This window comes from Rhipicephalus sanguineus, chromosome 1, assembly GCF_013339695.2.
Source record: "Rhipicephalus sanguineus isolate Rsan-2018 chromosome 1, BIME_Rsan_1.4, whole genome shotgun sequence".
Taxonomy (NCBI): Eukaryota; Metazoa; Arthropoda; class Arachnida; order Ixodida; family Ixodidae; genus Rhipicephalus; species Rhipicephalus sanguineus.
The window spans coordinates 120,058,829-120,321,501 of record NC_051176.1 but is presented as its reverse complement, the minus strand read 5'-3'; the positions used below and the strand labels follow the sequence as shown (position 1 = coordinate 120,321,501).

The following is a 262,673-nucleotide window of genomic DNA, read 5'->3' as shown; positions in this document are numbered from 1 at the left end:
TAAGTTTGGCGCACAACGTACTCCTCACCCAAGAAGCACCACCTACGCAACGCTCTATACGGGGCGATGTGCTAAAGGCAAGCTCGCTTAAAAAATGTATTATCGGCTAACTGCCGTAAATACAGCGACTGAACAATTCAGCAAACCTATGCAAAAATAGTAGTTGTTTATCAGGCTGGCTTGCTCTTCTATAGAAGGCGCTCTTTGATTTTGCAAAGCACCAGTGGTTCATATCATAGTGCAGCACATTGAAAGTACAGGATTGCAACGCTCATACCTAACCGACCGTCTAGCGATATTTCAATAAAGCCGATGAATTTCTTCACCGTTGACGAACCTGTTTTACATCATACCGAAAACATTCCCCTCCTCATGAGTACACTCACCTATACTCTCAAACATGGTTGTCACTAAGAACATGCGACATTACTCTGGAAGGATTCGGCGACATCCGCTGTCAGCTAAGCGTCGGTAACGGTGCTGTCCGCAGCCATAGTAATTTAATAAGATTAATGCAAGTGCACAATAATATGGCTCTTCCCCTTGCATTAAATGACGCGCACTGTTCAGCAATGAGAATTAGTCGATTTCACCGCCAACTGGTCACTCTTATAATTGAAGCTGTTTATGCGGACCCGTCGGCATTATTGGCATAGTCGCGCTGCAGAAAGAACCAGGGTGGAGAAAAGGAAGTCTGATGAAAGGCAAAGAAGGTCGTGCGATGACGCCTACGCAATTCGAGCGATCCAAAGTGTGGTCTGAAAGCACGTGATAAAGCTCACGGCAGGCGGGCAATTCACACAGTGCATTCAGAGTGGAGCAGTTGGCCCTGAAATGGCAGAAGGTAGGCTGGGGGTGACCAGAAAAAACTTAGTCTGGGGTAACCCACAGCCGACCAGAGCCGGTGACTGTAACTACAAACCAGACTAGGCTTAAAAAGGAAAAATAAGTTCACCGCAAATGGCGAAGCAATGAATGCGACAGGAACGAACTGGAATGTTTTAGGAAGTAAGGCATGCAGCTAACTCTTTTGGATATCGTGCGTAACTCTACAAAACCGCTAGCCTAAGGAATACGACCGTTTCCTGGGAGCAAAGCGGTTTTCGTGCTATATGTCGTCTTACTGCGAAGTAAACGGCAAGATATAATGCGTTGAGTCAGTGCTCATGTCCCGTGACCTTTCGATAAAAGTTCGCAGTTGCTGTCCAACGACAGAGCGACAATAAAATATCTTAGAAGTAACTAGGTTAAACGAAAGAAGAGCACAAATTGGGTTGTTGACGTTCACTTCGTAATGATTTGACTCCGCTAAGGCTCGGACAACAACGTGCTTTCCTTTTTCTTGTTGTTCTGTGTGTTAGCGCAGTTAAACCATTACGAAAGAAAGAGGCTTGAAGGAGGGAACGAAAGACGCAACAGCTTCGCTGTCCGACGGCTTTCACGGGCGTTGAAGTGGCTAGACTTGTTTAGTGTCGCCTTAGGACACTATATATATATATAAAGTACACGTTGAATGTCAATCAGCGTTGCAGCTTAGCGGCTTAGATGCTAAACACGAGGTTTTCATTCCTGGTCACGGCGGCATTAGTCGGGCAAGAACAGCCGTGCACTTAGAGAACTCCAGGTGGTCAACGTTTCTCCGGAGCACACCAATTCCTCACAGTAATTTCGGGTCCTGGCCTTAAGACTCTTAACTACAGCCCCCCAGTAAATTGTTAGAGAGTTTTGAAAGCGTGCAAGAGGCGGAACTTTACTTGTGGGAACGTCAGCGCTGACTTGAGAAAGTCGCACCTCCTCCAAGACTCGCCACCGCCAATGTCACTTTGTCGCAGAAAAGCTTCAAGCCGTCTTCAACGACGTGGTACCCACCGGTCCGACACGCCGATCGATGGACGACAGCCACACGAAATCCAGCTTCACGGGCATCAGCACTTTACTTCGTTTGTCTTCTACGACGCGCCGCCATGGCCTTTATCTTTTTTTAATCTCGCGCGAGTCGGTAGTTGTGATACGGCAGGAAATAAAAGAAAAGAAAAAAGAACACCAAACGCACACTTCCCCGACTAAACTGGCTCCGCCGCATTCGTGTTAACGGCGATAAGATGAGACCGGTGACCCATATTCTAAAAGAGCCTAGTCATTCCTCATTCTTGGCAAAGGCCTTTTTACACTTAAAAACAGGGTGCCCGGCTTCACCGGAGAATTTGAAAGGGCAGCCAAACGTGTTTATTGATTAACGATTTTTTTTACCGTGCGTATTGGCTCAGCCGATGGCAGATATTGAAGGCGGTTGTCGTTTGCTTAATTGCCAGCTTCTTCACAATGTTGATTTCGAGGTTACTCAGCCTGTCCTGTCTGGTTGCTTGGTCAGTGCGTTTTTTCGCGCGTGTTCCCTGCTTCTCTGGCTGCATAGTAAGCGGGGAGACATATGTTTTCTAGTTGTGTTTGTACGACCACTGTGTCATATTTATCATTTTGCCACGTGGGATAGCACGCGAGGTGGTCAGTCGGGCTTAATACACATCGATTACAGTGAAGATGTTTTTCGCACCCCAACGTACTTTTACAAACGAGTAGGAACCCTGATACCATCGCAAATTACACGTCGTTACGGTGACGTAGACCTGGCCGCATAGCGCACCAAAACAATCAAATTTGAGTTACCACCTAGCAGCAAGTAAGCTCAACAGTACCACTGTCCCATCACACATTTCTTCCAAGAAATGGCCTGTAACAGATCTGAAACTGCAGATTATTTTGTGCGGGCAGGACAAGCATATTTGTTACCCGTTCAAATTATGTTGAAAATGTTATCTGAGCGAACGAGGGCCTAACTTAAGTTGCAGAACCCCAATATTATTTAATATTATTTTTGTTAAACCTGATTAGGCTATTTCCCTCAAGTGTAAGACTTCGCCGTTGATGCACGACATGTACCCGTCGCTATAGGAGACAGAGAGACGAAAGAAAGAAGGACATGTAAACCGGAAACCTGTGTTGTCGGCTACCCTATTTTGAGGGCAGGGACATGCCAGATCAAAAACAGTTGAAGGAATTGGTGAGGAGTGCCTACCGGCGAGATTCTTTGCGGTCTTCAATGGCGGCGGCGAAAAGATAACTTGCCGCCAGCAGGGGACCGAACCTGCGACCTTCGAATAACGCGTCCGATGCTCTACCACTGAGCTAAGGCAGCGGTCATCCTCCCGTTTACTTTATGGGGTATATAAGTGCATTTAAACGGCATAATGTGAACGGGAGGATGACCGTGGCCGTAGCTCAGTGGTAGAGCATCGGACGCGTTATTCGAAGGTCGCAGGTTCTGTCCCTGCCGGGGGCCGGTTACCTTTTCGTCCACTTTACTTTCTTCACATTTATATCTCAATTATTATAAATAACATCCCCCATAGTTTCCCTTGGTATTATCGTCTGTTAGTTCTCATTAATTACGAGGTTGGTTGTCACTGATGGAAGCGCACTCCTTTTTTTTTAGTGATGATTCTGGGCCTCTGAAGAGGGGGTTGTATCAACACGCCAAATGTTATTTCGTTCCACTGCTGAACTACCTGAGAGTATATCATGATGGTCCTACGTCCAGGAAGCTCACTCGTCGCAGAAGGTTGCACGCACCGTTACTGCTCCTCGTCCGCGAAATTCCGGCGACTCGTCGATAATGATGAAAACGGGGCGGTCTGTCATAGAAGAGCTTATCGACGCAATGTCTCTCGCACTGACCCTCATGTAGTTATTTCTGATATAGTGTTTCCCTGCTTGGCATCGTGCGTGCCACCGGACACTTGATTCAAAAAGAGTCCAAGAGCTCCATCAGCCTGATGCCGTAGAATCCCAACATGACTTCTTGCACGGCAGATGTGTTGCTAAGGTGAAGTTTATATCAGCCAAACCGGTCGACGTGTCAGTGACCGCTTAGAACATGCTCTTTTGATAAAAACGAAACCAAGGTCATAAAGGCCGTTAAAAGTGGAGCTTATCAGATAAATCCTAACGGTGAAAAATGTTACCAGCGAGTGTTTATCGGATTTTTTTCCGATTTATTAGAAAGCCAGAGAGCCCTAGTTATAACATAGAACACGTCGAGGACGAACACAGTTTTTGTCCTCGGTATTCCAGCCGAAATGCGCACCGAAAAAAAAAAGTCGCATCCCATGAAGCTATGCCGCGCTTCTGCCGCGGTGTGATTGGATATGGCGACACTGGCGCATCGCCATATATCCAATCACACCGCGGCAGAAGCGCGGCATAGCTTTATGGGACGTAATGTCGCGTCGCCATATCCAATCACATCACGGCAGAAGCGTGACTTCACGCCACTGAAGCAATCCCCAAAATTTCGTCGCCATTCTGATCTCTATGGACGAAGTTACAATAATGCATTTATTTGCATGTATCGACGTTCACGACAGCATGAAAAAGATTGCCTGCAAGTATAAAGTGCCATTTCTGCAAAGCAGGGCATAGTTACAGACAACTCGCTAGATTCGTGGCTATGAAGCAAGGACATTTCGCAGATTAACTGCGACGCCGGCTGCCTCTGCGAACCGGCTCACTTCGCTTCCACTTTTGCTGTTCACAGCGAGGGCACCCAATAAAGCAATTGCACATGCGAACGCAAGACTTTTCTTTGCTTAAAAAAAAAGAAAGCACACACACACACATGATAATTTTATGGCAAAAACAACGGCGTACGGCGACTTCGACTGTTAGAAAAGGGTGTCGGCAACGGTTGTGCGCACATCTACATTTGCCGCTTTGAGGCGTCAGAGATGGTGCCCTGCTGTGATGTGCTCCTCGCTAGCAAACATTGTGGTAGCTAGCCGGGGAGGGGTGGTGTTTGAACTCCTTCCGAAAGCTTTAAGGCTTGTGTCTGCATACACGCACACATAAAAACGCACGCACGAACATACATAAGGTATGAATAACCCCTCTCCCTCCCCCCCCCCCCCCCCCTTTCCCGCCCGGGCCAGCAGGCCGGCGGCGACGGCGGCGGGGACCGGTGTGCGCGGAACAGACGGCGAAACGGTAGGCAAGCAGACGCGGAAGCGCGACAAAGCGCGGCCTCGCGCCGTTGCCATGGCAACGACGGAGAGATCTTCCACCGGCTGCTTTGCTGCTGGCTTGCGTTTCTTTACTGAATTCTCGGCGGTCGCCACTTTCCTGAAGAATGCTGTCTCACGCTGATAACGTGCATGCCATTCGTGATCTGGAAGTGCCAGGCGCGCGGCGATAATACAATCGAGAAGCATGCAAGATATCAGGACTAATTTTGTGAGGCGAAACCACACCCTTTCTACACGTTCTTAATTGTATGCTGCTTTCCTGACCAGCATAGGTAATTTCATCGGGAATATTAGCCGATGACACACGGCCTTTGTTGCCGCAACGCCACTTCACGCCGTTGAAAGAGCAATCACTAAGAGGAATGTTCAGGCATGGACAGGTGCATGTTGTATTTACTGCTGAGTTGTTCGGAACAGGTACCCTTGTCAGCAGCAATGTACAGCAGAGTGAATGAAAACAGAGACTTCAAAACTAACAAGCGCTTTTCGCAATGAGCCAAGTATTCCGTGCTCACTTTATTGTCTTTCGCACTGTGTTCGCGAAACCCAATACAGTGAAACCTCGGTGATACGAATCTCACGGAACCACCAAAAATATTCGTATCATCCAAAATTCGTATCACCAGAAAGCATGAAAAATTATAATGCGACAAAAAAAAAGGAAAAAAAAAGCTGGTGTACATATTCATTTATTGTTTTTCAGGGCCGCAGCAACGTCAGGAAGAACCCTGAATGATTGTCAGTTAAGTTTTTAGCTGTCGGCAATCATACCAGCACTCGTAAATATACGGCCCGTAAGAGCGTCTTTAATGAAACAGGTGCGTTGTGACCCGCGACAGCAGTAGCCCCGTCCGAATTCTAGCATGCTTTTTCGCATGACACAGGAGTATACTGCGGCGAGAGTGACGGAAGAAGTGCTTTGACGGGATAGATCAAGGCCACAAAATTTCAGAACCGTGGTCCTATGTTATGCTTTTATGATCGCGAAGGTGTTGGGGATGTTATTGGGAGATTTACGGCCGTGCCTGCACAAGTGCGACCTCAACAGTGGCGCATGTTGACGTTGTGAGGCCTGACTCCTTTGCCAAGACCATCCTCGCCTTCTTTCGGGCCTGGTCCTCCTTTCATAGGATTTCTGGTGCACGAGGCAGGCACGTGTTCAAACAGGACGACAGGAGCCCACGTCGATGCGTTAGAAAAAAAAAAAAGCAGGGCGCCAATGCCCTCTGTAATGTAACGCGAACGCACACGGAGGCACATTAGAGCCTGAAAGATTGGCGCACGATATCTCGGAGCCCGTGACGCGTCTCTGAAGGTTTATTCTGACCGCAAGAATATTGTTCTTACAACGTGATTCTGGCGATTTGGCGGTGCCCGCGCTTGCGTTCCCGCGCTCGCACGTGCTTGGTGCGTCTTCCGCGACAGCGCGGATACAGCACCTCTTCGTACCTGGGCGGTAGGGTACATTCGTATCAAACGTCGCGGGGTAAAAATTTCTTCGCAACAACCATACTCCATTACATTGCAGGCCAATGGGCCTTGGCCGGGACCAAAGAAAAATTCGTATCGCCCCAAAATTCGTATGAGCTGTGATCGTATCACCGTGGTTTTACGGTAATGGTTCATCAAGCTATATGAACAGATCAAGCTAGCCTTGCTTGTTCGTGTCGAGTTCTTATTTATGTATATATATATATATATATATTATATATATATATATATATATATATATATATATATATATATATATATATATATATTGTTACGAGGTGTCCCTGCGAGAGGAAGCCGAGAGAAGCGGTAAGAGAAAGAAGACGCTGCTCCTGCGATCACCACGGTCTTTTGTGTCTCTGTGCTAGTTAAACAGCCCCTTTAAACCTTGCCTGTGCGTGTAATATATACCGGGTGTCCCAGCTATCTTTAGCCAAGGGTTAATAAATTCAATATTAGAGGCAGGCGAGTGAAATCACTTGCAAATTACTGACAGTCACCTTGCGCACTACAGACAATTTTTTGTTTGGTAATTAACTAATTTGTTAATTATAATTATTTAATTAAATCGCTAAATATTGACTGTAGGCAAGAAATGCAGCTTGCAAAGTTCGAGAGCGTCTTCAGAAACCCCAATTCTATTATTTGCGATAAAGAAAGTCTCACGTATACCATTTTTTCCAAGCTGCAAAGAAAACCCGCGAAATACAAAAAGAACCACGTGACTAGCGCGTTCGCGCGCCTCGAGAATGCTGCCCTCAGCCGTGGTTTGAGCGAACGAAATCAGCTGCGGGCGCGACTCACCGGCTCCGTTGCAGCGATAGGCCGATAAGTCGACGGTGGTTTTTTTGGCCCGCGTCAGCCAGTTGGCGCGCGTGACGGTGCAAGTTGTAGAAAGCGCGGGTCAAGAAACCACCATCAACTTATCGGCCTGCCGCCGCAACGGAGCCGCCGAGTCGCGGCCGCAGCTGATTTCGTTCGCTCAAACCATGGCTGAGGGCAGCATTCTCGCGGCGGGCGAATGCGCTAGTCACGTGGTTCTTTTTGTATTTCGCGGGCTTTCTTTGCAGCTTGGAAAAAATGGTATACGTGAGACTTTCTTTATCGCAAATAATAGAATTGGGGTTTCTGAAGACGCTCTCGAACTTTGCAAGCCGCATTTTTTGCCTACAGTCAATATTGAGCAATTTAATTAAATAATTATAATTAACAAATTAGTTAATTACCAAACAAAAAATTGTCTGTAGTGCGCAAGGTGACTGTCAGTAATTTGCAAGTGATTTCACTCGCCTGCCTCTAATATTGTATTTTTAAACCCTTGGCTAAAGATAGCTGGGACACCCTGTATATATATATATATATATATGTGTGTGTGTGTGTGTGTGTGTGTGTATGTGTGTGTGTGTGTGTGTGTGTGTGTGTGTGTGTGTGTGTGTGTGTGTGTGTGTGTGTGTGTGTGTGTGTGTGTAAGCGCCTGGTCCTGTCTGTTTCTTTCTGTGTCCTCGTACTTTACGCGCTGTTTCGAACCCATGAAGCCTTACCAACAAGCTCAAGCCCATACCCTTTTAAAGCTTTTTGTCTACTTCGACAAGCTCCTATACAAACAGCTGCAAGGACTGACCGTTTCCGATTGCGTTTGACCTCCATGCCTTTCAGGGCTAGTATAGTTGTTCATCCTAAAGGACATGGTGCTATTTGTTTGATTTCCAGCGTCTCAAAAATGGAGCGTTTCCCGTCTGTCTTTCTATATCCTATATGCCTAAGGCATTTAAAAGTTTGATCGAGTGCCTAAAACATTTCTTCGACAACCAAATTTTCCTGTTTTATTACAAGCAAATAATCACGTTGTTGCACCGTTTTGATCTCCGGCAGTGTTGAGGCAGGTGAACGAGGAGTCGGCTTCGGCGTAGACCTGGCGGTAGCGGCTCCGTCATTTTGGTCGCACTACCCAGCACCTCCACCGGAGTACTGTTACTATTAATGTTGAGGTTTAAGCGTGGTTATTTATAGGCGAGATTGATCGTCGCGTAATGATGGCGTCGGTAGACTGCGCCAACTCACGTCTTCTTCCTCTCATCCTTGTCCGGCTTATACCCGTTCTAATATATATATATATATATTGTGAAGAAGAAGATGCGCCTCCATCCAGCAGCATCGCCAACGCTCGGCTCGCTCGGCTCGTGTTTCGGATCGCCGCTGTGCCTCTGGACGCTTCTTCTCGCTTGCTTGCCGCTGACGACCATTACGTCTTTCAACGACCAATAAACCTCTTCACATTTGGTGGAGGGTGCTGTTCATCCCCGTCGCTACACCCTGGAGCTGCGTAGCCGGACGCTACCGCCGATCATGACTGACCACGCAAACCCACCGGCGCCTTCGTCCCTGTCCGTCACCTGCACCGGGCTTCCTCGGCTCCGGGACCCAAAGGTCTTCAGCGGTGCAGATGAGACCGACGTGGAAGACTGGCTTGACCACTACGAACTGGTGAGCGCGCATAATAAGTGGGATGACCCCGACAAGCTAGGCTACGTCATATTTTATCTGACTGGCGTCGCCGAATTGTGGTACAACAACCACAAACAGAACATCCCCACATGGACCGTCTTCAAGACGTCCTGCTCTGAAGTATTCGGTCGACCAGCTGTCCGCAAGCAGCGCGCAGAGCAACGCTTGCGCGTCCGCTCACAGCAGACTGGAGAAAGCTTCACAAGCTATATTGAGGACGTCGTCGACCTTTGTCGACGTGTCAACGACACCATGCCCGAAGCTGACAGGATCAAACAAATCCTGAAGGGCATTGACGATGGCGCATTCCAAATGCTCTTGGCTAGGAATCCGGGCACAGTTTCAGAAGTCGTCAGCTTGTGTCAGAGCTACGACGAGTTGAAGAAGCAGCGCGCTCTGACTCGGCAGCCTCCACGGGGTGGCGAGTCGCTGTGCAGTCTCGACACCATGCCTGACCATTCGACGTTGCTTCAGCAGGTTCGAGACTTCGTCCGCGAGGAAGTTGCCCGCCAACTTTCCTTAATGCCTTTTACTCACGAGCCTACCACCCGTCTGCCCACCCCGCTCCGCACTGTTATTTCGGAGGAGGTTGCCCACGCTGTTCCCCTTGCGCGCCGCGAGCCGCCTCCATCCAGCCCTGTTCACTACGCGCGTGCATCGGAGCCTGTGGCCGCTCCTGTCGCCTATGCGCAAGCCGTGCAGCCTGTAGCCGCGCCCCTCACGTATGCTGACGTTCTGCGTAGGCTTCCGCAACCACCTTACACTACGCACTCGCAGCCCACGCAACCGCCTGTCTATCCTTCCACTTGGGCAGCACCGACAATCGCCAATCCATGGAGGACGCCTGATAATCGACCGATTTGCTACGCCTGCTACACTCCTGGACACGTCGCCCGCTATTGCCGCCGTCGCCCCCAAACTTTCGGCGACCGTGCCCGGTCGTCGCAAGCCGGAAGCCAGCCCTTCCTCCAATACGTTCCTGGCCCATCACCGCGCGATGCCCCTACTCACCGCCCTGACTTCCAGCCGCAGCGCTCACCATCTCCTCGGCGGCGATCGCCGTCCCCCATGCGTCGCCGGCCCGGACCCTCCGACCAGGAAAACTAAACGCCGCAGTTCAAGAGGCAAGAACTGCGCCATCTCCGAACTGTCCAAGCCCTCACTCCTCCCCAACTAACGTGGTCGCCATAACTGTTGAAGGTGTTCGTACTTTTGCCCTTGTGGACACCGGCGCCGCCGTTTCTGTCATAGCCGCTAATCTCTGCCGTGTATTACGAAAGGTAACGACGCCGCTTTCGGGACTGTCGCTCCACACCGCAAGCGCGCAGCAAGTGACGCCTCTCGCAGCCTGCACTGCAAGAGTGGTCATTGAAGGCAATCTGTACATCGTTGAGTTCGTTGTCCTTTCTGCCTGTTCGCATGACGTCATCCTCGGGTGGGACTTCCTATCCCGCCATAATGCCGTCATCGACTGCGCACGCGCCGAAGTTGAGTTTTCCCCATTGTGTGACGCCCCATTACTTGACGCTCTTCATCAGCCGCCCAAGCTGCTCGTTCGTGAGGATACCGACATTCCGCCTGGCACTTTCGCACTGGTCCCTGTTTCCTGCAACGCCCACACCGACGCTACAGTCTTTTTCACGCCGTCCGATGTCTTCACGAGTCGTAGAGCTCTGCCGCTACCTTTCGCAACGATTGACATCGCCGCCGGCAGCAGCAATATATTCGTCTTGAATCCGCTCTCTGCACCTGTCACGCTGCTTGCAGGCGAATGTCTCGGCCGCGTGGAAGATCTCGACTCTTCGTCTTTGGTTGACGTCCCGGATGACTGCTGCGACCCACCAAATGCCCTGTCGGCACTCGGGGAGTCATCCAGTGATATATTTTCCAGTGCCATCGCCGATACCCTCACCCCTGCCGAACACGCTGACCTACTTGCTCTTCTGCACGAGTTCCGGAATTCTTTCGATGTGTCGCAACCTCAACTGGGCCGCACGTCGCAAGTACAACATTACGTCGACACCGGTTTACACCAGCCGCTGCGTCAAAGACCATACCGCGTCTCCGCTGAAGAGCGCCGCGTCATTAACAACCAAGTCGAAGACATGCTTCGTAGAGACGTTATTCGACCATCGCACAGTCCCTGGGCGTCTCCTGTCGTACTGGTGCGTAAGAAAGATGGATCTATCCGGTTTTGCGTGGACTACCGTCGCTTGAATAAGATAACCCGCAAGGACGTCTATCCTTTGCCGCGCATTGACGACGCCATTGACACCCTTCACGGAGCAGAATTCTTCTCGTCACTGGACTTGCGGTCTGGCTATTGGCAAGTTCCTATGGCTGAAGCCGATCGCCAGAAGACTGCGTTTATTACACCTGATGGCCTATACGAGTTTAACGTCATGCCCTTTGGACTTTGTAACGCGCCTGCTACGTTTGAACGACTTATGGATAATACACTACGTGGTCTAAAGTGGTCTATGTGCCTGTGTTACCTCGACGATGTCGTGGTTTTCTCCCATGATTTCCCTACACACCTCCGTCGCCTCAGGCACGTTTTGACTTGTCTGACCAACGCTGGCCTTCAGCTTAACCTCAAGAAATGCCGCTTCGCTGCCCGGGAGCTCGTCATCTTAGGCCACATCGTGTCCAAACAGGGCGTATTACCTGACCCTGCAAAACTTCGTGCAGTCGCGGAATTCCCTAAGCCCACGACCATGAAGGAACTTCGAAGTTTTGTAGGTCTATGCTCCTATTTCCGGCGCTTTGTTCGCAATTTTGCATCCATCATGTCACCGTTAACCCAGCTTCTTCGCGGCGACGTGAACCTCTCCTCCTGGTCCTCTGCATGTGACGTAGCCTTCGCTACACTGCGCCGCCTGCTCACTTCCCCACCTATTCTTCGTCACTTCGATCCGACGGCTCCTACCGAAGTACACACAGACGCCAGCGGGGTCGGGCTTGGCGCTGTCCTCGCTCAACGAAAGCCCGGCTATTCCGAATACGTCGTCGCCTACGCTAGTCGCACGCTGACGAAAGCCGAAACGAATTACAGCGTGACTGAAAAAGAGTGTTTGGCTCTGGTGTGGGCGCTTGGAAAGTTCCGGCCGTACTTATACGGCCGCCCGTTCGATCTAGTAACCGATCACCACGCGCTTTGCTGGCTCGCCACGTTGAAGGACCCTTCTGGCCGCCTAGCGCGATGGGCACTTCGCATCCAGGAGTACGACATTCGCGTCGTATACCGCTGCGGACGCAAACACTCTGACGCTGACGCCCTCTCCCGCTCACCTTTACCGCCAGATCCAGCATGCGCAACCACATGCGTCCACCCCTTGTCATCTCTCGATCTCGACTCCATTGCCACCGAACAACGTCGTGACCCGTGGATCGCTTCTCTTCTTGATTATCTATGTGGAACATCCACCATTTCTGTATCTCGATCCCTCCGTCGTCAAGCTTCCCATTTCACCATCCGCGATCAACTGCTTCATCGCCGCAACTACGCTGCCGATGGCCGCCGATGGCTACTGGTCATTCCACGCAGCTTGCGATCACAAGTATGCGCCTCTCTTCACGACGATCCGCAATGTGGCCATGCCGGGGTGTTCAAGACATACGAGCGCCTTCGCCATCGCTATTACTGGCGCGGCATGTACAATTTTGTGCGGAAATTCGTGCAGTGCTGTCCTGACTGCCAACGACGCAAATCGACACCTTTACGTGCGACCGGCGCATTGCAGCCGCTTCCATGCCCTGCCAAGCCATTTGATCGCGTCGGCGTTGACCTCTACGGTCCCCTTCCAATGACCGCAGATGGCAACCGGTGGATTATCGTGGCTGTCGACCACCTGACACGCTACGCCGAAACTGCCGCTTTGCCTAGCGCTACCGCTCGGGATGTCGCCTCTTTCATTTTACGTCACTTTATCCTTCGACATGGCGCCCCTCGAGAGCTCCTTAGTGACAGAGGCCGCGCTTTTCTCTCCGAGGTCGTCGAAGCTCTGCTCTCGGAATGCCACGTCATTCATCGGACAACCACAGCATACCACCCGCAGACTAACGGGCTCACGGAACGGTTTAACCGCACCCTGGGTGATATGCTCTCGATGTACGTCGCATCTGACCATAGCAACTGGGACCGTGTTCTCCCTTATGTAACATTCGCATACAACACCGCGATACAAACAACTACCGGATTTTCGCCTTTCTTTCTCCTTTACGGACGCGAGCCTTCACATACTATTGACACCCTACTTCCCTACCGTCCTGATGCTTCCGAGTGTCCACCTGTCTCCGAAGCTGCTCGACAAGCCGAAGAGTGCCGCCAGCTCGCCCGCACGTTTACCTCGCAAGAGCAGCAGCGACAGAAAGAAAACCGCAGCACTTCACTTCCAGACCCTAGCTATGCCCCAGGGTCTCTCGTATGGCTCTCTGTCCCATACCAGACTCCGGGACTCTCCTCGAAGCTCGTTCCAAGGTACGAGGGCCCTTACACCATCTTGGAGAAAACCTCTCCAGTTAATTTTCTTATCGAGCCAGTTTCTCGATCGGATGACATGCGCCGGCGTGGACGTGACATCGTCCATGTTTCCCGCCTCAAGCCGTACCATGAGCCTCTACCTGAAACTTCTTAGGTCGCCAGGATGGCTCCTTTTTCAGCGGGGGCGATTGTGAAGAAGAAGATGCGCCTCCATCCAGCAGCATCGCCAACGCTCGGCTCGCTCGGCTCGTGTTTCGGATCGCCGCTGTGCCTCTGGACGCTTCTTCTCGCTTGCTTGCCGCTGACGACCATTACGTCTTTCAACGACCAATAAACCTCTTCACAATATATATATATATATATATATATAGTTGAAGAAATGAAGGAGCACACTTACGAAAATTGCATATTTTTACTCATTTACGTTTCGGCCGTGGCATGGCCTTCGTCAGAATGAGACGAAGGCCGTGCCATTCGTCATTCTGACGAAGGCCGTGCCACGGCCGAAACGTAAATGAGTAAAAATATGCAATTTTCGTAAGCGTGCTCCTTCATTTCTGCAACTACACGTGCACCGGACCTTCAGAAATTTCTTTTGAATTATATATATATATATATAATATATATATATATATATATATATATATATATATATATATATATATATATATATATATATATATATATATATATATATATATATATATTGTAAGGAACGAGACAGAGACAGCACCCGTTCCTGGGCCAGCTGTTCTATACTCTGAACCTTCTCTTCCTCTGCCTCGATCTAACTGCCCGCGCGCCCGAACGTCGGAGTCTTTGTCATCACACTCGGCCATGACTGCGAGCGCGTGGAGCTGCCGGCAGTGTCTCTGGTGGGCGACTGTGGCTGCATCGCAGTGGTCGATCTCGGCCACGCTGCGACGTCATCTGACCCGTAAAACATGCTTCTGGCTGCCGGCTTTGGCTTTGTTGCAGAGGTAACGGTGGACGCAGCATGCCCGGAAGAGGATGCCGGAATAGCATCCGAGGAGGCCCCGTGGGAGGCACTTGGGTTGGCTTCCTTTCGGTTACATCCACATGATTGTCAGCGTCGGAAAGACAGTTCGGACATTCGTTTCGAACATTCAGTGGCTTTGGGAGAACTGAAAAATGCTTTTCTTCAGCCAAATTCTCCACGTTAGCAACGGCGCGCTCTTTCTTTTCATCGATGCCCAACGGCTCTGGAGGTGGTATAGGTGGCTCTTCCGGCGCTGTTCTGCTGAGTTCCCCTGCTACATTTTATGGCTCGCTTAGCACAAGGTGGCCATCTGCGCACGCGGCCAATTTTTGCGCTTGAAGTCGGGGATGTGGCTCCGACGAGTCTGAAGAGACGTTGCTGATGGCCATGCACTCGTCCGCCTTCTGAATCGGTAGCGTGTGAAGCACTAGAGGAGCCGGCACGTCCAAGTCCCGAAGGAAAGATGAGCTTGGGGACGCGTTACCAACTGCTGTGGAGAGAATGTTGTCTCGACTTGTTGTGGTGGTAAGCTGCACTGCGCAGTAGCAGCCTCGAGGTGGTGCCCCTTCAGAGCTCCATCCTCGGTAGCGGTGGGGTTGGACTGAGAGGTGGCAGCGAGGTGGTAGTCAATCGGTACAAAGGCAGCTATGAGCCTGGTGTTCCACTCGGCCCAGGATTGCAGCCGCACGCCTTCGTACCTGTGCCACGCCGTGGCACCGTTTCGAAGGCGGTCTACGGCCATGCACCACTTCTGCTGATCCGTCCAGCACTCGCGAGCTCCGATTGCTTTTACGGTCGCCACCCAGTCGACGGCGTCGTTCGAAGTTCGGGTGCGCGGGCAGTTAGATCGAGGCAGAGGAAGAGGAGGTTCAGAGCATAGAACAGCTGGCCCAGGATTTTATTTAAAAAATTAGGAATATCACTAAGTACTCTAAATATCCTCTCCTTTGGGGCTGCTTCATTGGAATTCAGTAAAAGGAACGTCTGCGGGGCCCTCTGCGAAATCCTGATTGACAATGAGATTACCTTGCTAATCCATTGTTTATGAATTTATTGTTTCGCGTCCGCCCTCCCTCAGAACAAAATCTTATTTATTTCTTTATTTCCTTTTCTCGTATCACGAGAATGGCCTTATTCTGCTTGAAAGAAAAGTCACTTTTCCCTTTCCCTGATTTTTTTTATTTTCATTTTTTTAAACCCAATGTTCCAATTGACTGCAACCGCCGGCTTCTTGGCCAATCCCCCGTTGTGGGTGTGAGCGAAATGCAAGGAACAAGCAAGCAAGCAAACGGGTGCCGTCTCTGTCTCGTTCCTTACAATGGCGCAGCCTACGACGCGAATCGAACCTTGAAGATGAAGCCACCTGCCCTCGAGGGTCGTCGGCAGCACGGGTCTCTCCATCCAAGGAACGCCGTCCACGCTTCCTCGATCATGGACTCCACGACTCGACCGCTGCTGCCGCCACGCATCGAATCATCCGCGGACGGCGTCCATGCCTCTTCGGTGGTTCCAGCGTACGACCTGCCAGGAACCATGCTACCACCTTCGTCTGAGAATCCGCACGGATTCCTGTCGTCTGGAAACTTCGCATACGCTTCTCGTGACATGCACCCCATGCCCAGGACTGTTCCAACGCGTGAGCATCCAAGGGACGCCGTTCAGGCTTCCTTGGACGTGCTGCTACCACCGCATACTTCGCGGACGTGAGTCCTCGCTCCTTCTGCGCCTCATCCGACAGCGCCGCGGAGCTGTTGCGTTCCATCGCGCCACTCCGCGACGAGATTAACGCCCGGATAGCGCGGTGCTCCGAGCTGTATCCGGCCGCTATGCCTTCATTGTGCACAATGAAGGCCCTTTCAGCTGCAGCTGCCTCACAAGACCTTGAAGCAAGCTCAGTCCAGAGCCGTAGAGATCTCCGGTGTGCCTTCACGCAGCTCACATACCAACTGCGCTGCTTGGCGTCGGCATACGCCGGATTTTCGGCTGCCGCCACACCATCGCCGACTGTTCGCTAATTACCGGAGTTCCACGCGACGCCATTGTCATTACACTACGCACACAAACACACACACATATATATATATATATATATATATATATATATATATATATATATATATATATATATATATTGCCTTGCATGGACATTTTATCGGGCATTATCTGTGTTAGCAGCCCAGAATGGCGCCCCGGCAGGCGCTTAAATTGTTGACGCGCTTCGCAGCAGGTGGCTTAAGTGCGCACATTGCTTTACATGTTCGTCCACCTGAAGGGTTCTTGTAGCTCACGGAGCATAGATCATTGGCCGATGTGCCCTCCTTGGGAGTCATCACGAACGGCTTATAGTATTTCTGTACGAAAACATTTCGGAACGGCGAGGAGGTATCGTTTTTCCGAAAAGTCTTGTGCAATTCATGATGGTAAAGTATGTACGTGATTGCGTATTGCAAATATCGGGTTTGCATCTGCACTCCTTATACAGGCAATGACTGGCGCTAAGCGTTTGTCCTCTTGTTGGGCTCCGAGCATAAGTACTCGGGCGAAATATATGTGGTTTGCCTGTTTCCTTCCATGGCATGAGTGGGTTTCGTGAGATGGCATCGTTGATGTTATTCGAGACACCATCGTGATGTCGCACGTCGAAATCACATTCTTGTAGCGTGATAAACAACCGGACAAATTTGTACTTGAGCTATTACTTGGAAAACATCCACGTCCAGGCAGCAGTATAAGTTAATACGGTGAATCTGCTCTCGAACAGATAGTGCCCGAATTTATCGTCCACTCTTCACACTCTGGGCTTTAATCGGAGGGGGATACCCATAGGGCGGTTACCTGTGTATATATGCAGGTTTCGATGTGGCCATATTGAGCTGCTAACGTTGTCGTTTTTTACCCGCAGCGGTGGTCTAGTAGCCATGGTGCTCGAGTGCTGACCCTGAAGGGTCATCGATTCCGGGCCGCGGCGATTTCGATGGTTGTGAAATACTAGAGGCCCATCTACTTAGATCTAGGTGCACGCTCAACACAACCAGGTGGTCAAAATTTCAACAGCCCTCCCGTAGCATCCCTCATAATCATAACGTGATTTTAGGATATCAAACCCAAATATTTATGTTTATTTTTCTAACCTAGCAGCTTTGTCTCTTGAACAACTAAACAAACTGTGCTGCAGTGGACGAATACGCTAGGGTTGGCTCGATGCACCCGACGTTTTCTGACATTATCATAAGTACAGTTGCGCTCAATATGACTTGCAACGCTGGAGCGGGTAGCCTCACGAGCTCAAAGACTGATCAAGGCTTCAAGTGGCCTTTATTTCATAAAATAAATGCTGTTCTTGCGATTGGGGATGATTCCCATTACAGAAAATATCATTTGGTTTTAGAAATAGGTGGCGTTGAAGCCATGCACAATCTTTGATCTCCTGAGGCCACGTGCTTCCATGTTGCAAGTCATAGTGAGCGCGACTGCACATGTCACCAGGCACAAAACAGAACATTCCTTATTAGCTCGAGTTGGCGGCGCGCACATCTCTTACGGAAAAGCGTCTATACAAGATTGACCTTGGTCTATACATTAGTGATCGAACCTTCCAGAGTAATCTCTGGTGCTCGCGTAGGCTCCAGAACAAGATTGACTACACGTGTCTGCGTGTAATCTTAACAGAACAATTGATAACAATCGCGAAGCTGGCCAAACATTAAGGTGCTGCCTGCTCCGAGCGGTGCTTGTAGTTTTTCGGGTCTGCCATTCCGGACGTGCCTTGAGGTACGGGGGCGGAAGCGGAGCCACTTTTTATTTTGCTATTGTTTGCTTCCTGACATCATTTCCGTTCCTTCTTTCTTGTTTTTTTTTTCTTTCTTTTTTTTTTGCGTGGAGCGGCTGCAGCTTTTCTGAGGCGAGATCAGTTTCCATTTCGCCCGTCAAGTTCGAAGATGAATATCTCGGACTATGTGCAACTTTCGCGATTTCTAAAGAACAAGTATGCCATAAATTGGCAAGCACTACAACTCTGTAATATAAACACTAGCCCTGAAGTCAATAATTGAAAAATTAATTGACGATTTTTTTGGTAATTAGTCGCTACAGTTTCATGCCAGCTGCGGCAAAGTATTTCCGCATCGACGTGGAGTTCGTGTCGAAAACGACAAGAGACGTTGTTGTAGGACTTTTATAAAAAATGTGTATATCGCTGTTGACACACTGATGTCCACTAGGAGGAGCTGGATGGCGCATCGTGCACGCGGGCGTGAAGCCACCGGAAGCCGCCGTTTTTGTCCCGGAAGAGAGCTTTTCTGTTCTTCTTTTAAAGAAATACCTGCCTGTAGCGCAGTAAACTGTACGATTCGACCGGAAAAGTCGTCAGGGAAGACATTTCACGCGTAAGTAACTCAAAGTTGCTGTACTCTTTACGCATTTTGTACGTTGCAGCACTCCGCCATATTCGGACGGTGTCGGCACGGCGTCTGTCATCTTTCGTGTAGCGTTCGTCGGCGTTTAAAGTGAGGCGTAATCGCAGAGTCTGAAAAAATAAAAAAGAAAAACGATCATAACAACAGCTGCCACCCGAGAATATTTGAATTCTGCGACTGAGACGGACAGAAGACGCCAGCTTCCGGGACAAACAGGGGACCTTCCGGTGGCTTCACCAGCGCCCGCCTCGCACAGCGGGGATGCGCCGTCCAGCCTTTTTAATGGAGGTCAGTGTGTTGACAACGCCTCCGTTATGTTATACCCATTACTCTAAAAGAACCGCCCATTGAACCATTAATCTACACTATATATATATATATATATATATATATATATATATATATATATATATAGTGGGAATCACCGCCCATAAACCCCCTCGCCCCCAACAGCTGCGAAACCAGGCTTGCTCCGGTGGCAGCGCGCATGTTCCACGCGTCAGGAATAAGCAAAGAAGGGACCGTGGACTGCCATGCGGAAGTGGCCGACAGACTGTCGCGGGGAGTGCTCGTACACGCGGCATGCGCCCGGCCGGGGCCAAGGTCAGGGGCCGGAAGTTTTGCAGTTATTTTGCTTTACTGTTGAAGTTTGTTTTAAGTAATAAATGTTATACTAGTACACGCTAGTGAAGGCATTTTTTCCCGTTTTAATGTGTGCTGCCTGCAAGTTCATTCAATGTAGAAAACGCCGCGCGCATGCGCCGTTGCTGGACATGCGTTTACTAGTAGTCGCGAAGGCAACGCCGCTTCTCAACGTCAACTCCTTTTACCATTTTGTAAGCACAGAACAAAGCGATAATGATAGTAACATCTCGGGTTTAACGTCCCAAAACCACGATACGATTATGAGAGACGCCGTAGTGGAGGGCTCCGAAAATTTCGATCACCTGGGGTTCTTGAACGTGCACCTAAATCTAAGTACACGGGCCTCAAACATTTTCGCCTGCGTTGAAAATGCAGCCGCCGCCGCCGCCGGGATTCGATTCCGCGCCGTTCGGGTCAGCAGTCGAGCGACATAACCACTAGACCACCGTGGCGGGGCCAGAATAAAACGAGGATGCCTAGGTGCGGATTAATTTTAAGCACATTTTTTTTTACTAGATAGCAAGCAGCGGACTGCGTGCAGCATTCTGAACATTTAATTCGTGCACTATAAAGGCTTGGCCGTCAGGCAACGCGACATGCCGTTGTCGTGACTTTCAAACCGCAATTTAAAAATACAAGTACTAATGATATGGCGAAAAAAAAAAAAGCTCGTTTATGTCACTGCAATTCACAGCCATTAGTCTCCCACCAGAGTCTTGTGCGTTTAAGAAAGCACGTCGCGAATGTATATAGTCATAGAGTAAGCATTTATTCTAAAACGACCTCACTCACGCTCACCTCAAAATCTACGTTCACAAATATTTGTCCATAAGTAAACATTGAGAGGGTTATTGTGCGTATATATTTAAACTTTCTCACTATCAAGGAGGTAATTTCTGTGTCACTACAAAATCTGCCTTAAATGGTGGCTCTGCGCTGTACAGCACACGCGTGTTTAAATAACTTAATCTAAGAAAAAAAATAACATGTTACCTGATTGACAGGAAAAATTCTGTTAGCTATTTCCACTCAGACAAAGCTGAGAAGGAATACCATGTCTACAGGGTGTTTTCTAAAATGCTTGCATCTATGGTAGCACTGTGCTATCGATGCGCATTAACCAGGCTTCACACCTGCGTGCAGATATCCCTATTAAAAAAGTCGAAGCTACATGCCAGTTATCGAGTCCTCTGAAACATTATTAATTTTTCTTAGTCCCTTTGGCGCGTATTTCTATGGCAACTTTTATGTTGCAGTAAAATTTCCGATTGAATTATTAATTTCTTATAGTCTATTTTACTATGCTTCCCCTTTCTATAACAGAGGCAAGGCTACCCGATACAGTGGAAGGGACTTTCAAGGTGGGCCTACACGTTTGAGCCAAAAAAGAATCCCAACCAGGAATGTCTTCGCAGCTTTGACATTCCTATCAAGCCAGAAGATTCCAGGATTCAATACGCGGCTGATATTTTGCATCATGAGGTACAAAAAAAAAGCTCCGGTTTTGAAGACCCTCGAGCGGAGCTGTAATCATTCTATTCGACATGGGTCATTTTCCGTTGGGCTTTCAGAGGAAGAAGACTACTGCTTGAAAAGCAGTAGATATTAAGGGATAAAGCAGCTTTCACTAGGCTTTATCTGGCTGAAGACTGGCATTTTTCAGTCATTGCTACGAGCGAAAAACTACTAATCAAAATTCCTGTGCGCATAAACACCATTGTTCTCTTAAGGGAACCTCCTGGAAAGAAAGGCTTAAGATTTCCTTTGGAACGCCTACACATCTTCCTGGCAACAGAAGGAGCTCCACTCACAACTGAAGAAATTTTCATATGCTGGGTGAACGAAAGAAGGGGAAATTAAAGGGTTCGCTTTTCTCTGATGTGTCTTGTGACCCGTTGTTGAGCAAGTCAATTGCATTTTGTATTCTACATCAGGAGTGATACAGAATAAAGAAGTGATTTTGAGAGATTGTAGGAATAGTTACTATATTATGTTGCATTAACAATCGTTGTTGTCAGCGCAAAAACGCCAAAATTCGCTCTTCTGAATTTCTTTGTGCTGATCAAAGTGGACGATTGGGCCAGTAGGTGATTCATGATCGACTTTGTGCTTGCTGTAGTGCAAAGTTGAAAGAGACTGCGCCTACAGAACATGAAAAGAGAGCTTCAGGAGAACTTCCAGCCCATTAGAGTAACCTATTGGTGTATCTGCGCCAACAGTATTCAAGACAATCACCTCGAGCATATGAGTCAGTCGACCGTGAGAAAAAAAGGGGGAAAAAAAAGAAAAAGAAGAAATGCAATTATGATAGATAATTGCCTTTTTTAGCGGGATGGACGGCAGATCTAGAGATTATTACACAACACGTCAGTCGTATACGTTCTACTATACGCTCATTCTTAACAAAAAAACTAACCAAGTTCACATTTTCCGGTGTACAAGATCATCTTCCAACGACTGTATCATTTTTGCACACCCGCTTTGACGGCGCCAAGCTTGCGGTGGCAGCCACATTTCAATAAGAACTAAATGAAAACAAATAAAAACTATCTTTAACTTCCTTTTTTTTACTCTCATTCCTAGCGTTCTCAAACTTATCCAGTTCTAATTTGAGGTAACGCAAGGAGCAAACAAGCATCACCCAAGTGGTACACCAAAGGAAATTTGGTTATTATGCAACCACAATATTCTGTTCGTACCCAAACATAATGGTTCCCGCTAGCTGAAAAAAGAAACTCGGAAAGCAGCATGCTGCTTCAATATCCCACCGGTACGGCAGCGCAAGAAACTAAACAAACAAATAAAAGCACGATTCTCTTGATGCATCGCGGGCGCGTCTATGACGGCCAGACATTTGGCGTGGCACGTCTAGAAAAACTGCCGATTCATTGCCAGTCGTCGCCGTCGAGATAACGCCGACACACAGCGCTCTCTTTTCTGCGCACTGAGGTGAAGCGACAGTCTCGGTGCGTGTGTACTGTTTCTTTTGGTTCTCTTTTATTTAGTGCCGCGTCACTGCATACGTCATGGCGGGACTTTTGAATTCTTTAAGGTCGATACGCCACGTGGTGTCGTTCACGCGAACTAGGCCGCTGGTGTCCAGAAAAGCTGCATATGTGTAGTCTAAAGTGGCTTAATATTATATTTGAATACCCCGCTTTTGAACTGTTTAGTCTTTGAAAGTATATGCACTGCTCCCATTTGATATGGGCACACCTGTGGCTTTACACGCAGAGAGGGAGAGAGTGAAAGGCGAAGGAAAGCCAGGGAGGTTAACCAAGTTGCACCTTGTTTGCTATCCTACACTGGGGATGAGGGAAGCGGGGCGGAAAAACAAAGGAATATTGAAAGAGCTAACAAGTGATATTGTTGAAGATTGGGCGAGTTGGTTTGTCGTACACGAACTGGCACAGCGCATCACGGCAAAGAAGAAATGGCCGAGCCGGCCAACACGAAAGAACAGAGTGCTTGTCCTTTTTTGTTGGCCGGGTCGGCCATTTCTTCTTTCCCATGATGCGCTCTCAGGTATAAGTTCAAGTATAACAAGCGATAAGACCGTACACAACACGTAACAGCGTTCATCGTGCATGCATAGACGGTCACAACAGACAACTATTTCAGAGTCCGGATCCTCTGCCATTGCCGTGGAAAATATGGACTGGAATCCATGTTGCTAATGAAGGCTTGCGAGGACAGGCCCAAAGGTATCGATAAATTGCAGTGCGCTTCGAGATGATGCAGTCGCCAATCGTTTGAAGAGCGTGTAGATGTCGTTCGAGGAGTACTGTTGATGGCGCACGCTGAATGAGGAAAAAAAGTGTTTTGTGTAAGCAGTTCCGAGTCGTAGATGATGATGATGATGATGATGAAAAACATTTATTATAAAAGAAAAAAAGAAAGAGAGTTTGGGGGCCAAAGCATGACCTCGCTACATGGTCGGCGTCCCTAGTCCGGGACACCGCATGCCCCGTCTCGCGCCCGTCGCACCAGAGCCCGTTGCGACTCCAGTGAGGAGCAGTTGAGGAGGGCAGTCTCCCATGCCTCTCGTGAAGGGGTAGGGGGCAGGTGGGGATTTTTAGTACATGCCCACACCATGTGGAAGATATCACAGGTCTCCCCACAGTGTGGGCACCGCCCATCCGTGTTCGGATCATAGTGTTTTAATATTGCAGGACAGAGTAGAGTACCTGTCTGCAGGCGCCTTAGAGTTCGCTCATCCGCCTTACTCAGCCCCTTTGCAGGAGCCGGGAAAAGGCGGTGAGTGTCGCGATAATACGCGAGAATTTCTTTGAACCGCAGCAGCGGCGTATTGGCCTCCGAGTCATAAGAGCCAGGGTGAGGAGCCCGGTGGGTAAGCGCTCGGGCATGAGGATGTTGGTGCGTCGTGGAAGCTGAGGATAGTTGGTACTCAAGATTGGGGTCAACTGCCTATAGGATTCTTTTTTTTTTGTGCTATCTGTGAACCAGTTTGACAAACACAGTTCCCGTTTCAGTCCTCGTAAGATACGGCTTATATCGTATTGTGACACGGGAATAAGACGGGTTTAGGAATAATCATGAGCAACGTTTGTCAACTGATCTCCCATTTCATTTCCTTTGATTTCGCAGTGGCTTGGAACCCACTGGAATACCACGTGACATTTTGACCTTGTTGCTTGGGAAAGTTCTCTGAAGATAGCGTATGCTACTCGTACATCTATATTTCCTGAAGTGGCATTTTCAATACACGTAAGAGCCGCCAGGGAATCAGTGATGAGAGCCGACTTTCTTGGCGTCTTTGACAATGTAATGCAGCTGCTTATTGCTAGTAAAATGGCTACAAGCTCCGATGTTGTTGAAGAGGAAAGATGATCCAGCCGACGCTCATATTCTTCATGCAACTTAGGAATGACATATGCTGATATCGAAGTCTCTTCGGTGACACAGCCATAAGTGAACACGTGAATGTAGCCTTGGTGCCTCTCAAATAGATGATCTGAAGTCAACTGCAGTGCTGCATTGGCTGGTACATCATGTTTACTGCAAAGGCCTTCTATTGATGCTTTAGTAGTTCCACTCCAGGGGCCAGAAGCCACGGGCTCCAGGAGTCAGGGTGGGTAGTTCAAACCCGTTAGTCAAAGTTGGTTGGTTTATCGGGTTTAACGTTTGAAAGCGACTCAGGCTATGAGAGACGCCGTAGTGGAGGGCTCCGGATAATTTCGACCCCCTGGGGTCCTATAACGTGCACTGACGTCGTACAGCACACGACCCTTTACCATTCGCCTCCACCAAAACGTGATCGCCGCGGCCGCGATCGAACCCGCATCTTCCGGGTCAGCAGCCAGTCGCTGTAACCAATGAGCCCCCATGGCGACTCCAATTGCCAATGTGTCGAATAGGAAGCTGTGGAATGTACTCTTGGTAAACACACTGTATTACGTTCCGGGACAGCTCTCAATTCTTAAAACGAGTGGGTGTGAGGGGTCCTGCGGGACTGGACGAAAAATGTGTCTACAGGTATCCACATTCCGAATGATAATAAAGTTTGGTTCCCGTGCCTCTGCTACTGTCAGGGAACCTGGTGTTATTTGTGGAACCCCCGGACATCCGTGCAGGTTGCGCGCTTGCAGCATCTCAAGTCGGTGTAGTAATGTCTGGAATATGTTGTGCTGGCGCAGATTAGGCAATCTTCTGTCGAAAGAGAGTACATTCGGCAAAGAGTACATTGCGAGAATGTTTACGTTGTACCTTCCACTCCTGTAATAGCCCTACAACAGGGCTGACAGTATTAATAAATGAAATGAGAGCAATGGACGTGGAGTAGCGACGCCGATCTCCCACTTTGTTTCCGCGATGAGACGGAGAACATTTACGCAGCTGTTAATTTGGTTTTTGAGATCAGATATATGGTAGGCCGTCTGATCTGGCGGTGTAAAGTAACACAAAAGCAGCGATGCTCACATGCGATTTTAATTCTCCGGCCGTCCACAAAAAGTTTCACCCTCTTCACTTTCTCCTCGCGAACGGCACAACCACTGACTTGGCGTGAGAAGTCTGCATGCTTCGCTCATTGAGGTAATCGCTTACTACATTTAGTCCTTGGTGAAGCCGATGCTCGATGATTTCGAGAGATCTGTGAGACGTCCATATGCCTATGTCGTCTGCAGACACAGATATGTTCAAGAAATCGCGCAGCACCTCTGGAAGCCCTGCCATCTCAGCCTGAAAAGAAGCGGGCTTAGAACGCTTCCCTGAGGTACACCTCTGTTCACGTTGTATAAATCGCTTTCACCATCACTGGTAGAAATGCAGGCCTGCCGATCGCGCAGAAAGTTGGCGATCCGTGTTAGACTACGGCCTTGTGCCCCAAGTAAGGCAAGCTCCTACAACACAGATAGGTGGCTGACAGAGCCAAACGCCTTTCTTATATTGATGAGCGTTCATTATTGAACAAAGTAGAAGATTGAAATTGCAGAAAAATGAAGACAATTCTCATAGCATCCCCAATTGACTAAAAACCTTTGAGAAATATGTTCGGAATTCTGAAAAATATGCTCTCTACACATGCGCAACTATAACTAACAGGTTTACGGACATCGTATTGTAAAACCCAGAAACCAAAACAGCAATTTACATTATTGTGAATTTGAGTGCTCGGATTACACTTTGCGTGCGCCCTCTTCGAAATAAGGCTAAGACCCGCTAAGACATTAGCGGATCTTAGCCTTATTGATTGATGACGCCAGACGCCATCAGTCATACTATCAAACTATATATCGGCGCCTTTTGAGAGGCCCACCTGCTGTACGTATGGCAGTGTGAGGTCTGATGTTGGTGCACGCTGGTGCTCGGGCAATTGCCCGAATTGCCTAAAGAGGAGTGTTGGTTTTGCCTTTTGACTGCGACCATGCGATCGCGCTTGTAACTGCATGCGTGAGTGCAGGTTGTCTGCTACTCCCACAACGAGATGTGGTAACTCTCACAGGTTCATTACCTCTCATACGATCGTTTTCACCGTCAAAACGACTTTCATCTTCGGCTACAGTTTTCCTCGAATATGCTGTCGAGACGGCAGAGCAGCGTGCCTTTTTTTTCGTATAAACGGTGCATCAAATCTCATCGGTCCAATCAATCATTCCTGCGTGTGGCAGCCGGGGCCGCGAGCTTGCGAAACGGCGACCTCGAAAGAATCGGTAGAGCGCATTAAACGGATGCACACGGCCGACTCCTCGGCGAATTGCGCCGCATTCGGCCAAGACGAGCGCGCGCCTTCCGAGATTGGCCCATTATTTCGCAGGTCGAGCGCGACGCGGACGCTCGTTCAACACGTCCGTGCGCCGACGATTTCGGAGAACAAACGCGCGTTTCGTCTGGGTCGTTTCCAAGCTGTCACGATGTTTGTGTGCCACAATGGTGGCAGCTCAAAAGGCACCGTTCAGCGCGTTGTTTTCGCGCCTGCTTTGTGTCACTTTCGCGCGTCAAGAGTAACGCGCGCGTCACAGTCGTCGGCGTCGGAAGCGCGGCTGAATGCAGCTCACAATGGAGAGGAAGCGCCACTGTGCGCGCCACGAACGAAGCGGACCGCATCATTGCGTGCCAACCGGAATGCCACGCGCCGGTTTGATTGAGAAAGAGGTCGCGCTACGTGGCCTGTGCCGACGCGAATTTATGTAATGACGGGAGGTGTAGGGATGCAGCAGTACTTTTACAGCAAGGCTGTGTATGGCTAGGAGGTGGGAAAACGTGGGGGTCCGTGAGTGCGCAAGAAAACTATAATGAAGAAGCAATGCTAATAAACGCTACCTCGGAGGGTCTCCGCCATTGCACTATAGTTTCTCTTCAGGTTTTGACAGCATAGCTATAGGGATGATACACTCCGCAGCATGAATGGCTACCCATAAAATTCTTTAGATGTTCTTAATACCATTTACGTTAACGTCGCCAAATGCAAAGTTTGAAGCACGTATCTATTAAATGTGATAATAGGGAAATCAAAAGCTTCAACAGAAGGCACTTCGATAGATCCCAGCTCGTAAAAAACACCGGGGCCGCATGTTTCACCTCTCCTGTGTAACCTTATTTATAAACGGAGTGCTTAGGCGGCGATTTCTATGTGCGCATATTACATACGCATTTTCTCTGCAACGATTGTTTGTCCAAACAATCGCCGGGAACTGAGAGAAACAGAACGAAAAGCAAAAACGGGAAAACAGGTCCCCTCGCACTATATCTCGAAACAGCGCATGCGGCATGTATATATGCGGAAGACAATGCCACTTGCTGCCCCTTCGTGTTTGCGCTTTCAGTATAGTTTGTTACAGCTGCATGTGTTGTGCGTCTCGCGTTGTCCTCGTGATTCGGTCCTTATCTCGTGTTTGTTTGAGATAAACGTTGACGCATTAGAGAGCTTTCAGCGTGAGTTCTTGTTTACGGAAACGTGATGCTTCGCTCTGAGCATTTACAGATTTAGAATGCTTATCACCTAAACACCGCAGTATATATGGTAACCAGTTTTTAATCTTTTCTCCCTTTACTGTTCCTTTCCGACCGAAATATTCGCATCTACCATCAGGAATCACTGAGACACTGACTGGTTTTCAAGGCAGCTGGTGACATATATATATATATATATATATATATATATATATATATATATATATATATATATATATATATATATATACGTGTGTGTGTGTGTGTGTGTGTGTGTGTGTGTGTGTGTGTGTGTGTGGAAGGTTGAGACCGCCAACAACCGTCACAATTTCTCGCAACGACAAGGGTGCGTCACGAAACGATAAGATTATGGCCACGGATAACGCGTGCAGCTGCGATGGGCAAGAAACGCCCGAGAAATGCTGCGAACTCCTGCTCTTTTACAAATAGCCGACAGCGCACCCCACCAAGCCATAGGACACAGTCGCAGAAGATATTACGAGGGGGGGGGGGGCGTCCACGCCTTGTCGGCGAAATGACGGAAGTACGGTTTATGATAAGGGCGGAGAATACGACTATGACAGCCCCACATGTGCTGGAGATCAACAATGTTGGTAGCAATTTCATCTGCAAGAAGGCAATGAAACAAGAGAGGGCAACCAAGTTACCCACCTACACACTTTGTTAAGGTTGTTGTCTCGTCCATGTTCTCTCTCTCTCTGTCAAGAGAGAGAGAAAGCTGTCATATAAACAAGCCGGTCAGGCTGTCTATCAGCAGCGAAATTCAAGTTTAACGGAGTTTGTTATGTGTTTTCATATATTAGGAATTTTGGTTTGACATTAGATAGATAGATAGATAGATAGATAGATAGATAGATAGATAGATAGATAGATAGATAGATAGATAGATAGATAGATAGATAGATAGATAGATAGATAGATAGATAGATAGATAGATAGATAGATAGATAGATAGATAGATAGATCTATCTTCCTCTACCTTGCTGATTCCGCAGTGTCACTTGCCGTATTCTATTTCTCCCTAAATTACGAGTTGAAGAGCCAGTTACTTTGGCCTCGTGCTGTGTATGCAGTCTGCTAGATTAATACACTTGTCTGACGTGTATAGAGCGACTATTCCGGTAAAGCGTTGGTCCGGGGTTTGATCCATGGATAAATTCTTCAACTGCGAAGCTTTCATTCTGGAAAATACACGTACACTTTCTTTCTAAGCTTCCTAGCTGTTAGGCTGTTCTTTCAAATGTACACGCTAACTTATCACAGAAGATGTCGGCCGGTGCCGCTGCTGATCACCGCGGTAGATATGGAAGTAAATTGCTGCGTCATATCGACAGCAGCCTGGAAGGCCTTTTTACGGCATCGTAATTATCAAACCAGAAATACTCAATAGGCATGTCGCAAATGTTAACCCACAGGAGCCGGCGTCTCTCATAGCCCGAGTCGCTGTGGGACGTTAAACTCCATAAACCAACCAAACCTTAAAGGAGCATTAATGGGCTTTATTAATTTAGCTTACGAGCTCGCATGTTACACTTCTGTAATACCAAACAGGACTTCACGTAAATGTTTGCAAACGATGTTGAACGGAGAGACGGGTGTCGATGCCGTCTGAAATTCCAGCACCTGTACCAGGTGACGTCAAAAACTTCCACACGTATCTTCCACAAAGTAGCTAATTGCTTATTTACAACAGAGAATCGCATTCAATAATAAACGGAAAGTCGACCTGGTGTAAGTTTTGTTGGTTACTACTTCATAGAAGGTATACCCCAAGTGCACGAAAAAAATGTGAAACCCATAGCGTCACCGGGGAAATTTCAGCGCGAACAAAAGACAGACGCAGTGAAGTGGACATAGTGCGCATACTTCTCAATCAACCCGCTGCGGTTCAGCTGGCGATGCGTTACGCTGCCAAACTCGAAGACGCGGGTTGGATTCCTGCCGTGGCAGCTGCATGTTGATAGGAACGATACGCAAAAAGAAAGGAAAGAAAAATGTTTGCGTATTTAGAAGGCCCGTAGCCAGGAATTTTTTTCGGGGGGGGGCACTTGCTGAAAGCCTTGACTATTTGGGAAAAATGCCAATTTTCATTATTTATTGTTGGTAAAACACCATGTATCATAAAAATTTCGGGAGGGGGCCGCCCCCCTCCCCCCCCCCCCTGGCTACGGGCCTGGTATTTAGATTTAGGCGCGCCTTAGAGGGGCCCTGCAACAGCTTTCCAAGTAATCATCGAATGGCTTCATTAAAGGAGTTTATTGCCTCACGAATCGACTGCCGCGAAAAGCTTTAGAATCCGTCAAGTACGAGCGGAGTTACAGGGATTTTTCGCGCTTTCTCTCTCGGCGCTGAAAGCTACACGGGGGGGTGACAAGGAGGCAAGCAGTCAAGTCCGTTCGTCAGTGCGCGTCATGACCTTGAGCACTTTCTCTTTTTTCTTCCAACGCGCGGCTTACCTTCAGTGCGAGCGCGCGGGGGCACGTCGCGGCATCCCGCGGTGGCCGCGGTAACTGTGGAGCTCACGATGCTCAAATCAGCCAATGGCCATGGACTTTGGGTTTATGGTGCGGTCATTTTGGCTTATGGAATCATTTGTCGAGAGAAGAGGGAGCGATTTCTAGCTGACTTCGATAATTAACTGTAGATTCCAGGCCACGTGCTGCTCTATAAAGTTTGGCTCACATGTTCTCAAGAGCCTCAACTACCGATCGGCAGCGTTTCATGACCGTGCTGAAAAAGTATTGCAGGGCCCCTTTAAAAAAAAATAATGCGGAGTCTCTCACCGTCTTCTTTTAAAAGCATCAACGCCCTAAATAAAGATTCCGTTAGCTACAGTTACTCCGCTTTATTATTTTTCTTAAATGTAGCAAACGTCATCAAATTCGTCGTTGCAGTTGTTGACAAAAGCGACTGCTCTTTTCCCACGCGTTCACATAGGAGCTTGCGCCCGAGGTAACGTTCCCTCTTAATTCTGTCGAATGCTCACCTTGGCGTAAATGAGTGTTCTCCTTGGCAGTTTTTTTTTTATCATTCATATCACTCGGTGTTGCGCGTTAGAATGCGCTTAGTAGTGGCCGCCACAATGCCGTCGCTCAGGTGTAACCGAACAAAGGAAGAAATAAATAAAAAAGAACTAGGATAAAGAAAATGTACGTAAAGAAAAAGCTGTGGTAATCAAGGGAAACAAGGGCCTACGTGCGCGAGCTTTTCGAGCGCGTTCTCCGCGATTCCACGTTCGCCTTATCGTGCATTGTGCGCGCCCACCCATCGGTGTTTGCGAGGCGGCAGCCCACGGTCAGGTTGCCACTCTGTTGGGCAGAATCGCGTCCACGAAGTGCCGGGCGTCGACTTCGTGGCCAGTTTATCGTGTGCACTTCTTTATCAGAATGTGGCTGCAGATATACTTTAAGCTACGCGTGACCTCCCCTGCCGCCTCGGAATCGCGTGACCGAGGTTCTCTTTTACAAGCTGCGGCAACGAATTGCACCACCCGCGCGCAAGTGGCGTACGCAGCCCGTGCCGTACGAGCTGCACTTTAGAGTGTGTGCTCAATGTAGTATGCACTCTCGCTGTACCCGGCTCTCTCGCCCATTTTTCTGCTTGTTTTAAGATTGCCGCGCGTCGCCGATGCGGGTTGACTTCGATACCGTTCTCCGCAATGTCCACTCGTCGGCATCAATGGGGAACACTGCTCCTGCAGATCGAGCGCGTATCGAACCCTAGAGTCACACAGTCGCTAAACGCGAACTGTTTATTTGTGAACAAGGCGGTACGAGGTGCTTGGCTGCGTGCGGTATATCCCACTACCGGACATCGGCATGCGAGGAATTATTTTCACAAAATGCACATTCCATGTTTACAGCCCGTGGCGAGGTGCCAGAAGCGCCAGAAGCGTCGGTAGATATAGAGATGACATACTATGTAGCAAAGCATATGGCGGAAGTGACCGGCCCTATCTAGGAGTTTACCTCAGGACAACCGCGCTATCCCTTCTATATAAGTTCTAGTCACGTGTTTGGCATTCTTCATCCATCTGGCGATTCTATAGCGCGGTTTCACATTATGTGCGTTCGTGTGTGTTTTTTGTATGTGTCCGTAACATGTATGTATATATATATATCGGAAGTGCAAAAATTTCAGGGAGTTTTGAAAGAGCGTTTTCTGACTACTGTCGAAAACTGTTGCAGGGCCCCGTTATATGAAATGAGCATTATAGCCTTGTTCTCACCTGACAGTCGACGTTGAGCATCGCAAAGCGACAAACAGATATCGGGGAGCCAACGCTGGGCGGGTTCACTGGTCCGCGCGCCGAGCGTCAGCGTTTCTGCGAAATCAGTATTGCGGCTAGCAGCACCGACGTAAGCATGTCAAGCTTATTATCGTCAAACTTCCAGACAACAAATCTCTGACCACTTTTGGCAGAGACAGAAATACTTAATCGCGAGGTATAGTCGTTGGCATCGCGCAAACAGCAGTAGACAACGGGAAGTTTCGGTCACGACTCGTGGAAGACGCACGCTATACTGTCTGATCTAACTCACTCTAACAAGGAAGGAAGTAGATAACTTTATTCTGAGTCCTGCGAGTTGGCGGAGAAGGCCAATGGCAAAAAAAAAAAAAAAAGTCAGCGCCCAAGCACTCCGTGCAGATGGTTAACCTGCAGCGAAGCCGCGGTGTTTGTCACTAGCTGGGATCTATCGAAGTGTCCTCTTTGCAGCTTTTGATTTCTCTATCCCCACATCTCGTTCTGGCAGACTTGATGCCTACAGGTAGTATGCAAGGAATTATTGGTCAGCTGCCAGCTCGTAAAAAGTTCGCTTGCTACGTGACGCCAACAGGCAGGCATGGCCTCCGAGATCATGAGGCAGGAAAAGAGTGTTCGACACTCGCCACCATGGCTGCGATCGGCGCTGACTAACACTCCAGGTTAAAATGCACATATACATATACCCCATAAAGTGGATGGGAGGATGACCGCCGCCGTAGCTCAGTGGTAGAGCATCGGACGCGTTATTCGAAGGTCGCAGGCTCGGTTCCTGCCGGCGGCAAGTTACCTTTTCGTCCACTTAACTTTCGTCACATTTATATCCTAAGTACTGCAAATAACATAACTGACATTATTAGTCCACATTAATATTGTGTCTAACAAAAAAAAAAGAACGAACCCTTAAAAGTCATCTTCTTTCCTTCGGCCGTAACGTGTAAATCATGTAACGCATGTCATGCACAGCATGATTTAAATGCCATGGTTTCGGGGCACTCGCGGCTGTTTAATTAAATGGATATGCAGTCGAACCCCTCAATAACGAAGTCGCCGGGGAAGCGACTTTTCTTCGTTCTCGTGAGAATTTCGTTGTCGCGAAAAAAAGCAAAATACGCGCACCAATTACTTCGAGCAACCAAAATTACTCTGTCTGTCGATTTGAGAATTGTAGAAAACGAGCTTCACTGGCTGCATTGTCCGCCTTTTTTCTGTCTTTCACAGCTTTAGCGATGATCCTAGATTTCTCACAAAGCGTCTAAAATTTACGCGTATTAATAGGAGGAGTCATCTTTCCGAAAGGCCAAACAACACGGTACGTAAGCAAAGCGCGGGAGGTTTCGGTATGCACACGAAGAGACTCGAAACAGCAAGCAGTTAGGCAGTCTACAGGATGTCTGTCGGCATGACGTCACTTTCGTGGGCGTCGTCACTTGAAACGCCATTTGCTGACGTCATGTGCCGACGCTGAGAACAGCTTTTTGGCGAACAGAGGCGTTAGCAAAAAACTGTTCTCAGAAACAAAAAAAGTCTTGTTGCTATCATCATCATCCGAACGAATGTAAATAGCAATGGTCGCACCGATGCTTGTTGGCGGAAACGCATGTGCCGACTTGTCGAATGTGCCGACTTGCCAAATAGCTCATGGATTGAAAAAAAAAAAAAATGTTGCGGATCACTACTTAAAGCTTTCGTTATTGCGGGAGTGCTTTTTAAAATCGCTTCGCTGTCGAGAGGGGCAAATGCATTGAACTCTATGGACGTTCGCCGGGGAAGCCAGATTTTTTCGGTGCCGCAAGAATTTCGTTCCTGAGGGCTTTCGTTATTGAGGGGTTCAACTGTATACCAAAATCGGTGTGACAAAGCATTTCTGTATGACGAACATAAATAACAGGTGGCAACATGAAAATCATGACATGCATATCATCTACGGTATGATTTACATGCCACGTTCATGGTGCGCTCGCAGCCGTTTTGCTAGCTTGATATAGATCAAACGTGGTTTTGCCAGACGTGTCTCTACGACGAGCATAAATGGCAGGTGGTAACATAACAATTGTGATATACATGTCACGTAGGGCATGATTTACATGCCACGCTCATGGTGCGGTCGCGTCCGCTTCGCCAGCTTGATATACACCAACAGTGGTATTGCCTGAGTTGACAGAAAGACGAACATAAATGACAGGCGGTAACATGAAAATCATGACGTATGTACATGCCATGTAGGGCACGATTTACATGCCACGCTCATGGCACGGTCAAGGCCGTCTCGCTAGCTTGATATACACCAAAATTGGTTTTGCGGGACGTGTCTGTACGACGAACTAAATGACAGGTGGTAACATGACAATCATGACATGCATGTCATGTAGGGCATGATTGACATGCCACACTCATGGCGCGGTCGCGGCGGGTTCGCTAGCTTGATATACACCAAAAGTGGTATTTTGCGACGCGACTGTAATACGAACATAAATGACAGGTGGTAACATGAAAATCGCAATATGCATGTCATATACGGCATGACTTACACGCCATGCTCATGGTGCGCTCGCGGCCTTTTCGCTAGCTTGGTATGCACCAAAACTGGTATTGCGTGACGTGATTGAACGACGAACATCAATGACAGCTGGTAACATGAAAATCATAACATGCATGTCATGTACGGCGTGACTTACATGCCATGCTCATGGTGCGCTCGCGGCCGTTTCGCTAGCTTGATATGCAGCAAAGTTGGTACTCCGCGACGTGCCTGCATGATGAAATAAACGACAGGTCCTAACATGCAAATCATGACATGCATGTCAGGTACGACATGATTTACATGACACTGTCTTGGTGCACTTCTGGCTGTTTCATTAACTGGATATGTACCAAAATTGGTATGGCATGACATGAGTGCGTGACCAACATAAACAACAGGTCATGCGTTGTATGTACCAGAATATACGTTTCATTAGTATGATATATACCATACTGTACATGCACGCATGCATGTACAATATACAGTGAAACCTCGGTGATACGATCACGGCTCATACGAATTTCGGGGTGATACGAATTTTTCGTTGGTCCCGGCCAAGGCCCATTGGCTTGCAATGTAATGGAGTACGGTTGTTGCGAACCGATTTTCACCCGCGACGTTTGATACGAACGTACGCTACCACCCAGGTACGATGAGGTGCTGTCCGCGCTGTCGCGGAAGACGCGCCATGCACGTGCGAGCGCGGGAACGCAAGCGTGGACATGCGCGCTGCACCGCCAAATCGTCAGAATCACGGTGTAAGAAACACACGTTTCTTACGGTCAGAATAAACCTTCAGAGACGCGTCACGGCCTCCAGGAAGGTGTGCGCGAATCTTTGAGGCTATGTGCTTCCGTGTGCGTTCGCGTTTAGATTACAGAGGACATTAGCGCCACGCTTTTTTTTTTCTAACTTGTCGACGCGGGCTGCTGTTGTTGTTACTGTGTTTTGACGTGCCTGCCTCGTGCATCAGACATTCTATGAAAGGTGGACGAGGACCGAAAGAAGGCGAGGACGGTCTTGGCGAAGGAGTCGGGCCTCACAACGTCAACTTGCGCGACCGTTGAGGTCGCACTTGTGCTAGCACGGCCGTAAATCTCCCAAAAAACATCCCCAACACCTCCGCGATAACAAAATTATAACACAGGACCGTGGTTCTGTAATTTTGTGGCCTTGATCTATCTCGTCAAAGCACTTTTTTCGTTACTTTCGCTGCAGTACTTCGGTGTCATTTAAAAAAGCATGCTAAAATTTGGAAGGGGCTACTGCTGTCGCGGGTCACAACGCACCTGGTTCATTAAATACGCGCGTACGGCCCATATATTTACGAATGCTGGTATGATTGCCGACATCTAAAAACTTAACTGACAATCATTCAGGGTTCTTTCTGACGTTGCTGCGCGCCCCTGAAAAAGAATAAATGAAAATGTACGCCAGCTTTCTTTTGTCGCATGCTAATTTTCCATGCTTTCTGGTGATACGAATTTCGGATGGTACGAATATTTTTGGTGGTCCCGTGAGATTCGTATCACCGGGGTTTCACAGTATGCGATACTCTAGCGATAGTCCACTATATGTGGTATATAGTGGACTAGATGCCATGATATGATTGACTTCATTTGCCTCAAAGACAAACAAGGCGTTGTATGCAGCTGTTTGCTGGCTGCTTCGCATTACATCGATTCCCACAGTGCGTGGGATCTGCCGGATTTTGTGGTTGGCGTTCCTCTTTTACTTTTTATATTGTTACTTCCCGACCAGGCCGGCTTCCGTCAAAACCTCGATTTCAGCAGTTCGTTTTCATAACATTATCAGAGTCATTTTCTCTTTATCAAGAGCAGCGGTAACGTAAAGCTGTGGTTTTACTATAAAAAATCGTCACATTCGAAGTGGTCTTCTAACTTTCGCAGCGCCTTCATGTTAGAAAAAACATTGAGTGTTTTATGGTTGAAAATGCTGGTGCAAAGATTTCAGTTCAGGGGATCAATCCACTCATAAAAGTTATACACAGTGAAACAAATCTATTCGTCCAAACGTATTCTGAAGCAAAGTTTATTATGAGGAATGTTGTTTTGTTCTCTCAAAAATATTCAGTACTCAAGCATCGCATCTACTTTTCACAGCGGTCTGCTAATATAGTGCTATGTGAAAAAAAAATATTGGGCTTCAGTGACCCTATTACAATTAGAATTTTTGTACCGCCTTCATTAACGTTTGCCTTATCCGCGTTTTGCAAGGTAAAAAAACTTCAATTTTCATTCTTCCAAATTGCATTTTTTTTTTGCCCAACAAATCGTTTCCGAGTCTCAGGCACCCTTATTGTTAGCGTTGATCAGCTCATGTTTGTTGTAAAACAGTAGTACACATAACATGTGAATTGTGTTGTATCTTAGAAAGCCTGATTATTACTCATGTCTATCTTTTTCCGATTTATGTGTAACTTTCTGTATGACAGCATACAATAAACATTATAGTTTTTTCTAAAAAAAACGAACGTTTGGCAGGCTGGTGTTACATGTTGTGGATGTGGAAGCCACATTAAGCATAGATTTTTAGATATGGGCATACACGATGTGAAATATATAGGGTGCCCCAGCTATCTCTAGCCAGAGTTTAAAAATATGCCGACGCACTCTACGACGACGCGACCAAATGCATGTTGCTGACCATTGCATGGAGTAAGTCACACAACTTTTTTGTTTGCCACTTACTTGCCTAATGGGGCATGTTTGATTGACTAACTTTTGAAGCAATGAAGCTGGTAAAAAAATTACAATGAGGAAGTTGTAGATCCGTTTGTAAAACGTTCGATTAGACAGTTTCTAATTTTATATCGATTATGTATTAGTGTTCTTTTTCTTACTACGGATGCCCGCGAAGTACAAAAAAATGCCACGTGACGTTACCGCTTGCGCGCCTGTGCGCGCCGTGATTGCAGTGCTCCCTAACGTTTCGCGTACAAACGATATGCTTCCCTCGCGACAGTTCATGACAGCGATAAGCAGACGGAGTCGTTATCGCTTGTGTTGCCACTAGCAAAACGTGCGTTGTCGAACAGCCACTACAACCGTCGCTGTCCTGCCAAGGCAGCACACCCGGCCGAATGCTATGGTCGTTTGCATGCGGAACGTTATGCTCTAAACACACGTACGCGTTACAACGCGTCAGCGCGTGGCGTGTAGACTCAGCGCCGCGCCCTCTCCCTTTGGAGGGAGAGGGCGCACGGCTACACGAAGCTGCGCGCCTTATCTCTCCATAGGTAGAGGGCGCGCATAGGGAGAAAGCACGCCACTCGCTGACGCCTTGTAATGCGTACGTGTGGTTAGGGCTTTAGGGAGCACTGGAATCACGGCGCGCATGGGCGCGCAAATGAGCATGTCCCGCGGATTATTTTTTATTTTTGATTTCGCGGGCATCTGTAGTAAGCAGAAAAATATTAATACTCAAAAGATAGAAGGTTAGCAACTGTCTAATCGTACGTTTTGCAAACCAATCGGCAACTTTTTCATTGGAATTCTTTGCCCAGTTTAGTTGCTTCAAAAGTTAATTTAAAATGCCTAATTAGGCAATTAAGCAGAAAACAAAGAAAATTGTGTGACTTACTCCATGCAATAGTCATCAACGTGCGCTTTGAAGCGTCGTCATAGAGTGCGCCGGCATATGTTTAAACTCTGGCTAGAGATAGCTGGGGCACCATGAAATGTAGAAGAAAGGAAGCTTCGTGTGGAAAAGATGGAAAAGGGGCGACTTTATTGCCCGGAGCACATTTGCAACGCCTCCATCGATGGCCGTTCCAAATCAGTCAAGCGCGAGACACGAGCCACTCACCCAAAACGCGCTAGTCCCATCGTCGTCCTTCTAATATTTAACACACTCCGGGTCCTGAGGTGGCGAGTCCTAAAGAGTAAAGTTTTTGCACAGGGCATGAACAGCTGCGAGCCCATGGACATTTAACCTTTACACGCACGAACTATGCCGTCTTTACTTTGAATGCATTCACTTACTACACCAGTTTTCCAAAACACTCTGAGAGCATTGTCCTCGTGAACAATCACCACGTCCCCTTTTATTATGCTGTTATTTTTTATGCTTTCCTCGAGTGAACGCTTCTGAGTGTAAGGAGATATTCACGAAGCCAATGCTTCCACAGTCGTTCCATTACTAGCTGCCTGTGGACCCACGAACTGAGCAGCTCAGTATTCGTTTTCCCCCGTTCGTCTGAAGTTTTAGGTTTTGACAAGAGACGGCTGCCAAATAAAAAACGAAACGGAGTCAGGATTTCTGGCTCTCTAGAGGAAAAGTAAATGTAAGATATTGGTGTGGAATTGACAACAGCTTCAGTTTCAATCACCAAAGTGTTCATTTGCTGTGAGTCAACAGACACCTTTTTCAATGACTTGCGAAGACACATCTTCACAATACCAACTGACCGCTCCCAAAAGCCACCCTACCGAGAAGCTCTCTCTGCAATAAAGTTCTACGTTATGCTGTGGGTGGAGCAATACTGGCTGACTCCGTCCTTCCTCAACAACTGGTGCATGGAAGCTAATTCACGTGCAGTTTTCTTAAATCAAGTAGCGTTGTCCGAGTATACTATTCGCGGTATTCCCTGTCTTGCACAAAATCTTTTGAATGCCACGACGAAAGCGTTTGCGGTAAGTCCAACAACATACTCAATGAATTGCTCTGACTATTGCACATGTGAACAGCGCTACGTACACCTTAACGCCAGAGAAGTCTTTCACGAACACTGGCTCCACAAAGTCAACTCCCGTAACTTCAAAAAGGCGCGAATAGCACACACGATCACCGGGAAGTGGAGCTGCCGGTGCACTCGCAGCCTTGATTCGGAACCGCGCACAAATCACACATTTTCAGAGCACTCGCTTCACTGCTTGTCACGCTCTGGGCCCCCAGAACCGGGTGCGGAGCTCAGTTAAGGTATCGCCGACACTACCATAGAGCACAGTTCTATACGCTTGAAAAATGATGAGGCACGCAACCGCATGGTCACATGCCTCATCCTTCCTTCCTTCCTTCTTTCCTTCATTCTTTCCTTCCTTCCTTCCTTCTTTCCGTCCTTCTTCTGCTTCCTTCCTTCCTTCCTTTCACTGCGTTTAGCCAGCGAAGTGACCGCTTTCCTTTTTTAAATGCGAAGCATTTCTTAGCGAACTTCTGCGACTTTGAGCGTATCTATCTATCTATCTATCTATCTATCTATCTATCTATCTATCTATCTATCTATCTATCTATCTATCTATCTATCTATCTATCTATCTATCTATCTATCTATCTATCTATCTATCTATCTATCTATCTATCTATCTATCTATCTATCTATCTATCTATCTATCTATCTATCTATCTAGCCGCCTACGACTTTGTGCTCTCCTGGCCGTTTCGTTAATCGGATGTATACCAAAATTGGTGTGTCATAACATGGCCTTATTGCGCACATAAATGACAGGTCATATCATGAAAATCATGACGCACATGTCATGAACAGCATGATTTACATTCCACGGCCTTTGGGCTCCCTGGCCGTTCCGTTAATCGGATGTATACCAAAACTGGTGTGTCATAACATGGCCTTATCACGAACATAAATGATAGGTCATATTATGAAAATCATGACATGCATGTCATGAACAGCATGATTTACATTCCACCGCCTTTGGGCTCTTGCGGCCGTTCCGTTAATTTCATATATACCAAAATTGGCCCGGCGTGGCAAGAGTTCATGACGAACATAATGACAGGTCCTAACATGCAAATCATGACGCGCATGCCATGTGCAGCATGATTTACATGACATGGTCTCGGGTCGCTCGCGGCCGTTTAAATGAAGGGATGCATACGAAAACTGGTATGACGAGACATATCTGTATGACGAACATAACTGACACGTGGTAACATGAAAATCATGATATGCATGTCATGTATGACATGATTTACATGCCACGCTCATGGCGCACTCGCGGCCGTTTCGCTAGAGTGATAAACACCAAAATTGGTACTGTGTGATGTGACTTTATGAAGAACATCAATAACAGGTGGTAGCATGAAAACCATGACATCCATGACATGTATGTCATGATTTACATGCCACGCTCATGGTGCATTCGCGTCCGTTTCGCTTGCGTGATATACACCAAAATTGGTGTTACGCGACACGACTGTATGACGAACGTAAGTGAGACGTGGTAGCATGAAAATCATGACATGCAAGTCATGTACGACCTGATTTACATGCCACGCTCATGATGCGCTAGCGGCCGTTTCACTAGATTGATATACACCAAAATTGGTATTGCGCGATGTGACTGTATGAAGAACATGAATGACAGTTGGTAAGATGAAAACCATGACATGCATGTCATGCATGTCATGATTTAATTGCCACGCTCACGATGCATTCGCGGCCGCTTCGCTAGCTCGATGTACACCAAAATTGGTATTGCGCAAAGCGACTGTATGAAAGTAAATGAGACGTGGTAACATGAAAATCATGACATGCATGACATGCACGACATGATTTACATGTCATGCTCATGACGCACTCATGCCGTTTCGCTTTCTTGACATACACCAAAATTGGTATTGCGCGACGCGACTGCATGAAGAACGTAAATGAGAGTTGGTAACATGGAAATCATGACATGCAAGTTATGTGTCATGATTTACATGCCGCGCTCATTGTGCATTCCCGGCCGTTTCGCTAGCTTGGTATACACCAAAATTGGTATTGCGCGACGCCACTGTATGACGAACGTAAATGAAAGGTGGTAACGTGATAATCATGATATGCATGAAATGTACGACATGATTTACATGCCATCTCATGGCGCATTCGTGGCCGTTTCGCTAGATTTATATGCACCAAAATTGGTATTGCGCGATGTGACTGTATGAAGAACATGAATAACAGGTGGTAACATGAAAACTATGACATGCATGCCATGTATGTCATGACTTACATGCCACGCTCATGGTGCATTCGCGGCCGTTTCGATAGCTTGATATACACCAAAACTGGTATTGCGCGATGTGACTGTATGATGAACATTAGTGACAGGTGGTAACATGAAAAACCATAATATTCATGTCATGTATGGCATGATTTACATGCCACTGTCATGGTGCGCTTCCGGCCGTTTTGTTAACGTGATATATACCAAAATTGGTATGGCATGACACGAGTGCGTGATGAACATAAACGACAGTTCATGCGTTTATATACCAGAATATGCGTTTCATTGGCATGGTGTACACTAGATTGTACATGCATGCGTGCATGGCAAACATGCGATATATGGTGGACTAGATGCCATGGCATGAATGATTTCATTTGGCTCAAAGACAAACAAGGCTATGTATGCAGCTCTTTGCTGGCTGCTTCGCATTACATCGATTCCCACAGTGCGTGGGATCTGCCGAATTTTTTTTTATAAAATCATTTGGTTTGAATCAAATATATTGTCGGAAGGCGGCAATGTGCATGTCCAGGTATTTGTCACGTTGGGCCGGAATGGTACAACGGATGTTAGAAGTCATTACTGGTATATCGGAAGTGGACGGACGATTGTGAAAATAATCCCGTAGGCGCATGTTACGTGAAAAGTCCTCCAAATACTTAGCCAACTGAAACTCGTACCTACCAGTTGCAGGATAAGAAGTTTGGCCTTGTTATACAATACGAAGTTCATCCCTAATTAAGCTTACACGAAAGGTTCACTACGTTGGCAGGTAGCGGCGTGCTGTCCTATAGTCCAGGAAATGCTTTTATCGGGACCGCCGTTACTACCTGATTTCGAAACAACGCGCCGTCCATTCCATCACGGAGAAACTTTTAACGTTTTTCGTCTCAAATCTGAATTAGCTTTTTTGTAGTTTGTAAGTTTCTAATTCGACAATTTCATGCGCACTGAAGTCCCCAGCACACATTTCTCGTTCCGTGTTTAGCGAATCATTCAAAGCATGGTGGTAATGCTTGTGAACTATACGGGCAAGATCTAAAAGCTAATTCATAGTGGCGACTAATCGCGATTTAAAATGAGCGCTCGCTACCTAGCGGGTGCGTCTGGAAGCATGCAGCCGATCCAGGGTCAACCTTGAAGCGAAACAAATTCTCACATTGCGGCGCGCTGAGAGGTTGCTGTATAGTTCTTAAATTGTTGCCATGCCACGCATAAGCACGAAAAGGAAAGAAAGCAATGCGCAACGACTTTTGTTGTGTGCCAAAACGCGTTTCATCGCGGTGCAAAGGCAGCAACGCATCGTTTCATCTTTTCCCGAAAGAAGAAGGCCACACGCTACGGACAACGACGTGCATTAGAAACTTGCGCGTCGGAAGAAAAGTGACGTTGACAATATATGCTAGGTTGTTTGAAACAGTTCACTAGCGACGACTTCTTGCTGCCCGATAAGCGGATCATTAATTTGTGAGTGTTATCTTTAGTGTCATGCGGGCTTCTCGTCGAGCGGAGGGCACTTTCGCTTAGGCAAGGAAGGAAGGAGAAGGAGAGAAAGGAAAGGCAGGGATGTTAACCAGTCTAGAAGGACCGGTATGCTACCCTACACTGGGGGAAGGGATGGGGGAGATATAAAGATAGAGAGAGAGAGAAGGAAAGCACGCACGCACAAAAAGTCACACACATTTCACGGTCATCATAACGACGTTAGTCTATAAGCGACGGTGCAGGTCTGATGCCTTCAAGAAGTTTAGCACTGCCTTCGTCGCCTTCACCCGCGATGACCTATCAGGACGACATTCCAGAATGGTTCCTGCCGTCATCGGTCTGCCAACTTCGAGTGGCTGCACAAGAAATGACTTCCTCCACTTATAACACAGTAAGCAGACTGCACAACCACCACCGCCACTGCCCGACCAATCTGCGTCTTCAGACACCTACGGGACTACGCCGAAATGATGCCACTCTGCTTTGCCGTTTATGGCTAAGAGTGGCTTTCACAAAGTCATTCTCTTTTCGAATCCAAATGGCTGACAACCCGTTTTGTGACAACTGTGGTAGCGAGGAGACACTACAGCACATCTTCTGCGACTGTCCTCGCTACAATGCGCAGAGGAAATCCCTCGCCGTCGCTCTTGCTCGCTTAGGCAAGCTGTTCAATAAGTTAGGGACGTCCACGAATGTTGGTTATGTTTACTTTCCGGAGCAACCTTAGTGTTACTGATGATCAAATTCAGAGGCGGAATTATTCTCGCTGGCTTACTTTGTCCGCATGCAGCTTAACAGTGAAGCCTGAAATAGATTCACGGACCCAAGTATGTTATGCCTCATGTTGTTTTGCGGTGTATGCCGACAATATTGTGTTCTCATTAAATGCTGTTCTTTGGCAGCTCATCTGCTCGCAAAAAAATTTAGGAGCAACAGTAAATAGCACTTGTTCCCGCTTTTGAAGCATCCGACATGCAATTGAATTGTGTTGTAATAGATTCCCTTCCAAAGTGATGCACTTATACAAATGAATTTGCTCAAGATAAGCCATCGCCGATTTCTGGAAATCTAACGCGGTTAGCCGTAAGAAAACTCAGTTTGGTCTAACTAGTTATTTACTTCTCACGTTCCACTTCTCACTTAATCGAAAGAAAACACAATTTGCTCTAAATAGTTATCCACTTCTCACGTTATAATGTTGCTTTCATGACTCATACAAACCTGGGGTGCTCTGCAGGATAGCCCGAGCTTGGCGAAACTCGGAATCTTTCCGAGCTCTGGCGACACCCTCTTTTGAACGAGCTAACAGCCTAACAGCACGAAAGCGTCACATCCATCCCTCAGCGCGCCCTACGTCCCATTGGTTACGATGGAATGCGGCATCACGTCAAGGGCGGTCGACAAATTTGGGTGGTGTCTTCAAACCGGAGGCATCTTCTTTCATTTGTTTGTCGTTCCACTGAGTGCAGAAGTGCAACAATGCACGAAAAGTGTCAGAAACTTTTACTGACGATATTTTTTAGAGGTACAGGCTGTTTAAATTCCCTTTCAAGCGTTTAACGTCTGCATTAAGTATCCTTTAAAATAACCAGCACCGTGGCCTCTGAGATTAGCTTCAGCCGAACGCCTTACAACACCGTGGCCTGAGCTAATCGCCGAGGCCACGTGTATAATCACCATGGTCGCCCTGTACATTCTAGCGCGTTGCACGGCCGGCGCGCGCCCTCTTCGTCCTCTTATTAATCGTCTGCTCGCTCCCCGAGCTCGTGCGCCCGGCTGATTAGCTAATTGGCTGGGCAGTATACTTTGCTAATTCAGTCAGGACATGCTATGACCAGGCTAATTAAGCCGAGTCATGCTAAGACCGAGGTAATTAAGGCACGTCTTACTAAGACCATGCAATGAAGCCGTGTAAGGCTACGACCATGCTGATTAACACGACGCTAATTAGGGATGGGCTAAATAAAATTAAGCTGCTTAGGGCCTTGCTCAATAAGGTTATGCTAATTAGAATCGTGCTAACTCGGGTTATGCTGATTAGATTCATATTAATTAATATCTTGCTAATTAAACCTGAATACTTAATATCACTTTAATTAAATCATTACCACGTACTGCATAACTATTTTAAACCATGTTAAGATTTACCTAATTAAAGACCGAACTACCGTGGTCTTTACTCCGAAGCAGACCAAGCATACTGAGTAGACGAGCCGCGTAAAAAGCTGGAAGAAGCTAGGTGATCACAATCTCCTCCGACGGCTTCAGCCTTGCACAAGTAGTGCAAGCTGACCAAATTATTTTATATGCAAAGAAGAGAGAGAGAGAAATAGATGAAAAGGAAACGCAGGGAGGTTAACCTGGCGCGAGTGACCGGTTTGCTACCCTGCACAGGGGTGGGGATATAGGGGTGCAAAGAAGCTGCTGCTTAGCGTCCACCGCATGAAACGCTTGACAGTCACACAGACACTACGGCAGTCCCGAGTTGAACTGAGGCCTTCTCAGAATCAACAAGTTTGTAACCGAGTTCACGCGTCAATCTGTTTGATTGAAAGACGCCCGCGGCGTAGATCGGGTCCGCCCACCGCATTTGCTCTTGCCGAGGAGCAGTGCTCACGCCAAAAGGCCAATGAGCGCCACGATTGATTTATGGGCTTAATCGCACAGACTGCGCACACGCGCACGAAGAACTAAAAGTTATTTCATCACGTCGCTGCGATGTCTCGAATTCAGTTTCACCGCGCTCACGACGTACCACTCACAGCCCCTGGTGGCATTTCCAGCGAGAAATGTTACTATTTAATGTTTGTGGAGACATTGTTTCTACCGATTTGTTACTGCAGAAAAATCTTCGGACGTGTAATGTAAGTAGTAGTAACCTATCCATTTATTTATTTGTAATATTCGAGAGAAGCGAAACGAGATGCGCCCTTGTTGCCTTGGAGAGTGGAAATTTCCATGCTGCAGGTGGAACGAAAGAACTTGCCCGAAAGAGGAAAAACCCTCACGAACACACCTGTGGGAGGCGCGATGTTCAGTTGGCAAAAAGATAGCGCAACGCTCACGCTAACGTCGCTGCACTGTTGAAATGTTGACTGAGTGGCGGCGCTGACGCGTTCGCACGCGGCGTTCCTTTGAAAACCACCGCAAATTCCGCACTTGCGTTTGTGACGCCGGGCTCAACCTTGCAGCGTTTTTATCAACGCTGCTATCGCGCGCTCCGCACTGTCACATCATGGCCGCCGTAGTGCGAGCTCGGAGCAAACTCGTGTTTCCGAGAAGCTCGGGCCATACTGCATAGCACCCCTGGTTGCACATCTCACTCACATCTAAGCGGCTTGATTTTAATATTTGTAATTTTGTCCGTAAAATAAAAATTGACTAGCACAATATGCGTAATTTCATATTTCCAGTGTGTTTGAAAACTACTTATTAAGAGGGCTGCCGTCCCAACTCAGAATTTTCCGCCGCGCACAAGAGCTTGCACCTTTCGGATATGCCTGCTACGCACGAACACTTGCCATCTTCAACCACCGACTAGCTTGAAAAGCACTTTATCTTCAAAAAGAAAAGAAAAGAAATATGATGCTCCTCGCCGAAGAGGCTGGACATTTGCATGCACGGCGCGACTATTTCCGCTGAAATCCTTCAGACCTAATAAAAGGTAATCGGCAGTAAGCACCATTCTGCATTCGAGGAAACACCGCGACACAAGCTTCAACACAGCGCTAAGCGAAAGTAAAGCGAAAGTGGCACCGTGACCCGGGATACCGCAGCCATCTTTGTTCATTTGAGAAGTTTGGCTAGCACAAGCGCCGTTTTCTGGAGTTGCGAAGAGCACCGGTCGCGCGACCAAGTCGGTCGCAGATGGCCACTTTGGTCGAAAAGCGACTGCTTTGGCTCATTCACTCGTTGATCTACACTTTAGTCGCGCGACTGCAGTCGCAAACCTCTTAACAATTCAGCTATACGTTCGACCAGGACGTCAGTTTATTTCACGCGGCACTGACAGTGCGCGTGGACGTGAGCTCGCTGCGGCGACAGGTATAGGTCGCCAATCGCGAATGGTTGCGCGACCATTCCTGTAAGGGTTTCATGCGACTGAGCAATATTCTTATCGGATGTACGACTGCTGTCTGCTTTCACTGAAATGCGCAGTCCCATACGTACAACACGAGCCGCTAAGCGTGTAAAAGTAGAAACATGTACTTCGCTTCGGATGCGCTTTTCCACTACTTTGATAAAGAAGGCATTAGAAATATTCGCCTTTTCGGCACAAGGCTCTCCTTTAGTGGGTTCATAATTTCATATAGGCTTGTTTTTCTAACGTCTAGTCCGTCGGAAATCGGCCCGCACGGGGCTTTAAGTTGCTTGTTGGGTCTAGTAGCTGGGGTTTCGTTGTTCATCCGTCAGTTTGGAGAACGATCGGGTAGATAGTGTGGTTCCTTTACTGGCGGGCGGCTTGAAGATTCATTAACGGACGTCGCTGGTAACGGAAGTAGGAATACCCACGTCGCATTGTTCGGGATGCCGTTAAAAGAGCCGGTCGTGCTGAATCGAAAGGACTTGTTCCGCGCGAAAATGCAATCGTCCATTGAGACACAAAGCAATCATGTTCTAACCCACAAGCAGCGGTTCCAAACGATTCTTCAATCCTTAAAAAAAATGTTTTTTTAATACTAGCGCAGGGTGATCACCTCAATCTTTTGAGGATCACCTCGGGTATAGTCTTCAGATGGTCTCATAATCTGTATGACATCCTAAATTCATCTAAAACGATGATTCCTGACACTGCAGGTTGTCGACCTGCAAGGTTTGTCCACATGATGACATCATGTATTGTCAGAAGCACTGCCTCTTATTTAAAATACACGCGTGACAATAGTAACTGCATCTTTTAGTTCGAATATTCTGCCAGTACATAACAGTATATATATATATATATATATATATATATATATATATATATATATATATATATATATATATATATATATATATATATATATATATATATATATATATATATATATATATATATATACATACACGTCGGACAGACTTAAATGCCATTCAGAAACCGCTTTAAGAGCGATAAATGACACCAGTATTCCTAATCTTCGGCTATCAAAGCGCATGCGAGTTTCTGGCCACATACTTGATCAATTCGCGCGCCAAAATCCTTCAATTTGGTTTTCGTTCCCACCGCGGAAGAGATTCGATGTATGCAAACAAAAATTAAAGGCAGCTTCGCCCTAGTGGTGCCGAGCCTGAAGGAAGTGCGGAGCTGGGCAGCCTTCTTCGTTTCTCTTTATTTTTCTCTTTCTTTCTTCCTATCTTTCTTTTTGTCTCATCTCTCTGTTTTTTCCGTCTTTTTTGTGTATGTTTATTTCTATTTCTTTCCTTCTCTTTATGTATTTTCCTTTCTCGCTCTTTATATCTTTCTTTAGCTTTCTTGCCTTTCTCTCTCTCTATTTCTCGCTTTCTCTTTCTTTCTTTCTTTCTCTCTTTTTTTGAGTTTTTCTATTTTTTTTTCTCTTTCTGCCTTTCTTTCCTTTCTGTCTCTCTATTTCTCTATTTCTTTCTGTGCTATGCTTTACACTCTCTCTCCTCCTCCTTTCCTTCCTTCTCACCCTCACTTAAATTTCCCACCCCTTTGCTATTAGCCCCGAGAACGGGGCTAATAGCGAGTCATCCGCGGCAGTCGCGACGAAGGACTCGCCTGCTCCGCGGCCGAGGATCGCTTTTTTCTGCGCCCGCCGTGAACCCGCCCTTTCGCGATAAGGTGGTGATTACTGGTCATTCTTGCGATGCACATCTCCCAAGTTAGAAGGTGGAAGCTTACACTACTAGCCAAAGTTAAGTATGTTGTAGAAAGTTCGGATAATATAGCTTATAATGGGCAAATTCCCGTCCGATCGAAAGATTCACTGTGAAAATGGTGATGCACGAGAGCAAGACATTCGTTGTTTTCACCGCGTACTCCAAGACATCGGTGCCAAAAAAAATTTACGCTAATGGTTCTAACTTCACAACTTGGCGTACACTCCACGGTTAGAACATGCGTCCCATAAGAATTACAAATGAAATTAGGACGTTTTCAATTCACTAACTACATTATGGTTTATCGTACAAGTTACGTCTGCCTTCGCAGATTACCTAGGCGATTTGACAGAATTGCGCTTTCTGCTACAGGAGACTTTAGATCAATCTGTCTGTCATAAACAATCGCTTAATACATCCGGGACGTTAAGCAAAATAATACTGCCACACAAACAACGGTTTCAGAAATTCTGAGATGTTGGTATACTTCAATTATGTAAAGATTTATTTTCAACAGCCTGTCAGGGATTATGTGGTCGTATACCCTCATTTGCAGGAAGTGCTGGTTCTATCACGTGGTTCGATCACGTGATTCACGTGGGCGCACTCCTGATTGCAATCACTTGCAAAACAAATGCCAGAAAGTCGAAATGAGCGTTCTGAACTGTTTCGATGGCGCTCTCAGCTAAGTGACCCGGTTTATAATAAAACGTCCTTCGCCTCAGTGAGTCAATGACTGGTCTCGCACATCATGTCCGCAAACAGGTTGATGGTGCTGAGGGGTAATCAGATAAAAGGAAAATTAATGCACAAGTTGGCTAACTAAACAATAACAATTACAAGTGTAATAGCGCCGTTGCTACGATGCTGCATGAATACACAATCTGACTGCAATAACTTTCCGCAATTAACCTTAGCCAGGGGGGCGGGGCACGGGCCCGGTGTGCCCCCCCCCTCCCCTAGCTACACCACTGACTGAGCACGCCAATGCTTGAAACTGCTTCGGAAAAACGCATGTCGGGTCAACGTCAATTGTGGTTCCAGTGTTGGCTATCCAATTTTATAACAATGTAATAAACATTACATGTACAGTTCTACGAGTCAGCAAGCTGTAGTCAAGCGTTGCTCGACCACGAACGCTACTTATGATATCCAGATCGTCGTACCGTAGCTTGCCCTTCGTTGCGAGCCTGTGCTGTAATGTTAGTGCCGACGTTACATCGGATCATAAGTTAGCCTTTAGGTGCCAGTGCAGTCGAAGTACCCGGGTTGCTATCCTGCACACTGTCAAATTCCGCCGTATTGTCAAATTTTGTAATGGCCGCAATTTAAGTCAATAAGAGCAGCCCTCTGGGCCAATCAAAATTGACCAATGCCGGAATTTAACAACATGGCGGAATATGACAATATCCAGAATGGCAACCCTGGTGTGCCCTCGATATGCCCACAAGTACCTGTGGCGGTATTTTGTAAGCATTCTTAAAACGGATGGAGGCGGTCCGTCCGTTTGAGTAGCACGCAATTCGTCAATGTGAGCCGTGACGAGCGCCACGACGAATCGCGTGCTCACATTGACTAGTCACGTGCGACTCAAACGGACGGACCACCTCTGTCCGTTTTAGGAATGCTTACAAAATACCGCCACTGTTGTCTTCGGGCGTCGTTGAAGACGCGGGACGTTGTAGAAAAGAAAGATAGTTTACCTAAACATCAGAAATAACATGCCACTCAGGCAACACAACGCCACACAGGCGAACAGCCCGCGAGTCCTTGTTCTTGTTCACCTTCAACTTTGGCTCACACCCACTGTAGGTGATTGGACAAGAATTGAGTGGTTTTATAAATGTTATAATACTTTAGAAGAGAGGTTACAGAATAGAAACATTATGAGTCTGCGAGTCTCTCACATCAACGTCTTCTACTTCTTCCACGATCTATACCAGAAACAGCGCTTCTCATGGAGGTGCTAGCGATGTGCCAACATATCTAATGTACACAAAGACGTTGATTCACCTCGTAAGCTTGGCTCCAAGCCAAAAAAAGACAAAAAAAAGGGCTGCTAGGCAGCTACTCGTTGACTGCTTCGCATGACATCGATTCCCACAATGCGTGGTATCTGCCGCAATTTTCGTACTTTGTTCCATCCTGTTCTTCACCAATCCCTTCAAATGGGCACGTTCCATTAGCTCATAAGTTCTACATCTAGATGACGGTACAGGGGCAAAACCTCATCGGCCACTCATCGTGCGGTACGAGCAAGCCTCATTAGGAGAAGACAAAGAAGGCGCCTGGCTCGCGCCTTCTCAGTTGCATTAATCCCCCAGCGTGGGTGTGTGCCGGAGTTTATAGGATCTACTCTACTCTATACTCTACTCTGTCCTCGAAGGTTGACGCAATGATCTCCAGCCGTAGCGTGGGATTCCAGTTCGTGGAGAAGAGCGATCCGTTGTCTTCAGTATGGGAACCACAGGAAAGACGGCTTTGGAACATCGTAAAGGTGCTGAGAGATTCCCTGTCCGACAATGAAACCAGGAGGCTAACGGCTCGGCGAAAAGTCAAGAAGCTGTGCGAGTGTGCCGACTTCAACAGCGACATGGTATTCATCTTCGCATAAATGGAGTTCCAGTATAAAGCACCAAAGCTGCACCAAAAAAAAAGGCGAGCTTGTTTTGAAGAAATATGCGAGTGCTCGCTCTGGCGCGTTACCTCTGCGTGTGACAGTCGATGACCCCGTGGTATACTGATTACGGCTGCTCTGGGCTACATGATCACGACTCACTCGGAGACTGACCCCACACAATGGCCCGAACTGCTTCCGCGGCTCGGCGAGCTTCTAGACTTGCAGGATGACAAAATCTGCGAGGGCACTTTCGGGGCGCTACACAAGATCTGCCGAAACATTGCTAACGCGATGAATGCACGTCAACCCCATGATCAGCTTACTGTTCTTGTACTCAGATGCCTGCAGTTTTTCAAACACGACAACCTCGGGTCCGGTACATTGCCGTTACTTTCATCGGCCTGTTATTTTTCAATCGTACAAGGGTCGCGATGCCCCAGGCTGACGCCTTCGTAACGAGCCTGCTGATGTAGGGGTTTGACAACGACTGCGAAGTACAGAAGAACGTGTGCCGTGTTCTGGCCATACTCCTGGAATATCACGTCGATTGCCTCGTTCCTCATATGTGCATCATTGTCGAGTAGGTCATGATCAGGATGCAAGACAGGAACAAAGACGTTGCTCTGGAGGCACGTGCGACATTGGCCTTTATGGCAAAGCCCATCTGCAAGGAGGCATTAACTCAACACTTCTCGAATCTTGTCAACATTCTGGTTCAGGGAATGAAATACTCTGACTCTGCCACAGAACGACTGGAGGGCGAAGGACCAGGTACCCCGGGAATGCTTGGCTCGACGTGGAAAACAAGAGACGACGTAAACTGCGGACTTTTTGTGCCGAAGAAAGTTGCCGATGACAATGTCTTCTACGAGCGGAACATGAGGCCTCGCTCAACATTTGCACTGGGGGCGATATCCACGGTATTCAATGAGGAACTCCTTACACTGATGTTGCCTAGGCTTAGGCAGATGCTGCAGGAGAAGGATTGGGTGACTATGGAATCAGCCATTTTTCTCCTTGGGGTGATCACTGAAGACTGCATGAAAGACATGCACCCGTATCTTCCAGACCTTATCTCGTTGTTCCTTATCCCCATCAGAAGTGACAGGGCCGTTGTGCGGTCCACCGCCTGCTGGACGCTAAGCCGCGCTATTACCCCTGGGTGTTGACGAAGCCGCAGCATTTGTACTTGAGTCCACACGACTACGAAATGGTTCAAGAGGTTGCCTGCAATGCCCTTATGACCCTAGAAGAGCAGGCAAAAGCAAGCACCGTGCCATACGTCGACTCCATTCTGAACAAGCTACATATCTCTTTCCTCAAGTACAGACGCAGTCGTTTTTATATGCTGTACAATGCAATAAAAATTCTGGCAGACTCTGTGGGCTCAGAGATCATCAGGCGTGAATTCATGACTTATCATATTAGACTACTGACGGACGAGCGGGATGATATGACAGACTGTCAGGTTAATCTGGTTTTTCTGCTACGGTGTCTGGGTAGCGTAGCTATTGCACATAAATCGAAATTCTTTCCCTTCCACGCGGCCGTGGCAGACAGGCGCCTCCGCATTGCTCACCTAGGAGGGCATGGGTCCTTCGCCCAAGCAATTCGCCAGCAGTATTCAACAACACCGAAAAAACCGTTCACGATTGATGCCCTGGAAGCGCTAGGCGGACTAGCGCAAGGCGTGGGACGCTACATGGACCAATTTGTCTTGAATTCCGGCATCTGTGAGCTGATGGTCCAGTGCGCAATTGACCCGGTGCCTGAAGTGCGTCAGGCCACGTTTTATCTTCTTGCAAATTTCACCAGAACCTGCTCCAACAGTATTTCGTCAAATGCATGTTCTTTCTTGCCTTTGCTTGTTGAGAATTCGAATCCCGAGATAACGCCGCTGTACGTGCAACAACGCAGCCTGGGCGATCAGGGAGCTCGCCTTGACGTCGACAACGAATGTCGAACCTCACGTTTTTAACATAAGTGCTAAACTGGTAGAAATTGTGGACGGCCGTAACACGTCGGAATCCTTGCGGGTGAGCACGGCTTTAACGATTGCGTACCTCTGCTACGCCTTCCCAGACAAAATGGCATGGTCAAGGCATCAGTTTCTAGCTCCGTGCAGCTCAAAACTCGGAAAAATTCCGGACAGTAAAGTGAAGGACTTTGCCTTACGTGCTCTATTCAAGTTGGTGTGTGCGAGACCATGTACAAATCTTCATATCTTCATTGAGTTCCTTGGGGGCATAATTTTCTGGCTCATTCTTCAGGATGACTTGACGCAAGGCATGAATGACCTAATCCGCCACCACAAAGAATGGTATGGGGCCACGCTGTTGCGTTGATTTTGCAAAAACCTGCCGCCTACACTCAGTCGACGAGTGGCAGACACCTACGACATCCTTAAAGGTCTCGTGAAGGTTCTGCGCTAACACTAAGGTGGACGTGCAGAACACATGTATGAACTTAAGTGTTTTTTTCTACGCAAGCAAAGGAACGGGGTGTTACCTCAAGCAAGTCACTGCCTTTCCGGACAGATAGCATACCTTCGCGCGCTGCTGCATTTGCAGAAGCAGCAAGAGGGCCGCTGCTGATTTGTGTGAATGAATGAAGCTTTTTTTTTCTTTGTGCTCCTTTTCGTTGTGTGTCAAGAGTGGGGTGTTCTCCTTTTTATGGCTATGGGAACGGCAAGATAAAGGAGGTGACAATAGGCTCGTAGTTTTTTACATACAACAGAGGATGCCGGCTTCAGTAGCAAATGCAGAAGGATGTGTGTAACGATGCCTTCACGTTATTTGGGGCGCTCGTTGCACTGTCGCGTAAATAGGTCAGTAAAACTTATGTTCCAAGAGTTACTTCGCGCGTCAATGTCACTTGTATGATACTTAGTACTTACGTTACAGCGGCTTCTGAAGCAGAGCATACAGTTCTACAGTTTATTAGTTTGCTTTGACTGCAGTTCTCTAGTATGCGAAAAATTTTCGGCAGATCCCACGCACTGAGAGAATCGATTTCATGCGACGTAGTCGGAGAGTATCTGCGTATGCCGGCACTTCCAGCCAAGTCTCACGAGGTGAATTGACGTCTTTGTGTAATTTGAGTATAGTTCTGTGAATATCGTGCGCCTGCCAAGCACGTTGACTACACTCTCGTCTAAATGGTAGTTCGTTTTCTGACGTAACTCCGGCACTCACGTTACAGCCCTGACGTCACTTTTACCGAAACAAAGTGTAAGCAGCGCTCGTGGGCGTATTCCTGCGGGGACGAGAAACGTTAGACTACAGCTTGTTGAGTCATAGGAGTACATATTTAAGAGTTTGTGCGCTACATTAAAATGGTCAACTATAAAAAATTTCGACAGATGCCACGCACTGTGGGAATCGGCTTCATGCGAAGCAGTGAGCGAGCAGCCTATGTACTGGCCCTTTGAACCAAGCATTACTAGGGGCATCGACGTCTGTGTAAATTTTGTAATTGTGCGCATATCGTGGGCTGGCCAGTCACGTCGACTGCACTGGTGTGTGCAGGGTAGCTCGTGGTCAGACGTAACGTCGGCACTCACGTTAGAGCAGAAAAGTAAGCTTAATCTACACGAAGTGCATGCTACGGCCCGATGCTGTCGATATGATAAGTAGCGGTCGTCGGCGTATTCGAGAAACGCTTGACTATAGCTTGCGTATAGTGAATGTTTATTACGTTGTTATAAAAACGCATACCCAACGCGCTAACTACAATTGGAGTTGCCCGACGTGACGCTTGTGTAGGGTCTTTTCCCTAACAAGTTTGAAGCACTAGTGTCACTAGTGTAGCTCTGAAGGTGAAATGCTTGACTTCCGCGAAGAATGCCTGGGTTCAATTCCGGCTAGAACTGTGTTCTTTATTCTTTCCTTCCATCGGGGTTTTTCGCTCATCGACAATGCCGTCAACGCAGGCAACTGATTTTCTGCGACACTAGCTCATTACGCTCTCGCTTTGAGATTTCCTATGTGAATTCTCGCTGTTCCTGGGTTGATATATACTGTGAATTACCTGTGGCGCACGCCCGCATACCACGGGCAGAGTATGTGCAACACGTGACTAGTTGAAATGGTTTCATGACGTACGCGGCAGCCAAGTTACGTTATTAATCATGTCATGACCTGTGAATCGTGTTCGCCATGCACTCATGTCCTCTTATGCCAATTTTGTGCCATACCAAGTTAAGGAGAATACCACAAGTGCGCCCAGACGTTGATAGATAGATAGATAGATAGATAGATAGATAGATAGATAGATAGATAGATAGATAGATAGATAGATAGATAGATAGATAGATAGATAGATAGATAGATAGATAGATAGATAGATAGATAGATAGATAGATAGATAGATAGATAGATAGATAGATAGATAGATAGATAGATAGATAGATAGATAGATAGATAGATAGATAGATAGATAGATAGATAGATAGATAGATAGATAGATAGATAGATAGATAGATAGATAGATAGATAGATAGATAGATAGATAGATAGATAGATAGATAGATAGATAGATAGATAGATAGATAGATAGATAGATAGATAGATAGATAGATAGATAGATAGATAGATAGATAGAAACGCTCAAGGTGCCAAAGGTTCGCTAATTGAAATGCTGCGCATTTAAAACCCATAGCGCAGGTGATATTCAGCAAAGTCCGTGCACTACTAACTATTCATTCATTCATTCATTCTCTTTATTTTCCAGAATAAAACGAAAACATTACATTCTGGATGGTCTCCTGGGCTAAAAGCTGTAATGAAACTGCTTGACTAGGGCACAGAAGACCAATTACAATGGCAACAAGTGACAGGTGAAAACATTTGCACCAAATGTACAAGATATATCACACATGGTACAAAAAAAAATTTACAAAAACAAAGCATATAACAATACCCGTGTAAGCGTAACAGGGAATGATTTTTGAATAAACACATTTCTAACAACAAACAACACTAACAGAATACTCAAATTTATTTACAGAAAAGAAATTGTTATACTACAAATACAAGGAAAAAGACAGCAATAGTACACCTGTAATTCTGGCAGTAAACTACACGAAACAATAATATCAACACAAAATAATAAAAGAGAAGCATGGTAGCTAATCATATACAACATTATACAGTGAAATGTAGTACAACATTAAGAAATAATTGAAATGTATGAATACATTAGTAATTCAGAAATATTTCACGTAATGTATTTAGCGCAGGTTTATGTAAATGTTTATGCTTATTAAGAATATATGGGAGGTTATATTTCAATGACAAGTTTATAGTCAGTGCGAAAGCGCGGTATAAGCCATCCTCCTACATTACGAGTATTGATAGCGTGACTGTTGCGTTGCAGTGCAGCAGTTAACTCGATAAATTGTTTAAATGAAGAAGAACATATGTAAAATGATCGCAGGATGCGGAACTCGTACATATACTGGATTTTAATTATACTGTACTTGCGAAAATATGTCGATGTCGGTGATAAATAACCAGTGTTGGCAATGTGACGGACAGCTTTCTCCTGCAAAAGCAATATTCTGTTGATGTTACGTTGAGTCGTAGTAAGCCAAACCAGACTGCAGTAATTTATATGTGATTGAAACAGTGCTTGATATATGCTGAGTTTTATTTGTGTAGGGAGAATTTCTCGACAACGCGACAGAGCTCCCGCTGTAAAAGAAAGTTTTTTTTGCATAAATGACTTACGTGAGAGTCCCAACTTAGATGAGATGAAAATGTCACACCGAGAATTTTATGTTGTTCTACAATATCTATTTTTTGGTCTGCACAAATAATATCTTGTTTAACGTTCAGAATTTTATTTCTAGCTCTAAATATGATTACTTTCGTTTTCTTAGGGTTAATTTTAAGTTGATTTGATAGCGACCATGATGTAATATTGCAAAAGAAACGATTACAACTTTCTATCAACCTATCTGTTTCTGCGCCGGAAAACAAGACCGTGGCATCATCAGCATATATTATAAATTTTACCGACTTGTTCATATTAACAATATCATTTATAAAAACATTGAAAAGAAGGGGCCCTAATGCACTTCCTTGCGGGACACCTCTACTGACAGGCAATGAAGAGTGATGGTTACCTAAACACACACATTGTGATCGTTCTGTTAAATATGATTTTATTAAAGCCAGGGGAGTGCCTCGAACACCATAGATTTCTAACTTATGAAGTAGCGTGCTATGGTCAATGGAATCGAAAGCCTTGGTGAAATCAATGAACAAACCTAATGTAAATAGCCTGTTTTCGATGTTCTCTAAAATAATTTCTTTTAGCCTTAGCAAAGCTAACTCCGTAGACCTTCCTTTACGGAAACCAAACTGAGCGTCGCTTACAATGTCATTTCTAGTGAAAAAGTTGGATAATCTGGAATGTAGCATTTTTTCGAAACCCTTAGGAAACACCGGAATAATCGATACTGGCCGATAGTTTCCCAGCAAGTTTTTGTCGCCACCTTTAAACAGTACAGACACACGAGAGCGCTTCATTTCACGGGGAAATTCCCCGGACTCTACTGCTAAATTAAATATGTAGACAAGTACAGGGGCTAAATGCTCTAAAACAAATTTTATGGGACCGATCTGAAGATTGTCATTATCTAATGCACGGCTATTCTTAAGACTCATAAATGTTCTGAATACTTCTGGTTCGTCTGCCGGGTTGAGAAATATGCTTTCAGCATTTCTAATAATTGAGCTATTGATTTGCACGGTATTATTAATTTGCGGTACCCCAGAAGTGAAATATTTATTGAAAGAATCAGCAAGTATTGTACCAGTTAGTACACGATTGTTTAACGTAATTTCACATGGCATGAAGTCTGCCTTGTGGCGTCCTAAAACACTGTTTATTGCTTTCCAAGCTGCATCAGGGTACCTTGTACAGATACCAGAAAACAACTCATAATACGCTATCTCCGCCTTTCGAAGAGCGCTGTTTAGTTTATTTCTGAAAGCTTTATACTGCTGTAGTAATTCTTCCTCTCGCGATTTCAAGAATGCATGGAAAAGCTTATTTTTTCGGTTTATCAAACGCCGAATAGCAAATGTGACCCAAGGTTTTCTTATTTTCTTTGACGGTTTAAATGTTTTGAAAGGAAAGTGAGTGAGGTAGATATTTGTAAAAGGTTCTATAAATTTTAAGTACGCTTCATGAACATCTCTAATTATATAAACGAAAGACCAGTCATGCATGCTAACGGCACGCTTGAAAGCCTGCAGTGACTCATCAGTGATATATTGTACTTGGACAGTTTGATGTTGACGCCTCTTTTCTGTTTTTGAGGAACTGTATTGCATGAACACAGGACAGTGGTCACTTATGTCTGATGAAATAGTACCGGCGTTAGAAACAAGTGTGTCAGCATTCGTAATCATCATGTCTAACAGTGATGAACTGGTTACTGTGATACGAGTTGGCGTTGATATCAGATTTATAAATCCAGATGAGTGAAGGCACGATATGAAGTCGCACATGCTTTGAGTGTCCTCCAAAAGGTTTATATTAAAATCACCACCGCACACAAGCCGATATTTGTTTGGGTTGATATATTCTAAGAAAGACTCAAAAAAATTAAGAAAATTCACGATGTTACCATTTGGGGGACGGTAAATAGCAGCAACAATTTCTGAGTCAGTTTTTAGTGTTAAAAATTCAAAGTCATCCGTAATCACACAAAAATCGGAAACAAGTTCATGGGTCCGATAAGCTTCAACAAAGATGCAAACGCCCCCTCCTCGACGATTCGGACGATTAATAAAAAAGCGTGAGTAACCGTCCAGACGAAGCATATCACAGCCATCGTAGTACCATGTCTCAGTCATCATGATTATTTCAAACTTAAACAAGAACTGATTAATAAAGCATGTGATGTCATCTTTTTTTCCCAACTGCGGAACGTGCATTCAGATGTAAAGTGGTGTTCTGCAATCGACACTGTAGCGAGATATTTTGTGGTAGAGCAAGGTTATGGTAGTTCATTTTGACCTTTTTTTTTTCTTTTGTAACTGTACAAGACATGATACTTCTACTAGTTTATTTTTTCAAGGTCAGCTTCGCGAGATATCTGTATGGCATCGGAATCATCAGACTTCCGCGCGAAAATTTTTCCACTGAAAGACCAAACAGACTTCCAGTGCTTTTCATGCCTGCGCTTTACTGCCATGCCTAGAAGGCGCTTAAGAGCAGGACAGAGATGCTCATTTATGTAGATCTGCGCAGAGTCTGAAATTCCGATGTCATTGTTGCGGATGCGCATCTTCTTTCCTTTCCTTAGTACAAGATCTCGCTTTGCCCTAGACTTAAATTGAACTATAATGTTACTGCGGTCCGGATTTCGGGTAGGCACCCGATGACATGTTTCTATGTCAGATTCCTGGACAGGCTCATTTATAGCCTCACCAATTTTTGAGAGGACACTCAGAACATCCTCATTTTCTTCTTTTCGGACACCCTGAATTTCGATGTTTGAGTTTCTCGAATACTGCTCTAGGTGAACCAGCCGTCTCTCTAGGTCCCCTGTATGGGTCTCAAGAGTCTGGCATTTCGCCTGCAGTTCCTCGTTTCTCGTGGTTAATTCAGCATTTTTTTGCTGCTGCGGCAGCCAGCTGGTTTTTCAAATTCTCTATAGTTGTATAAGCAAACTCAAGGCTCTGAGCAACGTTGCGTTGTTCAGTTCGAAATTCACGCATTTCATTTCTGAGTTCCCTCTCGAACGATTCCCGCGACATCTTCATTTCCTGTTTAAACTCATCTCTTAGTTTCAAGAGATCGTTCTTGACATCTTCCTTAATCTTTGCAATATCTTTCGACATGGCAAAAAGAAAAATACGGATAACAAAAAATAGCACACAACACACGGCAAATGACGCAGCTTGGCAGCAGTGACAATATATCTTTGAAAATGTAAACGGAACAGTAAAAGTCTTTGCACCAACCTGCGGCAAGAATGCAGAAAAATGCCTTAGACGATGTGAACGTAGTTCGCCACTGCTGCCAAATGAAGGCCTCGATGCTTGAAACGGTGCCTTTATGGCAGTCGCACTCGCGCAGAAACACTGACGCGGCCGCTGTCAACGCCCCCTTGTGCTGCACGGAGTCGGTGAAATTCGGCCGACACGTGTCCAACTGTCCAGGAGGATCGGGTGCGCTGTGCAGGCTGCGCAGAAGTGATCTGCGGCAAGAATGCAGAAAAATGCCTTAGACGATGTGAACGTAGTTCGCCACTGCTGCCAAAAATATGAACTACATGGTCATCTAAAATCAAGGGAACACACGCATGCTGCTCAAATGGCTCAGACTCACGATCGTGCACGAAATGTCAAGCGCATGCGGCAAGCCTGACAAGACGACACATGTCGCGGCTAAACGACGCATGCTGCTGAAATGGAAAACTTTAAAGGGATGCTGAAAAAAGAGCATACGCTAAATTCTATATGGACTCTCTGTACATTTCTCTAACTTTCATCACAACTATGTGTCACCTCTGTGCCGTGGGCTACACAGCTTCGCTGGTCATCCACTTTCACGGAGTGAAATGGCTCATGATTTTTTGTTTACTTTCTTCTGCCAACATTCTCCGTTTTTCACCTCTTTCCCGCTCCTGACAGAATATCAAGTATGCGCAAATATACGCTGGCTAGTCATTCTGCTTCTCAATAAATAGCTTTTTCTCTCTCTCTACCCGCTTAGTTTGCTGAATCCTCACGACTTTCGCAGCCTAATAATAATAATAATAATATTATTATTATTATTATTATTATTATTATTATTATTATTATTATTATTATTATTATTATTATTGTTGTTATTATTTAAGCGCCACTGTGGTCTAGTGTTAACCCCTAGACTAGGTGCTCGACTGCTGACTCGCAAGTCGCGGGATCGAATCCTGGCCGCGGCGGTCGCATTTTCGATGGAGGCAGAAATGCTAGAGGCCCGTGTACTAAGATTTAGGTGCACGTTAAAGAACCCTAGGTCGTCAAAATTTCCGGAGCCCTCCACTACGGCGTCTCTCGTAATCATATCATGCTTTTGGGACGTTAAACCGCAACAACTATTATTATACGCATATTTTTTTTCCTGTCCCTTCCAGCCGGTATGATGACAAAACGTACGCATGTGCATTTCTTTGTCACATGCTTATTGATTTGTTGTTGTGACGTGTTGCTGACAATTAATTGTGCCGGTGCCGCATGTGCACTGACGCTTTCTTTCTTCTTGTCCGAATGCGCACACGCGTATTTCCTGTTGTCTTTTCTCTCTCTTTCTCTCTATTTTGTCATGCCACGAGTTCTGTTTACTTACGTGCTTTTGTAAATTCATTTTTAAAGGGCCCTTCACCAGGTCTGGCCATTTTTAGCTGAAAAGCGCAACGCTTACAATGCGAGCTCACGATCGTGTCTGCTAAGAGTTACATCGCTTCGGGCTGCGGAAAAAGCTCAAGTTTCAAAGTGAACGTCGTCTGCTCTTCTCATCGTGGGCGCCGCTCTCCAAGATGGAGCGATGACATACGACACTGAGTGTGCCGCGCACGAAAGAGAGCCTCGATGTCCTCCTCGCCCGCCGCTCCGTGAGGCTGGAGAGGAGGACACTGAGGCTCTCTAGCGCAGCCATAGCGCAGCGAAAACTGCAAGATGCGTGTGCGTCACGTTATCTTCCGGCTCCGGTATGGGAGAACGCAGTGGAGAAGTTTGGCTTGCGAAGTCTAGACAGAACAAGTGGCAAGGATGCAAAGCTCGCCTCCTGATATTATGGTTGGGCGTCGCTCCAAAACATTTTTATTGCGATAGCAATTATATGGACAGTCTCGGCTGATTTTTGCCGTCGCCGCCGTCATGCACCGTATATATATATATATATATATATATATATATATATATATATATATATATATATATATATATATATATATATAAGCCACAAAGAAAAATAATTTAGCAAAATTTTCCGACGCGCGGAATCGAACGGACGACCTCACGCTTCGCAGCGCGCGGCGTTGGACGGTTAGGCCACGAACAGTACTGTCTCTCACCCTGCTAACGGCGAGCTATTTATATACATCATTTACTTCAGCAGGCTTTCTTAGTCACCGCATAGATGGCGCGCTTTAAAGTTCGTCGCCCCGCTCCTGCGAACGCCGTTGCTCTTCGCCCTACAGGGCGTGGTCGCCTTCGTGCGCTTATCTTGAGGAAAGAAGGGGGCGGCCAGGGGGGGGGGGGGGCGGAGCGGGGGGTTGTATGTCTTGTGCTTTCCCCGCGATCTCCACGCTCAAGTCACAGAGCGTACGAAGGTCACTTCGCTCGTTGCAGCGGCCGCGTTTGCGAAAGGAGCGCGCTGTTCAAACAGAAATAAGTAACAACTGCGACATTTAGTTCGCGCTCGTCCTGTGTGTACCTGTTCGTTCGCTTCGTGCGTCCTGCTTTTTGTTTCAGCAGCGTTCTTCAGGTATCGAGCTGTGACGCATGATAGTTCGCGCTCGATCGTCCTGTGTGCGTTCTTTTCGTGCGTTTTTTGGGCTCGAGCGACGCGCTGGCAATTTCGACCTGCTTTCCGTTCTTCGCGTTACATTCCAATTTATTGCTATCGCATTCATTGCTTCGCCCTTGCGGCGAAACTGTGACTTCTTCTATCTGCTTGTAATGAACCATTGTGAAAAATTCCTGCGGTAGAATGCTTTCTATTGGGCACGTAACAATATAATAAGGGAATGCCAAATGACCAGAAGTGATATTTAGTGCATAAGGTGGATGAAATGTGAATTTAGGGGAATAAAGGGAATCAAATGTAAATTCAAGGTGAATCAAATGTAAATTAAAGTAGTAAGGGTATTAAAGAAATATATATCTAGTAAAACAAGTGATCACAGAAAACAGTGAAGAAGACAGGTGTGAAGAAGGCCTGTCTTCTTTACCTACCGAGAGGAGGTTAGGTTGCGGAGGCTTCGTGTCGAGGTTACGCTTACCCCATCAGTGACCACTCTCTGGGCGCAACGTTGCCGCGGCCGATATAATGCATCGTGCCCACTTTTGTGACGCCCATATCTGCGATGTGACTGCTTGTTGTGCACTTGTACTGGCCAACATTTAAGCCGTCTTCGCCACGTCCGTGCGACAGGCCTCAGGCAGGCCTGGCCGACCACCCGACCTCGATCGCTGGATTCATGGACCGTTCCACCGTTCACTGTTAGATTTTATACATGAAGCAAACATGCATGTGTATTTTTGATACCGCGAATTGCTATGCATAAGAGTGGGCTTATATATATATATGGGAAAAAAACTTTTTATTAAAATTTGGTTCCAGCTACCTGAAACACCCTAGACATGTATATGTATGAATGAGAACTAACAGTAATTATAATAACATAAGAGAACTAATAGTAACTTAGCAGAGTCAAAGAGCTCAAGTGCTTCAGTGCTTCATGTCTCCCGTTCCCTCTTGCACCCACATGACCTGATGTCCCAAAGGACAGTTCAACTCCTCTGTTTCGCGGACAGTAACCACTGCAAAGGTTTTCTGAAACGGTGCCGATCTACATTCGCGAGGCATAGTAACAGTAAAACCATAAGGCGACGAGATATAGTATTTTTATTCTCTCATTTCCTTCGTGTAATTTCTTTTGTCAAGAAGCTTCGCCTGCTGACCCGAAGGTCGCGGGTCGAATCCCGGCCGCGGCAGCCGCATTTTCGATGGAGGCGAAAATGATTGAGGCCCATGTAATTAGATTTAGGTGCGCGGTAAGGAACCCCAGGTGGTCGAAATTTCCGGAGCCTTTCCACTACGGCGTCCCTCATAATCATATCGTGGTTTTGGGACGTTAAACCCCAACAATTATTATTATTATTATTATTATTATTATTATTATTATTATTATTATTATTATTATTATTATTATTATTATTATTATTATTATATATCAAGAAGCTTTCTGGAGTCTTCTGAGAAACATCTCAGCGCATTGTGTTAACTTTATCGAATGGAGCATTGGCTTCCTAAGGCCGAACGTACGATATCACGTTCTACCTCCAAACTGCAACGTAAGGAAGGTTTCAGCTACCTTATCCATCATATACGCACGGGCGGCTGACAGCACGCGCGACTTCCAAGCACAAAGCGCTGGTGCTTTTGACGTGTGCGTGGAGGCGGTATTGTAGGTAACGAAGCAAGACTCGAGCGTCTCGGTTTCGCAGTGGGTTTAAGGCAATGCAATCGCAGAATTGTCTCCAGCTTATCGATTTTTCTTTCAGCTCTTTCATGCTTTAGAGCCATACAAAGAGGATTCGTCACGGATTCCTGGCATTTGTTATCGCAGCCCATTCCGTTACATTACAGCGTGAAGGGCAGCCCGTCCCTTGCCCTATCCGTGGCATTGCTTCTCCAGCCGCAAGATGAAGTTGGGCTGCCGGATTATGATGGAGCACTTCGCGAAGGTAAAATGGAAAGACACCGGTTTTATTCATTCATTCATTCATTCATTCATTCATTCATTCATTCATTCATTCATTTATTTTGCAGGCGGCGGTGTTCTTAGTCTGGGTGACTGCAGACGAAACGCAAAATAATTAAAAGAAAATGTCGCATTCCCGCAATATTGGTAAACCACGTTAATAATACTATACCACGTGTGCCCAACTCTTGTCAGCAGCTTTTCAAGGCATATTGCGCCGCATCAAGTCCCAATGCACCGTGTCCTTGACTGCGGGATCACATTTCGGTGTGCAATTGTAAACGATACCTTGTGAGGCATTATAGGCATTATGGAAAAAAAGAGCAAAAAAAAACATGGCTGATCCCTCCGTCATAGGAATCGGTATAACACGAAAGTGAAGCGTGTCTTCACAGAAGTAGTGCTTATTGTGTAATGATATATCAGAGCTTGTACAACGTCTATTCGTGTTTGGTAGCTATAGCACCGTTTGACGTGGATGCACCCATGTTGACAGCATGTCTCTATCGCGACGTCTAACGCCCATGATTATGATTAAACCGTTGTGGTAGCTGACGGTGTGAACATATATTTGGACACAGCGAATCGTGAATCCCGTGTAAGGATGATATCAACAAGCTCATAATCAACACTGGTACCCGGTGTGCACTTCTTCAACGCGTCGTCAATTAAGGAGAGAAACGGCACGGTGTGCGCTTTCTAGTAATGGGTAGTCGACACACGTGCTCATGCATACATAACACACACTGCGCTTCAGCAACACGGGGGGTAGAGGTTCGTAGCCTGAGCCGCAAACTCGTGCATCCCACTGGCCTCTGTCTCGCAGGCGCTGCTCTCGCTCCACCAAGGCACGACATTCGCCCGTCGAAATCGCGTCCTTTCTGCAACGCGTATTGCAGCAGTTTTGTTAGTCGGTGCTCTCGCAATTGAAGCAGTCGGTGGCGGAGAAATCCCGTTGGTGCACGTGGAAGATGCACTACTCCGATGAGCCGACGCACGCTAACACGAAGCCAAAGGCAAAGAACGTAACTGCGTCAAGGGTGCCTCGGCGACGCCAGCGCGGCCACTCTACCTCTCTGGTATCGAGACGCTTTAACCATGACCTCAGATATCGCGTGCAATCTCGGAGTAAGCGCTAGTAAGTGTCGATCGTGAAGTATTACTTCTTTTCACCTCTCACAGACGGCGGCACCGTCCCGCTCCGCCCGCCGCGAAAGAGAATGTGTGAAAGATATAAGGCGCGTTGGCGCCGTGCCTAGCATCTCCCGAGATGGCTTAGTGGGTAGCGCGTCGGGCGCTTGCCGTCGCGGCCGCAACGTCGTGGGTTCGATTCCCAGCGGGGTGTCTTTTTCTTTCTCACCCGTTGGTGTCCATTTTATCAACGTCATATCCGTGACGGATGTACTTGGTGGACCCCGGCATAAACACTTTCGTGTTAAAAAAACACGCAGGCGTGTGATCACCGTACGTGTGATCTTTTTGTTCTGGAACCATCAGTCATAAAAAGTGAGCGCATGAAAATTATGCGAATCCCACGCGCCATCGGACTCGATGACTACGAAGCTTGTTTAGAGTAGATGCTATCGTGTCAGTATTAAATATGTTGTCGTAATGTGATGGTTAATGCATGTAGATGCTACGTTAAGTTGTGTGGATGTCATTTGTTCTCTAGGTAGATGTTTCGTTGATGACACGCATGTGACTACACTGTTTGTGTTGCATAAACGCACGCGAGAATGAAGTAGTTTGACTTTTTTTCATTCCTTGAGCGAAGTGTCGCTTCACATTCGAACACATCACACACCCCATGACTGCTTTCATCAGACTCTCAATGATGGCTCGGTGTCTGTCTCGCGGTGCAGATAGATTTGCAAGCATCGGTGTTGTACGAACTGGGAAGTACACGCTGGTAAATGTACCATCGGTTGACATTGAACTATGGTATACGATAGAGAGTTACTGAATATGGTTCTCTTTAGGGAGCCATAAGGCTCTTAACCCTTTGTAGGACAGTGGTACAAATGTGTACCACTTTTTCGCTGCGTTTCAAACGCCAATAATAAAAAAAAATGGTCAAAGTTGGTGCCACTCTGACTGCTGGTACCATCTACCGAGGTATAGAAGGCTATTTAAAGTTTTTACTTTGCTACGACATGTGGCGCGGACAGCAAAGTGGATTTTGCACGTGACTTGATTATTGCTCGCTATTCAGTGCAGTGGCCTAAATGAGCGCCTTGAAAACATCGCTTCAACAGGCCTGTCAAGTTTCCCATTTTACCAGTTTGCTAAACAGAACCTAGTGATTCACTTGGAACACAGAAGGATTTTTGCTGCCCTTACTATTCAATTTTCTTCAACAAACCATTTTTGGGCTTGATTTTAGCTGATGGTTTTAGCCCTCCATGAGACTGTTTGGCGTAGCGCACACCCGCAAGGACAAAAGAAGGACACACACACACACACACACAGCGCTAAACTCGACGTATGCGACGTGGAATGGAAACATTGTGAAACAAAGAAATGGCATTTGTATAGGTTCCTGCATCGCTCCATACTTGACTGATCTGTTTTTAGCAAAGCGTAACCAAGTTCTCGACGTACGTGTTAAGCACACGGATGTTGTTGCTGTTTTTAGATATGTAGATGACTACCTAATCGTTTGTAATAATGAACCTAACAGTTTTGACGCGGTCGTTTCAGGAACGCTAAACATGTTCACGACTGAGTTATCTCCTCTGGCCTTGACGCATGAAGTACCAAAAGACAACTTCATAAGATTTTTAGACCTCGGGTTGTATTTTTCGTCAACAGGTGTGTGTTGGGGTTATGAACCGCGAGGAAATAAGCCTGTACTTTCGTTTACATCTGCGCACTCAAAGTTGGTAAAGCGTGCTGTTATAAGTTCATGTTTTCAGAGTTCACTGATGAAATCGTGCCGGCACAAGCTTGAAGCGAGCTTGTGGGCCCAGGCTAAACGTTTAATTGATTCTGGCTATCCCCTGCGCCTGTTAACCGCCGTCGCCGAAAATATCAGAAAAAAAGGAAGAGCGAACACCAGTAATCAGTCCGCCGCCACTAAGGCAACCAAGGTTGCGGTGGTGCCCTACATGCACGCCATATCGCATAATTTGCGCAGGATAGTGAGAAAGTCCGGTGCGGACGTAGTTTTTTCCGCTCCCGAACGTCTGCAAAGGATATGCAAAAAGGTTAATGCGGACAGCAAAGAGAAGCGCGAATGCACAATCAAGCACCGCGAAAAGTTTGTAAATTGCAGTGAAAAAGTTGTGTATTCTATTCCTCTCACGTGTGAACGCGTCTATATTGGCCAAACCGGAAGGTGTGTAAACCAGAGACTCAGAGAACACTCGTATAATGTCAACAAAGCTGTGTCTGGCCACTTAGGCATACACTGCCAAAGGTGTGGTTGCGTTCCAGAGTTTGAGAGCACTCGTATTCTATATAGTGCTCGAGACAAAACAACCCGGGAAATAATCGAGGCATTTGAAATTGAAAAAGTGAAAGAAAAATGCGTGAGTGCGCCTTCTTTAGGTTTGTCCGATAAAGAAAAGAGGTATCTTGAATTGTCACTTTGAAGAAGGTGGGTGCAGATGTGATCAGTGATGACGTGCACGCGGTCAATGCTGTACTATTACATGTTTTTCTTGGTTTTATCGATCGCCTCTAGCTGTATAAAAAGGACACGTGTGATCAGAAATAAAACCATTAGTTGAAAGTTAGCGCTGTGTGTGTGTGTGTCCTTCTTTTGTCCTTGTGGGTGTGCGCTACGCCAAACAGTCTCATGGATCATAACCAACTAGCCCAACAAAGCGCCTTGAGTTTTAGCCCTAAAAGGGCACATATCGCACCGGTATTGCTGCGCATACGCAGTATTTCCATTTTCTTTGATAACGAGGATTTTATTTGGCACTTTGAGCGTTTCTATCTACGTATTTATCTATCTACCTATCTATCTAGCCGCCTACGTTTGGGTGCTCTCATGATCGCCTCCTTAACTTGATGTAAACCAAAATTGGCATGGGAGAGTAAGAGGATTTGACGAATATAACTGTCAGGTCATGACATGAATAACGTGAAAATCCTGTCGCATACGTCGTCAAACCCTTCCCTCCAGACACGTGTGGAACATACCCGTTTACCAGGCCCGTCGCCAGGGGAGGGGGGCAGGGACCCCCCCCCCCCCGAAATTTTGATGACACATGGTGTTTTATCGAAAATAAATAATGAAAAAATAGGCGTTTTTCTCAAACAGTCAAGGCTTTCAGCAAGTACTCCCCCCCCCCCCCTCCCGAAAAAATTCCTGGCTACGGGCCTGCCGTTTACCACGGGCCGCGGTGTACGGGTATGCGCGACAGGTGACTTACAGTTTATATCTGCGCAGGAACGGCGAGAACAGACATTACTAATTTAAATGCGAGCTCTAGAGCTTTAAGAAAAACCGACATCGGCAGCGTTGACCCGAAGAATGGAAAGAATAAAAATTAGGATCCCAGCAGTAATCGAACCCAAGCATTATGCCTGGCAACCAAGTAGTCTACCACAGAGCAGCGCCAGGTCTATAAATTGATTTGGAAAAACAGTCTATGCAGGCGCAATGTTGGTGCAACGTCAATTGTGGTTGTGGTGCTGGCTATCTAATTTTACAAGAAAGCAATAAACACTACATATTTACTCCTACGATACAGGCGTCATATTAGATTAACGTCTGTTGTTCCAGTGTTTGCTCCGCTTTTATAGCAGTCTAATAAACATTACATTTGTATTCCTATGTTTCAGCAAGCTATACTGAAGCATTGCTCGACCCCGGAGGAATACATTAACGAAAGTTACGTATGATATTCACATCATCGCAACGTAACGTGCACTTAGTTTCGATGATACAGACGTATGTACTCTAACGTGAGGGCTGACGTTACGTCGCACCATAAGTTACCCTTTAAACGCCAGTGTTGTCGACGTGCCTGGTAAGCCCACGATGTGCACACGGCTGCTACACTTACAGAAACACGTCGATCCACCTCGTAACGCTCGGCTCAAAGCCATAAAATACAGCACAGAAGTACTCGCTGACTGCTTCGCATGAAACCGATTCCCACAACGCGTGGGATCTGCCGAATTTTCCCCTTTCCCCTTTCTCCATAGAAGGCATGCATCACAAGGACGCAGCGTTATATTGCGCCGTATCACGGTCCTTTAGTATACTGTCATATAGCAGTAGCCTCAATGGTGGTCCAGCCAGTTTAGGATTTGAAGCCATTTTAGGAGCAGAAAAAATGCTGTTCTGGAGCAGATTTGGAGCAGAAGGAAATGTGTTTAGGAGCAGGTTTGGAGCAGACAGAATGGTGTCTGGGATAACTTGGAGTAGTAAAACATTAAGTCTGCAACTTTTTAGTGCGTATTCTTATTAATGTGCAACGAGGAAATGCCGCTCACATGTAAACAAGAAGATGACACCAACAGTTAGAGACAGCCATCAATCAGGCTGTTTAACGAAATAATGTCACATGTAGGCTTCACCGCAACATACATGTGGTGCATTGTGGTGAAGCGTTAGTGACAGGGAGCGCATGCCCCATACAGATTCTGCGTGTGACAGGTGTCAAAATGTCATTCCCTCCTAGTTTTCGAGAGGGGAAGGGGTGACAGCTTCTACAAACCCTGCCTCCCATTATCACCCATTGTATCCGCCGCTGGCAGGGGGCTCTCAAACTGGGTTCCGCGATCGGAATGTTATGGTTCTGCGAGTGCTGCGAATCAACTCGACTGCATACCGTTTCTTTCCCACTGATTTACACAGTTTATTATTTCAGATAAATAATTTTGAATTGCCCTTTGTATTTAGCGAAGCCTCGCAAGCGGTATCAGCACTTGCATATTCTGTGAGCAGCAAGCAACTCACGCAAGCTCGTGGAAATGCGGGGGAGGCGAGGGGAGCAAGCACCTAGCATAATATGCCATTTCCTTATTTGGATAGTTTAAGGAAGCTTGATAACGGGCGAGATGGTGCATAGCTTTTGGGAAAATTAAAGTGCAAAAACAGACCCAGTAGCGCATTTCCGGTGTTTCTCGACCTATATGTGAATGTCAATTTTTGCGCTTTAATTTTCCAAATCCTTTGTTGGAGGAATCCAACGCTGTTTCTTTGGACTCTTCCAACATCTAAACTTTGGAAGAATCCAACAGTAAATATTAACATCAAGGATGATGACCGACGCTTATTTCTTCAGCGTTTTACCGAAATGTCTTGAAAGAGCTTGACAGGGCCAAGAATCCGTTCTGCAAAGCAGTGCACGTATAAAATAAACCGCAATTAAATTGAATAAACCAAAGCGTAACAATATTCTCAACAGAGTAGTTCAGCACATACTTATTTTTGCCAAATCTGTCGCTCTGTGCCTAAGGGTGCGGTGTCGGCCGTCGGCGGTAGCGCGATGCTGTTAAAAAAGAACAAGAAAAAAAACTCGGCAGCTAAGCGTGTTTAAAATTATGAGTGCCGACCATCCTATACATTGTGTCTATTCTGTAGGCTAGAGGAATCGGCTGGCCGTCGACGCGCATCAGGGGCGTAGCCAGAAATTTTTTTCGGGGGGGGGGGGGGGGTTCAACCATACTTTATGTATGTTCGTGCGTGCGTTTGTATGTGCGCGTGTATATATACGCAAGCAAAACTGAAAAATTTCGCCCCCCCCCCCCCCTTGGCTACGCCCCTGACGCGCATTATTATGGCATAGGTGGCAAAAGTGAAAAATCATATCAGGTAAAAGCCTCAGTTTCTGGACAGTGGGGCAGTGAGAAGTCGGCCTCATGGGGAGTTATACGCCTAACTGTGGCCACAGAGCTGTCGTTTGTGTTTACACTGAACTGAAAGACAAGTTTTAGAACTTGATTGCAAGTTGAAGGGGCAACACAACTGAAATGAAGACAAATGCTGACTTCTCCGCTCAAGGTCTGTTTAGGCGTAAGGTGTGGATATCATATGAAGGCATTATGAAGGTTCCAGAAGCTGTCCTCGAATGAGGACGTGAAAGCGTCGCTTGAGTCGGTGGCGCCATCTAGTCACGCTTCCTGCAATAACATTTGCTTTGGCGTTACGCGGCAGCTCTGCAGTAGCGGCGGGAAGACAAGAACCGCGGTACTGAGCGTCAATACCCGTGTGGAATGTTCGGAGCTTCGCTTCTATATAAAGTGCCCCCATGTGGTCGAAAATAACCCAGATACCTTCATTATCGCGCTCCTGCATTGCTTGCAGCCATTAAGGAGACACTAAAGTGAAACATTAAATCAGTTTACTACACAGGTAAGTTATTTTCACAGAACCAGTGGCGTGGCCACGGGGTGTGTGGATGTGTGAGGGGGGGCGGTTTCAAATCCCCCCCCCCAACATTTTTTCACTCATGCATGTGTCTCTATACGCAAACACATAAACGCACACACAGACATACATAGTATGGTTGAACCACCCCGTCCTCCCCCCCTCCCTTGAAAAAAATTTCTGGCTACGCTATTGCTCAGAACTCTATTGTCATTACTTTCGTCGTCATTGGTTAATCATGACAAAAGAAAAAGAATTTCAAAATTTAATTTTTGAATTTCGCGCCGAAACTTCAGCACGTGAAAGTCAGTGTGACGTCACCAACTTCAGTCTTCTTGCGTATTTTGGCTGCATTGGTTCAATGAAATTTTCTGAAACTTGCTGTGTTCAATGTTCAATGTCTATTTTCTTGACCAGTCAAGAGGGCGGCGAGGACTAAAGGCTTGCGAGCCTGACAAAGGTTCCCGTCCCCACATACGCTTCAGACAACGTTTAGCAATGTTCTTTATAACATATCGCTAGGCGATGCGCAAAGCGCCGACGACGCCATCTGCCGCCACGGCTCGGAAGCGCTGACGGGTCCCGGCGAGCAGTGTTCCCGCGAGCGTCTACGCGAGTGCACGGATGGATGTGTTTTCGTCGTGATTTAACGACTCTGTCGGGCCTCAGCGATGTCGAAAAATAACTGCTGCGTTGTCGGCTGCTCAAACACACACAAAAAAATCGCAGGAACGCACTTCTACAGGTTTCCGGTGCTATTTCATGAGCGAGAGCGACGGCGGCGGTGGATTGCGGCTGTACGACGTAGAAAGTAAGCAATGGCGCTTTGTTTACGGCAGTGTTAGAACGATTACCGTGTTTTTTATTTCTTTATGTCACTACGTATTCAGCGAATGCTACTACGTTTACACTTGGTCGCCTCGCCTGCATTGTAGACGCTACAATGCACATGAGGTTGTTATTAGTGATAAGACGCGATGCCTAGGCTCTCTTGCAAAACGAATGGCGCGAAGCGAAATGCCAGAGAATGTAGGGAAGGTGACAGCTCCTTTACAAAAGCGCCGTGGAATCACACGTGTGCTGCACGAAATCGGCTGCATTCTACCTATTGATGGCACTGGAATGCGGTCATCGGTGCAGAATGTTCGCTGTGCGCTTCTGCACCGATGATGACAAGTGTATCGTTTATTTTTTCACAAGTTTATCGTGCTGGTTTCAAAGTTTTACCAACGCTGACCCTTCGCGTGGCCGCACCTGTGAAATCTATACGCCGGTGCGACAGTGCTCCCTCAAAATATACTATATAAACAGATGGCACGTAAAGAAGCTACTGTGTCGAGAAAAAAAAACGTTGTTTCACGCGTCAACGCATGCAGGCATAATTGATCGCGACGTTATAACGAAGGCGGTGTACTTACGATGAGCTCCACTTCGTAGGGAAGCTTGTTGACGCTTGTCTGTGGCAAACACTTGGCGCGTATGGTGACGTACATTGTCGTCCAACACAGCTTTGACATCGGACACATGTCCACTATTATAAAGTGCGGCTCCTTTGCGCACACTATCGCCGCAAAAGTAATTATCTGGGACGCGCACAAGCGGCAAATAGCACGCGCGCAAATGAAGCGTCTGCTACGCGACCCGCCAGCGGTTCCAACGGCCGCCGCTACGCGGCTTTCAGTGGCGCCCCTATAGACCAAAACACAGCGAATTCCATGCGCATCGCCATATTTGCATCGCGCGTCGCGCCATCTGTCGCACACGCGACAAAACAACATGCGCGGGCTGCCACGCCAGCAGACGCTACACAGAGCAAACGTGAAACTCCCGAAACTCAGCCCGTCGGAGAGCGTGTTTCGCGTCTTTTCTAGCCTGCTCATTTTCGCTGATTTTATTGGAACATCAAGAACATCTTGCTCATGCAAGTCCACCATGCATACAGTACGTGCTGAGTGGGCTGCGGAAGCAACCTCGTCAGATACGTACGCTGTTACATTTGTAAAAAAAACGTTCTCGCTGTAGTACGCGTGAATCGTAATTGCAGTGCAGCTCGCGAACGATGTTTTGTTGCCCCATATTACAAGTTGTGCACAAAGTTTTGTGAAAGCTCATCATTTCAGCATGCATCGCGTAATAATTAGAGTACGCTTTACGGGTAGTTTCGTGGAACGTAATTTTTGTTTCACGAGCGCTCTTACAATAATGTGTCTTGCTCAGAAAGCGTGCTATCAGAGAGTATAACCTGCAGTATCATTCAGCGATCGCTTTTGGAGGCTACCTGCGCGATTTTATTCTTGTAACGATGGTGCTTTACAAGCGAAACTGTGCTACTGTTAGTTAAGCCGGTTAGCTACGCCTGCGACGTAAAGGACACTGGCGCGAGTACTTACTTACGTTTACTTACTTACGTTTACTTACGTGCCAATATATGTATTATGTGCAGCTGGATGCCTCGTGTCCAAATAAATTTGGGGACATCAAACACTGAAATGAAAGCACGAAATTCTGGCCAGCTGTTGAGGAGCACCGTGCCATTTATTACCTTTTGAAGACGAAATCTCGAAGGCGTGGATGCCATCAAAAGCACTAAAGCTTAATACTACGTTGAAAGTGGCAAAGCATGCTGACTGCTTGTGCTTGAAAGCACTACCTTGCACTAGATTTTCGTCAAAGGAAACGCTCAAAGGTATGAAGTGCACCCCTACACAAAGCTCGCGCCTGCCTTCAACCCAGCTGCGTGCCACGCAAATTAGGTTCGCAAAATGAAATAGCTGGGCATCACACTGCAGAATACACGCAGTTAGTGTACTTACTCGCGCATTTTCACTCGGCTCCCAGTTTCTTCTTTTTGCTTGAATCACAGTTATCCACTCGCGGCGAAGCTGAAAACACCGCACCGGCACTATGTCCGTGGCACGTCGTAATCGTCGCAGACAACGCTAATATCCTCTTGTTGCGCTGCTTGTTTTGGCATCCAAAGACGACGCAGTAGTGCCTATAGACGAGCTCTTATACGCTGAAGCGGCGTGAACGGGTCCTTTTTCGCACTTTAAAGCCTCAGAACTGCAGCTTGCCCTGTTTACTTGGTGCAGCCCGCGCGCGCCTTGGCAGCCCGATCAGCCCGGCGTCTGGGTGCGAGAGTATCCGCTGGGCTCGCCAGCAGCCTGGGTGCGAGACAGGCGTGCTCTGGTGTATAGACGATTTTCCGCAGCGGCGCGCGGGCGCGCGGGCGCTGCCATGTTTGATCACGTGATCGTAACTGGCCTTCCCCCAGCCATTTGCCCCAGCCAGCGCATTGGGCCAGCGAAGCGGCCGTGGCCGTAGGCCGTACTACACAAGCTGGTTGCTGCAGGGTGTAAGCAAGTCACATGCTTGCGCAGCAAGACATAGTTCATGTAATCGCCTCAGAGTTGAAAACGTTGAGACATTTGCGTTTGTTTGGTACGTACCACGCCACAACGATAAGGGATATGTTTAATCTGCGTCGTAATTATGGTGTATGTAGCTGGGGTTACAAGCCAACATGGCAGCACCCATGCAGACGCGACACCCCGCTTCGATCCGAACTCGCGTTTGCTACTCGCCCACTGTCCTCACAGCAATAAATAAATGGAAAAATCGGCCATCGCTTTGTGTCAGCTCACGCTGGAGAAGAAACGTCAGGTGGTGGTGGTGGTGAAACTTTATTGCCCAAAAAGGGGTCCTGAAGGACACTCGGCTAGGTGCCAGGTGCAGAGGGCATCTCCCACTTTGGGACAGAGAGCCCGAAGCTCTCCGCCGCCTCGCGGGCCTCCTGGACAGCCCGAAGTTGATCTTCTAGTGAAGCACTTTTCAGCACTTTGTCCCACTTTTCCTTGTTCTTCGCGTAAGTGTGACTCGATGCACAACCACATAGCATATGGTTCAAGTCTACACGTTCACGACACTGTTCACATACATGTTGTCCGTCGTAGTCTGGGTCGATACGCTTCATTCGCCAGGGGTTGGGGTATGAGTTAGTCTGGAGCAAGCGTAACGTTACCGACTGGCTGCGCGTTAATTTCTTATTCGGGAGGGGAAACTCTCGCCGGCCTAGATAAAAGTATTTAGTGATCTCGTTATAAGTGTATAGTTGATCCCTGTACTCAATATGGAGTGTATCGGGGGAAACCGGAGTGACGCGGTCGATGAGTCCTCGCGCCGCCTCGTGTGCGGTCTCGTTGAGATTCCGCAGGCCGCCCCCTAAGCTGCCCATGTGTGCCGGAAACCATACGATGGAGTGATCGGTGATTTTGTGTCCGCCTAATATTCGCAGCGTCGTCTTATTTATCCCGCCCTTTGCGAAAGCTGGAGTGGCTGCTCTAGAGTCGCTATATACTGTTGTGAAGCTCGAGTCTGTGAGAGCTAGTGCTATCGCTGCTTGTTCGGCTACCTCCGGCCTCTTGGTGTAAAGAGTTAGTGAGTTGCGCGTTCGTCCGTGTCCGTCAATTACTACTACCGAGTAGGCGTGTTTTCCCGGTATGTGCGCTGCATCCACGAAAGCTGTCTGGTCAGGAAACCTCGCTGCGTCTGCCGCGAGGGCTCTGGCGCGGGCCAGTCTTCTTCCGTGATTGTGGATCGGGTGTACGTTTCTCGGGAAGGGGAGCACTGTAACTGATTCGAAAATGGTTTTGGGTAACTGCTGGACGTTGTCCCTTTCCACAATAGTGTTCAGGCCAAGCTTGACGAGAATATCTCTGCCCGCTTTGGTGCTTGATAAGCGTGCGATCTGTGCCGTGTGCTGAGCCTATTTCGGCAAGGGGATTGTGCACTCCTAGCTGTAAGAGGAGAGCAGTGGAGGCATTATCCGGGAGCCCCAACGCTGTCTTGAAAGCGCGTCGTATGTGCACTTCGAGCCTTCGCCGTTCCGCTTTTTTCCAGTTCAGCATGGCAGCCACGTATGTGATGTGACAGAGTACAAAAGCGTGGACCATTCTGATGGCGTTGTCCTCGCCCAGTCCTCTGTGCCTGTTCATGATGCGCCGAAACATTCGGAGCGCGTTCCCAATCTTGAACGTGATGCTTTCCAGCATCACCAAGTTGGAGCCGTTACATTGGATGATGAGTCCGAGGATTCGTATTTTGTCGACCGTAGGTATGCTTTTGCCGTCCGAATCGTGTAACTCTATGCATGGAGGGATGGGTCTGCGCCAGTCTTTTGACGGGCGCCCTCGTCTGGGAGGGTGGTAGATAAGCAGCTCGGATTTTCTGGAAGAGCAGCGAAGTCCCATAGGAGTGAGATGGGCTTCGGTGACTGAGATGGCTTCTTGCATGCGGGCTTCCAATTCCGCATCGCTGCCACCGGTGCTCCAAATGGTGACATCGTCTGCGTAGATGGTATGCTCCACATCTGCTATTTCACCCAGTGCGCGAGAGAGCTTTGCCATAGCCAGATTGAATAAGAATGGCGAAAGTACTGAACCTTGCGGTGTTCCCTTATCGCCCAGGTCAAAGCTCTGCGAGACGTGCTCGCCTATCCGCAGAGTGGCCGTTCGATCTTCCAGAAAAGCGTTGACGTACTGATAGAAGCGTGTTCCAAGATTGTGTTCAGATATGGCTGTCAGAATGGCTTGATGTCGGATGTTGTCAAAAGCTTGCTCCACGTCGAGTACCAGCAGCGCCTTGGTGTCTCGTGTGGGGCGATCCAGCAAACTTTTCTTTATTCGTAGCATGGCATCTTGCGTTGATAGACCCGGCCTATAGCCGATCATAGTGTAGGAGAAGTACTGCTTTTCTTCTACGTGTTCCGACAGGCGGTTCAGAATGACATGTTCGGCTAGCTTTTCTATGCAGGACGTTAGTGAGATCGGCCTCAGGTTTGATAGCCCCAGCGGCTTGCCGGGTTTCGGGATGAGGACCGTGTTTGCATGCTTCCATTCTCCAGGCAGACGGCCGGTTTTCCAGGCTTCGTTAATTTGTTGAGTTAAGAAGGTGACCGAATTGTCGTCTAAATTTCGGAGAGCCCGATTGGTGACACCGTCGGGGCCGGCTGCAGAGTTACTGTTGAGTTCGTGAATTGCGAAGCGTACTTCGCTTTCTGTGTAGTCCGCATCTAGCTCCGAGTTTGGGGCACCGTCATAGATGTTCCTTTGTGAGATACTGGGTTGTCCCGATTTAAGCGGTAGGTACCGTTTGTCAAGGTCTTGAACAAGTTCATCGGCAGTACTGCGTTGCGTCGCGCAGTGTACTAACTTGCTGAGCCTGGTCCGTTGCATAGATTTGGACTTGGTGCCATTTTCGTCGAGGAGGTGTTTTATGAGCCTCCACCCGCTCCCTTTGCGCATTTGCCCGTTGAGGGAGTTAGACTTCGTCCCACTGCTGTCGGGAAAGAACCACGCAGTATTCTTCAATGGTCCTGTTGAGTTCAGCGAGCTTCTTTCGCAGTCTTCGGTTAAAACGTTGGCCCTTCCATCTGGCTAGTATGGAGTGTTTGGCTTCGAGAAGGTTCGCTAGCCGACTGTCCATTCTCTCCACCTTAACGTCCGTGGTAATCGTTCGTTCCGAGGCTGCGATGTCGGCTTTGAGCTGTTCGGTCCAGCTTGCTATCGTGTGCTTTGTGTTTGCTCCTGATGAGTTTGATGGCTGCGTCCGTATTTTACGAAATTTGTCCCAATCAATTAGTTTGTACTCCCTTTGCCTCCTTCCTGGGAGCTCTGCACTAATTCGGAGAATGTAGTGATCGCTGCCAAGGTCTATGCCCGAGTTGTACCAGCCACATTTCTCTATGCCCCGGACGAAAGTAAGGTCCGGTGTGGTGTCTCGGCATGTGGAAGTGCCACATCTAGTTGGAATTTCCGGGTCTGTGATGAGAGTGAGGTCGAGATCGGAGGCTGTCGTATGAAGACGCTCTCCCTTGCTGGAGGTATACGCGTAGCCCCATGCCTGGTGTGGGGTGTTAAAATCACCACCTACAATTAGAGGACTACCTTTAGCGATGTTCGCGATTTTGCCCAGTATGCCTCTGAACCCTTGCCTCGTGTCCTTAGGGCTGCTGTACAAATTAGTGAGAAAGATGCTTTGCTTGTTCCCTACGTGGTCGTTCGGTATGATCTCGATCGTAAGGTGTTCGAGATAGCAAGCTGTGTGGCGGATTTCATGACGAATGTACGGGATCTTCTTTCCAATCAGAATAGCGACGCCTCTGCCTTGCTCGTTTCTGTGGACTTCGGCCTTATAGCCCATAAGGGTCAGTTCGGTTGTGATTATTTCCTGTAGCAAAATTACGTGTGGTTTCTCGGTTTCCGATTTTACCATCTGCAGGAGGACCGCCTTTTTTGAGGCGATCCCCCTGCAGTTCCATTGCCAGATGCGGAGATTACGTGTCCTATTTGTCGCTGCCATGTTGACCATCATAGCACCCTTCGCTTGCAGTGAAAGCATCGTGCAGAGGGCCGTGCACACCAATGTGCTGTGAACTCATCCTCTCCATGGCCGGTACTACCGTATTGTTTAGATACACTTCCATTTTCTGTACACGCGTGTTAAACATGTCCATTTTCTCGTTCATGCGCATCATGCTCTCGTTCATTAACCTCATATTCTCGCTCATCACGTCCATGGCGTCCTTAACGTCAGATCGCACAGCCATTCGCGGTTGCGTTACAGCTCGCTCCTTAGGAGCCGGGGATTCTTCGCGTTGTTCGCCCTGTCTCGCAATATCAACTGGTTGAGGAGTTTCGATATCAGTTGGTGGTTCGGGAGTGCGCGTTGGTCTACTGCTGTTTGCTTTACGTGCTTCGGATAATTCTAGGATTAGCTTATTATAAGCGGCTTTTAGCTCTCTTAACTTCTGTTCTAACATAGCTATCCGTTCTTTATCTGTGTTGCAGGACTCACTTTTTTCCTTCGGCATGGTCATCGTAGCGCCTCTGACTTTGTCCGCCCACGTGCCGTCGCCTCCGCTGTTCGTGCCGTCGCCTCCGCTGTTCTTTCTCGCGAAACGCACCCGTGACCCTGAGCGACTCCTGCTAGTGGTCGATGTCCTCGCTGGTGTGCGGCTCCGCGATCGAGAGCGGGAGTGGCTGCGTGTCGACGTCTTTGACGTAGATCGGCCTCGTTCCGTCTGTTGCTTGTCTTCTTCGGCCAGCTGTGCCTGATCTTGTTGCTCCAATCGCGCTCGTAGTCGTCGTGCTCGCACTACGTATGGGGTGAGCTAACGTTTCGTACACACCTTGTCCGCCGTTGCATGCAAACCTCCGCACAGCTTGCACTGCGGATTGCACACGTGGGATGAGGTTGGGTTAGAAATTCCACAGCCCCTGCATTGGGTGTAGCCCGGGTCGGGGCAAACGTCCGCACGATGGCCGAGTTTGCCGCATACGTAGCATATGTCCACTTGCCTGCGATATAAGTAGCAGGGTACCAGAGTGGGTCCGTATCTGACGAAGTTCGGAACGCGAAGTCCATCAAACACAACGATCACTGAGCCTGAGTTCTTGATTCTCTTCGCCGCCAGTGCCGTGGGGTTGCGGTCGTTCACGATGTTCCTTTCAATCGTCCGATGATCGTCAGCAGCGTCGATGTGTCTAATTACCCCTTTGCAGGTGTCACTTGGGGCAGCTTCATAAGCGCTTACTTCGTACTGTTTGCCGGCAATTTGGATAGCCCCGACATCCGCGTACTTGTCTGCATTTTCTCTAAACGGCGTGCTCGCCACCATGATATTCTGCATGATGTTGGGACAAATAATGTCCTCCGTGGTCTGATCTGGACGAAGATTTGCTGCTGTCACAAGGGCTTTGCTCACTAAAATAGGTCCGACCTTTTGTAAGTTCAAGCCACCCTTTGGGCGAAACACTATCTTTATGTTGTCTTGGGGTAGGGGTGGCATGCGTGAGGCTCTGATCACCCGATTCATAATGTTAGGAGGCGTCCGAGAGGAGCTCACCTGCCCGCCGCTTGGATGGTTTTCTTGCTGTGAAGGTTGCACAGCTGTTTCGGCGCGTTCCTTCTTCGTTTTCCGGCTGGTCACCACTTTCCAACCCGTCTTGTCCGCTGCGAAACCCGCGTCTTCATATGCTGCGTCCTCTTGTTCATTAGGTGTGGCTGAAGTACTCGGCGTTGCTTCTAGATCCTCCGCAGAGCTTTCCATTTCTTCGGTAGTAGCCGCCATTCTCGCTTCGCGTCTGCGCGAAGGGCGCGTTGGCGCCTCGCCGAGCTATAGGCCAACTGGGGGTGAGGCCTAGCTTGCCGCCAACGTGACGCGAACACAAAAGTCCGGATACAATGCGTAAATGTCCACCCACCGGGATAAATTTGGTGTCCGGATGATCTTCGCAACTTCAAACGCTTGCTCGCACACTTTTTAGAGCGATCAAAGAGGAATAACTAACCAAAATCATTTGAAATGCGGTAGACAGTTAGCGACGCGGTTGGTCGTATCGAAACGTCAGGTATGCTTTGTCTTTATTATTGCGATCAGCTGTGTTTATTTAGCCATGCCTGCTAAGCCTTGTCCTCCGTGTGTCATGACTACGCACTGTAGACTACCTGCGGTGCGGGCTGCCTATTCCACGCTTGTGCGTCTTGCGCTCGAGCATTGCAGAGGAGGCTATCGCTCAGCAGGGGCTCTATAACATTACAGCAATCTGTCATGATTTTATTTTGTTCTGCCTGGCCTGAAATTTAAGTAATCCGCGACGCATATATGGGCGGGAACCAGTAAACGTTTTAAGCCCGATCAAACGCTCTCCTTTTTAAGGAAATTCAGTTTCCTTGAAAACAAATATCATCGCGACTGCTCCATATTCAAGCTGCTGTGAGTTGATGGGTGTGCAGAAGTGTCCAGCATTTTAGTTGTGCCAGGACACCTAAATTACATTCCCACTTTAGTCTCTGATTAGCCTGCTTCACTCGCCTTATCATATGGTAGCCTGCGGCTTGTAACAAGGTGGACTCGAGCACATTGAGAAGCCCAGCTTTCAAGTTCGCCCCGTTACTTGATCTAGCTCACCAGGGAGGTGATCAACGTCCACGGATTTCTGGACTAAGAAGGCTGCCTACCTGCGAAGGATTGTGTCTGTTACTAATAATGTTTATTTCTCTTTCTACCTCTTTGTCAGCAGCCGCTGCCAATGTGATTGACGGGCAGCCTTCTTAAATTGCGTTCAGAAAGAGACACTGTCTGGCTATTCCGAAAAACATGAGTTATTGTTCAGCAGCGGCACAGTAATGTGCTGCTCATTGTGTACACTTCATTTTAACGCCGCGAGTTTTCGCAGCCTTGTGACGCCGCGTAACGATTGGAGGCAATTTTAAGGCACATTGAGAATTTTTGACGAATAGCGAAGAACCAATGACAAACAATACGCCGTATTGAAAATGGTTCATTATTATTTTTTACGCAGTGATGCGTACGTGGTAATTACGCGGTGGATCACTTACGCGTCATTTGTTGCGTCGTTTTACGAGCAGATGCTGTGAGCATGACCCAGAAAAGTTCGACCAATCATTAACAGCTAACGACCTATACGGAAGAAAACAATGCGGGGTAGTTTAACGTTATAATCGCCCACATTTTTTGAAGGAAAATTTGAGCTTACACAATTTACGTATAGGCTATTTACTTGGAAGAACCGGAGGGGAGGAGTAAAGGGCCACTTCACCGCTTTTCCGTCCACCCCCCACCCAAGCTGGGAAAAGTAGGAGGGCAAGGAACGGCACCTAGTATATAAATTCATAGTCATTTATAATGTTATAATTATATACACAACCAGCTCAATGTGGTTTGCTTAAGTATTAATCGACTGAACTTAGTCTTCTTCTTAAGACTTTATATTGAAGGACTCTAACAGTAAAGAAATTGGCACTCGGCTTATCCTGAACACTTTGCGAAGTGCCTTGCTTTGTCAGCCACATGTTTTGTTTAATAAGTGAGAACTTAAGGTACTAGAGTAATAGCAGGTTTTTCATACTCATCTTATCTACAACGCCAAACTAAGACTAGAAAGTTTGCTGATTGAATGCTCAGATGATCAGGTTAAATTTGGGTGTACTTTTTAAACTTCACGGTAATATTTCCAAGATGTTATTTAAACACTGCTGTGTTGTCGTGGTATAGGGCGGCCGAGCCTGCACAATCTGTTTGTGCAGATTCTTCCCTGATTTAAACCAAACAGTTTTGCAAAGCAAGTCATGTGATCAGCTCTATCAATATAAAAAATCGCCTAAAGTCAAATAGTATATATATATATATATATATATATATATATATATATATATATATATATATACATACATATATATACGGCGGACACAGTGAGCGACGCCCGCCCCCCCCCCCCCCCCCACTCGCGAACGAGTTGGTACGCCACTGCTGGTATCCTACTGCGCACCACACTTAGCAAGCAGTAAGCGGTGGCCTGGCACTTCCTTCAAACACGTACGTACCCGAACCTGCTGACCTACAGCCACTATTACCCGGGTCAAAATTCCGACATGTAAACTATGCAAGGAAAGGCCCGACCAACCTCACATCCTGTAGGCCTGCCCAAAGGCTGTCCTGGTCCGACAGGGCTGCACAGTAGCTAGAGCAGTGGGAGACCGTGCTGCTCAGCTCTAGATTCAGAGAAACAGCTATGGGCAATCAGACAGACCGAGGATGCCGCCAGTACCCGAGGGCTCCTGGCTGACGCCCAGGTATGGGACCCGCACCACTGAGGCTGCCAGATTCTGTTATTAAAGTTGCATCCTCCTCCTCCTCTTCAAAGCCGCAAATCTTCAGCTGGCCGAGTTCGGCGCAACATTCGACAACCCATTTGCAGTATGCCTGGGGTTGCGAAGGCATCTACGACTTGCGCAACATTGATCAGTTATGCCAGCGCAATAATGGCGAAGTAACCTTCAGAGAGAGAGCATTGCGCAGCATTATTTAAGCGAGAAAGTGTCTGCCCAGCACATTATCTCCGCAACAGAGCACACGGCAGGTCTTAACGCTCACGCGCTGCACGCAAAGTTATGGCAGCACATTCAAACAAATGCACATTCATTAAAAACTACCCCAAACTAAACGTTTTTACCAATATGGCTGGGCCTATTGGCCGCGAGATCGACCTATAGGTGGCAGCACCGTCGCCGCGTTAGTGTGGAGAGGCGGTCGGAGCGCGTATACAAATGCACACAGCGACACTTCGTTGTGAGCGGTTTGAGCCGATTGTCGGCGAATAAAATGCGTTGATTGCAGCTTAGTGAAAATATATACGCTCTTCATTGTTGAATCAATGCACGAAGGTCATCCAACGTTACTATAGTACTAGTGAGAGAAGCGCAACCTGCCGATGAAAGGGATGGTCGCCCTGGATGAAAGTCTGCGCTTACGCACTATATGACGTCTTTTGTTGTTTTTTTGTACGTGTTTAGCTTGTGTTTTGTGTACTACGCACTGCAGTAGCACGACTGAACTACTTAAGTGTTTACTTGTTCATTTGTATACCAGCCCATGTTCCTGTGCAATGAGTTCAATAGCACTGTTCACGCGAAGAGTTTAGCACACAGCTAAACTCTTTCATCGATTGATTATGTGCACGACAGTGATGGAACAATTTATAACAACTCCACACAAACGCTCAAGATAATGTAAAAAAAAGGATGATGTTTTGCGTGAAATCATACGGCATAAATGTAAGGCACGTCGTCGGTATTAATTTTTAACATCTGGGTCCTTCGCAGCGTACGTAAATCTAAGCACACGGGTGGTACTGCATAAATTTCGCCCCATCCGTTTTCACTTCCGTTTTATCAATACCGTGTCTTTCCATTGTCTGTTTGTTTTTTCTTTTCTTTTTTAGGGACAGTTTGAGCACCGAAAAGACTTCACTTGATAGAAATATTTCGCTGTATCAGGACCACGACCGTACAATAAAAGGACATCTTAAGCACAACTAAAGCTCATCACGAACTGGGGTGCCGCAGTTATACACCTAACAATGTTAAAATGCATGAGCCTCGTTTTTGTTTACCAACAGGTCACTAAAACGCTGCATTCACACACTATTTAATGTTCCTCATGTTTGGGACTATGCCAAGCGCACTTTAGGGTGTGCTTGAACCAGAAAGCGGCACCAACATTGAAATGATTCTGGCAAACGAAGGGTACGACACCAATACACAGCCCTCTCGAAAGTCGCACTCACTGATCTTATTACAATGCGCATGCAGCCGAGCAAGCTCATTTGCTTCTGCACACCATGTTAGGTATACGTACGAGCAGTTAAACTCGCGCTAATATAACAGAACAAATTGCCCTTTGAGACCGTTCAGGACGTACGCGCACATGCAAACACGACGTGGCTAGCAGACGACGCAGGGAGAGAGAGAGAGAATAAACATTTTATTATTATTGAATTTACAGAAGATCATCGTTGGGTGGGGCCCTCAGTCCAGGGCTCCATTGCCTTGCGCGACCCTGCTAGCCCGCTGGACCAGCTGCTGCTGTTCCTGCCGGCGTAAGCTGAGCAGTGCAGACTCCCAAGAGGAAGGGGTAGGATTGGGGATGGGAGGAACGCCCCGTGGGCCAGGGCATTCCCACGTGGAGTGGTACACTGTCGGTACGGATCCACAGAAGGGGCAGTAGGAGGGGCATAGGGTTGGATGAAAGAGATTTAGCATGTAGAGGCAAGGAAATGAGTTAGTCTGTAGTTGCCGCCAAGCGACAGCATCTGCTCTGTTAAGTGAAGGATGAGGAGGAGGATATGTGTAACGGAGGCCCGTAGCCAGGGGGGGGGAGGGGGCGGGTCCACCCCGAAATTTTGGTGATGTATGTGTTTTTACCAAAAATAAATAATAAAAATCGGTGTTTTTCTCAAAAAGTCAAGGTTTTTAGCAAGTCCCCCCCCCCCCCCGAAAAAAATTCCTGGCTACGGGCCTGGTGTAACGGCTCTGTCGGTAGTACTCCAGCGTCGCGTTGTTTACTATCCGCACACCCGCTCCGCACGTGGCGGGACACCTGCCGCCCGCAAACGGAGGAGGAAAAACCGGTACCCCGAGTGCGACGATTGGCGTCGTTCCGGTTTTTCCTCCTCCGTTTGCGGGCGGCAGGTGTCCCGCCATGTGCGGAGCGGGTGTGCGGATAGCGCGTGTATAGTCCCTTAGTGGTTCTGTCGGTGCGTCGTCTGGGTTGGACAGCTCTTCCGATGGTGCCCGGCCGGTCAGGCCTCGGGCAACCGCATGAACGCGTTCATTACCATGGAGAGAGGCGTGTCCAGGAGTCCAGACGATACGCACCGGACGTAATGCGGACAGCGAGACAGAGGACAGGATATTGTGTGTATGTGCAGTTATAAGACCTTGAGCGAAGGCACGGCAAGCAGCCTGCGAGTCTGTCACTATGGTGACAGGGGCGTCATGTGACAATGTTGTGGCGTGGACAATGGCCAGTGCGAGAGCACCCTCCTCAGCCGAACCACTGTCCGTAGTTCGAAGTGTGGCAGACGCCACAAGGGCGTCTGTGTCGTCTATCACGGCTAAACACATGGCGGGTTTTTCTGGGTAGCGTGCCGCATCAGTGTAGAGGACCTATAAATCTGTGGTGCCATCACCAAAGACGCGTGTCATGGCCTGAACTCGGGCGCGTCGACGACCGGCGTGGTGGCAGGGAATCATGTTGCGAGGAATCGGAGCCACTTTAATTGGAGCGCGAAGAGTAGGAGCGAGCTTATGTTGCGGTACCTGCGTGGGTTTTCCAGAAATAGGGTACCCAAGACGAGAAAGAATGGCGCAGCCCTGACGGATCTTCGTTAGTCGTTGGAGCTGACTGTTGTGGTGGGCCTCGAGCAGTTCGGTTACGGTGTTGTGGACACCGAGTTGAAGGAGGCGTTGCGTAGATGCGTGTGGAGGCAAGCCGAGAGCCGCCTTCACCGCCGTTCGTAGAAGGACGTCCATCTTTTTGGTTTGAGCAAGTGTGAGATTATGATAGGGAAGGTGATAGGTAAGCCGACTAACTATGAGTGCTTGTACTAAGTGGAGGACATCCTTCTCACAGAGGGCTCTCCCGCGATTGGTGATGCGGTGGATCATGTGTGTAATTTGTGTTATCTGCCGAGTCATAAGTTGTGTAGTGTGCGAGGCCTTGCCATCAGACTGAATGTGGAGGCCTAAAATACGGAGTCGGGGTACCTGAGGGATAGGACGGCCATCAAGAAACTAAAATATTAGGAGAATCGTCGGTTTTGCGGCGCCGCTTGTGTACCAATAACAACTCCGACTTTTCCACTGAGCACGTAAGGCTGCCGGTAGCAGCATAATCTTGTACAACCGACGCAGCTTCCTGGAGAGCGTCCTGAATGGTTCCGTCTGATCCTTTGGTTGCCCAAATGGTAATATCATCTGCATAGATGATGCTGAATGTTGGGAATTTGTTGTTTAATAATGGAGGGAGTTTAGCCATAGCCACGTTGCAGGGGCGTAGCCAGAAATTTTTTTCGGGGGGGTTCAACCATACTTTATGTATGTTCGTGCGTGCGTTTGTATGTGTGCGTGTATATATACGCAAGCAAAACTGAAAAATTTCGGGGGGGGGGTTGAACCCCCCCCAACCCCCCCCCCCCCCCTTGGCTACGCCCCTGCCACGTTGAACAAAGTGGGCGAAAGGACTGAGCCCTGTGGTGTTCCTCTGCCAGAGAGACTAACGACGTCCGACCGGAGGTCTCCAATCCCAATAGTGGCCGTGCGGTCAGAAAGAAAGGCCCTAACATAATTGTAGATACGCGCGCCGCACTGAGAGGAAGCGAGATTTTCAAGAATTAGGTCGTAGGAGACGTTGTCAAAAGCGCCCTTGATATCCAGGGCCAGAACTGCGCGGACCTGGTTTGAACTGGGGCTATCCGGAAGAAAGTGAGTGTCTTCGAGAAATGGCTGGCGTCGGGAGAGGACAACGCGTTAAAAGAGCTTAGCTACACATGAAGTTAAGGATATAGGTCGAAGATTCTGGAGGTATAGCGGCTTGCCAGGCTTTGGAATAAGTATGATTTCTGCATGTCGCCAGTCCTGTGGTAGCGTGCCTTTATTCCAATGTTCGTTGTAAAAGGCGGTTAAATGCTCGATGGCCTGGTCATCTAAATTACGCAGAAGTGTGTACGTAATCCCGTCAGCCCCGGGTGCTGTGTTACGCTTAATGCTTTGCAAGGCTGCCCTAACTTCTGCTTCTGTAATGTCATCTAGAGGTGTGTTGTGTGCGTGTGGGTAATCATGGTAGGCGGGACGGGCACCCGCGGTCATATAACGTTGCTGTAAGGTGTGCAGTATAATGGCATCGTCGAGCCCTGATTTGCGGAGGATGGTTCGGATTGTGTTAGCAGTGTGTGTTTTTGATTGCGTGAGATTTAAGGGAGCGCGGATTATACGCCACGTTCGAGGTGTACTTAGCGTGTCATTCAGGCGATCGCAGAAGTTAGGCCAGTTGTTGCTAGTGAGGGTGTTCGCATAGTCATTTGCCTCAACAGCTAGTTGGGAGATGCGAAGTTTCCGGTTATGCTTCTGCCGGCGCCACCGCCGTGTTAATCCCACAAATGCAGCAGATGCCGGTCCACATCCGGCGTCTCCGTCGTCGCAGTGATACATTTCGTAGCTGTTTTAAAATCGGACTGTAGCTGCTTGATCCAAGCCTCAAGAGGGAGAGAGTCCTGATGGGTACTGGATGTGCGGTTACGCCTAAATGCATCCCAATTTATTTTTATGATGCGTTCAGCGGCGCGTGTGGCTGCCATCTGGAGTTGTAGTTAGTATATTATGATCACTGCCTAGATTCACCATGAGGTTGCACCAAGAGTGGTGACTAACCCCCTTGACTATCGCGAGGTCGGGGCATGTGTCTCTGCTGACGCTATTACCTAAGTGAGTAGTGTTATGATCGGCCTGCCTGGCTTGGCGCCGCTTTGACGCATGAGACGTTGCGGCTAAGACTACCCTGATTTCTTCCGGGTCAGCGGTTCCAGAGATGCCCCAAGAGCGGCGACAGCACGAGGGTCGTTCGTCTAGTTGTCTCATGTTGTCTGCGCCCCTCGTAGAACCCTTTGGGCACGCCTGACCGACTGACAGATTAGGAAGAGTTGTTGGCCGTCAAGGCGGCTTGCTTTGTCGTCAAGGTGCCCCGGACAAAGGGCCCAGCGTCTGGGAACCGTCTGCGGATGCATTTCCCACGTTCTCCGTGGTGCCTTGTTGCCGCTGTTTCCACCACGTGGCCTGCCTGGCGCCGCATACCCATCATTGCAACAGACTACGAAATTGACTTCCACGTAAGACTCAACGTCTTCGTGCTGTGCCGTGTAGTGCGCGGTGGGCAGTGTTTTTCCCTCGCCATGGGACGAACTGGATGTGCCTCTTTCTCCTTTCGTGGGTTGGGAAGGAGGCGGCGTTTCACCTTCCCCTTTTGGGGGCGGAGGTGAAGATGGAAATTTTCATTGGACTGCCCTGGCCTCCATTGTTTTTTCCTACAGGGAACCGTGGGAAGGCCAGGACATAAAATGCGAGCGCCGATGCGCTCCCGACAAGCTCTCACAAGTTCTCTCAAGCTCTCACGAGCTCCGAGAGCTTCCATGATGCTAACCCCATCATGTAGCAACACGCTACCTGTAAATAAACGTTACTGTTAACAGCTCCGGGCTCCTCTCCTCGACATCTCCCCGAGACTCTGGCTGGCTCCGGTCCTCTGGGCAGACCCCCGACTACATCAGTAGGTTGGTCAGGTTCCGTCAGCAGGGTCATGCGATGAACTGCGAGAGCCTGTACAAGTCGGCGGCCTTTGGGCGTTTATGTTGCGTACCCCCAGGCTGTAGGGGGGTATTGAAGTCTCCTACAATTAATATGTGCTTACACAATTTGCACGACCAATTCGAGAAGTACATGCGAAATGGAGGAGCTTTGAAGGGTGTGTTCTATGACAGTGATATGCTTAGAAACTAATGTAGCTGTGCGATGCGGTGTATTGTTTGTTGTGTCCGTGTTGTGGGGATTGAGGCTTGCCCGTCGCCATTGCGCGGGTTTTTCGCCTATTTCTGCCATCCTCATGTCCGATCATGTCGCTCTCCTCCTCCGCCGTCCTACGGCGCTGGGCGAGCGGGGGTGACGTTAAACCCCCTCACCCCGGCGCCGGATCGCGACGGTGGCGCCACGTTCGAGTCTCGCGTGCTCGCGTCTCGCGAGACGTTGCGCGCGGCGGGGGAGTCAGACACTCTCTGGACCTCGTAGGGTAAGCACGTATTTTCTTTCCCTTCCGTCGGCTCCTTTGTTTGGGCTCGCTCGGACGGAGTTCGCTTACGGTGCCTTGGGCCAGCGGCGAGCGCTTACCTTACGTTGTCCTTTTCCGAACGCTAGGCTGAAGAGCGGTGCGGTGCATTCGCGCGTGCTCATACTACGCCGAAACCGTACCTATCGAAGCTAACGCGAGCGGAGTTTGCCCTTGCTCGAGCGATCGGGCCCTGTTTTGGTCGCTGATCGTGAGAGCACGCAGCATAGTCGCGAGGGAACGTTTCTCTCAGCGGCGTGTCGCCGTGAGCCCTTTTGCCCGCGGAGACGTGCTAGCGGCACCCTTTGTGTTGTACTTTCGCCCGTGGCGTGGTTAAGCCTGTTTGGCTTCTCCCGCCGCCTTTGGGAGCGGGCGTTGTACTGCGTTTTGTGGTGTTGCCGCAGGCAATAAAGTGTTGCGGATTTCGAGAGCAGTACTGTGTACTTGCCGCGCTACGCTCGGCGCCTTGTTTGCGCTTGAACGTACGTGTGCAGCGGCGCGCTAGTTCACGCGAGGCGACGGCAGACGCGGCCCTGTGGCTCGCTAAGTCCGAACCCACGCTAGTGGCCGTACTCCTGTGAGGTACGTGCACACTACACTGGCGCCCAACGCGGTATCAAAAGCTCATTAAGCTTTTGACTGCTCTTAGCGAGTCAGTACGCCTGTGCGTCTCGGGTTCGTCGCAACATGTCTGCTTCGCGGGATTTTTGTCCGTTGACTTTTCTGGCGGACGCCGCGTTGCACGAGAATGAGGCCAGTGCCTCTGTCGAGGGGCACCTTTGTGCACCCATACGTGTCGCAACCCCCTGTGGGGACGACACAAAGCGCCTGCCAGCTCCCTTTGGAGATGGTGCGTCGTTGCGGACTGGGCCCTTTGCCCTACCCGAACGGTGCGCTCAGGCGCCTTCGACTGCTGCAGTACCCTTCGAAATGCGTGGCAGTTCGACGGCACAGCGCTTTCAGTCGGTTCCCTGTGGAATTGACGGGGCGCAGGCTTTGGCCCTTGCCGACTTTTGCCCGCCGTCAGCCGTGCAACCGACAGTTCGACCGCACGCTGAGCAGGCGCCTGTATTGTCGACGGCCGCCCCAAGTGGCAATTATGTTCGACAGCAGGCAAATCCCTCTAGGAGCCTCTTTTGCTCTGGGAATGGCGCGCAGGGCGGTGGTCCTTTTGAAACCGCACCACTGATCGAGCTGGGAGACTGTTCACCTTCGCTCGACCGCGCCGCTAACGCACCAACGGCTTCCTGTGAAGCAGGTGCGACGCAGACGCTGCTGCAAAACGCCGTCGAGATGATCCAAGCGCTCTCGGGAGCTGTCCAAACGCTTTCGGCCGTTCCGAAACGCGCCCACCCCGCTGTTATGTTGCCTGTGCCAACATACAGCGGATACGGGGATTTGCTCAGCGCCCGAGACTACCTTGACTCTCTGTCACGTTATCAGAGAGCAATGGGTTTGGACGATCAGGAGGTGCTCGGGCGCGTTGTCCCGGCTGCACTGACTGATACGGCGGCGAGGTGGTATCGGCTTTCCGGTTACCGAGCAGCAACCCTCGAGGAGTTCCGTGCGGCCTTACTGCGCGAATTCCTACCCGCTGACTACGAAAGTAGGATGCGGCGAGAGCTCGAGCTCCGTACACAAGCTCCTGATGAGTCGCTTCAGGAGTACGTACGCGCGATGGATGACCTTTTTTCTATCGCTGAGCCCAGGGCCTCGAACGAGGAACGCGTCGAACGGGTGATTCGGCAGGCACATCCGACCTTTTCGGCGTACCTGCGCGGCGGTCGCTTCCGCGATTTGGAGGAGCTGGCCGCCGAGGCAAAGCGCATTCAAGGCGACCTTCTCGCCGCGCGTGCCTATCGCCCGCCGCCACCAGCCAGCGAGGCCCTTGAGCCGATCTGCGCATGGCGAGGGGCCGTGCCCCAACAGCAGCCCCACGGCGCTGCCTTTGCGGCTGCCAGTGGCTGCGCGTGGGAGTTGAGCGCTCGCGCTCTTGATCCCTACACGCACGAAAGGCGGGCAGCCTACATGTGCTGCACCACCTGAAACCCACACGAAGGGACGCCATCCGACCCAACGCAGTGTGGGTGACGCTCGTCGATACGTATCCTGTGATAACGTGGCGAGCCGATCACAGCAGCTCGAGGCTGCTCCGTCTCGTGAACGAGACCGAGATGGAGTGCGCTGTTTTCGCTGCCGTGAAAGAGGGCACATAGCAAGGGAGTGCACCGTATCTAGGCCTCCTGTGAGGCAGGGAAACGGATTTGAGGGTCGTTCGTGAAGGCACGGGCGACCCAACCTTTGCTTATCCCCTCTGCGTACAGGGCAAGCAGTCTTGCTGGTACGCACGCGCCGTTCATTCCGGTCATTATTGCCGGCCGTGAATTTTCGGCGTTGCTGGACACGGGCGCTAGCGCTTCGTTGTTTGGCGAACAGGTATTGTCCCACTTGCAGAAGCATTCGGTGCGCTTGCGGGACTGCCGAACGACATTCACTCTTGCGACAGGCGTGGCCCATTCGGCTGGCGCCGCAAGGTTGACTGTCAGATGGGGAGATCGAATGAGACGCGCGCGTTTTGTTCATCTCCCAGGGCTCAATGTTCCTGTGATTCTCGGTCGGGACTTTCTTTTGAAGACCGGGATCGTTGTGGACATTGCGAATGGCGGCTATCGTGATGGGCCCTTTTCCCAACTCAAGCCGTTCATCAGCCCTCCGGCGCTTACTGTTGCCTTTGCTGCAGAAACGTCGGAACCGTGCCACGCGGAGAGTTCGGGGTCATACCCCTGCTCAACGCATTCCTCCTCTCACAGTCCCCTTTGGGAACGAGAGGGCCGGCACGAACCGTGTCGCGCGCAAACTTCGGGGTCATACTCCGGCAGTACGCGCTCGTTGGCTCGAAACCCCCTTTTGGATCGACCGACACGACACGAAGAGGCGCCACATCCTTTGATCGCCTGTGCGACTAATTTGGATGATACACAGAAGGCTCGTCTGTCGGCACTTTTACGGCAGTACGACGAGATCTTCACCGATCGACCGGGCTGTACCGATTTTGTCAGCCACGTGATCGAAAGTGGCGACGCGCTTCCTTTGAAGTGTAACCCCAGGCCCGTCAGTCTCGCCAAAAGGCAGATTATAGACGGCTTGCTAGACGACATGCTATCGGCAGGCATTATTCGCCGTTCGTCTAGCTCCTGGGCGTCTCCAATTGTGTTGGTGCCTAAGAAAGATGGCAGTCATCGCCTGTGCGTCGACTATCGCCGTCTGAACGGAGTGACTCGTAAGGATGCCTATCCGCTCCCTACGATAAGCTCCATCGTAGGAAACCTGGGCGATGCACGGTACTTTACCACGCTTGACGCCTCGAAAGGTTACCTACAGGTCCGGATGGGTGAGCGTGACCAGTGCAAAACTGCTTTCACGTCCCACAGAGGGTTGTTCGAGTTCACTCGTATGCCCTTTGGTCTTTGCAATGCTCCTGCGACGTTTCAAAGACTCATGGACCGCGTCCTCGGGGAAGCAAAGTGGTCATACTACTTGTGCTACCTCGACGACATCGTGATTTATTCACGAACCTTCGAAGAGCACTTGGCCCATGTTGCCGATGTGCTCGAGAGGGTGCGGGCTGCCGGGATGACGTTAAATCCCGCGAAAGCCCAATTAGCGCAGACCCGTATTCAGTTACTCGGGTTTACGCTGGGCGAAGGCTCCATTGAGCCGGATCGGGAGAAACTTCGAGCAATCCTCGATTTCCCCGTGCCCAAGGACGTACGTGGCCTTCGCCGCTTTTTGGGAATGGTTAACTTTTACCGTTCTTTCATTCCGTCCTGTGCCCGACTGCAGGCGCCCTTGACCAAGCTCTTGGGTAAGTCTGCTGTTTGGCGATGGGGACCTGAGCAGCAAGAGGCGTTTTGCCGACTGTCTAGCGCCATTGCGGAGACAGCGCAGCTCAGACTCCCCGACCTGACCAGACCGTTCGTTGTTCAGACTGATGCGAGCGATCTGGGATTAGGAGCCGTTCTCCTACAGGAATACGATGGCGTGTTGCAGCCGTTGGCCTTTGCCAGCCGCTCCTTGGTACCCGCGGAGAAAAATTATTCCGTTACCGAAAAGGAGTGCCTCGCCATCGTGTTTGCACTGCGGAAATTTGACGTCTACCTTGATGGGACGAAATTCGTGATGCAAACGGATCACAGTGCGCCCAGCTGGCTGATGCGGCTCCGTGAGCCTGCGGGCAGGCTGGCGCGCTGGGCTCTCCTGATACAGCACTATAATTTTGCAGTGTAGTATCGAAAGGGGAGCACCAACGTGGTAGCTGACGCGCTATCTCGTGCCCCATTGTCTGCCGAGAACCTTCATTCCGGTGCGACAGCCGCTAGCGGTGCCTTTGCACAAGCAAGCGGTGGGGGCGAAACAGCGGCTTCGCCGCCGTTCGGCGAAAGGGGCGAGTCCGCATTCGGACGAACCCTGGCTGCTATCCAGGCAAACAGCGCACCGCGAAGCCGGCCAGCGGGTGAGCCCTCCAAAGGCCACGATGCCGAGAGCGAACCCGTGACGCCGACGCAAGCGGCGGTTGCTGCGGTCCTGAGTGGGCGCGATACCATGTTCCCCTTTGGGAGAATGGGAATCGCTTTCAGCAGACAAGAGCTACTGAAGGCTCAGCAAAGTGATCCGTTTTGTCGCGAAATTTGCGACGGTCTCAGGGAGACGGAGCGCCGTTACGCTGCTTGCCCTGCAGCGGGCGCGGATAGGGGGCTGGAACCAGCGTGTGTCGCTGAGTCCCCGGCGGATTCATATTTGCTGGACCATGACGGGCTCCTGCTGAAATATATAGCCACCGATGACGAGTCTATCGATCCGTTTAAGGTGGTTATGCCCAAAAGTCTGAGAGCCGCCCTGTTGCGATCCTCTCACGACGAACCCATGGCCGGTCACCTGAGTGGCTCCAAAGTTTTCGCAAAACTGAGCAAGACGGTGACCTGGCCCGGCATGAAGCGTGACGTTTATCGCTATTGCCGTTCCTGCCACGTCTGTCAAACGGTGAAATCTAGGGGTGGCAAGCCACCTGGTCTGATGAAACCGATTGTCAGTGAGCGTCCGTGGCAAGTGGCCACCTGCGATCTAATGGGACCTTTTCCCAGAAGTAAGCAGGGGTTCATTCACCTCATGGTAGTCGTGGATCACTTTTCGAGGTGGGTGGAATTGTTCCCTCTTCGGAAGGTGACAGCGAGGGCGGTGCTCGAGAAGCTGCAGGAAGTGTTTTGCCGGTTCGGCTTTCCGGAAAGGCTCATCACTGACAACGCTTCGTATTTCACCGCTCGGGTGTTTGGTGTCACGTGCCGTTCCCTTGGAATTGATCACTGCACCACTTCACCCTACCATCCCCAGTCCAATTTGACGGAGCGCGTCAATCGTACGCTCAAACCAATGTTGGCGGCCTTTGCCGAAAGTCAAAGGGACTGGGCAGACCATTTGAGCGAGCTCGCGTTCGCCATTCGAACATCCGAGAGTCGCTCGACTGGTTTCTCGCCCGCCTTCTTAAATTTTGGAAGGGAGTTGGCAAATCCGGTGACCAGTGTCATTCAATGCCAGCTCGGGGACGAGGAGACGCAGCCAGACTGTTCTGCTTACGCGTCAAAGCTTCGGGACCGGCTTTGTCGAGCTTTCTGTAAAGCAAGGCAAAGTTTGGCGTCGTCCAGGGCTCAGCAGAAGGCCCAATATGACCGCAAGCATCGCGACCTAGCATTTGAGGTGGGCGATCTTGTCCTGAAGCGCAACCACGCCCTTAGCGACGCGAGTAAGGGGTTCTCAGCCTCGCTCGCTCCTAAGTGGCTTGGTCCGTACCGAGTGGAGAAAGCTTGGACTTCACTCGCGTACTTGCTGAAAGATCCCATTTCGGGAAAACTCAGCCGTGCCCATATCGCAGACCTGAAAGCCTTTGCATCACGGTCTGACGAGCTTGCGCCAACGCCCTGTGGCACCTCGCGCAAGCAACGGGGCACACCCGGTGCGGCGGACCGCATTCGGACCCCGCATCGGTATAATCTGAGGAAGCGGTCACCTTTGTGATTTCGCGCCGGACGGCGGACTCTGTTTTCCGCAACCGAAGGCCCTCAGTTACCTTCTAGTCTCAGGCTGGCTTCGTCCAGGCCAATGCTCGGAAAGAAGTCGGCCCCGCCAGTTGCTGCTAGTGCTGTATTATTGAGTGTTCGTGTTAATTTTCTGCATTGTCTTATGCCAAATGCCCGAAATGCTTCTCTTCTCCATGTACGCGTCTTTTTTTTCTTGTTTTTTTATATTTTTTTCTCCCGCGCGCTCCGCGCTGAACGTTCGCTAGCGAGCGCGCTGTGGTGATGAAACCACGTGACGGCGCACCGCCGTTGCATTGGACTGTGGTCTGGTGCCGTGATTGGGGAAGGCGCGCGATGCGCAGTGACGTGAGTGAGTGTGCGCGCTGTGATTGGAGCATCCCCGCCGACAGCCCGGGCGTGCTACGAAGCAAGACCGCGAGCCGTGCGAACTCTGTGTGCCCTTACTTTCGGATCGACGGCGCCTGCTCTCGGTCACCGCACTCCGGCTCTCGCCATGTCCACCGTCTCGAAAAAGCAGCGGTCGCCTGCCCGCCGGCAAGAAACGAAGTCGGCGCCGAAGACACAGCCACACCAGCAACCTGAGCCCACGGTCCCGGCGCCGCCGCGGGCGAAGGTGCAACAGCGAAGTGTGGCTACCTGGACGCACCAGGACCGCCAGGAAGCGCCCAAGTTCTTTGTCAGTGACCTGCCGTGGAAGGCGCAGCGGCGGGTGCGACGAGAAATGCCCCTCGAACGCGTGCCGTGGCCGTTTCGCGGTCGCACGGTCACGGAGGCCGATGTACGTTCCCAGGGCGCCCGGCTGCCGGACCCACCTGGGGTACAAGGTGCGCTCTCTGTGGCGTGAACGTCTACTCCCAGAGCCACTTCAAGGGGAGCCTGCACGTGGCCAAGACCAAGGCGGCGCGAGACGGCAGACGTCGACGGGCATCTACCTCGTCTGCAGCACCTGCGGCGCTTCCCGACCAGGACCTGGCTGCCTTGTGCCGCGAGCGCATCTTGGCAAGTCCGGACTTCGCGGCTCTCGTCGGCCCAGTGCTTCCCGCGGCTATCGCAGCTGCACCGTCCGCAGACGACGCAACAAGCGGGGACTTGCTCATTGACCTCGGCGAGAACTTTATTTAACTTTTAACTCACGTGTACCTTTTGTGTCCCTCCTCGTGTTTCCTTCTTCCCTTTTCTTTTTTCCCCCTTTTCTAACGAACATAAAGCTCATGTTCTTTATGTATTTAAAAGTGTATGTTCTTTTTGTTTGCAGCAGCAACTGGGTCAGGAGAGGCTAGTGGTTGCTCATAGCAGTGTTATTTAAACTGCGTGGGTGACCGCCGGCTGCCTTTGCAGACCGGTAAAGGGCAAATTTAGGAGAGGGGGATGTGGGGATTGAGGCTTGCCCGTCGCCATTGCGCGGGTTTTTCGCCTATTTCTGCCATCCTCATGTCCGATCATGTCGCTCTCCTCCTCCGCCGTCCTACGGCGCTGGGCGAGCGGGGGTGACGTTAAACCCCCTCACCCCGGCGCCGGATCGCGACGGTGGCGCCACGTTCGAGTCTCGCGTGCTCGCGTCTCGCGAGACGTTGCGCGCGGCGGGGGAGTCAGACACTCTCTGGACCTCGTAGGGTAAGCACGCAGGGGTGGAAGTGCTGCGCCATTTGCGCCATGCTGCGCCAATGCGCTTCTGCTGCGCCATCCTGCTCCAAAACGCATTATTGCGCCAAAACTGCTCCCAAGCGGTCTTTGGTGCACGGCCTCCGCGATGGGCTCCGGTGCGCTGCCGGAACCGATCACCGAGGCTACGTTTGGTGCCTTCATGTGCCGCTGTCATCCGTTTCATGGCGCGCCCAAGCGAGCTTATATCATTATATCATCATCACATCACTTGGCGCGCTCTCGCGACCTTGTCAAAGGCGCAAAAAACCTAGCGAACAAGAAAGTGATTTGTGCAGCCATATTTCGATGGTGACGCCGGTGGCAGCGGAGTTTTTTGGCGCGCTGAGCGCACGAGGCGGTTGTCATCATCGTGGCCTGGGATTGCGAACATGAACAAAAGTAAGTGCGTTGACGCTTCATAAGGTCGAAAAGGTTCTATTTACTGCAAATATTTAATTTGATGTGAAGCCATGAAGATAGTGCGAGCAGCTGCCGCGAACGTAAACGCGCGACCATTATTAGAAACTTTGCATTAAGGAAACCACTATATAGCTGAATGTGTAATATGGATTTTGTTTCATAAGTCTGCATGAAAACGAAAAATTTGTTTTATCCGTTTGCGGTCAATGAAGCCACTACCAACTGCGAAATCACTCACAGGCCTTCGGTTTGTGTAAGTCGGTTGGACCATTTCTGAAACTCATTTTTTTTTAGCGAGAGCATGCCTCTCTATGTGCAGAATTTCTTGCATTGCACACAAGCCCTTAGACGTTATAAATGCAGCATGTAAACGCGCTCGTGCAGCGACGAGCTTATAGTCTCGCTAGTGCGATCGGTCACGTTGTTCGATTTTGGCTCGTCAGAACCTGCGCTCGACTCGTGGTCGAGTACGCTGTAGCTCGTACCATCCGCAGCACAACATGACATGCCGCTCGCCGCCATGGCTGTGTGTGGCTTGGTACATGAGGTGGCGAGTGAAGAAATATACAAAAAAGAACAAGATAGACACTTGGAACGTTTATTACTGAAAAGACGAATGTGAGGTAGTACGAAACCAGAACCACGGGATACAAATTGTGCACTTGCGTCATCTAGTATCATCGCACCTCAAGTGGCATATTTGCGTGCATATAACCGACACCAATAATTGACAAATCTTGGAACTTGAAGGGAAAAGGTGGAAGCGCGTGGCGCAATTTCTGGCGCGATTTACGCGCGTTTGGAGGGACGCGCGCGTTTTTTGACGAACGCCTTCGCGAAATCGCGCTGTTGCGTCCCGAATGGCTTGATATCTATTTATTTATTATTTATTTGAAATACTGTCAACCCTCTCCTGAGGGTCATTACAGGGAGGTTCGACACTTGGTACAAATAAGTAGGTACATAATTATACAACTTACAATAAAATTTTTAAACTGAGATACATTTATACAACATTAGAAGTACTCTCTTACAACCAACAAAAAACAAAGAAATTTCAAATCACATGATAAAGAACAATCGGGATCATTTTTATGACAAATCACAAAAATGTAGATCAAGTGAGTGCATAAATTTGTGAACATCATTCGTATGTACTACGTCACCCGGTAATACACTCCACGCCTCAATCGTTTCAGGGAAGAATGAATGCTGGTACATTTTCGTTCGTGCAAAGTATGGCTGCAGCACTCGCCCATGATTTGCCCTCTCGCTTCGTTTCCCATGTAGCTGTATGTAGTCATTTCTGTTAATTTTAAAATCACCTTTCAATATTTGAAAAAGAAACTTTAATCTATGTTTAAGTCTGCGTTTTTCAAGTATCTCTAGATTACAAAATGTTAGCATTTCTGTGACTGAATCTGTCTTCCTATATTGTGAGCATATAAAGCGAGCCGCAAGCCGTTGTATTCTTTCTAGTTTATTTACCAAGACTTTCTGGTGGGGACTCCAGACAATACTAGCATATTCAAGTATTGGTCATATAAATGTTTTAAAAGCTAGAAGTTTCACGTCCATACTTGCGCCCTGCAGTTTTTTTCTGAGAAAGTATAACTTCTGTGAAGCGCGAGAAAGTATAACTTCTGTGATGCGCGACTGACGCGTGGTCGGAGGGTCGTGCGCGTCATTTTGATGAACGCTATCTCAAAAATCGCGCCGCCGCGTCTTCCTACTCGAAGTAGAAAAGAAAACGCCTCGCGCGGCGCATCGCCCGCTCGTCCGAGAAGTGGCGTTTAGGGTGCAGACGCGATGTTTGTTTGGTTTCTTCCAATGCCTCCAGACGGCGCTGACCTCCGCACATTTCGAAGGAACTTTTTGAAGCCGGCGTAGGCTTTTGACGAAAATGCAACTCGGCAAACGCGGCGCAAAAACGCCGCTGCTGAAAAACGTTCATTACCATGAACGTTTTTCATTTGTCAGTCTAGTCAAGTGTAGCTATTGAAAACGTCGCTTATCTCGTTTTCCTGAGTCATTGCTCTATCACAGCTGTGACGTTTTAATGATAACACGTACGCGCGTGGGTGTATATATATCATTTGTTTAAGTGCTGTTGGTTCATCAATATTGAATGTTTTCTAAAATCGTTGGAATTTCTTGTGTTAACCAGAAATAAAAATTAAACAACAATGATGTTTGACCCTACAATTCTGCTCCAAAACTAACTTGCATTGCTCCAAAACACACATTTTGGTGCTCCAAAGCTGCTCCATAACAGCATTATTCCTGCTCCCTGAGCTGCTCCAAAACGCTCAAGCCCGCTTCCACCCCTGAGCACGTATTTTCTTTCCCGTCCGTCGGCTCCTTTGTTTGGGCTCGCTCGGACGGAGTTCGCTTACGGTGCCTTGCGCCAGCGGCGAGCGCTTACCTTACGTTGTCCTTTTCCGAACGCTAGGCTGAAGAGCGGTGCGGTGCATTCGCGCGTGCTCATACTACGCCGAAACCGTACCTATCGAAGCCAACGCGAGCGGAGTTTGCCCTTGCTCGAGCGATCGGGCCCTGTTTTGGTCGCTGATCGTGAGAGCACGCAGCATAGTCGCGAGGGAACGTTTCTCTCAGCGGCGTGTCGCCGTGAGCCCTTTTGCCCGCGGAGACGTGCTAGCGGCACCCTTTGTGTTGTACTTTCGCCCGTGGCGTGGTTAAGCCTGTTTGGCTTCTCCCGCCGCCTTTGGGAGCGGGCGTTGTACTGCGTTTTGTGGTGTTGCCGCAGGCAATAAAGTGTTGCGGATTTCGAGAGCAGTACTGTGTACTTGCCGCGCTACGCTCGGCGCCTTGTTTGCGCTTGAACGTACGTGTGCAGCGGCGCGCTAGTTCACGCGAGGCGACGGCAGACGCGGCCCTGTGGCTCGCTAAGTCCGAACCCACGCTAGTGGCCGTACTCCTGTGAGGTACGTGCACACTACAGTGTATGTGTTGTAGCCGGAAAGTGTAGGGGTATATTGCACTTCTTGTAACGCTATTATATCGGGAGTATTCGGCTGTGTTGCGAGAAATTGCGTTAGAGCTCCGCGTTGGAATGAAAAAACTTAGCCCATTCGCACTCTGGGAATGGCTGGGCAGTTCAATTCCAATCCTGTAATTCCTCGACGTAGGAAAGGCATCTTGATGGTTTTATCGAGTTCAGAATGAACGCCCCATAAAGCTGATGTCATCAGATGCATTAAGAACTGCAAAAGTACCCAAAACACGTTAACAAGGTCGAGGGAGAGTAGCTTGGTGACATATCTCGTGCAGCACAACCACCCTACTAATTCCCGTAGGGGCAGTTCTCCCGCTACCTACAGTATTTGCATGGTCATGCAGCATGTTTGAACGAATGGTGGTGTTCCAATATTGTTTATGCTTAAATGTGTTAATGCTAAAATGACGACATAGCGTATTTTTATGCTAACAAAAGTAGTATTCAAGAAGACTAAGTAGTTTTGCCACGCGTCTGGAGCGGTCGTGAATATGAAGAAAACTAAGATTTGGTTAATGGGGAATACGGCCCTCTAGATCTGCTGGTATTAGTTGGAACGGTGCACCGCTCGGGCACCTTGTGTCTTTGTATAGAATACGGAACACTGGACCGCACTGCTCGTCAGCACGCACGCTTGTCAAGCGCGCCTCGCTAGCATGGATGGGGTGAGGAGAATTTTCTGTGTTCGCCTGTGCGCAGGTATCCAATGTCTTCCTTGTCGCAAAGGGTATTTACGTGTGTCAGGTACTGAACTGCTTGTGAGATAAAGATCAGGCTGTGCATAGAGTATTCGCCACTTTCGTGTGGGGGTATCAGTGGGAACCAACGCGCAGGGATAACTTGTTTCTCCATTCGCTATCTGCTGGGATTTGTTTGTACACTAACTTACGCCTCGGTTTCTAGTAGGCACGTTGCTTATAAATGTACCTTGCTTGTAATCAGCCAAGCCATTTTTAAAATACTGCTTTATCGTTAATTTCGAGGCTCTGACTAACCAATGTCATTCTTACCAAGTTTGAAAAACAGCATGTAGACGAAACTTCCCAAAAACAAATATATAGTCAACGTCCGATTGAAAGTGCCCCTTCAGATTTTTAATATGCTTCACCTCATTACACTCTCCTATCGCGGCAAGGCTGCCTTTCAAGCTCCGTTACGGTCGAACTTTGCCAAGACAACGTCCGACTGAAAGTGGTCCCTAGATTTTCAATATCCTTCACCTCATCACACCCCGGTATTGCGGCAAAGCTGCCTTTCAAGCTCCGTTACGGTCGAACTTGCCAAGAGAGAGTCAGCGTCCGATTGGAAGTAGTCCCTAAATTTTCAATATGCTTCACCTTATCACACCCCGGTAATGCGGCAAAGCTGCCTTTCAAGCTCCATTACGGTCGAACTGTGCCAAGAGACAGTCAACGTCCGATTGGAAGTAGTTCCTAGATTTTCAATATTCTTCACCTTATCACACCCCGGTATTGCGGCAAAGCTGCCTTTCAAGCTCCGTAACGGTCGCAAATGTATTAACTCAAGAAAACGCTGGTTCCAACATGGAGATGAAAGATGTGGTAGAGCTGGGGGCTCAATGCTGTTTTGGACCTGAAATTTGGGCAGGAAGTCCGAAAAATTGGAAGCCGAAGCTTTTCAGCATCCAAAATTTCAGATGTTCTTATATATCGACGTCTACGAGGCCGGACATGAAGGGAGCACACCCTTGTCCGCCACATCAGTTGGGCTTCCACAGAAGTTGAAAGAGGAGGAGAGGCTGAGGAAATGGCATCTTTGCCTATCACGTGTAATGTGTTTGTCGGCAACACTTTGGTTGCACCAAATCATGTACATAAATAGAATTCGGCCTCTACATTGCCCGATTCTTGACAAGACAGCTATGAAACACCAACCTGTCAGTGGTTCATCAACCTAGTGTAACTTTTTTTCTGCAATTTCGCTTCGAAGTATTCGAAAAATATTCGAGAAATATTCGAAAAATATTCTATTCGATTCGCACTCACACTTCAATATTCGAATTCGCTTCGCACCCAAAATTTTGCTTTCGCACAGCTCTAATAAAAAGAAATCAATTCTGATTTCGTTTATCTTTTTCTTTAAGAAAAAGGTCAGGCCACTGATGCTCCTCAGTAATGAAAGTCCGTTTATGGTGAACAGTGCAACAATATTTATAGTACAACTGTAGGTGGAGCAGTCAGGCGCTGATCAAATCCCGGCAAGAAGTCGATACACCGTGTATATTGTGGCTGGGAATGACTTGAACTGCGACAGCGCTTTACTTTTACTGTATAGGCAACAAATGCGCATTGAGCCATGGTACGCAGCAGAAGCAGATTTCTCTGACCAACCATTGTTACAGAGCACTAAAAAGGTGGCCACAGTGTTATTGCTACGAGAAGCCGGCACATGCTAGTGAACAGTATTGCTATTTTTACTTTTCAAGGACAGTCTTTTTAGCTCTCCACATATATTGGAGTGTTCATCATATGGTTTTGTAGTAACTGTAGTGAGATGATATAACAACCAAACTGGGAACTGGGAGATTTTGTGGAGCCCATGAAATATGAAATAATGTTAGGTGCAGAACACAAGTGCCATGCTCAAGTTCTGAAGTGTGAGAGCATATGTGTAGACATTAGTACAGCTTCAAGCACATGCCTGTCATTGATCGCCATTCTCGTACACAATGATACTCCTGAGCAGTCATTGCTTTATTTATTTTCTTGTTTATTTATACATACTGTAGCCCCTCTAGGCAGGGCCGTAACTAAGGGGGGGTTGAGGGGGTTCGGACACCCCCCGAAATTTTTTCATGCTTTAACTCTTTGGGTGGTGTTAAAATACTTTCATGCCTTCACAGCGACCACTAGTTGCCAAAGTTAGCCGTTCTACACACAAACACCCCCCCAAAAAGAATTCCTGGGTACGGCCCTGCCTCTAGGGCTATTGCAGGAATGAGGATACACCATCATACATCATTTAAAGGCAGAAAATTACGAAATGGGCATGCATGAACATCTCTAGGTAAATAATTCCGTTTAATTGTCGAGGGGGAAAAATTGTGCTTGAACATGTTAGTTCTACTTTGAAATGTTAAAAGTAGGGGTGTGCGAATATTCGAAATTTCGAATATTTTTCGAATAGCGTTTGCTATTCGATTCGCACAGGAATTTTACTATTCGAACTTCCCAAAAACAAATACAGTCAACGTCCGATTGAAAGTGACCCCTTCAAATTTTTAATATGCTCCACCTCATTACACTCTCGTATTGCGGCAAAGCTGCCTTTCAGGCTCCGTTACAGTCGAACCATTGAGGGACTATGGTCGAACTTAGCCATGACTAGAGACCGGAAGTTCAGGCACGAAAAAACGATGTTTTAGGCGCCTATAATAGGTCCTAAAAACTGTCATTTAGGCATAAATAGGCGTTAAAAACTATCATTTAGGCATATATAGGCACAATTCATAATGACTTCAACAGCGTGTTTCTGGACAAATCTTCGACTTCTAACAAACACAGCAGACAAATCCTGTGCTCTGGGAAAGTCAACTTTATTTTTTTTCATGAAAATGATTTGGAGAAGAATAACCATTTGAACAGATTTAGGTGAAAGCTAGAGTGATTGAACACTGTGAGAAAGGCTATGAAAGCAGTGGCAAACCAGCACCATCTCAAGGTTTTCGGGCTTGAAGTTGTGCCTTCTTTCAGTCAGTATTTGTTTGTATGCGGAAAAAGGACGCCCGACATCCACTGAAGTTAATGGAGCGTACTTGTAGTCCGGCACTTTCGATGCTCTAATTGGATCTGGAATCTTCGAATCTGCACCGCTCAGAACTTTAGACACTTGTTTAAGCATATAAAATCCGGTATTCCTGCCCAAGACAGATTTAAGATTCGTGGTGACCCTGCCAGCGACAGGTCCATTGGGGACTGTGGTTAACCTTTCTTGCACGTCCAAAATTATCTCAACATTCCGAGTCAGAGTGGTGCCCGAACTTTCAGGTTTCTGTATGCTTGCTGCAAGGCAAGTAAAATGAGCACACAAATATGCCAAGTTAGATTCAAGTGTATCGTGGTGTATAACAGTCTGGGCTCTTCTCACGGCGATGCTCTCGTCCGCTGCAAAGCTGTGAATACCAGCCTTAACACCAGCGAAGTGTTCTTTGTAGTAGACCGCAGCCTTTAGCCAAGTTCCCCAGCAGGTAACAACGGGCTAATAATAATATCTGAGGTTTAACGTCCCAAAACCACGATATGATTATGAGAGACGCCGTAGTGGAGGGCTCCGGAAATTTCGACCACCTGGGGTTCTTTAACGTGCACCTAAATCTAAGCACACAGGCCTCAAATATTTTCGCCTCCACCGTAACAACGGGCTCTGGTAGAAGAAGCACATCCGGCAACTGCTCTTTAAAGGCGTGAACGCACGAAGGCGCCTTAAGGAACACTGCCTTGCCTGCGGCTATTAGTTCGTTAACAGAACTGAACGACTTTCACAGCTCTTCACAGACCCGATGAATACCATGGGCAAGACAAGTGACATGCAATAATTCTGGATAAAAGACATTGAGAAGTGCAGCAGCCTTGTGCATATAAGCTTCTGCATCTGTGTAGAGCAGCAGTACTCTGTCATCGTGGGATCCGGAGGGGTACAGTACCCTTAAGGACGAGTTCACAAAGTATAGGCGATGGTATCCCCGCCCGTTTTTTCTAGTTGTTTCGAGCATACCATGAAAGATGTTTTCTCTTTTGCATTCAGCTTTCCATCTACAAAATGTCCAAGTAATCGTCCGGTCGCATCTGTTGTCTCGCCACTGAAGTCCATATGTATGATTCACCGAGTTCTCGTCTGATTTTTGCTAACGTGTCCTCGTACATGGGCCGCAGGTACTGCTTGCGAAGAGTGGACTCTGATGGTATACTAGCGCTAGTCTAGCCTCGTTTCCCCTCGCTAGAGTACAGTCTAGCCTCGCTCACGCAATCGCCGTGCTGCACTACTCTCGAACCAAGCGACGGAGGTCTTTCAGGGGGGCCTACCGCTAGGATAGCCTCGCTGAGGTACACTCTAGCCCCACTCACGTTAAGGCGCGTTTAAAGTCCGACTTTATCGGCGCGTTGGCGAGCGTCACATGCGTGGAGCGCATCGGCCGAGTCCAGTTATACCTTGGCTGTGGCATTGCGTCGAACTATGGTCTGTTTTCGCCGACGTGGCGCTGCGCATGCGTGCGTCTACCCTACGTCGAACTATAATCGCGCCTTAACAGGACCTAAAAACGTGAACGAAATAAACATAACTAGGGGGTGTTCTAGTTAATATCGCCACACTAAGTGCTTCTTCTTTTCCTCCATATGAACAGCTCATTTAAGCAAAACGTGTACTCGACGAACGCGAAAAGGCATTTTTAGGCACTGAAAAGCTGATATAGGCACGAACCTCGAAATAGGCACTTATAGGCACAATAAATGTTTGATTAAAGCGTTTCCCTTCTCTCAGTTCGTGCTTATATGTGAAATAGGCCCGAACCGGACTCCAGGAAAAAATAGGCATTTTGCCTGAAGTTCCGGTCTCTAGCCATGACACAGTCAACGTCCAATTGAAAGTGACCGCTTCAGATTTTTCAATATGCTTCACCTCATTACACTCTCGTATTGCAGCAAAGCTGCCTTTCAAGCGCCGTTACGGTCGAACTTAGCCAAGACACAACGTCCGATTGGAAACGGTCCCTAGAATTTCAATATGCTTCACCTCATCACACCTCGGTATTGCGGCAAAGCTACCTTTCAAGCTCCGCTACGGTCGCCAATGTATTAGCTCAAGAAAACGCTGGTTCCAACTTGGAGATAAAAGATGTGGCAGAGGTGGGGGCTCAATTAATACTGTTTTGAACCCGAAATTTGGGCAGGAAGTCCGAAAAATCGGAAGCCGAAGCTTTTTAGCATCCAAAATTTCAGATGTTCTTATATATCGACGTCTACGAGGTAGATTTGGAACTCCGGACTTGAAGGGAGCACACCCTTGTCTGCCACGTCAGTTGGGCTTCCACAGAAGTTAGAGGAGGAGAGGCTGAGGAAATGGCATCAACTATGAAACACCACCCTGCCAGCGCTTCATCAACCTAGTGAAAAGAAACACTTTCATGTTGCTATCTCATAAGAATATGCTTAGGAATCCCCTCTAACTTTTTTTTCTGCAATTTCGCTTCGAAGTATTCGAAAAATATTCTAGAAATATTCGAGAAATATTCAAAAAATATTCGATTCGATTCGCACTCACACTTCAGTATTCGAATTCACTTCACACCCAAAATTTTGCTATTCGCACAGCTCTAGTTAAAAGGTTTACTTTGTGTGAGCTACAAGTATGGGATGTCTAAACCACTGATGCATGACGACCTAATTCGACAATGCAGCAACTTTAAACATTCAATGTGATCTGTTCATGGGAGTAATTGATGGAGAATCGCTTATCAGCTGTGCTTGCGTTCTCACTCCATATACTTGAACAGTCTCAAGCCAAATTGGTGACAGTTATTTTTGGTTCAGGTAAGGCCTGGGCTCAGTTCTGGGTCAAATTTTAGTTCAGTTAGAAATACGCCTTCCTGAGAAAATTTTTCTAATTGAAAAAAAAAATTGCAGACATGCATGTGCAAATCCCAACCCCACCTGATGATGCAAATAAAGTATGCACAACATTGCACCAGCTTTTGTGCCACTGCTTTTGGGCCACTGGGTGGAACTGACATCTTTTTCTTTACCCGTGATGTCAGCTGCGTATGTCAACCATTCAGCTGGTGCCCTTTTAGGCTGGCCACTACTGCCTGCTTCCTTCACTGTGAAAATGCCAAGATGATTGAAGGTACTACTGTGCCAGGATGGGAAAAGCCCAGTCGGGAAACCAACTATACAAGATACCAACTACACGAAAAAAAATTGGAGTATGCATAGCTAGTTCTGTGCTCACGCTAAATGTTTACTGTCGCTGTAAATGAAACCTTGGAGCTTTTTGTGTGCTGTTTCCCACAAATGAAAACCAAGAGAATAACTGCATTTAACATTTTATTTTTTATCTGATACACCACTCAATCCCCTATAAAACTTAAGTGAGGCTGTATAACCAGCTATGTACAAAATGTAAAAAATATTACACACTGTTTTGAACCACCACACCCTGAGACATCCCAAGCAGTAATTGATGCAATCACTGCTTGGATGTCTTATAATGTGCCTGTTCAAAACACACACACATGCACAGAGAGAGAGAGAGACACACACAGAAAGCATTTTTGAATGCGAAACATGCTACATTCAATGGATGCTACAGATTTAAACATTTTTCCCTGTGAAAGGTTACACTGCCTAACACTGTTCTGTCGAACCACAAGAAAAAAAACCACTGCAATCCTGGCAAATCTCATGCCTGCGATGAAAGTCAAGGTTTGTCTTTCCTCATTGACTTCAGCATCTGAAAGATAAAAAAAGATAAAGACTGCCACTAGTGCCCATGAATATAAATGAACATACTCGAATGTGCTAATCTGCTTACCATGACACACGGAGAATAACCAACACAAAACAGCTCTACAGACAAGCAATCACCATGCTTAGTACTAAACAAGCTATCTACATAAATAGTACGAAGGATGCTTTCGGGATCATGAAATCAGCCAATGGCCGTGTCCTCCCCATCATCTATGTGGTTTGCCGAGAGCAGAGCAAGTGATTTCTAGCCATCTTTACATGTCGCCGTGAATTTACAATCTTGTTTCACTGCTTGTAGGCTGATATGTTTACAAAAGCCTGGGCTACTGATTGGCAGCGTTTTCTGACTATCTTCAAAAAGTGTTACAGGGCCCCATAACACTTTGTATCTCATGGCTAATTCAGTTGGGCAAGCAAATTTTTTTTTGCATATATGCAATAACAATACAGACAAAAGAGGGAGTAAGATGAAAACCATGAGAATTTAGCTTTATTTTTAGAAGAAAACAAGTGTCCACACATGTGGACACTAGGAACAACAGTTACACTAGGTCTATCACCCTTCATCATAGATGGGAACTTAGCTTGTCGATGGCTCTGTTTTGATGCGTTCATCGTTTTCTTCTCTCCACTTATCATAATCAATGCCTTCATCATCGGTCCAATGTGTTCATCATTGGTATCATCATCGTAAATGTTCATGGGGCCTTTGCTTGCTAACGGCTCTGCATCAACACGTTCATTATTCTTGATTACTGCCATCATTAACATGTTTATCCTCGTGTTCAATGGTTTCATCATCACCATCATCATTACCACTAGGCTTGTGCGAATAGTGATTTGGTCGAATAATTTCAATCGGACTCTAATAGTATATATCATGTTATAAACAAAAATGAGCATATTTGTCATGACCCAACTAACCCGCACAATATTTTAAAAATTGAAACAAGGCATGTGTCAATGTCATTTTTTTTGGTTCAAAGGAAAGTGGAAGCAACTTTGAATAGTAGCAGGTTTTTACTTTCGGTAGAATGCAAGTGATAACCTGTAAAATACGTTATGTTTTAAACTTTACTACAATTAGAGCATATAAGGCAATATAACAAGCTCTTAAACTTCAAAAAATGATGAATCAATGTGAGGGTAATTTGTTCATTTAACCTTGAAGAGGGGCTTTGCGGCAGTGCGGATTTCCCCTGGATAGGTGTTTTCATGGCATAGCAAGCCTGTGCTGCAGTGAAACCACCTTCACAGGGACTTACATGCGTTTTATATGTGTCGATTTGTTCATTTTGAATACATCAAAATTTAGAATAATTTAATTTCATTTCGAAGCAAATTAAAATACTGTAATATGCGCATATTCGAACTGCTCGAATATGTGCACAAGCCTAATTATCATCCTTCAAGGCGCGTTTGCTTGCCCACAGCCCTGCTTCAACATGTTCAGCATCATCATTGCCATTGATCATCATTATCAATGCATTCGTCATTATGTTTGAATTGAATGCCTTCACCACAGTCGTCAGTATCTTTCAAGAGGCATTTGCTAGCCGATGGCACTGCTTCAATGAGTTCATCATTGAAGTTCTCCAAATCAAAACATTCACTTCTGCTAGGCAACTCGCAAGTTATGGCATGCTTGTCTGCATCATTTGGTCCAGGTCTCAAATAAAGCAAATTAATTCTAAACACAACTTCAAAAAGGCTTATTTATCCCTATTACCGATAACTTTTTGTGCAGAGTCACACAGCAGCGAAGCGGGTGGTGCTATCATGCGGCATTCTATCATCCTCTCACAAGAACTCTGTATGCATGGTGTCCACGTTTTTGGACGCCACATTGACAACACAGCTTACAAATCTTTGGACACTCACAGTTCAACAAAAGTTACATAAAAACAAGACAAACACTTCCTTTTCTCAAATAAAACCAAACAATGAAAAAATCTTAGTCATTTCAGATGAATACGTCAAAAAAATGTAGGCGTACACCTCAACGGGCAACTTGAGCAAAACACCATTCTTCTGTGAGCACTTACCACTGTTTGTTCGCAGCAGTTGTCATACAGAGACATTTTTAATGAACTGGTGAAGCAATGCAAACACTTCAAATCAACTTTTAAGCCAATGCGTTGTCTAGCTAATCACACTTTGCTAATATATTTTGTCCACATATGTGGACGCTGTGATACAAAGAGTTAATGTTTCAGTGTAACACAGGAATATAGTGCGGTGAGGCACAAATATCTCTAAGAACAGATGCGCAGTGCAGTGTACTACCTTCGCCTTAAATCAATGATATTGAATCGCCATGTGCCTCAAAGGGACATTAGAAACAAGACTTTTCTCATATTAGTAAACCTCCCTTTCAAAATGTCAAAAGTCCCACTCTTGCGGCGGGAACATGCTTGGTAAGTGAGAAAATGCAAAAATAATACAGGTGGCACCGCCACCTCGAGGCTACTTCACCAACTTGCTGCAATGCAGGGGCGGTGCCAGTGGGGAGCACGGGGCGAGGGGTGCTCTGGAGGCCCCTCAAATTTTTGCCTGCCTCCCGCCCCTTGCCCCCCCCCCCAAGAGCAAACATAGTCAAAACACAACACATAAGTTCCCCACCTCTCGGACCCCCTGAAGGAAAGGAACTCGCTTGTCGTGGGTGCCCCCCCAGTAAAAAAATCCTGGCGCCGCCCCTGCTGCAATTCCACAGATTTTGATCATGTGTGCTGGGGCCTGCATAATCCTTTATTGGTAAACATGAATTGCATTATGTACTAAGGGAGCCACAGACTTAACACATCAAGTTTCAGAAATTTTAGGGAGGCAATGAATCCAAAACACTAAAGGATACTTACAAATCTCCGACATCACGGTGACCTTAAACACTAAAACAAACTTAGAAATCTGTGACATCATGGGGACCTTCTGGTGCTCAAATTTCGGCGCAGAATTCAAAAATGAGTTGTCGACCTCTATTTTCTATTATATTGATTTACCTATGATGGTGTAATTAACCCTTTCACTGCCAATCCCGATATAACTTGGGCGATGACACATGCACAAGCCCTGCCAATCCTGAGCACGAGGTCTGTTAGAAAAGTATCAGACTTTTGGTGGAAGAAAAAAACTGGCATAATTGGAGCGTTGGAAACCTAATTCCCCTCAAAGTAGTCCCCTTGGGACTCCACACACTTCTCCCAGCGGTGCTGCCATTGTTGGAAGCATTCTGAGAAGGCCTCTTTCGGAATGGGTTTAGCTCAGCTGTTGTTGCAGCCATGATGTCCCCCCTTGTCTGAAATCGCTCTCCTTTCAATGTCCTCTTGAGTTTGGGAAACAGCCAGAAGTCGCAGGGGGCCATATTAGGAGAGTAAGGAGCCTGTTGAACTACAGGAGTCTGACTTTTCGCCAAAAAAGTCTGAACCAAGTGCGAGGAATATGCAGGAGCATTGTCGTGATGGATGCGCCAGTTTCCTGTTGACCACAACTCAGGTCTCTTGCGCCGCACAGCATCACGTAGGCGACGGAGGACATCCCTGTAGTACTCTTTGGTGATCGTTTGACCCTGTGGTGTGTACTCGTGGTGTACCACACCACGGGAGTCAAAGAAAGCACTCAGCATCCCTTTGACATTGCTGCGCACTTGGCGGGCCTTCTTTGGGTCTTGGTGACGTGGAATGCTTCCACTGTGATGACTGGGATTTGGTTTCCGGGTCGTACCCGTACACCCAAGACTCGTCACCAGTGATAATGGTGTTCATGAAGTTAGGGTCACTTGTGAAATCCAGCATGTCCTGTGAGACTTCAACACGAAGTTGCTTTTGCTCCACCGTGAGCAGTTTCGGCACGAATTTCGCCGCAACTCTCTTCATGGCCAAATCTTCGGTCATAATGCAATGTGCAGAGAAAGTGCTGACGCCCACCTCTTCTACAATTTCCCGGATAGTCACACGACGGTCCCGCATCACCACAGCGTTCACTTCAGCAATGACCTGGTCATTTCGGCACGTTGATGGCCGACCGGAGCGTGGCTCGCTCTCCACCGATGTGCGGCCGTCTTTAAACCGGTTGTACCACTCCTTAATCTGTGTGCGGCTCATAGCGTCGTCACCGAAAGCCGTATTGATCTTCCCAATGTTTCCACTTGGCTGTCGCCCAGTTTCTGGCAAAATTTGATGCAGTAGCGCTGCTCCAGTCGCTCCGTCATTTTCCTTGCAATGAAAAACCAACGAGAGCACTGCGCACGACCTCGCTCAAACGCTGCGTCCCAGCGACTGACGCTATTGGCAGGCGGGAAAAAATTCACGCATGCACACGAAGGCTCAAGGTCGGCTGATGCAAGCGCGCTTGTTTCAAATCCATCAGGTGCTCGCAAAAAAAAATAAGGTCGGATACTTTTCTAACAGACCTCGTATACTAGTTTTGCCTCTTTAAATCACTCTCTGCCACTTGTGAGACAACTCTTGTAAAAAAAAAAAAATAATGCGTGTGTGTCTATGGAGAGAACATATAACTATATATAACTTGTAGTGAAATTTTTGACAACAGAAGGAGCGCATGATTGCACATAAGCCTCGGTTCACGTCTCTTTGCCAGCGTCTCAGCAGCGCAGCCATGGCGAGCCAGCGTACATGTGCACATGCTATTTGACAGAAGACATTCAGGAGCTCTTGACTATGCAGACTCCGAATAAAATGGATAATTAGTGTCTCAGTGGCTCTCAATTAATGAATAATAATTTATCAAAAATGAATTATTTCGTTCATTAATTCATTGCTTGTAAAGAGTACTACTTTTATTTTGATGAGATAATCCCCAATAATAATGTTTAAATGTCCTTAACAGCATCCTACTGCATCGCTAACAGAAAATTTCTGCATAACGTGCAGAAAAAAACCAAAACAGCATGTTGTGCGCAGCAATGCCGAAAAAAACCCGGCAGTGAAAGGTTTAATGAAAGTAGAGTTCACATAAAATAGTTTATCCGACTAAACTTTTTTAGTGTTTCTCTTTAGTGACCCTTCAAATCTGCAATATTGAATTAACGATATGCCAAACTATTTAGAGATCCTGTCTACATTTGATGCACCCAAGTTCGACTATCACTGTTTCCAAAATTGGGAGTTTGGTGGGTCCATGCTTATCCACCAAAGAAAGCGGGTCAGATACCTCTGAAACCACTTTCACAGGGTACAGTAGGCTCTCAATAATTCAAACTTGAGGGGACCCCAGGATTTTGTTGGAATTATCAGAAGTTCTCATAAACATGTCCTCCAACTTGCGCAGAATGAAGCATTCACAAGTACGTACATGGTGAGTTTTCTCGCATATATAACTCGCCCTGCATTAAGCCACACCCCCAATTACAAGTATGGAAAAATGAAAGCAAGAAAAATTTCTGCGTATAGCCGTGAAGCCGCCTTCCTTGCATTACTGCGAGGCAATGTCGTGCAACCAACTTGTGCGCTGCAATTTGCGTTTACCCATGCCCAGACTTTTGCTCAAAAATTTTATATATTGTGTGGGTTATACGCGAGAAAATACAGCATGTGCCAACATGGGAATATTGAAATTAGGGAGAATAGTAAAGTGTGTGTGTGTGCAAGGGTGGGGGGATGTATGCGCCATAAGAAAACTGGCGTGCGTTTTTATTTATTGTTTCTCAGGGTCCCAGTACCATCACAGAGAGCTCTAATGATTGCCAGTAATATTTTGAGGCGTCTGTGATCATACTAGTACTTGTTATTATGTGGCATGTGCACACACTTGTAATTAATGGACAGGTGGTGTTGGTATCAATTTTATTTGACTAAAAGTCAACTGTCCTATGCCTCAGGGTGGCTCCACGCAGGAAGCGACTCTTTCAGCTCAGAAAACAATGGCCAGCGGTTTCTCCAGTTTGGGAGTTCCAATGAGTTCATCTCGCGTCAATTTTGAGGGAGCTGGCAGAAGTGACTTGGGAGGGGGGAAACTCTCGCGTCCCCACAAGATGTGGTCTTAGGTAGGTAGTTCATTTAGTCTACAATTTTGACAGTTTGGATTGGATTCTCCGTTTGTGATACTATTGGTAGTCTATGAGGACCGGTGTGTTTGTATGGATTGTGGCCTGCACTCTATTGAGGTCATCATCTGGCAGAGGGTAAAGCTTCCGTTCGTTCTTATTAAGTTCCCATTAATGTTTGTTCTTACAGTAATTCGTTACATCGCTAAAAGAAATCGGTGCCTTACCCGGGAAAAGTGGGCCCGAGGGGTGCATCTCCCGGTATGTTAGACCTCAGGACACACAATGTGCCTCTCTTTCGCCGGGTTCCTTGAGTCGGCAGGGACCCACACGAGCTTAATGGTTACATCGTCCCGGTCTTTTTCAACGATCCTCGCCACAGGATGGCTACACTTCCTTTAGCGAAATTTGTTATTGCTCTTTTAGAGTCGCTTATGACTGTTCGAGCGGCAGCCTTCGTGATGGCCAGCGCAATGTCAGTTTCTTTGACCTCCAGAGCGGATGGTACTTTAACAGAAGCAGTGTTTAAGACCCACCTCCTCTCCGGTCGCCACACTCACTACGTATAGCTGTTGGTTCTGTTTTGCTGCATCTACATACACTACAGCTTTTTCTATCCGATACTTGTCCTGCAGAGCCTTAGCTCTGGCAGACCGCCTTTCCTCATGTCTACCTGGTAACATCATCTTTGGAATTGGGTCATTCCACGCCAAACGTCCCAGACATTGCGCTCGACCCTCTCCAATTGTATTGGAAAAAATAGTGGGCGTTCATATCAGTGCACTGTTTGCCCTAGGAAAGTATTTTCTGGAAAAAAAATTTTTCTTGTCTGTTAGTGATTTGAATTTTGCCATAGTGGGCGAAACATAGGTTGTGAAAAAATACTCTAAAAAATACAATACTTTACGGAACGCCTTAAATATCTGCTGTTTACTTGAAAAGGAATGGCACTACCTTATTATCGCCCATTGACGACCACTACTTTGTCTCAAGATGTGCTTTGTGGTGAAGCAGTGCTGCAATTCTGCGCCCATTTTGATTATTTTTTAAAAATTCTACGAATATTACAGGCAAAATAGGACTATATCACATGGCTGGATAGTTAGCAGTAAGCGTGTCAAAAAAGTATTTAAGTCGATGACCGAGTAGCTTCGAAGTGGAAGGGGCGCGAACATTGAAAAATGTGTGAAATGCTCCAGGTTCAGGCACATGTAGAGTGGTGATGCAATCCAAGTAAAAATGCACGCTTGGTCTCGTTTGGAAGGGTAAACAAAGGAGATTCATTTGTGAAAGTTTAATCGGAGTGTTTTTTGTTTTTGGCGAGAAACGAAATTTTATGTTGAGCATTCGCGGCGTGCCTGGGCGCGGGCCCGCAAGTCCGCTTCACTGCGCCGCCACTGTTCCTTGGGGCAACGGAAGTATGCAGCACCCACGCGGGTGGTACGATCGTGTGCTGCTGTGAGTTTTCACGTTTCGACACGCATTCTTCGGCTTTCCGCAGTGCCGCCGACGAAGTGTCAGGGAAAACGAGTGATGATTCGTTTAAAATATATTATTATATAATAAAAGTGGCTAACAGGCACCGGGAATACACTGATAATTCTTTTTTATGGGCAGCTCGCTTGAACGTGACGCGCGCCATTCGTGCCTCGGAGCCGAATGGTGCTACGTATTCTTACGCTCGGATCTTCGGCAGAGGTGAACTTTGCTCCGGTGATCGCGTCGCCGAGCGAGCACGCGGCACTCGAAGGTTCGTCTTTCGGCCGCATCCCTTGGCAGCGCGTAAGATAAACATTGCGAATGGTGAGTATACTGCTATCGTGTCATATTTTAGACGGAGAGCCTGTACAACGGAAACCGAAAGCGATAAATATACAAAAGGACGAAGCCGCCTTCGTCCTTTTAAATGTCTATCGCCTTCGCTTAGTAATCGCAAGGCGATTACTAAGATGAAAGCATCGCATGCAGCGTGGCAGAAAGTTGAGCTCTCAGCAAGGTTTGAGTCTACAATCTCCCTCAAAGGTACGCGCACGTTTCACCTTTTCGTGCCATCATCACTGAGCACTCTTAATGCCGGGCTCACCACTTACTAAGCAACACAGGCATTTCAAGTGGCGAAGACCATACGTCGGCAACGGAAGTAAGAAGTGCAACCTCCGCAGAGATCGAAAACACAACCCAAGCTCTGCGCCAGTCGTACGTGTGCATGCAGTGACGTGGCAGTGAAATCGTGCTCTGCTCCGACTACTAACCGGCAGCCTTTAGTGCCCTTCCGAAACATTCTGCCAGCCATACACACTGTTTGCAAGTTTTCAGCAACATGAAAACTCACAGCAGCACACGATCGTGCCACCCGCGTGGGCGCTGCATGCTTCCGTTGCCCCAAGGAACAGTGGCGGCGCAGTGAAGCGGACTTACGGGCCCGCGCCCAGGCACGCCGCAAACGCTCAACACAAATTTTTGTTTCTCGCCAAAAACAAAAAACACTCTGATGAAACTTTCACACTCTGATGAAACTTTCACAAATAAATCTCCTTTGTTTACTCTTCCCAACGAGACCAAGCGTGCATTTTTACTTGGACTGCATCACCACTCTACATGTGCCTGAACCTGGAGCATTTCACACATTTTTCAATGTTTGCGCCCCTTCCACTTCGAAACTACTCGGTCATCGACTTCAATACTTTTTTGACACGCTTACTGCCAACTATCCAGCCATGTGATATAGTCCTATTTTGTCTGTAGTATTCGTAAAACTTTTAAAAAATAATCAAAATGGGCGCAGAATTGCAGCATTGCTTCACCACAAAGCACATCGTGAGACAAAGTAGTGGTCGTCAATGGGTGATAATAAGATAGTGCCACTCCTTTTCAAGTAAACAGCAGATATTTAAGGTGTAACGTAAAGTATTGTATTTTTTAGAGTATTTTTTCGCAACCTATGTTTCACCCACTACGGCAAAATTCAAATCACTGTAACAGACAAGAAAAAATTTTTTTCCAAAAAATACTTTCTGAGGGCAAATAGTGCACTGATATGAACGTCCACAATTTTTTACAATACAATTGGAGAGGGTCGAGCGCAATGTATGGGACGTTTGGCGTGGAATGACCCAATTGGCTTCACTACCAAACGACGAGTAATGCTTGCTGCAATGGTCAGCCGCATTGTGTACTCCTTTCCATATTGCCACCTACACCTCTCGGATAGAACAAAAATCAACAGCACAATACTACGTGCTGCATCTAGGGCGCTCTAGGACTCCCTATATATGCCAACACTGGAAAAAAATATAAAGGGACAAAATGTGCCGAGTCCCACGACAGCTAGTAGCCCCTTTTCAATCTTAGTATGCTTTTCCCGCACTACACTGGTGTACTGCATTAAAAATGACAAGCGTTCCACAAGCGATGGATCAAGGCCACATAGTCTCAGGTTTTGTTTTTAAGCGAAGCTTCTACGTGTTACAGATTTCCGTGGCAGCGGCGGCAGCATAGTTCGCGAAAAAGCCCGGTGCAGGTTAGTGTACAGAAATGCAGGTGTGCACAAATGAAGCCCTCGAAAGTGAGCCAGTCACATAGGTAAGTGCAGACCACTTATAACGTAACCGCATATAGTGCAGGACCGGTTATAATGCGGTCTTTTTCGACTCCCGTTCACCCTCCCATAGAACCGCATGTATACGCATACCGCTTATTGCGCAATCCCCCAAGATGAAATACCGTTTATAATGCGGTTGCGGGAAAATATTTCTGACAAACGCGGTAGCGAGTGCGGTTCTCAAAGGAGGTACGCCGCTGGGGAGGGAGCGACGAGGTCGTTACGAAGGGCGAGGGCACGCACAGTGAACGAACGAGGGGCGGAGGGAGGAAAAAGACCGCGGCAGCGCTGTGCGGGCTCGCCGAGTGGGGAAGGATGGTGGTTGCCTAGGCGACGGAGTAGCCTTTGCACCGGCGGCGGCAAGGCTCCGCGGCCGCTTGCCGGCAGCGTGGAACGTACGATCGCGTCATCAAGTGCGCTTTAAAGTAAGTTTCCTGTCGGGAAAAGTGTCGTCGTTATCACACTTGCTACAGATATCGCGTTTGCGACCTCGTCCGCAAATGGAAAAGTTTTGCGGCTTCATGACGCGAGCTTTCGCCTTTTCTGCCAGTGCGCGGACTTAAACGAGCTTGGCGGGCTTTTGTCGCCGTTGATCTCCCGGCCGCGAACACAAACTTCGTATCACGCGCGCTGTTCTTAAGTTAGTGCTTGAGTGCGATCTTTTCGACGTCCGACCTTCATGTTGTCTTGGACAAACTTCCCACGACAACATGCTGAACGGCACGCTAGGCCTAATCAGCGTTGGTTGCTTTTCGGTAGCGGTCGCGGGCGATAAAAGTTGCGGTTTGGTGCGGAATCTACGAAACTTTTTGCGATGGCTGCACTTGAAGGGAAGAGAATCATATAGTTAACGAAAACGAGGGCATGGTTGGCACATGCAACTCTCGAATTGTGACTTAATAGAACTTTAGAACTTTAATAGAACTAATAGAACTTGAATTGTGGTTCCGGATTCGATTGCAATGTCTTGGACATCGCGTGCGCGCCCGTGAAATCGAACGATCGCTACCGCTCAGCACGTGAAATTTCGGTCGCGATTCGACATGGTTTTAATGCGCATACCTCGAGGTGGCCTGAAACGTAGTCGGCGAATTTCCGCGATGGCACTTTGTTTTGTTTGCTTTTTTTCCCCCGTGTTCATTTCGTTGGCAATGCAGGTCTTTGGCGGTTAATTTTTGAACATTCGGACATTTAAGCGGTTGTAAGCGCCCCAAATCGCATATGTCGATTATCGGACACGCGAGGCTACATGCTCAACACGTTTTGCGCAAGTGCAGCCTTTGAAGAAGGTTGTTTTGGTTATAGTGCGGATATTCGCGACTCCGGCGACTTACGTTATAAGCGGTCTATCTGTATGCACCGTTTTCGAATAGTTGATGCTCTCTCGATCGTGGGCTAGTTGGCCTCGAAAGTGAGCCAGTCACATAGGTACCTGTATGCACCGTTTTCGAATAGTTTATGCTCTCTCGATCGTGGGCTAGTTGGCCTTGAAAGTGAGCCAGTCACATAGGTACCTGTATGCACCGTTTTCGAATAGTTTATGCTCTCTCGATCGTGGGCTAGTTGGCCTCGAAAGTGAGCCAGTCACATAGGTACCTGTATGCACCGTTTTCGAATAGTTTATGCTCTCTCGATCGCGGGCTAGTTGGCCTCGAAAGTGAGCCAGTCACATAGGTACCTGTATGCACCGTTTTCGAATAGTTTATGCTCTCTCGATCGTGGGCTAGTTGGCCTTGAAAGTGAGCCAGTCACATAGGTACCTGTATGCACCGTTTTCGAATAGTTTATGCTCTCTCGATCGTGGGCTAGTTGGCCTCGAAAGTGAGCCAGTCACATAGGTACCTGTATGCACCGTTTTCGAATGGTTGATGCTCTCTCGATCGTGGGCTAGTTGGCCTCGAAAGTGAGCCAGTCACATAGGTACCTGTATGCACCGTTTTCGAATAGTTGATGCTCTCTCGATCGTGGGCTAGTTGGCCTCGAAAGTGAGCCAGTCACATAGGTACCTGTATGCACCGTTTTCGAATGATTTATGCTCTCTCGATCGTGGGCTAGTTGGCCTCGAAAGTGAGCCAGTCACATAGGTACCTGTATGCACCGTTTTCGAATAGTTTATGCTCTCTCGATCGTGGGCTAGTTGGCCTCGAAGGTGAGCCAGTCACATAGGTACCTGTATGCACCGTTTTCGAATGGTTGATGCCCTCTCGATCGTGGGCTAGTTGGCCTTGAAAGTGAGCCAGTCACATAGGTACCTGTATGCACCGTTTTCGAATAGTTTATGCTCTCTCGATCGTGGGATAGTTGGCCTCGAAAGTGAGCCAGTCACATAGGTACCTGTATGCACCGTTTTCGAATAGTTTATGCTCTCTCGATCGTGGGCTAGTTGGCCTCGAAAGTGAGCCAGTCACATAGGTACCTGTATGCACCGTTTTCGAATGGTTGATGCTCTCTCGATCGTGGGCTAGTTGGCCTCGAAAGTGAGCCAGTCACATAGGTACCTGTATGCACCGTTTTCGAATGGTTGATGCTCTCTCGATCGTGGACTAGTTGGCCTCGAAAGTGAGCCAGTCACATAGGTACCTGTATGCACCGTTTTCGAATAGTTTATGCTCTCTCGATCGCGGGCTAGTTAGCCTCGAATGTGAGCCAGTCACATAGGTACCCGTATGCACCGTTTTCGAATAGTTTATGCTTTCTCGATCGTGGGCTAGTTGGCCTCGAAAGTGAGCCAGTCACATAGGTACCTGTATGCACCGTTTTCGAATAGTTTATGCTCTCTCGATCGTGGACTAGTTGGCTTCGAAAGTGAGCCAGTCACATAGGTACCTATGTGCATCGTTTTCCAATAGTTTATGCTCTCTCGATCGTGGGCTAGTTGGTGATCAGCCCTTTCATATATGGCAATCTGATCTTTTATCGAGGTCACTTGTAATTTTACACTGTCACATTTTATTGTTGCTTTTCATCGTATTTCATCGTTCCACACATGAGCGTCATTCTTCGCTGTAGCTACAGAAACGTTGCACTGCTTAAACACGTGGGTGAAGGTCAAATTCCCGGCATGGAGGAAAATAAAAGTTGGGAGGGAGCATTTTGCAATGCAATAAATCAAGAAAGAATGAAAAACAGATCACGCTTCACTTGCCCTAATTTTTTTATTCGGGAAAGGTCCCTATCTTGTTTCTTCAATCAACACAGAATTGTTCGCGCACGTATTTTCCAGTGTGAAGAAGCAAAAAGTATGAATTAACCAAATTAACACAATGAAACCGTTTGAATTAGGTGGCTTTAAAATACACTGAAAACATACTGGGCCAACCAAAATTTAAAATTTGTTTGAATTTACAAAAGTTTGAATTATCGTGAGTCTACTGTATTTCTCATGAAATGCAAGAGTTTTCACGGGAGAATAATGCCAGGATATTCAAGGGCTCTGAAAACACTTCAATTTCAAGGGTTTTCATGGACCTGTATACACCCTGTTTTAACTGACCAATTAGAAGCAATGCTTATGTCACAAATTAGCGGGTTATAAAGCGCGCGCGAGGCCGCTTTCAGCTGGCTACGAGCCAGAACGGCGCGAACCGCTCGCCCAAGAAGCGCAAAAGACGAAAAACAAGCATCAAAAGACGCCGGCGCGCCGCATCCTCCTCACCCACTCGAGCCAGACGCCGTCGACACGATCGAACGCCCGGCAAAGCCTGGATGGTTCTAGAAGGAAGGGGGGACGCATCCCCGAGCGGTGCCGCCGCGATTCGAACCTACGAGAAAGCTCTCGCCCCTTCTGTAACCTTAGCTGTATTGCACGCCGAAGAACGCTCCCGACGCTTCTGGAAACAGGGGGAGAAGGGATAAAAGCGTGCAATCGACGACAGTCAGGGCAGTCAGTCGAGAGGTGCAGGCAGTCAGTCGAGAGGTCGAGAAGTCAGTGAGTGAAGGAGTGGCCCGGTGATGGTGAAGTTACGGTAAGTGTGGCTTCGTTAGCCAAAGAAGACGTGTTTATGATGGTGTGCGGTCAGTCGATCGTCGATTCGGAAGAATCCGATGACGGCACCGTGTGAGCTGTGACAAGTCACGACGACGGTTGAGCTACGACGATCAACGCTGGAGCTGGCGTGAGTGTTTCCTTGAAGAGAAGCATTCGATTACCGTCCAAGTATTGCGGACTGGATACGCCATTGTATATTCAGGACTTTAACGGTCATTGAATAGTTGTAATGCATGCGATTGCATTTGTAGCGTGTGATCGGTTTGTTTAGCTCCCGTTGTGTAAACACCATCTGAATTATATTGTGAAGTTGTAACTGGTACCAGCCGAGTGTGCATGTGTTTGTATTATGTGTATTGCCTTAACTGAGAATATATTTCATTTTCGTTTGTGTTGTCGACTCTCGGCTCTGACTCGGTCTTTGGACAACAACCGGCGTTCGCTGGCGCACCAAAGGACCAACTCTAAATTGTCCGCGCTTTCGTGGTGCGTTTTCGGAGGGCCTTGACGCCAGCCCTTAGAATCCGCCCGGCGATTGCCAACCCGATTAACGGGATTAGTGACAATTATTCTGGCGTCCGCGACAGGACCTTTTTGGTGCACAGTGTGTCCAAAGTAGGGAGAAAGAGCCTTGAGACGTTGATAGTGCTTGCGAACGATTTTTGTGTGTTGCACCGCGTTCTCGCTAACCTGTGTGCAGAGAGTGTTTTGGAATTCGAAGTTAGGCAGAGATTTTGTGCACGCGGCTAGGTTATCGTTGACGGGCATCATGGATCTCGAGAAATTAGTTGCCCTTGGTGAGAAGATGGGTCTTTCTGGGGCCGAACTACGAAAGTGGGTTAGCCAAAAGGAAAAAGAAGAAAGAGAAAGAGCTAAGGAAGAAAGATAGATGAAGGAACAACAGCTGAAAGCCGAGCTTGAACGAGAGAGGTTGGCAGCTGAGAGGGAGAAAGAAGAGCGAGAGGCTAAAGAGCGACAGCTGAAGGAAGAAAGAGAACAACAATTGAAACTAGAGCTGGAGAGAGAGAGGCTAGCAGCTGAGAGGGAGAAAGAAGAAAGAGAGGCGCAGATGGCTGAGAGAGAAAGGCAACGGCAGCACGAATTGGAACTCGAACGGCTCCGTTTGCAGCAGCGCACAGAGACTCCCGTCCAGGCTAGAGTGGAGAGCAGCGAAAGGGAAGATCATAGCTTCCGTTTGAACCCAAGCAAACTGCTTGTGGCGTTTGATGAGAGGAAAGATGACCTTGATGCATACCTGCACAGGTTTGAGACAATAGCTAGAAGCCAAAATTGGCCGGAACAGCAATGGGCAACTGCTTTGAGCACTTGTTTGAGTGGCGAAACGCTCAGTGTGTACGGTAGGATGACACCTACCGATGCAGCTAATTACACGAAAGTGAAAGCTGCTTTGCTGAAGCGATTTCGATTCACCGTGGAAGGCTTCCGCGATCGGTTCCGTACGGGAAAGCCAGCTGATGGCGAGACGGCAACGCAGTATGCTGCGCAACTCAGCCATTATTTTGACAGGTGGATAGAGCTTTCAGAGACGGCACAGGAGTACGGTGAGCTTAGAGAGCTTCTAATCAGAGAGCAATTTCTCACCAGTTGCCACCCGAGCTTGTCGCTGTATCTGAAAGAGAGGAAAGCTAAATCGCTTGAGGACATGCTTGAGTTGGCCGATCAATTCTTAGAAGCACAAGGTGGCACGAATCTAGCCAAAGTAAAAAAGGAAGTTCACGAGAAGTCGAAGAAATCGGCACCTGACGAAAAGAAGCGTGCACCGGAGAGTGTTCCGCGATGCTTTCTATGTAACCGGGTGGGCCATCGCGCTAACAGTTGTCGGACTAACTTCTCACGCCCCAGTGTGATGAAGTGTTTTAAATGTGGACAGACTGGGCACAAAGCAGACACATGTCGAAGCGATGCGAGTAAAGCCCACCAAGCTGCTTGTGCGTATGTCCCGCCAAAAGAAGAAGCAGAAGCGAGCAATGATGAATTGGCCGAACTGAAAAGCGGGAAGAAGATGGATTTCATTGGTGCTGCGGTGACAACAGACACAAAGAAATAAATGCTGACAGTTAAGGGGAAAGTTGGTGGAAAGGAAGTCACAGTATTAAAGGGGCCCTGCAACACCTTTCTTTGTTATATTGGAATAGTCCCATTATTGACGTATGACTCTTCACGAGCCATATGCCGCAAAAATTTTTCGAATCCGTCAAGTCTAAGTGGTGTTACCAAATTATAGAGATCACGTTCCGCAGCTTTCACTCTCAACTCAACGCAGCGAGCGCGCGGAAAGTTGCGCGCGGCGTGAGGGGAGGGAGGGAGGGCGGAGGTGCGAGGAGGCGACGTCAGCGCCGGCGGCATTTTTTTTCCATTTTTTTCTCTCTGGCGTCTCGGCGCAACCACGTGGTCTGTGCCGCCACTTCCGGTCGGCTTGCGTCGTTCTCGTCGAGCGTAGAGTTACTGTATATGCTACCTTTAGGTAGCAGAGTTGCGCATCTGTCTTCCAACGCCGCTAGCAACCATGCATTGCGGAGAAGCTGCCGCTTGGGCCAATTTGTTGATTTCTCGACGCCGCCGGTGCAGCGAGCTGAATTAACACTAGCCATCGACAGCCAATGTTTATCGTCGGTCTTCGACACGCCAGACAGGTTAATCGGCGACACGGTAGGCATGTCGCCTGCAAAAACGAAGTGCGACTTCACCGCATAACTGTGGTTGCTAGCCGGAGCTATGCGCAACTCTGCTACCTAAAGGTAGCATATACAGTAACTCTAGTCGAGCGGAGTCGATCGCGCTGTGTATCGCGCGTGCTTGAAAACTGCGCGTCGGTTTGGTAATGTTGGGTGTGCACCTCAAACGCCGTAGTGTTTTCATTGCTCTGCCAACCATGGAAGCAAACGTGCGCGCTCGTTTGGAACGAATGACAGCTGAGATCGGTTTCGGCCCATACTCCGATACACCGCCTCGTAAGACGGCACTGGCAGACGGCCCCGAAGCGCCGCCATTACCGGACGCCAGCATTGTTATCGGAGACACGCTGCGCCCGTGCCTCGGTCGGTCGTGAGAACGTGCCGACGATGCAGTTCTTAGCTGACGAGGCAACACTCGAACGGCTGCCACTCTCAACGGCAACCGGCGATGGTCAAAAGCACAGAAATATTCACGTTTTCGGCACTGCGCATGGCGAAGAAAACGGAACCACGCAACTACGAGCAGACGAGCTGTCGGTGAGACCGGAAGTGCTAATATTAATGTTTGTTCGGTGTTTTTAACGCGATAACATAATATAAACATACATATTATCTACTTATTGAACTCAAAATTAACAACGAAAGTAATAATGAGGGTGTTATCGTGAATATAACAACAGCCAATGGTGGAACTGCCGACAATCGCGTCATATTTTGCGGACTAATACATCATTTGTCGAGAGAAGAGGGAGCGATTTTCAGCTGACTTTGAGAATTTATTGTAAATTCCAGGCCGTGCGCATCGCTATAATATTTGGCTCGCGTGTTCTCGGGAGCCTCGACTACCGATCGGCAGCGCTTTCTGAGCATGCTCGAAAAGTGTTGCAGGGCCCCTTTAAGAGATAGTGGGTGCACCACTGTTATCGTACGAAAGAAATTGGTCAGAGAGAGCGAATTCACAGGCAATACCCAACCGGTTCGCTTGCTTGATAGTTCCATTCGAGTGCTTCCCGAAGCCAAGATTGAGGTGGAGACCCCTTACTTCAGCGGGAGAGTTACTGCCCTGTGCATGAATAACCCCCTGTTCGACCTAATCGTGGGAAACATCGACGGAGCTCGAGGGCCATACGATCCTGAACGTTTGGGAGAAGCCCCGAAGATGGAGCCCTCGTCAGTTCGGGAACCGCAACAGAAAGGAACCGCGGAAGGGAATCCCATGAAGGATGCTGCCCGAGCTCGAAATGAGGCCGAGGTATCACGGAATATCAATGAGGGAGCACCAACGATCGCTGTACCACCTGTGAAGACGCGCCGAGCAGGTGACATTGCAACTAAGCGGCCACCATCATCTGCGGCTCAAAAGATGACGAAGGTGGTCGTCCAGGCAAAGCACCACGACGCGCAGAAGTGGACGAAACACCGAGAACGTTCTAACGAACGCGACCACGCCTTGCTAGCGTCAAATGGGTCGACGGCAGCAGAGACGCCCCCTCCGGCACCATCAAATGGAACGGCTCGCAAGAAAACGAAGAGGAACAAAAAGAGAGCAAGTGAGCACCGAAAGAAGGGGCGTAAGCGCGACCCGAATTTAACAGGATAGGGTGTTGGAATCGAATTTGTTTGAAATGGTTTGAGTTTTGAGTGTGTTGTATTATTATACCCTGTGTCGAGTGTGTATGGCTAGTGAGCCCAAGTGTTACTTGCATTATTTTATGTGTACAATGCTATTGATATAATTGTATATGCATTATAATTGAAGAGCTTTGTATTGAGCGTTCGCATTGTTTTATATGAAAGGTATGATAGTGTGTTGTACTTATGTACTTGAGTTTATCTTTCATATGTCGTGACATTGAAATGCCCCGTGAATTATATTGATATTTTTATTGTGAATGTGACGCGCATTGTGTGTGGACTGAGTCGTGGACTCTGTCTGTGGGACATTTTTGGCTGTGTATGTGCGCGCTAATTTGTGTTGCTTGAATATTATGTGATAATATTCTTGAAGTGGGGGGCAGTGTCACGAATTAGCGGGTTATAAAGCGCGCGCGAGGCCACTTTCAGCTGGCTACGAGACAGAACGGCGCGAACCGCTCGCCCAAGAAGCGCAAAAGACGAAAAACAAGCATCAAAAGACGCCGGCGTGCCGCATCCTCCTCACCCACTCGAGCCAGACGCCGTCGACACGATCGAACGCCCGGCAAAGCCTGGATGGTTCTAGAAGGAAGGGGGGACGCATCCCCGAGCGGTGCCGCCGCGATTCGAACCTACGAGAAAGCTCTCGTCCCTTCTGTAACCTTAGCTGTATTGCACGCCGAAGAACGCTCCCGACGCTTCTGGAAACAGGGGAAGAAGGGATAAAAGCGTGCAATCGACGACAGTCAGGGCAGTCAGTCGAGAGGTGCAGGCAGTCAGTCGAGAGGTCGAGAAGTCAGTGAGTGAAGGAGTGGCCCGGTGATGGTGAAGTTGCGGTAAGTGTGGCTTCGTTAGCCAAAGAAGACGTGTTTATGATGGTGTGCGGTCAGTCGATCGTCGATTCGGAAGAACCCGATGACGGCACCGTGTGAGCTGTGACAAGTCACGACGACGGTTGAGCTACGACGATCAACGCTGGAGCTGGCGTGAGTGTTTCCTTGAAGAGAAGCATTCGATTACCGTCCAAGTATTGCGGACTGGATACGCCATTGTATATTCAGGACTTTAACGGTCATTGAATAGTTGTAATGCATGCGATTGCATTTGTAGCGTGTGATCGGTTTGTTTAGCTCCCATTGTGTAAACACCATCTGAATTATATTGTGAAGTTGTAACTGGTACCAGCCGAGTGTGCATGTGTTTGTATTATTTGTATTGCCTTAACTGAGAATATATTTCGTTTTCGTTTGTGTTGTCGACTCTCGGCTCTGACTCGGTCTTTGGACCACAACCGGCGTTCGCTGGCGCACCAAAGGACCAACTCTAAATTGTCCGCGCTTTCGTGGTGCGTTTTCGGAGGGCCTTGACGCCAGCCCTTAGAATCTGCCCGGCGATTGCCAACCCGATTAACGGGATTAGTGACAGCTTACAAGACTGCTGTGAACATTTAATAAACTAATCACACGTCTAGTGTATCCTGCATGAAGTCAGCTTAACCTTCTCCTCCTAGCCCCGTGCTGGCAGTTTCTTCCATGTTTCTTCAACAAAGCATTTCAGAGATGTGACTGAAGCTGTTTTGGAGCAGGTTTTTGGAGCAGCAAAAAGTGCGTTTTGGAGCAGGAAAAAGGGCTTTTGGAGCAGCCAAAAACGCATTTTGAAGCAGGGAAAGCAACTTTTTGAAGCAGCTAAAAGATCACTGCCAAGCGGAAAAATGGACCATATGAAGCAAAACAGTCAAATAAGGAGGAACTCTTTTGAAATAAGAAGTTTTGTCCAATAATGGGTGTTTGCATAACACTGTTCGATCACCGAACAGCCCCATAAGCGTAAACATTGGCGTTGCAGTCTTATAATGGCTTAGAGTGGCCAAACAAACAACGCAGGTAGGGTTTCCCAAATACAGTATAATCTCGGTGATACGAATCTGAAGGGGGAGCGACAATATTCGTAATGCCCAAAATTTCGTATCATCAAAAAACTAGCAAAATCTGTTTTCAAACCACGACATACGCAAAAAAACATTTATTTCCGTCAAAAGAACTCGCGTACGCCTTTCTGTGACACACGTGAATGGACCAATAAGGGACAGCACAGCTGGCTGCCGCGAAAGCTTCGCGTCAGAGCTTCGATTGAGGCCAACTGCAAACTAAGTGCCAAAGTCCGCTCCACCCTAATGACAAGTGAAGATCGACGCGAACACTGAAAGGTTTCGTGCCTTTTTTTTTATTAGATGCGAAGCAGCTTTTGCTCGGGGATAAGTCCGTCATTCCCTCACGCATCCGCTCCCCCACGCGCATGCGCCAACTCCCCTCGCTCCCCTCGCTCTCCTCGCGTGAGCGCGAGGAGGTGGGGTGGAGGAGGTGGCGTGAGCGCGGCCTCCGCTTCGTTTCTTCTCTCTCCGCCACAACTGTGCGCTCGTATATAATTCGGCGCGCGCTCGCTCCCGTTGCACTCTCCTTCGCAACGGCACTATGGACGCTCGCGAAGCTGAACGTAAACAGCAACGCCGACAAGCGAATCTCGAAGCTGCGAGGCAACGCGAAGCGGAAGCGCAACGGAAACGAGCTGGGGGGGGGGGGGGGGGGGGTAACATAAGCGGTACACAACATATACACAACTCCACACACAAATGGAACAACAATGGAAACAATACCCAGCGCTGCTTCGCATCCCCACATGATTCCCTTTAGGGGGAGATGGTGTAATTTTTTACGGCTATATTCCCTTTAACTTACCGCTGCGTTAGCTGCGTACCTTGAGAGCTCGTAGTCGCTATCGGTTATCGCGTTGACAGCGACCGTGGTTTCGTGCGCGGCGGATGCGGCAAACGGTAGTTCTGTTTTCAATCCACGTGCGCGTCCAGCGCACGTGCCTTCAAAACTACATCACTTGTTGCTATCTATGATCGCATCTGCCGCGATCAAACCGCGGTTTTGACCGCGGCGTTTGCGGAAAGCAGCGTCACTTTGACAGGGTGAGCGTTGGACGCGCGTGCACTTTCGGAGTTCCATCAGTTTCGTCGTCGCCATACATGATCGTGTCAAGAGCGACCGCAGTATCGTTCACAGCGGTTGTGGCAAACGATAACCACAGTTCTGACAGCGTGCGCGCTGCCCACGCGCGTACTTCCAAAGCTTCCAGCATTCTGCTCTCGGCCGTCGCTCGACGGATTCGGTACCAAAGTTCGTATCACCCGCCGCGACGCAGAAATGTGTTTGGAACATCCGAAATTCGGCCCATTCGACACAGTGGAATTCGGCTGGGGAATTGCGTGAATTCGTATCAGACGGTTACGTTTACATCAATGCACCCTAAATTCGTTTACTATGGGTTCGCAAACGGCCTGGATCGGATTGGGTTGCGATTTTTGTCAATGTGGCTAGATCACGCACAGAAATTTCGATTTCCGGGAGATTTTCCTGCCAACCGTACCAACGTAAGAAATGGTCGAAACCCGGAGTCTCCAGGAAAATCCGGGAGACTTGGCAGGTATGCACTATGTAGGAGGCTTCCGTTCGCTTGCAGGAAAGCTGTTTAGCGATTTCGGAGTCCGTGAACATCCTCGGAAATAAAGATGTGGCCGTATCTGCCCAAGAGAAAGGTATTTCTTCGGGAGTAATTTTCAGAACGAAGAGAGAGTTTGCACGAACCACGCGGTCGCCTGAGAGCGTAGCTCAACACTGCGAGAAGTCCAAATACGTCTGATATGCGGTCTTTGGAGTTTTCAGTACACCTGCTGAATTCCGGTGCTGCTTCGTGGACTCATTGTGCCTCTTGCTTGTAGCATGCCGCTTTATCGCCGCAAAACCATGCTGTTCGCAGTTAAAAGTCTGACTGCAGAAAATGCAAAATCCATTGACATCGCTGCCTTGGCGACACCAAGATGATATAGTGTCACCATTTTCGTCCATCTTGTTCAGGATGTCGACATTGACTTGGTGGAATGACCTGAGGCTCTGAGACGGCGAGACACGAACAATGCGAAAAGCAATTCGCCTCAAGAAACGTGTAGCGATACGCTTTTTGCTAATCCCGCCGAGGACGGAATAAGTCTTTGTTGCTAACCGTTCCACTGCGAACCTAGTTTTCCAAGAGTTTTGCTCCCCGACAGGAGTCGCGTTCCGTGAAAATCCTCAAACAACACAAAGCTGCCAATTAACTGCGCCTGTTCACGGCTGGTGCGAAGCTTGTCCGCCATCTTGCCAGATTCTCGGTTTACGGTAAGCGCGGTCAGGAGACTCTGCTGTTATGTATGCTGTATATGCTACATTTGGTAGCATATACAGTAACTCTAGTCTGCTGTGTAGCTACCCCTTACCGTAGTCAGCTTAACCGGCTGTCCGTGTGACAGGAATTTAAACACTGGTTCGAGCAGCGGAACTTAAAAAAGGGGCAAAAACACGACAGACAAGGAGGTTGCTGTACTAACAACTGAAATTTTCAGCTCGCGGCGAGCCGCTCCTTCCAAAGTGCATTTTTGGGGGGTCACGCCAATTTGCAACAGTCTGGAGAGGATTATGTCGGCCCCCAAAAGCCTGGGCAAGCCAAACTAGCGCTTAACGAGCCTTCCCATCAATCTGCGTCCGGTCAGGTCCTCCAGAAAGCGCGAAAAATGCCGCGAAAAATGTTGCACGAACCCATTCCTCTCGCGGCACGAAAATTTTGCCGCGCGGCAGCTTTGGAGTGTCGCGTTTTGCCGCCGCCGGCGCGCTGCTCATGTTTTTACGCTAGTGCGCTAATAGTTTGGCGCAGTTTCGGCACAGAACAGCGGAGATGTAGCAGGATGCAGCAGGTTTCCCGTCTTGGCGCAGTTTGGCGCAATTGGCGCAGCTAGCTATCACATCACTGAGCATTTTGTCATAATCAATACCTTAAAGTTAAAACACTGACAAAACCACCACATAGCACAGACCATGTGCAGAAGGCCCATATTTTAGAGATTTATAACTCACTTATTCAGAGTCTCTTCTGCTGTAAACTTGCACTGATTGTAACTGTCTGCTTATAACCTGGTTCAAACAGCTGACCCCTCCTGTTTTCCTGCTACTTTAACAGATTATTTAAGCTACCAGTGACTTACGCTGTTTCACATTGTACGGTGCATGGCTCGGTTACTTTTTGTACTATATCTTGTATATTTTTATATATTTGTTTAGTTTATTTGCTACTGTACTTCTTGTGCCTGCTACAGCCTGTAATGCTGAAATACTCTGAGGGTAAAATGAAATATGGAATTTCCTATTTGTGGTAATGTGCCACAGCTGATTAACTTGACCAAAGGTTTGCATCTTGACTAGGTAAAACCAGTGAGTGATCTCACCTCTTTCATTTTCTTGACACTTGCGGGGGACAGGTTCTCAATTTCACTAATCAGCGACTGGACATGTGGGTCTTTGCACTGCTTGACTGCTACTGGCATCACTTCTGTAAAGATAGACCAAACACAGTATATGATATGCTTTGCAGCAATAAGACCCACAGGCAAACAAGTCAACTACTAAAAGGAAATAGAACATTGCAAGCAGAATTGAAAGACTTGTGCAATTAGACCAATCCCTTCAGCAGTAGCGTGTACAACTGCACACATCAAGTATAAAGGTGAGTTATGCACCACATGTTAACATCAACCAGCTTGAAATGCGATGTGCACGTTTGTATATGCTTCCCGAGTGGACGACTAGTGCTCATTTAACTTCATTGCCCTGCATATTACTGCAGAGGATAATTTTGCTGAAGACACTACCATGTTCAACGTCGTTCGACGTGCCACGTCTGAGGAGCCAGGCCAAAACTACAATTTTTGTCTACTCGAAATGGATATTACTGGTAACGATTTATCCATGTACCTTGATCCTGAGATTTCACATTTTCATAAAAAAATAAAACATAATTGACTTCATAATAAACAAAGGAAAGAAGAGACAATATTAGACACACAGTTCTCATTCATAATAAACAAACATTTAATTACACTAATTAGGATTTATTACAGAACAATTCACAAACAAACATATCACCACCTTCCCCTTCTTGCAATAGAATCTAGGGTGCCTTGGAATAAAGTTGTGTAAATTTGACATACAGATGGTTCATAATGTGCAATTTGACATTTACAGAATTCATGTCTGAAGAAGATAATGTAACAGAGCATACTGATTCCACAGTAAAATGGCCACTAGTCTACAACAGTTACCGGCAAAGATCAGCACTATTTAATTTCAGAATAAGAAAGTATTCTTTAAGCACACTATTTTTATTCATTTGCCAAAAAGAAAAGGAAATGAAGACCAATGTTGCAGTTGGCTCAGAACAATAGTACACTTGTCTTCCGTCAACTCGACACTGAAGGGACAGTGTTCACTGAACTATCCAGCGGATCAAATTAAGCAAAAAGCAGGAAAAACTACAAAATACAGTAGAATCTCAGTAAATAGAAATCTATTTAAGGCCAACTTCGGCGATCTTTCGGGGTCAATAGATCTCAATGAAATTCTCTAGGCATGTTCCTTTGCCCACATCAGTCATGCAAAATGGAGATGCACAGATTGATTACAAATGAATTTCATATGGGCAAAGCGACAGAAGCGCCAGTACAAGTGTTTGGGGATGCAGAATACTAACCACTGCAGTGTCAAAAAGGCAACGATCGTGTGCATTTGGCCAGCGTATTAATGCTGGTGTCCTGGAAGATAAAAGGTTTCAAAACCAGCGCATTCAAAATTATGCCGCTGCCAATAATTTACACCAGCAATGAAGCAGAATACATCTGTTCACATCGTGTGCTCGTCTGGGTTAACTCTCCACTGTCAAGATGGGACCACTTGTCCAGGCACACAAGATTGTGGCTACAGTTATCCGGTAAGACATCAAGACAATCTAAAAATTTTATTATATTGTTATGGAAGGAAAGTTTAAGTTTGAGGACAGCAGCGTTTAATGTCGCAGCGATAGGATCAATGAAATTTAATGCAAGTGAAGTACGATCCACTTTTTGCACAATGCACAGTTTACCGTGCACGGATAGCACCCAGTAGAGCACTGCACGGGCCCGGGCCGGCCCAAAAGCCCGGGCAAGGGATTGTTTGATCGGGCCCGGGCCGGGCTCGGGCCCGTGACCTTCGGGCTCGGGTCGGGCTCGGGCCTGAGCCAGGCCCGTATTAGGCCCGGGTCTCATACGTATCTGTATAATTGCGTGTGTACGTTGTTTGGCTTAGTTTTTGTTGTTTCTTGGGGTTTAACTTCTTGAAGCGACCCAGGCTATATGAGACTCCATCGTTGGGGGCTCCGGGTAATTTAAACCACCTGGAGTGCATTGGCGTGCACAGAAATTGCACAGTAATTTGCTACACGTAATTTCAAGAAACGCCTAATATAAGTTTCCACCATTATAGTGAGTGAAAGACGTTCTCGGGTAGCGTGTAAGGAAAGCAACGGTAAACTGCCTAGATTAGTACATATAAGATGTGCACGTTTGTATCTAGGGAAACATTTCGAGTATGAAGTTTGCAGGAGGCTTGCTACATTAACTCAACAGCCCTAGTTCGTATGCAATTTATGTAGACTCAAACAAAAAATGTCTGCCATGTTTTTTTTTTTTTCACTTTATGGAGGTATTATATTTTGTAGTCGTTCTTTGAAATGCGAAAACAAGGCTGCGTGGTCAGCACTGCGTGCGTACATGAAACAGCCATCTATGACTCCAATTATATTTTATATGGCCCTGCAAATATTCTGCAAGAGTTTTACGGGCGTAATTAACCGAAAGTATACACAGTACCAGTGAAAGTCGTGACACTGATAGAAGTTCCTAAAACAATCTCTAGAAATTATCTTGTGTGCGGTAGGTATCTTCACAATAACCGAAGTTTGGACAGGGCCTCTTTTACGCTCAAGGCTTAACTAGCCACCGGTACGGGCCGGGCCGGGCCCAAACCTTTCGGGCCCGGGCTGGAAAAATCAGCCCGTGCAGTGCTCTATCCCCCAGTACACATTATGGAAAAAGTTTCCGTACAGTACACCAGCACTGCTAAAAGACATTTTAAACCAGAGACATGGCAGTAATGATGCAGCATGGTCGTGTTTAAGCTGAGAGTCTGCTCTTCGCAGCTCTCGCGCCGTTCCTCCTCCGCCTCCACGATGGTCAGGCTGACATGTCGTGCACAACTTCCGGTTTGTACACCATAATACATCACGCAAGGACAGTACTGCTTGGCTGGGTTTCGGTTTCACACCTTTTACATATTTATTATTACTTTTGAACTTACTGGGCTATGGTAATCAGGTAAAACACTAAGAAGTTGGTGGACAAACTCAAATTCTTATCAGGAGCTTGTCAGGAGCATCTCAGGAACATAGAATTGCTATTACCTAGACTTGGTAAGAAAACTTGGTAAGAAAACTGCTGGAGTTTGCCTTTAACGGCACAGGGTAGGCCCTGTACCTCCCATGTATTTTAAGGCTTAATAATAATAATATCTGGGGTTTAACGTCCCAAAACCACCATATGATTATGAGAGACGCCGTAGTGGAGGGCTCCGGAAATTTCGACCACCTGGGGTTCTTTAACGTGCACCTAAATCTAAGTACACGGGCCTCAAACATTTTCGCCTCCATTGAAAATGCAGCCGCCGCGGCCGGGATTCGATCCCGCGACCTTCGGGTCAGCAGTCGAGCGCCATAACCACTAGACCACCGCGGCGGGGCTATTTTAAGGCTTGTTTAAGACCCATTTTCTCAGAAACTGCTATACGTAAAGTGTTGGGGTTTGTTTTATTTCATTCGTCAGGGTCTCTTCTGCAGTGGAGCTAGAGTTACAATTGTATTTCAAGTGGAGACATTTTTGCAAATTTTTTTAGCAATGCAAGTAATTTGTCATTTTTAAAATAAAACTGGCAAAAAAAGAAAACTATTCCATATATGTATACCATTCGAGTTCAGCAGATTTGTATTGATGTTTGGTTTATTCTGGTAAAAAAATGAGCCTTCTGTTTTTTCAAGTAGTGAAGTTCGTGTTGCCCCTTTCTCCGGTGTGAACCTAGAAAGCCGGTTCTCGTATGTCGCTGATGAGAGGAGACTCAGACTGGGTAAAATGCAGTTCGTTTATTCCGATGCGCACTCGGCGCGTTCCGAAATTCGTCTCCCCCCGGACCCTCCCATCAGGTCTCTTAAAACACTGCTGCACGGGGTCTTCACAAGTTCCGGCACGGCACTCTCGAGCGGAGGTCACGTTCCCACGGTTCGAGCACGGCGAGCACAACACCGCAGTCGTCGGGTCATTTAGCTCGGCAGAGCCGCAGTCCGTGGCGAGCACTTGAAGTCGTAAATCTGAGCTCCGAGCTCGTTGAGCAGACACTCGCTGCCGTCGCTGTCCGAGTCCCCCGCAATGGCTTGCGCCCACCGCACGGTCGTACGAGGCGCTGACGGAGATGTTCCGGCCAACACCACCACGCGTTTCCGAAGGCGCGCTTCTAGGAAAACGCCGCCGAAGCCAGCTGATATACGTGCCGACCCCCGGCATTCGCCCGCAGCTCGGTTTTGTTTATACGAGCCGCAGGCGCCGCATTGCTCCGTCCGACACCTCCACCGCCACTGTGTTGCATAAACGTCTCGTGATGCAACACACCAATGTCCAACGGGTACATTTGTTGCTTCCTGGAGAGGCTGGATAATACAGGTCAGTCACGGAAGGAGTGCAAAGTAGGGATGTACCACTCCGCTAAAAGCTCACAGTGCCATGACCAGCATAATTCCTATGCATGCATTCATATCCTACCCCAGCGAGAGCGGGCTCGCCAGCCGAGACAACGCGTCCGCGTTCGCGTTAAGTTTACCCTTTTTGTGCATGACCGTAACATTAAACTTCTGCAGTGCCAGCGCCCAGCGCATCAGCCGTGCACTCTGAGGGGACGTCAAAGTGAGGAACTTTAGAGGATTATGGTCAGTCACCACCGTGACACTTGCACCAAAAAGCCACGTCTCAAGACGTTGTAATGCCCAAATAACAGCATAAGCCTCTCGCTCAATCGTGGCCCAACGGGTTTCGGCCGGTGTTAGCTTCTTGCTGAGGAAAGCCACCGGCATTTCCCTGCCTTTTTCATCGATTTGAGCAAGGCATGCTCCTAAAGCTACATCGGATGCATCTGTTGCCAGAATGTAGCCCTTGCTTACGTCAGGCGCGTGAAGTGTCGGCGCACTTGTTAACTGTTCCTTAATGGCTTCAAAGGCCCTTTGTGCGGCGTCGCTCCACGGTATTTGCTGTGGGACCCGTCTTCCTGTCAAATCGGTTAGCGGCAACACTAACGTAGCGTACCCGAGCACATAGTCGTGGTAATAATTACACAGCCCGAAAAAGCTCCGCAGTTCGCGTTTGTCCTGCGGCCGAGAAATGTTTTGAACCGCCAAAACCCTTTCCGGGTCGGGTGCGTGTTTACCTAAACCTAAAATGAGGCCAAGGTACTTGACTTCCTGCTGTGCAAACTTGCATTTTTCAGCATTAGCGGTTGGTCCCACCTGAGCTATCGTCTGTAGCACCTGCCTCGTGATCGGAGCTATCGGTACCCTGTCGCGTGTTCTCACACGTGCTTTATTCTGGCACTGGTGACAGCTCTGGCAGTACCGTTTGACATCACCTGACACAGCGGGCCAAAACAAAGCGGTCTTAATCCGCTGTAGTGTCTTCTTTTTGCCAAGGTGACCCGCCCAGCCCGAATCATGAGCTAACCGCAGTACATCTGCCTGTTTTGGTTGTGACAGCACCAGCTTATTGCACGGCCTACCAGCCACGTTATCTTTATGGTACAGCAACCCATCAATTACAATCATTCCGTGGGTTCGCGCCCGTGCTTGTTCCCACGCTTCTTTAAGGCTGGGATCAGCCACCTGGCTTAGCCTTAAACGCTCTCGTTCACCGACATCTGCGTCGCACTCCAGCGGATCCGTTTGCTGTGCCCCATCGTCAATGCACACCGCCTCAACTTCCGCGGTAACTAGTATCGGTTCACCATTTTCCTTAGCCTCCGGCTGCGCCTTCTCCACGACAGGGCGTTCATGAACAACCGCAGTTTCTTCCAATAACTGCTCGTACGTGCCTGGGGTTATGAGCGCGTCTACCCCACTCGCAAGTTTATCAGTGACCGCGCACAGTATCCCCTTATCGCTTTCCTCGCGACCAATGTATTTGGGTTTCCCAATCAATCTGAGTGGAACATAGGCTAACTCGGCTATTGCCTGCTCACCAAATGCGCCCGTCAATTTTAGGTTGGTTCCCGTTGGTCGATATCCCGGCACTACAGCCCTCCTGATGACGCTTATCTCGGCACCGGAATCTATGCTGCCTTGAAACTGTGACTGACCGCACGCAAGGTCAATTGTCTCGATAGAGTGAAATATAGGTGCTTTCACAGCGTTTTCCTGAGCAATCATCTCCACACCGACTACACTGTCACTGTCTGCATTTTCCTTCCGCACCAAATTTGCTTTAGCTGCCCGCGCCGTCGGGCAGTCTCGCGCAAAATGCTCCACGGAATTACAAACAAAGCAACCTCTGCTCTTTTTGTCGGTTTTGTTTGCCGCTACTGAAGTCCTGCGTGCATCAGGGAGTGATTTTGGCTTTCCCTCTCCCGTTATCTCGCCTGAGTTATCCAATCCTCTCTTACTTTCTTCAAAGCTTTCTGCCAATTCAGCGACCTCCAGAGGAAGCATTATTTTGCTCGGGGTTTCATTTTGAATAACGAATGAACGGGCTTCCGCACCCAGAATGTCGCGAAGTCTGTCCGTTACTATGAGATTTCTGAATTGTTCGACGCTGCAAACTTTGTAGCCATTAAGGTAATAAATCAAGTAATTTTCAAGCCTCACTGCAAATTGGGGCCATGTCTCATCTCGGCGCTTTTTCGATTCAGTAAAGAGGCGGCGATACTCAGCAGAAGACAGTCGGAGACCTTTCAGTACGGTTTCTTTAAGGATATCATAATCCTTCCTTTCATCTGCACTAAGTCGAACGAGCAAGCCCCTTGCTCTCTCATTTAGTCGGGGCAACATGAGCCCCGCTCTCCACTCACGAGGCACATCATAGCAATCAAATGTGGCCTCAACGTCGTCGAACCACGATGGAACGAGTGATTCCTGAGTAGGCATGAGCACCAACACGTCCTTCAAAAGGCTCGTGTACCTCAACCTCCTATCCTCACTTCGAGCTGCCTCTGCGTTCTCAGCATTTGCGGCGGCACTGGCACTGTTGTTTCTAAGCCGTTCCATTGCTAATTCCATTTCCGTAATGCGGAGCTGCATCTGTAACATCGCCATTTGGTCAGAGCCTGACCCTCCCGAAGGCTCTCCTGTGACCCTAGTCATCTCGGCGTTCGAGCCCACATCCGTCAGCCTCCCACTCTGGTCGGGTTCCATTTCGCTAACCCCGCCACTACGCAAGTTATACCCACTGGTCATAACAAGCTGCGAGCCAATAGAGGAATGAGACACCCACCTGCGCACCTCGCGCTTCCAGCAGTAGCGGCTACGGCCTCTTGAGTTCACGCCCGAGATGAGTCCGTCACCATGGAGTCAGCCCGTGTCTGCTCTTCCACCAGAATGGATGTTTTCCCCAGTCTTCTCAGCAGGACATTCTGTCGGACTGCGCCAGTGAAGTTCGTGTTGCCCCTTTCTCCGGTGTGAACCTAGAAAGCCGGTTCTCGTATGTCGCTGATGAGAGGAGACTCAGACTGGGTAAAATGCAGTTCGTTTATTCCGATGCGCACTCGGCGCGTTCCGAAATTCGTCTCCCCCCGGACCCTCCCATCAGGTCTCTTAAAACACTGCTGCACGGGGTCTTCACAAGTTCCGGCACGGCACTCTCGAGCGGAGGTCACGTTCCCACGGTTCGAGCACGGCGAGCACAACACCGCAGTCGTCGGGTCATTTAGCTCGGCAGAGCCGCAGTCCGTGGCGAGCACTTGAAGTCGTAAATCTGAGCTCCGAGCTCGTTGAGCAGACGCTCGCTGCCGTCGCTGTCCGAGTCCCCCGCAATGGCTTGCGCCCACCGCACGGTCGTACGAGGCGCTGACGGAGATGTTCCGGCCAACACCACCACGCGTTTCCGAAGGCGCGCTTCTAGGAAAACGCCGCCGAAGCCAGCTGATATACGTGCCGACCCCCGGCATTCGCCCGCAGCTCGGTTTTGTTTATACGAGCCGCAGGCGCCGCATTGCTCCGTCCGACACAAGTTGTTTTGATAATGGGACAAATGTAGCAAAAAAAAAATGGATTTCGAGATATTGAGACTTAAAGAGGTAAAACAAGTGTATTTCATGTTTTCTTCAAAAAGATGTACTGGACAATTTAATTCATAGCAACCTGCCATATAGTCATCACACAAATCAGCTTTTCGCTTTTTATTTTCTTGGCTCCCTGGGTTTGTCATATCTTCTGTCTCTCTATTGGCCAAATACTGTTGACGGCTGTCGATCTCACTCAACCATATCACAGTATTGCGCCTTGGTGATATGCCAAACGGCCTTGAGAATGTTTACTTGGGCCATGGAGGCCTTTTTGAAAGTTAGAACGGTATCGAAGATGGCAGTTCTGAGGGTTTCCATTCCAATGAACACGATCCATTGAGTTCTCTACGAGTGCCACGGTTCCTTTGCATTCTGTGCAGACGCAGTTACTCGTAAATCATGGTTTGTAGAAGCTCCTCATCAATGAAAGTGTAGCCATTGTCACTACAGGTAACATCTTGTCCTTGCGGCCACACAGAATGAAGACAAATCTTACTTGCTGAAGTGCTCGCACGAGTGCTCCCGGTCTCGTTTCTGTTAGTAGCCAAAGCGTGTCGATTTCCAGTTATACTGCGCTTTCTAAACAGTTTCTTTGATTCGTCAACACAAGGATATCTTTTGCCGCCGCAACAAAATCAACAAAGGCGCAACTAAACTTAAAATAAATGCACAGAACCGTGTCTCCATGTGCGTCTCACACACACAAGGCAGTGGAATCAGTAAATGCCACGCATGTAAAAAAAAAGTACCATGTACCTTTAAGCAGCCGGAATACTTTTTTTAAAAACCTGCTAAGCTCAGGGAAATTACCAGTTTCGATTTTTTTAAAAACCACTTGAGGCAGAAAGCTCATGTTGTGCACAGTCTGAGGAAAGGGGGCTTGGTTGCTAAAAAAATGTGTGGGTCACTGGATGTGTGGGATGTGTGGATAAAAAATGTGGGATAAGGAAGGCCTTATTCCAAACAAACAAAAAACCAAATTTTGATTTTTTTTTTTTTTCAATTTTACCCTACGCTGTGTCCTTAAAGGAACTCTTTGAGGTGCTATGCACACAATTGTGTAGACCACATGTTTCTGCTAGTTGTATCGACTAGTGTCTAACAAAGAGCAAGATACACTGAGCTTTGGATGAACTTCCTGCGTAATAAATTTGTCTTCATTTACCTTCATTTTTCAGTGCACTGTTGCATATGATCACTTTGCTGAAGGCACTACCATGTTCGACGAGTCGTTTGATGTGCCACTTCCCGCGAACCATGGCAAAAGTATAATTTTTCTTTGCTCAATATGGACATAACCGAAAACGAATTTGCATCATATTTCTAGCCTGGTATTTGCTTCTATTTATGCAAAAATAGAGCATGAATGACTTCAGATAAATAGATATTTAATTACTATATAATTAAGATTCATTACTATACCATACATAAATTAATATATTATATTTGATGACACTCTTGAATAAATTGAGCTGTTTGCATTTTTCTCGATTTTCTGAGAACAAGTTTTTTAACTCATTTTGCTTGTTTGGTGCAACGATATCTAATGCTCTAGGACAGCTACAGCTGTAATTTTTTTTTTTGCTATATGATGCTGAACGCCTAAAGCTTGAACTGCTGCAAGCAGATTCTTCTTTTTCTCCCTCTGTAATTTATCTGCTTTTGTTCCAAGTTCATTAGTAGCTGCGGTGTAAACACGGAGCTTTGATGAGCTCCTAAATTGCTAATTGTTGTTGGATTTGAAGACTGCTTGCAGCAGTTCAATCCTTATGTATTCTGCTTTGCATTCATGCATTAAATATAACTTTCTGCCCTGTTTATTTTTATGTATTGTCTCACCAATTAATAGTAATTAACATCGAATTATTTCGATAACTAATTGAGTCAAAGAAAAAATTACTGCATTTTTGAAATCAGCACAAGAAAATACATAATACCTGTGCTTTTAAATTGAATTTGGTTCACAAATAAAAAAAAATAGCTCCAGGTACCATGTCCCCCCTTAAATGGAACACACATTCCTGGTCCATGCAAGTTCCACTTAATGGGATATTGCTCGTTAAGAGGAACAGACTCATTTGTCAGTATCTGACCTCACTGTTACAGTCTCACTATGGTGTATGCAAAACATGGTAGGTTTGCTTTTAATAGTATGACTGAATGACTCACCTTCTACAAGGTATGGATGTTCAAGCAACTCCGATATGGAAGGCCTCCTCTGTGGATCACGGCGCAAACATTTCTGGAAGGATTAACATGAACTATAGACCTTGAAACAACAATTGGCTAAACTACCATAAAAAGGAAAGGAAAAAAAAAAGGAAATGTCAAATATACATTCAGTTGTTCTCCAAGGAATGTTGCTAACAAAATATTTACTCATTTCAGATTCCATTCCAAGCATACTTTATTTTAGTGCTCTATCTGTAAAATGCAAGCCTGTGTAAAAAAAATATGTACAAATGAAAAATTACAGCAAAGAAGTTATAAAAATAAATGCTGCATTACGAAAAAAACATTGTAATTACTGTAAAGGTCCAATCAGTGTTCTGATTGCCAGCTAGCAGACGACAGGAGCTCTAGCGGCTCCGCCACGGTGGTCTAGTGGTTGTGGCGCTCGACTGCTGACCCAAAGGTTGCGGGATCGAATTCCGGCCGCGGCGGCTGCATTTTCGATGAAGGCGAAAATGTTTGAGGCCTGTGTACTTAGATTTAGGTGCACGTTAAAGAACCCCAGGTGGTCCAAATTTCCGGAGCCCTCCACTACAGCGTCTCTCATAATCATATCGTGGTTTTGGGACGTTAAACCCAGATATTATTAGGAGCTCTAGCGGTGCGCCCGGGCAAATCCGACAGAACCGTAAATGACGTACCGTATTTACTCGAATCTAAGTCGATGTTTTTTTCGAAAAAACGATGTGCGAAAGTGGGGAGGGTCGGCTTAGATTCGAGTACGATGATTAAGTTTGTTTTTTTCTGGCCTTGCGAATTTCGAGGGTCGGATTAGAATCGGGGCCGGCCTAGATTAGAGTAAATACGATAAATCCCAACCCGCCTTCACTTGTGAGCAGAACTCCCTGCCGCCACATCCCTTCTTTTCCTACGTGATGCCCCTCTACAAGCGGCCAACTCAAAGTTTTCAACTGTATTGTAGTATGATGCCAACGAAATGCATGGCTGCAGGCTGCTTGAACATGTATGCCACGGCCAGGACCAGCTATCACGCTTTTCCAAAAAGCATAAAGCTCCCAAAGCTCTGGGTTATCACAGTGAGGCGCAACGAATGGGAGCCATCTAACTGCGGGGCTTTGCTCGGCACACTTCAAAGGTGACGACTTTGTGCACGACCAGTCTCTCTTTGACCAATTACTGTTGAAAATGAAAAGAATGTTGAACCCTGACACAGTGCCTTCAGTATTCAGCCACTGCAAACCCAACCGTGGGGAGCCACGACCAGCGTTTGAGAAGCGCCGGCAACAAGAGACAATTGTATTTGGTACATACTTTACACAATTCAAGTGCGAAGCAAAAACATCTGAGCTCATTTCGGAGTGTGCTGCCCTTGTGGGAGCAGATAATGTGTGGGGAAATGTCCCATCAGTTTTTGTTGTCATGGGATTGCAGTTTAGCAACATTTCGTAGCCGAGAAATGCGAGATGTATTGAATCCTATGAACATTTGCTGAGGACAGGAAAGAATTTCGTTGTTCCAAGAATTTCGTTACTGTGGGTTTCGACTGCATTGGGAGATGTTTCCAGCATTCACATTTTAGAGAGCATATTTTGGTGGAGATTTCCTGATTGAATAACTTTGCAGTGATTCAAGGGAGTCCTACGGTAAAAAAAACAAAAAAAACAGAGGCATACAGCAGTTGAGGAAATCTCGGGAAGTGCAAGAAAAAAGTTTTGAATGGACAGCTACCTTTGGTTCGCTTCCCCCAAAATGTCATCGTACAGCTTATACCCCTGTCACATGGACCAACTTAAGGGGCTTCACCAGCTCCAAAGCAACTCAGATTTGAACTTTTTGTGGCCATAGATGGCAGCACTAACCCACGGCCAAAAGGAGGGAAGTTAGAGTCCACTCTAGGTGTGTAAATCTCACCAGGGCCCAAAAATATTAGTCATTCAGCATACGGAAAGTAGCACTGCTTGAAGCTTGCCCGGGAACTCCTAACCACACAGTAAACGCTTTGTCCTCCCCGTAGTGCGGGGCGTCACAACTTTTCCCTTTAGCGCCACCGCGCCCCTAACCCGAAAAATGGGTAATGACTTGTCTTGTGAGTTGTCTGCTGCTTAGTGTGGGAGGCTTCCTGGAGCATCGGATATTGGCAGCAGCCGCGTGTTTACTTAAATGACAATAGTGTATCCAACCAAATTTTTGGCGCTTATCTGCCAGACGGGGGCGAGAAGGGTATAGCCTACAGAACGGTGGACGAATTTGCTGCGCACTTAGCCCTGCTCCCCACAAGGGCTTCAGAAATAGAGTCATTTCCCCAACTTCAACATCTACAACCCCACTTGTTCTTCCACGATTTACTCGAACGAAGCGACGGACTGTGGCTTTTCACTGTGCATAGAAGTTGCTCTGCAGTCACTGATCACAGCCCATCTTTTTCGCGCTGTGATCACATATAGATGTGAAGAAAGTAAAGTGGACGAAAAGATAACTTGCCGCCGGCAGAGACCGAACCTGTGACCTTCGGATTATGCACCCAATGCTCTCACGAACTGAGCTAGAGCGGCGGTCGTCCGCCCGTCCACCTATCGGGTATTTATGTGCATGCAAACCCTCGGAGTTTTAGTCAGCGCCATGCTATGTGACGCCATCTGGCAAAAAGTGTTCCACACTCGCTGTCACGGCTAAGAATGGCGCTGGCTAACACTCCCAGGGTTCACATGCACATAGATAGTTGATAGGTGGACGGGGGGACGACCGGCGCTGTAGCTCAGTTGGTGAGAGCATCAGGTGCGTAATTCGAAGGTCACAGGTTTGGTCCCTGCCGGTGGAAAGTTGTCTTTTCGTCCACTTTACTTTCTTCACATCTATATCACAATTGTTACAATACATTAACAACAGTACAATTAACGTCCACTATACCTTCCTAGGCTTCATTATCTGCTGGTTTTCATTAAGGTTGTGTCACACTAAATTTGTTAGTGTGACTGGCGTATTAGAGGTATCAAGTGGCTACTCATGTTTTTTTATATCAAAGAAAATTAACAGTGGCACTAAGCATAAATAAATATTTGCACAGTGTACAGCCTTCGAGCAGTGTCACGCTCTATGCCTCGATGACAGTGCTTGTTTGACATGCAGATGACATTTAGTTGCCACACTGTGCGTTGGTGTACTCAGGTCGCATGCCCTGGCACTCGCATTTAGCATTTGTAGTGCTCCTGTACATGAACCAGTGCCTAGCTGCAAAGGAATGTTCCCTTCGTAACCATGCTTCACTATTTTTTTTTTTTTTTGTGCAGTGATTTGCCTGTGCATGTGCACTGTATTATCGAAGCCAGAAAAAGACAAGTTTCTACTAACATCACTCACGATGGATACATCAACGATTGCATGTGTGAATGAACAATGAATGAGAACAGTGCCAGCCACCGTGCTCTTGAGCTACTTCTGCTGCTGCATAACAGCTCCTAGTTAGTCGGGAGGGTCTGTATAGAAATTATTGTCTGCTGGTACTGTCCTGAAAAGACTTGATGGAAAACTTTCGACTCAGTGGCTTAGTTTCGCTACCGAAATATGCAGCATTTGACATGCTTTATAGCAACATTCTTGTCAGTTTCACTAAATGCACGAATGTGTGTTGCCACTGCAGTGAGTTTTAGAGCCAAGTATAACCTTATACGCAGCATGCTGCCGATGCTGCTTGTCACCAATGCCTGAGCAGGGGAACTGTCAATGTTGCTAGATCCTATAGTGGCCGATAGCCTGTATTCGTGAGTCTCTTTTCGTGTTGCAGCAGTGGTGACGAGGTCCACATTCACAATGAGTGGTGCAGATTTTTCTTTTCTTTTTCTGAGAAAAGCTTGGAGAAGAACCCATGAAGAACGTACTACGTACAGTGATACGCCTACGAGAAACGCCGAATTTCCACAGTGTTTGGCAAATAGATTTCATCAGTCACGGTAAAGTGCCTCGAGGCTTGAACACGCTTTTGCGAACTTCTGAATGGTGAAGAATGATCCCTTGTCTCATTTAATCACTATAATCCTTTTTATCCTATAATAGGTAGCATTATGATATGAAAAGGACACCTACAAGTTTCAAGCATGCAGTGATTAATCCGCATTGGAAGCGCTGGTGCTGTAGCAGGTATGCATGACTTAGACCTGTCCTCATAGCGAACTCCTGTCAGTTTGCAACATGGCACACACAGCAATGGGTTTGCATGATGCTGCTGCCAAGCATTACCAATAACCATGCTAGCTCTGTGCGGTCACGAAAATGCTATCTTCGCTCAAGCATGTGCACATGCAAATGTTCTGCTGCGTGCGTGTACTCCAGCGGCACGTGCAGACTCTCCATACTAATGGCCTAATGGCAGCGCAGAGAGGCTCATCAATGTTGTCGACAGGTGGCACCGAATTAGGAAAATCTATTGTACATCCTTACCATTACCGAGCTAACAGATCTCTGCAATAAATCAAGGAAATCAATATCTGGGTACGCACCATGAGAACATCTAAAAGGTGAGGGTCAGAGACATCAGGAAATTCAATAGCTTGTCTATTGTCAACAATGGCCAACAGCTTGGCATGAGTCGCTGATATGTGTTGGAAGGGCGTCTTCCCGTAGACAAGGTTGTACAGGATACATCCAAGTGACCAGACATCTGACTTGAGACCTATCTGCAAAAAATAAGAAAAACCATCAATCAGCAAACAAGCCCACAGGGGTTTGTTGACTGGGCATTGAAAAACATCATGTGACATGAGTCACATGATATTTTTCTTGTTCTCATGCCACAAATGATGAGAAGGTGATAGCAGCAAAATGCAAACACTGAACATCGACACTTTCGCCTCCCACATCAAGCATTCCACTGGTCATGCTCATACTTGCCAACCCAGGGACTTCTGAAATCAGGACTCGCCACGGGGGGAGGGGGGGAAAAAATTATTTCGGGCAACACCTGTGATCAGTCAACAAAACTGTCTTTATTTCAAATGGTCACTTCAAAGGGGCCCTGCAACACTTTTGGAATATACTCAGAACTCACTGCAGTTCAGTAGTCGAGGCTCTTGTGAACATGCAAGATAAATATAGCAATGTACGGCACACGGAATTTGCACTTTAATTTCACGGACAGCCAAAAATGGATCGCTCTATTTTGAACAGCCGTAAAATGGCCCGTGCTAATTCGAACTCTACTGACCTGAGTGGGTCGCTTGCCTCGCACTGAACACACTACCACAGTACATACAGATTCACATTGTCAGTTCCAAATCCACCGGCACGCTGGCCAGTGCACACTTTCTCTTTTACGTGCCTTGCAAGCTAGACAGCTTGGCAGACATCACTTGGTGCTTAGCCGATTGAAACTGCTTCAAAATGCGGTATCTGGGTTGCGCTACTATACGTCAGTCAACCTGACGCAGAAGAACACCGGTGAGTACCAGCTACTCGCAGAGCTTGGCCATACTTTAGAACAACCGTAGCGCGATAGCGCCAGAAGTGCTTGTGTGCTGCATAGTTACCGCGGGCACGACAGGGTGCCGCAGTGGTGGTCTCGCAATTACTTGCAATCATACCAGTACTGTAATTTTTTTGTTTTTTTTTCGAAACTGGATTGAGGCAGTTTGTCGGGAGATTTATGGCCGCAATTGTACAATCAGGAAAACAGGTCAGCAATCTGGAGTCTCCCGGGCAAATTGGGAGAATTGGCAGATATGCATGCTCCTTTGGTACTCTAAATGTGCAGGCAATGTTAAAGGGTACCTGAAAAATTTTTATTAGAGCTGTGCGAATAGCAAAATTTTGGGTGCGAAGCGAATTCGAATATTGAAGTGCGAGTGCGAATCGAATCGAATATTTTTCGAATATTTCTAGAATATTTTTCGAATACTTCGACGCGAAATTGCAGAAAAGAGAGGATTCCTAAGCATATTCTTATGAGATAGCAACATGAAAGTGTTTCTTTTCGCTAGGCTGATGAAGCACTGGCGGAGTGGTGTTTCATAGTTGTCTTATCAAGAATGAGACAATGTAGAGGCCGAATTCTATTTATGTACATGATTTGGTGCAACCAAAGTGTTGCCGACAACACTTTACACGTGATAGGCAAAGATGCCCCATTTCCTCGGCCTCTCCTCTTTCAACTTCCGTGGAAGCCCAGCTGATGTGGCGGACAAGGGTGTGCTCCCTTCAAGTCCGGAGTTCCAAATCTGCTTCGTAGACGTCGATATATAAGAACATCTAAAATTTTGGATGCTAAAATGCTTCGGCTTCCGATTTTTCGGACCAAAACAGCATTAATTCAGCCCCCACCTCTGCCACATCTTTCACCTCCATGTTGGAACCAGCGTTTTCTTGAGTTAACCCTTTCAGACGCCACCTATGAAGAACTGCCTGTAAATGAGTCAAAGTGACAACAATATTTCAAAGTGCTCGATATTCTATTGCTACAAAAATAATTACATAATACATTGATTTATGAGTTTTATAGTAATTAATCCAAATTAAGTTCTGATTAAATAGTTCTTTATCCTGAAGCCATTCATGTTGTGTTCTTGCATAAGTAGAATGGAATCTCAGGCTAGAAATATAGTGCAAATTCGTCTTTGGTTTTGTTCATTTTGAGAAAAGAAAAATTACACCTTTTACGCGGCTTGAGGGAAGCGCCACGCTGAACGACTCGTCGACCACGGTAACGCCTTCAGAAAAGTGATCTTGTGCAACAGTACACCGCGAAGTGGAGAAGACGGATTTATGAGGCAGGAGGTTCAATTCATCCAGACCTCAGTGTACCTTGCTCTTTCTTAGCCCCTAGTCGACAGAACTAGCAAAAACAAGTGATGTACACAATTGTGTACAAAGCGTCTGAAAGGGTTAATACATTTGCAACCGTAGCGAAGCTTGAAAGGCAGCTTTGCCGCAATACGGGGTTGTGATGAGGTGAAGCATACTGAATATCTAGGGACCACTTCCAATCTGACGTTGACTGTGTCTTGGCAAAGTTCGACCATAGCGGAGCTTGAAAGGCAGCGTTGCCGCAATACGGGGTTGTGATGAGGTGAAGCATATTGGAAATCTAAGGACTATTTCCAATCGGACGTTGACTGTGTCTTGGCAAAGTTCGACCGTAGCGGAGCTTGAAAGGCAGCGTTGCCGCAATACGGGGGTGTGATGAGGTGAAGCATATTAGAAATCTAGGGACCATTTCCAATCGGACGTTGACCGTGTCTTGGAAAAGTTCGACCGTAACGGAGCTTCAAAGGCAGCTTTGCCGCAATACGAGAGTGTAATGAGGTGAAGCATATTAAAAATCTGAAGGGGTCACTTTCAATCGGACGTTGACCGTATTTGTTTTTGGGAAGTTCGAATAGCACACACTATTCGAAAAATATTCGAAATTTCGAATATTCGCACACCCCTAATTTTTATATCTTAGAGGATAATTTAAATCGTGAGTATCTTTCAAATGAAGCACTCCTACAAAAGCATACTGTGCACTATACTAGATGAGCTAGGCTTAACAGGCCCTGCAACACTTTTTGAGCAGGGTCAAAAAGCGCTGCCAATCGGTAGTCGAGGCTCCCGAGAGCACGCGAGCCAAATATTATAGCGAAGCGAGCGGCCTGGAATTTACAATAAATTCTCAAAGTCAGCTGAAAATCGCTACCTCTTCTCTCGACAAATGATGTATTAGTCCGCAATATATGACGCGATTGTCGGCAGTTCCACCATTGGTTGATGTTATAATCACGATAACACCCTCATTATTACGTTCGTTGTTAATTTTGAGTTCAATAAGTAGATAATATGTATGTTTATATTGTGTTATGCCGTTAAAACACTGAACAAACATTAATATTAGCACTTCCGGTCTCACCGACACCTCGTCTGCTCATAGTTGCGTGGTCGCGTTTTCTTCACCATGCGCAGTGCCGAAATCGTGAATATTTCTGTGCTTTTGACCATCGCCGGTTGCGGTTGAGAGTGGCAGCCGTTCGAGTGTTGCCTCGTCAGCTGGAAACTGCATCGTTGGCACGTTCTCACGACCGACCGAGGCAGGGGTGCATCATTTCTCCAATAACAATGCTGGCGCCGGCTACTTTAGGATACCTGTGTTCGCTGTATGGCGAGAGTCCCGTTCGCTGTCTGTTCAGTATGTCATCGAGCCGTACCTCGGCGTATCTAGAGTCACTGTATATGCTACCTTTAGGTAGCAGAGTAGCGCATAGGTCCGGCTAGCAACCACAGCTATGCGGTGAAGTCGCACTTCGTTTTTGCAGGCGACATGCCTACTGTGTCGCCGATTAACCTGTCTGGCGTGTCGAAGACCGGCGATCAACATTGGCTGTCGAAGGCTAGTGTTAATTCAGTTCGCTGCAGCGGCGGCGTCGAGACATAAAAAAAATTGGCCCAAGCGGCAGCTTCTCCGCAATGCATGGTTGTTAGCGGCGTTGGAAAACAGATGCGCAACTCTGCTACCTAAAGGTAGCATATACAGTAACTCTAGGCGTATCCTCCCCGTAGTCTCACGACGTTCCCGAGAAACTGCGACACAGCAACCAAGCAGACTCGCATTTTCACGGTAGCTGCAGACAGCCGGGGGATGGGTCCGCGCCGGCCCGATGCCCCACGATCCTTTCTTCTAGTCTTTAGTTCTTTGTTGTCAGTCCGCACTTGCTGTGCGCCCGCATTCGAAGAGCAAACAGCATCGAAGTACCGCCACTGGGAGGAGGGTGCACGCAGCTTTGCAGTGTTGAATACGATTCAAGCGCAAGCAGTGTGACGAGGCGGTGTATTGGAGTGTGGGTCGAAACCCATCTCAGCTGGCATTCGTTCCAAACGCGCACGCAGGTTTATGTCCAAGGTTGGCAGAGCGATGAAAACACTACGGCAGTTCGAGGTGCACACCCAACATTACCAAACCGACTCGCAGTTTTCAAGCACGCGCGATACACGGTGTGATGGGCTCCGCTCGACGACGACCACGCAAGCCGACCGGAAGTGGCGCCACAGACCACGTGGTTGCGCCGAGATGCCAGAGAGAAAAAAATGAATTAAAAAAAATGCCGCCGGCGCTGACATAACTCTTGGGAACCTCCTCGCACCTCCGCCCTCCCTCCCTCCCTCCCTCCACGCCCCGCGCAGCTTTCCGCGCGCTGACGGTGTTGGGTGGAGGGAGAAAGCTGCGGAACGTGATTTCTATAATTTGGTAACACCACTTAGACTTTACGGATTAGAAAAATTTTTGCGGCATATGACTCGTGAAGAGTCATACGTCAATAATGAGACTATTCCAATATAACTCAGAAAGGTGTTGCAGGGCCCCTTTAATTAAATATTGCACTCTCTTCATTTGAAGTACTTGACAGCAGCAGGATAGAGCATAATACACTTGAGCTATATTTACTTTTAACAGGTGGATGCTGCTTGTATACAAATCGCAATGCATGAAACACCAAATTTCACTAATAAGTTTTGAATTATCGACATTAAAGCACATGTTGGAATAACGAACGAAATAAGGGGAATTTTTTGAGGGGCTCGTTTCTTTCTCAGACACAACCTGTTGTCTGTTGGATTCTATTGGTTGTGTTGGAATAACAGCACCGAAGCCAGTCAGCTATTTTCAAAGCAAGTCCATGTAGAAGAACTGGCCAGCAACAACTTCCAGGACATTTGCCACAAAAATCCACTAACTGGCCTCCACAAAACACCACACCAGAGTACAGCCAAACAATAACTTACCTTGAGGTAGTCTTTCCCTTGCTTCTGAGATGTGTACTGGATGGACTCTGGGGACATGAAGTTCAATGTGCCCATCTGAAAAATATACCAATAATATAATCATTTGTGGGGTTTTACATGCCAAAACCATGATATGATTATGAGGCACACCACAGTGTGGGACTCTGATTAATTTGGAGCACCTGGGTTTCTATGTGCATGTATATATATAAGTACACGGGTGTTCTTGCATTTCGCCCTAATCTAAATGTAGCCACCATGGCTAGGAACTGAACCTACGCACTTAAGCTTAGCAGCACAACACCTTACTTGCTAAGCTACCAAGGCGGGTAACATACCAGCAGCTTGCTCAAAAATATTGCTTGGCCCAAAAGTAAATGATGGCTTTAGATACATATCTGGCTTCCATATAAATCAACTACACTGAAAAGCTCCAAAATATACATGCCAGCTCCTTCTCTTGATTCAAACATAACAACATAAGAAGCAATGATTTGGTATAGAGGGCCAGACCGCAAGTGTGTTTAGCATTACCTGCCGATCATGACTCGGAAGACTAAATGCAACCCACAATTTGCACTTTATCGGCTAACACAGAAGGCCTCCTTATGGGAGCAGCCCAATTTGGGTAACATTACTGCTCATGTTAAAGAAATATTGCCATATTTTCTCACGTGTAACCCACCGCTGCATTTAACTCGCACCCCTTCTACAAACCGCGGGAAAATAGAACCAAGGAAAGATATCCCTACATGTTGATGTGAAGCCGCCTTACTTGCATTACTGTGAAGCCGTGCCGTGAAGCCAACTTGTGCGCCGATATTAGCATATAACCCTCACCCTGACTTTAGATTCAAATTTTCTGCATATTTTGTGCAGTAAAACTTCATATGGGTCTAGTTGGTACATAATACTGAGGTTAAAGTGACAGCGCAAGCACAGAAGACACAATGAAGTGATAGTTCTTCGTCCCTGCACTCACATGAATATGATTTCATGTTTTCGCGTATTTAATACGTACACTGGCTATCATCATTGTTTTCCTTTTCGATTAGAGCTATTGTGTGCGCACTGAGCAGTAAGGTTGCCTTGAGCTTATGTATGCATTGGTGTATGAAGTAATAAAGTCAGCGCTTGTGTGTGTCATGTCTTTTCTTCGTGGGGCGTCATGTGTGTTTGGGCTGCAACTTGAACCTCAGTATTTTGTGCAGGTTATACAGAGAAAATACGGAAAATATCAATGAGTGCCAATGAATGCTAGTTACATTCTCTGCAAATAACAGCAAACATAGAAATGCGCATCTATCTTGCATGAGAATACAAGTCCTCACTCAACAGCCAACATAGTCCTTACATCTGTATTAAATGTATATAACAAAGTTCACTCCATCAAAAAAGAAAAAAATGTCCCTGACATGCCTGCAGCTTGCTCAAAAACATTGCTTGACCCAAAAGGGCGAAACGCAGCCATGATGGCCGCGTTTCACCCTATTCGAAATGCAATCACAATGGCTAGGATTTGAACTTGAAAAACTGATGGCAAAGCTGATAATAGTAATAAGTTCATAAGTTGTAAACTACCCCACTTTATAATGGAGAGGGTTAAACGATAAATAAAACTCTGGAGACCGTGGCAGCAGTAAAATATTTTAATTTCTTCAGGTGCAATTCCAGAGCTTAGGGAATTCACTGCATCGGTCACACACAGCAGCATGTCACTATTTCAGGCTCAATTAGCAAATTGCGAAAGTTCTTTTTTTCCGGGGCGCCTGTGGTTTCCAAGCGTAAATAATTATTACGGTGATGCATAAAGTGAATTTCACCACTGGCAGTGATGACTGCCCTCTGCTGTGTTGCCTTTGTAAATTTATTAAGTCGCAAGATTGAAAAAAGAAATAAATAAATATAGAAGGTGTGCAAGGTAAAAGGTGAAAACAAGGTGAAAAGTGCAAGGTGTGTAGGTTCACAATCACACATGCTTGTAGGATACCAAGGCCATTATAAAGGCTAGTAATATCCACCAAATGAACGCTTTTATAGCTAAGCAAACTCTGCTGCTCAACAACATCACCAGAATAATTGCACAATATTTGCCTCAGCGCTTTTCTGACACATAACGAGTACATGTGAGACAATATGCATACTGTACCGGTGACTCTTTAAGAACACTGGTAACATTCTCTTGAATTTTGTCAGCAATGCCAAAATCTATTAACTTCAGCTTCCCAGCTACGAACAGGAAATTCGCTGGTTTCAGGTCAGAGTGCACCACACCTGTCAAAAACAAATATTGCAATGTCAGTACGGAAATATTTCTTGGTAAAATATTCAAGTGCATTCAAGTATAATTTCAAGTGGCACCAAGACTTCTGCAAGGTGTCACCCAAGATCCTGCATGCAACAGTATTGAAATGCAAGAAGATTTTAAGCACTTTTTAAATAGGGGTGTACGAATACCACATGGTAGGTTTTAAATTGTTCTGAATCCAATCAAGGAAACAAAAGTTGAACATTAAACCTCAAATAATTTTATGCAAGGAAAGCCATTGCAGAACTGTTCATTGTGGTGTAGAGTAGAGCACTGCACGGGCTCGGGCCTACCCGGAAACCCTGGCCCGGCCCGGCCCACGGGCCGGGCTCGGGCCTGAAGCTCAGGGCTTAGGGCCGGGCCAGGGTTTCAGGTGGCGGGCTCGGGTCGGGCCGGGCTTGGACTTTGTTCGGTTCTTAAATGGACACTATTGTGAAGCACTGAATCGTTTTCGACTGATAAAGTGTACTCTAAGAACTCGAATGTCATTCATTTCGCCATAACTTTATTATCAGACGAGAAAATGGTCAAAATTCCATTTTTTAAATTTCGTGCCGAAACTCCAAGCATGACATCACGGATTTCAAACTGTATTTGTCGTATTTGGGGGGTATTGGCTCTATAAAATTTCCTGGCACTCGGTATATTAAGTCTATGGCCCCCTCAGAGGTCAACGTACTTCATTTTTAGTGATTAGGAACTACGTAGGCCTCATTAGGCGCCGTCAGAATATAAGATGTCACGGCGTCTGCTGCGCGAATTTCAAGGGGGCGTCGCCACCCGCATTTATCTTTTTGCGCGTTTTCTCACTTACCAAGAGTCTTGTCTCAGCGAGCGTGGTGGTTTAGAAATTGCAAAATAGTAATTTACTGATAATAGAAAAATTGTTTTTCTTTCTAGTGTGCCTTCAAGTTTGTTCCACATACGTTGTGCATATATATATATATGTTTCACACTTTCTCTCGAAGAAATGCTTTTTTTATGTGAGGGCAAGCTATTTGGAGAAATTTTATTAGGGTCAAGTACTGAACTTGTTTTGCTCCTTGCATATGGGGCTACTTGATTTAACTTAAACGGGTGAGCTAAAAGTAGATATACCAGGCGCTTATATAGTTAAAATGTCGTTATTCTGTGTTTTATTTGCATTCGTTATCATTTTATGGCCAGAATGCTAATGGGGGGAGGGGCTTGGTCGTATCAAATGTCAGCTAACGTTGCCATTTAAAAGAGGAGCTTTCCGATATATCACATATGGGTCGTTTCTGAAGGGTATTTGGTGGCAGGATTCCAACAACATATCTGTCTTGAACATGACTAAAATCTGGACACCGATTTTGAAATATATAGAGTTTTGTTTCACGGTTAGGTACCAACACATGGTAGCCGCGGGGGTGCCTCATGACAGCAAAGCTTTAGACCTGTCATGCCTGTGTAGCTTAAAGGGGTACTGACACCTTTTTTTGAAGGCGAGTTTACTCTGCCATACAAATCTCCTGTATGCAGAGACGGCTCTGAGCAAGTGTGAAGCTCATCAAATGCTGATAAGATATTTTATTTTGATATTAAAGTCAATTTTTCCATGGCGCACCTACTGACATCGACAATAGCTTCACGTCAGGCTACAGTACAAATTCTGGTGACTTCACGCAGCAGTCTGGCTAGTTGTGACGACGTTAGGTACCAAAAGTTCCAAGATGGTGCTTGTGCGTCATCAAAACTTCCAAAATGGCCGCTTGTGTGTCACCAACGAAGCCACGGAGCGCAGCGACCGTGGAATAGTCACTCTATGTTGTGCGAGCACGTGACGAGAATCTCATACCGTGTTGTGACGTCAGGGCACAGTAGGAACCGAAACTATCTTTTAAAAACCTACTGTAATTAATTTTTCAGGGCGCACTCGCGCTTAGCACTACCTTTTCTAGGCTCTTGAGGGCTGGACCTTTCATTTGATGCAAAAAAAAGACAACTGAAAATATTCGTGTCAGTACGCCTTAAAAAAACATACTTATCAAGCAAATGAAAAAAATGGGACGAAGACAGTCAGGTGCGGGCCGTGGCCTTTAGGGAGAGGCCCACGGGCCACGTGTTTGGGTCGCTTGTGCTATACAGGTATAGTGTGAGAGCTTCATGATACTGCCGCAACACCGCTGGAATGTGCAGTAATAGCATAGGTTCAAACAGCATAAGGCGTCAGGAAAAATATATTTGCTTGAAGAAATATCACGCTTGAAAAAAGGCAATTACGAATTTCGTGCCGGGTGATGTCCCTTTACCTCGAAACATATGCATCCAATGAGTAAGCGCCGAGAAGCTTATTCAAGCCTTTATTAGCAAACTGTAACGAACACCGAAAATAGATCGAAATTGCTTCGTCCACCTCCTGCAAATCTACCCGCATATTGCAGTGATCACGTTCTACCAGTACAACATCGTCAGGAAGGCATAGAGCATTATGACATAGAAAAAAAATAGCGCAGTGCAAGCCGTGCATAACATACACTGCTGAAAACTGCCAGGAGAAGCCCTCAAAGAGGAGCTTTCTAGGCGATACTGAATAGTGTCACTACGTTCGGGAACGATAGAAATGAAGGGATAAGCTGCACAGTTACGTTCATTCTGCAGAGGTCCACAAAGACATCCTAAATTTGCTCCTGTGGTGGAAGTTAAGAACAACGACTGCCGACACCTTCACAATTCGCAAGGCAGATGTTCACCCTTGTGGCAAGCACATGCAGTGCGAGAAACTTTAGCGTGGCAGGATATGTGATGCAACGGTGCATGGCATGCTTAAAGCCGGAATCTCTAGATAATTTGATTTTTTGCACAACAACACGTGAAGAAATAAACTATAAAATATGCCACAAAAGACTTATGGATTGTATATAGCAGCAGTGGTGTGATATATGCAAAGAATTCTACCACAAATATTTTTTTCGTCCTTTCGGCTGCCTATACGTATTTCTAAAAGAACACGTGGTGCCCACGGTTCGTTATAATTTTTATCTAGGTTAGTGTATTTACAACAAGGTAATAAACTTGGCTTTCTTCGTCTGTCTTGCTGTGGCAAGGTGCTACAACACTGAAGACAGGTGTTACATATCCAGAAGCCGGGTGCACGATTGCATTTGTCGTTGGAGCATGTTTTAAGTTTCAATAAAGAGCGCAATAAAAACAAATTGAAGAGACCGTTCTGTTCTCTGTCTCCTCTGTTTTTATTGCACTTCCTATCGAAACTGAACTCATGCTACAAATCACTTTCCTTGCTGCAATATCTGCTACAAAACGCTCTTGATGATGCCCATTGCATTTGCAAAAAAAAAAAAAAAACTAAGAAAAAGCAGTTATAGTATACCATTGCCGAGCAAACATTCATTGTACCCAGTATGTCCACTCAACTGTTTCCACCGTGAGCCCATTTTTACACGAAATTACCGTAGGTTAAAGTAGAATTGTTAGCCAAACATTCGCCATCAAAGCGTAGATATTTGCTACTTAACACTTTGCTGTAGATTCTATGTTCTGGCGACACCACCTATATTATTGGATCGGGCCTCTGTCGGGCCTGATCTGCCGTCGGGCCGGACTGGGCCGGGCCAGGTAGGCGAAATTTTTTCTCGGATTCGGGCCGGGCCCGGGTTGCGCATTTAATCATTGGGCCAGGCTCGGGCGGGTAAACTTGAATGAGTTCCGGGCCCGGGCCAGGCCTGGGCCGAAAATCACGGCCCGTGCAGTGCTCTAGTGTAGAGGGCACAAGCAGTGCTGATGTGTGCAACTGATGCCTGCCTGCGTTTGCTGTTCGGCTTAAGATATTGCAGTACAGCTGCGTTCATGGCATCACATGGATGTGCAAGACTGCACATGTTGCATATATTGCAGGTGGCATTACTTGGACAGTACCTTTATTTTACCATAACAGGCCACTCGCACACCTTGCACGACAGTGAACGGGTCTGCATGTAGTACTAGTACATTTACATAGCTTTTTAAAGGTAAACATCTAAGTTTGTCTGGCTGGGTAAGACAGTAGAAAGTAAAAGATTACTCTCCAGCGAAGATTTATTTTAACCTGTTCATTACCAAAATAAATGAGCACAAAAGAGATGCTGTTCGCAAAATCTTGTTTCAAATGGTTCCACAAGAGCAAAGAAAAATATTGCGACAAAAATTTCATTTTCAGAGGGTAAAAACTGGTGTCGACAAACGGGGACATTAGTTGCGAAAATGACAAAAACTTCCCCGATAAATGCGAATTCTGGCTTTCAGTGCTTTAATTATTTTTAAACGATACCCAAGGACCAACGTCATAACTTTTGTTCACACTAGCTTGTACGAGGAAAAAAAATATTAATCACAAAATTTTAAGCAGTTAGGGCTAAACATCTGCATGCTGTGCTCACTGCTGTTTTCTTTTATTTGCACACCAGCCACTAAAGTTGACTTTCGCTGTTCACTCATGGAGTATGAGTAAAGGACACACTGGGCAACGCAGGCACGAGTTTTCAATGACACTGGGCAGTTTGCTGTTGTGTAATCTGCTTAAACGGTCATGTCCATAAACGTGGATGCAGGTAACGAATATGTTAAATAAAACCTAACCCTTAGCTTATCTTGAAAACAAATCTTGGCTAGAGAATCGTCCTTTACTATATATTTACATTACTAGACCCAGGCATAAGGATGTGGGATTTTGTTCACACTAGCTTGTACGAGGAAAAAAAATATTAATCACAAAATTTTAAGTAGTTAGGGCTAAACAACTGCATGCTGTGCTCACTGCTGTTTTCTTTTATTTGCGCACCAGCCACTAAAGTTGACTTTCGCTGTTCACTCATGGAGTATGAGTAAAGGACACACTGGGCAACGCAGGCACGAGTTTTCAATGACACTGGGCAGTTTGCTGTTGTGTAATCTGCTTAAACGGTCATGTCCATAAACGTGGATGCAGGTAACGAATATGTTAAATAAAACCTAACCCTTAGCTTATCTTGAAAACAAATCTTGGCTAGAGAATCGTCCTTTACTATATATTTACATTACTAGACCCAGGCATAAGGATGTGGGATACTGACAGTCATTAGTAACCCCGGTAATTAGTGGAATTGCCATGTCATAGAGATCAAGGAACATTAGTTTTTTCATTTTCTTTGAGATGACCAGTCTGTCAACATTATAACTGGTGGGCTCTGCCAGCCATATTCTGCTCGTTAAAACCAGTCCTCCAGATGGACAAAATGAGTTGTTTTAAATACAAAAAGTGCATCCTGTGGCTCAGCACCACCATTACACCACTTCCTCCATGGCGACTGCAACTGTCTGTGCAAAACGGCCAACGTGCAAGGCCATTTGATGCTATGCAGGTCCAAATCACTGTAAATACAACTTGAGTTCAATGCAGCCACATGCTTTTCTAAGCACTGCTACTAAAACTGCTGCACTATGCTTGAAAATCATTCAATATGAAACCTATATTGATTTAACAAGATTATCTGTTTCATAAGATCATTTGACTGATAGCCAACTAGAATATCTGACTGATTTTCTCTCTAAGGTAAAGAGAGAGACCAAAAAACTGCTTATTCAAGGATCTAAGCTACGCAGCATAGATAAAGAAACACAAAGAAAAATTACAACACAAACAAGATAATGCATAAAACTATGATGCCAAAAGCTATGAGATGAAAAAGTGAGGCATAAATCAATGACCAACATTCCTTAGCTACACAATCTTTCACAGATATTAGAAAAGATTGCAAGCAGACACTCGTTTAGAGTGGCACACCCTATCAAGGCTGATGTTCTTGTGCAAAGTCAACAGCCTAAGGCATCACGCACAAGTGAAAACGCATTGGTGCAATGCGAAACATTATACAAGTGTGAAGATCATCTGGCCAGTGTTTATGAAGTCCCTCTTTCCCATCATGTTTGTACATAGGCTAACTGGCTAGTGTGTCAATGAGCACCTGCGTGAGCACTAAAATGTGTATGCTAGTAATATCACCCAAAAACCTAGCTGCATGTTGTGCTAAGTGCTGTTTTACAGCATAATTTCAGCAGGCTGCTTCATTGGTGGCTGAAAATAACCAAAAGCCAACCATTATCTAAGCTTTCTGCATGCTGGCTGGAGCATATGGCATGCATGTGAGTATTTGTTGTTTTATAGCGTTGAGTGGATCACAAAAAAGCATCGCTAATCTGGACAAAATCAAAAAGCAGCATTGATTGTGAATGAGCAGGCATGGTTGGCAGCTTCATTACAAATCAGGAGTTACATGTATCCCCATTTTCTATCTTGTTTTGTTTTCCTTCTTGGGAGAATTCACTCAACCTATTCAGTCAGACCACAAGCTCCAATGCACAGGCATGTACGTGCCCAGGCATAAACGACAGGAGCAACTGCTTCTCACGTTTGTCATGAATTTCCTTGACTGCCTGCAGCATCTCTGACCAGTAAAACTTGATAGTGACTGGACCAAGATTGCCCTTCCTGTTCATGAGCACAGTTGCAAGGTCCTGGTCCCCCTTTTCCATCACCAAAGCCAGCACCTTGTCCTTTTTGTTGAGCTCACTGCAGCAAACACACACAAAAGGAAATGCAGTAACTCATTTATTTCGGAAAATCTGATAACTTGGACTTATTCAATGGTCCCCACAAGCATATGCATGATTTAATGACATCAGACTCTCGTTAATGTGGATATGTTTTGGCTGTACTCCAGTTAATTTGGACAATCCTCCGAGTGTGCAGACTGTAGCACTACAAAAGTACAGTGCAAGAAAGAGAAAAAAGGGCACTAGTGTCGAACAAAAACCAAGCAGTGCTGACCGCATTGCCACCACCAGCGTGAGCTGTATGAATTTACCACCGCATGTAAGGCTGCGTTGGTGGCATGCCTTGAAAAAAGCATATAGTCACCATCCATGATTACGTTGCTAGCAACCTAGGGTTACAGTAGTTGTTTTGACTCTGCACATGTGAAGTGCATGGACACTATGATCATGTTGATAGCTATGATAGTTTTGTCTGCAGTGGATGTGGTTTTCAGTGGTCCTGCTCTGACTCTGTGCATGTAGGCCATGCACATGCCTTTGGAACTGCAGTGATGCTACCTATGATCACATCGTAGGTGCCATGGTTTTCGTCCACAGCAGATGCGGCATTTAGTAGTTCCATTTCGACATGTGTTTGCAATGTCACAAAAGCCACAAACAGGGCGGAAGCTGTTGAATGAATGGTTCTACTGCAGTGCAAAAAAAAGTTACATATTGTCATGCGCACGTGGTGGTGTTGGGAATGAACATGTTTTGATGAAGACCCAGGGTTTTGTCCTGCAGTCACATTGTGAAGGAACTTGCAAGATGCCAGGAAATGCAGCTTACACACTGCTTTTATTCAAAATAAGAACAGGCTTTATAGATTCATTCAGAGTGTGTTGATGTAATAGGCATTAGTTTTTTTTCTTGATGCACTTGATAATTTGACATCTGGTTCATACATTCAGTGATGCTACCGAGGACTTCTGATTTGGAGCAATTTTTGGAGCAGCAAAATTTCCGTTTTGGAGCACTTTGGAGCAGCAAAATTTTCTCTTGGAGCACTTTGGAGCAGATAATTTTGCATCTGGGAGCACTTTGGAGCAGCGAATTTTACATCCTGGAGTGCAATACAGAAGCATATTGCATTAACATTCAAGCACCTGAGTATTATTATGGGGCTCTCATGAAGTCATGAAGGCTAGAAATATTTCGATTCATGGCAAATCTCACGGAAAAAATCATCTTAGGAGCATAGGCGTGCGCACAGGGGGGGGGGGGGGGGGCTTAATTACATAAGAAGGGGGGGGGCGCAAAATCTGCCCCGTATTGACCCTTGCGATAGCAATTATATGGTCACTCCCGGCGGATTTTTGCCGTCGCCGTTGCCGTAATTTTCCGTATAAAGTCCTAATTAATAACATCACCAGGCGCATTCTAGCCGCGGGTAAAAGCTCGCGAGCGCTAGCGACGAACGCGGCTGAAGCGGAGATTAAACTAGCCGGCCGTCTGTCTCCGCCGCACGGACAGCACATGAGATAACATCTTCCCGCGTGCGGGCCTGCCGTCGATTGCTCATCAAACAGAGAAGAAACGCCCCGCCCGTCTTTCGTAAGGAGCATGAAGAGACGCCAGGGGAGCGGAAAGGGGGGGGGGGCATCGTTCGAAGGGCGCAGTCGCTTGCGCGCGCGCTACCTCGCGGCATCAGGAGACGGCTCGTAAACTTGTTGTGCTCTCAACGCTTACTTCGCGTTTAGAGAACTCAGAGCAACAAAACGCCTCGGTTCCTGGAGGCGCCATATTCTCTTAAACCAGCGTTTTGTTGAGTTACGCGAGATCGGATCCAAAAGAGTTAGCTGCTAGTCTTACTTCGTTTCACAATACAATTTTTTGATATCGCATTCATTGCTTCGCTCTTAAGCGAAACTGAGTTTTTTTTAACCGTTAGCCATTGACCCCCGAAAGCGAGGGGCGGACGTGTAACATGGCGTAGCCGCTTCACTGTGGGCCGTCAGCGACGGGCCCGCTACTGACAGCTGCGCACTTGCGGCTGCTCCGACCAGGAGATATGATTTTACTAATGAGATGACATTTTAAAAAAAGCAAGCAAAAAATTCGAATTGGAACCCTAGCACGTGAGCTCGAAAGGGCAGGGCCTTTTAGCGGGTATTTACCGCAGAGTGATTACAAACTCGGACGTGCTGGCGGAAGGAATTACGAAAAAGCTGTTCTGGAGGAAGGTCCATGGATGAAGTATATCTGAGGAAAAGTGTCAACGCGTTTCCACCGTTCGCGTGCTCTTTCATAAACGCGAAGCAAGGAAAATTCGATATTGTCCCATATATCTACTGCGAGCGATCCCAGATTTCATTCCGCGATGTCCGGAAACAGAAGTGACAGACATTTTAGCGGCACTCATGTAGTTATTACTGAACATTGCTTTCCTTACGTGCCGTGCGGCTCTTGAAACAAGCTATCAGAAGCGTTTCTGGAACAGACGACGTCCGCCGATGAATCGCCGTCGCACTTTCTCGCTACCGATAGGCCTAGACGTCACGAGCCTCTGCGGAGAGCGCGTTTTGCTGTCGAGCCGACTTGCAGAACAGAAGCTGCGTCGGCACCGTGCATGGCATCGTGGCTTACTCGGAACGCACGCGCGAGCGCTATTTATTCAGCGGAATAATTGTTGGTCCATGATTGCGACTATATTGGCAGTCCCAAGATCGAGCTGCACGTGTTCTGACGCGCCGGCTGTGCGATTGCCGGTAATAGACGCCCCCAAACCCGAGACTTTGGCGCAGTTTGGCGCAAATTTCGTCGATATTATCAGGATGGCGCAGTAAATACAATTTGGCGCACTTTGGCGCAATTGGCGCAGGAGTGGAATCACTGTACATTCTTTTCCAGTCCCTAGAAATCCAACTAACAAGGTTTTACTGTATCTACAAAAATTATAGTGCCTTGATTTGCCTATACGTGTTGAATAATCAGCACACTTTCAAAGCCCCATTATCAAGCAAGTAATAATAGAGCAAATATAGTAGGCTCCTGTTGTGGTCAGGATAATTAAATTTTTTGCTTAACTCAATACAAACCGTAGGTCTGGGCTGGCACCTAGAGGAATCATATGATTTACAGGAGGGCAGGGGTGTGCAACCCCACCAGGCACACTGGCCTCCCCACCATTTTATCACTAGTGCTCTACCGTCCCCTTATTTTGCTTTGCTTTTTATTCATGCAACACAGTTATAACAAAAGAATTCTCGTGACCATTGAACACTGTCATAAAGTTGGTTTGACTGCATCTACATTTATGATGCAGGTGGTGGGACCATGATGCTGTTCGAATAATCGAGTGTGCCTAAGTTATCGTTGTCCAAATAATTGGTAGCCGACTATAAGTAGCCTGTTTCTGAAAATGGACATCGAAAAGGCTTCACTCCATGCCCAATTGCTTTAAGTCAAGTACAAGGCCTAAACAGTGATGGAAGCAACATTTTGCTTTTTGGAGCAGATTCTTGAGCAGAAAAAAATGGTGCTTCGGGGCAGCTTTAAGTGTTTTCGGAGCAGAAAAAATGCTAGTTTGGAGCAGTTATTGGTGTTTTCAGAGCAGATGGCAAAATATACAAGGTCAAAGCTGATAAAGTGATAAATGTAATCGGTCACACATCAAAGTCAACACAGCAGAAGTTAGTAATCAGTATGATATCAAACTAATTTCATGCACATTTCACCAAAATAATCCGCCTGTCAGGTAGAAATATAGAGCTAAATCAGACATACATAGTGCCAGTACTTGTGGCATTGTCAATACGCTAGTATGCAGCTAGTGAGCAAGCTGGTTGCTAGCATACTAGGATGATAGTATATACAGCTTGTTTTTGGTTTCGTTTACGCTCGCTGGATGGTCACACGGTTAAAGTTCATTGTTTTCAGTTTTTCAACGCCATTTCAGAGTGGACCCGGAGCAGTTACTAACAAATACTATTAAGTCAAACCCACTTATAACGATGCCACATATAACGATCTATCGGTTATAACGACCATATCTGGGTGCACTTACGATTTTCCTATGCTAACCATTGAAGCTGCGTCCAGATATAGCGAACATTTTTCAAAGCCTCCTACTTTTACAACGAACATTTCAGACACGGTCACGGTAAAAATCTGGCGCATACGAAGCGAAAAAAAGTTAAAACATGCCTTCTAAAGCGTGACAGGGGCGCGCACTCGCGCATGCCCCGCTCCCGTTTACTCGCGACTAAGATACCCAGATCGGCGAGCACCGCACGCAGATTTCGGACGCTGCGAGCGAGGTCGCTCACTTTCCAGGCATTTCTTCAGTGGTAGAATGGCAGTGAGGGAAAAAAAATAGTAGGGAGCATGAAGCCTTGCGGTCAGCTTTCGCATGGTAAGCTTTCCTGACGCCGTTCTCTGCAGCTACGACCGCCTGCCGATGAACCAAACAATGCCTTGGAACGCAAGAAGGCATAAATGCAAGAAGTGATAACCGCGATAACTTTCCATCGCATAAAGGTTCACTGCGTCCCTAAACTCGTCCATGCCACAATGTGGCGCGAAAAGTCCTCCGTCTTTTCGGTAACGGCAGAGACCGGTCTATCGGTGATTACGACTTCCGCGCGATTGCGGCGATGCCTTCACGGATAAGCATCAGAAAAGAGCGAAGGCGCGGTGGCGGCCGTCGATGAATGTGCGCCGACAACCTTATCACAGTCATCTTTATCTGCTCGGCTGCGCGTCGCGTATACGGCATACAGCAAGCGGCCCGGCAGTGATCCCGCGACCTGAGTAGGCGACGCGCTGCACGCAACTAGCCAGGGATGATCGGCTCCACGTCGCGGTACCGCGTTTCGGTGAAACGGTGTCAGCTCATTGCAAAGGCGGTTAATTCACTCGTGAGCACGCAGCGGGCGTCGCTTCATGACGTGAAAAGGCTTAGCTTGTCACCGAAGGGGTTGTTAGCACTTTAATAAAAGTGCACAAAGGGAAAAAAAAAAAAACGGATTTGCCGCAAAGCACACGTTTTTAAGGGCGAGTCCATATACAACGAACTACTGATATAACGACCACTTTTCGCGACACTTTCGAGTTCGTTATAAACGGGTTCGACTTATACTTTGGAGCAGCATGGAGCAGCATTTCTCTTTTAGAGCAGTTTAGAGCAATTGGAGCAGCACTTCCATCACTGTATAAATGAGCAATGTTATAAAAATAAAATCAGCAAGAAACCAGGTCTCACCAGTCAAAAAGACGAACCACGCGGTCACAAGATCGCAGTGCCTTCAGAATGGCCACTTCTTGCATGTATGCCTGCATCACACTTGGTGGCACATCTGCCAAGTTCACCAGTTTTACGGCACATAGATCCTTTCGGTGGTCGAACATCATGAACACCTGCACATTCGGTACACTCCAAGTTTTCATAGCAAGCTTTACAATACCACTGCTTAGTCTCCTGATATTACAGCTTTTAATGGCCAGTTGATGCATACTCTACAATTTGTCTTGTGCTCGCGAGAAAAGCACCTGTCTTCACTGTTGTGGTAATGTCCACGTTAACTTGAAGAAAAAAAAAAAGTGAACGACTGGAAGCACAAGGTATGCACTTCCAGTCACCTGCTTGTTTTGTTGGGTTGATTGGACTGCAGGATACTCTTTCCTTTGACTTTGTGTGGTGCTGTATGTACATGTTGCATAGTTCTCGCGTAATGAACCCACTTAAAAAAAAACGAAGCAAAGTTGAGGGTCTATGTTTATTATGCAGGACAAATTGTACTGTGCTATGTACCCCCCCCCCCCCCGATAAATAAAAAGGGGGGAGGAGAAAACGTCATTACACAAATAATCGCAATTAATATAATGGGGCTCTACACAAATGTATGAGAAATGTATGAAACAAACAAGTGAATTTGAGAACTGCAATAGCGTGCAAAACTGGGCTAGTTGGTTATCTTCATGGTAAAAGCAACGCAAAAAGACGGCAACACGAATCGAAGAAGGACACTGTCCTGTGTCATTCTTCATCTCGTGATGCTGTCTTTTTGCACTGCTTTTACGATGGAGTTTAAGAACTACTAAGGTGTATTTTCACTGACACAACTGAGCCACAGGAACCAACATTTGTTTGTTCCAGAGCTATAAAGGCAACCCTCTGGCTAACTGCCTGGCCATGAGCTCATGCAACAATGTTAACCCATGTATGCCCAAACTCAGAAAAAATGACAAAACAAATATTTTTTTTTTCACAAGAAGTGTACTTCTACCCTCAAAAGAAAGCACAAGTTCTTTATTTACTGCCAGGTAAATGCAACACTGTTTTTCAAGCCGTCCTATACATATACACAAATTTCACAAGGAGGCTGCCATTTTTAAAGCACTCCACCGCCGCAGCGCCGTCTATCGTCTGCGACGTTTCGCCGCCCTTCCGGTGTGTGGGGTTCTGCGGCGGTGTATGCAGCGTATGCGCTCGGTTCACAAGGTATTGCTGTTCTTCGCGGCACACGGGCAAAACAGGGCAACGCTTTTCGAGTGTGAAGGCGCTAATAAATAATCGCAAAGCTTTCAGCTTCAAAATGGCTGAAACAGCAAGCAGCGGCGGCCCACGAGAGGTTCCCGCAGCAGCGCCGACGATGAGAATAATGCCAATAAATTGGTAATTGCTTTGTATGTTTTGTTATAGCTGGCCGGGTGAGGTTCTTGGAATAATCACTATAAAAGAGCGTTAACATTTAGGACAACAGTCGAAGTATAATCGGAGAAACGTAAATGGAGACGAGCGAACACGTAGGCCATTGTCCGGCTGAGCGCTAGGTGCGCGCATTAGTGCTTAAGATGGCTCCCGAGTTCCCGTGCCGTGATTATTCAAGTTCAACGTAACTCTAATCCCTCACAGACCATTTTGGTTCCGCTTGGCACGTTGCAATACAATGTTCACGGAACGACAGGAGCACAAACACCGATGCCTGTGTTTATTCGTGTCACCGTTGTAGCTTGTGGCCTCTGATCCTTGCACAGGATAAGGAACAGAAGTACGACATGTGAGCTCAAAATTCGGCGTAAAAACAACACCGATGATAAAATAAAAATAAGCCTGTTGCACATCTGGAAGCGTGGCATGGCGTAAGTTCGCTTCGGCGCGAGCCGCCGCCACTAGCGATACGCCGAAAGGGCGCTCGTTTTTGGTAACATTATTGTCAATTTTGTTTTCTGGTGAGTATTTCAGAAGCATTACCACGAGCGCACGTGTCCAGGTAACGACCTGGCTTTAACGAACGTGGGCCGATTATTCACGCCACCCAGGCTGCCACGCGAAAAAAAAAAGTGCGGTTGTCATAACGCTACCCCAGTTATCCTCACAAAATTGACAAGTCGAGAAAGAACGTGCTCTCGGCGAAACATTAGAAACGCGTACCTACGCCTAAGAACACATGTCATGCGGGCCTTTCTGTCATGTAGATTGAAAAGTGCTCATTCAATAATCTCGAAATTGCACGCACTAAGATGGAACATTTTCTAGCCGCAGGCATCCAGGCACGTAGGCAAGGCCCCCCCCCCCCCCCCGAAATTCATCCGGCCTTCTATATTCCCGGGCAACTTTTGTTTTATTTTTGCCATGGAAAGACTTTCTTTCGAACAATTGGGCCTTGCCCCCCCCCCCCTCCCGAAAAAGAATCCTGGCTACGTGCCTGGCTGTAGCATAGAAATCAGAGAGGTTCATGAGAACAACTCTTGGCCAAACATTTTGTGTATTAATCGTCAGCCGTGTGCAGATGATAAAGTGTACCAGCACCCAAGCACAATCACAAGCTGGTGTGGTGACTTGGAGAAATGGCCATAAGTGCAGACACCCCATATAATATGTCGGAGAAGAAGGCGTGCGACCTGAGAGAAGCGAAGTCATTTAAAAACATTGTGCACTTCGCATGCCTTGGCTGCCAGTCTTTCAGGCTTCCGTAGCTGTTGCCGCAGCCAAACACAGCGCAGTGGTAGCTTGTCGACCTGTTCTCGTCCGACATCTCGATTTGCGGCAGCACAATTGTTTCAGCGCGTCGAAAAATGGAAACACGCTGACCTCTCACGCACCACGCAGTGCAAAACTCGGGAATCCGCACACACCAGCGGCAGCGGTCGGCCGAGGTGGAGAGAGAGAAAGCGGTGAAAATACACCGGTTCGAGGCTACGCTCCTCCTCTTCGTGAAAACGGTCTATAGGACACTGTGCATTAGGGGTGCTATGTGCGGGTGTGGTAAGTTTTTAAACATTTCACGTGCACACCGACATTGCATTTCTTCCTCTCCATGACGTCTTTCATACAAAAGCACACGTTCGCCCGGAGAAAGCGGTGGGCATTTCACGTGCACTTCTTCCTCTCCATGACGTCTTTCACACAAAGCATGCGTTTGCCCGAAGAAAGCGGTCGGCACGTGGCAGCATGAAAAGCAACCAATGTCTAGGCTTGCACACATTGAGAATGAGGCCTGCTTGATATGCTGAGGTGGCGCTAGTCATCAGTTAAAGAAATAGCGAAGTTAGAGTGCATCGAAGAAGCGTCCTATATGTAGGACACTGGGCATACATGGGTTAACCCACCAGTAACAAGGTTCTGCCCTGCAAACAATGCTACCGGAGTCTTATCTAGCAGGAGATTATACTACAATACAAGAGACCTTAGCAATGAGTACAACACACAAACAGAGCACAATAGTTAAAATGGTGCAGTGATTGCATTATACAGCCTTACCTTCATATCCGTACATCAGTGAAGTGCTGTTATTGTTACTAAACACAAGTTTCTACATTACCCTATACAAAGTTAAAACATAGCCCATATATAGCCATGTAGCCAAATCGGATTCAGAGATGCCAAAACAAACTGTAGCCCAATTTGGTTAATAGTGCAGTCTTGCAATCTTGCCATTATGTGGTGGACTGCACTGCCACAGTTCCACCAAATGCAAGGCTGTGGTCCCTATTTTGATATTTATTTATTATTATGATAGTACAATTGCCCGAAGGCATTGCAGTAGGGAGGATGTTACGGAGGGAAAAAAACATGAATAATGTAAAGTGAACACACCGAGAGCAAACACACCAATAGTAAAGACACGAAGAGTAATCACACCAAGAGCGTAGGTTCGTAAGAAGTCAGAATAAGCGCTGTGCTACCACAAATATGCGGTCTTAGCACACTTACAAAGTCTATCATTCTCTAGACGAAATTCCTACCACAATTAGAAGCAATTAATGGCATAAATAACAGCAAGAAATACACTGCCACGGCTCTTGCGAGAATATAACTGCCATGAACATTGCATTCTTATGGCACTTTGGCATTACTATGCACAGCATCCACGGCCTGAATCAAGCCATTTGCCTACAGCTGCTGCAGTGTTGCCCAGTGCCCATACATCAAGCTTATTGTGCTGATGTTTGCCTTTGCGATTGCCCAATGCTAATATAATTGTTGGGGGTTTATGTCCCAAAACCATGATATGATTATGAGAGACGCCGTAATGGAGGGCTCCGGGAATTTCGACTTTCTGGGGTTCTTTAAGGGGGGACACTGCTCTTAAAAATGTTTCTTTATTTCTTGATCGATTTTGATAAAACTTGGCGACTTTATATATATTTGTGTGCTGATTTCAAATATGCAATTACTTTTCCAGTATACTGTGTAGTTTTTAAAATACAAAATATTTCATGTGCCTTTTGGGGAGCAAGATTATTTCTTAACTGACTGCGCTACAAAGTAAATCAGCATATCATGATAATCTGCAATCGGAACTGTGTGCAGTGCAACAAAAATGGATGTTATAAACCCATTTGAACAAATGTTATGGCATGTTGAACATTAGCGAGTGAGTAAATTTCAAGCTAGAATTTCACTCGTGAATGTTCAGCACATCATAACTTTTGTTCTAATGGATTTAGAACATCCATTTTTGTTGCACTGCACACAGTTGCGATTGCAGATTATCGTGATATGGCTGATTTACTTTGTAATTAACTCAGTTTATAAGAAATCTTGCTCCCCAAAAGGCACATGAAATATTTTGTATTTTAAAATCTACACATTATACTAGAAAAATAATTGCATATTTGAAATTAGCACACAAATATACATAAACTCGGGAAGTTTAATCAAAATCAATCAAGAAATAAAAAACTTTTTTTTCAAGTGCTATGTCTCCCCTTAACGCTCACCTAAACCTAAGCACACGGGCCTCTAACATTTTCCTTCCATTGAAACGTGGCTGCCGCGGCTAGGATTTGATTTCGTGACCTTCGGGTAAGCAGTAAGCGCTATGCATAGCGAAAATCGGCATCCTTTCATTGTACGCAGTGCCTGTAGCCGAGTAGAGCCGAAACCTTGCTAGTTTCGTGCAGCGGGTCACCAACAACGCTGATGCGGTCACTGCCGAGTCGGCCGCGTGCTCTGCCGTATGACAGCTTTTCCAGAAGAATATTTCCTACTCGCTCCGCTCATGACCGCGTGTAGGGATATGGCAAAGGTTTCGTTGGGTAAACGCAGCAATGGTGAGCCACTTTCGTTCCTGCAAGCGACACGCAATCTGTGTCTCCGCTCGGGAGGCAGCAGCCAGCGGCATGTTTGGATCCGTCGCATATAAAATGCGTGCTATATATTGACAGTAGTACCAAAAGCACTGTGCCACACGCGCTACCGAGCAGATATAAAGATCCTGATCGCGTTAAGGTTGCCGGCGACAACTCGCACTGGCGTGCTCGTTAGTACCTGCCACGAAACCTTCGCGCCAGCAAAGCAGTGACCGCACTCACGTCGAAGTCGAAATGATTAGTAGACCAATGTCCACATTTCCCAAAAAGCGGAAGGCCTTTTTCGGCACATTGTGGTGTCGGCCTCAGCGCTAGTTGAAGAGAGCAAGTACCTTGACGAACTCATTCGGCTAAGGCGGTCAAGGTTTTCGTATGTAGTACTTCTCTAAACAACGCTTTACTCGTCAGTACATTTAAAAGTACTTTGCTGTATATACAATTCGCGGATTCGTGCACGTGAGCACTGCTAGTTGAACAAAAGCAGCGTTCAGCCGGACTCCGCCTAACAATAATGACTCCGCACTAAGATTTGCAGCACGTCTCAAATGGGCCGTTTGCCAGTTAAATTTCTTTACACGGTGCTTCCGCATTAAATGGCCGCTGACCATTGCTCATGTTGAATGACCTTGTAGAGCAGCATTTGAACCAGCAGCAAAAACTTCATTTAGGCCCATCTGCCCACCAGCAAATCCGCCAGAACAGATTAACGTCATGTTTGAGTCAAGCACCACTGGATCAGATTGGATTGGATGAAGGAGCCACTTCCAACATTAGGTCGCCAATGCGGGCTTTGTTCCGTGCTACAACCAAGCTAAAACTAGCGCAACTGAAAAGAATTTTGCGGTTACCAGGGGCGTTTTGGTGCAGCGTGGCGCAGTTTCGACAATTATCAAGGTTTCGGCGCAGCTCGGTGCAGAAAAACGAAATTGTATCAAAATGGCACAATTGGCGCAGCTGTTGCATCCCTGACCCAGAGTATACAGTTTTACAAGAAGCTCCAAAAGAAATGTCGGGGGTACAAAGGTGGCTTATACAACAGAAAATAGAGTATGGATGTTTGTTTTGCACTTGTAGGTGAATGCTCAATAAACATACCTTACTCGATCCACCTCTCCCGATGAGGCTCAGCATGTGATACCTCTTTTCATTTATTTCAATGTAGAAATCTTCCTGCAAGAAAACAAAAACAAAAGACAAAGCATTTCTAAGGTGAGTGAATGTTAGTAAAGCCTCTGTATACAAATACACACATCTGTATGTACTGCTTCCAACCCAGAGTTGCAAGATTTGCTGCACTGACAATACTTAGCAAGATGACAATAATAACTTATAGGTAAGTAAGAGCAATTAACAATTTTGAATTGCCTCATTATCCAATACATTTCATTTTATTGTTGCTTCATTGAAAAAGAATGACCCAGCTGATTACTGAAAGCTTACTCATTTTTCCAAAAGAAAGTGAAAGGAGGTACAGCAGGCATATGATTTGACTACGGGCTCTGTTCTTATAAGCACATTTTGCACTTTGCACATTTAACAGTTTTTTAGCCTCTTACTTTGCATGTATCTGTACTGGTGACACCTAGCATTCTGGGCCTTATCTTTCAATGATTATATGTCAATAACAGGGTTTTTCTCAGGATGAGCAGTGAAGATATGCTGCCCACCACTCAAGACTGACCATCTACCATTACGAGCGGGGAGTGTGCAACAATTTGAACCCCCCCCCCACTCTCTCTGCTCTCCAAATTCTTGCAGGGAAATGTTAATAAGATATCCAAGTAGAATAAAAGAAAAAGCATGCTTTTCTTGTGCGCTGCCAATAAAAAGCAGGCTGAAAAACTAATTCGAGAGATTCAATCACATCATGACTTCTACTGGTTCTACTGCAAGACTTTTTTTTTTTTTTTTGTAGACAACATTGTCATCTTGGTGCCCTTGTAAAAAGGAGAGACAAAGATTCAGAGACATGCACAGCTACATTATGACACCTGCAACAGCAAAAACAAAAATCAACAAGCAAAAAATGGTGTCAAAAATTTTTAACTGAGGCCGCGTGTGCACAGGAAGAGCAAGAGCTCATACAGGTGATTCAGATTTGGATCTCTGGCGAGTGTTCCACGCACATTTTTTGGTAGTGGCGAGCTGTGCATTATTTATTCCAGTGAGGTTCGGCAATCACAGTAGGCTGGGTCGCTGCTTTCAGTTTATTTTGTTAATGCGTCCAAAATGAAGAAGTGTTAAATTTACGATTCAAAATTGTTTTGAGCAAAAACAGAAGAGGGGGGGGGTGCATATTTGTGAGATATCCCCTTTCCTTTCACATCCACCCTATTTTAAGATGTCTACCCAACAAAAGTCTGGGGATAACTCTATCAATGTTACAGGAGGGTTACTTGACTTCCACTAAACTACATGTCTTTCACATGCCCTTCACTCTCATTTGCATCGTCATGAAGCACCAGAATCCATATTTAGCTGCGGGCTTCACAGCTTTCAATTTCCTAAGTTTATATGTACTCCCAAGTCCACAATCCGCCTTTTTCATGATGCCACGGCGCATGTGCCCTTTCCCTAGGGGAAAGGGGCCAGACATTTTGGTATGGTCTCCATACGCCTCTCAATCATGGAGGCTTTTGTTCTGGCGATCCCAGTTGTCCGGGATCACCATGCAAGGCTCCACCCCACTACCAAAACGGCAGACGGCAGCACAGAAAAATGAAAAAGGCATATTACCACCCTTCATCTTAAAGGGGCCCTGCAATACTTTTCCAAGTAATCATCAAATGGCTCCATTAAAGGAGTTCCTTGCCTACAAATCGACTGTGGCAAACATTTTTAGAATTCGTCATGTACAAGCGGAATTACAGGGATATGTCGTACGCTTTAAGCGTTTTCTCTCTTTTTGTACAAGTGAGCGTGCTGAAAGCTACGTAAGGGGTGGGATGGCAACAAGGCACGAAGTTACGTCCGTTCGTCAGTGCGTGTCATGAGCACTTTTTCTTTTGTTTTTATTGCGATAGCAATTATATGGACAGTCTCGGCTGGAAAATGTTTGTCCCCGTTGCCGCCGCCGCCGTCATTCACCGTATATTATAAGTATGTATATATATAGAAAAGCCACAAAGAAAAATAATTCAGAAATACTTTCCGACGCGCGGAATCGAACAGGCGACCTCTCGCTTTGCAGCCCACCGCGTTAGACGTTAGGCCAAGACAACACCGTCTTTCAGCCTGCTAACGGTGAGCTATTTATATACACCATGTACTTCAGCATGCTTCTTACTGGCCACATAGATGGCGCGATGTGCATGCGTGTGGCGCGCTTTAAAGATCGTCGCCCCGCTCCTGCGAATGCCATTGCTCTTCGCCCTACAGGGCGTGGTCGCTTTCGTGCGCTTATCTCGAGGAAAGAAGGGGTGGCCGGTGGGGTGCTTCGCTTCGCTCGCTGCAGCGGCTGCGTTTGCGAAAGGAGCGCGCTGTTCAAACAGAAATAAGTAACAACCGTGACAATTAGTTCGCGCTTGTCTTGTGTGTACCTGTTCGTTCATTTCGTGCATCTTGCTTTATGTTTGAGCAGTGCGCTTCAAGTGTCGAGCTGTGACGCATTAGTTCGCGCTCGTCCTGTGTGCGTTCTTTTCGTGCGTGCTTTGGGCTCGAGCGACGCGCTGGCAATTTCGAGCTGCTTTCCGGTCTTTGCGTTACATTCCAATTTATTGCTATCGCATTCATTGCTTCGCCGTTGCGGCGAAACTGTGACTTTTTCTTTGAACGCGCAGCTTACTTTCATTGTGATCACAAGCAAGTGCGCGGGTATGTTGCGGTATCCCGTGGCGGTAACTCCCGCATCCTGTGGCAGCAGTAACCATGCAGCTCATGATACTCAAATCAGCTAATGGCCGTGGACTTTGGGTTTAGGCCGCGGTCATTTGGGTTTATGGCATTTGTTGAAAGAGCGAGTGATTTCTAACTGACTGAGAATTAATTCTAAATTCCAGGCAGTGTGCCGTACTATAATGCTTGGCCCACGTGTTCTCAGGAGCCTCAACTATCGATCGGCAGCGTTTACTGACCATGCTGAAAAAGTGTTGCAGGGCCCCTTTAAGACAACACAGCACCTGTGTCATATTCTCCTTTTCTTATACTGTGTTGTGTTTGCGCTAGCCTTCACAATATTTCCAAAGCTTTCAGGTCAATGCAACAAGCAATCACATGTAAGTTACAGAACAAATGATGCCATCAAGCATGCATAGATATCAAACAATACACACTGTGGGGGGCTTGACGTCAAGCAGCACACTCAGAAGGCTCTTCCTCTTTGAATGCTGAGACACTTCCAGTACCTGCCGAGCTTCAGGTTGATGGCTGTGCAGTACATCATTGTGCTCCTCAAGGGCTGCCCGGCAGGGTCTCCCACCTGAAGCTCCATCTTCTACAGGCGGTCCTGCACCCTTGTAGTTACTAGGTTCACTCTTCACAGATGCAGCTTTGGATGGAAGCAAGGAGTCCAATGCAGCTCCTTCAGCCAAGGCAACGTGTGATGCCTTCGAGGGTACACATCCTCTGGGAAAAGACAGAAGTGCAAGCACGCAATTCAGATAGTGTACAAAAATTTGGAAACTGTACAGGGAAAGGGAGGAAGCATTTGAACGAAGGGTTACCTGAAATGTGCTGACAGAGCACTAGTGCACAGGGACACTAAAGGAGAACAATTGAGTCAAGAAAGATTACTAGATCAAACTTGTGCCACAGCAAGTAGACACTCTTGCCAAGAGAAGAAGCTTGGCACCCTAGCCTCCTCAATGTGCAATGTATTTTCAGGATTTAATATCAAAACGATAACAAGCAACTTATGGACTAACAGCAAAAAGAAATGCTCATGAGCAAAATATCTAGTTAGGCTGACCAATTTATGAGGAAAAAAAACACAGCAGCGAACGTCAAACCCCCTGCATATACATCGGGGATAGAGATAGCAGGATTAGAGGAAATGTCTACCAACCTTTTAAAGGGCCAGTAAACAACCCCGAGGTCCAAAAATTGTAATGAAGAGAATATGTGCACTTTTACTATGTGAACATGCTGCTGCAAGAATTTTGCCACTATGTGCTATAATAAGGAAGTTACAGGGGTTAGAACATCCGTTTCAGCTGGTTTCCAATTTTCGCACGGCCTTGCCACCCTTCTCCGCCACAGGGAGTGGAAGGAGTATCTCGTCGTCGTGACTCCGCCAACTTCGGCAACGTGACATGACGTCAGCAGTTGATGTCATCAGTGAGCTCAGTCAGTTGCAATGCACTTCCGCTTGCTGCGGCTCTTGGTTGTTTATTGTTTGCATTGTCACACATGCTTGGTAATTATGTTGACAGTAAAACGCACATTCGTTGCGGCACTCCTGTCTGCTCGGAGCTTTCAGCAAGCAACCACCCCACTTTCACGTGCGTTTGTACAGCGCTCGACTTTCGATAGCTTGGATGCCAAGTTTGTCGTGCGGCTTTAAACTTATTATGAGCTCAGTGTGAAGAGCATAAATTTACGTCGACCTTTTTGAGTTGCTGGCAGCAATGCAATGCGCAGTGTTCAGTTTCATGGCAGTTTCACTTTTGCCAAGGTTTGCATCGGATGATAACGTTGGATCGTAAGTTTAATGCCACCTTGGATTTTTTTACAGCTCCCCTTGACAGCATAATGATGCGGCACAAAAAAATGTTTCATGACCACTTCGACCATGCATGTTTCCTATAGTGGTGCGTTTCATTTAGGATAATATCGAAGCCTGATCATGCACAGTGTTCGCTGATTTGAATGTTGCTTTGGTTGCTTTGACAGCTCGCTTGGTCAGCATCATACTATGCAATATCTACTGGGATTGCGCATGTTTATGACTACGCAGAGATTTGTCCCGGAGGGTAACCGCGTCCGATTTCACGAAGCCATCAAATATTTTATTGCTGCCTTGGTTCTTTTTTCAGCTCGTTTCCAAAGCGGCAGCTGTATATCGCCCGCGGCTCGCGCATGCAAGGCTATAATATTTTACTAGCCAAAACCATATCATTATGAGGTACGCCATGGTGGGTGACCTCGGATTAATTTCGGCCACCTGAGGTTTTTCAACGTGCACCTAAATCTAAGTATGCCAGTGTTACTGCATTTCACTCCCAACGAAATGCATCTGCCCTATGCGGGAATCGAACCCACGACCTCAATCTTAGCAGCGCAACACCTCAGCCTGCTAAGCAATCACGGCGTGTTGCATGCAAGGCCAATATAAACGCTTAGAGCAAAAATGCAGCTTAATTCTGTTTACATTGAGCTGCAGCGGGAAATGTACTGCCATCAGGTGAATAAAACACTTGTAGCATTCACAGTACGGTATCTAAACTGTGGTGTATTAAGCTAACATGCTCCGCTGTTGTCACTTACAAATGGTTTACTCGGAAAGCCAGTGTGCAATTTCGAAATGTACAGCATCTGTCTATCTGTTGTAGCTTCAGTTCACAAACACACTTCCCTTTCGAATGAGCATGGCCATCGCGTTTCTCCCCCTTAATAGTTGGTAATACTGTGTGCGACAAAATTGCTTCAAGAGGACAAGACTGTGAAAGCATCGCTTTGTTCGGCGAACTGCCATAATCCACTCTCGGTGCCTCTGCTCCTCGCACTGCTTCCATTGGAAACGGTAGAACTTGATGGGCAGTTTTCGGCTCTTCGGTATTTTTAAACCTTTGTGACAGTTCACAATGCAGCAGGAATGCGTGCTTGCTTTCCAAGACGACGGAGGGGTGCGAGAGAAAAGCATGAACTCCACTTGCCGTGCGTGGAATGGGAAAACCAAGCAAGCACGACCCATCCGAGCTACCGGGGACTCCCCCTCTCTCCGACCAATTTGCGGCCGACAAGTGAACAACGCTTCCTCCACGTGCTGCTCATGTCGAAGATCAAGTGTGTGCAGGTGCTATGAAGTGCAAGGAATATATGTGCGACCGAGTTTCCTACAAGATTTACTAGAGGGAAATACGGCGCTAGTGTGTATGGGAGCTGCAATGCATGGCGCTTCAGCAAGCATGGGAATGATTGGTAGTACGCGGATATAGTGCCTAGAATATACTGGCTAGTGTGCTGAGCGCGCGCTTTGGCGTGGCCACCGCGCTGATGCCTTCCCACAGTTACCGCATGGCGGCGCTGCGACTCGCTAAGGTCCATCGCGTGTCGGCGGCTCCTGCGCTTGCGGCTGCGTAGCACGGTGCTTTCTGCTGCGAATACGGTGTTCTTCGTTCCTTTTAACACACTCGACAGAACACTCGATCGGAAGAAGGAAATCTTAGCGGCAAATTACTGCCCGCAGAGAATTCTCAACTGGTTGGGCACTACAAAATGACGAAAGTTTCACACGTCCATCATGGTCGTCTGCTAGCTTTCGCGACACTGTGCTCACCACTAAAGCGAAGTAGAAAAGTCACAATTAATATACTACGATACACCCAACTTGCCAGTTGAAAACACTCAGCTAAGGTTGACACGTTAGGTGCAAGCAATCGTGTCGTAAGTATGGCTCACGGCAATTTCGATCGCGATCAAGTACGACTCGGATTCATCGCTGCTACACGTGAACATTCGCTGGCGATAGCAGGGTGCTTTGAAGGCCCAGTTAGTACATCTTATTTTCTATTGAAAACAGCGCGAAGACGGGACGAAGGCTAAGGAACAGCGCTTGTGTTGTTTATTATCCTTAGCCTTCATCCCGTTTTCGCGCTGTTTTCAACGCAGCGATTTTACTCGAAGTCGATCCAGTCAACTGCAATTCGCACCGCTCAGTCGTGGTCATATTTTATTATATTAGCGGCGCGTCACACTCGGTATGATGCACCATCATGGACTTGCAGAGTGTATTATGCGCCGAGGTAGTCGGATCGGTGGCTGCGATAATTCTCGCGAGCAGATATTTGACTCGGAGCAGGTCGACAGTAATCGCAAATTCCCGTGTAACGCTGGTATTACACAAATACGCTAATATTTCTTGCAGACATTATGACACTAGTTTTTGCACATTGTTCGCTTTCACAAACAGGATTAATATTGCACACCCAGTGCTGCAGATATCAGCATAGGCCCCATACTCTCGGATCGGTTGTTTCGATGTTTCTGCAGTTCAGCTGTGGCTACTGCATTGTTGTATCTACATGAGCAAGTCTGTAGTTAAGAGAGCATCGTTTATACGCAAATGTAGGGTGGGGTGGTGTCACTTTCACTGTTCTGCGTTTTCCAGCATGGCATCCGTATTTCCTAGACCACATGCCATGAACACAAGCCAGTCTGAATCGACATCTCAATTAGATAATTTCATTAGTCTAGCATTGTGAATAGCTGAAATATTGCCTGAAAAAATCAAGTGCGAGGCGCCTTTGTGAATATGGGCTTTTGTTTTTAACTGCAATGAACTAACAGTTTAAGGCGGGATGAGACTTCCTTTGGTAAAAAAAAATTCAATTTTGGGATTTCAAAATTACCTGATACAACATTTCTTTATCTTTCGGAAAATATATCACATTTGGGTACTCGCAGTTTCAAAAATAATATTAGGTCCTTTTTCTTTGACACATTGACAGGTAATGCTCGCGTACCCCTACGTTATTTCTGCGTTTTTCTCAAAACTACATTTTTGTAGTTTCTGTACCTTTTTCTTTTGAGAACTAGTGGGCTTAGAAAACAAAAAATTCCACGTGGTAACTAATGGCATTTACATAACTGGCACTAGAAGCAGTAGCCTATGCGCATTTGTATTTTTTTAGAATAAAAAATCAGTCATAAGTGGCAATTTTCATAAATCAACAAACGTAAGAAAACATAACAAATCTAGTTTTTGTTGTACGCTCACAATTTTAGTTCCACTTCTGTAAAGCGTTAGTAGCTACCTTTATGCAAAATTGCAATGGTCTGCAGTTGGCAGATCTTATTTAAAAAGTACATTAGTAGAAAAACAAAAATAAAAAAATACTAAACAATTTCAAACCATTTTTGAGCTTTAATGCAACCTGCGTCCACCTTAAGATACCTCGCAAATTTTAGTCATAGCTTTCATTACCACTGCTGTACAGCCAAGCTTTGGAACTCACTTTCGAAGTTTCACTCCACCTTAATAACTGAGAATATAATCTGAATTTCACTATGAAAAATCCCACTGTGCTACAACTTAACCATCAACTTATCAAACATAAATAATGTTCAAAACACACAACGCACACATAAATGTAAACAAACGCTCAACAGAAGAGGCACAATACAAATAGTCATAATACCAGTTCTTAAATCAGCAAAATACAGTGAAAAATGTTCAACGGGCAGGGAAATACTCAAACAACTGCTTAATACAAGCATATTAGTGAAAAACCCGATCTGTATTTCAACAGAAAATGTGATCGCCACTCCGACACAGCGGAACAAAGCATGTTTTCTGTCTGCCCCGATGCTTCTCCCGTTGCATCATTACTTTTTGCAGTTCTCATTTACTCGTGCGTACACAAAGAACAGCGCAAACATGATAAAAGCAGCGCAGACGTCACCAAGACAAATTCGGACACGAGGCACCAAAGCTGCGGAGGCCAAACCGGCGCGCGGCCTACACCTTTGCGACAAGCGTCGCCGCCTGCCGGCGAAAGTTGGAAGGCATCACCGGCCCTGCCACCTCCTCCCATAGGAAACCCCCTCCGCTCAGCACACTAGCCAGTATATTCTAGGCACTATAACGCGGATTTGTATAAACTTTGTTCTTCCGGCTCCGTTTGGCTCCGCGTCGCCTGCATCCGCTTTGTCGCAAGATGAAGTTCAGCAGAAGTCAGCAGTTCCACTTCACCACTTCAACCTTTTTAGGCTCACCAATTCAAATCTGGTCACGAAGTTCACAACGATCCATTCTTTTATCCGAAAGAAAACCAAAATACAGCAATAAACAAAGCCACAAGTGGATTCGAAACCCGCAAGTATGAAGACTAGGCAAATCCGTCTACTACCCATCATTCCCATGGTGGCTGAGAGATCACAGCACGAGAGTTCGCTCTAGTAAATATTGGGAAACTCTATGCGCGTGACAACCCGACAACTGCGTGGCCAAAACCGCATCACCACTGTGGGAACAGCAACTGACATTAACTTGATGAGAGCCGGTTTACAGCAATCGACGAGCTCTGTGGTACGTCAAGTTGCCCATGGCCAAGTTTGCGTCACTGCGCATACGAGGGGGATTGGTCAGGCGAAGGAAAGAGGTGCGGGAATTGTTTTTCGAAATGGAGGGTCTGCGCGGCACGCAGCACTGTAATGTTTGGAAAATGTAATCGCCGTGGTCTACTGTACGAATTGACAAGCTTGTTTGGGGGGTGTAAAAAAAAAAAAGTCAGCTTGTTTACTGGCTCTTTAAGGAATCCCCACAGCGGTTTTTTCAGAAAACACGGGGAACATTTTCAAACAATTTTTACCTGTGCAAGCTGACTATAGTCTATCACAACCCAAGAATACAAGTTCCGCACCCAGAACCGCAGAGCACCTGCCATTCATCATCATCATCATCATCATCAGCCTGTCTACGCCCACTGCAGGGCAAAGGCCTCTCCCATGTTCCGCCAATCAACCCGGTCCTGTGCTTTCTGCTGCCACGTTATACCTGCCATTGATCTGTGCAAATGCTAGGTGGTTTTCGTTCTAACAGTAAGTACGTCTTTGCTGCTAATGTAGTTACTGCGTGGCTGATTAATTTATGAGGAAAAAAAAAACACAGCAGCGAACGTCAAAGTTTTCGACCAAAAACCAGCAATGCCAACGTGTGTTTGTATGGGAAACTCACCTACCTGAATAACACTAAAGGTGCTCGACATCACGGAAATGAGCAAATGCAATGGATAGGTCATCTATACAAATTCTCTCTGCATAGGACAGCGACAGCTGTTGGCGGAGCTTACATTTATTCGTAGGTTCTAACCGACTGCAATATCAGGGCAGATATCAGCAGTTCCAATAACAGAAAAACAGTCATTGCGATTTGTTAAAATTGAATTCAGTAAGTGCATCTTTGGCAGTAAGAATAAGTAAGTGCCATTAAAAAATCTGTGGAAATGGGTATAAAATATGCTAACCACGGGGGGGTACTGCGATAGCAATTATATGGACACTGTCAGCGGGATTTTGCGGTCGCCGCTGATTTGTACAGAGTCCAAACCGATAACATCACTTACGCATCGTCTGTTTCATGTGCGAGTAAAAGCACGCTAGCGCTAGAGACGAACGCGGTTGAAGCAGGATGAAACGACCCGGCCGCCCCCGTCGCGCGGCGCATGCGATAACATCGCTCCGCGTGCGAGGCCTGTCGTCGCTTGCTTACCAGTTATTTCGTCGGGCAAGAGTGAGCGAGCGAACAGTTAAACGTATCAAGGCTGAAGCTCTGCGCTTGCCTTGCCTGCACTTGCCTCCCCGAAGCGCAAGAAATTGAATTCCTCGGGCCAAACTGAGAAGCGCATCACCGGCAGGACGCGGCTGCAGCGCTATGACACGTTTGCGTTGGCAGCACTGCGGCGCAAAGTGCACAACTACTTCATGCGCAATGAAACTGAGTTGAACCTTTCTACCATCGTTAAAAAAAAAAGAAGAAGAATCCTTTCTACTACGTGGCCAGACAACTTTGCTCATGTGGCCAGACAAAGCACTGGACGCGCGGAGCAAAACTGGATTTCCGGGAGATTTTTCTATGACCCGTACAACCGGGAGAAACGTTCAAAATCCGGAAGTCTCCCGGGTAATCCGGTAGACTTGGCAGGTATGTTTAATGTTTTCTCATCCCATGTGTAACTAGGGCAGGGGAGTACTGCAGGGAAGCTGCAGCAGTAGGCAGCTACTGCTTTAGATCATGTGTTCCTCACGACTTCTTTTGTTCAGGAGGAATCTAGCCACCAAAAAGTACATCTCAGCATAGTTTGGAGTTTTATTAGTGCTAAACTATATTTTCCTACAACGTTAACAGGGAAAGAAATTAGTGTAACTACATTAGTTTATATTTGGATTTCTAATTGCAAATGGTGCCAGGCAATTGTATGAAACGGGAATGTATTAACAAGGTCCATAGGGTAAATGGGTCATGTTTTAGTTTTATCTCGACAGTTCCATATTTTATTGTAAAATTCTGCGTGTTAAGAATGCTTTTGGCCTTTACATGGTGTAACATTTTTCCTGCAGCCTTTCTTATACGTTTCTTTTTCTTATATGAGAACCTAATATTAGGCTGGGGTGTTAAATTGAATGTACTTTTCTCAGAAACAAAAAGCAGCATGACCGTGAAATTTCACGAACTAATGCCCCATAATATTGGCTTTAATCTCTCCCAAAAAGAATGCGTTCTTGCAGTAATCTTATCAGAAGAAGGAATATTGGCTTGACTTGTCACAGACCGTAAGACTTTCCAATTGATCTTTTTCTTTTTAATTATAACTCATGTTTTCAAAGCTTCAGGTTCAGACTGTTTAAAAGAGATTTCGGTATAATCTCAAAGTTTCAGCACAATTAGTCTGACAGTTTTCAAGAAAAGGTCCACCTAGGTTCAATATTTTTCAGAAAAGTGATGTTGAAAAAACCACCATTCTATGTTAAAAACACCTGCAGAAAGTGCTCACAACAAAAAAACAGACTACGCTACAAAAGCACCCTTGGTGGGAAAATTTGCAATTACAACTTATGAAAATGGCAGAATATGAATGTCTAGCCATATTTATTAAAAAAAAAAATAGTACATGCACGCAATAATTATGATAGAAAACGACATCTAAACAAGCCCTTGCATTTGTCAGGAGGCAAAGTTTTTGGTGTTATTTTTAAATGGCTTCGAGTGCTCCTACGCACTCATCACTGCATGGTTTTGCTCCTCACTGTAATACTTTTTAGCAATAGAATAAAAAATAGAATTTTTGCTTGATGTAGCCTACCTATATTTTTAAGGAAATCAAATGACAGGACGAGGCGAGAAATTAGTGAAGTTTTCTTTTTATTAAAAAATCGTCTGACAACTGCGTAAGCAGGCCTTCCATTTTATTGAATGACGCCGAGATCGAGTTCCTTGATATAGTTTTATTTAGTTTCATCAGTGTTTCACCATTGGAAGTGTTCACGTTTTCTCCTTTTCTTCAGGCGCCTGCATGTTCATTGAACTAACAACTGTGTGCATAGTGATAATGCCCGCAGCTTTAGAAATCAGTTATTTATAAGTGTCGATTCTTGGGCTTTGTTATTTTGTTACCTTGCTCAAATGGCTCTTGAAAAAAGAAAGAGAGAAAACATGTTCTTCTATATTTGGTGTATCTTGTTTGATAGACCACATACGACCATTTCTGTTTACCAACTGGTGTGTCATTTGTTAAGTTTATGTGCACCAAGATAAGGCTATCTTGGTGAAAAATAAATCCATTTGTTAGTCAGTGCTCGTGTGTGGTGTGTGTACTTCATCCCTTGTCTCAGTCGCGCTGTGCCTTCCTACAGCTTTCCCTTGGCACACTGCCGCCATCTTGGCATCATCATAAAGAGGAGAGATCAGAGCTCATAGTAGCCACAGTGCTGTATTTCTCCAAAGAAAAATAAAACCAGCTTTGTTCCGAGTTCCATTTTCTTAGCTTTGAGCTCCATTTGTTTGAGCTCTCTTTTCTCAGCTTTCATTTTTTGTGCATTTGCTGTCAGTCATCCCCATGCCATTTCACAACAAATACTAAAAGCCATTATGTTCTTTGCACTTGGATCCTTAAACATTGGTGAGTGCTTTAAAGCTGTCAAACAAACGATGTGCAAGCAGTACAAGTGATTAGATATTATTAAAGACCTGTTACCATCACACATTTATATGCTCCCCATCAGGGCTGCCACTGACTTTCGAGTAAATGTCGCCAAACGACGAGCAAAAAGTCGCCAAAAGTCGCCATTTTTTTTTACAAATTTCGCCAAAAAAGTTGCCGTTATAGATATGCGTGGCATGCCTAGTAATGAAAATTTCCACTCACATATAGCCCCGTAGAATACAGTACCATCCAAGACACTTCAATTATATTGACGTTTGTCAATGCCAGTCATATCGTCCGCTTCTCCATGGGAGTGCATGGTGCTGCTTCTCTGACTAGACGCAAGATGTGAGTGGTGGCGCAAGGTTGAATGAATAAAACGTTCATGATATTCTTCCATCCCTGTCCGCTCGTTTCAAAGGTAAAAGTGTGGTAAACCTTGGGCAAAAACCGTGTAAGCTTTGCTTTTAATTCACCCGCATGTGAATTAAAAGGATAAAAAGGTTTATTGAAGGTAACACGACAGAATTCTTACAGGAACTTTATTCATTATTAGTGAGTCTTACACCTTTTCAGTGTGAACTAATATGATACCGGACGCCACCGACTCTTTCTTATAGTCACTTATATCTACACGCGTCAATCCAATGTGCTATCCGATGCGAACAGGTAGACATTGTAAAATGTTATATAGCAATTATTTTCATTGTACATGCTCACAGAGAACAATGGACAACGCCTCAATAAATATTTTTTATTGCACAAATAGCCGCGCATCCGCCTATCTCAGCTATTACAAAACAGTCTTTACGAGCTGAATTGGGGGTAGTGCAACAGTGAATGAGTCGCGAAGCTATTCAGAGCAGTTGGAGCTTTGGCAGAACAAATGGTCGGAACACGTGGCGAACCAGTCGTCTAACCCCTTCAAAAGCGAAACTTTAGAGAAGCTTAAAGCACCTAAAGTCATAAACTCATAGTCAGACACTGCCCTCTCGCGGTTTGCAAGGCAGTCCGCTGACTTACATTTTGCTGGAATGTCGCTGGGGGACGTTCCAGTACCTCCTGCATCTAGATGAATTGAGGAGATACATACGAGTTACAGGACGGACATATCGAATGACGCGTAATATGCACATTCTACTCGTGGGTCTAAAATCAAGAAAAATACAGAGAAGATTGCCGCTCATTCATTGGGAAGACACTGAGCTTAGGATGCATAACTCAGTGGAGACCTAAGCCGAAAATCGCCAAAAATTCGCCATGTCGCCATTCATAATTTTAGGTCGCCACGGGCCTGTCGAATTCGCCAATTTGGCGAAAAGTAGCCACCATTGGCAACCCTGCTCTCCATGTGGCTGCACTTTTGGGGCTTTTTGATGTATATCTGGCTGCACAACAGGTGTGCAGCCAAATATATCTCAGGATTATTTTTGCCAGATACTGCACATACCTTGCTCTACAGACCCAACATGCTGGTGCATGGAGTAAAATCACAATGAAGTAGTACCGTAAAATCCCCAAAAAGTGCCCCCTCCTCAGCAAGTCGAAATTACCAGCAAAGTGGATGGGGGTGCTATTCTGGACATTGTCAAATTTCACTATGTTGTCAGATTTCGCCATTGGTCAACCCTAATTAGCCCAAAGGGCTGCTATGGCTTCTCTGATTGGCTTAAAATGCCGCCATTGCAAAATTTGACAATATGGCGGAATCGGACAGTGTCCAGAATAGCACCCCAAAACGGCACTAAAATTCAAGATGGCAGCAGCAAGGTTTTCCCACCAGAAAATGGAGTGCATGTGGACTTCCTCAGAGTGTTCTCACTCTCGTTCGTGGCACGGCGCATCACAATGATGCCTCACAAACACAAGAAACACAAAGGCAAGGGATCAGACCACAGGAAGCATGGCATGGAAGCACCTCTGACGACAAGTTAATGCAACAACTCTAAGAAACACAGATCTCGGATGCCTTACTTTTGCTATGATGCCGTCGTAAGTACCATTGTGGAATACTGATCTCAAAGGCAATTCTTTTGCTCGTAGGACCCGGATAATCATTATGGGTGTCTTGCGCTAAGTTCAGGGTGCAATCATTTTGTCGGAAAAAGAAAAATCAAATTTGGATGACAAATTTGAGGCGCAGGCACTCAGAGGTTGGGCTGCTAAGCAGGATTGGATGGGATGAAAGCAGGCCAGCGTTGCATGGACACAGCGCATAAATCAGGGTGTGCGTGGGAGGAGGGGGGGCGTGCACTTTCCCGGAACGGCATGGAAATTTGAACTTTGCAGTGAAATTGGAAGGGGTACTTGCTCGGGTGGGGCGCTTGCTCGGAATTTCATGGTAACATCACAAGATTTACCTCATTGAAGGGCACTGCTGCTGCAGCTGCTGTGGTTGACTGGAGTATGCCCCATTCTTGCGCATGCCAGACAAGGGCCCCTTGGCAGCAGATAGTTTGTGAACTGAGCTCTGAGGTGGAACAGAACTTGAAGGGTTCCTTTTGTGGCAAGTGCTTGTGGAAGGAAAGCGTTTGGGACAGCCACTGCCACGCTTGACTGGGACATCTGAAAAACCTGAAAAAAAAAAGAAAAAAAAGAAGAAACACAACCATAAATTCAAATTACAAACTTTTGTGCAGCGACATAAAAGGTGCATTATAACAAACGTTCACAGTTCCCTTTTTGCAAAGGATTTCCTCGAGAACTTTTGCCTCTGGGAAGCGTATCTAAAAATATGAGTGCGAAGTGTCATATTTATAGCCTTGCCACAGGGCACATTTCGTATTATTCAAAGCAAATAAGATAATACGTTAATGCCATTCACAGCTAATGACATTCACCCCCTGAATGCGTTTATTGAACTCATGAACACACAGCTTGTGTAATCTTGATGACAGAGACTTGGCAAAAATTTACAAGACCGACAAGAGAGAACAAAAGGTAATCAGAGTAAACATTTGCATTAATTTGTTGTTTCTTAATCATTTTTGGCATACATCGCAATATTCAAAGCAATTACACAACTATACTCTTTTTCCACAGTTGCTGACGGCTTCTGTTGGCCATGTTTCTTGAAAACCGTCCACTGTGTCGGCAAAGTATCGATGACGCATCAAGGTTTTTTGGTGGCATGAATTTTAATCATGGAAGAGAGTAGAAATTTGTCAACTAAAACATGATTTATCACATTTTCTTACCATAGAAGTCTGCTAGCAGACACTGCTATCAATTCTAATGCCATTTCTCATAGCCATACATATTGGGAATGCCAGGTCGCAATGAAATTTGGTGTGTATGTAATTTACTCCAAATGATAGTGAACGTACCGTGTGACAGAGGTATTAGACCTATAAGGCCCCCAATTTTTTTTTTTGTTTTTAGTTTTTACCGAGTGAGAGCCTTACACAAGGCAGGCTTATAACTCCTCACTGAAAGCGTAAGAGGGTAAGTGGTGCTTAGAATTAAAAAAAAAAAAGATTCTTTGACTAAATTGAATAAAAATTGTCATCTAGACAGTTTTTCATGCTTATTTCAAAAATATAATTACTTTTTAAGTTCACTGAATGCTTCTAGAGATAATTAAAACTAATCTATTGTTTGTAGAGTCATAGCCAGAATATTAGTACTCACATATGGCTGGATACTGCAAAGTGTAAGGAACACAAATGCAGGAATAATTTTTTTTATGCTGCAAGTACAGTTAAACCTCGATATAACAAATTCTGCAAAATCGGCAAGTTATGTTACTTCATTATATTGGAACTTCGTTAAATTGGAATTTGACCTTTTCAGTAAAGTCACCAAAGGCTTTTTTTTTTCCACGAGGAGTGCTGGAAGAATGTTTGAACAATGCGGTAGTACAAAAAAACTAATTTCAATAACACACACACACACAAAACGAAAAACCAATTTCCTTGAATTTGAGATCGGGCGACTGTGGCTTGATGCTGCGCCTTTGAAGAAGTCACCCTCACAGTGGCTGAATGCAACACATGAACCCGAAAGAAATGCCGGTCCAACACACTGTGGTACTAATACAGTTAAACCACGTTAACAACCTGTATACAGCAAGACGGTCTATAATGAAATAACTGATATAATGAGCAAATCATAATTCCCCTTGGAAGTCCCATATAACGAGCAAATCTCAATTCCCCTTGAAAGTCCCCATAGAAACCAATATATTTAAAACCTCATTTTAACAACGTAGAATTTACCTGTTACGGGATATATCGAACAAATTTTGTTAGGAAATAAAATTATTAGCCAATGTCATGACAGTGTGCAACTCGACAACTGTATTTAGCAGTTCAAAACTCAGAGGTACGTAACAGCTCCGCTGTCCCAGGCAAGCCAAGGGAGCATCAGCTGCGAACCTACACTCATTTTTCCTCAGCGTGTTAGCCGAGCTTGTCAGGCCACCTTTGACGGGGAAGACTATCTTATGCTGGCCTTGCTCAACGTGAGGTCGCTGCAGAGCCACGTCGCGGACATTAATCATGATGAACTGCCGCAAAGGGCCACGTTGAAATGCTTTACAGCGACGTGGAACAGCCGCATGCAGATCCACGATTCAAAACTTTGGCATAACCTCAAAACGCCAGGACCAGCTAGGTGCCAATCAGCTCCGCTGTGTCTTTAGCCTTGAGTCACTAGTGGGTATGTCCAGATAAGATCGAACACGAGGTCCCGGTCACCATTCCCGATTTGGATGAAATTTACTGTAGGTCTAGGGATTACATCCAGAACAATGGTTTTAAAGTTAGTTTCGTGAAAAAAAATTTTGTTCGCCTGAAAAAAATATACAAGTTGCGGCCGCAAAAAACACTTTTCCGCCAATTTCGCGATTTCTGAATTTTGAGCCCGCCTAGGGAAAAAACGGTACACTTCTTGGTCACAATATTTATTCCCCTTAAAGAACAAGTGAAATACAATCTTATGAGTCTATTATTTCTTTTGCTTGTCGAAGCACTTTTGAAGAAAAAATTCCAAACTTGGCAAATCGCACAAAAGCCTGTATTTCAGGAATTTATTGCTGCGAACAGGTAAAAGTGAAGATAATAAAAATCAGTACATATTACCTTTGATACCTTCGCTCTTTTTTAAAATAATTTGTGGTTTTATCACGCTCCGTTTTACTCGATAATTGGGCTGAAACGTAAGTGATTTACCAAAAACGCCGAACTTTAAAAATAGTTTTCTCAAAAAGGCCATTTTTATTTTTTTTTAAATCGAAGCCAAGGACGTCATCTACCATCCTGCATAAAAAGAAACGTTGCATTATTTTGGTTGCTAACAAGTTATATATCGTCAAATGTGACCAAGTCAGCGTAGCGGCCGCGTCGTTCGTTATGGGCCGAAACTCTGATATAAATTGTTCAAAATACTTTTACGTGACATATTCACAAATCAGCAGCTCCACACCAACAAATGCGCAGCAAGGTGTCATGGTTCAGCAAGCTTTGTTTTGCTATCAGCTGCTTGACAAACCTGCAGGAGCGGCCGCTCGATGCTGCAGGCGCTCACATTACATGAGTGCCGCTTCGGCTGCGGATGAGCCCCGCTTACGCACCAAACTACGCTCCGAAGACGAACGAGAGAAGAAATGCATCACTGTGAAAGTTAAAGGTTGTTAAGTGCCAACAAAAGCCATATTATACAATGAAATCTCTGCCGGCAATTTTGCAGTGACCGCCTACAGTAGTGCGCTCATGTGTTGCTTCCTCTCTTCTGATGGCCTGAAGATAAGTTCACTATCAGCAATATATGACACAAAAGCAAGCCATTGACATCTAAAGAAAGCTGTCATACGTGCTTCCGATGGTCGAACAAGTCAAACTGCAGTTGTTCATCTCGTGCAACACTTGTGTCAGCCGGCTGTGAAAAGAAGTGTGTCCAAGTTCTTTGCTTCATTAAAGCACCGCTTTTACAATACTGTATTGTTGTGCGTCTGCAGATATAATATTCAACGCAAGCTGAGCGTTTATCACGTTATATTGCGGCTGCGGGCATAACAGCAGGGGAAAAAATATGTGCGTGCTGTATTGTGCTCACTATGAAAGTTTCCGGCAGAGTTTTCGTTGAATGTAATAACATTTGTTTGAACTTAACAGCCTTTAACTTTCACAGTGATGCATTCCTTCACTCATTTGTCCTCTGAGCGTAGTTTGGTGAGCAAGCGGAGCTCATCCGCAGTCGAAGCGGCACTCATCTAATGCGAGTTCCCGCAGCATCGAGCGGCCGCTGCTGCGGGTTTGTCAAGCGGCTGATAGCAAGACAAAGCTTGCTGAACCATGACACCTGGCTGCGCATTTGTTGGTATGGAGCTGCTGATTTGTGATTATGTCACGTAGAAGTATTTTCGACAATTAATATCCCAGTTTCAGCACGTAACAAACGACGCGGCCGCTAAACTGACTTAGTCACATTTGACGCCTTATAACTTGTTAGCAACCAAAATAATGCAATGTTTTTTTCATCAGAATGGTAGATGACGTCCTTGACTTCAATAAGAGCGATTTTTCAATAAATTAGAAATGGCCTTTTTGAGAAAACTATTTTCAAAGTTGGGCGTTTTTCGTAAATCACTCACATTCCAGCCCAATCATCGAGCAAAACGGAGCGCAATAAAACCACAAAAATTATTTTAAGAGAAATCGAAGGTATCAAAGTTAATATGTACCGATTATTATTCTCACTTTTTACTTCTTTGCAGCAATAAATTCCTGAAACACAGGTTTCTTGTGCGATTTGCCAAGTTTGGGATTTTTTTTCTTCAAAAGTGCTTCGAAAAGCAAAAGAAATAATAGACTCATAAGATTGTATTTCACTTGTTCTTTAAGGGGAATAAATATTGTGACCAAGAAGTGCACCGTTTTTTCCCTAGGCGCGCTCAAAATTCAGAAATCGCGAAATTGGCGGAAAAGTGTTTTTTGCGGCCAAAACTTGTATATATTTTTTTTCAGGCGAACAAAATTTTTTTTCGCGAAACGAACTTTGAAACCATTGTTCTGGATATAATGCCTAGACCTACAGTAAATTTCATCCAAATCTGGAATGGTGACAGGCACCTCGTGTTCAATCTTATCTGGACACACCCTAGTACAAGCTACACCCCGCTTTTTTTTTTTCTTTTCTTTCTGTCTTCTCAATACACAATTCTTGGTGTGTGTGGCTTGGATACTTTGGCCACTCTCCAGGTTGGGAATAGACTTTATTTGCAACTATTAGCAATATAAGAAAACAAATATTCAGCTGGAAGCAACAAAGGCAACAGAGATCTTCCAGTACAAACAAGCTAGAAGTATGAATTAACAGAATTTATGCAATGAAACAGTTTGAATTAAGCAGCTTTCAAATACATTGAAATCATAGCAGGCCAACCAAATATTTTAAACTTGTTCGAATTAATCGAATGTTTGAATTATCAAGAGTCTACTGTAATAGTGAAGTGCACAATTTTTGGCACTTTTTGACACAAGCTTCCAAATTCCACGCTGCATGCAGTACAATATTTAGCTCAGATGCTCACAGGAGCCTTGCCTACAGATCGACAATGTTTTCTTAATAGTATTGTAATAAAGATGAACACTGGTGCATTGAGCGCGCAGCAGAAGCTTGAGCTACGGGACTGTGCTTGGTGCACTGTACAACTGGTTGTTGGCTCTAGGTTAAATAAATCTTTATGATACGTTCAAAAAGTGTTTCAGAGACATTTTAGAAGGTGACCAACCAAAACAAAGGCATTACCCCACTTGCTCAGACTTCGATTACTCATCGGCTAGTTGTAGTGTACTTGACATTGCTTTTGTTATAGCTTTATAAATTCTTGTTTTCTAGCTAATGTGTACAAAGAAAATGGAACATTTCACCACATAGCTGAATCTTTAAAACATGCATTTCCTTACCTGGTTTTCGTTTTTCGTTTTCGGATCCATCACTGTCATCACTAAGCTGCAATCGCACATTGAAAAGTGATGGCTCATCCTTGCTGTAAGAAGGATAGAATAGCCATTATCATTGGAACTCAGTGACAAGGCAGCACTACAGTATAGACATCAACAAACCATCATCTTTATGTTCTGTTTTTTTTTCCACAAGGCAAGGCCACAACCACACTATCATACACTTTCTATTGCGCAATTAGTGTTTTAAAAACTTGCCTTTTTTTTCCCCGAGGACTACAAGAGACGAACAAACTGACAAATGATGTTCAACAACCATCTCGTGAAACGTTGGACTCACTGGATTAGTTTCTGGTTTTGTAGTTCAACGTTCTCAACATGACTACATTCTACAACCCCCTCTTTGAAATATTCGTATTGTATTCATAACGATCCACCAAGTTTGTTCCGGTTTCCTATCATTTTATTTCAATAACACTTTTTTCTCAGCATTAGGTAGTATTGCATAATTATGCTTGTAACGCTCGACTGAGATCCTCATTGTATTTTCCTTCCATATTTGATTGTTTTTCATAAATATTGTATACCTGCCAAATTTTCATTTTCGTCCTATTCCCGACTAATTCCCACCCTGCTAAAGTGCCTCAACAGGACTGCAGGATCCATTAAAAAATAAACAACAGAAGGGCCAGACAATAAGGCCACAAACCTGTTTCACATAAAGCCCCTCTACCTTCGGAAAAGTACAGCTTTCTCTTGATCTACGCCGCTTCCTCCTCTCCACGCCTCTGATAGGGCGGCTGCGGTCACGTGGTAGCCGCGCCCCCTCTTTCTCGGTATTTTCTTTCCTTCGCCTCTCGGCGCCATGTTGAACGTTCCAACGTGCAGTGTGCTGTGTGTTCGCCCCATGTGAAATGCGCGAAGTGTTAAGTGCACGTGTGTGCCTCGCTCGTTTTGTCGCGATGCCGGGCTGCTGTGCGTTTGGCTGCCATAACCGTGACACCCAAGGGAAAAAGTTTTTTGCCATTCCGCGAGGAATAAAGAATGCAGGTCGTAGCAAAGTCTGGCTCCCTAGAATAGGTCGAGCAAACTTCGAGCAGAGATCGGCGCGGTTTTGCGAGGTAAGTGCTCGTGCGTTTTTACTCTTGACAGGCGTCTTGCTTTGCCGTGTGACATATATGGTGTATTACTTACTCAATGTCACGCGAAATTTTGTGTAATTTGTCATGCACCAAGGCAGTCACATTCTCGAGCAAGTGACTGTCTTGAACACCAGATGGTCGAAATTTCCGGAGCCCTCCACTACGGCGTGCTTCATAATCATATCGCGGTTTTGGCACGTAAAACCCCACATATTATTAACTCCGAAAGAACGAGTGTCGTGCACTGCAACACTAGGTTGTGTTCCACACATTCTACTAACCTTTCACTGTGATGTGCGGACGGAAGGGCGAAGACGGAGCAAGCGTCGGAATGAAAGTGCGATAGCAAAAAAAAAAAAAAAAAACCTAGCGCGCAGAATTTATCAAAAGCTGTGCATTTACGTGCAGCTCCTCCATCATATTGTCTAATTTGGCGAACCACTTTTGGGCGACAGTAGGAACTTTCAGCAAATTCGGAACATGAGCGGGGCTTTAGTTCAGCGGACCACGGCTCATCGGCCGGCGTGTCATCCCAAATTATCGCGTCGTACTTAGCGCACAAGTTTCGAAACGCTGTGGTAGTTGTAGCAGATGCCTCTTTGACGCGCAGTAGATCAAAGCAATAAATTTTCAATTAAAGCGCTGCCATGCGCTTATTTTTATGAACGTCATTCATGATATAACGTTCTCCGACGCTTATGGTGTTTAGCTGCTGTGATAAGATTTCCAGTTACTTCCAGTGATAAGAGTTCCAGTTACTGATATCCGCGCCACATACACAGGGAAACACTATACGCTCCGAAAAGAACCTTAAGCGACGTGCAATTTGCTACAAATTGTTACATGGCTTGCAGCAGCTCTTTTGGCGCGCTATAAGGGAATTAGATGGTGCGCACACTCACACGAACTGAGAAAATGAACGCAGAAATAAAGAGAATCATTACACACAGCTGTATGCGAGACATGGCATGCAGCCACGGCTGGACTAGAAAGGCTGTGGCTAAAGTGGCAGCGCCAGCACGCAACCGGCCTGAAAGCTTCACGCGTCCACGTGGAGCGCTCGAGGGGGCGCCGCCGTCGCACGGGAAAGGCGCGCAGGAGAGGAGGCGGCGGAGGGGAGAGCAGATGGCGGTACTTTTACGAAGTACAGTAAAAGCTCGTTAATTCGACTCTCGTTAATTCGGAAAATCGGTTAATTCGGACACGTCATCTGGTCCCTGTAAATATACGCATCACTCTATGAGACTGGGCGCTCGTTATTTCGGACAGATTTGACCGCAAATCGGATAATTCGGCGACTTTCGGGCCGCTGGCGATGCTCGAAAACGAAAAAAGAACACATCGGAACAAAAGTGAAGCTCAAACGCAGCATCGCCATGGACATCAATTATCGACTTGGCTTGGATTGAGACTGGTTGAACGCCTTTTTTCGCGTGTGGGTTTTGTTGCTTTGTTCCCGTTGGGGTGCTGCATCGTTGATCGCCGATTTATCGAGGAAAGTTTCAGTACGGCTCCTTTAGCTTGATCGTTGCTGGTGCTTTTGTGCCGACCTTCTCGTGCGAACCGCACTCTCCGCCGATGGCAACGCCGGCGAAGCGGCCCAAGTACTTTTATCCCCCAACGTGACGGGAACAGAGCGCTTGCCGCTTCTTCGTTATCGGAAAGGTTCAAAAGCCACGCTGCTTTAAGAACATCAACAATCTTCCCGTGGATTAACCGTGCCAACCGAAAAGCGTGGATGACGGGTGAAACTTTTGTGGTACTGCAGACATCATACGAGCTGCTGAGCACCTTGAAGGGTTCAGAAAAATTGTGTCCGCGCGAATTTCTGCTCGAAAACACAAGCATCCGCGATTACTTTGTTAAGTAAAGGTATGTTGAAAAAACTCGTGCATTTATTGTGTTTATTTCGACCATTCGATAATTCGGACATTCGTTAATTCGGACATTTTTTCCGGTCCCTAGAAATCCGAATTAACGAGCTTTTACTGTATAGGGGCTTTAGTTTCACAGGGCTTTAAATGAAATCGTCAGAATGAAATCAAGCACAACCATAAAAGCAACTGTATATGCATGCAAAAGGTCGCAAATGATAACAAACACACTAGTTTAAGAACAGGGGCTGCAAATGTTTGGAGACCCTAAGTGTTTTGCATACGCTGAATATGGGCAACTGAGGAGGTAGGAGTTTTAAATAGAGTTTTTGAGCTTCCTATTGGAGTCCAGCTTTATAGCCGCTATAGTACTGCAAAAGCAAGCTATGAGAAATAATATTAACTAAAAACTGATACCGGAATCGTCTTCGGCATTTTGATGAAGGAATATGTTTTTGTTTCTCTTTCATGCCATCAAAGAATGCATGGAAAGAAGTGAACAACTACTTGTTACACTTTGTACTTGAGTGTGTGTCACTGAGTGTGTTTTCTGCTGAATACTTCAGCACTAATTACAAGTAATGTCTTTGCTATTCAGACATGCCAACAACTCTAAATAACAAAAAGCTTTAGCATAGCAATATTTATTTATTTGAAAATTCCTCAGGGGCTCCATTATGTGAGGATGGGGGCGAGGGGCACAAGCGCAAAGGAATTGTTAAAAAGAAAAAGTTATGTGTGGCTTTAACTCAACGTCGTAAACACCAAGGAACAGAGGGGAAGCCTCAGCGATAGAGTGCAAAGTAATCCTTATGTCACACCCCTTCTCCTTGACCACCTGCATGTCTGCAGCCCCCAACTCGCCTCCGCTAAACTATGCTGTACCCTCCTCCTCACTTCCCTTTCCCACCCTTTCTATACTATACAAGGTTATGCTTTACCCTCTCTCCTCCTCATGACCCTCACTCCCCTCCACCAACCCCTTGCTATACTATATATGGCTATGCTATGCTTTATCCCTCTCTCCCTCCTTTCCATCCTCCTCACCCTCACACTTCTCACCTTCCCTTTCCCACCACTGGCTATACAGTAGACTCTCATTAAACGGAACCTGAAGGGACCAGGAAAATGTGTTCTGTTTACTGAGAGGTGAACAGGGGTGCAAATTCATGTACGAAACCAATCATATTGGAGTCAGTTGTTCCATTTAAGCAGCAGTTCCGTTTAACAGATTTCCATTTACTGAGAGTCTACTGTACATACTATACATGGCTATGCTATGCTTCTACTTAGCTTTGTACAGCTGCACTGAGTTTAGAGCGGCGCCGGCCACGGACAGAACTCAAGCTTAAACAGCTCGCTGTTAAAAAAAATTCGGCATAACAAAATGGCTAAATATATCGGATGTAGTGAAATAAGGGTTTAGTGCAACAATAAAAACACTTATACAATTCATAATCTGCCGAATAAGGTCCTTAATAAATAGGTCAACATGACTGAAAAAAAAACATGTTTGCTTAGTATATATTACAAAAGTCACAGGTGGTTAGTACTATAGCTATTCTAAATGCCACAAAACTGTTAATGTTAGCAATATTATAAGTGAGCTCATTACACTTATTGACTGAATGTGGAAGCAGTACGGTAAGCAGAGATACACTGAAGGCTTGGGTGTGGCCAAAAAGACGAGCAAAGCTGCGGTAATTATGTAGCTGGTGTGGTGTTGCAATGAGGTTGTGACAGAGGCAAAGTATTTTCACACGTACTTAAACTATTAACAGCGGAGCTGTTTAAGGTTTTCGTTCCGCCAGTTCACGTGACCTGCACCACAGAAAGTGGGCAAGTGCCAAGCAGCTCCTAGTGTACTATAGTATAGCAAAGGCGGTGGGAAAGGGAAGTGAGGGTGAGGAGTGATACAAGGGTGAGGAAGGAGGATGGGAGAAGGTAAAGAGTGGCATAGCCTTGTAGAGTTTAATTTAGCAAGAGGGGTGGGAAAGGGAAGTGAGGGTGAGGAGTGATACAAGGGTGAGGAAGGAGGATGGGAGAAGGTAAAGAGTGGCATAGCCTTGTAGAGTTTAATTTAGCAAGGGGTGTGGGAAAGGGAAGTGAGGGTGCAGAGGACTGAAGTTAGGGTGAAGGAAAGGAGATGAGAGGGTAAACCATAATATAACCATGTACAGTATAGTGGGAAGGAGAAGTGAGGTTGAGGGGAGTGATGTGAGGGTTAGGAGGAGGGCAAGGAGGAAAGAGGGCAATATAGAAAGATAAGTGAAAGGGAAGTGAGGGTGAGGAGGTGAGGAAGGAAAGGAAGAGGGTAAAGCATGGCCTAGCCTTGTATAGTATAGTTTAATAAGAGGTGAAAAAGAAAAGTGAGAATGAGGAGGACTGATGTTAGGGCGAGGAGTAGGAAAAGAAGGAGGTGATAGGGCAAACCATAGCACAACCATGTACAGTATAGCATAGCAAGGGGTGGGGGTGAATGATGTGAGGGTTAGGAGGTGGGAAAGGAGGAGAGAGGGCAATATAGAGAGATAAGGAAAGAAAGAAAAACAGAAAAAGGAAGAGGATGTAGAACAAGATAAAGAAAGAAAGAAAGAAAGAAGGAAAGAAAGAAAGAAAGAAAGAAAGAAAGAAAGAAATCAGAAAGAAGAACATCGTGGAATAACTAACAGCACAACGAGGTTAAAATAGAGACAGACAGAAGAAAAGGGTGTTAGTTATTCCACAATGAACATCCCACCAACTAGGCCAACTTGCAATTCTGCTTCAGAAAGAAGATGAAAAAAAAAACGAAAGAACTCAATTTGCATTTGCCAGGTGGTGGTGTTTGCATGCTAGCTTCGCTGTATACTCGGACTGCACAGGTGTGCAACTGGCTTAACTTTTTTTTTTGTCAAAAAAACCCTACTTTTCCTACCCCTACCAAGTGCATGCATAGTACAGAATCTCTTGCAACTGCGGTAAGGAAAACTAGTAAACAAATGATAGCATAGTCTGATAAACACCGTTTGTGTCCTTTTAGAGCTAATGCCTTCTGTATATACACCTCCTACATGTTTTAACAGCTGCCAAGGACAACAGCTTTTCATCACCGTTCTCTTGAATCACTAATTTCATTACATAATCGCAAATTTATAATGCCTCGCCCTTTAGCCTACAACAACCATGTTCCATTTGAAAATGTTTTCATTAACTTCCTGCACCCCAATTCACGCACGCCTGGTATTAAATCTATCCAAGCACAGCCATTGGCTACACAATGCAATCCACTGCACAGGCACAAGTGAAGTCAGGGTTTAGGTCAGGGGGTAGCACACCTCGCCTGAGCATCAAACCTGAACAAATGGTTGAAGTTACAATCTAAGAAAAAAATCTAGTATTTGGGGATTATTTCTGCCACACAACGATAATCGTCTGGCTTGCTCGCGTTTTCTTTCTTGAAAACCCGGCTCTCGTCCCTTTCCTATCGAGAATGCTATGTCAGGCTGATAACGCTCATGCTGTTCGTGACCGGGAAGTGCCAGGACCGCAGTGATAACACGAGGTGGATGACGATTATAGTAGTCGCGTGGCAGAAATACTCGCCAAATACTTCATTTTTTTCTTAGTGTACACAATGAGAAGGTTTCAGTATTTCACTGCAGCATACCATCTCAGAAAAGAAAGTCAGGTGTACCACAGGAGAAAAAAAAAGCATAAAAGCATACAATACTTACCATTTCCGAAATAATTCGGGAGTCTTCAATACCTTTGAAGAAGAGCCAGGTGTAATACCTCTGGAGCCTTGAGTACGCGGACGATATGAATGTATGGATCCAGACTAGTATTTCAAAACAAAAACCATCAAAGAAAACAAACGTTGATTCAAGAATGCTTACTGACTGCCACAACTTGAATACAGATGAAAGAAGAATGTGCATTCAAGTATGCTAATTAGAAGGTGGCACCTGTCTCACGATTAATAGCAACAGCTTAAATATGTGTAGTGCGAACAGTTTCATGTCTTCTTCACACAGCATAGTGCAGAGCACCATAACACGCACGATATATGCACAGTGCTCTTAAAAGGACACTAAAGAGAAACCTTAAATTAGTTGACACACTTCTAAAGTATAACTTAAAAACGCTGTTGGCAATGGTTTTGTGATAATAGTAGGCTGCTTTTCAGACGATAAAATGCAGGCTGATGTTTCATTCTTGAATTTCATGCCCTAACGGCTACTCCAGTACGTTAGTGTGATGTCAAGGAGGAGGAGCAACACGAATACCAAGGTATTCTTTATTTCGACTGTGCTGGCTTAGTAAAAGTTCTAAATTTGCGTAGTCAATATATGTCTCCCTTAGAACCCAATATAGGTAGTAGCAGTTACTTTTTACCAATAGCAAATCAGTAGGCTCTAGCACACACTTCTGAAATCCATGACCTCGCAGTGAGCTGGTACAGGAACTACTAAAAGGTGGCGTTGCCACCCACCTCTTCTATTTGCACCTTTTGTTGCATTAGCAGCAGGGCTGTCAGCTCAGAAAAACTGTGCATTGAGTCGACGTGAAGATGGCAGTGTGTGCACAGCTGCAAATGGGGGCCAGTCAGAAATGGCAGTGGAATAGCGGTTGAGAACTACACAGCGTAGTCACAGAACACCCTAACATTGCGCGATACAATGTGCCGAGGTTCATGGTTCCCGCATGCCACGCATTAGCCAGATTCGCTCCCACTCCACCGCTCCGAAGGCGAGGAGAGCGACGAGGTGCGCCCCTTCCCCGCAGCCGCCGTTCGATTTGAAAAATGCGTTCACAAAACGTCGAGCCAGCTTTACCGCGACTTTCGTTCCCTTTCAAAAAAAGTTACTGTGGATTTTCCCTGATGCGAGCGCAATTTGCCTGACTATCCAAAATCCCTGAGAATACCCGGTTTTCCCGGTCGGTTAACACCCTGAGTTCAGTATCGCTCCTATCGATTGCATTCCCAAGCTTTATCAGCCTACTTTATCTATGCACTCCAATTTCTTCTCATGACAATGATTAATAATCTGTTCTGAACTTGAATCATAGTGGACTCAGGTGAGGCCTGTTGCTCTTACATTTGCGAAATTTTAGACAAGAACGTGAATTATAGTGACAGGTTCAAGCATCTTTTTCGCGATCCGAGTCTGATATATATTTTTGAACCGCATTTAAAAGTAATAAAAAATGGGTATGGAAGAGCTTTGAAGCAGGATTATGGAGTTGTTCACTATCCTGTACATGGCCTGATGCTTTCATGCGCACCAGAACGAGGGCCCAAAATTAGAGTATGTAGACTATTATCCATCACCACTCTATTCTGTGCTGCTTATGAGATAAAAAGGAGTTGACACTGAGAAGCGGCGCTGCATTCACGGCAAGTAGTGGAACATGCCGAGCTGCAGGGCATGTGCACGGAGTGCACGTATCCGCAGCAAACCATGCTCACTGCCCACTGTTTGTAGCATGTGTTGTGTGTACGACTTCACAGTCGCCGCAGATAGAAAAATTCTGATCATAGATCTTTCACAGTGTTTTCCGCGCTACTATTCTGTGATTAAACACTCTGACCAGTAAGCCTTCCGTTGCACTAATGAAAACAGGTAACAAAAATTCGCTGTTGGTCCCTTTAAGACTGAAATTTCTAGGAAACTTATACGTTGCAAAATAAATTCTTTTTGTAGTAGTTTTTTTTTATGGGTAACTGACAGAGAGTAGTAAGTTCTTTTACTGTGGGAACGTTACTGTTGAGGTAGCCGAATATGGGTCCATGTGCGGTTCACATGGAGGAATAAAATCAGTGGCATACACATTTAAACCAGTGATAGACAGAAAGCTCATCTCTGGATTCGCCATTGCGTGCCCCGCTAGACATATATATATATATTTTTTTGCCATAGACCTGATCATGATTTCTTTCTGCCAATATCTACGTGTATGTTTAGAATGAATATTTGTAAGTGTGATGATACTTCATTATAAGGAGGTTAGACTATAGCAGTAGGATACACATTGAAATAAAGCATAGCCAACCAAATTTTAGATTTATACATGGTTGTATGCACATATGTTGTACATTTATTAAGGTTTGACTTGATATGAGGAGATTAATTTAATTTCACTTACGGTGTCGCTGTATGTTCCGAGGAGTGAAGCAGATGATCGCCGAGGTGACTGCTGAGAAACAGATGACTGCTGAGCAACAGCAGCAAGAGAAGCCTTGAGCTCAGACAGGCTGGCCGAATTTTTTCCCACAGAACCCCTCAGCCACTGCAAACTGAAATGGCAAAAAATATGCATTGACATGCGAATATATAGTACAGTAAAATACAACTTCTGCAAAGATCATGTAAATGAACCTCTTAGATAAACTTTCGTAACATGCTCCGCCCAGGGTTGTCAGGTAGAAAAGAAAAATAGGCCAAAAATTGTTAAAGAAAAAAAGCCAATAACTAGCCAACTTGAGCCGAGGGCAGTAAAAGTAGACAAAAGTAGCCACACGTGTATGAAAACAACCGCGACGTTTTTATATAGATTACTAAATGCAAAAGCCTTTTGGCATAAATGTAAAAAAGCCAGTTTCGCCACAAAGGCAAAGCAATGAATGTGATAGCAACAAAATGAAGTGTTACAGAAAGTAAGGCTAGCAGCTCACTCTTCTAGGAAACGCAGCCACTGCAGCTAGCCAAATGGCCTTCATGCTGCCTATGGCTTCAATACAAAAAAGTCACAGTTTCGCCGCAAGAGCGGCCCGTGATGGACGCGCTGCGACTACCGTACGTACATCACTACCCGGCAGCTACTAGACAGTTTTAATTTCACGTACGTAGGGACTTCTCATACGCAAACGTGAAAAGTACACATACGTTACGTGCACGACATCTGAAACGCTTTTAGCTACACATAGGCGACGCGCGGTGAGAGCTACCACGTAGCTCCATCTGCTGATAATCATGAACACTGCGGTAGCTTGCTCGAGCGCCCGCGCGAGCAGACAGCGAAAGGGCAAGGTTCTGCCTGCGCAAATATAAGAAGTGAGAGAGCTGGCCAACACCTTTAAGTGCGCCCGCCGCGCTCCTAGCGCCATCTCGCTAGTAATGAAGAAACGCTTATAAGCGCCTGCGTCTCGGAGGACTGCAAACGGTAAAGGGTGTGTATATAACGCTCGCCGTTAGCTACCTGAGGGATGTACGCTCTGTGGAGTAGTGCTTAGCGCACCGCGCTACGAATTCAGAGGTCGCTGGTTCGATTCCGCGCTTCGGAAGCATTTTTCTGATTTATTTTTCTTTGGGATATTGATGTAATATATACATACTTATACATATACGCAGCATGACGGTGGCGACGGCGACGGCAAAAATCAGCCGAGACTGTCCATATAATTGCTATCGCAATAAAATCTGCGATGAGAGCACAACCCATACCAAGCTATGAATCATCTGCGATCCCCTCTAAAGATACAGGATATGGCAGGTGTGACAGCGAGCAACCGTGCCCGGACGGTCAAAGTACACATTGCCTGCCAGACTCGCGCAGCCACCCCTCCAGCTCCAACTCCACGTGCTTCACGCACGATGGAGGACGGCAGCTAGTTTCATCTCCGCTTGAGTGGCGTTCGTCGGCAGCGCTCACGCGCTTTCTCTCACACAGAACATATGTGTGGGGAAATGTTATCTATCCATTTGGACTTCATAAAAGGAGCACAATGGCGACGGCAAAAATATGCCTGAAGTTCCCATATAATTGCTATCGCAATAATAGGTACAGCATGGGCTCTTAGAAATCACAGTTGCTGAGATTCTTGAGCATAAATTGTGGACATTAGCAATAATTTCTTGCAGGAGACTAGGCTTCTTGCGCTGTTCCAAAAATGACACTCTCTTCATGCATCTTGTGTGACTTTTCCTAAAGGGACTAGAAGAAACATCCTTGTGGCGACAATAAAAATGAATGCAGCACGAGTGAACTTAAAATCATAGTTGCTGGGATTAAAGCATAAATTGCATTCTCGCGTGTTGACGAAGTTGTACCAGTTAATATTCCTGAGTCACAGTCTGTACCTAATCCTAAGAAATAACACAGGCAGTTCATCAGATATCCGATTTCTAATGTTGATGGGGGCAGAGAGACCAGGATGCGGAGCGCTTTCGATTGTCCTGTTCACTTCCAATTACGATTTAACACGTTCAGCAATAGGTGGTCTGCAAAATGAGGCCCCATCCAGCAATTCCCCATCCCCTTGAGACCCAGCCACATAACCAAAAGCCTCTTATTTTGTATAATGCAAGTGCAAAATGCAATTTTGGAAGCTGGAAACACGCCATGGCCATGTTTTGACACCGTATACTTGAACGCTAGCGGCTGCGACACAACAAGCGATCAGCAAGAGACCTTTCTCAAGCACACGAGCGCCACCAATGGGCATGCAAGCGCGCATGGGAAAGGTTTGTATGCTGCAGCAGCCGCCGTGACAAGCACATGGGCCTCACGCTTCAGCTTTCCACTTGTGCCATGCTAGCACTTCTCAGATTAAGTGAATTTGGCAAGGTGCACTATTACAGCGTAATTCAATCATGAACTTCGGTGTTTAGCTGGGATGCCCCTACGATCTGTCTAATGCTTCCGCGTGCCACTGTTTGACCAGCAGAGCAGTTTCAAAACTCCATTGTTTGTTCGTTTTTTGTTTTGTTTTTTGCTCCAGTATGCCCTACGGCATAAACTAAATAAAAAAGATAGAACTCAGTTTCATAGATGAAGTCCAGGAGCGCTCTATGAAATACGCGGATGCATTTGGAATCAACGTTCACAGACACTGTTGACAAGCACAAGGTGAAGTTCTGATATTTAAAGAGTATGCGAGAGTGCATAGTCGGCATTTACTAAAATAAGAGAGTAACTAGACAGTGTGAGCGTGGCTCGTGGGATATATGTGACGAACGATAAGCGTCTGCCACCCTTCGTTAACACTAACTGCAGATGTTGGATTTTACCAATGCTGGTTGTGTTTTAGCATGTTGGCTCAGAGGTGGCCATATATACCGTAGATATGTATAGTCGCAAGGTCACAGCTATGCATTGGTTCAACAACAGTTCTTAAATTGGCTTTATCACTGATCGTCTGCTAACGAGATCTTGTAGTGGGCATCTGTTTGTGGATGCAAGCAGCTAAAAAAGTAATAAACTGGGTGGCTCAAAGTAATAATAAACTGGGTGGCTCTTTGAAACTTGTTGCTGCAGTGGCCTTACTTAGTAAAAAAACCTTCGTTGGTGGTAAAGGCACCTGTTCTAATTACGTTGGTCACTCTTCATCGCGCAGCTCATAATTTGAAAAATGCATTAGCAAAAACGTGAAAATCACTTGACCACTTGCCCAAGCAGAAGTTACATTTATCACCCTGGTCTTTCTCTGCCGCAATAGTAAACTATTCGCTTTACTAAGAAACACTTTGTTACATTGAGATCATGGACAAAGACGTTATGTTACACTGAGGTGTTTAAATACATGGTGTTCTGCAGACATGAAGTTGTGAAAAGTGAAATACTTTGTTATACCGAGAATCTCATTATACTGAAGTTCATTATATGGAGCTTTAACAGTATTTTCTAATACGGATAGTACAACTATTGCCGACTTTTGCAAAAAAGAAACAAAATTTGTTTTCACCAACCAGATATGAAAAAATTCGGCAGATCCCACGTACCGTGAGAGTCGATGTTATGCGAAGCGTGCGGCGGGAAGGTGACTGTGGCGTAATTTTTTTACCGAGCAAAACTTTACAAAGTGGCGCTAAAGATTTGTATAAATTTTATACGCATGCATATAAGTTGAAGAGCCGTATATGAGTTATATAACCAGTTGTTTACAGTTGGGTAACGCTGCCAACGGCAACGTGGGTATTACCAACACCAGAAGCAGTAAGCTGATATGTAGTGCTTGTCCCTATGATGGAGAACGTACGCACGTTTCACGAACTCGTGTGCATGTGTGGAAGAGGTTCCCGACAGTTCTTGAACAACGTGATCATCACCATGGTCAGTGAGCACCAACAGCTGCTCATGACTTGCTATTGGATCCCGTCGTGATCGCGGTGACGAGGTGTCAATGTGTAGTGAAGTACGAGGTATAGTGCAACTGTTGGAAATCGTGGATACCTCGGTCATTTCGCACAGAAATTGTCTGTCGATAAAGCCGGCGACATGTCGGAACCGGAAGTCACCCTTCGCGTTGGTGAGGTATAGGCCGTCGAGGCTGGTAGGCATGGATAGTGCTACGTAGACCAACATCAGTGGATGGCGCTTGTCGTATTCGTAGACTACCTAGATAGATAGATAGATATGTAGATAGAAACGCTCAAAGTTCCCAAGGTTCGTTAAGAAATGCTTCGCATTTAAAAAGCAAGTTTGTTGTACAGCAAATTGGTGCATTGTACAACACTACTGCTTTACAGCAACACATACTATATGCAGTTTTTTACGTAATAAACCGAAAGATGGATAGCTCCTTGGTATGTTCAGGAAGCAGCGGCACCAGTGTGCATGTCACCATTGCTCCGCATAACAAGAACAGCCACACACTCAACACATCATAAAATTCCAAGCAAATGCCCCCTCCACTTTCACTGCCAATTTCAAGTTTCTTAGCCGTTCCAGGAAAGCGCCCCGCCCTTGTGAATCTCCCTTGTGAGTCAAATAGAATATTCGAAGTTTCAAATATTCACACACCCCTACTGAATACTCTTGTCTGTCATTCATCCCCAGCACACTCTGCATATGTAACCTTTTATATCACAACACGATGTAGCTGGTAACTATGGAGCAAGGAAAGGTGTCGAAGCAATCAAGAAAATTTGTAAAAAATCTACGTAACGATCAAGCCTGTAGTTTTGAAAGAATTAAGAAAGTGTGCAGGGGAATGTACCCAGAGATCTGCATTGAGATACACTGACCTTGGAAAATCACCAATGCTTACCTTTAATCAGCCAGTAAATACATTAATTTGGCTAATGGAGACTCTGTAGGGGATTCGTTGCAACTACATTTTAACTGCTAGTAAGACTGAAATGGGTATAAGGTTTTACGTAAACCCAACCACACGCTCCTCTCACGCAGAAGACGCACACTCAGCAATTACGATGGTTGGGAAAAAGATCAATAAAATATTTTAGTTTTACACTAAAGTTGTCCCTGCCGGCGGCAAGTCATCTTTTCGTCCACTTTACTTTCTTCACATTTATATTCTAAATACTACAGATAACACCCCCTGTACTTTCCTTGGCGTTATTGTCTGTTAGTTCTCATTAATATTGTGTCTACTAAAGTTGTCTGCGAGATATGACATTAATCAATTTCTTTTCTCTTTTGGTTTGCAGCATATAAACCTTCATTCAAAGAAAAAAAAAAAGGAGACGCTGGAAATGTTGCGTGATTACCCCTTTCGGCAATCCAGGACATACCTGGACTGTGAAGCCTGGTTAACAGGTGAAGGTGGCTCTGGAGTTCTCGAACGGTTGTTGGCCAAGTCTCCTGCAATCTCCGACCGATATGGCGTACTCAAGCCACTGCCCCCCCCTGAGCACAATGCCATCCGGAATCCAGAAATGCTACCTGTGCTTTTTTCTGTGCTAGTCCTAGTCTTCAACAAGTCTCTGAAAAAGAAGTATAAGATTGGGCACTACTATGGAGGAACAGCTGAAATTATTAGGAGAACTGTTTACAATAATACAATACAGACTGTCCAACTTTCAGTGCACTTGTTTTGTAACAATGTATAGCTGAAGCTTATTATACAACACAATGCTTTGTTCCTCTTATACGAAATGCAAAACTAAAGCCTTTGGTTGGCATATTATGCTGCAGGAGGCTTGTTGTACAATGTGATTGTAAACAACACAAGGAACAAGGAAAGGGGCTTGCAAGGAATTAGCGTGGTTTATGCAGCTAAAGCATACGGTAAATGAGCTGGCATTATAGCTGCCACCTTAATTGGCATGTGATAAAATTTGTGAAAAAGGCATTTTCTAGAGATACCTCGCAATTCTACAGTATAGTACAATAAGATAGAGTAACTAGACAGAGTCTGCGTGGCTCGTGGGATATATGTGACGAACGATCAGCATCTGCCACCCTTCGTTAACACTAACTGCAGGTGTTGGATTTTACCAATGCTGGTTGTGTTTTAGCGTGTTGGCTCAGAGGTGACCATATATACCATAGATATGTATAGTCGCAAGGTTACAGCTATGCATTGGTTCAACAACAGTTCTTAAATTGGCCTTATCACTGATCGTCTACCAACTTTAGAGATCTTGTAGTGGGCATCTGTTCGTGGATGCAAGCAGCTAAAAAAGTAATAATAAAACTGGGTGGCTCTTTGAAACTTGTTGCTGCAGTGGCCTTACTTAGTAAAAAAAAACCTTCGTTGGTGGTAAAGGCGCCTGTTCTAATTACGTTGGTCACTCTTCATCGCGCAGCTCACAATTTGAAAAATGCATTAGCAAAAGCGTGAAAATCATTTCACCACTTGCCCAAGCAGAAGTTAAATTTATCACCCTGGTCTTTCTCTGCCGCAATAGTAAACAATTCGCTTTACAAAGAAACACTTCGTTACATTGAGATCACGGACAAACATGTTATGTTACACTGAGGTGTTTAAATACATGGTTCTACAGACATGAAGTTGTGAAAAGTGAAATACTTTGTTATATCGAGAATCTCATTATAGTGAAGTTCGTTATATGGAGCTTTAACAGTATTTTCTAATATGGATGGTACAACTACTACCAACTGTTGCAAAAAAGAAACAAAATTTGTTTTCACCAACCAGATATGAAAAAATTCGGCAGATCCCACGTACCGCGAGAGTCGATGTTATGCGAAGCATGCGGCAGGATTGTGACTGTGGCGTAATTTTTTTATTGAGTGAAACGTTACAAAGTGGTGCTAAAGATTTGTATAAATTTTATACGCATGCATATAAGTTGAAGAGCCTTATATGAGTTATATAACCAGTTGTTTACAGTTGGGTAACGCTGCCAACGGCAACGTGGGTATTACCAACACCAGAAGCAGTAAGCTGATATGTAGTGCTTGTCCGTATGATGGAGAACGTACGCACGTTTTACGAACCCATGTGCATGTGTGGAAGAGGTTCCTGACAGTTCTTGAACAAGGTGATCATCACTGTGGTCAGTAAGCATGAAGAGCTACTCATGACTTGTTTTTGGATCCCGTCGTGATCGCGGTGACGAGGTGTCCATGTGTAGTGAAGTACGAGGTATAGTGCAACTGTTAGAAATCATGGATGCCTCGGTCATTTCGCACAGAAATTGTCTGTCGATAGAGCCGGCGACATGTCGGAACCAGAAGTCACCCTTCGTGTTGGTGAGGTATAGGCCGTTGAGGCTGGTAGGCATGGATAGTGCTACATAGACCAACATCAGTGGATGGCGTTTGTCGTATTCGTAGACTACCTGGGTGTATGTGGCCTACGTGGCCTGGTCTAACAAGCGGCTGTCAGTCAATATGGCATCATCCTCGGTTAGCATGAAGCCATCGCCCAGCCTCGTAAGAATTGAAGAGGACACTGCGCCGTTCTGGCGGACTAAGTGCACTTTACGGTGCGATGATGTGAATATCATACCTAACTTTCGTTAATGTATTCCTCCAGGGTCGAGCAATGCTTCAATGCAGCTTGCTGAATCATAGGAATACAAATGTAATGTTTACTAGACTGCTATAAAAGCGGAGCCAACACCGGAACCACAGACGTTAATCTGATATGACGCCTGTATCGTAGGAGTATCATGTAGAGTTTATTTCTTTCTTGCAAAATTAGATAGCCAGCACCATAAGCACAATTGACGTTTCACTGACATTACGCCTGCATAGGCTGTTTTTCCAAACCAGTTTATATACCTGGCGCGGCTCTGTGGTAGAGTACCTGATTGACACGCAGAATACTTGGGTTTGATTCCTGCTGGGATCCTAATTTTGATTCTTTCCATTCTTCGGGTCAATGCTGCCGATGTAAGTTACCAATGTCTGTTCTCGCGTTCCTGGGTAGTAGATAAAAACTCTCAATCACCTGTGGCGCATACCCATACACCGCGGCCCGTGGTAAACAGGTATGTGCCACACGTGTCTGAAGGAAAGGGTTTGACGACGTACGCGACAGGATTTGCGTGTTATTCGTGTCATGACCAGACAGTCATATATGTCAAATCTTCTTACCCTCCCGTGCCAATTTTGGTCTACACCAAGTTAAGGAGGCGGTCATGAGAGCACCCAGACTTAGGCAGCTAGATAGATAGATATGTAGATAGAAACGCTCAAAGTTCCCAAGGTTCATTAAGAAATGCTTCGCATTTAAAAAGCAAGTTTGTTGTACAGCAAATTGGTGCATTGTACAACACTATTGCTTTACAGCAACACATACTATATGCAGTTTTTTACGTAATAACCCGAAAGATGGATAGCTCCTTGGTATGTTCAGGAAGCAGCGGCACCAGTGTGCATGTCACTATTGCTCCACGTAACAAGAACAGCCACACACTCAACACATCATAAAATTCCAAGCAAATGCCCCCTCCAATTTCACTGCCAATTTCAAATTTCTAAGCCGTTCCAGGAAAGCGCCTCGCCCTTGTGAATCTCCCTTGTGAGTCAAATAGAATATTCGAAGTTTCAAATATTCACACACCCCTACTGAATACTCTTGTCTGTCATTCATCCCCAGCACACTCTGCATATGTAACCTTTTATATCACAACACGATGTAGCTGGTAACTATGGAGCAAGGAAAGGTGTCGAAGCAATCAAGAAAATTTGTAAAAAATCTGCGCAACAATCAAGCCTGTAGTTTTGAAAGAATTAAGAAAGTGTGCAGGAGAATGTACCCAGAGATCTGCATTGAGATACACTGACCTTGGAAAATCACCAATGCTTACCTTTAATCAGCCAGTAAATACATTAATTTGGCTAATGGAGACTCTGTAGGGGATTCGTTGCAACTACATTTTAACTGCTAGTAAGACTGAAATGGGTATAAGGTTTTACGTAAACCCAACCACACGCTCCTCTCACGCAGAAGACGCACACTCAGCAATTACGATGGTTGGGAAAAAGATCAATAAAATATTTTAGTTTTACACTAAAGTTGTCTGCGAGATATGACATTCCTCAATTTTTTTTCTCTTTTGGTTTGCAGCATATAAACCTTCATTCAAAGAAAAAAAAAAAGAAGGAGATGCTGGAAATGTTACGTGATTACCCCTTTCGGCAATCCAGGACATACCTAGACTGTGAAGCCTGGTTAACAGGTGAAGGTGGCTCTGGAGTACTTGAACGGTTGTTGGCCAAGTCTCCTGCAATCTCCGACCGATATGGTGTACTCAAGCCACTGCCTGAGCACAACGCCATCCGGAATCCAGAAATGCTGCCTGTGCTTTGTTCTGTGCTAGTCCTAGTCTTCAACAAGTCTCTGAAAAAGAAGTATAAGATTGGGCACTACTATGGAGAAACAGCTGAAATTATTAGAAGAACTGTTTACAATAATACAATACAGACTGTCCAACTTTCAGTGCACTTGTTTTGTAACAATAGATAGCTGAAACTTTATACAACACAATGCTTTGTTCCTCTTATACGAAATGCAAAACTAAAGCCTTTGGTTGGCATATTATGCTGCAGGAGGCTTGTTGTACAATGTGATTGTAAACAACACAAGGAACAAGGAAAGGGGCCTGCAATTAATTAGCGTGGTTTATGCAGCTAAAGCATGCAGTAAATGAGCTGGCATTATAGCTGCCACCTCAATTGGCATGTGATAAAATTTGTGAAAAAGGCATCTTCTAGAGATACGTCGCAATTCTACATAAGAGACCTGCATGGTTTTAACTTCGGAAATTCTAGCGTCTCCAGAAAATTCAGAATAAACATACAGACCCCAGAATTTCGATATCATATTTCAGTGTGCTTGACAGTTTACAATGATGAGGATCCAAACAGGGTATGACTTAGTATAGACGTATCTAGTGTAAGCTAATGGTTCTTCGAATGCAGGAGAGAACCTTAAGTTCTGGTGCACAAACCCTAGGGCCCGATTCACGGCATTAATAATAATAATAATAATAATAATAATAATAATAATAATAATAATAATAATAATATTAATAATAATAATAATAATAATAATTAATAATAATAATAATATAATATCTTGCATTTTGCATGCCAAAACCACAATATGATTATGAGGCACGCCGTAGTGGAGGGCTCCAGAAATTTCAACTCTCGGGTGTTATTTAATGTGCACTGACATTGCACAGTACACGGGCCTCTAGCATTTCGCCTCCATTGAAATGAGACCACGGCGGCCGCCATCGAAGATTCATGGCATTGGTTACGCTTGTTACATAATGTGACAAACGTTAGTTGTTGAAAATGGTTATGCCAAGGTATTTATACAATCCTATACAACCATTCCTGTGCCAAGGACAAGTCTTATTCCACAAGACTATTTTTTCTCCAGTATTATAGATTATTGATAAGTGTCCAAGGATTTTTGTTCATTCACTGGATTCGATGATCACGAGGAAGAATTCTGCACTCTTGCTGCCTCTTTTGCACTGGCATGGCCTGATGTAAACATTGTGACGCTGGTGCCTTTCTTGAAAGAGTAGTAAATTTGAGCCTGTTGGTATTACATTTAGCATCTTAGGGCACTAATTATAAGCAGGTCATAAACATCTTTAATATATTTGTGTTTGCTTTGTGTACAAGAAACTAATGTATCTTCTATTCAACACTGCAAACAATGCATTGTACAGCCACCAACAAAAGCACACTTTTTGAGTCCTGTTCCAAGAAATATCAGAACATGAAGAAAAAAAAAGAGAGCAACAGACAGCAAGAAATAAATGAATTGCCAATTTTAGAATAACAAATAATGTTCACAACGGTTTAATCAGAATACAAGCCTTGTTACTCAGAGGAGCAGAGATGACCGCGGGTTCAGGCTAAGTGAGCCAGAGGCCCGCACTGGCCATCACCTCGTCTTATCTAGTACACCACTGCTCACAAAGGCACTGAGCACAGCGTGGCAAAATACAGTTCCATCTAGACAAAACACTTCATTTGTCGTTGGTGGCACCCTAGCACAGTACAACACCTGCTCCCAGGACGGTGGAGAAGCAAAGGGGGCTTCCGTGCCACAGTGTAACACAAAAGGGGGGTTTCTAGCACATCGCAGCGGGCAATGGCTTGCAGCAACACACTGCCAAAGGAAAAGTCCCTTACGGCTATGCTGCATACTCTCACGATGACCAATGGGCTTGTTCACAAGAGTGGGGGCAAAACTCCGTACACGTGGGCCTCCAATTAGCTTGGCATAGTACGGCTCAGCATAGCACCAGGCACTGCTCTTTGGCTTAGTGTTCGTAACTGGATTCAGCACAAGGCACTCACCATAGGTGCGAGGCACCGAAGGCGATCAACAGTCCGAGCAGGGCCGGCGGACAGGAGAGAAAGCATGTGCGCACCTATACTCGGCGACAACTTATCTTGACAGTGGCAGGAAGGCTACGGAGGCAGGGCATTTTGATTTTGCTTGCTCGCGTCGTTAACGCAGGGGCGGAAGCGGGTTCAGTCTTTTGGAGCAGCTAAGGGAGCAGTAATGTTTTGGAGCAGCTTTGGAGTATCAAAAGGTGTGTTTTCGAGCAATGCAAATTAGTTTCGAAGCACATTTCTATTGTCAAACATCACTGTTAATTAAAATTTTATTTCTGGTAAACCCAAAAAATTCCAATGGTTTTTACCAAACATCCAATACTGATGAACTGACCACACTTGCCACAAATATATGTTTCCATGATTAAACGGACCGACAACTGGCCAGAACGTGGGCTAAGATCCTGGTATAAATGAAAAGTCAGTAAAATATAGTGACAGATTCCAGCATCCTTTTAGCGTTGTGAGTAGGATTTATATTTTTAAATCGTGTGTGAAAGTAACAAAAACCGGTATGTCGCACAGCCTAGCAGAAGAGCCTTGAAGCTTGATTATGAAGTTTTCTCTTAGTTACCGCTTACAGAGCAGTAACTAAGAGAAAAGAGATAAGCACTGCTTTGGATAGGTACATTTGAATACCGTAAACTTTCGAGCAAGTGCCCCTTCCAATTTCACTGCTAATTTCACATTTTCATGCCATCCTGGGAGAGCACCGTGGTTGTAATGCGTTATGCCCCGCAGGAGAGCAAGAAGACTTCTGAGGAAGTCCACATGCACCCTTTTTAACAAGGGTCGAAGGCGCAGCACTTCACCCTTCTTAACACGTTTAGAAAATTATATATACACGAAAAATGTGAATTGGAGGAACTTATCGATTGTTCAGTGTACATTTTAGTGTCATATTATGAGTATATTTTTCTTGGAGAACTAAACAGCACGTTTGCGGCTGCACACGGACCCACTACGTCATCGATGCCATGCTTACTTTGGAAAAAGGGCATGCAGAAAAGGTGGTGCTATCTAAGAACTGGAAAGAAAAGGAAGGCATTCTTGCAAGTTGAACAATAAGTGTATTTCACCTACGACTTCCCGCAACTGTTTGAGTCTCACAGTAAATAAAGTGGCATTTATTGAAGTACTATTTTTTGGCGAGGTAGCAGTCATGCGCTTCGGTTCTGTAGCTTCCACAGTGCTGTCAAGAAAAGTTGTCGCCGAGGGTAGTGCTGTCTGGGGGGAGAGGAACAGCATATCCTACATGCGCGTTTCCAGTCACGCCCAATCCTGTGGCTGCCAAGACCGCACTACAGCGCCACTATAGAGAAATGGCTCGTGGCAAACAGTGCATTTCGCTGGCTTGCCCGCCATGTGCCATCGCGGGCGAAATAGGAAAGGTAGGCAGCAGAAATGGAGGATATTCGCGCAAAAGCTACAGGCGTGCCTCGATTTGCACAAGATTTTGTTGGGTTTCAGAAAAAAAGAACAAAAATGAAAAAGGGTGATAAAAAAGTGGCTGCAGATGGAAATTTAACCTACATCTTGGCACTTACACATGTTATGTCCATACTAAATACCACAAAGCTGTGTTCCTATCCATTTTGGGGGGCATCTGTATAAGAGTACTAAATATGGTGCTAGAAAAATGGACCTGGGCGGATCATGTAATGCACAGGACAGATAAGTGGTAGTCAATCAAAGCAATGGAATGGGTACCACGGGATGAAGAGCACAGCCAAGGATGGCAGGAAGTTAGGTGGGGTGATGAGATTTAAACATATGCAAAATTAAAACAGAATCTGCCTGTGCAATACAGGGTAAATTGAACATCAGTGGGGGGGAAGCCTCTGTCTGGCTGTGGACATAAAAACAGACTGATTATGACTAGAGCTAGGCCTGTGAGTGTTATACCCATGCCACAAAGGCACAAAATGTGGCATTCAGTAAGTACAGCTTGAAGTTACTGAATGACACTTTTTTTCAGCCGAGCTGGCACACATCCAAATTTAATAACGTTTTATCTGATGATGTCAATAGCAGGGTATTCAGAAGTGAGCAATTTTAGGGCTTCATGTGCCTTCAAGGCCAGTGAAATATAGAAATAAGCATACTATGGTGCCATTACCTTTAGTTTGTTACGATCTTTTGCAACATTGCAACCGGCTATAGCAACTATGGCCACTGCATGTCGAATCTGATGGCCAGAAGGACTTCAGCAGCACTATCTAGGGACCCTGGTGGCGCCGTTCATATTGAAGCTATTGCAGTGCCACACTGAAGAATCCACCAAGTGCAACCCCTGACACGAGAATTGTTAGACGTGCTTTGACATGATAGATGCTATTTTAAATACTTCAATTATACTTTACTGCGCAAGATATAATGCAGAGAGTAGGCATTTCGTAGTCAAATGAGTTGTGGTGAATGCATTATGTAGCGAACGACATTAAGGCAAAAGACCTTAGGTTTGTCCGTGTGGTATCACATAAATGGCATTAAAATGTAAGGCATTATGAAGTAAATGCCATTTTCTGTGTGTATGGCATGGGTATTAGCCAGTGACACCACTCGTGGCCATTGCAACAGATGTAAAATATTTAGTCGACCACAGATGCCACACAGTATTTGAACTTGAAGGAAAAGAACTGGACAATAAACCTTTGCTACTTGAAGGCATCAAACCACTGAGATTATAATCCAGCTATATGTAATGAATGAGATGAACTTGTGAACAGCTCAATTTTCGTTAGTCACAAATATGAAGCCAACAGACAGTGAGGTAAAGCAGTAACTAAACAACTTTTTTTTTAGTTGAAACAGAAATGATCAGTTAAGAGAAAGATTAATCCAAATCTTTGCATTACAGGTGTGATTATACGTTTACCAGCTGATCTATTGCGGCTCCACTATAAAATTCACCGTCCTGGCTATTTGTGTATACAAACACTCAACCTTCTCATGGGAGTGTTAGCCACCACGGTCATTAGTGGTGTCATGCCACAAGGACGTCTCACATCATCAAAACAAAGATTTTATAAGCCTTTCATAAGTTCCTCTGTCATAATGCAGGTGGGTATCTATACGAGATGGCCGTGCTGTCCACCTGAGACAGCACACTGAGACATTGCTTCATCAGCTGTCAGAAATTCAACTTAGAAGTTTGAAGAACTTAGAAAGTCACGGGATTGAATCCTGTTCACAGTGGCAGAATTTTTATCGAGGCGAAATGCTAGAGGCACACATACTGAAGAACCCCAGGTGGTCGAAATTTCCGAAGCCCTCCACTACGTCTCATAATCATATCGTGGTTTTGGGACATAAAAACCTAACAATTATTATTAGAAGTTTGTGCATATGGATGACTTTTACATACATGGCACAAATATGCAGTATTCTTTATTGTACAAGCCACTTCTAGAGACAGAAGTGGCAGGGCTGTTAGGATGAGTGCTCGCAATATAAGGGCAAAAATCTACTGTGCACATTACAGAGGCCTCATATAAGCAGCGTTAACCGCTGCAAAATTGTTATTAAAGCAGCACTGACATGAATTTTAAATATTTTCTGATTGTCGCTGCAAATAAAAGCACTGGTGTTGGGAACCCTAAAAAGAGTATTGTGGTGCTTGGGAATACATCAGATATGTGTTTAATAGCGTTACCTTGAAAAGACACTTTCGGTTTCGATATTGAGTCGGCGGTTTCTCAGTGACATGTCATGGCGGTGTGACATCACAGGAAGACTAACTTGCAACGTACTAGCAGCAGATTCGTCATCTGCAAGTGGTGCACGTAAACAACGATAAGTTAATTGACGTCCAGTGACCTCAACAGTGATTTCTGCAATTTAGGCTGCAGGCATGATGCAGAGTTTGCAAACTTAGTGGAACTGAGTTGACTCGTCGCGATAATGTCCACCGCGGTGGGGCTGGCTTGCTGAAGTTCAGCGATGATAACTTTAAAATCAAAGTAACATATCTTATACGTTTTGTCTGACTCCGGTGTTTGGAGAGCGTTAACACTGCCAGGGTTGCCACTGACTTTCGAGTAAATGTCGCCAAACGACGAACAAAAAGTAGCCAAAAGTCGCCATTTTTTTTACAAATTTCGCCAAAAAAGTCGCCATTCTACATGTGTGTGGCATACCTAGCAATAAATATTTCCACTCACGTAGAGCCCCGCAGAATACAGTACCATCCAAGACCCTTAAATTATATTGACGCTTCTCAATGCCAGTCATATCGCCCGCTTCACCATGGGAGTGCATGGTTCTGCTTCTCCGACTGCAAGATGTGCGTGGTGGCGCAAGGGTGAATGAATTAAACGCTCATGATATCCTTCCATCCCCGCCCGCTAGTTTCAAAGGTAAAAGTGTGGTAAACCTTGGGCAAAAACCGTGAAAGCGCTGTTTGTAGACAGCTTTTACTTTTATATGAATTGAAAGGATTACAAGGTTTATTGAAGGTAACGACAGAATTCTTACACCTTTTCAGTGTGAACTAATATGATACCGGACGCCACGGACCCCTCCTTATAGTCACTTATATCTACACACGTCAATCCGTTGTGTTATTAATGAACAGGTAGTCAATGTAAAATGTTATATAGCAATTGTTTTCATTGCACACGCTCACCGAGAACAGTGGAAAATGCCTGAATAAATGTTTTTTGATTACACAAATAGCCGCGTATCCGCCTCTCTTCGCTATTCCGAAACAGTCTTTACGAGTTGAATTGGGGGTACTGAAACAGTGAATAAATTGCCTAGCTATTCAGAAGCTTTGGCGGAACATATGATCGGAACACGCGGCCAACCCGTCGTCAAGCGCCTTCAGAAGCGAAACTTTAGAGAAGCTTAAAACACCTAAAGCCATGTTATAGTCAAACACTGCCCCCTCGTGGTTTGCAAGGCAGTCCGCTTACTTATATTTTGCTAGAATGTCGCTGGGGGACGTTCCAGTGCCTCCTGCATCTGGATGAATTGAGGAGATACACACGAGTTACAGGACGGACATACCGAATGACGCGTAATGTGCACATTCTACTCGTGGGTATAAAACCGAGAAAAATACAGAGAATGTTGCCGCTCATTCGTTGGGAAGACACTGAGATTAGGATGCATAACTCAGTGGAGACCTGAGCCGAAAATCGCCAAAAATTCGCCATGTCGCCATTCATAATTTTAGGTCGCCACGGGCCTCTCAAATTCGCCAATTTGGCGAAAAGTAGCCACCATTGGCAACCCTGAACACTGCACACCAAGGAAACGAAAAACATCCCTTTTACGATGTCTTAAAATCGTGTCAGTACTCCTTTAAAACAAAGTCGAATTTTCTTTCCTTATGATCTACTATTACATGCTCAACTCCCACATTTCAAAGCATAAAATTCATAAAGAAGTCAATGCAGAACTACTACACTTTACACAAAGCCTACAAGCATTCTTACTAGGGATGAGCGAATATTCGGACACTTCGAATATTCGAATGAATATTAAAGTATTCGAATTCGCTTCGATACGAATTTATATTATTCGAAATTTCGAAGTATTCGAAATGAACGAATATATGTATGTTTAACTGCACATAACCCCCTGTAAAGGTGGTTTCAAAAATTGGTGCAGCATTGGGTTGCTGTACCGTGAAACCACCCTGCCAGGGGAAATCTGCACTGCTGTGAAGCCACACTTTAAGGTTAAGTGTACATATAATTTAACAGAGTGTTATATGGTCTTATATGCGCTAAGTGTAGAAATTTTTAACTTGTAACGTAATGTACCACTTATAACTCACACCCTACTGCTATTCAAATTTTGATACCCCCCCCCCCCATTCAAGGTTTCTTCCACTTCATTTCAAACCAAAAAAGTGACATTCACTCATACCTAGTTCCAACTCTTAAAAATATTGTGCGAGGGTCATAAAGAAAATGCTCAATTTTTCTTAATAATATGTGGTGAGTACTATTCAAACTATTCGATTCGAAATTATTCGACCAAATCACTATTGGGTGTGTCCAGATAAGATCGAACACGAGGTCCCGGTCACCATTCCCGATTGTGATGAAATTTACTGCAGGTCTAGGCATTACACCCAGAACAATGGTTTCGCAGTTAGTTTTGCGAAAAAAATTTTTGTTCGCCTGAAAAAAAATATACAAATTTTGGCCGCAAAAAACGCTTTTTCGCCAATTTCGCGATTTCTGAATTTTGAGCGCACCTAGGGAAAAAACGGTGCACTTCTTCGTCACAATATTTATTCCCCTTAAAGAACAAGTGAAACACAATCTTATGAGGCTATTATTTTCCTTGCTTGTCGAAGCACTTTTGAAGAAAAAAATCACGAACTTGGCAAATCGCACAAGATACCTGTATTTCAGGAATTTATTGCTGCAAGCACGTTAAAGTGAGGATAATAAAAATTGGTACATATTAACTTTTATACTTTCGCTCTCTTTTAAAATAATTTGTGTGGTTTTACCGCGCTCTGTTTTACTCGATAATTGGGCTGAAACCTAAGTGATTTACCAAAAACGCCGAACTTTGAGAATGATTTTCTCAAAAAGGCCATTTTTAATTTTTTTAAAAATCTCTCTGAATGAAGTCAAGGGCGTCGTCTACCATTGTGCAGAAAAGAACGTTGCATTATTTTGGTTGCTAACAAGTTATAGTGCGTCACATGTGACCATGCCAGCCTACAGCCGCGTCGTTCGTTATTGGCTGAAACTCGGATATAAGTTGCTCAAAATACTTATACGTGACATAATCACAAATCAGCAGCTTCACACCAACAAATGCGCAGACCGGTGTCATGGTTCAGCAAGCTTTGTCTTGCGATCAGCCGCTTGACAAACCCGCAGCAGCGGCCGCTCGATGCTGCGGGCACTCCCATTACATGAGTGCCGCTTCGACGGCGGATGAGCTCCGCTTGCGCGTGAAAACTACGCTAAGAGGATGAATGAGATAAGGAATGCATCACTGTGAAAGTTAAAGGCCGTTATGTGCCAACAAATGTCATAGTATGCAACGAAAACACTGCCGGCGATTTCCCAGTGAGCGCCTCCAGCAGTGCGCTCATGTGTTGCTTTCTCTCTTCTGATGGGCTAAAGATAATTAGGTTCATTCTATGAGCAACATATGACACAAAATAAAGCCATTGACATCTAAAGAAAGCTGTCATACGTGCTTCCGATGGTCGAGCAACTCAAACTGCAGTTGTTCATCTCGTGCCAGAACACTTGTGTCAGCCGGCTGTGAAAAGAAGTGTGTCCAAGTCCTTTGCTTCATTAAAGAACCGCTTTTACAATACTGCATTGTTGTGCATCCGCAGATAGAATATTCAACGCAAGTCGAGCGTTTATCACGATATTATGCGGCTTCGCGCATAACAGCAGGGGAAAAAAATACATCCGTGCTGTATTGAAGGCTCTCACTGGGAAATTGCCGGCAGTGTTTTCGTTACATACTATGAAATTTGTTGGCACTTAACGGCCTTTAACTTTCACAGTGATGCATTCCTTATCTCATTCGTCCTCTTAGCGTAGTTTTCACGCGCAAGCGGAGCTCATCCGCAGTCGAAGCGGCACTCATCTAATGCGAGTTCCCGCAGCATCGAGCGGCCGCTGCTGCGGGTTTGTCAAGCGGCTGATCGCAAGACAAAGCTTGCTGAACCATGACACCAGTCTGCGCATTTGTTGGTGTAGAGCTGCTGATTTGTGATTATGTCACGTATAAGTATTTTGAGCAACTTATATCCGAGTTTCAGCCAATAACGAACGACGCGGCCGCTAGGCTGGCATGGTCACATGTGACGCACTATAACTTGTTAGCAACCAAAATAATGCAACGTTTTTTCTGCACAATGGTAGACGACGCCCTTGACATCAATCAGAGAGATTTTTTTTAAAATTAAAAATGGCCTTTTTGAGAAAATCATTTTCAAAGTTCGGCGTTTTTGGTAAATCTTACATTTCAGCCCAATTATCGAGTAAAACGGAGCGCGGTAAAACCACGCAAATTATTTTAAAAGAGAGCGAAAGTATCAAAGTTAATATGTACCAATTTTTATTATCCTCACTTTAACGTGCTTGCAGCAATAAATTCCTGAAATACAGGTATCTTGTGCGATTTGCCAAGTTTGTGATTTTTTTCTTCAAAAGTGCTTTGACAAGCAAGGAAAATAATAGCCTCATAAGATTGTGTTTCACTTGTTCTTTAAGGGGAATAAATATTGTGACGAAGAAGTGCACCGTTTTTTCCCTAGGTGCGCTCAAAATTCAGAAATCGCGAAATTGGCAGAAAAGCGTTTTTTGCGGCCAACATTTGTATTTTTTTTTTCAGGCGAACAAAAATTTTTTTTTCACAAAACTAACTGCGAAACCATTGTTCTGGGTGTAATGCCTAGACCTGCAGTAAATTTCATCACAATCGGGAATGGTGACCGGGACCTCGTGTTCGATCTTATCTGGACACACCCTATTCGCTTCGGATTCACTTAGAACCTCAAATTTACTATTCGCCCATCCCTAATTCTTAACCCCTTCAATCAGTACATCTATAGCGTTCTTGAAAGCACCAACTACAGTTAGATGGCACAACTTTCAGCAGTATAAACAAAGGCGATGGACAGGCAAGTACAGCAAGAAATTGCTCTAAACTACTCAAATAACAAAGAAAGAATAAGAAACTCACGAATATGACTTCGATGGTGGAGTTTTAAACAGGCCAGGCCGTGAACCAGCACCTACATCGTGTACAAGCTTCTCGTTTCTGGGAGTCCGGTACTGGTAAATAAGAATAGTTTTGTGCTGCACAGAAACACTCAAACAACGCACTTGACATGCAAGCTATCTCACCTGCAGTGGATGTTGCGAACTTGACAAAGAAGTCATTTTTGTAAAGCCATGGCTGTTACTGTGCTTGTCTTTCAATGACCTGTCAATAAATATTTGGCGTTGAAACTCGAGAATACTGACATGTGGGAACAACCTTCAAAAGTGTAAACAATTTGAATGCCGATTCATATAAAAAGGCACTAGCAAGAGGTCCAAACGTGCCGTTTCCCAAGAACACTGTAGCAAGGGCAGCAAGAGTCATAAGCTTCACTTTATTTAAACTTTTTATGTTGGACTGCCTTGACTGCTATAGAGAGAAAAAGTAAACTGAAGGCACCATTATTATCCCTTCCCCTGCGTCAAGATTGGGGAGCGCCGACTGAATTCACTTTCTCATGCACTAGAGTAGTCCAGTAGGTGTACACAGCTGCAAACTTATCTACATTACTTTTTTACAGCTGAGCAGGCCCCTGCTTTCTCTCTGTAGCAATGATCGAAATGACACAGAAATGGACAAAGCTTGCGTCTAATAAAGTACAAGTACTGAAACAGCCTGCCCTTCCATGTTACCTTGGCCGATCAGAAGGTAGTGACGAGCAAGGCGAAGCAGGCGCTCGAGAGAGAGGTGTGGTGGTTTGCATGACCTTGCAAAGCCCAGAGGCACACAAGGCAGCTCAGCCCAACTGAAGTTTCTGTGCAAAAAAGAGAAAAGAATGCATCACTCAACTACAACGCTTTCAATCATTCATAGGAATAGGGGGTATGCACTGAGCCTTGATCCGCAAGGCGGCAACACCATCGCTGTGCCATCTTGGAAGTCCGTTAGTACACGCCGTCCGTGTTGTCCGTGCGTCGGCATGCAGGAGGTGTTCCAGAGGTCTCTAGTCATTTGTCCCGTACGGATCTCGGACACAGCGTGTGCAGCGAATTTATTGTGCGTGCGGCGAGTGCACGTACTGTCAAAATGGCAAACCCGCCCCTAGCGCTCCTCGTGGATGACGTCAAGTGCATACCCCCTATTAATTAGTCATGCGAATACCTGCCGAGAATATTGGGATATAGTGTTAGGTAACCACATTTGTAAAGCCCTACTGCAAGTAAATCAGCCAAGGTGACAATCTTGAACGTACAGTAAAGATAAACTTTTAGAAAGTTATATTCCGGAGTCCCTACATGCTAAAACCACGATCAGATTATTAGGTACGCAGTAATGGGGTCTCCCAATGTAATTTTGACCACTTGGCGTTACTTTATATATATCTAAATCTAAGAACACCAACTTCCCGCAGCATTTCATGGCCATTGAAGCACTATGCCATAGCCACAGGGGTACCGTGGTGCGCGTCAAGATAATCTCCATAGTTAAATTTCATGACAATAACAAACATCACAAGCAGCTACAAAACTGCGCAAACCACTCGCAATAACTTTTTTTTTTGCCAATGACTTCTGCCATTCAACGTATTTTTGCCATCAATGAGCCATGCGCTCCTGAAAAATCATATTAAATGCCCTGTGTTTAGCACGTTTCTACACTACAGTTTCCACAACAGTAGGAGTTCTTTTAACCATGCATGCAAATGAAGCTGTCTTGCAGTCAAGTATTAAACTTGGTGTTTGGCAGCAGAATTCCTCTGGCATCAAGCACAAAAATACCTAATCTAATCAGATAATAATAGTATTGATAACAATAAAAAAACATACTACTACCTGTGTGCATGATTACCAAAAAGAAAAGCAGATACAATAAATGTGAAACTTTTGAATGAAGTCCATTCGGCCACGTTATGGGACATGGTCCTTTTCCCACCTCCTCTATTATCACAGCACACACACTTGCACAACTGACAAAAAAAAATGCCATGCTCCTACAAGGAATGGGTCCAGGGCAAAAGGGGCGAGAGTCATCAAAGCATAGAGAGAAAATTGCAGGGTGTTGCATGCTCAATACAACTAGCTAGCATGTCTTGGGAGCCTGGACAACCCAAAGACATACTGACGATCAAAACCTCATACAGGTGATCAAAAGTGGCTCGTTAATGGCACTCTTGATCCCCACTATAACAAAAAAAAAAGGGAAAAAGGGGGGGAAAGTTTCAAAGCCACGCATATACAAGGATGCCGATTGGTCGTCGGGTTCAAAGCCACGCATATACAAGGATGCCGATTGGTCGTCGGGTTAAATCTTACAAAGAAATTAACGAGTAGGTGAGCCGTGGTCACGGTGCAAGAAAAAACACCATCGCCGTGGTGTGGTGTACGGCCACGGATTCATTTTGACAACCTGGAGCTTTTGAGGGTGCACTTCAAGCATAACAGAGGCGCATGCTATTCGCGAAATTTCAGTGGCACCTCAGAGTTATTTGAAACCAAAACAGCGTGAATCGCTACCTTTATCAATTGACACGTCAGAGCGAAGCAAGTGATCATGATAGGATGCGCTGTCCACTGAATTACCGAATAGCTCAGGCCATGGATAGTTGCAAGGTTCAAATTGAAACTGTCCCACAGCGGAATTTCAAGCGAGCATACACACCGTAGCGCATCCACAACAGGACGTATCACAGCCTCAAAGGCGCAGCCAGGAGTGAACGGTCCGGTGTGTTCGGCCTTTCCTCCCTCCCCGAATTTAGTTTTTATGCATTTATGTATACATGCAGTATTTACTACACATACACAAGAACATATAGGAGGGCCGGACAAACGTTGGGTCGGACCTACCAGCCGAAATAAAATCCCGACTACGCTGCTGGGACGTGAACACCAATATTTCACTGTCCGAACAGATGCAAGTAGTTCCCGATAATTTTTCCGTCGAAACAGGAAAACGGTGAAGCTTGTAATGAATACGACGTACCGTTAGTGGCGTCCAAGCGCTGCCGTTCGCAGAGCCACGGCAGGCGCGTGCACTGCAGCAGAGCGTTCCACGGGCGCGCAGGGCCACAAGCACGTAACCTTTAACGTTAAACTGGTTAAACCCACTTTACACAAAGCTTGTACAACACTATTCACCCGAAATTGCTCCCCACAGTGCGAATCAAGGCCAAAGACATTAGTCTGTTACAGAAAATATAAAATTTTGATAAACTGCGACTACGTAGATTTGAAAACGGACGCGCCTCACCTACCGACGCAACTCCAGCAACGCCAACGCGCCAACTTCGGTGAATACTAATGGTACTAATGCTGATGCCAGTGGTGCTATCCGAGTTGGCCGAGTCAAGCCGCTTCTGCATGGCTTCTGTGCCACGAGGCTCAAGCAGCTCAAGACCGTTTGTTTGCTTTAAATGACCGGTCACATTTATTAGCAATAATACAAATATAAATATAAATTTTATAAATACCATAGCTCAAAAATGAAGATTTCTAGAAGTGTGTAAATTTACTTTTTAGCGGCCGTTGCCTCCGAGCCTTGAATAAGTGATGCATATCTCAAAAGCTATGCTTTGCGCCAAGCATACGCCTAGTGGATGGATAGATGGATGGATGCTATGAGTGTCCCCTTTGTAACGGGGCGGTGACATGTCTGCCACCAGGCTCGAAGAAAAAAAAGAAAAAAAAGAAAGAAAAACCCTCCTTGTTTCATGTTGGCCTAATACCTTATCTACATTGATTAAATCTATGTTATTATACCAAAAAAATATAAATTCACGGTCTATCTCTCTGCCTCTTAAGGCAGAATGACCTTATTTTTCCCCCATTATTTATTTTTGTTCTTTATCTCTACTTTTCTGCCACAAATACTCTAACCGTATCTTACTTATTTCTATCGCAGACGTGTTCAGCTTTCCATTGTTGTCCCTAAAACCCAAGGCTTCATGTAGACTCGTGCCCACACGTATACCTTGGTGAATATCGCCACATTCAATCAGTACATGTTCCATCGTTTCCTTAGTTCCCCCGCAGCATGTACATTGTTCTTCTTCGTTACTGAATCTCGCTTTATAACTACGCGTTCTAAGGCAGCCCGACCTTGCTTCAAACAGTAAAGCGCTTCCCCTTGAATTATCATAAAACATTTCCCTCCTTATTTCGTTTTTTCCCTTTCGGTAGTTACTCAGAGCCGGCTTCTTTTCCATCGCTGCAATCCAATAAGTCCTCTCCGCTTCTCTGACCTTCCGCTTAATGCTCCTTGTTGCCATATCGCCCGCACTGCTAGCCGTATATTTACTGGTGAGCCTCCTAGTTCTTTTTCTGCACTGCGTATCAACGCTTTTTCTATACAAATACCTGAAAACCTTATCTGCCCATCTACTCTTCTTCATTTTCCTCAGCCTCTCTTCGAATCTCATTTTGCTCTGAGCTTCCCGCACTTCAAAGCCTGTCCATCCCATATCACCCTTTACAGCCTCATTTGTCGTCTTCCCGTGTGCGCCCAACGCGAGGCGGCCCACCGTCCTTTGATTTACATCCATTCCTGATTGTACCTCTGACTTCATGCACACCACTGAGTTCCCAAATGTAAGCCCCGGGACCATCACACCCTTCCACAGCCCTCAAAGCACCTCGTACCTATTGTACCCCCATAAAGCTCTGTGCTTCATAATTGCAGCATACCTCTTTCCCTTTGCTACCGATGCTTTCTCTTGTACCTCCATATATCTATCCCCCTCATTTACCCATACTCCGAGGTACTTGTACTCACTTACCCTCGGTATTTTTTGGCCCTGTATAAAGACCGCATGGTCTTCGTGATCATTGAGCCTAGTGCGCGCCGACGGAAGCGCCATATAGGGGGCGTACTCGGTCATTACTCTCGGGAAAGCAAGCAGACGGCCGCCGTGGTTTCCTACGTCGTTGTACGTGTGTTTCCGCGTTGTTCACGTTTGCGTAGTGAAATAAGCAACGTTCGTCGTATGTGTGGTGGCCGAAACTTCAAGGGATGTCGAATAACAATTGATGTGGAGTGGAGTGCTCAAACACCTAAAAAAAAAAAAAAACGCGCCCGGAACACGGTTTTACTTACCGCAAGGCCCCCTGAGCAAGAACGACGGAAGCAATGGATCGCCGCTGTTCGTTGGCCAAGGCGAGCCGCTTCGTCATTGTGCGAGTTAACACGTCGCTTCTTGTTCTAATGCTTTCGTTCTGCCATATCGGTGCTCGCTGGATGCGCTCGATCATGTAGACACTGGTAGACGACCAAAGTTATAAGCCTGAGCATGTGTTGATTCGGTTCGACCGCCGTGCACCGCAAGGGCACTTCGCTCAAACGTTCTATATTTCAGAAGTGTTGTAGTTCGGGCGAGTTGGTCATCCATGAACGCTTGTACTAGCGCGGTACATGTACTACGCTATTACAAGCTAAGTTCTATATTTATTATTTACAGAAACAGAAATGCAGCAATGGTTGACTTCAGAAAGAACAAGAAGTGATTACGTCACCTTTGTAAACAAAACAAAGCGGATGTTCACGAGCTGTCCCTCGTAGCTGGGTCTTGTTACGCTGGTCTGCGCGACGCACCTTTGATATTCACCGGCATGACGATTCACTCTACGCGGACGTTCGTTCTCCTCCGCTGTCGATCATCACATGTCTCCTCGGCGACCCTCTTCAAAAACTAGAACAAACTCAGTTTCAAAGCTCCGTATCTCCGCCAGCGGAGGAGGGTGGTCCGAACGGCGGTCGCGAGAACTAGCGGCGCTGCAGTTCCGTCTTGCGCCACTATCGGCGCGTCGTCTGCTGCCACGACATAACGCTGCGGTCCGCCGCGCAGTTGCTCGCGGCAACTGCGCGGGAACTTTCTTATTGTACTAGTTAGGTGGATACTTAGGTGGATATGCATAAGGTCGTCTGTATGCATTGGATCGCGTGCGTTGTTCATTGATTGGCTAAGACTCGATGTTCGGTCTTTATTGCCACGCCCACTTGTTTTAGTTTGATGTATTCGGGTTTGACCAGCAAGGACGGTTATCAACGCTGTCCGCGAAGCAGTGTTTCAGAAGCTTCGCGATTGTAGTAGATGGTTTGGTAAGATTGCGCGCCGCACGCGAATGTTCCAGCTTTGTCGAGAGATAACGCCGCCACCAGCGATATCGCTGGAAAGTTCGACTGCGCCTGTATAAAAGCCGACGGGCTTGACTGCTTGTCAGTTGATCGACGCTCTGTTCGCCGCTATCAGTCTTTTGCTGTAGTTTGACTTTGTTTCCCGGCCACAAGTTCGGCCAAATAGAGTTTTATCTCGGACCTGCTGACTGCTGCCTTCGTCGACATCACGACCCTGTGACAATATTTGAGCTGTCTACAGTGCGCTTAACTTCCAAGCATGGGAGTTTTTAAGCGAATGAGGGTTTTCAGCGTAATTTTTATAACTACCACCACAATTTTAGCCGCTGCCGTCTTATCTAGACCAAGAACAACCCAACACGTTTGTAAAAGCCTTTATAGTATACAAAGAAGCGTACTTACTCGAGATACAAAAACGTTCTAGAAAAACAGTACTCGTGTTGTCTACAATTTATTGAAGAAAACTTTCTCGAAAAACATCAATGCTTTGCAATGTTTACAAGACACGTTTTCGTGACGGTTAAAGGGATACTGACCCAAAATCGGCAAATTTTAACGAGAACTCGGTAACTGAAATCTCAGTGTGCGATTATATCGAATATATGTCGTCTCTGAGCAATTTTTTCGGCGGATAGTTGTATTTTCGGTGTCTCATCTTTATACGTCGCATCCTTCTACGGTGCCTTAAACATATCGAAGAGATCGGCCGTGATGTGAGCACCGAGCAGTTATTCGCGCGTACTCTGTCGCTAGAAGAGTCGTCAGTATTAAACTTCAGTTTTTCAACTTCACCGAGCAGATGTTTCATTCCCGCACCACTTCTTACACTGTACGACAGCCTTTTGCGTTTCGTGCTGTAGCCGTTCACAAAGCAGTTAAACTGCTCATCAACTACAATTATCTTTTGCACAAGTAAGTCTCCGTTCCCGAAGCAAACTGTGGGATTGGGCTAGTTGGTATTCCATTATTAAACTGCTCAGCGCAAAAAATTTGACCCGGTACACATGGAAAAGACGAGGACCAGCGCTGGTCCTCGTCTTTTCTATGTGTACCGTGTCAAATTTTTGCGCTGCGCAGCCCGTTCCCGAGCAGGCGTGTAAAATATTCCACACATCTTGTTCAATAGCTCGTCGTTAAATCTCTCGAAAATCTACTGCTTTGAACGCATAGCGACAGCTGACAACTGATCGAATGTGAGTGTGATGCAACTCTCAGTCTCGGTAGCGTAATAGGTAATCGCCTCCCTTTCGTTTTGCTGTTCTATTTCTGGCGGCTCCTCCAAACTGGGCACCGGGCTTTCACGGGACGCCGTGCGTTTTGGGGGGGATTTGCGCCTAAACCCCGAACATTTTGGCTTTGAAATTTGGGGTGAAAGTACTGGGAACAAGCGCGGCACGGCACCGGACGCGAGTTCCCACTTTCCACGTAGGATCAAAACTTCTTGTCCCGCAACGACACGACGATAGTGCTTTACAATATCGTCACTCTCAAAATGAACGTCACAGACCTTGCCTTTCGCAGTAAGCTTTCTATCTTTGCCATGCAAAGCTTGAATGTCGTGGGGTCTTTTGGAGGTCCTAAGAAGTGTCGTGAAGCGGAGCCGTCGTTGCGGTAGCCGTTCTTGCAGCCCGGCGCAAAACAAGTCGGCATACCGCACCGTGAATCTCTTCGTCCTCGTTGCGCTCCGTACATCATGCACGTATCTTCGTACAAGAAACTAAGCCTGGTCAAGAAAAGTCGCAAAAATGACGAGCTAACAAAGCGCAGACGACGCAGTAACCCACGTGCGCTCGTACATCGGCGGCGCAGAACACAACAAGCGCCAGCCGCGGCCTAGCCGCGGGAGCTAGACGTGACTGCAGCGCCACTAGTTCTCGCGACCGCCACTCGGACCGCCTCTCCGGCGGAGCTTTTAAACTGAGTTTGTTCTAGTCAAGGAGGTTCTATAGAACCTCTGGAGTGGCAGTCCCGGCCGCCGCCAACGGGCGCAAGTGAAGCCGCCGGCGGCCATGTAGCTAGAGGAAAAACAGGGCGCGACCGCCATAGACGGCAATGGAATACGCGCGGCGCGCGCGTTGGTTTGCAGTCCCACAATCAAAAAATGAGATGGAAACTGCTTCAAAGTTACACCCACGAACAGTTGCCTCTTCTTGTTTATGAAACAAATTATCTCATACACCCATTTTCAGCTGCAGACTTTCAGAATAATCTGTATTGTCGAAGGGGTGCTTCGTATATCGAGCGCGCTGGCGCACTGTAATTACATATGTGTTACTAGGAACTGGGTTTTTGTGATGTAACGGCGTCAGTGTTCAAGGGGTAACCACAAGCTAACGTGGAACGCACTTATTCTCTTTACATAAGCACACATCCATCACGCGAGCATTTGGCCAGAAGGAGGATTCGCAAGCATTAATCTACGTGGGCGACGTGTGCCATCACGGCAAGCGCAGCGCGCACAGCCTCAAAACGAGGTAGCTCGCCCTCTCAGACTAGACGCATAAAAAAGTAAAGCAGCCGCGTCCTTCGGTGTTTCGGTTTCGGTTTGGTCGGATTTCAAAAGAGTTACATCTTGCTTTTGCCGCAATTTCTTCTTTTCGTAACTATTTGTGTTGAAGCTACGTCAAGGAGGTAGAAACTAACAGGCTTTTGTAGATGCGCTGGGAAAGCAGGAAAAATTGTAGGTACACTGCCAGGCCGTCTGCCCCGTTCTGTCGAAGCAGCATTCTGCGAAGTGAATAGAACAGAGGTGGTTTGTTGGTTGGTTGTTCCTTGGCAACCTGGCGCAACCCACCGCGGGGGATCGGCCATGAAACGGGCGGCACCTTATTTTAGAGATAAAATTGTTTTACATGAAGCAGAGGTGGTCAGAGCTGGTCGAGCTGGTCACCGTCCTTAGCTCTCTGACCACTTCTTTGACCGGCACGTTCCCAGGTAGAACGCTGCGCGCAGTCTTTTGGAAACATATGTAACACGGATAATCACGTCATGGAATGTTGCGTTTGCCAATTCCTCGATAAACATGCATCAAATTCGATATCCATGCACCGGATAAATATGCATGCACGCCGCCAGTCTTGACTTGCAAGAAAACACCAGGAAGCTCGGAATTCTATGGGCGTTCAGACTTCCTACTCGTACCAATAATGCTCGGTACGTCCAGCTAGACTGCACCCACTTCGTGTATACACTTAAAAATCACGTACAACGTCGTGTCAGCGAACATTTAAAGCGTAAGATTTTCGTCGCTACAACTGCACGCATGTATTACATGTGTGCGCACCTTTCAAATTGTTTCCAGTTTAACAGCATGCACGAAAAACAGACAATCGTCAGCGAACGAAGTGAGGACACTTACACGTGAAAAGTGATCCCAGGCGTCTTCTTATTGCGATTTGTGCAGCCATAAGCGACGCACGAAGTCGCCATGGCCTCGTAAAATGTTTAACTGCTTTACAAAGCATGCCACCGTCCCCAAAGACAACTGCGACGGCGGGGCAACGGAGCGCACTCCATCGTCTGCTTCCGAGTTTTTCCTTTTGCAATATGGCGGCGACCGGCTTCACTTACGGGGGCGCCACCTCCACTCCAGAAGAAATAGTATATAACCTCCTTGGTTCTAGTAAACGTTGCTTCAAAACTTGTCACTGCTCCCGCGGCGTCATCTCTTGATACTTTACTCGCAGCACTAGATCATCAAACAACACGCCTTCTGCGGTCGAGCGAACGATGATACACTCTAAGCCAAAATCGAGTATTTTGGGAGTGTTTCTGCCACACAACAACAATCGTCATCCACTTCGCGTACTTTCCTCGCGTTATCACCGCGGTCGCGGCACTTTCCGGTCACGAACGACGCGCGCGTTATCAGCGTGACATAGCATTCTTGACAGGAAAGTGACGAGAGCTGGGTTTTCAAGAAAGGAAACGCGAGCAAGCCAGATGACGATTATTGTTGTGTGGCAGAAATACTCCCCAAATACTCGATTTTGCCTTAGAGTGTATCACAAGAACGACATAACTTCTTCGTTGACTAACTTCTCACTGGCTGACTCTCCGTCGCCGCGCGCTTGCATTGCTTGCATTGCCTGTATCGGCTCGCGCCGGGTTTCGGGAAGGGGGAAGGCGCGTATGATTCATCTGTGCGTAGCACAGCGAAAGATAGGGAAAGGGCGAGTTCTCTCACCGATTCCTCTGCGGAATCAGACGGCGCCGCTGGAGCTGCTTTGCTTTCTCGAATATCCCGATCTTTCGCGCGCATTGGCTGTGTCGGTGGCGTCTTCTGCGGAGAGGGTAAGGGGCGCGCTCTCGGCGCCTTTTTAGACTTGTTTTTTCGATGCGCGCGCTCTGTCGCGCACAAACCGTCGGCGCCAGGCCAGCCAGGCTTTCATGCCGTCGTTCGAGATCGGCTACGTGCGCCGCTCGTTCGTGACAAACATCGTGCACAAGTCCACTTTCGTAGAGGCCCCCGCCTTTCCTGCAGCTGCCAGTGCAGAATTAGTTGTCTGTCACCCACACGAAGGGGAAATAACAGCCGCGAACTTCATCCATCTCCTCACACCAAAGCTGTGCAAAGCGCTGTCGTCTGCTCGGCTTCCCGCACGTACTGTCGGCGGCACCCGCTAGGTGGCTATAAGTGGCGCCTGGTGCACAAGGCGTATAGAGGCGCCAAGTATTGTTGGCATGCGCTGAACGTCTCTGGCGCCGTAGATTGTGAACACATGCATGACCACCATGTATTAAATTATTAATCATGTAGAGACGTGTGGTTTTACATAAAGTTAATAAAAAATTTCACACTTACACACTTTCTTACCCAGGAAGATTGCATTTTGCTGGACGCAACACTTGGCCCAACTTCGCATCTAATAAGCGCCCCGTACATTTGCTGTTTGGTCAGTCGACGAAAATGAAAAGTTATACGCTAAAAGGTCGTTATTCACTGTTCGTTAATTCGGAAAATCGGATAATTCGGACGTGTTCGCTGGTCGCCGCAAGCTTATGCATTGTTTAATGGTATGAAACTCTTGTTAATTCGGTCATATTTGCCCGCAACCCGGTTAATTCGGACGATCCTCGGAGCGCACCAAGCAATTCGAGGTTCGACTCGGAGTTCGACTCACAGGAGGAAAAACGGCATTCGCGAACAACTCAAACGGCTGCGGTCCTTCATAAAGGCGTGGTCGCCGTCCACGATCTAGCCATAATCACGTTGTTGGCGACAAAGACTTCGACGGCTGCGGCCCACTTGCTTTGTCTTCGATTTTGCTCGGCGCACGCGAACTGCGTGGGTGATATATCTATGATCGCGTCCATAGCGCCAGCGGCGACTGCGGGTCAAAACTGCGACAAGCAGTAGTTTCGTTTTCGCCGCGTCGCTTCAGAACTGTGTAGTAGCCATTCATTATTGTGCATTAGCGAGCCAGGTTTATTCAGCAGCGGATGCTCTGCCGAGCAGTTTCGTTTCGACTGTGGGCGCAGACCGCGCACGCGCCTTCGGAACTGCGTGGTCGCTATGATCGTGTCTTAATTTAGCAACCGCACTTTCGTTCACAGCGGATGCGGCACTCAGTAGCCTCGTTTTGACTTCGGGCAATGCACGCGCAATGTCACGCAACTCGAACATAGTGGAAGCTGTTGAAGGTGAAGAGATTCAGCCGCAATGCGCATGCTGGTATAAAATAAGGTTGCGACATTACGATGAACGAACGATAATTTGTCGATCATTTCTCCGGCGCAGAAGTTATCTTCACGTGCGCGTGGTGGCGGTGACGGTACGTAATAAGGGAGGGGGGCAGATCACGTTTAGCGTTAAGACACGGCTGTCTTGAGCCGCGGTCACATTGTGAACGGAGTTGCGAATGAAGAAATTTGCGGCATTTGCATTGCTTTTATGCCAGATATGTACCATGAATTTAAGTGGTCATCAAGAAAATGCGAATGCATTGATGTAATAGACACTTGTTTATTGTTTCCTTGATACTTTCGATAATTGGGCATTTGGTTAATTCGAACAAATTTTCCGCGGTCCCGACATCCCATATGACATCCCCTGAGCAATGTATGGGTAGAGGGGCCTTCGTCAGGGAGTTGCATCTGCTTTTAGCCCCTTCATCCCAGACAATGTCTGTCTGAATAAAGTTCAAATAAAAAAGCAATGAATGCGATAGCAATAAATTGGAATGTAACGCGAAGAACGGAAAGCAGCTCCAAATTGCCAGCGCGTCGCTCGAGCCAAAAGGACGCACGAAAAGAACGCACACAGTACGAGCGCGAACTATCATACGTCACAGCTCGACACTGGAAGCGCACTGCTCAAACATAAAGCAGGACGCACGAAACGAACGAACAGGTACACACAGGCCGAGCGCGAACTTACTGTCCTAGTCGTTACTCATTTCAGTTTGAACAGCGCGCCCCTTTCGCAAACGCGGCCGCTGCAGCGTCGAAGCGACCTTCGTACGCTCTGTCACTTCAGCGCAGACATCGCGGGGAAAGCACAAGACATACAACCCGCCCCTTCTTTCCTCGAGATAAGCGCACGAAGGCGACCACGTTCGCAGGAACGGGGCCACGATCTTTAAAGCGCGCCACGCGCGGACATCGCGCCATCTACGCGGTAAGTCAGGAAGCATACTGATGTAAGTGGTGTATATAAATAGCTCGCCGTTAGCCGGCTGAAAGACTGGGCTCTTCGTGGCCTAACCGTCTAACGCCGCACGCTGAAAAGCGGGAGGTCGCCCGTTCAATTCCGCGCGTCGGAAAGTTTTTCTGAATTATTTTTCTTTGTGGCTTTGATATATATTTATAGACATATACATATACGGTGCATGACGGCGGCGACGGCGACGGCAAAAATCGGCCGAGACTGTCCATATAATTGCTATCGCAATAAAAAATAATACATATACATAGCACATTTCCCTTGAACCAGTGTTAACATCCGCGGTTTGTTTCTGAGACTATCCATTACAAACTTACAAATCTGCACGTTCGGATATAACGAGAATATATGAGAGATGATCATCTTAGATGCGAATGCATACAAAGCTTTTGTCCAGTGTGACAGAGAGATGTGAATGAGACCCGGCGAGGTTGAGTAGGTGTGAGTAAAGTCCCTAGATTTTTCCCTGTTCTAGGGACTTTAGGTGGGAGTGGTAATTAGAGCTGTGCACGGGCCGTAATTCCGAGCCCGAGCCCGGCCCGGGCCCGTTGACTTTGTCGAAGGCCCGCCCGAGCCCGACGGCAAAGGGCTGCAAGCCCGCCCGGCCCGGCCCGACGTACGAAAACACAATCCCGGGCCCGGCCCGGCCCGGCCCGGCTTTCTGAAGGTTCGCTGCAAAAACAATACATCGTTTTCCGGAAATTTGGCATTTTATTGAGCATGTCAAATATGATCAAACGACACACGACGAACAGTCTCTAATAGAGACTGTTCGCGGCACTTTTGCTATACTAGTAGACGGCCTCATGCCAGCAACAATTGAGTTCGCTCGCCAAAGCCGTCACGTGTATGGGGCATGCTCATGCAAGCATCAACTTGCACGAAGGCGATCTACGTCCGGTCGCTCGTCGCTGTCGCGTGCATTTTCACTCATATGGGACTTGCCTTAAATCTAACGCGGAACAGTCGCGTGGCGCCGTCACTAGCTCAGGTGTAGGGAGCCTACATGACCGGCCACCGGCCGGTCATGCAGGACCGTACTCAGGTGGTGCTACTTCTCTGTTTGTCGGAGTGCAACAGAGGCAGTGCTTTACCTGCTCCCCTTTTTTGTTTAACCCTTTGAGGGTCGAATTTTTTCGCGAAATGCAGTCCAAAAATGTGTAATTTTTTTATTGCTGAAATAAATTCTTCAGACGATTCTATTTAAGAAAAAAATTGTCTAAAATTTTTTTTCGTGACCGTAAAGTGACAAAAAAATCAGTTTTGTTGCTACATACATATGGTTTATTCGTAGTAAAATCAAGCAGAATCCTAAAAAAAAGAAGCTTCACAGTTTTTTATGAATAAAAATTATGCATTGTATTAAACATAGCTCACAAACATACAAAAATAAGCGTACCAGACTACGTTTCCGGTTAAAAACGCTCGTGCTCAAACACTAAAAACTTTTCAGCGTGTGATAGTCTTTGAAGCATGGCTCCCCGCGCACGCGTTTCAGATGTCGCTCCTTGATCGTCATCGGAGTCTGAACTCGTCAAAACTCCTCGTCTGACGAACTGAAATCCAATGAATCAGATTCTGATCGGCAATTGGGGAATAGTCCGCATCGGAAGAATCGCTGCTCGACTCACCGGCAGCAGCGCAACCGACGCGCGCTTCCATAGCGTGAGCGAACTGCGTTAGTGAGCGCACGGAAGAAAACTCTATGGTTCTGCGCCCGTCCGGAAAGCAAAACGAGTGAAAAAGCTACAGTAATACTTCGTCTTATCGCCAACAAGACGTAGTTAGTTTTTCCGAGAACCCAAAACAGCAAACGCAATCACGGCGGCGTCGTTTGTGTAATTTAGCGCCGCGCGGAAACAGATGTAATCACGCGCCGGGGTGCAATAAATGAGAGAGTAACAAGCGGTCACCCTTTGAGAGATTAGAAACCAAACAGCCATCCGCTCTGCGGGCGCAAGAAGCGAAAACCACCCGAAGGACGAAACCGAAACGAGCCGGACCGCGTGCGCGCGTGCTGATGCGAGACTACAAGCCGCCGCGCCTCTTTGGAAAGAAAACAAAAAAAGACGGAGAGACATTGGCGCATTAAAAAAATTACACGAATTCCCGAAGCGTGGCAGCACATTCCAAGCAAGAGATATGGGAGAAGGCGCGCGTTTGAAACCAAACCGCGCCGCGGGCGCTCTCGGTTGCGCAAGCGATAGCCGGCGCGCGGCGCGCCATTTTGCGAAGCATAAAAAAAGCAACAACGGAGAGACATCGGCGCATGAAAAAAATTCCACGTATTCCCGAAGCGTGGCAGCACATGTCAAGCAAGAGAAATCATCGAAAAAGGCGCGCACTTTAAACCAGCTGCACCGCGAACGCGCTCGGATGGGCAAGCGATTGGCGGCGCGCCGTTTTGGGAAGCGAAAAAAAAATACAACGGAGAGACATCGGCGCATGAAAAAAATTCCACATATTCCCGAAGTGTTGAAGCACAGGCCAAACAAGAGAAATGATCGAAAAAGGCGCGCGTTTTAAAAATAAACGCTATGCCGTACATGTACGACGAAAACCCTTTGGTACCAGGAAGCTTCTGCCGTACATGTACGGCGAAAACCCTGAAGGGGTTAAAGTAGCGAATGGAAAGGAAACGCGGTAAAGGGCGGTCGCGGAAAAGGCGCTGTATGCGTGCTGGAAAACAATTCCCGCTCCTTCTCTATATGTCGGGCTTGAGTCGGGCTTTGCGCCGGGCCCGAGCCCGGCCCGATAAAACTCCAAGTAGTCCGAGCCCGGCCCGGGCCCGAGGTGAAAATACGTCGGCCCGCCCGAGCCCGGCCCGCGGGCCGGGTCGGGCTCGGGCTTTCGGGCTACCCGGAGCCCGTGCACACCTCTAGTGGTAATGATCGAAGATGGGAGCTATTGGACGTGTAAACGCGAGTATCTGTGCACGGGAGTGTACTTCAATATGGACATCAGGGGCCGCATGTGAGTGTGAGTAGCGCGGAAAGCATGGCATGTTCATTCATGAGTAGACTCATTTCAAAGGTGTGAGTGTGAGTATGAGTAAGTGACGAGGGATATGAGAAGGCATGAGTATGAAGGCAACATACGAGTGTAATAGGTGTGAGTATGAATGTGAGTGAGTACCCATGGGAGTGAGTAGACATGAGTGAACGTGAGTACAAATGGCTGTGAGTAGGTGTGAGTATGAACGTGAGCACCGGTGTGAATAGGTGTGAGTCAGTACTTACCAGTGTGAATGGGTCGGTGAGTACCGATGGGTATGAGCAGGTATGAGTATAAACGTGAGCGAGTGCCCATAAGTGTGAGTACCCTTGAGTGTGAACGTGAGTACTTATGAGCGTAAGTGGGTGTGAGTATGAACGTGAGTGAGTGCCTATGAGTGTGAGATGGCGTGAGTGTGAATGTGAGTGAGTACGAGTAGATGTGAGTAAGAGCGTGAGCAAGTGCTATGAGTGTGTGTACGTGTGAGTGTGAACGTGAGTGAGTAGGTATGATAGTCAGTGCACGTGAGTATGAACGTGCGGGAGTACCAATGAGTGTGAGAGGCGTTACTGAAAGTGAGTGAACACTTATGAGTGTGAGCGGGCGTGAGTATGAACACGAGTGACTACCAATGGTCGTGACGTGTGAGCATGAACGTGAGTGAGTGAGTGCCTATGAGTGTGAGGAAGCGTGAGTATGAACTTCAGTGGGTGTGAGTGGGCGCGAGTATGGGCGTGAGTATGCCCATCAGTTGGTGTTGGTGGGCGTGAGTATGAACGTGAGTGAGCGCCTATGAGTAGGAGTAGGTGTGAGTATGAACGTGATTGAGTACGTATGACTGTGAGTAGGCGTGAGTATGAACGTGAGTAAGTGCCTGTAAGTGTGAATATGAACTTGAGTGAGTGTCTATGAGTGTAAGTAAGCGTAAGTATGAACGTGAGTGAGTGCCTATGAGTGTGAGTAGGCGTGAGTATGAACGTGAGTGAGTGCCTGTAAGTGTGAGTATGGATGTGAGTGAGTGCCTATGAGTGTGAGTAGGCGTGAGTATGAACGTGAGTGAGCGCCTATGAGTGTGAGCAGGCTTGAGTATGAACGTGAATGAGTGTCTATGAGTGTGAGTAGGCGTGAGTATGAACGTGAGTGAGAGCCTATGAGTGTGAGTAGGCGTGAGTATGAACGTGAGTGAGAGCCTATGGGTGTGAGTAGGCGTGAGTATGAACGTGAGTGAGAGCCTATGGGTGTGAGTAGGCGTGAGTATGAACGTGAGTGAATGCTTATGAGTGTGAATGGGCGTGAGTATGAACGTGAGTGAGAGCCTATGAGTGTGAGTAGGCGTGAGTATGAACGTGAGTGAGAGCCTATGGGTGTGAGTAGGCGTGAGTATGAACGTGAGTGAATGCTTATGAGTGTGAATGGGCGTGAGTATGAACCTGAGTGAGTGCCTATGAGTGTGAGTGGGCGTGAGTATGAACGTGAGTGAGTGCCTATGAGTGTGAGTAGCCGTCAGTATGAACGTGAGTGAGTGCTTATGAGTGTGAGCAGGCGTGAATATGAACGTGAGTGAGTGCGAAGGCTGAAAAAATTGGGGTGAGTGAGTGTGAGTGAGTATTCTCTTACAGTGCCGACCTATGGAAGAAGTGCAGCGACTGGGGGATATTTATTTATGTGCTGACGAATTAGTGACACGAACAAACAATACCAATAAAACAAAAAAAAAAACCAGTGTCCCTTATGCATCCGCCTCACTCGACTCGAAGGCGAAAGCTATCTGCTTTTTTTTCTTCTAAGTCGATGTATTGCACCTCCCGCGACCCCTTCGAAAGCTTTCTGCAACTGACGTGGTTTCGTAGTGCCTCCGAGATCGGAGGCATTGTATGCTTTCGGCACCTCACCTTGTTTTGCACTGCCTCCGGGATTGGCCTACTTTTGGTCAAGCAAGTATGTCATGTGGATGGCGGGACCATATGACTTCACGTTATCTAACGTTACAGTGACGTCATGTTGACGTCATGCGGTGATAATATCACGTGATGATAATTTCTTCCATCACTCGTGTTGACGCCGCAGATGGAGGACGCCGACGCGGACAATTTTTGCGTTTGGTGAGGCATCTAAGGCTTTGGCCTTAAAAGGTGTACAATTTCTACGATGCGCTCGTCCGTATGAACAGCGAAGAAAATTGTGTAAGATAAAAATGATGCTGGATGGACCTGCATGAAGAGGTACGTGTTGTCATAAAAGAAGACTTTTCATATCTAAGAAGACGAACTATACGAACTACAAAGAGAATGTTCTGTGCTCGTTTCTAGAAATGGTGAAGTAATATTTCTTATTAGAAGTGTTCTTTAAAATGCGCAGAGTATGAAAAAAATAAAGGTAAACACAAGCAAAGCAAGCGCCTGTCTCCTGGCGTAACAGAAGGCCAGCGTAGTAATTATGCCTCACATTGTTCTGTGTCATTGCGATATCAATTATATGGACACTCCCCACAGTTATTTGCCTTGGCCGTCATGTTCCTTATAAACTACAAATCGATAACACCCCCACTCCCCGCATCGCATCTTGAACCCGCGAGTAAAAGCTCGCGATCGCTGTGGACGAACGCTGCTGAAGCAGAGATGAAACGAGCCGGCCATCTCCGTCGCACGGAGGGCGGATGGGATATTCACCCGCGTGCGAGGTGTGTCGTCGATTGCTCCTCAAACAGAGAAGAAACGCGCTGTTCGTCTCTCGTCGGGCGAAGGAGCACGAAAAGACGCCGGGGGAGGGAAGGGGGCAGCGTCTCTCGAGCAGAAACTGCGAACATTGATAATAAGGGCGCGGTTGCTAGCTCTGGCGCACACGCTATCTCGGCATACATCATCAAATGGCTGGTATGCTTTTCTACGTGCTGATCTCTCGCTGCTTCGTGTTGAGACGACAGACTACACGAAAACTGCTTCTTTCCCTGAAGCGGCCGTTCTTCCTTACGCCAGCGTTTTGTAGAGTTACGCGAGATCGAATCCAAATGAGTTAGTGGCTACCCTTTCTTCCTATAACATTACAATGTGTTGCTATCGCACTCATTGCTTAGGCCTTGCGGTGAAACGGTGAATTTTATTTCACACAATATTGGGAAGTTGTACAGTTGGTAACGCAGACTGACTCATATGCATACACGCAATTCCCCCCTTCCCCTCCCACGCACACACACACAAACATAGACGCTTCAATTTCGCCCTCGAAGGCACACATTTTTGTTCTAGTTGCTGTCAAATAGCAAGTTTAGATCGCTCACGTGAGCTCTAGCACGCGAGACCATGAGAGAGGACGCACTCGCCCAAGAGTTGCTTTTCGTCAAAATTTCTTTTCACTGAAATCAGCATGAGCTATTGGTGCACACAGTTTCGTTTAATGAGTAGCCTTTGTGGCTTTGTTCTCGTGGTCATTTCTTGGCCTGTTCCTTGTAGCTGGAACATTGTAGTATCTAAGACGCCCCCGCTATCTGGGAATAGCATGCACGAAGTTCTCTATGCTTACGACTCCCCCCCCTTTTCTTTTTTCTTCTGATGCGACATCAAAACACCGCTCTTTTCCTCACTTTCCTGATTATGCAACTCGGTGGCATCGTCTTCCTCTACATGGGGACGAAGACATCCTCCTGTTTTCTTAATGATTGGAATTAAAAAAAACCAAAAAAACCAATGAAAAATTAAGATCTCTTGCTTCGCGCAGTCATGAGCAAAGAAAGAGACACAGTCCCTTATGCAGTCACTGATAAGAGTAATCGAACGCGAAAGCCATATTTTTCTTGTCCTTTCTCTTCGCAGTCGATTGTATTCATGCCCCCGAATGCTTTCTGCACCTAATATGGTTTCGCACTGCCTCCGGGACCGGAGGCATTGCAAGCTATGTGTACCGCATGTGATTTTGCATTGCCTCCGGGATCAGCCCACCTATGACCAAGCGACGATGCCATGGGATCATGTAATCACGTAACTTCCCATTATGTGACGCCATAATGAGATAATGATGACGTCACGAACTTTGGCGATCTGTGACGTAATATGACACCGGTGATGACGTCAGCCCATGCTGTTTTCTTACACTTCGTGCGGACGCCGACGCCGCCGTTGCCGACTGTCACTTTTCGCGTTTGACAATGCATCTAAGGCTTTGGCCTTGATGAACCAACGTAGACGCTACATTTTCGCTTCTCATGTCGGAATAAAGTTTCAGTCTGGTACGTAAGGCTAATACTGCGCTTAGTGCGACAGTGCGTAGCTCGAGCAATTAATTGCTGAACTGAGGCAGAAACACTTCCGAGCACTATCTGAGAAAAATTGGCTGTAATCGTTACACTATTGCTGGTTAATTGTAATAGCTACGTGTAGCTGGACACTGGAGATCTGTGTTGGGTGTTCCAAGAACCCCATATGGCTTCTTGGAACACCCAACACAGATCTCGAGTGTCACGTAGCTATCGCGTTTAATTCTTCGCGTCAAGGTAATACACCTCCTTACTGGATAGCATTGTACATCGACTTACACAGCGGTTTCTTCTTCAAGGTGACCCGGCGGAGTAGCTTAACATGTGAGGTGTCGCGCTCAAGGACCCCGGTTCCATTTCCGGCCAAGGCGATAAGGGCAAAATGCATAAACGCCCGTTTACTTAGATTTATGTTCACGATAAGTTACCTCAAGGTGCTCAAATTAATCCGGAGCCACTTATTATAGCTAGCCTTTTGATCTTACCGTTGTTTAAGGCAAGTCAAATTCAAGAAATTATTGAATCTTTCTCAAGGTCATATTATAATTGTTCAACTTACCTCAGAATGCTAAAGAGTAATTGGAAATGGATAAAATTGAATTCGACCGTAAAAATACCATACAAAGCATACAATGAAACAAAAACATCGTCAATTTTCAATTCTTTTACTGATTTGCTTCATTAATATTTCGCGCATGTCTTTGATGGGTGTGGCTTAGATAAAGAGACTTTGCATAGAAATCTGCATATATTTGTGGTGATTTATGATCCTTTAATTCGTTTTGGCAAATTCAACCTTTCGCAGACACGCAAAGCAAAGTTCGCGGTTGTTGCGTCGCTCGAGCCGCAAATGCGAACTTTGCTCGTAAGGGTGAGGTCGCGAGCGCTGGCACGCGCGCTATTTCGACAGACATCAAGACGCGCAATGCTTTTCCCCCTTACTTTGCGCTGAACGACAAAGTGCACGAAAAGCGCTTCGCCCCTCGGAACGGCCGTATTCGCTTAAACAAGCGTTTTGTAAATTTACGCCAGATCGGATCCAAAAGAGTTAGCTGCTAGCCTTTCTTCGTATAACATTCCAATTCGCTGCTATCGCATTAACTGTTTCGCCTTCCCGGCGATAATGTGATTTCTTTTCCAGGTGAAGCATCCTTTGAGTTATAGATTTCGGTCGCGACATTGTACGCGATAAACCCTAGGCATAATGAGGCCCTCGAATGTGCGCCGATTACACGTGTATTTCTATACGCCGTCTTTCGATAATTGATGCTCTCTCGATAGTGGGGTTCTGGCGATCAGTCGTTTTTGTTATGACAATCTCACCTTTTATCGTTGTCGCTTGTCATTTCACGTTGCCACATTTGATTGCTGCCTGGATGAGAATGCATGACCTCACGTTCCGGCCCCAGCGCTGAAACATGAGTGATCAGTAACGATGCCAGCTGAGATGGTTTGCCCTCACGCCACTCCAGCAACCCATCATAAAGCAGCATTAAATAATTAAAGGAGCACTAAAGCATTAAATGAGCCCCGAGCATTAAAGGAGCACAAAAGTGAAACAATAAATCAATAATTATCGGGGTTTAACGTCCCAAAACCACGACATCATTGAGAGGGCGCCGGAAATTTGAACCACCTGAGGTTCTTTAACGTGCACCTGAATCCAAGCACACGGGTCTCTAGCATTTTCGCCTCCATCGAAAATGCGGCCGCCATGGCCGGAATTTGATCCCACGATCTTTGGGTCAGCAGTCGAGCACCATAAGCACTGGGCCATCGTGGAGGGGTAAACAATGAGTCATAGACTGTTAAATTATTCTTTGAGTACTTGACTGTCGTTGACTCCACGATGATATGTTTGTTATATTGGGATAAAATCAAGGTCAAAGTATCATTATTCCGCGCCGATAACTATGCACCTGAATGCACTCGTGACGTCACGCAATTGACAGCCTTTTTTAGTGGAGGCCGGACTTGCGCCTGGCGGGGCGTCACCGACATGATGTGTCCGACCGCAAGCACCGCTCGCCCAGAGAATAACAGAGCCTACATTAGTGACATTAGCCCAGCAAAGTTTCCTGAAACTTGGTATCCTAGGTCTATGACCCCATTAAAGAGCATACGTTTCGTTGTAGCCGAATAAGTCCTAGAAGATGCCGTCAAAATCAGTGACGTCACGATGAGCTGTTTCGGGAACTTAAGCTGGCGTCACCTCCTGTATTTTTCTTTTTACGCGTGTTCTTGCTCACGTCACGTGCCTTCTCGAGGCAAGAGTGGTACTTTTGGTATTGTGAAATGGTAGCTTACCAATACGAGAAAAATTCTTTCTCTTTGAAGGAATTCTTGTACATCTCGTCCATCTATATAAGAATTTCGAATAAGGTATCGTGTTCTTTGTAAAAAAAAAGCATTGTGACTTTCCTATTTACGTAAAAGATCGTAGCTTAAGATGAGCACGCCAGAAAGTGAGTGAGACAATTGTGCAACATCTGATTCCTAAAAGAAAGATCCCTACAATGAAGTTCTACTACAACGACTTCATTGAACGTAGACCTTTGATTTGCGATCCGTTTTTTAAAGGCGAAAAGCTTTTGCAGCTCATAAAATTTCTGGAGCATTCCTCTAGGCGTCCCTCATAATCATATTAAGGTTTCGGGACGTTAAGTCGCAATAGTTATTAATATCGTTATAGCACTCTGAAACGCGGTTCCGAAAACACAGCGCGGTTTATTAATGTATCTCCGCCATTGTTCCAACTACCTCTTCCTTCTCCTCAGCAGACTACCCACTACTAGTTTATGTCCCAAGTGTGTCGTGCCAGAAGTAGAAGAAAAGTATGCCACAGTTGCCCCCCCCCTGCAGACAAGTGGCCGTGGGCACTTGAAGAAAAAAAATGATCAGACGGAGCTTGTCAGAATGGGTGCCGGCTTGATCCTTTCAATGCTGACTTACGCAGGATTACGCAGGATTGTAAAATCTCATTACGCAGGATTGTAAAATGATGTTCAGAACGCTTGATGACTGAGAAAGGACCGTCATAGCGGGGCTGAAGAGCACGGCGAGACGCATCGACACGAACAAAAACGTGTGAAGATGTCTGTAGGTTTGCCGGCAGAAAAACGTCGTTCTTAGTGTGAGCTGAAGTTGGTGATGGGCGCAAGTTTTGCATGAAGATCCGCAGACGATGGACGAAAGAAGATGGATCCGAAGCACTCTGCGTAGTAACGGGGCTGACGAGGTCACCAGGGAAACGGAGTGTGCAGCCATAAACCATCTCGGCTACAGAGCAGGCAAGTTCTGGCCGAAGTGTTGAACGCAGGCCGAGAAGCACGATGGGGAGGTGTGATACCCAATCTTTGGCGTGAGGCTGCGAGGCGAGTGCTGCTTTTAGATGACGATGGAGTCTCTCTACCAGGCTATTTGATGCTGGATGATACGCAGTTGTGCGAATACGCGCACAACCCAGTAGAGATGTGACAGAGGTGAAAAGCGCTGACTCAAACTGTCTGCCTCGATCAGTAGTCACCGTTGATGGTACACCGAAACGGCTAATCCAGGTAGCAAGAAAGGTACGAGCAACTGTTTGTGCCGCGATGTAAGGCATTGGAGCTTCTTCAGGCCACCTAGTGTACCTGTCAATACACGTAAGCAAATACGTATTTCCCCGACATGGAGGTAAAGGCCCGACAATGTCCAAATGAATGGTGTGTCGTTGTACCTTGATACGCTGACACGTTGTGCAAGTGCGAACCCAGTCACGAATGTTAGCGCGTATGCGCGGCCCGACATAGCGTTCAGTGACCAGGTGTTGCGTAGCTCTTACGCCTGGATGGCAGATGGAGTGGAGGGTGTCAAAAACAGCACGACGCAGCTGTGAAGGAACATAGATACGATGCAGTTGTGTGAAACATCGCACCAGAGCGTAACGTCGTCGTCGGGAAAGTTGACCTGTTCCAGTCGGAGGGAAGTAGAGGATCGGAGTCGTGGAAGCTCATCGTCTAATGCCTGTGCCTCCGCGAGCGAAGAAAATGAAAGGAAGGTGTCGAAGTTCTCTAGGAGTGTGCATGGCACTGCAGGAACGTAAAGCCGAAACAAGTGGCTTGTGGTCGGTAAGAATGGCAAATTGTCGCCCTTCAAGGAAGTACCTGAAATGCTTCACCGCAAGGTAGGCCGCGGTGAGCTCCCGTCCGAAAGTACTGTATCGGCGCTCCGTGTCGCGTAACTTGCGGGAAAAGAAGGAAATTGGAGCCCATGCACCATTGATTCATTGATGAAGAGCGGCTCCAACTGCTTCTGAAGAAGCGTCCACCATGATGCTAGTGGGAGCAGTTTGTGAAGGGTGGTGCAGGAGGGTGGCCTGGGCGAGTTTGGTCTTAACGGCGGCAAAAGCTTGATCCGCGACCGTGTCCCAGGGAAGTGCGGCTGACTCGGCTTGCGAAGTCGGGAGTAGTGCTTCCAGAGGCTGCAGCAGTGTAGAGCATGTAGGGATGAAGCGGCGATAAAAATTGACGAGTCCGAGAAAACGTCGCAGACTACGTATGGACGTGGGAGGCGGGTACTCGAGGATAGCTGAACCTTGTCAAGTAGAGGAGTGATGCCATCTTTAGTGATCTGATGTCCGAGGAATGCTATCTCCGAGACTCCAAACTGACACTTTTCTACATTGATGACAAGGTCGTAATCACGCAGTCAAGTGAAAAGCTCACGTAGATGTGCCTTGTGCGTTTCAGCGTCCTTGCTGGCAACGAGAAGATCGTCGATATAGGCGAAACAAAACAGCAAGCCTCTTGTGACTTCGTCTATAAAACGCTGAAATGTCTGAGCTGCGTTTCTCAAACCGAAAGGCATTCGTAAATACTCATAGAGGCCAAATGGGGTAGTTATTGCAGTTTTGGGAATGTCAGACGGCTCAACGGGGATCTGGTGATAAGCTTTCACGAGATCAATCTTCGAGAATACTGTTGTGCCGGTTAAAAAGGCAGTACAGTCCTAAGTATTGGGTAACGGGTATCGATCTGGAACGGTGACTACATTGAGAGCCCGATAATCACCACAGGGCCGCCAGTCATTGTTCTTCTTGGGAACCATGTGTAGCGCCGACGACCACGAGCTTGATGAGGGACGAATCATCTGCAGCTGTAACATATGCTCAAACTCGTTGCGAGCAATTCGAAGTTTATTAGGGCCAAGTCGGCGAGGGCGGCAGTGAACCGGTGGGCCTGTGGTAACGATGCACTGGGTCACAGTGTGCTTGGGGGTCTTATCCATTGGAGACTGCGTTGTAATCTCCGGAAACCCGTTGAGCAGAGCTGTATATGGTGACGTAGGCGGTTTCACGAAAGTGGGGTTTAGGGCTGTAGCGCGTGACAGAAAACCATTGACCGATAAACCGTTATAGCTATCCACCAGGCGACAGCGGTTCATATTCACGAGCAGATGAAAATGCCTTAAGAAATCGGCGCCTAAAATTGCGTAGCGTACGTCTGCTATCCAAAATAACCCCTGCAGTTTCCTCTTGAGACCGAGATCAAGGGTCAGAGGCTTCTGTCCGTAAGTTGCGATGACCGAAGAATTGATCGCTTGTAAAGGAATTGACTTCTCGCGGAGACGCCGGTCAGTTTTGGACGCTGGAATTATGCTGACTTCTGCTCCAGTGTCCACCAGCAAGCGAAGACCTGTGGTTCTGTCGGTGATGTGGAAGAGGCGGCTTGATGCTTGGCCTTGATGGCCCGCCGCTGTTATTGACGATCGGCCGGAGCGTTTCCCATGCGCCATGAGCAGGGTGGTACACATCTGCGAGCCGCGGCACGAAAACGCCGGTGATAGTAGCATGTGTTCTGCGGTGAAAAGTGGTGCTCGGGCTGGTGGAGGGGCCGTTGCGGAGCAGGCGACGTTAGAGATGGTCAGTGTGGACGAGGCTGGTCATTTAAGTTGCGAATGCTCAGCAGGTGCAGACGCAAGTTGGCAACTTCAGCTGCGAGATCTTTTACCGTTTCTCGAAGGGAATCTGCTTCGGAAATCGGAGAGGTGTGGGTAGCGTTTATGACTGCCGGAGCAACGCCCATCATGTCATCGGCCATTTATGCCAGCTCCGACAGAGTCTTATACAGAGCTGGGACAAGAGCCATTCGCACGGTAGGTGGACGACGCTGTAGAAACAACTCACGTAGTATGGGTGTTTCCGAGCCGTCCGGCTGGTCCCCAAGCAGGTGTTGCAGGTGACGTAGAAACTGTGTGGGACGTCGGTCCCCGAGCTCTTCGTTGCACAGAAGTTGCTGAATGCGTCGATGCTTAGGCGGAACGAGTCGGTGAAGAAGAGCCTGTTTGACTGTCGTATATGGAGTGTCACCAGGCGGGCCCACGAGGATGTCGCGTATTTCAGTCATTGCCCGTGGCGGCAACGCTTCAACGAGGAGCTCATGCTTGCGAACTTCTGACATGATGCGATGAATGCGGAACTTGTTCTCGACTTGAATGAACCACAAGGAGGGATCGGCAAGCCACAGCTGTGGTAGCGTTATGGTAGTAGTACCTCCAACAACACCCAAAGAGGGTACATGGCCGGGTGCAGTGGCAGCGGTACCAGTGCTGAGGCCGTCGAGATTCTCACGCTGCTCCATGGAAGGTCGCGTTCGTAGTCCGGGTCACCAATAAATATAGCACTTTGAAACGCGGTTCCGAAAACACAGCGCGGTTTATTAATGTTGGTTGGTTGGTTGGACCTTGGCAACCTGGCGCAACCCACTGTGGGGGATCGGCCATGAAACGGGCGGCACCTTATTTTTGAGATACAATTGTTTTACATTTCAAATATGTTTGTAAAAAGGATATGTAAGGAAAAACTCACACTAATATTCAAGGCTAGAAAAACATTAGAAAAAAATATATATATATATTTTTTGAAGTCAGTATGAATGAAAAATAAAATGAAATTAAATAACCTAATAAGCAATTCGCTTTGTCTCCCGTAGAAAATCGCATACGGCTTCGAAAACGTTCCTGTGGCTGTGGCCCAATTCAATTGCCCCAAAGGAAAGAACCATCGGAAGGGATAAATTTAATCCCATCCTTCGGAGGGGTTCCTCTAGCAGTCTTTTTCTTTGATTTTTGTACAATCTGCATGTTATAAAGAAATGGTGCAGAGATTCACTCTCGTTGCAGTGGTGGCATAAATGTGTCTGAGACAGACCAGACCTGTGCAGGTAAAAGTTCAGTGGGGGAACTCGGCATCGTAGTCTGGTGATAGATATTTCTGCCCTTCTGCTGGAGCACCATCGATTTTTCCACGAAAAGTCAAGGTGAAGGAATTCGGATGTTGACAAAGGAGATTTACCAATGTCAACCGACGTGGCAAACTTTTCAAATCGCGCCGAAGAGACAAAGGACAACGTCGGTAAAATAGAAATTACGGGACCATCACGTGATGCAACTGCAAGCGCGTCCGCACATTCATTGAGGGTTAAACCTTTGTGACCTGGTACCCACACCAAGCGAATAAAACGTAAATGTCTTGGGACAAGAGAATAAAATACTTCTAAGGTACATGACATGTTAGGTGCCGTCAATGAAGAACAAACAGACAGACAGTCTGTTAAAATGACTACTTCTGTTATAGATAAGGGTAATTTACGTAAAGCTAGGATGATTGCAAGTAATTCCGCTTGATAAATAGGTGTAAAATCAGGCAAACGAATTGAGAAAGACCAATCCAAAGATAATGATGTAATTCCCACTCCTGCCTTTTCTTCACAAACTGAAGCATCAGTAGCTATTACGATGTTTGTATCTAATTTTGACAAATGGTCTTCCAAAATGGCCTTTATGTATCTATTAGGTAAGTCTTTGCATTTCTTAGGAAAAATGTCATCGAATTGTATTTTAATTGGGTGCACAGATCTGTTCGACACAAGTACTTCCCGAAGGTTCACTTGTAATGTTGCCAAGAGTTTTTGTGCGAATATGACTTGTGGACACCGTAATATAGACCACTGATGGTTAAAAAATGACATCGGCTGATTAATAAAAACATACTGCGACCTCCTCAGGGGTGATGCATATATCTTTAGGAAGGTACGTACTGTCAGGATGTGAAAGCGTATAAGAAGAGAAGGCAGGCGCGCTTCTTTGTATAAAATATTATTCGCAACAAATTTAGGAAGCCCAAGACATAAACGTAGTGATTCGCGTTCTAGAAGAACTAATGGCCGAAGTTTGTAGGCAGGTGCCCCAGAAAACAAGACGCAGCCGAACTCCAATATCGGGCGAATATACATGCAATAAATCATAAGAAGCACATCACGTCGTAATCCTGTCCGCTTATTGCTGAGCCTACGAAGCATCCCTACCGCACGAGCTCCTTTAGCTGCCATAGTTTCGATATGCGGACCCCAATTAAGTTTTTCAGTATAAATAACCCCTAAATACTTAATCGATTCCACCTGCGGGATAACGTCTTGGCGATAAAGTAACGAAATTTGAACGGGAACGCTGAGCGGGAAAATTACAATTGCGCTTTTTCTAATGTTCAAGGACAGATTAATGCCTTCCAACCACGTTTCAAGAGTGTTCATATACATCTGTAAGTTTTGATACAATGTATGTATATCTGCAGCTGTAGCAAAAAATGCAATATCGTCGGCGTATACATATACCTGTACGACCTGTTGAATAGGAATGGTACTTAATAAAATATTAAATAGTAATGGAGACAATACCGATCCTTGGGGAAGACCTCTAGTTTGTTTATAATTTAAAGAAGATATACCAGATTGAGAGCAATAAAACTTTCTGTCTTTCAAAAAGGAGTGTACCCATGCAACGAAGTAATGTGGTAGACCTACGTATGTAAGTGAATTTATTAATTTAACATGTTCTACACTGTCATAAGCTTTTGCAATATCCAGAGTAACTAAAGCGGCAAAGTATTTCTGATCACGGGCTAGTTGTATCCTGCTTTCTAAGTCAACATGGGCACACCAAATGGAACAACCCCGCCTGAATCCAATTTGGCATGGGCTCAAGATCATGTGTTCATTCAACCAATTATCTATCCGAATGTGCAATATTCGTTCGATTAATTTTACCAGATTAGAAGTGAGCGAAATAGGCCTGATGTTATCTAAAGTATATCCAGAGCCTTGCTTTTTTAATAAAGGAATTATTTTCGCAGTTCTCCAATCAGGTGGGATCCAAGTATCTCCGCCATTGTTCCAACTACCTCTTCCTTCTCCTCAGCAGACTACCCACTACTAGTTTATGTCCCAAGTGTGTCGTACCAGAAGAAGAAGAAAAGTATGCCACATCGTTATATAGCTCATAAATCGCCAAAATTGACCGTCGGCGCAACGTCTCCTGGTGGGCGTCGTCAACACGAGTGATGGAAAAAAAATCATCACATGATAACGTCATCTTATGGCGCCGTCATGCCGTCACACAACGCGACATCATGTGATGACGTCAGGCCCGTAGCCAGGAATTATTTTTGGGGAGGGGGGGGGGGCACTTGACTATTTGCGAAAATTTTTCATTATTTATTTTCGGTAAAACACCATGTATCATAAAAATTTCGGGGGTGGCCAGGCGCCCCCCCCCCCCCCCCCCTGGCTACGGGCCTGGATGACGTCCCCACACGACATTGTCGCTTGGTCAAAGGTGAGCCGATCACGGTGGCGGTGCAAAACCATGTAAAGTGCATAAAGCTTGCAATTCCTCCGATCCTGGAGGCAGTGCTAAACCCCGTTAGGTGCAGAAATCCTGACGCTGCTAAATGGTATTCGCATTACTTTCTCGGCTATTCCGAATAATAATGCTTTGGTCGGATAAACTACAGAGACGGGAGTGGTCCCGAGCATTATTTTCGTGAAGTGCCCCATGCGGTCACTATGTGTTCAACCGTCACCGTGAAATGAAAACTCTGTTTCAAAATTTCACTGAGTCTGGAGATCAGTATCGGATAAGTTTCTCGAAACGCGACGTCAAAGCCCCTCAGATGAGACCCATGTATGAGATATTTGGACAGGCGTTCTTTCAAACGGCAACGTTAGGTGACGCTTTGCTCCAAATCTTTCCATACACACCTCTCCCCCCCCCCCCCCCTCCCCCGCTCGTACCTTCACTGTGCCGGCCCTTGTTGAACTAAATTTCCCGCTACAGCTCAGGTGAGATTGAGACCTCTGCTCTGAAGGATGCGAGACAGCAAAATATTCTGTTGTATGTACGGTCCCTCTTTCTATCGGGAGCCCTTCAAAAACGTGGCATCTGCCATATCGAGCACTGAGAGATAGCAGGCCATCCGCCATCGTCGTGACGGAGCATATCAGGACGGTGCACGACGACGGCAGCTTAGCGCGCGCTTTGCGCATGGCTCCCTTTATTTTTTGTTTCTTTCGCGGCGAAAGGACAATTGCATCGCGCTGAAGCATTCTAAGTTTTCGAGCGCTTTGTTGCTGTCCGAAAGCGCTCTACGCGTTGACTTACCGAATGCACTAGTCCTTTTGTACCGGCAAAGTGTGCAAGACAACCGCGCGCAAGCAGAGTTGCATTCGGAAGCAGAAACGGTCAAGACGCATTCCGTGTGTATTATATCAATCCATTCTCGTTTGGGAGATTGCAAAAGCTATGCCACCGCATGTAGCATTTCTATATGGCTGTAAAACTTTGCAGATGCAACTTTCATAGCGATTAACCATGTAATGTGCACTTTAGTTGTTTCGCAGGCGAATCATCGTAGATCATGTTCAACACATTGCCGCTCGCTCATATTTACGGTTGTCTTAACTTTGAACTCCAAGTTCCCTATTTCTACTAAAGAGAAGTGACAGACGACGCACCGCTGCCAAGGAGCAGCTCAAGGTGCGTACTAGATGATTGTTTTTTGTTATGCTGGTTCTGCATCGAAAATTGTACGGCATACGTAGCCGTCGTCGGTGCTTCCACCACGGCTTCGCTGGCTTTCATCCTCACAACAGTGGCTTTCCATCGCTTAGTAACTGCTGCTTTGGATATACAGGCAGGCCCCGGAAACTGAACACCAGTTTCGGTTTCAAGGGACATGGGCGCTCGCAACGGTTGCCGGGCATCCTAAGATCTGGCTGAACGAAGTGAGGTTGACGTGGATGTTCCCATATATTGTCTTTCACGAGTTTTTTAAAAATAAAGAAATTTGATTGAACTGTCAAGAACTCTTCCTTTGTTTATTTGTCCTTTTTCTTTCTTATTTTGTGAATTTTAAATCAGGCGAAGCGCGGGAACTGGTGTTCGTAGCGCTTGCCTCCACTCACCCTTGCCACTCGCTGAGCGATATCACAAGTTGGATCGCGCTCGGTTATCTCGCTCGGTTGGCGTGCCAAGTATGGATACAGGGAAGATAAGAGATTTGATGTGGCGTGCAGCGAACGGAAGACGCAATGAGGCACGTCGAACAGGTCAACCGTGCATTAGACGAAGAAGGCTACATCGGGGCATCACATGTTTTGCGCGGATCTGTGGTGTGTTAACCCAGGGATTTCCTGTTCCGCGAAGGTTTTTCAGGTTTCCTAGTGCCAACGGGTGAGTTCTAGTATTTGGGTCCATTAATTGAGCAGGTTTTACCTTTGCATGAGTACAGGTGCCCCAAAAGTAAAACGGAGCACGCGAGCTGTGGCCAAACGGGGCGAAACTAAAGTCCCTTGATATATAGAAAGTAGCGACACTCTCCTCCATATCCTCTCCCAAGTGTCCAACCCTCCTCTCCCAAGTGTCCAAACCGTATCCATCTCCTCTCCCAAACGACCACCGTGCGGTCGCCTGCCCTATAACCCGGCTCGCGCCACTTTCCTATCAAGAATGCTATGTCACGCAGATAACGCGCGCGTTTCCCAGGCGACGGCCCGTGAAGTGGGGAGGTGGAAGGCGGGAGAGGAGGGTTCTCGGCGTGGCGGCTCGGTTAAAAGGAGGACGGTACTTTCCCAAAAATATCCAGGGACTTTAGGCGAAACTGCATGCCAGCGCGCTCTATCAGAAGATGCGCTCCAGATAGCGAGAGTGTGTCGGCATATCCGGCTTACTCATCCCGATATTCTAGTGCTCGCATTATCACCGGTTCGAGCGAAGCCGCGCTACTGCCATCACTGAGTGCCAGGGGCAAAAGTGGTGGCATTCTTGGCGATGCTAAAAGCGCATGCCTCCTAAGATTCCGCCACGACACGGGCAAACAAATGCATAAAGCATTGAAGCTCCCCCGACGAGCAGTGATGGTAGCAGCGCGGCTTCGCTCGAGCCGACGATAAGGCGAGCATCAGAATATCGGGATGGGTCAGTCGGATATGCCGACGCACTCTCGCTATCTGCAGCTCGTCTCCTGATAGAGCGCGCTGGCATGCAGTTTCGCCCCGTTTGGCCACAGCTCGCGTGCTCCGTTTTACTTTTGGGGCACCTGTACATGAGTAAACCCAGTCCTCTGCAAGCCTGACTGGACTGTCATGAGCGCAGTGTCGCTAGACTAATTCGTCATGACCGCAGCCTACCTGTTGCCGGCAAAACACGCTTAATGAAAGGCTTGAAAGCGTGTTGGTTCCGCGACACGGTTTGTTCGTTTTTTGCTTTTGGCATGTAGTTCAAATATTTTTGACGCAATTATAGGCTTCTTCCTGTCCATGAAAATGCATGTAGCCAGTTTGAAACATTGTAAGCCTTTGCTTCTGATACTGTCACTCAAATACATGTAATGGACTCACTGATGCTTTGAGAAATCGTTTAACAGGAAATGTCCCCGGAGCCAACGCTTTGACAAGTGGTCTTCGTCAAGGCAATGCTGCCGCGCCGACGAAGACAAGTCAACTTGCCGAAATGTCGTCTCCAGCGGCATTCGCTGTGATTGAGTCAAGTACTACGCAGCCTGCTCTGGGTTCCATGTTTGCTCATTATGTGCATATTTCAGTTGTGAATTAAAGCTACTTTTGAAGATTGACACTTTCACAGTACGTGTATGTCTGTTTTTTAGTAGGAAACGTGTGAATAAAAAATGATTTAAAATATACTTGTGCTGATCGAGTTTTGTCTCATTGAGAAATCGGTCAGCTTTAGTTTGTCCACTTCGATACGCAACAGAAAGACGATCTCTGAAGGCGGCCTTGCACCTTCAACAGGACTCGTGTTTAGAACTGCGGCACATTCTGGGTCCATGGCAAAACAGCATCTGTGCGTTACGCGCAACGAAAGCGCTGCTGACTTTCTCGCGGGCCACAAGCTCATCGAAACTCTGTAAACAGTGTAGTCTATGTATGTGTGTGTGGTTATCAATGTATATATCATAATCATCACCCTGGAGCACCTGGAGTAGCATGTCAGGCGAACAGCCAGGCAAACATCTCCAGCTTTTCATTAAAACATTTCTCTCTCTCTCTCTCTATTCGCAAATATGAAGGCAACGTTCACTAACCAAACTCTGTTTTCTTTTCCCCTGCTCACTGCTTTTACGCACTTTTAACGCGCAGTAAAGGCACAAGAACGATAAGGAAAATGAGATATAATGATAAGGATGGTTTGTGGATACGGGTCTAAATTACCTGCTTTTAAGGAACTTAAGCGATTTGCAGGCACAATATGGAATCGGGTCGGTCGTGCAAGGTAGGAAGTATGTTCGGCATCATTGGGACAGGCTTTCGTCCTGCTGTAGACATAAAATTACCTGATTACTACTACTACTACCATACCCAGCAATTCCGGACATCGCTTTCAGTTCGCGGTTTTTGGCACCACGTGGCGTACGGACCTTAAAGATTCGTAATTCCCGCTATGACTCCGACAGCGTAGCGGACACAAAGACAGACGACAATATCGGCTTTCACCACCACGCGCGAACCGGCAATCGCCGACTGATAACCGCAACGCATGCGACGAGCGGGCGGCTGCTCAACTGTGAATCAGCACTAGTTTTGTTGCAAAGTGGCTCGGTCCTTCTTCAAGACGGCGGAACCTGGAAAGGGCGTCCTGCCCTTCCTCTCATTTTTCTTTCAATATTTTCCGAGTTTCTTCCATATTTTTCGTCCGATCGTACTGCCGTTGGCCTCCCCTGGTTCCTTTTAAAGTTGGCGAACACGCCTTTTGTCGCTGCCGTGTTTTGAATCACAGAAGCTAATTTTGAGAAATAATACTATCTTAAATTATGATGACGGTCGCGCGTTTCGGACTATGCACACTCAGGCTTGACTTCCCTCATTTTCGTTGACGTCAGTTTACAAACCCATTATATTGTACAACTGGGTGAAAGCGCCAAGCCGTGTGTTACAGTCGCTAACAGACTTCGCTTTTTCGTGTTCAATAAGCGACTCAAATAAGGCACAAATTTATTTGAATAATGAAGATTATTCAGTAGCCTTCGGTGAAGTATTTTAATTAGGCGCCATAGTTTCAACTATGTTGCTTTCCTTTCTCAAACTCATAATAAAATACGCCCTAAATAACTTATGTTCCTAAACACAGTACACAATTTACAGCTCGCCCTCGCCTTTCTTCTCAGTGTTTCTGAAAATGAAATTAAATCGAATAAACTGACAAATCCCACCTCAATGCCTCAATGGATATCTGCTAGTCTGCAGATTTGTGCGAAGTCATGGATTGAAACCAAGCTCTTGCGGCCTTTTTAAAGCAGGAAAAAAACGAAAACCAAAACGTGTTTCTTTACGTGACAACGTACGTTACAGGCCCTTCACGAAATCAATTGAAAACTTTTGTTACATTTTGAAAGTTTTATGTTGCTTATGTAAACAAGGCAACTGCAAGAGTCTCGAAACGCATGTCTTCTTGTTCTCTGTGATGAATGCTTGTTTACCGTGAAAAAAGTGCGTGTTCTTTGCAAAACATTGTTTCGATTGCACCTAAAGTTGTAGATGCCATCTAGCTAACATTTCAAGAATGATTTTTTTTGTAAATTTGTTAATTATAGGAAGAGTTGCAAGATGTTGAACTGTCCTGTTACCGCATTTCCAGAAGATCAGCACCACTGACAACTCAGGCACTCTGTGTCTTTACCTCGGCAAGAGTCCATAAGCGAAGTTAGTTTTTTTTTTCCCGCTTTCTTGTGGACACTGTAGCCTCAGTACGTTGTAATATTCAGGTGATGGGTCCCGCATGTTTTTATCGCTATTTTTCATTGCGGCACCATTGTAGTGTCGTCACTGAGCGTCTCAGATTAGAGGGTTAACTGAAGTTGCGTGTCATAGTCAGTGACTCGATCACTGCGCTGCAGTCCGTGGCTCACATTCGCAGAAAGCCCGGCTCCCTCAGAAAGGCATCATCTTCTGTATCAAATTATGGCCGCCCTTCTGCGGAGCAGCCACTCATGTTTTGTAGACACGATCACCACAGAATGATGTGTACTGCCCATTTATTTGTAGTGCGCACTGATCATAGTGAGAAAATCCGACGTGCAGGGGGGGAATAAGGGCATAAGGCAGGCTAGCCGATGTTTTCGTATACGTGAGCCTATCTTGGTCAAAGGCGTCAATGACCAACCCTTTCAAACATATGGCGCCTTTGACGAATATACCACCCATCGAAACATCAGTTAACAGGTATGAGGCCCCTATTATGGCGAAAGCCTTGGATGCCTCATCAAACGCGAAAAGTGACCGTCGGCGTCTTCGAGATTTGGCAATATCTCTCGATACTTCGCGAGACCGGCGTTGGCGTTGAAGGATGTAAAAAAAGTAATAAAAGTGGGTTCAAAGTCACGTGATCGATACTCAAGTGAATGTGTGTGTGTGTGTGTGTGTGTGTGTGTGTGTGTGTGTGTGTGTGTGTGTGTGTGGTGTGTGTGTGTGTGTGTGTGTGTGTGTGTGTGTGTGTGTGTGTGTGTGTGTGTGTGTGTGTGTGTGTGTGTGTGTGTGTGTGTGTGTGTGTGTGTGTGTGTGCAGTCGGCGTACCAAAAGTCACATGACCTCAGTGTAACATGACGTCAGCATGACGTCACAGATCGCCAGAATTTGACACATCGTAGTGGCGACATCGAAGGGCATCGTCACTTGATTAAAGGCGGGCCGATCACGGAGGCTCTGCAAAACCATGTCAGGAGCAGAAAGCTTGTAATGCCTCCGATCCGGGAGGCAGTGCAAAAGCACGTTGAACTCGGAAAGCTTTTGAATGTTACGCTGGAGGGGAGGGTCAGCACGTCGACCGAGAAGAAAAAGAACAAGAAAATGGCTTTCGCCTTCGAGTTGTCTTAGGCGATTGCATAAGGGACCCTCTGAGTTTTTCCTGTTCAGACAACCTCTATAGCACACCTATTCGGTGTCTTTGACTACGCTGTCGCTCATCTTCACAAATTCAGTCATGCGATGCTACCAATAAGCACTTCACAAAATTCAGAGGGCAGTACTAACATTTAGTAGTCCGAAGTCGCCGACATGGGTCACTGGGGGCAAATAGATACGACCCGTTGAACACAACCACACATTTATACTTCGTCGTTAACGCGGGAGTGTCACGCACTAAGCTTCGCCGAAATTAGCGAGTTTTAGTATAGCGGATAACAGCAAACGCAAGGATTTAGCGTTAGCGTTAGCGTTGCGTGCTCCTAACTGCGCATGAGCAGAACGTAAACGTAGCCCGAGCTCTTACGTACGAACGCTATTTCTGGAATATAGCGTTCAACGCTAACGCACGCAAGAGATCCCGTACGTAGGGCAAGATGGCGGTGCCTGTTGAAGCGAGAGCCGTCCACTTCGAATCTTTGTAGCCGTGCTCCTGTATTACTAAACTTATTCATTCCTTAATAATGTTCGTATTTGATTTAGATTTGAGTAATGAGGCTTCGCCAACCGTGTACCGCCGATAGAATAGCTCCGTTTTGGAGATACAAAGTCGATTTGCGCTGCAGAAGGCTTAGCAAGATTTGCTTGCAAGGTTCGCTCATGTTTTCTGTAGCAGCGCAGAGATGGCGACGCTGTCTTTAGTCGCCTCTTTCCAAGATACGGCCACAAGTCAAGCAGATATATGTCAGGCTTCGTTTCCCTTCATGCCTTTCGCGGCAGTGTATGAATGTAACGCGTGATGCGTCCCAGCTTAAAAGGCCAGGTAATATGGGGTCTTGAAGAATTCTCGAACGCGGCATGTCGACAGAAACCAATGTGTCAGAACTCAACACTTCTGCCATCGCCTCCTATATTAAAGATGCCTGAGGAATGGCTCGAGCTCCCAGCGGAGCCGGCCTGCCTTCAGTTTTGGACAAGCGCCGAGCGGTGGCGCTCGCGACCGACACTATTATCACGGCGGCGGACTTAGTGTGTGCTTCGTTATCCATCCTTCTTGGTCTTTTTTTTCTTTTTTTCTCTTCCTTTCTTGTTTTTTTCTTACCCGGCTTCAAAAAGAACAGCCACCTATTATCATCATCATCTTCGAGATCGGCAACTTTGCACGGTTGTTTCGGAGGCTATGCCAAATGTCAAGACTACGGGAGCGGCCGCCACATGTGGCGCTAGCGACCGACGCTAGTGGAAAGGAGGAAAAGGAGAGGGTTTGGCAGCTGGTTTTTTGGTGATGCGGCAGGCATCTTTAATATAGGAGGCGATGCTTCTGCAAACGCGACATGGAGACGTAAAAATTGGTGACTTTGGATCAGCTCGACTTGGTGGCGCTTTTGTGGATTCTACAGTGCATTTAGTGTTTTTATGTCTAGATGGCGCCGTATGTGCTTGCGTTAGCGTTAGCGGGAATGGCTTCCGCTGTACTAAAAGACCACCAGTTGACACGCAGCGCGTTCCGTTTTAGCGTTAGCGTTGAGACGCACGCTAACGCTAACGTAAGCGTTTCCCGCTATACTAAAACTCGCTATTAAGCTTGGGAATGTTCTATTGGAAGCATAAGTTAGTTCGTACGCAATCTGGGAAAGTTCACATGCGCATGCTATGCGCATGTGAAATTTTCTAGATTACGGACGCTATTGCTTCGCGATGAGTTATTGCAGTCATGACGGCAGATGTTTATCCCGCCTCTCCAATCTTGCTTCTGCTCCCTAGGCTGTCTTCTGGCGCTGCTGTTGCACGTGAAATGTTTCAATGCAGTGCATTTTGCTTCGTGGGATACGAGTCAAGCAATTTATTCTCATGGTATCCGCGTTTCTTTTTCTTTTCTTGCCATAGGTTGGGAAATCCACAGCATGAATAGAGGCTTAATACTTGTGTAGCTCATTGTTCGTACACCGGTGCACCGAGCAGACAATGTTGAACCAGCTTCAATGGAAAGCTTCTGAGCTTTCATTTGTGCCAACACAATTAAGTGTAAACGATCACATTAGCAGTTTGTGTTGACAATTAAAAAACGACCGCTTTAATTGATTTGACGTATTTCATCAGGGCTTATAGCTTAGAACGCTAGGTTACGTTAAATCCAGTTAACTTGTATGTTCAACAGCTAGGGCACACTGTTCATTCAGCTGTGATTAAGCCCTCTTTCGGTCAGACCAAGAAACGCCTCTGTGAGCATCATAAGCATAATTATCATCATCTTCAGCCTATTCAGTGACCACTTAACTGAGGTTTTCTCTAGCGATCTCCCATTACCTCTATCCCGCGACAGTTGATTGCACTTTATTCCTGCGACATTTTTAATTTCATCACCTCGACCTAACACTCTGCTGTCTTTGACTTCGTTTCTGCTGTCTTGGTATCCATTACGCCGCACTAACGGCACATCAATTATCGGTCCTTCGTATTAGTGACCTGCCCAAGTCCACTTTTTTCTGATGATGTAAACTAGGATGTCGGCAACGCCTGTTTGTTCCCTTATTTCCTCTACGTATCATTCGGTGTCTTAATGCGGGCCATTTTTTTCTTCCGTCATACATTGCGCGGTACTTCACTTTTTTCTTGAGTTTCCTTGTTATCCTCCAAGTTTTCAGCCCCGTATGTTACTACCAATACTACGAAATTGCACAGGTCGGCAAACTCACTCATGAGTCGACTCACTGAAACTCATTCAGACTCAGATAGGGCCATGAGTCTGACTCTGAGCGAGTCCGGGTAAGTAATCTTTTGGTGTGTTTTAGTCGGAGTGAGTCCAACTGAGGAAAATTTTAGTGAGCCTGAGCCCAGGTGCGTCCAGTTGAGAAACATATTGGTTATAGAGTTCCAACAGGGGAAAGGAACGTTTACTGTTTAATAGACACAGGTTTCAGCCATTGCAGACTTCATCTTCCTCTTCTCTTCTCCGTCGGTTCTTCAGCCGCAGGATCCCTACATCCTCCCGGGCTTTTATTTTCATCCCTCCGTGGATGGTATAGCAGTGTATTCCCAACCGACGCCTCTTCAACTTTGCTTCGTGGTCCTTGATAATATATAGTCTTGAGAATTCCTTGTTGCCTCGCTGTTTTCACGACCAGGTAAGGACCTACAAATGGACACTTTGAGTCCAGACCCTTTCGAACCAGTACCATGTCTCCAGGTTCAATTTTGGGTATGGCTGACTGGTGACGTTTGTCAAAGTTCGCCTTCATCGTTTTCCTATATTTCTCTTTCTGTTGCACATCCAAAGGCTTTTCCTTCAGCGTGATTTTCTCAAATATACACAGTTCTTTGTCCGCAGGAAGCCAAGGTGGTTTCTTGAAAACGGCGAAATAGGGGCTACATCCTAAGGCAGCAGTGTGCGACCGGTTATGATGGTTGACAGCAGCTTCCAACGCGCACTTCCACCCGCCTTTGAAGTTGGGGTACAGGGCTATGAACAT

General features: G+C 46.5%; 1 protein-coding gene across 2 annotated transcripts; it reads right to left on the bottom strand.

Moving 5' to 3' along the window:
* Positions 1–109,026: 109,026 nt before the first annotated feature.
* On the bottom strand, positions 109,027–226,215 carry LOC119396890 (uncharacterized). Of its 2 annotated transcripts, XM_049416131.1 has the most exons (22): positions 226,188–226,215; positions 225,921–226,018; positions 223,634–223,746; positions 223,085–223,163; positions 222,921–223,012; positions 212,026–212,211; positions 208,187–208,378; positions 202,860–203,010; positions 200,447–200,550; positions 193,718–193,800; positions 188,171–188,384; positions 186,834–186,878; positions 176,283–176,574; positions 173,107–173,181; positions 166,676–166,830; positions 161,289–161,449; positions 154,726–154,850; positions 152,577–152,651; positions 147,329–147,505; positions 142,812–142,884; positions 132,692–132,795; positions 109,027–109,433 (listed from the first exon to the last, which is right to left on the bottom strand). In XM_049416131.1, the coding sequence occupies exons 3-22, from the start codon at positions 223,702–223,704 to the stop codon at positions 109,401–109,403; spliced, it is 2,487 nt and encodes an 828-aa protein (XP_049272088.1). In that variant the 5' UTR covers positions 223,705–223,746; positions 225,921–226,018; positions 226,188–226,215; the 3' UTR covers positions 109,027–109,400. The 2 variants fall into 2 exon arrangements, with proteins under 2 accessions (XP_049272088.1, XP_037520181.1); XM_037664253.2 differs by lacking the exon at positions 226,188–226,215 and having other exon boundaries at positions 223,634–223,755; positions 225,921–226,181.
* Between the last annotated feature and the right edge of the window lie 36,458 nt (positions 226,216–262,673).

Coding starts and splice junctions, on each gene's coding strand:
- LOC119396890 (XM_049416131.1), bottom strand. CDS start 223,704: ATGCAAACCACCACACCTCTCTCTCGAGCGCCTGCTTCGCCTTGCTCG. Junction 223,164..223,633: donor CTACCTTCTGATCGGCCAAG/GTAACATGGAAG, acceptor ATTTATTGACAG/GTCATTGAAAGACAAGCACA. Junction 193,801..200,446: donor CCCGAATTATTTCGGAAATG/GTAAGTATTGTA, acceptor TCCTTCTTACAG/CAAGGATGAGCCATCACTTT.